This window comes from Suillus subalutaceus (genome assembly GCF_016647625.1).
Source record: "Suillus subalutaceus strain FC151 chromosome Unknown DFJ58scaffold_67, whole genome shotgun sequence".
In the NCBI taxonomy this organism is placed as follows: Eukaryota; Fungi; Basidiomycota; class Agaricomycetes; order Boletales; family Suillaceae; genus Suillus; species Suillus subalutaceus.
The window spans coordinates 1-242,221 of record NW_024540316.1 but is presented as its reverse complement, the minus strand read 5'-3'; the positions used below and the strand labels follow the sequence as shown (position 1 = coordinate 242,221).

The window sequence follows — 242,221 nt, the reverse complement described above, 5'->3', positions numbered from 1 at the left end:
CCCCCATTCCTACAGCTAACCGCCAAGTAAGGTCTAGGAGTCAAGATGATAAGTCACTTTGGCGGTACAGTTTCAAGAATTTCAAAGTCTGGATCAATCCGGTTCTGGAACATCCATGGATCGCTGGACGTTAAGACATTGAAAATTGGGACGGTAGTGTTACAGAAGTGAACATTGTATTTACATTTCCTTGAGAACAAAAGGTTCACGCAGCCCTCGCCAAACACATCCTCACTACTGTTTCAACCTGTCACGGGATATACTCGTCACTTGGACACCGGAGAGTGAGAGAAATCGCATACCTGATTGAGGCTAACGGGCTGTATCTTTGAACTCATTGCCGGTGTCCAACCCTGGCGGTACTCGCGTTTGAGAGGCGGAAACCAGTAACCTGTTACCAGCTGTCATGTCTAGTAGGGCCAACAGAAATCGGAGAAGACTGACCTCTTTGATCTGGGGATGTCGTGTTTGTTGTCGATTTGTTTTCTGCGTTGAGCCAGATTTGAACATTCTTGTCACCCTGCTCATTCGCGGCGTATATATCCCTCAAACAGTGAGGTGTTTGACCTGAGCAAGAAGATGACAAACGGCCGTATAAATCCTTGCTGATATCACCTGTTTTGTGCTTTCTGCTCCTTAGCTTAATGTTGCAAACTTCAATCTGTATGTTTTGACAACTAGGGCGTCGAATGTCAGCATTTTCTAAAATACTGCCGGTTGAAAGCCCAATCAATGAATTGACGTCAGAAAGGGGGAAGAACCTCCCCCTATTGCAAACATATAGTCAGTCGAAGCCTCAAATGTACGATTTAAATCTCACCCTGTCTTCTGAACAATGCCTTTGTAGAAGTCGAGGGGCGTCTGAATTGTTCATCAACGTTACAGTTAGAAATGTTGGAGGCAATCATAATATACTTACCGAAAAGTCCATGCTCATCGTGGGTTCACACGCCAGCACATGCTATTATCGACGTAAATCTCCGTGACTGGAAATCGTGAAATGACCATACCAATGTAATGCCGAGCCTAGCCATCCTATTAACAAGACGCACAGGGTCGTTCTCTGTTTCATAGTTAGATATTGAGATCATTAAATAATAGGTAACGTACGAAGTGGACATCCACCGGGGAATCCATCTTCGTCCTCCCCTATACCATGGGGTGGTGAATCTGTGATAAGTATGGCGACCTTGGTGGCTTCGTCCTTCCATCCCGCATTCAGGACACGAGCGAACGCATCACACTGAGCTTCGGGTCCGTCACCACCACCATCCGCTTGCAGATTCGCCAGATTCGCCTTGACAGCCAAAACGTTAGAGTCGAAAGGGTACTGGCGGGTGATGTACGTGGAATCTTGCGGGGGGTGGTCGCGGAATGCTATAAGTCCAAATCTTAAATCGCCACCTGACCATTTTCCAGTCGCAACAAGGCGTTCGCACAGCGACTGGATGGTGTCTCGCACTTGTTCGATATAGACTTGCATACTACCCGTCGCATCGAGGAGGAAAACAATGTCTCTGCGAACGACTTATTTAGTATCAGTGATTCCTGAAGATAGAACTATATCTTACAGTTTAGACGTCGTAGCGCTAGCCCAGCTTTTCAAGGTCGAGACAGAAGGAACAAAAAAGTATTCTCCTCCCCTCGAAGTAACGAAGAAGGGGTTTCGGTTCACCGGGTGGTGGAGCCGCACCCTTAACGGTAACTTCAGCAAATCCGGATACCTGGAACGTTGCACCATCCGCACCGGTGAGTTGTAGGTTGACTTTATCCCCGGATTGTACTGAGGGAGATGTGCCTTCGATTTGAGCAGGTGTATACACAGGAGGGCTACCAAGGACAGGGTCCTGACCTAATCGATATCAGAATCTATGGGTTAGAGTGGCATACAAGAACTTCGTCAAATTAGTTACCCTTCTTCTGTGGCACCAGGGATGTTATGGGCCAGTAATCATTACCCGCGTATCCGATCGTCTGACGAACGAATCCTGAGTCCAAGCTAGACATATAGCAATTGAACAGAAGCCCGCGAGGTAATTCAGGGCTTCCGTTTGCTACATCGCGTCGTTCTTGATCAGTAACCTGAGGGCAGGAGATAGCACAAATCAGGCGGAATAATAATGCAGAGCCCATGACTCTTCTCACCTCACCGCCATACGGAAGCCCTCCACGTACGATCGAACCCGATTCAAGGAATTTAGCATCGATGTAAGGATTCAAATTACGCGGCGCGGTCTTGCGTGTGTGTGCAGTGAATGGGCAGTAGTAATCACTAGGTTCATACTGTGATATATTCGGATTGTCGCGAACGATGTAGTCAAAGTCATTGTTGAGGTCTGGGTCGCGTGCCACAGCTTGATTGTCGCGGAAGGGGCATTTAGCAAGGGGTGCACCCTGTCACGAATACGTGTTCGATGAGCCAAATGCATCAGCATACATTGCATCACCGAATCGTACCGATTCCACCTCCCAATAAGCCGTGCCCCGAAGAGATCTTCAGCTTCTTGTTTGTTGAGTGGAGGAGATATATTGCCTCCGGGAATGAACTCGCGCCAACGAGGTCCATTCCTCTGTACATAATCCTCGAAAGAGATGACAGATTGCTCGAGCTTCCTGAACACCAAAATCGTCCCATCCTTGGTCCAGGCCGGACGTTTTTACCTTGGTAGTCGGATCATCCCGTACAGGATCGCCTGGATAACCCATTATAATTACTCCAGGATCAACTTGGATCTGACCAGGGCGAGGAATAACAAGACCCCCTGACGGAACGTTGAAGTCCTACCGTACAGACGCGATGTCCGGGAAATACTCACCGTAGACAAGGTTGGGAGACTCCATCTTGAAAGCCGAAATGCTCATGCCCTTTGTAAGGGGGTGGTCGAGCCCTCCCTTCCACTGGCTTGCCGCCAGCAACCGTTATCGATGAGCCAAATAGGTCTATGACGTCGTTTGAAGCTTTGGTGCAAGTCTCGGCGCCTTCGCAGAACGTGCGTCAAGAAGATCAATTCCTTCAAGATAATAGGTACTCACTACTTCCGGCGACAGTGATGACGCCATGCAGAGCCCCAGTATCATCGCGCACTGATCCATTCACCGGATCAGGTTTTGGTTTGACAATATAGGGTCCCATAGTCTTTGGTCGCCAAGGAACTGCTTGTCGTCACTCATGCAGTGCTTGTCGAAGCGAACATCTCCAGTCTCCTCGTTTACGCCAAGGAAATACATGCCGGTACGGGTGAATGCAATCTGGTATTGCGCAATGTCGACTGTCAGGACACTACTTGCATCACGGGCGTTTGCCTTCGCAAAAGCAATCTTGGTAAGATTGTCTTTCACGTCTTCCGCAGTTGTTGGCTTGAAGGATTGCAGAGCAGTTCTGAACGATGTTACGTTGTTGATCCTGAAGAATACGAAGTTCTCGGCTTTCTATTAAAATAAATCATCAGTAGACATGTTCGAGGATGTTTGAAAGAAGAGCTATTGGACTGGTCATTTACTTTAGGAAAGAGATAAATCACGTCGCCTTGGACATTATTCAGATCAGGAAGGTCGCCAGTCACTGCAGCTTGCACCCGTACAGTAAGACTAGGGCTCGAAACCAGGGGTAAGACTGAGCGACGTCCTAAATGTTTGAAAAGGTCAAGAGAATACTGAATATCACCCATTTGGTCCAACGAATTAGGTGTGAAGATAATAAGGACGAAAATCCCTACAGAAGATGAAATAAGTGAGAGAGTACATATATATATGTGATCAAACTGGAGGGCACCGTGACCGGCTTTTTCGAAAGTCCGAGAAACCGAAGGCTATTTATCGCGATAATACGATGTTGCATTATGTGAAGGCTTGTGAAGGCCATTATGGGTGAATGAATCTGCGTGATCCAAATTCAGTGGTGAACGTTTGAACAATCTAAACTGTTTCGGATTATCCATGATGGCAGCTGTCAGAAGTAGGAATGGAAGACGTACATGTCCAAAGAGCACAGCTGCTGAGCGCTGAAGTGTTGATGGGCCATGCACCATACAAGAACCAAATTAGAGAGTGTAGTACCCACTGCTGCAGAAGAAGATCGATGAGAAACATTTGAATGTGATAAGAGATCCGTCCGGACAGATCCACATATTGATGGAGGGTACAGCTGCTAGTTGATCATGAGGAAGCTCAGTTGCATAACTTACATACACTCTTACATACCTTTTTCAGCGCAACGATTTATTTATTTTCACAATCGTTAACGTATGATTACGAATCGGAATACTGTCAACCATTTTCAAAGCGCTGTAGGCACGCGTCCCAGCTTCCGTGGTTCTGATAGCAAGTCAACCTAGATCTCTGTTTACGTTTCATTGAGGCCTCGAGGGTGGAAGTCCAACAGAAAAGGCTACTATGGGAGGCAGCTGACCTCAACGCCTCCGAGTCAAGGTTATGAGGTTACCCGGTACCGCCAGCCGCCGAACCACTATTCAATTGCCAGGTACTCAGCGTCAAGATTGAATCTCCCTCAATGATCTAGCCAACGATATGGATGCGAATCGATAATCACATCAAGGGGCATAGATCTTGTAAGATGAGTGGAGCCAGACATGCCAACCTAATCCACAGTGCTAACTCTTGAATATTTGAATTCTGATAGGTAGTACATGACAAACGCATTAAGCAAGAACGAATATCATTCATTCTTCGCGATTAGTATCGAGCCAAAATGGTTGTTTGTATTACACAGGCTTCTCCGCGAACGGAACACCCTCCAGCCTCTCCCTTATAACTAAGGGTATACCTAGATTCAAAGAAAGAAAGCACATCCACCTCTTCGATGGCAAACTTTACAAACTCGTCTTCCCCTTCGCCGGGGTATGATACCTATGCTCACTATGCTCGTAACCTGATCCAAGCCTTCGATAATGAGCTGAAGGGCACAGAAACCCTCCCGCCTAGCGTACCAAGGCCGTTGACCGCTCCACTGACTCAGAATCGGAAGATAACCGATATTAGCTCTGTAGGTCTGATTGGAATCTCGGACGCAGGTCGGCGCTCTTCTGTTTTGATCGTCGTTTTACTAAGAGTCGCTCCAGTGAATTATCAGGCGCCAGTCGATATTAGCTCTGCAAAACCGGTTGGAATCCTGGGTGCAGGTCAGTGCTCCTCTGTTCTAATCGACATTCTCCTGATTCAAGCCAAATATCTTAACAGGAGCGGGCGGGTTGTACACAGCTTTGATCCTCCAGGACCTCGGTATTCCATATCACATCATCGAGGCTCAAGGTAAAGTCGGAGGAAGACTTCTCACATACAAATTCCAAGACGGAACGGGATCGCCCTACAATTATTTCGACATTGGCGCTATGCGATTCCCGAAAATCAGTTCCATGCAGCGAGTCTTTAACCTCTTCGACTACCCACCTCTCAACGAGGGCAGTATCTCTCTCAAGACGAAGGTCAAACCGTTCTATTTTGTAGGCGGCGGGAACAACAATACCCTATACTCTTATAATGGCGTCACAGTGCGGCAGAACGCGATGCCCCCAAGTGACCCTTTCAAGGCTGATCAGGTGATCCAAGACGTCGTTAGCTCGAACCCATACATCGCTGTAGGTGTGAAGGCAATCATGGACGATGTCATTGGTCCCTTTGCAACACGCCTACTTGACGATTTGAAGACTGGAGGGTCAGAAGGTTGGAAATATATGAGGAGCTTCGACCATTATTCGACTCGCGCTTATATGCAGCTCAAGTATATACCGAGCCCAAGCCTTGGTCTACCCAACAAGTCTCTATCGACAGATGTTGTCAACTGGTGTGAGACTTTTGATAAGTCCACCGGCTGGTACGATCGCGCTCTCTCCGAGACTGTTTTAGAGGCCGTTGCTTTTGGTTGGCATCCCGGACCTAACCCGCCTCCCACGCAATGGTTTTGCATTGAGTACGTACGCAGTCTCATGTAAATCAAGGCGAGATGACTGATGTTCGCACTTTTGCAGTGGCGGCGCTAACGAGATTGCGGCTTGCATGGAACAATATATTCGCAAGAATAGCAAAGACGCTATCACATTCAACTCCAGAGTGACGGCCATTGGAATTAATGAGGACAACTCTGGCATGGACGTTGTTACAGACAACAAGGATCTTCACAAATTCTCGCATGTCATCTCTACTATCCCCTTACCCGTTCTCCGCACTGTCGACCTCAGCCAAGCTGGTCTCTCCCCCATGCAGTCGAATGCTCTGCGAACATTGAACTATGGTCCCTCCATTAAGATCGGAATGCAGTTCAGAACTGCGTGGTGGACGACCGGGACGGATTTAAGTGGAAATCCTCTCAATATAGTTGGAGGACAGACGTACACTGACAGGCCTTTGCGCACTGTCGTTTATCCTTCCTTTGGAAGCGTCCAGGCTGGGACGACGACTACGCTTATCGCCAGCTATTGCTGGACGGAGGATGCTACTAGGTTGGGTGCGTTGATAGGCAGAGATGACGCAACGCTTGAACAGCTTGTGTTGAAGGAGCTGGCGGATCTGCACAACGTTGATATAAAATATATACGTAACCAGCTGATCGAAACCAAGGGATGGAGTTGGTCCCACGATCCTTATACGATGGGTCAGTATCATGCAGCCGAGTTGTTCGATATTATCTATCGTCTCACTGATATTCTTTTTAAGGTGCCTTTGCTTTCTTCGGACCTGGAAAGTTCGGAAATCTTTACACGAGCCTTAACAATCCTGCTGCAGGGGGTTATCTTCATTTCGCTGGCGAAGCCATCAGTGTACGGCATGCTTGGGTGGAGGGTGCATTGGATAGCGCTTGGAGAGCTGTCCATGAAATGCTCGTTTTCCCTGCGTTCGAATCCTACCGAGACAAGTTCTTCGAGCATTGGGGAGTAAATCCTGAATGGGTTACACAAGGTGCATTGAAAGCACCTACCAATCGTCGTGGTGGGGAACCAGAAGGTCCAGAACCCCCTGCTCGCGCGCCCCAACCGCGGGACGATCTTGTCTGGGAGCACATCGTGCTCACACACCCAGAGCTGTTTAAACAATTGTAGGCCTTTCGTTACTCAAAGTTATCATGAATTGTCGACCTCTGCCTGTTTACGCTGTAACTTGTATCATTACGACGAATGAGTGTGGATTGTTCCTTATGCGTTGGTTATGTGTTGTGCATAGTACCACCTGTCCGAATTCAATATTCAATATTCAAGAGTTAGCAGAACACCGCTATGAGGTTATAAGGTCAAGCGACCTGGCATGAGTCATAAGTGCCCTGTTACAAGTGATGAGACTACTGTTCCGAAGTAGAAACTCAGCTCCAAAATTATGTTGAGAAGAACAAGGTACGTGCCACTGTCACTGACAGGCTAACAGCAGAGCCGGGCCCGGTCAGCTGCACGTACCTTCAAGTTTTTGGGGGCTTTGGGGATTTTACTCACCTTACTCCACTCATCTTACAAGATCTAGGGTCCGGGAGTTTCAGTCACATCTTAACGCCGGACCTGGGGCACATCAGCTGGGAAGTGGTCCATTCTATATCGGAGTCATAGCTTTAAAGGGCCTCATCATCTCTCTAACTCTCACCTTTTCTGTTGGACTTCCACCCTCGAGGCCGCAATGCCCGCGTCTATGATACGTATACGGTAAACCCAATTCTCAACTGTTTTCGGAACCTTGGAAATGCCGAGCTCATGGCGACACACTTAGCTAACACAGCTTCAGAGTGTCGATGGCATTTAAAGGTGCCCGAGACTTACTCAACAGTTGAGCGCTGAGCTTGTTCATATTCCTTGTTGGATTCTGTCTACTGCACCTTATACAATGACCTACCAAACCAAACCTACTTCCAATGGGGTGTATCGCATCAAAGTTCTCAACCAGGATCTTGTCATCGAAAGCGCCCCTGGTTATAATCCAGGGTTGAAGCTTGCTTCACCTTCTCCGACTAGCAACAAGCAAAAGGTACGTTAACTAATCACATCTTGTTTTACTATATGCTCAATTCGTGCAGTGGACCCTTACCCAATTGTCGGGGCAAAGCAACGTCTGGACGATGGTCAGTGTCGAGGATGGGTATGGTATAACCTACAAGAAGACTGCAGACACCTATTGGGGTTATGGATACCCTTATCCTCAGAATGTTCCCTCCTTGAACTGGTCTATATTGGAACGAACCAGTGATGGCCAAACCTTCTCAAAGTTCGTGTCCTAACATGATGTTGCTAAGAGTTGTACCTCACATGTGTCACAGGATAAAGCTAAGCGGCGAGTCGAACTGCTTCGACTCCTGCGACCCAGGATCAGATGCCGTTTGTGTCCGAGTCTACCTTCCTGTCATTTTCTCATGCCTTTTCCCTTCATAGGTCCACTTTTACTATGACCATGCTCATGTCGTACGTCCTCTCTATTCATTCCGTACTCCTACATAATCATCACCTAAAGTACGATGGTCCCAAACAATGCTTCGTTTTTGAGTTAGTCCCAAATGTCAAGCCTTCTGCGCCCCTGTGAGAATCATTTCGTTGCGCGAAAACTGCATGGCGCTGATATAAATTCGACTCAGTGACATCATGTTCCTCCAAGACGCTACAGGGAGTCAACAGCAGTATATTGACACTGCGCGTAACGGGATCACCCAGATTTGCAATACACTTCTATCTGGGGGAAACTTCGCTCCGGGAGATCTCAGATTTGGCCTTATTGCATTCCGCGATCATCCTCCTCAAGATCTGAGCTTCATCATCCAGGAATACCCTTTCACGACCGATTTTGGAAGTGTCGCAGCGAATTTAGGCGGCTTAACAGCGACGGGCGGTGGTGATGGACCTGAATCTCAAAGTGATGCTTTGTCCGCTGCCTACAAGGCTGACTGGAAGGACGAAGCGACAAAGGTCGTGGTGCTGATTACCGATTCACCCCCGCATGGAATTGGAGAGGATGGAGACGCCTTTCCCAAAGGGTGTCCACTTCGTAAATCATACTTTTATTCTTCAGTCGTGATGGATCAGCGACTAATTCCAAATTAGAAATTGACCCGCTCCGTGTTGCGACGAGGATGGGAAGAGCTGGTATCACTCTGGTATGTCGAACATTTCACATATCGTGCTAGGGTTTAATGTCAATACAGTACGTGATTGCGTGCGAACCTACCCTGAGCCAGTATTACAAGGTGAGATCATTGTCTTTGTGCCGCGTCAGATGTGTTATTGATTACGCAGAGAGCGCGTGATTTCTATCAAGGATTGGTTAAGAAAACCGGGTAAAATCACCACAGCCTCGATCGTATATTCATAGGTTAACTATTTTTGTAGAGGGAAAGTGCTCAACCTCGGCGATGTCAGCGTGCTGCCCACTCTCATCGCTGGTTCCGCTTTAGAAGCAGTCAACAGCGAGATTTACGTTGCCGAGTATCAGGCTGAAGTTCGCAGCATGGCGACCGATCAGAAAATGAGCGCGAGCGAAATTTCTCAGAGGCTACACAAGAACTTCGTGGCGGCAGGCATCCAACACAACACTCTCGTTGTCGATAATATGTACGAACAGCGTACGCAAGGAGATCAGAATGCCGACATATGGTTTAATGCTGAGAATCTCGACGAGGCAAAGAACAATATTCAGGAGGTAAAATGTCGACGAATCTTGTGTTTTAAATTCTCATAACGCCATCCAGGTTGAAGGCAATCGTATTCTCGAAAAGTACCAGACCCCTGGGGTAGAACAATCAGCTGCTGTAGTGGCGCAGCCGATCAGCTTGGCTCAGGTAATTTCGCTTCACTCGTATCAAAGTTTGTAGTGACCCCTTTGACAAGGTCGAGACCGTCGTTCAGAAGTGTCTTATGAGAGAATCGTGAATTTAAAGACCAAGTTGTTCTCGCAGATACCAACATGTACTAGTATTACCCGGCTGGAGGCATGTAACACCAATGGCAAATATCATCGAATTGAAAGATCAGGGTTTGCGGAGCTATGGTGCTGTTCATTTGTGTACAAAAAAAAAATTCATTAGCTACTATCAGAAATTGGACTCGAAATCTCCGTATCCTGGAGTCTTGATGCTCACTCGCACACAGGTTATGTATGTACGTATGAGCTGGGAGGGCAGCAGCCAGAAAAACGAAGCCATCTCCACAACTGGTGATCCCTGACATATTGATTCTATTTCTCACCTGATCCCAAACCAATCGAAACTTTCGCTCACGTCTGAGTCCGATGTTGCCGTGACGGTCCCAGAGTTACATAATGAGACTGCAGAAGAAGATTGATCAGAAACATCGAACCAATGTGCGTTGAGTCCAGACCAGTCCGGATCTACATAGTCTCTCCTAGTCAGACCAGAAAGACGCTCGTTCCTTCTATATTATAGCCCAGACCAGAGCATGGTCACTGTCAATCACTTTTCTGATGAGAAAAACAAGATCGACCCGGTAGAATTTAGAAAGTGGAGCAGAGCTCACCACAACCTACAGTAGAAATACCGAAACCTATGGACTATGACCACGACTGTAGATATTTTGTGATAAGAGATCCGTCCGAACAGATTTGCATGCACCGTTGTCACTGGATGGGGACAAGACTAGGGTACTGACTCATGCGTCAGGACAGAGGTCATGAGATCCAGGAAGCCCACCGAATAGAGGATGAGTGGCATTGAGTTTGGGCCGCCTAGGGAGATTCAATCTTGATGCTGAGAACCTGCAATATAGTCTTCATCTTCTTTGTGATAAACCCTTAGCAGTATGTGGGGTATTGGGGGGGCAATGACGACGTATGGAAGCTAGATCCACAACTTTGAGATTGATGAGTATGTGATACCGTACTGCATAGTAAACACGTACTGAGATATTGCTGCAAAGTCGTCTGCTACTCTTCTCGACATTGTGCCCTCTTGTAGGATGGGAATGATCGGTTCCAGGATTATAGGGCGCTCGCACGGAGACCTCCAGCCGTAGCGCTGTCCTAACCTTTGAAGTTTGAAGGAAAGAGTTGTAGACTATCACGTGATCATTGTTTGTTTGACAGCTAGTGCTAGTGATTTCAACATAACCGTAATATCATCCTATCATCATAGTACACCATACCTATTACTCAGTACTTCAAGTCGATCGTGTCAAACTGCCAGTGGCTAGCAGCGAGTTTAAACTCTCGAAGGGGTGTGCGGTGCTTGGACTGACCTGTGACATGTTGCTCAAGGTTCTCGGTGTTGAAAAACGGTTGCGATCGAATTTTCCGTAGCTTATTCTGGTGCGCGTATTGTGCATCTCATGCCGTCTCACACAGCCTTATGTTTTAGCCGTCCAGAACAGGTCGTTCGCTTCTGCACTTCTATTACGGCTACAGCCGGAATGCTCCTTCCAATAGCTCGAATGTGGCTGAAAGCTGTTCATCATGCACATCATCATGTAACTTGTCTAAACGCTTACATCTCGGGTACGTTGTGGGGCTCGGCGTTCATAAATTTAGCTTATCTCTCCAGAATCCAAAGCACAGGCAGTCAGGTCAGATTATCTCTTCGATCACAGTCAATCTCAATCAATCACGCAATCTGGATCATTTGATTCCCTTCAACATATAATTCACAAGAATGCATTGCCAAGGCTTCTAGCCTCTATGATTCTACTTATGATATAAAGGTCCGAGTCGTCGTACCTGGCGCGTTCGTGAATTGACTTGAGCTTTGTGTCTTAGCTTCTCGTGATCGTAGGCGTTTCAAAGATCCTCAAGTTGCCTAGTCAACAGTAGGCTGCGCGTTCAGGCTCTCCGAGACTCTCGATCATCAAGTACCCCGAACGACCACGAGTGAAGTCAGCCTCAAAACCTTGCTGGAATCCTGACGCTCATTATCTCAACATAATTCTTGACGGAGCCCAGTGAGATACCGGACACGCTGCTCCACTGGAAGACTAATTAATAATCACCAATGTCTAGCCGGGATTAGCGCCCGCAATGCACGCCTGCCTGCAGATTTCGAGAATGATTTTTGAGGAAGTGACACAGGTCACGAATAGCGTCGTACGGCCATCATATACCACTCTGTACCACCTGGCGGTGATATGTCAAGCTTTGCGAGGACCGGCACTGGATGTCCTATGGGCGCACATACCAACGCCGGACGTGCTTTTCCTGTGCCTGCCTCAGGACGCTCGAGGCTTCTCAAACCCTTGACCGATGATGATCGGGCTACCTTCCAAATGTATGCGCGTTGCGTGCGCTCGCTCACTTTCGAAAAATATGATGTCGAATCCTACAGCATGATGAGAGGTCATAGGCTGCACGATAGTGCTGCGCTTACTCTTCTGAGCACTTCTGCTTCGTCGCCCCTGCCATTTCCTCTACTCTGTGGGCTGTACTGGTATGACAAGCGTGATGTGCTTCTGCCTTGCCTGCAGCGCTGCATTTCCACAACTCTCACTCGACTAGCCATTCATTCGGAGCTTTGGCCATCAGCAATGGTCGATCTCGTTGCAGGCCTGGGCAAGGCTTGCCCCAAGATCAAAGAATTTCGTTGTTCGATGCCGACCGCTAGTGCATGCGCCATGTTTCCTGGTTTCGTCACCTCCTGGGATGATTTGGAGATCTTAGAGAGAGAGACAGTGGATGCGCAGGCATTGCAGCATCTTGCGTCCTTGAAGAAGCTGAGGGAGCTAAGTATACTCGTGCCGGAAGGTCACAGCCTGGACCTGGACCCGACATCGACGTTCAGCATAACTGCTGCAAGTACCGAGCTGCTTCTCGCTTTTTTGGCTCCCTTGCAAATTTCCGCGAAGAGTGCGCATTTGAACATTGACACAGCTTTAGGCGTGTTTTATCTCGACCAACTACTTTCATCCCTCGCAGAGCACTTCAATCCTAACGTTTTAGAATCGTTGGATGTTGGGGTGGATCGCCCCACTGACCCTAGCAAATACGCCCTTTTCGAACTGGCTGCTTCCGCTTTCCGAAATATCCGGGCCTTCACAAGGCTCATCAATCTCAATCTCAGTTCGATGCATGTCTCTATCGCCGATGCCGCGAAGTTCTAGACCTTGTTTCCGCTTGGCCAAAAATGGAACGTCTTTACTTTGACACGGCCTGGGACTGGGGAGTTGCCCACTTGAAAGTGACGTTTCGTGGGCTTGGGGGCGCTGTCCAAATTTGCGCTCGGACCGTCCAAGGCCTAGGCCTAGGCCAATCCCTCCGATCAGAGTCAACTTGTCAATTACGCAATCCGAAACCTTCAACAAACATATGCATATGATTCACAAACTTCTGTTTGAAAGGTTGTCGTATCAGGTTGGCGTGTTTGCGAATTGATTTGACTTGTATCTGGTTACTCTGAGTGTCTGGACTTTCCAACTTGTGCAGACTTCGGAAGTCCTACCTTCTCGTCGCGATCGTAGGTGTCTCACAGATCCTCAAGTTGCCTAGCGAACAGTAGGCCACGCATTTAAATTCTTCGAGACTCCGATCAATAACTACCTCGAACGACCACGATATCCTGGCGCCTCTTTTAACAACCAATGAAGTCAAGGTATTCTGACGGGCAACATATAGCGAATCAGGTTCCATGTCTTTGATTATCAACTGAATCTGCGTATAGCAATCGTGTCTGATTCATTTCACCATTTTCTGAACTTTCCGACGCCTCGATTCTACCGCATACCACTAAGTAGATGCCTCGCCCGTCATCTTGGGCATCCATATCGAGGCTTAGCTGCTGGTTCCCTTTTCGGCCAACTCCAAGGACCAAAATGGCCACTTTATCGGTGCTTTTTCATGAGTCTGTTCGTCGTTATCACCTCAGGCTTTAAAGCTTCAGATCTCAATCCTCAGGTTATAAATGTTACTGTGCAGTGATTCTTTGTACTGTTTCATAAATCGTCATGTTGAAGGTGTGAGATGTGAATTTCCAATATGTCACATCCGGCAACTCAGTGGACCTAGAGGGTGACGAACCTCGCTCCAGGCGGCCCAGGCCTATTTATTGTCCTAAAATGCTCGACGCAAAGGGGTGAACGGGTCCAGTGTCGAACAACCGCCCCTTGTTATGACGCAGTTGTCCCCCACTGTCAAAAGCTTATCTGCCACCTTGTATTTAATGCGGGGAGGAACTACATTAGATTGACAAATTCTATGGCCACGTCAACCATCTCTTTGGAGCTCACACCTAGAGTTATCGCACAGCGCATGGTATGTCAATCTCTTACTTGTATCCTCACCAAGTACAATTTGATCCTCATTAGGACACGCGCCAGCTGCATGGCTCAGACTTGCCTGACACGCGCTCGGAGGTGTCTTATCCTCCGAGTCCCCATTCACAGAAACCTAGACCGCTTTTGTTCTGGTTCGGTTATCCCATTGACTTCGGGAAGCTCGAAGCCTTCGTAAAAGAACAGAGCCCTCTCTACCCTGATCTCTCCCAAGATCGCACTCGCAGCGAGGGGATCAACCATGCTTGGAACCGCAATTTCATCATCGGCGTCATCGGCAAGATCTTTGGGGAGTCGACTCGACTGACACCTGTGTATGGCCGTAGGGATGGCAAACCCATTATAGTCATGTCTTTCTACTGCAACTTTGACGCTCCAGGGAGAGCAGTGCTTGAGAACGAGAAAGCGTTTGCCCTCAAGTTCACCAGTTTGGAAGGGGAACCGAGGTGGTATCTTGATTGGCGTCGTAATCCGGTCCCTGATCCTTCGGACCGGGTCGAGGTGCGTTAAAGTGGATATTATCCTTGCCAATAGTTGACTTTACTCTGTACCTAGAAATCCACTGTATGATTCTTATGTCTCACTTTTTCCGTGAATGACCGTAAAACAGCTATCAGTCTATGTACCAGCGTGTATGATGACTCGAGTTGGCCACAATGAACATCTTGATATATTTTGATATAACGTGCTGTCGCTGGTCATCCCCGCGACATACAAATCATTTTGAGCAACGTAGATATACATTTGTGTTGCACGATACCAGGTATCAAAACTACATAGAGAATCCTAAAGTCAATCGCTACGAGACCCACTATGTAAGGCAGTGCGAAGCGCATATCTCGTATTTATGTGGGACGTCCGTCAATTGCGTACAGTAATTTTAAATAAATATTTGCCACCCACGAAACCAGGGATGAAATGGAGTAGTCTGTAATGAAGTCAAAAGATAGTCTGTAATAAAGTTAAAAGAAATCAGTAGAGCAGCATAACGCCCCCGATCAGTGCAGCTCCCACAGACACACTAATGGCTGTGACCTGGTTCCTGATACCGGCCCATCCCGGGCGTGCAACACCGTTCGTAGAAGGCCCGAATGTTTGCGCGAATTGTGTGAGAGCATTTGGTACGCCGCTAACGGTCACTGTTGGTGCTGAGGCGGGACTTGGGTTGCTCCCTGTGGCATTGGCGTCCACAACCGAGAAACGGGAGGAAACAGCGTAGGTGATGCCAGCTGTGGAGTTGATGCAAATCAGGAAGTAGTCATCGCCTGCTGGTACGTCTTCGAGGACAACATTGAGGGTACTCATAGTGACAGGCACTGTTTAAATTAGAGGTTGGTGACAATTAGAGTTGTCCTATGTAAGAGAAATTACTAAGGCTTACGTTCTTTTGCGACAAAAAAAATTCCAACCCGACTAAGTCGCGTTAACTCGACATCGAAGGTATCAAAGCCATCCTGCAAGCCCAACGACCACGAAACCGGATAAGGGGAGCCATTCTTCCAAGACGTGGATGATCCGGGCTGATTGACTACAAAATCTGACGCCCATCCCGATCTTCGGTCAGTACCTATTGGGGCAACGAGTAAGGCCCAGAGCACACTTACAGGCATCAACAGAGATAAGTGATGAGAGCAAAAGCATTAAAATGAATGCAATGCAATGCCAAGAGCGAAGGCACCCCGAGAGAAGCATTGTTCTGAGCGCGGCGTGGACGAACTGGGCGAGGTCCTGTGTCTTCTAAAAGGAGTGCGGTAAGAGTGCGGAGTAAGGAGCACAGAAAGGGCATTCGTATGCACCTGTTGGCCTCGTGTTAGTGAACCCCAGGTACATTGTTGATCAAAGTTTGTCACTATTTGCAATTTTCTATCATCCAATGATTATAATTAACGTTTGACTTTACTATAACAACTTAGACCTCAGACAAACTTTTCATACGAGTTTATTGCAGTGACAATACGGCACCTGTGACACACTCAGCACTACGGTGATCCCTAGGCATGTAGGAGAACGTTGAGTTCTAGAATGACTGGCGCTGAGAATTCATTTACTCCCATGTAGCGAGGGCCCATCTGTTAATCGTTAATTCCGGCCGGACAGGTACTACCCGGGTTGATAGATATCCGAGCTCCACAGCTGCCTGCTTATATACTACGTAGTACTGTTGTCCTGGCAGCACCTGGCAGCGCCGCGGCCAATGTACACTGGCTTACTTCTAGCCCGCACCAACAACACACTCTATATAGCACCTGCACCCACCCAGCAAGCCCTCTCTTTACCCAACCCCCTACTCCACCTCCTTCGGACATCCAGCTCCGTGGTCCTCGGAGATCTTTCTTCATCTCTGCCACCACCTTCGAATCCTTCGTTTCAAACATTATTCTCAGGGACACAGCACTGCGAGCGGTGCACGATAATCTGACTACATAGGGTAAGGTGATGTTTTGACTTTCTGCACTTTGCGGGTGAGTTTGGGTGATTTTGGAGACATGGGATAGGATGCAGCCGTTGGGCATCATTTCCGATCATGAAATATCATACAGATTCCAGAACGAAAGCATCGTGATTGCTAGGAGGCTACTATGGACTACAGAACAAAAGGCAAACTATGGCAGCTGTCTCTTCACAACCTTCTACATAGGTTGAGACAGTGAAGAAAAACTCCTTTGTACTTGCTGTATCCAATGATATCCAGTTGCGTTCACCTTTTCTTCCATTCCAGCGCTAAACAAGCTTTGCAGCCTGCCTCTGCAGTCAAAAGTTCGTCTCGGTCTCTACCTGATCCTTCTGATTGGAACGAGTGGGAGTGGCTCACCGCGATTCATCCAAATTCACGCATGGCAATTGTTTGAAAGCCTCTGGGTGCATTGTGAACTTACCTCTATAAATTCTCCCATACTATCTCGTGCTCCTTGTACATCGCCATCAATATTGACTTTCACGCTGTGAGTGTCGGAACATTCGAAATTCGCCATACACTAGCAGTTTGTTGCAGACAGAGCATGCCAGCGCGCAGGCCGTGCGCAGGACCGGGCATGAAGTTACATGGAATATATAGGATGGTACTATCTCGAGCCGTTAACGGATTCGCGGCCCGATGACCTCGCAATGAAGCGTTGGTCCTGTGTGCAGGTCGGAGCACTCACTTTGTTCCTTGAAGTGTCGCATGACCTTGATCAAACTTCGTGCCCAGCCGATAGCCGAAAGTTCCTGCAGCACCGCTTTGCCACGCACATAGCTGCCACCCAGGCGTAAATCTTAGTGCCATTCATTGCGTCCTGCAGCTGCTTTCTGCTTACAATTTTGTGACTGGCGTCTGAGTTTCCGCTGGTTCTGACTCTCTACACTCGGTTTATCACTCCACCCGCGTAATCCTGATAAGCCTCCTCTACAAATTCTCCCATGCTATCTCAAGATCTCATGCTCCAGTTCCTTGTGCATCGCCATTCACTTCCAAAGTGCTCCTTCGTGGTTTGCATAGCTGAACATGCGCACGCGTTTTCAACCAAGACCAGAACTCGACTTGATCCTTTCCTACATGCATCAATGGCCAAGAGGCAAGGTGGACGTCCAAGTGATAAGCAGGATATACATGGATACCATGGTCTGTGGGAAAATGTAAGGGTGAATTTTTATGCGCGCCCCAGGGAAATCGATGCCGGATCCGGGATTGGATGATTAACAATAAAATAACGCCATCACGAAGCGTCGGGCCTAAGGCTCCCGAAAGTGAAACGTTCAAAGAGAACCACAATCGAGTGTTCGGACTCGGTCGTGAGCTGCCAATGTGAGAATTCTTCACAAAAACATCTTTTGAATACTCACTACGCCATAAAGTTTGGCGTTTAACACAAGCATCGATATCTTACAGTCGAAGGGCAAGCTAGAAAGCGCCTCTACAACACCCAAGGCTACACTATGTGTGCACGACTCAAAATATCGAAGACCCTGACGAGGCCTGTGGCTTTGAGACATTGAATAGTTCCGAGTCTGCGCAAGTGCTTTCCTAGGCTGTCGATGCACATTGGCTAATTGTAACGTAAATTTCAGATGATTTATGTAAACTGTTCCCTCTCTGACATACTTCGGCACACAATTATACCCCATCTTGGAGTACGACAAACAAGAATTCGAAGTCAATTGATATCCAGCTGTTGCACGAAGCACATGAATGATGTTCGCGACGGTACATCGGATCACCACGTATTACTGTGTAATCACGTTCTACGTTCTGATTCATCTTCAATTGTCATTACGGCAAAATTATGATGGGCTAGCGCGCACCACCCAGCTGGAAGACGCCCGCGTCTTTTGTGTATGTCGCAGTACCACGTCGCATCGTTGCGCTCACTATTTCCCCCAGCGCAGGAACCTGTATTATACACATCCGTCGCTCAGTGCAGCAGAACGTTTGACATAGCCTTCCTTCCATTGAAGGATTTGTCGATGCGTGTGTCGTGCTGAAAGAATCTGATTGACGCCTGAGCGGAAGCGAACAGACTCTTCCGAGTCATTTGTATGCTTCAAGTCGTAACACGCATGCCATGCCGTACCATGCGCGACCCACCTTGTATATAGCGTTATAAACTTGAACAAACGCCCGGGTAAGCACTAGCTTCCTGCTACCTCCATTCTCCCTGAGCAGCGGTTGCCATGCGCCTCTTTTCATATTTTTGGCTTTTAAATTCCATCTGGTCGTGTCTGGCTGCAGCTACCTCAAGGACGATCTCCAAGAGAGGTAACAGCTCATTCGTTAGCTCTAGTAAAGATGGGTTTTCTGTCAACGGAAGGTAAGAGTGATTCCTTTTATCAGCATATGGTGTACAAACACTTCGCACTATAGCTTACTTAGATTCGTCGGGACCAACTTGTACTGGCTGCCGACGTTGGAATCGAACGACGACATCTGGAATGTGCTGAAGAACATATCTGATACCGGTATCAAGGTCGTCAGGATTTGGGCATTTAATGGTTCGTTCATCGTCTGTTTACCGAGGTTCGCGATTTTAGTGTCTTGATTGACAGACGTGGAAATCATTCCGGATACTGGAACGTGGTTTCAGTTGGTACAGAACGGCACTACTACAATTAACGACGGACCAAATGGACTGCAAAAACTCGATACAGTGATGCAAATGGCAGAACAACAAGGGCTATATGTTATCCTGTCACTAACGAATAACTGGAATCCAGTACCTAACACAACATTAACCGGCACTGCATCACCTGATGTGCTTGCATCTGTCACTATTCCGCGTAACACTCTTTCAAACGACTATGGTAAGCCACTTGGTGTTCAATCAGACCTTGGAAAATCAACGTTTTTACAGGCGGTATGGATCTATATGTCCGCCAATTCGGACTTCAGGACCACGACGAATTCTACACGAACAACAATATCTTGACCGCCTTCCAGAATTTCACCAAGCAGATCGTATTACGCTACATCAACAGCCCTGCTGTGTTCAGTTGGGAGCTTGCGAATGACGCTAGGTAATTCACCCTGTGTATCTACTGCCTTGGAACATGTCCCTTATCATGTGCCAGATGCAACTCGACCATTCCCACTAGTCCAACATGTACCACACAAACCATCACAAAGTGGCACGCTTTGATGGCTGCGTTCATCGCGTCCCTCGATCCCAACCACGTCGTCTCCGCTGGGTAAGTAATCATACGTTGTCGTTTTAGGGTTATGGTTCTCAATTTCCGTAGAACATCTGGATTCCAATGCACAGATTGTCCGAAGTTGTACCCAATCACACCAACAGCTTCGCCTACGCCCTCTCCCGCGCCTGGCAGGAAGCGCAGAAGCGTCGCCCCTTTGACAAAAGAGCAGATCATAAGGCAGCGTGCTGAGTCGAGACGCCAAAACAGGGCAGCCGCTAAGCGTGCAGGAACCTTGAAGGAAGATGGGATAATGATAAGGGGTCGCTGGGTATCTACAGGTGCTTTGGTCAATGCTATCAAATTGCGATGTTTCTTATTATTTTTCAGCAACACGAGAAGTTTCCAGCTCGATCGGCCCCACAACGGATGGTTCATCTGGTGTCGACAGCCAGGACATCCTTAACATCCCCGACATAGGCTTCGGTGCCTTCCAAGTATATCCCGACCAGAACACGTACGCTCCGAATGACCCAAACCTTGACCCCGTCCAAAACAAGATCAGCTCGAGTCTTGCGTGGATTCAGCAATCAGCTCAGTCTGGCGCCGCGTGAGTTGAAAATCTTGCTTACTCAACGACTAACTTACATTCCTTTCAGCGTTGGGAAGCCTGTTGTGCTCAACGCATTCGGTCTAGTCACCCAGTCCAATTTGAATGCCTACGTCCCGTTCAACATGACTTATGCTCCTTACGCATCCAGTACAGGTAAATATTGTCGTAGTTCAACGGTCGACAACCATGTACTCATTTTCTTATCCCCGTAGCGGTCATGGGTGTCACCGCAGCAGTCATGGACGCCACTACGACATCAGATTTTGCCAATGACGCACAACAAGAACAGGGTTACAGCTCGTTTTTGCAGAGTGCGTAAATACAGAAGTGACAATGTCCAATCATGCTGAACTCTATTGCAGTGGGCAACAGCGCTGGATTGGCAGGCATCATGCAATACCAGGTCAATACACTTCCCTTCCATGTGATATATTTGATTGACGCTCGTTGTAGTGGGGCTCGACCGGCGTCTCCCAGTCAAGCACTGCTATCCAGTTAGACACAACTAACTCCGAGTCCCCAACACCAGCGCAAACAACGGGTGAATCGCCTAACGATGGTTACTCTATGTGGGTACTCCGTTGTGACATCAATTGATACCTTAGCTCACTGAACCTGATAGTGCTAACAACACAGCAATTCAACAAATTTTGCAGCAGGGCGCGCAGGCGATGGCTGCAGATTCATGAGGACTATTATTCTTGTGTACTACATAGACTTCTGTTTTTCCGTGTGTATCGGTTGCTTTTCTCCAAAGGCACTGCCTGTTTTTTATATCGTGATTCTTGAGGGTCGTACAACTAGTTGTTTCCCGCATTTGATACGTGCGTCCTTAGGGTCGAGGCGGATTCCATACCTTCTTGAGTTCGGACGAGTTTAGATGCTGTGTTGGTAGCACATACTATGTACGTCGATTAAGGGAAAGTAATAAGTTAAGTGTTGTAATATAACAGGTGAATCACCAAATGAGAGTCATGATCATAGTTTGGGCGCGTGATAATTATAAGTTGATATCTATCGAGGGACTGCAGTAAGTAAGTTAGCACCAGCCCGGATTTATAGAAAATGTAAGTTAAGTCCTGGTCAATCTGGTATAATAGTCTTGGATACTAGACGTGATTTCCGGACACTTGTTTCGCCTTTTCAGCTTCTCCATCACTAGACCAACATTCTTGCGAATCTCCTTAAGGTCGGCCGCTGAAATATCTGTCTGTTCCGCACATTCGACAATAGCCGGGAAAGCGGTGATACATTCGGCTTCACCGTAAAGCTTCAAGTCCAATGCAGCCTGCCAGGCCGACTTGACAAGGGAGGAAAACTGGTCGGCTGTAACTGCCTCAAACGCAGCTCCAGCTGCGTCTGGACTTGAAGAACGAACTCGCCCAAATATTGCAGCGAGATGGAAGGGGGCGGGCGAGTTTTCGTCGAGGTTATATAGGATAGAAATGCAGTATCCGATATGTCGATCAGTGACTAGGCGTTTACACCACTCCGTGTTGGAAGTAAGAGCCGTGATGAGCCGTAGGTAAGCATCATCTCTCCAATAGTTGAAGTTGACATCGGGTTCGTCATCTTCGCGACGTGCAGCAGCACGAGTAGGAGTAGGACAAATGGCCGTCAGAAGAGCAGGGGAAAATTTTGTGAGGAGTATCTGGCGTGTGTTCTCGCCCTGTATGGCATCAATGTCGGCGAGAGCCAACCGAGAGTCCGAAACAGCCCGTAAAGCTGCATAGCGAAGGCGACGAGGGCTGGATGAATCCATGGCAGATATGAGTGCGTGTAGGTAGACAGATTCTCGAGCACGGGTGCCAAGTCCCTTCATAGCGCTCAGCACTAATAAAGCATCTCCCATTGCCGTGTGATCCTGGGAGCAAGACACGAGGTAGTCGACCAGCCAATCGAAACTAGCTGCCGTACGATGATCGCCGGTCCACGTGAATTGGCCACGCCAAATAATTGATTCGTGGTCTGGACAGATGAATCCGTCCCCCGCAGCAGCAATCATCATGCGTAATGCAGTGCGTGCGTCTGCCCGACACCTCTCCCTCTCCCGGCCAGATAACGTTGACAGTTGGCAGGCAAAGGCCTTACACGTGTCAAAGCTTCGTGGAAGAATGACGCTGCGCCACTGATGCCAAATTTTCAACTGCTGGGAAGCAGTTCGGGTATTGGAATCATCTCCAATTGGCAGAACAGCCAAACACAAATGGTTTAAAGCTCGCCCACAGGCGACTACTCTATCTCCTCCTGAGGGCTGGAGTCTCCCTTCAGCGTCGAAGCAGGCTGAAAATGTGTCTCGAAGTCGCTGACAGTGAGACGTAATGTCTGAGTTCGGCGACCATGTAATGGTGGGAATGAGTGAGGCTGCGCTCGCAATGTCGTCTGGATCTGTGGATGTCGCGAGTACCCAACATATGGCAGATTCCGTCCCAGGGTCACTGGAAGGCTTGGGACTGAGTAGTCGTTGTACGAGCCTCGAGATGGACGTTGTAATGCCGCGGAGGAAAGAGCGAAAACTTGCGCCCAGTGTGTACATGTCTTTGTCGTTCTGTTTAATAACCATGCTTACTGCCCACATGAATGCACCAGCCATGCGAAGTATTAAGGTAGCGGGCGTTTGGAAGGGACAATCTGGGGATAAAAGGGATGCAAGGAGGGTGCACCAGTGGAACAGGAAACCAAACACCGTGGTCGCAATGATAACGGATGTCATGGTCCGCTGTTGCGTCCACACGTACGAGGAGAGAGAAATGCCGAATAGCAATAATGAAATTTCCAAAAGGACCGGAAACGTTTGCAGTACAGCATCAAAATGCCATGCCTTGAGGCTGTCAAACTTTTGTTGTCTGGTCTTACCCCGCTCCTCGAGGGATCCGCGCCCAAACCGTTTAAGCTTGTAGAAGCGAAGCCACTGCTTGCCCAAAACGGCACCGAATGCGGCAAGAAGGCTGAATGAAAGGCTGGCGTAAGCCAGAGTCTGGAACCATACTTGCCCGTTGGAATATGCAGGTGGGACCGGAAGCGGATAATTATCTGTGATCGGGGTTCCATTGCTATTCATTACCATCAGCACGATGATTTGCGTCAATAAAGCATCTGTGGTAGTAGCACCGCTAGGCCCCATAGTGGCGATGAATGCTGTATTCACTGCGGAAAATAGGCCAGACTAAAGACTAGTCATCACCCTGTTATTAACGCACGAGCTTACGGCTTACAAAAATCAGGACGATATCCATATCACCATCATAGTGCTCCAAAAATTCATTGTCGTGTTGCGATGCGACCTTTTGGTATACCGTCCAGAATCGCGATCGCTCATCATTTGCTCCCTTTTCCACAATGTTGGAATTTCGAAGAGTGTCGAGGACTTGCCGCAACAGTCTAAGTAAGTTTTCAGCACGCACACTGGAGGCCACCGGTCAAGTTACTTACGGCTCGGGTAATTTATCGCTGGAGAAATAAGAAGGTCCAGTTGCTTCACTATCGAGTGTAGACTGAGCACTTGGCGGGGTAAACGTTGCATGCTGTGCAGCAAAGGACTGAGATGATAGGCTCCGAGCTCTAAGTTCAATTTCAGATGTGCCACAGGTACGTGGAATGCACACACTTACGGTCGAAATGTGCCATCTGCTTGAGGATAACGCATGTCGTTTGGTTCTCTGCATCCTGATCAGCTATAGCGACATCGTGGAAGCAGGTAAGCCCTACGAAAAATAAAAGGCCTTACGGGCCCTTCTGCCAGGAACGAAACCATCGGTGTCCATTGAATGATGACGGAAATTGCTGCAATCGTGTCAACGTGTGGTCTTTTTGAAGTAGCCCAATGTTGCGGCTTACACCTTCAAATGCAGTAGCCTCGTTGTCTACAACGAGGCTACTATAGACGCTCCACAGTCGACCAGGGTCGACCACAGTGCATGAAATGTGACGATGGCGCTCCGGTGAACATGGTCATTCTCTTGACGCCTGCTGAGTTTTGTCGCCACCAACCACGCGGTGATCAGGACGATCTGTGGTGTGGAGTCACTGCTAAAAATAGAAACCGTGGTACGAAAACAGCATGGAATAAGCACTGCATACCCTGCATTTGACGCCTTGAATTAGAATTGACAGCAATGTACCAGCATATCTTAATGACACAGCATGCTCATCGAAGTCGCAAGGCAGCCTTATTGGATTGGCGCCATTCAGTGGAGACACAGCAGCGACTTGAATTAGAACATCATGTCCTTGCGAAGGGTGATAAGCACGTAATCTGCTGTGGTAGTTGGGTGACGCTTTACTGACAGCTGGCACAAATAGATAGTGCCTGCCTACCACTGAAAGCATTGTGGTCTGTCCATGCGTTTCGAGGATGGGTCGTAATTTTGCGAACTTGTCTTGTCATCGCCTGATGGTTGTTGGAGAGTTCGTCCACAGCGTGGGGTTTCCAGCCACTGTCGGGCACATTGACATTCCTTCTAAAGCGATTTATTCTACACGATTTTGCGCCTACAGAAAGTCATCCAATAAGCAGAACATCAAGCGGGTGTAACCATTGTAAAAGTACATTCAATGTCTTTGTTTTTAAAAGTCTCCTCGTATTTATCATACCAGATGCCTTATTGCATCTTCGCACCTGAGGGACTCCAACCACGCCGCCGTGTGGTATTTGATCCTTCGATATGGCCATTGCTTGATCTCTATCGACCCATCATCTGAGCGGATGATACTGCAAACACACTCGTCGATGCGCACAAGCCGCACGTTGGAAAAGCCGTGGTCGATCACGTTGATGACGGAACGTATTGGAAAGTTTGACATACCAACAAACGTGAGAAGAGGAGGGACTCCGGGATGTAATTGCTATAATGAAACACATTAATGCTGCTGGTTCTTCTTAGCAATGACGGGCAACTCCAACTCACGTTTATGAAAAGAAGAAGGTCCTCTGCAGGCGGTACCATAATCTCCATGGTGAGCGCACGAACACTCCGCGGAATAAGCCACCCTGCTAACGAAGGAGAAAGATCTCTAGGATAAGTGATACAAAGGCTGCGGAGGTTTATTAGAGAAGGTAGTACACCCCAAGCAGACGCATCAAAACCAATGCGACGATGGTCTGTGCTAGGCACGATGAGGTGGAAGGAATGAAGATGTTTGCGATCTCTCAAGAATTCCGAAATAGCAGGCACGAGGTCCCTGTCCGTGACATGCCGATGCAGACTGACAATCTTGAGAGCAAAGTGCGTCAGAAACGGAAGCGAGGACCTATACAGGCGGAACATCGCTGATGGAGTGCATTCCAAAACACCCGACAATGTCAGTGACTCCAGCTGGTGGCCGGTGGACAAGATCTCTGAGAAGACCTGGCTATCTGCAGAAAAACAACCTTCGAACTCGATGATCGTCAAGTGACGGATAGAGATGACATCCGTTGGGAACGTCCAGTTTGCGTTCTTGATGACCAGCGAGCGCAGGCTGTCGTGACTCTGTGATATAAAGTCGTGGGTAGATGTACTGTTGCCTCCCTCGGCTGTGATGGAGAAATGTGTGATGTGCTTGAATGGTGGGATGTCGATATCCCCTGAACGATTAACGAGACTGTGCGGAGCGTGAACATGCGGACTATTTTTTGGGGAAAGGAAGCACGAAATGACGCACTTAATGGACAGGCTATAAAGACGATAGGCACACATTGTTTCAAGCACACGATTGATCAAGTCCGTGTTGCCTGAACAATGCGCACTGCGAAGGTTGCAGAGCTTAGGCAAGAGTTGATTAACATTCCTAAGAGGGATTGAGACATAGTAGCATTGAAGAATGAGCACAAACCAGTCTGAAACGCCAATGTGTGTGACGTGTCTGAAACAACAGCATATATGCTTAAGCTTCTGACCTGCGAGGCAAAGACAGGATCTACGAGAATGCGAGTAAAAATATCCGCACTTCGCTGGTAGTGCCAGGCGTCGAGCTCCTGCTCATCGCGGCTGCCATGGACACCCCTGTATCTGTCATCGGCTCTGGATGGTTCCGGCGACGCCGTAAAATGTAGATCGATCTCGCGGAAAATAAGCTGACTTGCGATGCGAGGAGAGTGCATGCGGGACCGATAAAAGAGACTTCAGATCACGTTTGGGAAGATAGAGAGCAATTTCTCTCCGGACTTCTGCAGAAAAACGAGGCGGACCATCGTGTTCCCTAGTAAGCTTGACAGTATTTGCTAAAGGGTCATCATAAAAGAGTTGCTTAACTTACCATTTCTTGTCGTAGATGTCCAGATTGTATTATGGCTTTAACGTCTTAATTTGTGGGATCTGAAGATAGAACGGACAGCAAATCTGAAAGATAATAATGTCAGCACAGTACACGGAAACTATGGACATGTATGAATTTCACCTTGTTGGGCAGAAGTTCGGTACCCAGCTGCTAAACGGGTTTTGGCACGTAACAGGAGGGCCCTTGCAACATCTGGTGGTGGAACGCCCGAGACTTGGAGAAACGACTGAATAGCGTTCTCCATGACAATTCAGGACCTTTGTGATGCACATCAAATCTAGATTTTATATAAGTAAAGTAAGTAATGGCAGGATGCGTACCCTTCGGACGGCAAATGCTGCAAGGCGTGGAGCAGAACATCAGCCCTCTGAGTGTCGGATAAACAACCCGTCACATCGCGGATGCTGGCATCAAGGATGCGAGGATTAAAAACATTCATGAGGAGATTCCTTGCAACTATTGCTCCGTTAGTGCGAGGTGAAAATGGAGGGCTTGAGTGCGGCCCAAAGGATTTTGTGTGGTAACTATGTTATACGCTCACTGAGGCTGTTTTTGTGGTTCCAGAACCATCATGATGATCGGACAATGGTCTTAGAGTCTCGACCAAGACGTTTTGGGAAGTCGCACAAAGACTTTCCCAGGCCATCAGCAAAAGTGCCCAGACCTGACGAGGCCTCAGAAGGCCTAACAAGACCATACACGACCTTGCGAACATTGGAAGGCCTGTGATGCCTCGCGAGGAAATAGCCCCGTCTTGGATGGCCTTCTGAGAGCGCGTCTAGGATGGCTTTTGGAGGGTATGCTAGATAGGTTGACCTTGCGAGGCTGCTAAGGCTGTCGAAGCTTGCAAGGGTATACGAGGCCTTGCTAGATCACTCGAGACTTGTGTACATTAGAAAGCCTTATGAGATCATGCAAGTTGTGTGTACTTTGCAGGGCCTCAAGAAGCAATGCATTAGTGTACAGTATCAAGATACATCATGTGTATAAAGTCCGAGTCCATATCAATAAAGTCCAGAGTGTGATCGAGTCGATGGCAGTGGTCAACAAGCGGCGAAATGAAGAATGAGGAATGAAGCTGCGAGAAAGTTTGTAGTCCTAGTAACCGTTCTTGCGTCGACCAGAAGTTCTTCGTGGGGTGTCCGGAGCCATAGTAGCTTTCTTTTTTCCTTTTCACTTTGAGGGCTGAGCAAGGGGTGGAGGGGTGAAGTTGTTGTCATTGTCAGTCAGATCTGACAGTGGGGATGAGGTGCGTGGAGGTACTGGTGTGGTCGCCAGCCGGGACTCCTAATCATGACATCAACAGAGTAAAAAGAGAATGATCATAGTGACATACCCCAATCATACACGACTACTCAGCCATGAGCTCACCTACCGAATCCTCATGCTCATCGCAAGTAGTATGACGAGGTTTTGGCTTGGGTTTTGGCTTTGGACATGGAGGCTGGTCCTCATCTTCATGGTGAACAGAGGCACTCACAGGATGGTGTTGCTCGCTTGACAGCTGCATTGTGGCCAGCAGCCTCAGTGGAATACCGAGGTTTGAACTTTGGTGGCAATGGGACATGGGGATTGGACCAGCACCGTTCATGAGCATCGGATTCTGAGTGGTGGGTTGGGTTTCAAGCTGGTACCAGTTCGTCTTCTTCGTCGTCTGACAAAAATATCCCATGATGGCGCTGGGGCAGGGACTTCTTAGGTAGTGGGCGCTGTTGTCCACCCTGTCGAGGGTGAGTTGGTAGTGGTGCAACCTTGTCATTGTCGTTGTCGTTGTCATAAACTGAAGCATGGCGTCAAGTGTTGGCCTTTTGAGGATGTGGTGAGTCAAGGTCCTCGCTTGCTTGTCGAATTCGTTTGGGTGCACATGGGATATCCTCTTCAGGGTGGCTCGGAACATTGGATTTGGACATGGGACATAGGACTCAAGATTACCTGGACCAGGACACGCGATCACTCAGGATATTCATGCGACCCGACAATTCTATTCCAGCGCTATCTATTTCCAGGCTACATTGTACATCTAGCGTGCTAACAAATGTCCAAACATGCGATCCGCAGGAGCACTATCTACTGGATCCTCCTCCTCTTCTTGCAGCGTACCGCCAAGGAATCCACTTCCATCATCATCTCCATAAGCATCCCTTGCATAGTCAACATCTTGGCGTATAGCGCCCGCACTTTACCTTCCAGGTAGAGGTCTTCCTCATCGCCATCAGCGTCCGCCAGGAGGTCGAACTCTACCTCCCGACTATCGGGCGACTTTCGCTTGCGCGAGTCTTCTACCGACTCCTCTTCTTCCTCCTCCTCACCTTCAGAATTTGCGGTAGTTGCATCTTCCGGAGTTTCCCTAGGATGGCGGATAAGGACACCCCACCCCACAGAGGAACTTGGAGCAGGAGCAGAGGGCGCCTTTACCGCTGAGGCGATCTCAACCTGGCTGGGCTGATATGAAATATCTAAAAATGCTCAACCAGTATAAGTGAGTCTTGGCTCTGCCTAGCTGCTATACTCGCAGAATGCAAGAATGTTCGACCCTAAAGGGGACTGCTACTGAACACAGAACCAGATGAATGAAAGACCCTTGTAGTGTGATGGATGCGCAAAAGCGTGAGAGGAAAAGCGAAGTGAGTGCGAAGTGCGAGAGAGCGCACTAAGGTAAGCGCGAGCGTGAGAAGGTGAGTGCTAAGGCGCGCGTTGTGTGGGAGAATACCGGATAAGGAAACGGATGTGCAAAGCGAGTGCAAATGCAGACCGAGTGTTATAACGAGCGCGGATAATAGTCTAGTATAGGCGGATAACGATAACCATTGGAAACACAAAGTGCGCCCAAGTGGTGACTACTACTTTAGAGTAAAACCCAATAGCGAGGGAAGTACAGCAAAGGGGAGTAATAATGATGGAGTAGTAAGTCAGCAAACTTTATACTATGGAAATCACATCGGAAGCGGAAGGGATAGGAGCAATAAGCGCTATGAATATGTAATGACATGTAATAGCGCTGCAATGCTTGTTACAAACCATGAGGCAAGGGATATGACGTACAAATGAGGTGGATGGACATAGAGGGACATTCCTGGATGATAGGCAATGCAGGGTGCTTAAGTGCGAGAAAGCGCGCAAGGCGCGCGTGCGGGAATACTGCGCATTGTGCGGGAATGTATCGCGCCTATGGCGCGTTTCGCGGGAAAGCTGCACATTATGTGTAAAACGACTAGAGACATGATAGAAGTCGAATATAGCTGATGGTGCAAGTCGTGCATTGAAGGCCAATTGTCATGAGTTGTGAAAAGGTGCAAAATGTGCCCATATGTGCCTGCAGAAACACGAGTCTCTACACTGCCACCTTTGCCGCAACAGCGCGTGCAGCAGCCCTCTTCTTGGCAACTGCGACAAATATCAGTAAAGTTGCGACCCTTACAAGTTGGAACCACTTACCTCCACGCCTATGAGTAGAGTACTCACATTTCTTGCGAGCGTCCTTGCAGAGTTCGCAAGAGTTGCCGGGCTTACCGACACAAGGTTTCTTTGCCTTTATGCACCGTGCGCAAGGTACAGGGTGCACCACAGGTGCGACAGCGCGAGGAGCCTTCTATAGCCAGATTAGAAAAAGGATAAGATAGAGAAGTTCCACTTACCGATGCCTTCCTCCTACCTGTCATGACCCCGACAGTCGCAGCACATTTAGCGACCAGCGGGGACGAACATCCGCCTCCTCTTCATCCGACTCTCCCTCTGCATCAGCGTTGCCATCTGCCTCATCCATAGCTTCATCCGTCTCTTGCGCCTTCTCCTTCTCCTTCCCTTTCTCCTTCGCCAACTCCATCTGCCGCTCCTTGCTCTTCTCCCACTTGAGCGCCCCTGCTCATCCACAAGTCGCTGAACCTCAACCTTGTAGGCATGAATTTGCCCGGCATAAAGTTTGTTAGCTTCCTCTGCCTTGCGATCCAGGGCAACCTCATCCGACGAGAGCGGGAGGTTCATATTGTATGTCTTGCAGTTCAGCGTGTTGTCACTGAGTTCCTGCTATAAGGAAAATCAGAAAGCAAGAAAAGAGCTAAGTCGAAAAAGGGAAATTACCACCAGTTTGGTCCAGTCACGAACCCACTCTTCCTTTTGCTGGATCAGCTCAGGGCGGTCCTCGAGGATAGCATCGACCAGATGCGCTAATTTGGGTCACAGATCAGTGAAGGCGCATTGTAACTTGTCGACATTAGGGTTGATGACTTCTGAAAAGGTGAACAAAGACATGTTTGGAAGTATGAGATGAAGGAGCGGGTGAAGGAAAGGTCGGAGGGTTTTCATAGGGAATAGTGATTCAGCCCACACTTCCATTGACCCCGACCCACTCTTCGCAACCACCGTGTGCCCATTATTCCTTGCATTGTTCTAGTCCACCGATCGCGACCACCGCGTGTTTACACTTCCACCCACTGTTCCAGCTCATCGATTGTGTCCACCGCTTCTATCAAATTGCCACTACCCTATCATCACTTCCATATCGGGTCGCCATCGATCACGTGCCCTTATCGATGGACGAATTGTTGCTAAGTCCAAGTCACGACATGAGACCAACTGGGGACAGTCGGGATTCGAGTCTCCCGCAGATGTGACAATCATACCAGCGCTAGGCGCGTATGAGTGTCATAGGCATATTTTGCCTTGTCCAGAGGAAAAGAGTAAGGCGCTAGTCACCAGCGCTATTCAGCTCCCAAGCTATCCGCTTTGCAACCACTTTTCTCCCATAGCGCGCTGCCCGGTCTGATGCCTAGGTATTCCGTCCTCCCATGTCCTGCCTATGTCCACCTACCTCCGCTGGTGCATTATTTTTCCTTAAATGTCACTACTCATCAGTTGGAGGTCTTATTACATGTATCCTCGTGTTCCGCAGCACTGCATGTTTTATTACCTGTTGCTACATCGTGCCCTTGCCAGTGTCGCTACTATACTCGCCTACGCAATTCCAAACTCTTACGCAGTATGATAAAATGACCCGTCACACATACAGTACAGTACTTCCCTTCCCCGGACCGTTGCTGGTGTCGGAGTCACTTTAGTCGCTATATCCTAGTTTTGGTGCAATCAATTCCACTCTTGCCAAATCTCTTTGATCGCGTGTCGCTTGACTTGCTTTAAGTGCATGTCGCTAAAGTTTCCCTCATAAGTTTGACTTTCGCAACGTCGGGATTGCTATCGGTAGTCGAGCTATAATCTAGTCGCTATCGGGCATTTCACTTGCACTGTCTTACCTTACTCCTCACATTCACTCCCTTTGATTTCTTCTCACTGTCGCTAGTCGGACATCGCGTAGTGCTATCACATAAAACAGCTTGCATAGCGCCTCTCACTTATACGCACATTTCTCTATCGGAACTCACTTGTCACTAGTCGCTGATCGCTATAGCGCTACTCATCAGTTTTAGGTCTTAGGTTGCTATAGGTTATTAGTCCTTCGTGCTATTGCTACCCTTGCATATTAGAAGGGAGTTGCTTCAATAGCAGTCCTCTTGGGTCGAATACTACACTCGCGCCTATTTGGATAAGTAGTGCTAGTTTCTAACCAACCTAGTCGCTATTACTCTTTCACACTGCGCTCGGTCGCATCCCATGCGAATGCTAATTCATGAACATGAACGAGCCAGTGTCTAAGCTTCAACTTGTCGGGCCACAACCAATTAGCGGGGTCTAAGTCCACTCTTTCTTGAGTGAAGTGGACGCCTGGGACGAAATCAGGTGGGTGGGTAGGCAGTGTAGGCATGCTGGCCAAAGGGTCGTCGGGTAACTGTCGCGTTATTCTATATTCGGGGGGCATAGAAGTTTGTACCGTGCAAACTTTCTTTGTGACTGGCTTGTAGACCAGCGCGTGTCGGGTCTTGTCGAAGGAATATACACTGTTAAATGCGTCGACGGACGTGCGGTCAATAACTGAGCGGGTAGAGACAAGATGGGTATATTGTGCTGTGAATAGTGCCGCGGGAAACGAGTCATGTTTGTTCCATAAGAGCAGGTGATGCGTGGATGGCACGAGACGATAGTTAGAACCAGGAAGTCATGTATTAGGATGTGAAATAAGAGAGAGGGGTGGGTGTGTATGAGTCCATTTGTCTCCTTGTGGTATAAGCAGATCATCAATCATCAAAAACCCTTCTTGCGATCGCTAGGAGGTGGGTGCAATCCTTTTTTGCATTCGGGACATCTCTTTACCCAGCGATTGGTAGGAATGCGGATTACCTTCCCTGAGTTCGGGTCGGTCAGAGTGGTGTCTTGTTCCCCATTGGGCAAATCCTCAGTGCGACAGCTGGTAAGCGTGAAGAACAGGCAACCTAGCAAGATCTCGAAGTTAGCAGTCAGAACAACTTGGACCTGGAACAGTATTTCTCCCACGCCAAAGTCTAGCGGAAGATTCTCTATGATGCCAAGTGTCTTGTCAGTAGAGATATTGACTGATTCCATGACCAGCTTATGGTCAGATCTCAATGGAATGCCGCCAAGTGACCGCCAAACAGATCGCGGCATTACGATGCACTCAGCGCCCTGATCAAGGACACAGGAAAGAACCTGGCCATGACTTGTAACCGCTCTGATACATTGCAGTGACTCAAAATGTTCAGCGACAATGCGACCATCGTCACTCCTTTGCAAACAACCGTCGTACTTCCTCAGGAAATCGTGCATTTCAGGTTGGCCGCTCAGCTCGTTCACTGATACCGACCCGACAGTAACACACTTGGTGGTAGTCATCTCCTTGAGTACCTTGTGGACGTTGATAGATAATGTGATCAACTCCCGCATGGGTATGCTGATGCTGGAGTCTAGCATCTGGTTGATTACCTTTTTGTCGGCTTCCATATCTTCTAGCAGGTGGGTATACCTAAACTGTGTAGAGGAGGGATTAGTGGTAGGCTGATCATAGGATGAAGAAGAGGTCGCGGGTAGCAATGATGAGGATGAAGTACTAGGTGCAGATGATGAGCTTGCTGGTGTCACCACTACAGTACCCTTGTTAGGTGCGCTGGTGGTCTTCGACCCAGATGCCTTGACTTGCGGAGATGCGACTTCCTCTACTATGTCGGTAGTCTTAGAAGATGGACCCGGTTTTTGGGCGTGGCAGAACATTAACACCTTCAAACCGTACATTCTTACCCTTGTCCTTGTGGTTAGCGTGATCCGCTTTTACTGCTGCAAATGCATCGTGGGCTCGAGTCGCTTCTCTTTCTAGGCGGGCCAATTCTTCATCATCGGAATCGCTATCCTCTACACCGGCGCATGTGTGCATGAATGTGCAAGGCTCGATATCTAGAGTTGCTTGAGTAGTGGGCTCAGCGCGACAATACATCAACCCTAGTGCTGTTGAGTTAGAACCTGTAGCGGGTCCATCGCACAGGAATCTGTCTATGCGCTCCTTGAAATTTCCATCAGAGAGTCTTCCAGGGATGTTGCTACCATCGGGCATAACAATCCTCTTTTCTGGTGTGATGTGGATCTTACCCTCGCTGGCATATTGGTCGTGTAAAGCACAGCGGTTCGTGTAGTGATCTCCTCTGCAGAAATAACACGCGTTGTTGGAGAGAGGTCGCATCTGGCTATACTCCCGCTTTACCACAGTTCCAGTGGCGGGTTGCTGAGGTGCGGATTGCTGGTTAGTTGCGGGCGCGCTAGGAGGTGAAACAGCGACTGCTGTAGGCGCGATACTGGGTAGCAAGAATATCGCTGCGTCATATACTTCTTCCAAGGTGTATGGGTCGTCGGGATGGTGGTCGACTAGCTTGATCTCTAACCTTCGCTTGATGGCAGTATTGGCTGTGGAATGGATTCCCTCTAAAAAGTAGCGACCGAGCTTGAGTTCCGCTATCCTACTTTTGTCTAGGAGGTATTGCAAAACGTGAAGGAACTTGTGGTAGAACTGTCCGAGTTCTTCCTTCGAGCGGATTGGTTTACAGACTTGTTCTCTGCAAAGGTTTTCCAAATCAGTGCGCGCATAGCAATGATCACCTTCGCATCCTGGGTACATAGCCTTGATGGCTTCAACAAACTTGTCCCAATCTTTTCCTTTCGCAGCGGGTCTTGATGCCCATGTTTCTGATTCGTCTATGGGTGCGTATCGGATCGCAGCCTTGATGTGTTGCTCGGCGGTAAGTCCTGCATAGTCAGCAAGTAAGTCCACATCCTCAAAAAATGGTATGAGGCGCATTGGTGTGCCATTGAACTTTGGCGCAGCATCGGTGAAGATGAGGAATCGTGAGTGGGTCTATACTGAAAAATATAAGATAAGTCGCCTGCAGTAGTCCTCGAACGCGAGTAGAAGTCGGCCCAAGAGGATCTTTACTGAGTCTTTTCCTCGAGTAAATGCGAGGGGATGCGCTGAACGAGTCAGCAAGGGAATCTGCGCAAAGCGCGGGTGCGAGACGCCTTGTAAACGCGAAACGCGCGTTAACGCGACGAAAGGCGAAAGCGCGACGTAGGCGGAACCGCGAGGCGGAACAAGCGCGCTATAGGCGTTAGTGAAGAGGCGGAAGTAGCGCGAAGGTCTCTCCAGATTTTCTCAAGAGAGCTTGTTGCAAAAGAATAGAGAGTCGCGCAGTGGTTGTGTTGCAAATGAATAGAAATTGATTCACAGTATACACTGATGCAGGATGATGGGATGTAGTCCGTAAGTAAGTAAGTGAAAAATCTATCAGAGTCCCCATGTCTAAGGTAAATGTTCCCAGGCGCTGAGCCGAAGCGGAAGCGAAGCGAAAAAGAGTTGTTGTGTTGTAGAATAAGGAAATATGTGTAAACAGACGAGGTATATAGCTAAAGTCAGTTGAAAAGATAAAGGGAGACGCACCAGCGGATCATAGAGGGACAGGACAGGACGTGCGGAGGACAGGCGACTTGGAAAAGCGAACACGAAGGTAAAGCGCAAAAGCGCGCGCAAAGGCGCCGTAGTAACGCGAAAGGCGCTATAGAGGCGCGCTATAGGCGCCAGATGCGCGGATTAGGCGGAAGCGTCGCGCGTTTAGCGCGTTTAAGTCGCCTTGTCGTATATAGCGCGCGTTAGTGGAGATGAAGTGGAAATACGGCCTTTGTGAGGCTACTCGCAATGGAGTCTCTACATCGGTTCCTCTAAGAGGCATCTTGAATGGTGCGGAAGACATGATGGCGGTGTGTGACAATCATATTGGCGCTAGGCATGTACATATACCTGCATAAGCCTTCAATAGGTGGACCAAAGTTATCCCTCATATTATTCACTACTCCCCTATCAGCAGTCTTCACTTGTCTCAGCCATAACTCTTGTCCAATGCTATTCCCGCGCTTATAGCGCTATCAGAACTACCAGCAATGAGTCTATAGGAGCATTAGCTACTTGTCCGCTCTATCTACCGCTTGTCCGCTCTATCTACCGCTCGTTCCCACGTCTAGTGCTTGTCCAGTGCGCTGTTCTCGTGCTCTAGGATCCACCCGAAACGTCGGAATCCATCCATGGTCCATCCTACCTCATTGGTATGTAATTTGCCTTGCCTCGAGTTTGTAAAAGTGCTACAGTCTTATTACATGTATATCCTATCCCTTCCGAGTCCGAGATGGTATAGTTTACTAGTATAAGAAGCCTATGGTGACTACTTCAACATAGGCATTAGCACGGTGTAGAGACTCGCGTTTCTGCAGGCACATATGGGCACATTTCGCACCTTTTCACAACTCATGACAATTGGCCTTCAATGCACGACTCACACCATCAGCTATATTCAACTTCTATCATGTCCCTAGTCGTTTTACACACAACACGCAGCTTTCCTGCGAAACGCGCCATAGGCGCGGTACTTTCCCACACAATGTGCAGTATTCCCGCATGCGCGCCTTGCGCGCTTTCTCGCGCTTAAGCGCCCTGCATCACCTGTTACAGTCAAGTACGCCCCTATTCATTTTCCTTTGTTTACTTTCTCTTTATGTTGTATTACGCCACGATCGCATCATGCCGTCGCTAGGTGATCTATTCTCGTCTTATCTCTGACTCGTTCCAATTCTCACCCTATCTCTGACTCATTCTGATTCCGTCTTACCTGCCCTAAAGCAGCTACCGTTTACTATATAAACTTGTTCTGTACTAAGTAGTTCTTTACTTTAATCTTACTAGGTTTTACCTGGAACTTCCTTCGCTTAAGACCTCCAATCTTAAGTCATATTGAACTTGATTCAAGACAAGGACACTCTCCTTGTCTTGTCTTTGTGAACTACTGAACTTCGGCATACGCTGAAGCTTTGAACCGACCTTGGCCGATTACTCTTATCGAGTAGCCATACGTCAGAACCATCCTAGTTCGTAACAAAAGATTAAAGTCTTCCACGAACACATCGCTATCACACGCTGTAACCCAGACAGAACAAACCCTGGTCATCACGACAGATAGAACCCCAGGTCCCCAGAAGCTGAAACAAACTGACGTCATTAACACCAATTTTTGGCGCTTTGAACTTAGGTGCTGTACCACCCCTACCACCGTTGAATCCCCCAATGTCTTCCTCAAAACCCGTTGAAATCAAGATCGGATCTCCCCCAGTCTTTGACGGGGACAGAGATAAATCCGAAGGATTTTTGATGTCGTGCATGTCTTATCTCGACATCAACGAAAAGATCTATATCGACGACAAACAGAAAATTATCTTCGTAACTTCCTTCATGAACGAAGGGAACGCGCACTACTGGAAGGAGGACTTCCTCAGGCAAGCGCAAGATCCCAATAACAAGACTACTGCAGGCCTTGTCAGAGGATACGGTACATGGATTGAATTCCTTGCCGACTTCAAAAGCGCATTTAGGCCGCTTGATCCCTCGGGAACCGCGTTAGCCAAGCTTCGCAACCTGAAACAAGGAACCGAACTCCAAGATTATATCTTGGAATTCAAGGTGACGTCACTAAGAAGCAATTTTTCTTAGACGGATTACATCCAGGACTGCTCGCTCGCCTCTATGGCACGGGAGACGTCTCCGACGACTTCGAAGTAGTCCTTACCACCTGCATCAATCTCGACAACTCACACCTTCACTTGAACGCCATCAGGGCACGCAACCAACCCCAGAAGAAGAAGAACTTCGGATCTAACCGATACGTACCATCTAAAGATCCCAACGCCATGGTGATCGATCGGCTTTCTGAAGAAGAACGCGCGGAGCATTTCCGAACCGGAAAATGTTTCACCTGCCACAAGACCGGACATCTTTTTAAGAACTGTCCTGAGAAGAAGAAAGGGAAAACCCTGATACGCTGCAAAGAAGTAGAAAGCAGTGATGAAGAAGAAGAAGAAGCGGAAGTCCGTCGTCACAACGAGGATTTTTGATATGGGAGACTGGATCAACGTCAGTATCTCTCGATGTACCCATAAGACTTGTACGAAAAGTTGGTGAACGAAAAGAACTTCGGGTTCCCCTTTCCCTAATTTCGAAAACTCGTCTAAAAACCGTTGTGAAACCACCACAGTTGTTGATTCCGGAGCAGCCGGAACTTTTATCTCAGAAGACTTTGTCAAGAACACAAAATTCGAACCCACACTCTCAGTAAGCCTTTTAGGGTTACTACTGCCGATGGAAGCTATTCCAAAAGCGGAGCCATACGCCGATACTGCGTCCTTACTGTCAAAATTGACGAACGAACTATGATTGGAAAGTTCAACGTCACGCGCCTCGGTAGAGAGACCAAATTCTCCTTGGAATCCCCTGGTTACGAGCAATGAACCCGGCTATTGACTGGGCAGCCGAAACCCTCATCCTTTCTTGAACGGAAAGAGTAATCAAGTTGAAGAAGAAGTCGACAAAGAAAGGAAGAAGAATGATCTTCCACTTCTATTTCAACAAGAACCCATCGATCGCACCTGGAAGCAATCCAAACTTAGGAAAGCACCAGTTACTGAAATCCCCGTCGTTTACCCGAAAGGCAACCATTGAAGAAGTCGTCGACGAAGAAGCACCAATCCGTCCTTCCCACCATTGACTCACTCCCCGACCTACTCCCCATCCCTGATGAAGACGATGAAACCTTTGATACCAAGGAAGACGTCTGGACACAAGAGAACTTTGACGCACCAGTGCGAGAAGTCTCTATGTACGATCTAGATGATGACGAATTCCTGGTAGAATATTCCCTCGATGCATCTGAACTCCGGGTAATTTTGAACACTACCATGGATATACCATTAACCTCGGATGGAACCAGTCGTTCGGAACAGAAACCCACGGTCAAAACCCTGCCACGGCCTACGGAATACGCGAAAGTTAGTAACAAAGCTCAGCAGTTCGCTTTAGCTGCGGGCCTAGAACAAAAGAAGAAAACTTTCAAAGAACTCATACCCTCCTATCTACACGACTTCGCCGACATCTTTGCTAAAGACGGCCTTAACCAGTTACCTCCTGAACGACCCGGGTATTGACCACCATATTGAAACGAAACCCGGATTCATTCCCAAGACGTCGAAACTCTACCCCCGTTCCATTGCTGAACGAACCGCAGTCAAAGCATTCATTGATGAAAACGTAAAGAAAGGTTTTATTTCGGAATCTAAATTGCCACAAGCCAGCGGATTCTTCTTTGTAGGAAAGAAAAGCGGAGACCTCCGACCCTGTCAAGATTATCGGTACATCAATGATTGGATGATCAAGAATGCTTATCCGTTGCCACTTCCCTTATCTCTCGTCGCACGGTTGCACGGAGCAAAATATTTTACCAAGATGGACGTCCGATCTGGTTATAACAACATCCGCATTCACCCTGATGATAGATGGAAAGCTGCGTTCACTACGGAATTCGGACTCTACGAGCTGAATGTCATGTTTTTCGGACTTTGCAACTCTCCGGCCACGTTCCAAGCCTACATGAACCGCACGTTCCAACAAGAAATTAATGAAGGATGGTTGGTGATCTATATGGACGATATCCTTATCTTTTCGGACAACCTTGATGAACATCACACTCGTACCCGTCGTATTCTTACGAAAATTCGTGAAGAACGACTCTTCTTGAAACCGGAGAAATGTACCTTTGACGCACAGAAGTCGAGTACCTCAGTATGATTATTCGCCCAGGATGCGTAGCTATGGACGCTGCTAAAACTGACGGAATCCGTGATTGGCCAACTCCATCCACTGTTAAAGAAACCAGATCGTTCCTTGGATTCTGTAACTTCTATCGAAGTTTCATCCCTCATTATTCCGATATCACATGACCCCTTATCGATCTGACAAAGAAAGACAACGTCTTCCTTTGGTCCACACTGTGTCAAAACGCATTTACGACACTCAAGGAGTGTTTCCTGAAGCAACCTGTCCTTCGTAACCCCGATCCATCTCGACAGTTTGCAGTAGCCACTGATGCATCCCTTGTTGCAACAGGTGCTGTCTTACTACAGACCGATGAAAACGGCGTATATCATCCATGCGGATACCTCTCCCAATCTTTGAATCCCGCTGAACGAAATTATCAGATCTTCGATAGGGAACTCCTCGCTGTTATCCGTGCACTCCAAGAATGGCGCCACTACCTCGAAGGAAACCCACATCCCATCGTCATATTCACCGATCATAAGAACCTCCTCTATTTCCTGTACCGCGCAGAAGTTGACCCGTCGTCAGGCTAGATGGCAACTCCTTCTTTCATGTTACGATATTGAACTTCATCACATACCAGGAACCAAACTTGCCGCGCCTGATGCCTTATCCCGACGACCTGATCATGCACCAGATACCATCGATAATGAAGATGTAACACTCCTACCCGACTCCATGTTCATCCGCCTTCTCAACCAAGAACTTATGACCACTCTTGCAAACCCTGACCCTGATGATCCGACCCAATATTCCAAGCCGCCTCTGATGCCTTGAATGGCCTTTGTCTTCCCCCCATGAAATCGGCACTCTCTGACTGGACGATTAAGGATGACGTCTTATTCTATAAAGACCGTGCCTACGTCCGACCGGCCGGACACCACTCTATTTTAGAACGAACTCATGACCACGCCTACAGCGGGACATCCCGGTCATTTTAAAACCGAAGAACTGGTTAAACGCGACTTCTGGTGGCCGTCTATGGGAACCTATATCCGTAAATATGTTGAGGGTTGTGCCCTTTGTCAGCAAATGAAGTCTGATACCCATCCAACTACCCCTCCGCTGGTCCCTATCCCTTCTTCGGTCTCCACCCCATTTTCCCAAGTCTCCGTCGACCTCATCACTGACTTACCACCTTGCAATGGCTTTGATTCTATCATGGTCGTGGTAGACCATGGGCTTACAAAGGGGGTAATTCTCATCCCTTGTACAAAAAATGTCACCTCAGAAGGCGTAGCAAGGAAGTTTTTCAAATACGTCTATCGTCGTTTCGGACTCCACGAAAAGGTGATCTCAGATTGAGGACCACAATTTGTATCCAAATTCTCTAAAGCCCTTGCGAAACTTTTGAAATACGACATCGCCGCTTCTACCGCTTATCATCCACAAACAGACGGTCAAACTGAACGTTTGAATCAAGAACTAGAAACCTATCTCCGAATCTACTGCCGTAACAACCCAGAAGAATGGGTTGAACATATCCCCATGTCTGAATTCGTCCACAACCACTGCAAACACGACTCTCGCAACGCATCCCCATTCTTCCTTATGATGGGATACGAGCCACAGGGCTCTCCCCCATGTACTCCCAGATTCTACTGTTCCCGCCGCAGAAGAACGACTTCGCCTCCTTCAGAAGATACGTGAAGAAGCTATCTCTTGTCATAATCTCGCAATGCAGCGAATGGCCGCACTGATCATACTGGAAAGAAGTATCAACCATGGAAAATTGGCGACAAGGTTTGGTTATCAGGAAAGAACCTTATCACGCAGTTACCATCACGAAAACTCGCTCCAAAACGATACTGGCCCCTTTACCATCACCGCAGTATTATCAGCCAATCACGTTCACACTCCAGTTACCCAAGCAATGGAAGGTTCACCCCACGTTCCATCGCTTCCGAACTATCATCCTATCATGAAACAGAAATCCACGGCCCTAATTTCCCTGATCCTCCACCTGATATCATCGATAACGAAGAAGAATACGAAAGTTGAAGCAATCTTATCGCATAAAGGCACGGGTAAACGAAGACGCTATCTAGTATCCTGGAAAGGATATTCATCCGCCAGTAACGAATGGATTCCCACGGAAAACCTCAGCAACGCCTCCTGCAATCCTCGCTGCTTATAAGAAAGCTCACCAGTTATAAGAATCGTCACGAAAAGGTGTCTTTCTCAGAACTTCGCACTCTCCAAATCTGTCTCCTGCAACTCCAAACTCTCGTCAAAACCCTTGATAATATGTCTGCTAATCTTGCTGCTTCCCCCTCCATGACGTCTGTCACATTGACCGAAACCACTGAATCCCCAAACTACTTCTCCATTCTCGACGACATTGAAACCAATACGTTGTTCGAGTCCGCCCTCCTCTCTGAACAATACGCTATCGAGATAGACCGCCTCCTCGCTGAACAAGGAGCCCTCTCTAGCACACTCCTCATCAACATCATTCGTGCCGCTAATCTTGTCAAACGTACTGCAGGACTTCTTGATGATGAACGCTCTTCAGACCATCTTTCGTCATCTTCATATACGCATTCGCAATTCTGCGATACGTCTCATGCCTACCTCTACCAAGGAAGTCGTTAGAGAGGCAATCCATATCAGTACTGAACGAATTGCAACAAACCCAATCACTAGACCCCCGTCCCCACATATCGCAATTCCTATCCCACCTCCGGTTGAGATATCATCTCCCGTTGAGCATACGCCTAATGTTATCATTCCTCCTGCTGTACCGATCGTACCAATTGCTTCTACGACTGCCCCGGCGGCAAGCAACCCCTCGTATACGTCCCACCCGTCGATAACCCTCCAAGCTAGAGAATCTCCGTCTCCCCTCCTTCTCGCAACCGCACTCTACCTTCCAAGACACCATCCCTGCCTTCGCAATCATCCTCCGTCACCATCGTGAAAACCGAAACCCCTGATAACTTTAAGTGTCGCAACTGTAATGAAATCGGTCATCAGTCACAAGAACTGCCCTACGTACTTCTGCTGCGTATGTCGTAATCTCGCGCCAGGGCATCTTTCGGTCTTTTGTAGAGACCTTAACGGAGAGAAACCTATCCCATTAGTATGGATGGACGCAGGTTTCTATGAGGCCCTCTCTAGATGGGAGGCTGACAAAGATGCTGCTATGGAACAGATCTCATCGAAGAAGATGAGAGGATGTTCGTTCAATGCGCAGGTGATCGAGATAACTATGACGCTTACGATAACTTTGATTGTTGAAATCGGTGACTTCAATGATATAACGGGGTAATGTTTACAGTCAAGTATGCCCCTATTCATTTTCCTTTGTTTACTTTCTCTTTACGTTGTATTACGCCATGATCGCATCATGCCGTCGCTAGGTGATCTATTCTCGTCTTATCTCTGACTCGTTCCAATTCTCACCCTATCTCTGACTCATTCTGATTCCGTCTTACCTGCCCTAAAGCAGCTACCGTTTACTAATATAAACTTGTTCTGTACTAAGTAGTTCTTTACTGTAATCTTACTAGGTTTTACCTGGAACTTCCTTCGCTTAAGACCTCCAATCTTAAGTCGTATTGAACTTGATTCAAGACAAGGACACTCTCCTTGTCTTGTCTTTGTGAACTACTGAACTTCGGCATACGCTGAAGCTTTGAACCGACCTTGGCCGATTACTCTTATCGAGTAGCCATACGTCAGAACCATCCTAGTTCGTAACATCACCTATCATCCAGGAACGTCCCTCTATGTCCATCCACCTCATTGGTACGTCATATCCCTTGCCTCGTGGTTTGTACAAGCATTGCAGCGCTATTACATGTCATTACGTATTCATAGCGCTTATTGCTCCTATCCCTTCCGCTGTGACAATCATACCAGCGCTAGGCATGTATGAGTGCCATAGGCATATTTTGCCTTGCATAGAGGAAAAGAGTAAGGTGCTAGTCATCAGCGCTATTCAACTCCCAAGCTATCCGCTTTGGAACCACTTTTCTCCCATAGCGCGCTGCCCGGCCCGACGCCTAGGTATTCTGTCCTCACATGTCCTGCCTATGTCCACCTACCTCCACTGGTGCATTATTTTCCTTAAATGTCGTTACTCATCAGTTGCAGGTCTTATTACATGCATCCTCGTGTTCCGCTGCGCTGCATGTCTATTACCTGTTGCTACATCATGCCTTCGCCAGTGTCGCTACTATTCTTGCCTACACATTTCCGAACTTTTACGCAGTATGATAAAATGACCCGTTGATGGGCGAGGAATGATAGCTGTGTGCTAGGGGGAAGAGTGGGAAGTGGGCTCTCAAGTGCTCCTCTGGATACGAGTGGAAAGTCGTCCCAAGGGGATTGCTACTGAGAAAGATTCCTCTAGTGAAAGGTGAGGGGGATCTATAACCAGCGGTTCGGTCTCGAAGCCTGAATGGGACTCTGAGGCAAATAATGCACCCAAAAGCGAAATGCGCTAGCTAAAGGCGCTAATAAGGCGGAAAGTGCGGAAGGAAAGCGCACTACAATGTCAAAGCGCACTTCGTGCGATCACAACGGAGTGCTTCAAGTAGAGATGACAATCAAATGGGGAATCAGGACTTTGATAGATGTAGAAATAGACACTTAAAGATGTCAAAGCGCCAATAGGAAGGAAAAACGGTGTATTCAGATAGAAACTCGAGCTATACACTTCGATGGTAGTGGAGCGGAAGTAAGTGACAGGAAAACAAAACATGGTTGATGTGTAGGTATGCTAAGCGAGTTCCCACGGCTCAGAACCGAATAGGAAGTACTAAGGTAAATGGTGAGGTAAGTCAGGGTCCATAACAAGATATGATGATAAGTACTAGTGCCTGCGTGACTGAGTATGAGTTCTGAAGAAGGGAAAATGCACCAATGGACCTTGGAGGACTCGGACAGGACATGCGGAGGGCAGGGCGACGGATCCTAAGGAAATGCGATGAAGTGCACCGTAACGCGCTCAAACGCACTTGAACGCGCTGGTACGCGCCAAAGCGCGCGTTGCGCGGAAGTCGTATGAGAAGCGTGTTGTAAGGATATTGAGTGCGTCGTGAAAAGCCGTGAATTTCGCCCATATGAGCCTGGAGGAACGTGAGTCTCTACACCGTCGCACATACAGTACAGTACTTCCTTTCCCTGGACCTTTGCTGGTGTCGGAGTCACTTTAGTTGCTATATCCTAGTTTTTGGTGCAATCGATTCAGCTCTTGCCAATCTCTCTGATTGCGCGTCGCTTGACTTGCTTTGAGTGCGCGTCACTAAAGTTCACTCATAAGTTTGATTTTCATAATGTCAGGATCGCTATCAGTAGTCGAGCTATAATCTAGTCGCTACCAGGCTTTCCACTTGCACTATCTTACCTTAATCCTCGCTTTCCCTTCCTTTGAATTCTTCTCGCTGTCGCTAGTCGGACGTCGCATAGCACTATTGCATAGGACAACTTGCATAGTGCTTCTCACTTACATGCACGTTTCTCTGTCGGAACTCACTTGTCGCTGGTCGCTGATCGCTACAGCGCTACTCATTGGTTTTTGGTCTTAGGTCGCTATAGGTTATTAGTCCTTCGCACTAATGCTACCCTTGCATATTTGAAGGGAGTTGCTTCAATAGCAGTCCTCTTGGGTCGAATACTACACTCGCGCCTATTTGGATAAGTAGCGCTAGTTTCTAAACAGCCTAGTCGCTATTACTCTTTCACACCGCTTCCGATGCGATTTCCATAGTATAAAGTTTGCTGACTTACTACTCCATCATAATTACTCCCTTTGCTGTACTTCCCTCACTATTGGGTTTTACCTTAAAGTAGTAGTCACCACTTGGGCGCACTTTCTGTTTCCAATGGTTATCGTTATCCACCTATACTAGACCCTTTATCCACACTCATTATAACACTTGCTCTGCATTTGCACTCGCTTTGCACATCCATTTCCTTATCCGGTATTCTCCCACACAACGCGCGCCTTAGCACTCACCTTCTCACGCTCGCGCTTACCTTAGTGCGCTCTCTCGCACTTCGCGTGCACTTCGCTTTTCTTCTTGCGCTTTCGCGCATCCATCGCACTTCAAGGGTCTTTCATTCTTCTGGTTCTGTGTTCGGTAGCAGTCCCCTTTAGGGTCGAACATTCTTGCATTCTGCGAGTATAGCAGCTAGGCAGAGCCAAGACTCACTTATACTGGTTGAGCATTTTTAGATATTTCATATCAGCCCAGCCAGGTTGAGATCGCCTCACCGTGACCTGTGTACCCGTCACTTCCATATATGGTCATCTGCTGCGGCAATTGCCGTGGCCTGCGGTTCAGTCCTCGTCATTAAATAACCTTGCAGCTCAACTCTCCACCTGCTTTCACCATCGAGGCAATGACGAAGAGGAGCAGCGACATTCTGATGAAAACAACGCCACAGTTCTTTGCCCCGTGACTACTGTGAATGATCAATGCAATCTAGCATTCTGATCCTGAGAGCTTGTAACATGTAGCTTACATCACGCGATATGGATGCGTTAGTACTAAAGATGGATGCCGGACATCGTCTTCTCGCACGATACCGCAGGACACGGAACAGTAAGGATATTGACCAATCCATAAACCACTTTGAATGCGCCTCAGATCTCTGCCCCATGGACCATCCCTACCGCCCTGCAGCACTGCTCAATCTAGCTACCGCAAAGTTTTTCAGTTGCCAAGCTGGCAGAAGACACCTCGACCTCGACATCCCTATCAATCTGTTTCAAGATGCCCTTGATTTGCATCCCACTGATCATCCGGACTGAACCATCACCCAGCTCCATCTTGCCATTGCTCTGCAAACTCACTTTGCGAAACGAGCCCCTTCAGTGACAAATCCCGTATTATACGGGTCACCCGACCTACATAATATCCCGTGTAATACGGGCCAGCGGATTATGGGCCGATGTTATGTATATACCCGATGTTGACGGGTGGGCCAGGGAGGAATATTATTTCCGATGGAGACGGGTGGGCCCATCTATGCTGATGTTATATATATCATCGATGATAGCAGATGGGCCGGGAGAAATATTATTATGGAGATGGGTGGGCCCATGTGGGTAATATGTAGAGTAGGATTGACATATATTATAGACCTGAGGAGAGATGTATAGCAAATAGTATTATATAGACGGGTGGGCCTGACGTATCAGTATTATTTTGTAGACGGATGGGCCGAGGGAGCGGTGAAATATTTATTAGATAGACGGGTGGGCCGATGTAGGGAAATATTAGATAGACGGGTGAGCCAAGGGTGGGGTGAATTATTTATTACATAGACGGGTGGGCCGATGTGGGGTAATATTAGATAGACGGGTGGGCCGAGGGTGAGGTGAATTATTTATTACATAGACAGGTGGGCCGACGTGGGGTAATATTAGATAGACTGGGTGGGCCGAGGGTGAGGTGAATTATTTATTACATAGACAGGTGGGCCGACGTGGGGTCATATTAGATAGACGGGTGGGCCGAAGTGCAGAATTTTACATAGACGGGTGGGCCGACATTGGGTAATATCAAGTACCAAGTACTAAAACCCAAAACCCAAAACCCAAAACCTGAACCTGAAACCTGAAACCCGAGCCCTGAACACCCAGACTCGGGACTCAAGAGACTCAAAACTCAAAATTCAAAACCCAACTGGAAAGTCATACATTTTTACGAGTTAAGAAAATTCAAATTGAAGATGATATACATTTTTGTCATCTGGAAATACCGAGTACTGAGTACCGAGACCTGATACCCAAGACCCGAGATTCGGCACTCGGTAGTCAGTGAAATGAGTACAGAAATACATAAGATACTACACATTAGTGTCAAATTTTGACTTGTGAATCACAAGTCTCGAGTCTCGAGACTCGAATCACCGAGTACTGACTACCAAGTACCAAGTACTGAGTGCCGAGTGCCGAGTGCCGAGTGCCGAGTGACCCGATGCTTTCGGGTATTAAAAGCCCTCGCTCTCAGGGGCCCGTCAGAATTTAGATCATCTCAAACGGATGTGATTTGAGTGAGATATGAACAAAATTCTATATACCGGGTGAATTTTGGCATCAGAAGTTCGATGCTTTCGATGTTTTTGATGTCTGGTCTTGATGCTTTCGAGCATTAATATGTAGATAGCCCTTGATCTCAGGGGTGTGGCAGAACTCACATTGTCTCAAACAGATATAATTTGAGTGAGATATTTGCAAAATACTATGTATATACTGACTACTGAGTGCTGAGTGCCAAGTTCTGAGTGCCGAGTTCCGAGTGCCGAGTTCCGAGTGCCAAGTACCCCAATGCTTTCGGGCATTAACACCCAGATCGCCCTCGCTCTCAGGGACCCGTCAGAATTTAGATCATCTCAAATGGATGTGATTTGAGTGAGATATGAACAGAATACTATATACCGGGTGAATTTTGGCATCAGAAGTTCGATGCTTTCGATGTTTTTGATGTCTGGTCTTGATGCTTTCAAGCATTAATATGTAGATAGCCCTTGATCTCAGGGGTGTGGCAGAACTCACATTGTCTCAAACAGATATAATTTGAGTGAGATATTTGCAAAATACTATGTATTTACTGACTACCGAGTGCTGAGTGCCGAGTTCTGAGTTCTGAGTTCTGAGTGCCAAGTGCCGAGTGCCGAGTGCCCCGATGCTTTCGGGTATTGACACCCAGATCACCCTCACTCTCAAGGGCCTGTCAGAATTTAGATCATCTCAAACGGATGTGATTTGAGCGAGATATGAACAAAATACTATATACCGGGTGAATTTTGGCATCAGAAGTTCAATGCTTTCGATGTTTTTGATGTCGGGTCTCAATGCTTTTGGGTATTGACATGTAGATAGCCCTCGATCTCAGGGGTGTGGTAAAATTCAGATTGTCTGAAACAGATATAATTTGAGTGAGATATATGCAAAATCCCATATACTGACTACCAAGTGCTGAGTACCAAGTGCCGAGTGCCGAGTGCCAAGTGCCTTCCGAGTGCTGAGTGTCCCGATGCTTTTGGGCATTACCACCCAGATGGATAGCCCTTAATGTCAGGAGTTCACAGAATTCATATGGCCTCACATGGACATATGAGGTAATGTAGGACATTCTCAACACATCAGGAGACACATAAAAACACATCATAAGGCACTACATCATGTCTTCAATAGTCATACCTATGTGTAGTATGATAGTGTGATCTTTAATATACTGTTCAGGCTGACACTCATCAAGTATCACAGGTCTATTGTACAGACTTAGAATAAAATACAGTAGTCTTAACTTGATAGTCATTACACGATAGTCTTCACTTGATAGTCTAATATGATTGTTGATTACTACATAATACATAAGCTGTGAGGGTTAGGATTATTATGGAAGATATGACAGTCATGGTTATTAAGAAAGCTTATATTATGCCTAGCAAGTTAAGACTATTGAGTTAAGACAATCATATCCTTAGTCTAGTAAGCACTGTCAAAGCTTGTGACCTTCTGGTAACCGTGTGGCAAAATCATATTTTGCTGATGTATATATCTTGTGATTGTAACTTTCTTGCACCAGTGCACAGTGATTGCCTTGAATTTCGAGTTTTTTTGTATTTAGAGATACATACCACTGACAGATACTGTTTCAGGGACTGGAACAGTACACTGGAAGCCAATCTATCATATTATACATAGGTGTGATCATAGCAAACCTGATTGCAGTCCCTGATGATGTGTTTTTATGTTTCTCCTGATGTTTTAGAATTTTTCCCACACAAGGCTGACAACAAAAACATTGAACCTGCGAAGCTCAGACACACCCAATAAATTGTATTTTGCTCATATCTCCCTCAAATCATGTCTGTTTGAGGCAAAATATGATCCCCAACATCCCTTCGATAGTATATGCAATATATAAGGATACTAGGACAACAGGATTTATTCCTGTTGTGCTATGTGCTTACCCTTGGTGCAAGGCCTGACATCAAAATCACCTGATATATAATATTTTGCTCATATCTCACTCAAGTCTTATCCGTGTGAGACGATCTGAATTGTGACAGGCCCCTGAGATCAAGTTCTATCTGCTTGTGAATGCCTGAATGCATTGAGGCTAGACATTGCAAACATGGAAAGCATTGACCTTACAATGCTGAAATACACACAGTATATGGGATTTTGCTCATATCTCACTCAACTCTTATCCATTTGGGATGGGCTAAATTCTGCCAGACCCGTGAGATCTAGGGCTATCTGCATGTCAATGCCTGAAGGCATCGAGGCTTGATATCAATAACATCAAAAGCATCAAACTTCTGATGGTGAAATTCACTTGGTATATAGTATTTTGCTCATATCTCACTCAAATCACATCCGTTTAAGATGATCTAAATTCTGATGGGCCCCTGAGAGCGTGGGCTATCTGGATGTTAATACCCGAAGGCCTCGGGGCACTCGGCACTCGGAACTTGGCACTCGGAACTCGGCACTTGGCACTCGGAACTCGGCACTTGGCACTCGGAACTCGGAACTCAAAACTCAGCACTCAGCACTCGGTAGTCAGTATATACATAGTATGGTGCAAATATCTCACTCAAATTATATCTGTTTGAGACAATGTGAATTCTGCCACACCCCTGAGATTGAGGGCTATCTACATGTTTATGCCTGAAAGCATCAAGACCCGACATCAATAACATCGAAAGCATCGAACTTCTGATGCCAACATTCACCTGGCATATAGTATTCTGTTCATATCTCACTCAAATCACATCCGTTTGAGATGATCTCAATTCTGACGGGTCCCTGAGAGCGAGGGCTATCTGGGTGTTAATACCCGAAAGCATCGGGGCACTCAGAACTCGGAACTCGGAACTCGGAACTCGGAACTCGGAACTCGGAACTCGGAACTCGGAACTCGGAACTCGGAACTCGGAACTCGGAACTCGGAACTCAGAACTCGGAACTCAGAACTCAGCACTCGGCACTCAGCACTTGGGACTCGGCACTCAGCACTTGGGACACATTAAATCACATCTGTTTGAGATGATCTAAATTCTGATGGGCCCCTGAGAGCATGGGCTATCTGGGTGTTAATGCCTGAAAGCATTGGGGCACTCTGCACTTGGCACTCGGCACTTGGTACTCAGCACTCAGTAGTCAATATATTGTATTTTGCATATATCTCACTCAAATTATATCCATTTCAGACAATCTGAATTCTCCCACACCCCTGAGATTGAGGGCTATCTTCATGTCAATGCCCGAAAGCATCGAACTTCTGATGCCAAAATTCACCCGGTATATAGTATTTTGCTCATATCTCACTCAAATCACATCCGTTTGAGATGATCTAAATTCTGACGGGCCCCTGAGAGCGAGGGCTATCTGGGTGTTAATACCCGAAAGCATCGGGGCACTTGGCACTCGGAACTCGGAACTCAGAACTTGGAACTCGACACTTAGTGCTCAGCACTTGGTAGTCAGTATATTTTATTTTGCACCTTTCCCAAGTACATACCCTTAATTTCAGAATGAAGTCCAGATGAAATCCAATGAAGTCCGAAGGACTTCCGGAGACTGGCTACTCTGATGGAGTGCTGGAGGACTTCTGGATGAGCACAGGAACCTTCCGGAGGAGTATAGAAACTTCTAGAGAAGTACAGGAAACTCTGGAGGAGTTTCACCTGCTGCATAGGGTCCGAAGATAAGACTTCTGAAGGTAAGCTTCCTAGATGGAAGCACATGGAGGAGAGACTGCAAGGGACAGAGTCCAAAGCAGGATCAGATAGGAGGAGTGGTCCAGAGGACAGGATGTCTGAAGGTTGCGCCATCTGAATGTTCAGATGTCCAAAGGTTATGATGTCTGAAGGTCATGATGTCCAAAGGTTACAATGTCCAAAGGTTTTGATATCCGAAGGGTAAGATGTCCGGAGATCCAAAGGTCCGGAGATCCAAAGGTCTGGAGGTCAGCAGGAGTGGACAGGATTATAGGACAGGAGAATAAAGGCTACCATGGACAAGGTCTGGAGTAGAAGCAAACAGAGGTAGGCTACACTTAGGTGGAGTCGGAGATAACAGGAAGTAGACATGAGTCTTGGAAAGACAGGAAGTGCCAGAAAGGCAAAGGTCCAGCTTAAGGAATCAATCCTTAAGCTTGGATAGAGATGGAAGGACAAATCCAAAGGTTTGGAAGTCCAGCCTAAGGAATCCTTCAGGTTGGACTCGGATCTCAGTACACTTCACTTGATTTTTGATATCCGGGACTCCATAGTCGGAACTTGAGTCTTGAATCTCGGGTGCTGGGTGTCGGGTGTCGGTTGTCGGGTGTTGGGTGTTGGGTGTTGGGTGTTGGGTGTTGGGTGTTGGGTGTTGGGTGTCGGGTGTTGGGTGTTGGGTCTCGATGGTCAGGACTCAATATTTGGGACTCGTTGGTCGGGACTTGATACTCGATTGTTGGGATTCAATGGTCGGGCATTGGGTTTCAGGACTCAAATCTCGGGCTTTGGGACTCGGGTTTCAAGACTCGGTAGTCGGGACTCAATGGTCGATTGTCGGGATTTGATAGTCAGGGCTCAGATATTGGTACACTTCACTTGATTTTCGGTAGTTGGAACTTGGCATTTGGCATTTGGTAGGCTTGGATGATGTTGGCTTTCAAAGATCTATTATCATATATTGCTCAATGAAATACCAGACAATCGGAAGTGTGCTGGACATCACATATTCATTTGTCGAGACCCGGGTCTCGGAACTCGGTACACTTCGCTCGAGTTTCCACTTCACCCCTTTGCAAGGCTCCATGCCATACTACATCATTAGATGACTTTGAATTATTACCTCCATGATATACAACTAGCTGAGCTCCATCATGTCTACAATTATCATTCTCCTGGGCCCACCGTTTATATTATATACCCCTACGTCGGCCTATCCATCTATGCAATATATGTCTACCATTGGCCCACCCGTATATAATAAATCTTTCACCGCTCCCTCAGCCCACTCATCTACAAAATAATACCAATACGTCGGCCCACCCATCTACAAAATAATATTAATTCGTCGGCCCACCCGTCTAATATGATATATATCTGGGCCCACCTGTCTATGTGATAACAAGCACCCTTGATATACCCGGCTATTTGATACATATCTACCTTGGTACACCCATCTACATAATATCCAACTACCTCGGCCGATCCGTCTATTGAAAATTCATGTCCATCGGCCCACCCATCTACTTTACATATTCCCCACCTGGGCCAACCCGTCTCCATCGGGAATAATAACACTCCCGGCCCATCCGTCACAGTCGAGGATATATCTACCTTCGGCCCATGGTCCGCTGGCCCGTATCATATGGGATATTATGCACGTCCGTTCACTCGTATAATACGGAGATATGTTACTGCAATATGTGGCGAAACGGGGATTTCAAACGGATGCTGATGCAGCTAGAGAGTTACTGAGTAAAGTCCTTGATGTCTGCCATGCCAACAGTCACATCTTCAGAGCAGCTTTGATTGCAATCGAAACAACCACTCTGTATTCTGCTGAAAGCATTGATACAAATGATCTTGGGCAGGAGCGGCCCACCACACCCATGTTTCCGTTATCGTCGAATCAACTTGCTCATCGAGTAGAGCGGTGTTTGCAGAAAGATGATCCCCGTGCCTTAGATGAAGTGATATCCCTTCATTATGATGCACTGGGATACTACAACGCTGGGTATGCTTCATGAGGGCAATTGCTGGGCAATCTGGGTGTAATGCTGCACACTCGCTTCGATCGTCGAGGCAATGAGGAAGACTTGAACCAGGCTATAGCACTTCAGATGGAATGGCTGGCTTTGCACCCAGTCAGTCACAAAGATCGGTCCAAGTCATTAAATAACCTTGCCTCTCAACTCTCCTCCTGCTTAAAGCACCGAGGCAATGACGAAGACTTGGATCAGGCTATCGCACTTCACAGGGAAGCGCTGGCTTTGCACCTGGTCAGTCACACAGATTGGTCCTCGTCATTAAATAACCTTGCTATTCGACTCTCCTCCTGCTTTGAGCATCGAGGCAATGACGAAGACTTGGATCAGGCTATCGCACTTCACAGGGAAGCGCTGGCTTTGCACCCAGTCTGTCATGCAGATCGGTCCATGTCATTAACTAACCTTGTAACTCAACTCTCCACCCGCTTTCGCCACTGAGGCAACAATGAAGAGGCTATTGCACTTCACACGGAAGCGCTGGCTTTGCGCCTGGTCGGTCACACAGATCAGCCGTCGTCACTCACGACTCGACTCTCCACCCGCTTTCACCACCGAGGCAATGACAAAGGCTTGGATTTAGATACTATTATTAATATGTAGTTACTACTTGTTTTCTAGCATAGTTTGAATTCATACCCGTGGGTTTACTGCCATACCCGCGGGTTTACTGCCATACCCGCGCAACCCATTGTGGCGATCACAACCTGGCAGGCACATATAAGAAAAGTGCTCAACCAGTATAAGTGAGTCTTGGCTCTGCCTAGCTGCTATACTCGCAGAATGCAAGAACGTTCAACCCTAAAGGGGACTGCTACTGAACACAGAACCAGATGAATGAAAGACCCTTGAAGTGCGATGGATGCGCGAAAGCGCAAGAAGAAAAGCGAAGTGAGCGCGAAGCGCGAGAGAGCACATTAAGGTAAGCGCGAGCGTGGGAACATGAGCGCTAAGGCGCGCGTTGTGCGGAAAATACCGGATGAGGAAACGGATAAGGAAGCGGATGTGCAAAGCGAGTGCAAATGCAGAGCGAGTGTTATAACGAGCGCGGATAATAGTCTAGTATAGGCAGATAACGATAACCATTGGAAACACAAAGTGCGCCCAAGTGGTGACTACTACTTTAGAGTAAAACCCAATAGCGAGGGAAGTACAGCAAAGGGGAGTAATAATGATGGAGTAGTAAGTCAGCAAACTTTATACTATGGAAATCACATCGGAAGCGGAAGGGATAGGAGCAATACGCGCTATGAATACGTAATGACATGTAATAGCGCTGCAATGCTTGTTACAAACCACGAGGCAAGGGATATGACGTACCAATGAGGCGGATGGACATAGAGGGATGTTCCTGGATGATAGGCGATGCAGGGCGCTTAAGCGCGAGAAAGCGCGCAAGGTGTGCGTGTGGGAATGCTGCGCGTTGTGCGGGAAAGTACCGTGCCTATGGCGCGTTTTGCGGGAAAGCTGTGCATTATGTGTAAAACAACTAGAGACATGATAGAAGTCGAATATAGCTGATGGTGCAAGTCATGCATTGAAGGCCAATTGTCATGAGTTGTGAAAAGGTGCGAAATGTGCCCATATGTGCCTGCAGAAACGTGAGTCTCTACAGCGCTATGGGAGAAAAGTGGTTCCAAAGCAGATAACTTGGGAATGATAGCGCTGGTGACTAGTGCCTTACTCTTTTTCCTCTCGGCAAGGCAAAATATGCCTATGACACTCATACGCGCCTAGCACTGGTATGATTGTCGCACCGGGAATCTGTAAGCTCCAAGAAAACTGAGCTGCTATCCATGGAACCAGCAGATGATGAATTCAGTGTTCTCAGCAGTGAGGAAGACAAACTTGAGGAACCTGAGCCACCAAAGTCACAATGGAAGAGGGGCCATGGCCGCAAGACCATTGTGGAGCCGCCAAAGAAGAAGACCAAGGCAGTGCCATGCAAGAGGAAATGAGTTACTACTCGTTCACTGTACATCCAAGCATGCTTTGCTTACTCCATGCTCATTGGCATGATTCTCAAATTTCAGCTCGCCTCGCATATCATCCCACATTGCACCATCGCATATCATTCTGCATTGCAATTTGGCGTTAACATACACATGCTGAATCTTCAGTTTCCCCTTTCGCAATGCTTTCAAGTTTCCTCACGTCAATGTTTTCACCCTCGCATGATAGTATCAAGTCTCATCAAATTGTTGTACTACCAGGATTACTCATTTCAGACCACAATGCTCCCTCTGTTTTATCCTGCCACCGCGCACTTTACAGTACGATCAGGACCTTACTCGTAGCTAATGCCATGTAATACGATAGCAAATTGACATCTGTTTAGCATGACATATCAGTGTGATAACCAGATAGAACAATGAAACCAGCTTAGCAGGACATATCAGCATGATATATGGCTAGCAGCTGAGGAATGATCAGCAGTTGAGCAGCACATTAGCGAAAAAAACGAACCTAGGTATGACCAGATAAGCGGGCCCTGGGACCTGATACGCCTGCCGTCCCTTAGACACCTTCTAAGGGCTAATGCGACCTTAGATTACCATCTCTGGAATGGGAAATTTTGGTGATGATCGAGTGTAAGCACGGACATTTGCAGATTCTGGCAATGACAAAAATACGCGCGTGGCGGGTAGTGAAAGACAATGGAGCTTCAAGTTGAAGCGAGACGCTGTGGTAATAGAACTCTTACATAATATCAATGTCAATACCGCCAGCGCTAATCACTGTGGAAACGAGAAAATAGTCGGGCCGGATTAGTGTAGGGACAGACCATATACGCGGAATATAAACAGACATCGCATGCAACACAAATCCCAAAGCGCTAGACTAGCGAGAGGTACACAGTGCTGGCTTTAATCCGACACTGGACACATAAGTTTTGCAGAGGTAGATTAGTTATCTGTGTATCTAATCCGACAATAGGATCATATCAGAAAACATGACTTGCACATCTCAATTATGTCTGCATACATATACAAAATAGTTCCAATTAGACTCTGCAAAGGATATAGTACAAGAGGTCCATATGCTCCATATGCTTCCTAGGATTCACCATGCGCTTGCCCATAGCTTCTCGCTCGCTCTTCCCTTCGTTCTCCACACCCCACATCCACGATGTATGAGTCTCAAGCCTCACAGAGACGCCCTAGCGGTGCCCCCATGTATCCTAACCAACACCGTGTTAGTCAAGACCGCCAGTCTCAAATGAGTGGTACGCACCAATTTGGCCAGCCTCATCCTGCGCCATCCCCGCTCGACTCGCTCAATGACTTGCCACAGCATGATGAGTACTTCAGTGGACCGCATGCAATTGTAAACTGTCAGAATCAACGAACACGAACACGGAAAACTCACACATTAGTATTAGCAAGGGGAAGATGATGTAAATGAGAACATGGGAAGACCGGAAACCCTATTCAGCGACACAAACGAATACAACTGAGAAAAATATCTTCAGCAGTCAGCTCCGATTCAGGTCCTGTCACACTATCGTCCAGTACCAGAGGACCTCCCTTGACAACGTCCGATAAAAATGATTGATATTGCTTGAAATGTATTTAGTAAGATAAATCAATATAACTGCTATGCAAACGCTTACAGTTTTCTGGGCCTTTAACCAATCATCAAGCACTCCCGGCGTCTCGGTGTGCGTGTCGCTGGTGTCGGGACCCTCTACAATACCAGCTTGTGAGCTTAGCTGCTGGAGAGGCTTTCCGATAGATATTTCAACGGTCTGCAAAGAAAATTAGTTGACATCAGTTTAGTTGCACAAGGGACTTACTATGGGACCTGGTGTTCTGCACTCAAACGTGAATTTAAATGCTTTCACCTCCATGGGCAACTCGAGCTTGATTGCGTTGCGGGCTGCCATAGCGTGAGTAGTAAGTGCAAGCTGTAACGCGGGACTTAGACAAATTTTTGAAAAACTTACTTTGCTCCAAGTGCGACCTAAACAGACGTCGAAATAGGGCTGCACGCCGTCGCCGTCATAGACGGTTTGTACGGCAACCGTCGACAGATACGGTTGCTGTACCACTGGACCTGCACAAAGAAATCAATATGTACGGTGTACGGCTGGACCGTACACTGTACAAGACGTATTCCATACGGCCGTCAACGGTACCTTTACGGCCTTTACGGTCGGAAAGGGTGCCGGTTTATCCACGACTTCTTGCCCTGAACCGCCATGTCCTGCGACGACGACGATGACTGCAATAAGTCTGACAGTTTGCTGCATGCGCTTCACGCTGATGGAAGCAGTACTCTCCGTATGTTCCTTATAATATTCTACTAAGACTTCCCTAGTTACTAGTTTGTTGTCCCTCTCGTATTTCTGCCCTCAATGTCCTCTAGTCCTACCAATGAACCGCAATTCCAGACTGTCCTCGGTCGCGGGCACCGCACTAAGAATACCGCACGCTTAACTGAGAGTATCACAGCAGAATTGGCCTCTGAAGGTAGTCCAAATGTTCCTGCCACCAAGTCTAAGCCCAGGAGAACCAAGAAGTCGAAAACCACGCAGAATCGCTTTGAGGGTCTTGCCGTTGAAGGTGACCTGGATGATGAAGGGAGTGACTACATTAGTCCTTCAAGCTCGCTGTCGGATACTGCATCGGACTCTGATCGTGAATCGGATGTCATTGAAATCACGAACGAAGAGGTGAGTTGAGAATAGCTCTAGAACATTGTTCATAAACTCAATATTATGCAAAACAAGCTCGCGCACTTGTTGCCTTCAAAAACAGTTCCGGAACAATCAAACAGGCGAAACAAGCGCAAGCACTTGACCAAAAAGTCAACCACTCGGGCATCTGCCAGCCGAAGAGCTGCTACGACCGTGACTATGCAAGAAAGTCCTGTCGACTTGGAAGATGCTGTACCCCTTCGAGGTTCCGTGCCTGCTGTCAAGGTATGGTGCCGTTTTGTCTCAGAGAGTTCAGTTCTTACGAAATTATTAGGCTACCAAGTGGAACCCGATATATCACTTCTATGATGTCGTACAGTCGAATGCTGTGGGTCAGGCTGGTGATCCGGGAGATAAACACTACAAGTGTTACTTGGGTAATCGGAAGGTCCTCACCATTACACGTGCAATGAAAAGCAGCCTGAATGGTAAGTTGTATCGTGTTTTGGCTAGCATCTTTCTTGCTAATACAGTGTGACTATCAGGCTTGATCGGGCATCTCAAAACACATTTTCCACCTATGTATCGGTTATACCTCATCCTGAAGTCTCGCGGAACACCTCCCACCGAAGATGAGCTCAAAATGGCACGAGGCGAAAAAGTTCTTGATCCCGACGCAGCAGCAGCATACCTGACACAGCTTGAGCAAGCATCTGCAAATCTCGTTGACGCCTTCAACAAGCAAGTCAACAAAACATTCGGTGCCTGGAACCAAGACAAATTTGAAGACCTGCTTGCGAAATGGCTCGTCGCATGTGACCAGCCGTTTGACGAGGTCGAAAAGCCAGAGTTCAAAGCATTCATTGAGTACACTCACCAAGGTTCGCTACGTATCCCTGGACGAATGGCAATCAAACGTCATATCATGAAGATGGGTGACGAGACTATCCAAGGAATCAAAGACATGGTTCAGGTAAGTTGAACAATTCAAAAAAGATTTTCTCGTACATTACCAACCTTCTTCAGGAACTCGAGGCGAAAGTGAGCCTTTCCCTAGATGCTTGGACCTCGAGCAACCAATTTGCGTTCCTCGCAATTATCATGCATTATGTGACCAATGACTGGCAGTTAGGTATGTCCCTCCCATCATTTTTGCGCCCAACCTTCAACTTCGCATCAACAGAAGAGCTTTTGATTGATCTTCGTGAAATTATTGGCGAACACAGTGGTGCTAATCTTGCTGAAGCTGTGTGGGACACACTCGAACTTTACGGACTCAAAGATCGGGTACGAAATAGCGGGTTGCATGATTTTATGTACTCATTCTATCTTAGATCATGGGTGTCGTATGTGACAATGCTACGAACAACAATACACTACTTGAATCCCTTGAAGAAAAGTGTTCCGCTGAGGGGATCGACTTCTCGCACAAGAAAGCACAGATCCGTTGTTTGCCACATATTGTGCACCTATCTGCAATGCAGCTTCTTGAAGGCATCGGTGCTATCAAGCCAGATTTGAGACGTAGAGAATCTGCATACCAGGACTCAGTTACTGCTCCCATAGACCGTGAGCATGATGATAACGCTGCACTTCTTGATGAAACGGATGACGACGACGATGATCAATCTGGCACTCTGCAGGGGGTTTTGTTGGCTGTCGACAAGGTATTGAAATCACAGTTTCATAAAACACATTACTAATGGATGGATCCAACAGCTTCGAAAGATTGTTCGGTCAGTTCGGTCAAGCCCACAGCGACGCAAGGCATGGCTTGCGGAGGTCACAATATCACTCAAGAAGACTGAGAATACACTCAGTCAAGTTGCGCTCATGCTCATTTTGGACGTCAAGACCCGCTGGTCATCGACACATCAAATGCTTCGTAAGTACAGTTCCATAATTTATGATTGAGTACCAATCAAATTCACAGGTCGTGCATTGGATTCCCGCAAGGCTATCAATGATTTTGTGGCAAAGACACGTGAACTACGACAATATGAACTTTCTGATGACGATTGGCAAGCAATTGAACTAGTGACGGGGTGGCTGAAAGCATTCCGGTCAGCAACCACTCAAATGTCAACAACCAAGCACCCAATGTTGTCTTCAGCTCATGCTATATTTCGAGGCCTTGAGGAGTCACTTCGGGATGATTTAGCGAATCTTCCAGACTCAGCCCCAGCAAAGATACGGCTTGCTTTGATCAATGCGCATCGGAAGCTCAGCGACTACTTCTTCAAGATTGATGACTCACCGTACTATGTCTGGGCTTCGAGTGAGTCCTGCACTGAATTTAGATTTATTTTGATAGCTAATCTAGTTCAAGTTCTCGATCCCCGCATTACTTACAAAGGTCTCCGTGATGATTGCGATGCCAATGATGCAAGTACACGGTCACAAATCGACTCACTGAAGAATGACCTACACGCCCTGTATAAAAAAGACTATGCCACTACATCTGTTGCGCAGGACAGTGCATCATCGCTGTCTGCCAGCACAGGCCATCACGCAAATGTGTCTGATGGTAGAAATTCTCCCTCGAAGAATTTGAGGAGTACCTAAAACTTCCGCAAGAGGACTTTGACCTTTGCGACCCCATTCAGTGGTGGGCGGGTCGCCGAGCACAGTTTCCGAACCTCTCTCGACTTGCCCGTGATGTCCTTTCAATACCTGGTGAGTACTCACTTCATGTTCCAGGTGTCTGTACTTAGTTCTCTTCATTGTAGGATCTGCTGTTGCTGTTGAACGAATTTTCTCCGGTGGTCGCGACACGGTCTCACTGCGACGTGCAAGTCTCAAGCCTGAGACTATCAGAACGTTGATGCTCGTGAAGGCAAGGCTTCGCTTGGCTCGTTTGGCCCTAAATGAGCTTGTTCATAGTTGATTTACATTCCGTATGTACCGTACATTACCGTATACGTCCATATAATACTCCGTACCGTACCGTCTGCTTTGTCCACGGCCAATACTATGTACGGTAGACGGGTTCACCGTCTACCGTACCTCTACTGTATGCGTACGGCCGTCTACCGTATACGGTACGGTGTGCAGCCCTGCGTCGAAATGTTGAATATGCGGTGTTGATTAGTGGTGGAATAGCAGGTATTTGAAGAGATTAAACGGGGTTCAAATAGACGTGTTGATGAAGTCTGTTTACATATGTTGCTCCGGAGCGAGCGAGCAAAATTTGCGACATCTTGGATTTATGTCTGATTACAAGCTAGGTACGTTTAGAGTCGTGTTACACGTGCCGTCTCCCTCTGATTAGGGTCTACCTAAGATCTCGTTTCCGCAGTGAATGCAGCTATGATGATTTTGTCTTTGGTTGCACAGAATACGCGTCCATGTGCTGCGGCACTAATACTTCCCTACCCAGCACGATGGTTATCCAATCTCACATCCCAAGTCGGTGTGTTGACTCGGACATCCCTCAAGGTGATTCCAGGTGATCCGACTGCGAGCTTCTTCGAGTTTTTGAACTTCGCCCACCCGATTATCATGACCCACCAACCACGAAGTTGCCAGTATCCAAGTTCATGACCTGCTAACTAGCAGCCTGCATGCTATTCACAGAGATATCAAACGATCATCATTGAGTCATGTCCACGCCTATCATTTTTCCCGTGTACAGACACCAGATTCTCTACTCTCCTTCTAGTTCTCATCGTGGTATCCATTATTTTCATCCATCAGCATCCAAAGCACTATCATCCGTCTTTTGAATCAAACATTCAAGGAATATCTCGACTCGGACGGCATTTTCGCACCAGAAGGCTCGTAAAATGCTTCAGTTGACTAGCTATACCATTTGTCTCAGCCATATTCATACCGTCAGCCATGCAGAAAGCTCTCTTTCGGATGAAGGAGATGACAATGACGGTGGAGATTGCGCTGCCACAGACAATCCTTTTCCTTCCCTGATCTAGATGAGCGGATAAGACACACGATCTAAGAATACGGCACAGTTTTCCCTAAGCTAAATTTCTCCTTACCAAAGGTCAGCTCGTTTCATCGATATCAATCTCCGTTCGCACCGATGATTGAACACAGGATGCATCATGGGAATTACATTTTACCACCATCCTCACCTCTCAAATTCACATCTCTATTATCAGATGTCCACATTCTATTAAAATCCTCAGACTTCATATCGCACGATCTCAGTATCGACACGGTCCTTGGTAGATGTCAAAGTGATCTCGAATCCACCCCATATCAACTCGAGCTTTTCCTGCGGAAATGGTATCCTATAGACAGGAGTCGCGAGCTCAGGTGTTTTGTTCGTAAAGGTCGTCTCATAGGTACGTACTAATTTGCTCAAACAAGACCATGACGATGGCGCTTATATCATGCAGGAATATCATAACACGATACAAACTTCTACGGTTTCATGAACGAACCCCGAACACAGCAAAAGATTGTAGAGGCGCTTCAGCATCTCTGGGAGGAGAGCATCAAGTCCAAATGGCATGGACAACAAAACTGTACGTGTTTTACCTCTGTCGCAGTCCCTACACTCGTCTCACGTATGAAGACAGCTATTATGTGTTGATGATGCGTGATCGGATAGTCCTAGACTTCAACTCGTATGCACCTCGAGCGGATCCCCTCCTCTTCACGTACGAAGAGCTCTCGTCAGTCTTCATGCGGGGGCCGAGTTCGTCTGAGCTGCGTATCGTCGACTCGCCTTTACACCCGACTGCAATGCGCGATGTACCAGCTCATCAGCACAACATCGAAGCCCTCGCGCTGAGTTGCAGTTGGGATATCGACAAGTTCTCGGATTTATGGCAGGAAGAAATTCAACACTCCGTGGAGGACAATATTTAATAACGACAAACTTGGCCAGTTTCTGAAAAGGTCGTTCATTTTGTTGTCCCATTGAAATTACTATAATGCAAGATCGTAGGACTCTACAAAGCCGTAAAGCTGACATCTAGGGAACAGTCAAGCGGGCAATCAATAGTTATCTTCACGGACTCAGCTCCCCGCCCAATTCTTTTTTTAAAATTCCTGCCTAAGGAGCGGTGTCCCCAATGCATCTTTGCGCACGCGAATGCCGTGGTGTGATGTGTACTTCCACCAGTCCGTCATTCTCGCCAGCCATTTTAGACAGGCCGCTCTTCGAAGATGAGCCGACTTAATGATACATGCAATGTAGGCACGAGCTAACAGATATGGAGACAACACGTGTACTCGGCCGCGTGAGTGGACAGGTACAGGAGTCAGAGTGGATGCAGTAGGAATATGTGTAGAGAATGCCAATGATTGACAAATGGGACGTTCCTCCGACTGACTCAAACCAATGAGGAACATGTGCGATTCCTCGTAAACGAGTTACAAAGAGTGTTGGTACAGGGTGGTATGATACAGTTTTTCTTGGGTGCTTGAGAGAGACTTGGTACTGGTATATACATGGTGGATGAAGGAACTGCATGGGGAATCGTTAGTCTGAGAGCATGCGAGGGAGCAGAATTTCACCGAGGGTCGTCCTTGATCTTCCAACCAGTCGACCCCTCGGTAAAGCCCCCTGAGAGCTAGGGTCCTGGGAGTGTGTCTGGGGGGACAGACTATATAACCCTAAATGTAGGGAGTGCAACCTGTCATGACTCTGTTTGAACCATATGGGGTAGCACAGCTGGCGAGAAAACTATCAACAAGTCGGAAACAACATCAGCCAAAAAATTGAGTTGCAAAACTCACCAGGCCAACAGAGGTGCACTGCGGGTAGGTCAAGGTACGGAAACCAGCAGATTGTGTGGGAGGACACAAATAGTGGCGGTTGCGGGAAGGTGTGACCTAGTTTCCAGAAGTTGGAGGTACAACGTGCTGGGTAATGGGTAACGCATTCCCCGCTGAGCATCGACACTCCTATCTTGTGTAGCCTATTGGGGGGACAGTTGAGCTGTGACAGCTACTCTGAATTGAACATGTTTGCACATAGAATCAAAGTCGCAGTGACAGACCATGTCAAAAAGTGACTGAATTTTATCGGGTAGTACGATAATTGTACCGCTCCATCCGGAAAACAACAATAGGTTGGAATGGAAATATAAAGAGGCATGGACTTCGCTTTCAAAGAAAACTACACTGACACGATTACTGTGTGGTACACAAGACCTTGTTTAACCATGCATGCCATGATTCACGATTCCTCTAGACCAGTGTCAGAAGTGACTTTGCAGTGAATACAATTGGTTCTCACATCCATGTTTTTGACGTCGTTTACAACTTTCATAAACTGTTGATGCCCAGCTTCTGTCGTGATGTCAAACTCCCACCTGTTTTCTGGAACTGTGTCCATCTCCGTGCCGTCCCCAGCAGTTGGAACATAGTCAGGGAGCACACGGCCACTGCTCGTGTCCATGGAATAAAAAGCAAGCCTTTGTCCCATGGCACTGACGCCATGAAGCTTGGGTGTCACAGTTTCGGGGCAAAGGCTACGGAATGTTGCCCTCATCTTGCTGTCTGCCGCAATCCTGGTCGACAGGAGGTTGATATGACCAGGGGGATGGAGTTGCAAGACAAATAGGGGCTGCCACTGCATTGTAACAACGACGAAGGTCGCTCTTTCAGTAGCAGGATCGTCTTCTGTAAGGGGATAGAATGGGCAAATTATATAGCCTGAATGTTCTAAAAGGGATGGATGGAACGTAGTACAGAGAAGTTTGTAGTATGGCCCATTGTAGTAATTTTCATTGGTGGTATCAGGAGGAACATAAGCGAACGCATCAAGCACATCCTGCCAATGAGGAAACATTATTGACCAAAGAAGATAGTAGGCAAACTGTATGCGTAATGGTTGTTGTGGTTGAACGTTGACTCGTCGGAGGCCTCAGAGGTCCAGTGAGCACGTAATCTACCGAAACAGACATAAATATACGCAAGGATCCATTGTACGCCACATACATAGAGTATATACCCCACCACCCCAGCATGGTGACCTCGCTGGTGCCGGTGACCACCGCCAGACTAACCGCCTGCTCGTCGCCGGTGCCAAGTCGATCACGGCTGGGCCGATCAGGCAGTAACAGTTTTTTCAACCCCAATTGATCTGGTCCCTCTCTCGCCGTGCTCCAACCAGCGTCATCATCATCCCAGCAAGTTCGTTCGCGTCGTTTTGAAGTACGGGTCAGGAACATCGATTTTGAGTAGCTCGCAATTGGCGGCAGAATGGCGTGGTGAGTTGAAAGGGGCAGAATATTTAAGTTCGAAAATAAAAACTGTTCGAGGTTCGGGACGGTTCCGTGGACGCATCCAAACTAACACGGAGTCCAAGAGAACCGTTCTGCCAATGCAAAACTGAGCACCGTACTGCTATATTCTCGTTCTGAAGATTTGCACCAAAAGTCTATTGGCTTTCCCCCGATGCCAACGTTTGTTGCGCGTGAGAAGACACCGTATACAGCGCCAAGCTTTAGAATAAGTCTCGCCAAGATCACGCTAAATCTGATGCTGCAGTTCAGTGACACATACGCTGCTCCGAGTGAGTCTCTCTCGTACTGTGGACTATAGCCTCGAGGTTTTCCCGAGGAGCCCACCTCGGGATAATAGTTCTCCTCCAGGCAGTGCGGGCATGATAATTGGATCCTTGCTGCTCGGTGGTTACGAACACTAACCGCATCTCTACCCCCTCAGGCTTTCCTTCAACATGCCAGACCCATGATGCAATGTTCCAAACTCCGTCAATGGTTCTTCAACCACTGCGTCATCAATTGGTATGCTTGACCGAGAAGTTTATTTGACCGTGCACTGATACCTGTAACTGTTTCCGCTGGTCGCACAAGCGTTTTTGGGAGTGTATGCCACCTCGTCGTGCTAGGTGATGTCGCGTCGACTATACTTTCCTTGCTGACTTTGACCTGTTTCGTGGCTCGCACAATAATGTAAGTAATGTGAAGATACGGGGCGAGTGTGTCGTTGGAGCAGGGGCCAGTGACCTAAGCCCAGAGCAAGGTAAGCAAAGCACGATGGTGGTGATGCTAAGGTGCGGACATGGTGGAATCTAGTTTACATTGACTGACAATCGTGGAAAGAGCCTATGATAGAGACCCCGAATGGTTAGTCCCTACCGTGGAACCCCTACTCCATCGTGCCCAGGAGGTTTCGGAACACTAGAATCTGCAATCACATCACCTACATCCGTCCTGAGGACAATGTCCCACCTTTGCCTAGTATTAATAAAATCACTTACAGCAACTCACTCGCCGCAGATTTTTTCTATCTCAATCACCTGTGGGATCTTGCAAATTCATTCTTCTTCCCCAGGGTTATTCGGCTGGGGGATTGAAGCAAGACACTGGCAAGTTCGGTCGCTACGAACCTCGGGCGCGTTGGCATCTGGGGTCTCAATCGAAGTGACAATGACAGCCCATGTCAAGGAGCAGTGGCCGATAAAAATGTTCATACGTTTCTTCGATACAGCAGGCATAGAATCTACGCAATAAGCATAAACCTCGCCATGTCATAAAATAACAAAATATGTATCACATTCTACGGCTGCTCGCTACAAGATATACGCAACAGCTACTATCATGAACAACTCGAGGTTGAAATAGAAAACATAAATTAGTCTCATCGAAGATAACGCATGTTAAGATTACAGTGTGGTACAAGAGACCTTGCGTAAAAATGCAAGCTATGATTCTTGATTCCTCTAGACGAGTCAGAATGCATCAAAGTGTCGTGCAGTGGGTGCGATGAGCTCTCACATCAATGTCTTTGACATCGTTTACAACTGTTGGGGTAAAGGTAGAATCCGCCAACAGAAATCTCATTGACCTTGTTCGGCTGACGACCTGGACTGTGAGCAATAAACCAGTCCAATGACATTCGGGCGCCTCGAAACAAGTATCAATCAGACGTGATGTACGGTCCGCGTGGGGTCGAATGACCACAGCTTCAAAGAAGAGTCTTTGACATATGGAAGTGGTCGGCGCCTTGGCACTGCGATTATATTTTGGCTCTCAGAATCCGACTCTTGGTCTGTTGAATCCCCGTCGGAACTATTAGAACCACCCTCCCTAATGTCCTCATCAAAATGGCGTGAGCCCGATGCTGACAGAAGATTGGAATGCAAGGGCTGAAACGCCACGCAGCTAACCACATCTTCGGTCACAAAGATCAGTTTTAAAGGGATGAGCACGGGTGTTTTACATACTTGCCTCCGTGTGCGTTGAAAGTCATCTCTGGGGCGATATTTTGCGGCGAAATCACTGATGACTGTTCAGAATCCAATTCGTCAGAATCTCCGAGGTCAAACATCGAAACACATCCATTCTATAACCGTATTGTTAGCCAGGAAGCCTGAATGACGGATATCTGTGATAGTCGAGTACCTGGTCACCGACGCTTAACCATCTCCCAGCGCAATCGATGTCGAATTCGATTTTTTGATTGGTTAAGGTTTTGCGAGAATTAGGAGACATCCTGAAAACTTTCACAGGCACAGATGTGTCGCTGCGAAGGTCCCATGCATATATAGCATCGTGTCGACGAAATGCAGCATACAAAATATGCGGTTTTGTCGGGTTAAACTTCAGCTGTGAAGGATGAGATAAGCTTTACTACTGATTCTCCAGGCGACATGCCTGCGTAACTCCAGAATGAGAATATGCGCCTCCTATAGGCATGATGGCTGCTTGATTTGACTCCGAATACAACGCAATATTGTCCATTGCTTGTGAGGAAGGTGATAGGCTGCCGATCGCGTAGTAGTCATAAGAGGAGGAGAAAGCTATGCTGGATATGATACCTGAAATTGGATCAACATTCATACGATCTAAAAAACCTAATATCTTGCCTTTGAGGCCATCCTTGCTCTTCTTGGAAGGCGTGGTCGGGAGCCGATCGCCCTCCCCAGGTTGTTGTATGTCGAATATCTCGATGGCATCTTCGAAACCGCAGTATAGCCTTGATGTGGGTAATGCCCGTGGTGATTATTATCAAACATAAACGGAGTTTTTATGACAGGCTTACTTGTCGGCTGTTAAGTTGAACGCGAGACTATGAGGAGCGATGAACCTCTCACGATGATCGATAATCGGGTACGAGGCCCTCAGCTAGTGGGGTCGATCAGCGGTCTGACGAAGACGTATATGAACCTACCCTTCCATCCGAAGCATCCAGAAGTTTCACTGGACAGTCACGCACAGAAGCGACGAAACAGTAAGCTGGAGCATTGTTGGATGATGCCCCAGGATACCAAGCAAAATTGACGACCGCTGAGGACTGCGGGAATGTACGCTTATGGTGAACGAAGAACTGTGTACCTTCAAGACGTTTTGATAGGCGAAAAAGCCAAATCATGCGCAACACGACTGACCTTGCAAAATGTCTGGACTTCAGGATGTATACTATATCTGAGATTGTAAATGATTCAGACAACAACGATGCTTACAAATAAAACAGCTGAAATGCCCTGTTTTCGCACTGGACGAGAAAGCTGGATCCATCTGCACACCTTCAGTGTTTTGACGTTTGAACGGTGCTTGAAGTTACAGTAGTTGACTGAAAGACGTACCACCTGGCGCAACGAGCGAAATTGTCTGCGAAATCAGGATCTACGTCCAGATTGTTTGTTAGGACAAGATCTGGAGGGCAGGAGACGTCAAGCTGAGCAGGCTTCCACTCCATCTTGACATTTGCTGAGCCGCAACTAGTAAGTAGTCGTCATGGGGCCTTGTTAATTGAAAGCTTGGCACTGAGTGAGTTTTACATAATCGTGAAATTTTCGCCTCTAACTTAACTCCAACTTGGGACCGCGTGGCGCTAGCATTAATATTCAACGTTCAACGATCTTCGAGCACATGATGCACTCTTCTTCACCTTTGAGCAAACAGTATATACAGCTCCAAGACAGTCATTCAGGCTTCTACTCGTATTGGACTCGGACTACATATCTTGATTCTTGTCTTCAAATCAATGGCTCAAACAATTGGACGACGTTCAAATTCCCTCATAAATATGGTCCATTCTATCACGGACGTCGCAAAGTATCAACTAGTGCTATCCTGGGTGAAGACTGTGAAGTTCACCATGCTCAGCTCTGCGCCATCGAGTCAAGGCATGAGTACTACCGGTGTATCTAAGCGACGAAGTTATGTAACATCATCCATCATTCTTAGACACTATGACGGCCAATCGACTCAAGCGAGCCCATACGATGAACGATCGTCTTCCTACCGTTAGGCTGTGAGGGCAAACTAGCATTCTTTGAGTTCTGTACACCTGTGTACTTTGATCCCGACTCACTAGTGAATTGCAGCCAAATCTCATTTTCAGTAGACGACATCACAACCAAGCAATACGCTGATACCTGTAAAACATCTTTTCACGTTCAGTTTTGATCAGGATTGGAGGGAACAGAACATCATGGAGTCAATCTCAATTCATCGACTGCAGATCCATTGGTGTTGCCCTGATAATCCAGGTTGAGACTGTTTGGAGGCGTACCAGAGGACATGTTAACGCTTCATAACTTAGCCGTAGGTGAAATGCTCGATTTGTCGAGCGGACTGCTCATGCAAGGCTGACTCTTGGATCAGCAGCTTGAAACACTTGAACTCCTTCAACGTTACTCTTTGGCGTTGCAGAAGGACACACAGGAGCCTTGTCAATGCGCACAGCTGCTTTGTGCTTACCGGTGGTGCACAATGTCAACTAAAAACGGGCCTCCATCTCTTCATCCTTTCATCCATCCGCCGCCGCAGTTAGACGCATGCTCCCCGAAATTTGAAATGCATGTTTGTCATTGTTCACCATCATTTTCTTTCGCACGTGATCATCTTGAGCTCCGATTTCATATTTTCATTTTTAGTTATCTACCTCGAAGAAGGCAATCGCGTCTCTGTCACCAGAATACTCTACTCTGGCTTCTGTACCTTCTCGATATGTATTTCCCCTCCCTGGCCAAAGATATCCACGCTTGTAATGATAGACAGCGGAAAATGATGACGGCAACTCAGAAGCCATTTCAGGAACCACTGTTGGTCTTGCAATTGCCGTCCGTTTAAAACTGTAGTACAACCGGCCAGACGTGAGCATTTCAATGGTTCAGGTAAGAGACAACATATCGAATGGCTCGATAGTGATATCGATTGCAATAGTGTCGGTATTCTTACCCGGTCTTCCTATACGGCTCTCGGACCCTTAAGTGCTCGGTCCGTGCTTAATCTTCACCTCTTCGGTTTCTTTCAGGCACAGATCATCACACTGAGCCGTATCCTGCCGTATCTAAGGAAAGTGCTGATCCTTGTGGCACATGGCACGGTTGGTTTTAATCAGGACCGCAAGGCGCAGTTCATTGTATCATGGAGTAAATCAACCGCAAATCAATATCAGGCGCTGTTCTCTCCAGGTTGCACTAGTATTGACGGCGAACTTGATGCCTTGAAAGAGCTGTGGACGCAATGGCCTATCTTTCTAGCGAATTGTCCTGGCGGTGATCTGTTGCGGCGGAAGAGAGCTGCGAACCAGCAGCTTGGAATACTCCTCAATTTGTTCAAAGTCTTACAGAAGTTTATTCGTACCTTCTGCGCTCGACGCGATGTTAATGCCACTACGAACGGACCTCGATCTCTTCATCCTTTCATTCAGACAGTGTAGCTGTCACCGCTGACTTTACGCTCAAAATTCAACACACTAATGCCGCCTCATTGAAAATATTAATGCATGCCTACACTTCTTCTTCTCCCTTCGCACATATTTGTCTTTTGCACGTAAATGTCTCGAGCTCCGATCTCGTCTTTCATTTCAGTTATCTACAACCCCAAAGATGATCGCATCTCTGGTACGATATAACTCTACTCCTCTGCACTTTCTCAATTCGTTCCTTCCTCTCCCTAGAGATCTCAACGCTTGTTACGAACTGAAGAAATCGATAACGGCGTCTTGGGCGCACGCAGACGTTCAAATTCAGAACATAATAGAACATGCGATCGACGTTAACGATATGTCTGATTGGACCTTGCATTCGGCAAATACTTATGGGTTCACATGAGGCATGATATTTCATTTTCTTTATGCATTCTTGGTTTAAACTTTAAATTAGTGATCTCTGCGTAATGGCTCCAGGGTCGGACTCGAGAAGGTACTCCGAACATGACTCAATTCTGCAAAACGTTGAGGCTCAGGGCCTATAAAATGGAACCAATATTAATGACTATCTGTCGACGTAAAATACTCGACCATTGAGGGACTTCGCGAACAGGGACTTTCCGAATGCATCGTGCATCATCTTTTCCATCTCCGAATATATTGAAATACAATTCGTCGCGGTTACGAGGAAGTCGCTATGGAAGGGTCACCTGGTTTTGAGGTCTCTTCTTGTCCGCTTTGTGATAATTGATCATCATTGAATAGATCGTCATGTGCTATTGCCCGGAATCAATCCAGAGCTAGCTTGTCCTTACCTGGCTCACGCTTCTCGTCCAATTTTCGAAGAAAACCCCTCATAGATAAATGGATAGAATGTTATTGGCCATCAACTTCATCCAATAGAACAAGGTACGAGGTGCGATCCGGCACTCCAACGATCAAAATTCTCCTCAGGGGACGTCGCCATTCTTGTCCTCGAGATCCATGACGGAGAGGTTGTCACCTAGCATGGAGAAACTGACTCAGGAATCACTCACTTTACAAGCCAACTCCAAGTCGACCCGCTCGCTGCTGCTAGACCCATGCTGGTAGCTTGACACGATCAAGTTGATATTACAGTAATATTAAAAATCGTATTTCGATGGTCGGACTGGAAGCTCGGCGTTACATTCTACCAATCGATGAATATAGATCCCGTTTTCTCGTTGGCAAAGTGATCGATGGTGGCTATGCTCTGGTCTGGGCTATAACGACCGTCTTTCTCTGACTATTAGGTGAGACTATCGGTAGGTCTGGGCTAGTCTGGGTTGTACATGTTTAATCAATCTTATTTTCCAGTCCCTTTACGTACTTAACTCTGGGGTAACCATCACGGCAAAGTTGCATCGAACTCAGAGGCGATAAAAGTTTCGGTTGGTTTGAGATCACTGATCAGGTGAGAAATTAGAATCAATATGTCAGGAAGCACTAGTTCAGGTGGAGATGGCAAAGGAGGATTGATTTTTCTGGCTGCTGCCCTTCTGGCTCATACGTATTACGAACGTACATGACCTGTACATGTGCGAGCGAGACTCGAAGACCCGAAAATTTTGAGGCTGATTTGGCGTCTACACAAAGTACACAAGTGAACAGTATCATAGCTCCGCAGACCCCGAGCCTTCAATTCAATGATATTCGCCAAGGTGTTACATAATTCCAGCTGGTAATAGTAGTACATGTCGGTATCCGCGAAAACAGCATGACCTTGAGATTCACATCACTCTCACAAGGCACTTCTGAACGACAGTCTCGACCTTGTAAAAGAGGTCACTACAAAGTTTGATACGAGGGAGGCGAAAATCACCTGAGCCAAGCTGATCGGCTGCGTCTCTACGGCAGCTGATTGTTCTACCCCAGGGGTCTGGTACTTGGCGAGAATATGATTGCCTTCAACCTGGATGGAGTTATGAGAATTAAAAACACAAGATTCATGGACATTTTACCTGCTGCATCTTGTTCCTTGCTTCGTCAAGATTTTCAGCATTAAACCATATGTCGACATTCCGATCTCCCTGAGTACGCTGGTCGTACGTATTATCGACAACGAGTGTGCTGTGTTGGGTGCCTGCAGCCACAAAGTTTCCGTGTAGCCTCAGAGAAATTTCGCTGGCGCTCATCTTCTGATTGTTCGCCATGTTGCAAACTTCAGCCTGATGCTTAGCAACGTAACTCTCGCTGTCGACTGCTTCTAAGGCGGAACCAGCGATGAGAGTGAGCAGCACGCTGAGATCGCCGAGGTTGACCACTCTCCCTCTATCACAAATAGTAAATCTATGAATATATGATCGAAGCTGTGATCATTTTACCCGGTTTTCTTAACTAAACCTTGGTAGAAAGCACGCGCTCTCTGAATAATCAATAATGCATCTGGCACGGCAGCATAAAGAAAATGATCTCACCTTGTGATTGTGGCTCAGAGTAGGCTCGCACGCAATCACATACTGTGTTGACATCACACTCTAGCACGAGGTGTGAAATGTTCGACAAACCAGAGTGATGCCAGCTCTTCCCATACTCGTCGCAACACGGAGCGGGTCAATTTCTAATTTGGCATTAGCGGCTGATCCATTACGACCGAAGAACAAAAGTATGATTTATGAAGTGGACACCCTTCAGGGAAGGCGTCTCCGTCCTCTCCAATTCCATGCGGAGGTGAATCGGTGATCAGCACTACGACTTTTGTCGCTTCGTCCCTCCAGTCGGCCTTGTAGGCAGCGGACAAAGCATCGCTTTGAGAATCAGGCTCATCTGAGTCATCTCCACCGCCTTCCGCTGTTAAGTCGGCTAAATTAGACGCAAAACTTCCAAAATCGGACGTGAAAGGGTATTTCTGGATGATGAAGCTGTGTTCTTGAGGAGGATGGTCGCGGAAGGCAATAAGACCAAGTCTGAGATCTTCTGGAGCGAGTTTTCCCCCAGATAAAAGAGTATTACAAATCTGGGTGATCCCGTTGTGCGCAGTGTCGGTATACCGCTGTTGACTCCCTGTAGCGTCTTGGAGGAACATAATATCCCTGAGTCGAATTTACGATCAGCACCATGCAGCTTTCACGTAACAAAGTGATCCCCACAGTGGCGCGTTGGTGCGATACACCCCACTGGAAGTAGGATTGGACTGGTGGATCATTGTATAAAGTGCAGGGGACCGATTCGACTCGGAGCAAGAAATGTGAACAAGCCTGAGCTCAACTGTTGAGTGAGTCACAAGAACCTTTAAATACGAAAGAAAGATGTCGCTGCCGTGGGCTTCGTCGGTTTCTAATGTATGCTTAATTAGACCCTCCCGCCTGCTCTCTCGTGCTTGCTTTGCAGCGCGCGGAAACGATTGAGAAGTTCTTGCCGTTTTATCTCATCACGGCCAGGCCTGGAGCTGGGATTGAGTATCCTAGGATTTATCATTAGCGCATGATGAGATGAGAGTGCATAACATCAGGCAAATTGGTGATTCCTAATTTGACACAATATCACCCAATTCTCGCAGATTGTCGAGCATCAGGAAAAACCTCCCTTGGGAATTCCACTGAAATCCTCAAACTCGCATGTAAAACAGCTGAATTCCAGAAACTCTGCTAATTTGACCGAAATCGACCGAAATCGATGTATTTCGAAAGTAATAAAATCTACCAGTCAGATTCAACAGAAATCGTTGTATTTCCAATGAACTCGGAGTAAATTCCGCCAGTCAGATTATAGTGAGATGAGCATGCCTGTCACTGAACGAGTTTACAAAGAAGCTAGAACAAAGCTCCAGAACGGTACTGCTCGTCCATTCACAAGGTACAACTGGGCCGAATTTTGGAATAAGGTGTACACTCCTGCGAATATCAGAGATATTGATGATGCTCGCGAGACGCTCTCCATTACGAATGACGCGGGAAATTTTGTATAAACCATGGTTTGCTTCGGGTTGCCCGAATGGCGTGAACCACTCCACATAAGCAAAGTGGGTAGGTGCCTTGGCAGGTGTGCGAAATAAGGCAGCCGCAGCATGACTTGTCAGTGTGAAGACGACACGGACTTGTGCAACACGATACCCTCAAATTCATGATCAAATATTAGTTTAGTGAGGGAGTAGTACGAAAACACAACTAGAACAAGAATGAGAATGGTGACCGTTGACCGTCGAGAACTGGCAAATGAGAATGAGCGAGCGAGATCACTAGTCACAAGTGCAATTATATGAATCGGAAGATGAGTGAAAACAAGCAGGAACACTCACAGGCTAAGCGCGGACAGGGACAAACAAGCGCAGAAACGCAGACATGAAAAAACAAATTAGAATGATTAAAAATGAGTGAAACGAGTGGCAAAAGCCCATATAAGAAGAAATACTCACAAGTGGACGAGCAGAAATGAGTGTAGAGCATTAGCATGATCAAAACGGTTGAAAATGTAAATGGTAGCTACAGCGCAGCACTGAGGAGAGAAACACTTAGACGGATTCTGATCAATCCGGGAAATGCCGAGTTTATTCTCACGGTTGAATTTTAAAAGTTTGGTTTGAAAATGACACGCAGGTCCATTCCCCTTCTCTCTACTACTTCGAGTTGCGCACACTCTTCTCTTTACTGAATGTTTTCGCTCGTTGTCAGGATGTGTGTAATCTCTTTTTTGACCTGCTTACTTGATGCCAATGGTGCCGTGTCCATGTCCCGCTCTGTGCGTGTCCTTGTCTTTGACCTGTTTACCCAACGCTGATGGTGCCATGGCCATGTTCCGCTTTCAGAATGTGTGTGACCTTTTTTCTCATGTCCCGCTAACCTTGTCTTTTTGCCCGCTTATCTGATGCTGATGGTGCTTCGGCCGTATCCTGCAATCGGAGTTGTGGTTGTAGATTTTTAGGTGTTTTTACTGTAGACCGACAATGCTAAGTATATTACTTTCACAGACTTAGTCTATACTGATGGACTGGATGAGTGGCAATCCACCATCGAGCTCGCAAGTCAAATCCTGCAACGCTACCCTCCACGTTGCAACCCTCACTCGGATTTCCGAACGCGGGAAAAAAAAAGTATCATGCGCTTATGGCATGGCTTTTCAAGGCTGTCAGGTGCATTTCAGGTTCCTTGGATTGCGCCTGTCATTCACACACTCTCTGTTAGCATGTTGCAGAGCATGTTACTGCTGGCTGGTTCGGGGAGCAACTTCGACTACCTGGATGTTAATGCAATGTCCGAGGATTAAAGGTTGTTGTGTCTCTATTGCTGATCCGACTTGATCATAGTTGCATCTAATTCAAGCACTAGCATCTTCGTGTGCTGTTGATACCCATGTTCATGTATAATACATTGTGATAAGCCATTTTAATGCAATATAATGTTGATTTTCGTGTAATTTGACATCGACCGATCATCGAGTGAATTGGACGATATTCAGAATAATCCATCGAGCGACGAGTGAATTCGATGGAATTCAGAGAAACTACTTGGAATTCGAAGGAATTCATAAAATGAGCTACCGGACTTGAATAATTCTGCAAAACCTGAATTCACTTGAATTCACTTGAAATCTTTCGAAAACAGAGGAATTACAAGGAATTACCTCGATTTCGGGGGGGAGGTTTTCCCTGATGAGGATTCGATACATTCGATTGATATGACTGCTTTTTTTAGTCCCCCTCCCAATTGTAGACAATTCACCCCAATTACTACCAATACCAAAGCATAAATCTCACATTAGATCCAATTCAAACATTCCAAAAACAATCAAATTCAGGTGAATCCTAGTCAATTTTACTACTAGTAGGGTACTGCATGGGTACAGGTATACCTGCGCGGGTGTGGGGTATGGGTACCTGCGGGGTACGGGTACAGGTTCGGTATTGCTATACCTGTACCCGTACCCGTACCCCTGTACCGGGTTTTCGTAAAAACAGAGTCCCTTGCGACAGATAATATTCGATTTTCTAAAATTGGCATTACTGTACAGTTACAAACATGCAAACTTTATTCTATATATTACTAGTGCGACATAACTCTGGCTCTGCAAATTTTCATCACCCACTACCACTGCCCACCATGCAGCTCAACAGTCCTCTCACTGCCGCAAAACACATCATCAAGATAACCGGCAAGGCTAAAGCTGCACTGGAAGAGAAAGCATCATTGAAGAAGCGTAAACCTGATAATAATGGAGATAGCGTGAATCCGCTACCCAAGAAGGCAAACAAAAACCTACCGGCTAATAACACACCCACAGATAAAGATAGGTCACCATTGCCATCTCTATCTCCAGTTGTGAGTAGGCGCACCGTTGTGCGCACAGAGGAGGAAGAGAATGCATTGTGTGAATAGATTGATGTCGAGCCTGCGCAGTCGCAAGTTGATGATGCTGACGAGGATCCCAAAGACGAGCTAAGTAAGTCCAACACCCTATACATCAATGTCACATTAATTGAGTATGAAAAGAGCGGCTAATGAAAGAGTGGAACTCACCTGTTTACGCATTTTTTGACCCAACACCACAAGTCATCGAAATTGCTGACCACCGTGCGCACGAATTCAAGTGCAAAGCAAAGGGTTGCAAGGTTAAAGTAAGACACTTCCTCGACAAGGGTGATGCGCGATCCACAGGTAACATGCGGAAGCATGTGCGCTTGTGTTGGGGAGACGAAGTCTTGAAAGCTGCAGATAGTGCGAAGGATGCAAATGAAGTGCACAACAAGATTGTTGGCAGTATTCTGCAAAATGGATCCATTACTGCATCCTTTGAACGCAAAGGCAAAGGCAAAATCACATAGTCGCATCGTCAACATACCTGAGCAGAAACAAGGTATGGTCCAAGTACTCCAATAGTCCTGGGAGTCTAACAGTGCCTTCAGAGCGGAAATTGTGTGTTGGGTATCCGAGAGCCTGCGTCCATTTGATATCGTCAAGGATCGTGCGTTTCAGTCGCTGATGAAGACAGGGAGACCCGAGTACTACTTACCTTCCCCATCCACTATTTCTCGCGATGTCCGACTCGTCTTCGCACGGACTTGAAAACGAGTTGCTAGAATGTTGTGGGTTAGTGTTTTTTAATTAGATAAAAGATCAAATATTAAAAATGTACCAGGAACACAAAGGCAAAATTAACTTTACTACAGATGGTTGGACATCACCCAACCATCGCGCACTAGTCGCCTTTTCGGCCCACTTCGAGCACAAAGGGGAGCCACTAACTATACTATTAGATGTTGTTGAAGTCGGGAAGGTAAGACTCACCAATCGAGTGTGCGCATATAAACTAATGAGACTATAGTCTCACACTGGTGAAGATCTTGCAGAGACATTCACCAAAATGCTAGAGGAATTCAGTATATCAGAAAAGGTATTGTTAAAACTGAAAAAAAATACATACAGGCAGCTAAACACATGATGCACAGATCCTCAGTGTGACTTGTGATAATGCATCCAACAATGACGCAATGATTCGTGAACTGGGTAATAAGGTGCTTGAGTTCGGCAGAGAAACAGCTCACACGAGGTGTTTCCTCCACACCATAAACCTTGTGGCAAAGTCGCTAATTTGAGAGTTCGATGTGAAGAAACAAGACGTCGACCATGAGCTCCAAGACTTGAGTGTGGATATCGAGAAAGACGCAGATGCAGAGACGGGGGATGATGTAGATAATGATGACAGATTTGTTGACGAGCTCGAGCTGTTCAATGTTCAAGAATGAATAGTGCTACACGAAGACATTCGACCGGTCAAATTAGTGCTTGCCAATGTAAGTGCAATCAAACTATAAAAACTCACCACTGATCCCAATTCACATCCCAGTTGCGAAAGCTCACATACAAAATCATCCATTCAACTACCATCATCCTTCCTGCGTGGCATGGGATTCTCCAAGACTTGGCGCAGCCGCAGACACTCATGCCACATGATGTGGCCACTCAATGGAACTCGACCTTTGATATGTTGAATTACGCCCTTGCACATCGAGAGGCCGTTGATACTGTTACACAACGGCGGGACTTGGGTTTGCGGAAGTTCGAGTTGGAAGATCAGGAGTGGTTAATACTAGAGCAGCTATGTGATGTACTCAAGGTTTGTGCATTCCTTTCCTTTCTTGTCATGCTGTGCTAACTTTGTTTGTATCTGTTAGATTCTCAAGGACGCAACACTGTACTTCTCCCGTGCAACACCCAACCTTGCGACGGTGATCCCAGCAATGGATCACGTCGACAAGATGCTTACATCATACTCCTGCAACAAAAAATACCTACCGTCAATCTGTTCTGCAGTCCGGCTGGCCAATAACACTCTCAACCGCTATTACCAGCTCACAGATATGTCTCAGACATATTGAATATCGATGGGTATGTCCTGTTCAATCTTTGCTAATTTTTTATAAACTGACATTTGTATAATTCTAGTCTTACATCCACAGCACAAACTAGTATACTTCAAGGTGGCGCAATGGGAAGACGCCTGGATCAAAACTGCCGAGAGACTTGTCCACGAAGAATTCAAATGTTCATACTCATCAATCGACACCGACTCCGATGTGGGGCCCGAGGATGATGTCTTGGAGTCGAGTGACAATGTACAAATGGTACATTTTATTTTATTTTTGTTTCGCATCTGTGCTGAATAACTTTTAGAGCGACAATATCTTTGACAACCTCCCAGCGCTTGCACCCCCCAAACCCACTAATCAAGACCCTGAGCTCAACCGATACCTCAGTATGGATGTGGAACACATCACTAATCCTATTGTTTGGTGGCTCAAACATCAGAACTCTTTCCCTCAGCTTTCATGCATGGCTATTGACTACCTGACCATCCCCGGTATGTAACTAACTTTTCAATATGCTGAGGGCTCACATTTTCCCACAGCAACATCTGTGGATGTAGAACGACTGTTCAGTTGTGGCCACCTTATTCTGTCGCATGTCAGAAGTCGTCTATCAGCACAGTCATCACGTGCGCTTCTTTGTCTTGGCCAATGGAGTCAGTTGGGACTTGTCAAATCTGAGGACGTGATTCAGGTATCGAAGCTTCCAGACGTTGTAGTGGAAGATGAAGCCATGGATGATGGGTGGGACAGTATCAATAGTACATCAGACTAACTACTACTTTTGTCATCTCATAGGTATAATTCATTGATACCCGCAGGTATACCCCGGGTCCGTTATGCAGATACCCATCCCAAAACCCATACCCACTGTCGGGGTATGGGTATATCTGCAGGTACGGGTACGGGTTTGACTGCCGATACCCGGGGGTATACCTGTGCAGTTGCCTAACTACTAGCACTCATCACCTACTACTCCTCCAACTCTGGCATTGCATTGATGTCAAGGAACATCAATGCCTTGTCCGTCTCCATATCGCACACCACATTGGCCTTGGAGCCACTGCAATACACGGTCAGTAAAATAGCGAGAAAATTAATCGAATGAGCACATACTAGACGGGATGAACTGCGCAGATCACTGTGAAGGGCACCAGAAGCAATGTGTGCGTGAATCCATTGACAATAGATGGTGGAAGCTCAGTGCTCAGTGACATTGATGGTAGAGCATGAAAGATCACAGGGGAACACTAAGCAGAGGGCCTGAAAGTAATGGCCATGGCACTGTCAGTGTCTGCTAAGAAACTCGAAGGACGAGATCACACACCATCTGAGAGCAGGACATGGCCAGGGCACTGTCAGCGTCGGGTAAGCAAGTCAAAAGGCAAGATCACACACTTCCTGAGAGCGGGACGCAACCACGGTGTGGAAGAGAAATCGCAACTAGGCTGGTTAGAAACTAGCGCTACTTATCCAAATAGGTGTGAGTGTAGTATTTGACCCAAGAGGACCGCTATTGAAGCAACTCCCTTCTTATATGCAAGGGTAGTGATAGCGTGAAGGACTAATAACCTATAGCGACCTAAGACCAAAAACTGATGAGTAGCGCTTATAGCGATCAGCGACTAGTGACAAGTGAGTTCCGATAGAGAAATGTGCATATAAGTGAGAAGCACTATGCAAGTTGTTTTATGCGATAGCGCTATGCGACGTCCGACTAGCGATAGAGAGAAGAAATCAAAGGGAGCGAAAGTGAGGAGTAAGACAAGACAGTGCAAGTGAAATGCCTGATAGTGACTAGATTATAGCTCGACTACTGATAGCAATCCCGATGTTGCGAAAGTCCAACTTATGAGGGAAACTTTAGTGACGCGCACTTAAAGCAAGTCAAGCGACACGCAATCAAAGAGATTGGCAAGAGCGGAATCGATTGCACCAAGACTAGGATATAGCGACTAAAGTGACTCCGACACCAGCAAAGGTCCAGGGAAGGGAAGTACTGTACTGTATGTGCAACGGGTCATTTTATCATACTGCGTAAAAGTTCAGGAATGCGTAGGTGAGAATAGTAGTGACACTGGCGAGGGCACGATGTAGCGACAGGTAATAAGACATGCAGTGCAGCAGAACACGAGGATACATGTAATAAGACCTGCGACTGATGAGTAGCGACATTTAAGGAAAAATAACGCACCAGCGGAGGTAGGTGGACATAGACAGGACATGGGAAGACGGAATACATAGGCGTTGGACCGGGTAGCGCACTATGGGAGAGAAGTGGTTCCAAAGCGGATAGCTTGGGAGCTGAATAGCGCTGGTGACTAGTGCTTTACTCTTTTCCTCTAGGTAAGGCAAAATGTGCCTATGACACTCATACGTGCCTAGCGCTGGTATGATTGTCACAGCGGCACCATCAGCGTCAGTAAGCAGGTCAAATGATGAGATCACATACATCCTGAGAGTAGGACACCATTGTGGCACCATTAGCATCCAGTAACTAGGTCAAAAGATGAGAAGACGGCAGATGCTTCATCTGTGGAACTTGGAGACAGGTATTGTGTTGAAGAAGATGGAGGGCATAGCAGCAGCGTGCTGAGAATTGAGATTGGCTGTATCGCGAGATGGGCAATTCATAGCAATAGAGATGGAGAGGTCATTGTCTGGCACAAAGAAACTAGTGAATCACTCACGCAACCCATCAAAGCCTATGAAAAGTCGTAAGGATTTTTCAACTGTAAGTCTGTACCCTAGGGCTAGCTGCCCATCACTGTCCTGTGAAAAATTGGACTATGGAATATATACATCGGTAATACTTGTAATGTCCATAATCTGTATAATATAGACAAGTTAAACTATCAACTCATGCACTGGAATGTACAGGAACCCCCTTTGCCTAAGGCTACACATTCAGAGTATGGCGGTGCTGGACACCAATATTTCCCCTGCATCATCTTGACATAAGACAGGCATCCATGTCATTTTGATGCAACAAGTTGCTGCAGTTGCAGCACTGCAGTGATGCATCAGTACTTAATGCCATTCTCAAAAAAGGGAAGCATCCCACGCTCATACATGATCAACAATACCTCCCAGTATGGGTCCACATCCCGCCACCACCTGGTCACCTCCATACACTCAGCACGGATCCTTCTTGCAGCCCCGCCATCAGTATCCATCAAACCGTCAAAAAGGGAAGTGTCGTACAGTTGTACATGGTCAATATGGGTCCACATCCCGCTACTGCCACCTGCTTGCTGCCATATGCTGTGCACGGACCCTTCTTGTAGTGGGCCCATGGCTACATGCTGAACTTACCACTGCATCCTTTCTCGACTTGTCCTTCATATGCGAGCTAGACATCATTCAGAATTTCAGCACAGTCGCTTTCAAGCACAGGTCTGTGACACTCCGAAGTTCGAACCCCGTATCAATTGCACATTCTCAAAGTGTCTTGAGGCACTTCAATGTTTACCCGACCTTATGTTATTCTCAGCACACTATAAGTAAGTGGTAGTCTCAGGCTGTATGAACTGATATTCTACCATAGTGTTTACCCCAACATGATGTACACAGCTGAAGCAGTGATGTCTGTCCCAACTATTTCTTGTGAGCGCACAGACTGGAGCCAACATCATATGATGTGCTAGTTTACACTCTCGAACTTTGGAGATTGATTGTAGTATGTACACCTTGTATCTCATAAATTTCAGTCAGTTAGCTGTATTCTACCTCCGGCGAACCTTACAAGTACAAGCACACTCAATATACCACTTATTAAGGGGATTAAATTGATGATACAACTGTATTCATCATGAGAAAAACAGAGACTACATGTGTTACTAACAGCATCAAACATTACTATGGTACGAGAAGCAAATTTGTGATCATGGCATGAAGACATGGGCTCATGCCTTTGTTCACCTTTTCCTGTGTCCGTTAGCATTGAGAAAGTTAGAATATACTAAAACATACTTTGCAGGAATCATGCTGCCCATAGTCGAGTTGGGAGGACACTTCGTCATTGATGCCCCAACATCCTCCAGAACAGGTGGATCGTCCCTACCAACACCAACGAATGTCGAACCATCTGACCCGATAGCGTCAGTGACATCATTCCACCTGGACTTGATTGGAATTCGCTTTGATACACGAGGAGCTGCACCGATATCGACTGCCGGATTCCGTTTCGTGGTGGTATTGGGGGCAGTCAAATGACCCAATACATTGCCTTCATCAGCAGTAGCGTGCAATGTCTCCATTACTGCACCAGACTTGGTGAGAGGTTTTGCTTTGGGTTTGGCCGTGTTCATGGGCGTGATGGTGGGGGTAGGTTCTATAGCAGGATTGCAATTGACTTTGGCAGCCAGGAGCTTCGACTTGCACTTGCGCTTAGACTTAGGAAGACCAGCACCAGTATGAATGCTGTCAAGGTCTTCTGTGCTGTCATATGCAGGATGATTTGCTGCCGGAAGAATGGGTGACTGATGAGTAAAGTGAGGAAGAACCTCATCCTGTTCAGTTGTGGTGGTGGTGTGCTCGGCAGAAATTGGGGAGCTCAAGAACGAGGACAGGCTAGGCATCTCCCACCCCTGCAAATCAAGGTTGCTGAAATTCCACATTTGCGTGCCATATCACGTGTCGTGTTGCGTGTCATAGTATCCTGGTACAGTACTCCTAGCATCGGTGAGTGAGGGTGCTAATGAGCTGAATGCCGGGGGAAATGGGTTTGGCATGGTGCTACCGCCACCCAAAAACCCCATTGCTATAAGATCAGCATGAGAAAACGATGACCCGAACACCTTGTTCAGCCCAGGCACACTAGTTGGATCAGGAGGCAGTGTACTAATGTTGTGCCAATTGAATGATGCGTGAAGTTGAGCCTGCGCGAGTGATGCATCAGGCTGGGCCTGTCTGAATGATGTATTAGATTGGGCCTGTGTCGGAAAACCGTTAGATGACATGGGCAGGATGATGAAACGGCCTTACCTCGGAGTTAGACACAGATTGATCAAGTTCATTGAGTGATGATGCATCACTGATGCCAGCTTCAGTATTACCAAAGCCTGACCATGCATCAGGCTGGGCCTGTTCAAATGATGTATTAGATTGGGCCTGTGTCGGAAAACCGTTAGATGACATAGGCAGGATGATGAAACAGCCTTACCTCAGAGTTAAACAGGGATTGATCAAGTTCATTGAATGATGATGCATCACTGATGCCAGCTTTGGTATTACCAAAGCCTGACATTTATGCATCACTAGAGAGAGAGGAAGTAGTGAAGCCTATCATTAATGCATCAGCTTGCATCAGGCGGGCACGAAACAATATAAAGACCTGGAATATTCCAATCCATGGAACCATCACATCCTCCATCCTTTTCACCATTGTCACATCCTTCAAGCTCTTCAAGCTCATTGTCATCTCCAACACCTGGCAGTAGCGGGTCATGCTCGTTCGCAGCTGATGGACGAGTATTGGGGTGAGTCTACAGTGATGTGGACAGTAAAGATTGGCTTATGGAATATCAACTCAGCATATTGCTGGTATGCCACAAGGAAGGTGTTGTCCTTGTCAGGGCACAATTGAGAAAAATTACTCCCAGCGGGGGTTTCTGATGGATGGCATCTTAGTAGCGTGAGTTCATTAGTCATTTTTCTAGTTTGGTGCACTTACAATAATGAAACGATGTCCCAATCATGCCTCAGCTCTGGTCCAGTGCACATGAAGGAGACTATGAATTGAGTTTTTTTCTTGATGAGACGTGCAAAGTGCTGGCATATGATTGGTAAATCATCGATAGCTCTATAGGTCGTGTGAGTACATCAAAATCACAAACATAAGCCAGTACTTACTTTACAATGGCATCAGTGTCAGTTTCATCGTTGTCATCTTCATCGTCTAACATGACCCTCTTTACCTTTGTCTGTTTATCATACTTCTCTCTCACTTCCTCCTTAACCTTGTCTGACTCGTCTTCCAGGAGCTCCTTGCAAAACCTTTGGCCCAATGCCATGCACTGGCCAGCTGTACTTATGTTACCTGCCTCTTGTTCGGCCTTGATGAGAGGTTTGATCTGTTCATTATAGACCATGTCCATGTATATCTCTTCAGCAGATTTTGCCTGCGACTTCAGTACCAGTGCAGCTTCAAAGATGGACGTATCCTTCTTTAAGCCACAATTTTTCTTGGATGCATTCGTCCGCCAATGAAACCAGGTCTGTAATTGCTACCAGGGTTTTCATTAGCGGTCAAAAATTGTCAACACATTTGACAACTTACAATTTTATGTGAATCCTCGGCATGAGTTTCTGCGGTTTGTTGCTCCTTTTTTAACATTGTTTTATTAGGGATACCGGGGAAGAGGATAGCTTGCTCAGGCCATCTCCTAAACCAATGAAGATAAATCTTGGGCCAGAAGTGCGTGTATTCCTTGTCCCGTCGTGGAGTGCAGTATACTCCAGGAACCGTTCTGGGAGCCATAGGTACTGTTCCATAGTAGTCCACTTAGCTGGCGGCATCTGCCATAGAATTTTCAGTCATACGCCATGCTAATAGTGGAGCCGTCATACCTTTTTTTCCGCTTCGCACAATGATAGATGAGTGTGTCCCTTCACAATGTCTATGTCTGTCTTTATATGGCTCATTGCCAAACAACAGATCAACATTGCCCATTAAAAAAAGGAAGCTCATTTAATGAACTTACTACATGAACTGATTACAAGGCAACTTTTTCATTCCATGACTGATGATGGTTTAAATGAACGGCACAGCATACTGTACTCTCATAATCAGATAAGTACACAACATCACATTGAGAGCAAGCGGGAATTACCTGGACATTGAACGTTGAACGTATAAGTTCAGAATCTCACACAATTGAGAGCTAGTGGTAAATCGATAAGTTCACCTTACATTGAGAGCAAGCGGAGAATCACCTAGACGATGTTTGAATGAACATATACTGCATTCTCATAATAGGATAAGTCCAGAACATCGCACAATTGAGAGCAAGTGGGAAATCACCTGGACATTGGATGTTGAATGTATGAGTTCAGAACATAGCACAATCGAGAGCAAGCAGGGAATCACCTGGACATTGAACGTATAAGTTCAGGACACTGCACAATTGAGAGCAAGCACTAAATCACCTGGACATTGGACGTTGAACATTTGAATCTTTAGCAACAAACATATACTATACTCTCATATTCAGATAAGTTCAGGACAGCGCATTGAGAGCAAGCAGAGAATCACCTAGGCATTGATATGGAAGGTTGAACATCAGAAATCGAAATCCAAAAGGTAATTGAATGTTCGAATGTTGAGCAACAAACATATACTATACTCTCATATTCAGAACATCACATCAAGAGCAAGGAGAGAATCACCTGGGCATTGATACAGAAGGTTGAACATCGGAATCGAAATCAAGGGTAATTGTAAGCATTGCGCTGCGGCTAGTACTTCAGTAAGTACATTTGTCTTATATTAGCCAGCAACTAGAGACCCACCTGGATGACATTAGAAGTTAGTGGATACAGGAACCAGTCCAATGCAATGTGCAATAGTGTGCGTGATAGTAGTTATTGACCCGGAGTGTTTGCAACGTTGAGTTCCAACTTCCTAGGCATTGATATAGAAGGTTGAACATCGAAATCGAAATCTGAAAGGTAATTGAACATTCGAGTGTTGAGAAACGAACATGTACTATACTCTCATCAGAACATCGCATCGAGAGCAATGTGAAGGAGAGAATCACCTGGGCATTGATATAGAAGGTTGAACATCGGAATCGAAATCAAAGGTAATTGTAAGCATTGCGCTGCGGCAGCTAGTACTTCAGTAAGTATATTTGTGTCATATTGGCCAGCAACTAGAGACCCACCTGGACAACATTAGGAGTTAGTGGATACAGGAACCAGTCCAATGCAATGTGCCATAGCGTGCGTGATAGTAGTTATTGACTCACGGTGTTTGCAACGTTCAAGTTGAGTTCCAACTTCAAGTGCGACACATGATCAAGTTCAACTTGAACATGATCATGTGTCGCACTTGAGCCTAAAGATGACCAGTTCAATAACTAATCTGGCTATTATCGAGATCATTGTGCAAGGTAGAACCCCTGCAGACATACTCTGAGCTGATCTAACTAGTACTATATGATTGATGTATAATGAGACCAAATGGCTGATTTGCGTCAGTTCTTGCTTGCCAATTGCGGTAACAATGGCATAGCCGTACTCGGTCAGCACTTCAGCCTTAATTTCATCACACACCAAAAGACTGGCAACTCGACACTGCTTGTTCTGACTGCAAGAGATATTCAAATGCAAAGTGTGCACTTCTCTCTCTGTTCTAGCTACTGATGTGTACCAAAAGACACAGTAACTGTGCTGTCATCATCAGCAAGAACAAACCAAAATATGATCAAGAGCGCCATTGGTATGTTTCAATCCATAACAAACATTACAAAACCATCTGACCAATGTCAGTACTTCAGTGCCGATACCCCCACCCAAAAGCAGTTGAAGACTCTCACAAAACCATTGGTAGTATCAGCATGAGCGGGGAGTCGCACTTTACTGATAATTTGACAACTTTATATCTAACTGTTACATCAAACAGGACCTTGTAGATGTTGAAATGGTATGATGCACATTATCATCACTGTATGTCAAAATCTCACACTGTCTATCGTCTCACACTGTCTATCGACAAGTCCTCCAGCGACATGTCAACATTCTTGGTGTCGTCGCAAATAACCCGAACAATCCCAACTTCAACTAGGTCAACATCTTTAGTGTCATCACAAAGAACCCGAGCAGTCCCAATTTCAACCGGTACATTTTCGCCTCGTACTAGGAATCCTGGCCGCCACTTGCATTCTGCTCATGCATGTCATGATTGACCTACAGGATATACTTCATGTGGTGAGCTACTATACCATACTGCTCCTGATATCAATATATTGTATTAATCATAGAGATGCATCAGCGATGCATCAGTGTTATATACAGTGACTCATACTGTCTGAAAACGTCGTACCAGTGATTCCAAGCACCGGAAATCGATTTCCAATAACATCGTTTAGGTCTAAGTCAATTTCGATATCAACATTAATGTCCGGGGTGAGTGTGCCGCTACATCATTGGTAGCAGTTCATAAGACTAACCCAAAAACTACTGTAACTACCACCGGCAATTTTCTCTAGAACTTTGTATTGACCCAGTGACTGTTAAATACAACATTGAAAGCACCGGAAATACTACCACCGTGGCGATGTTCATGATGCAGAGTGAGTCTTTTGCTACTAATGGAGGAATTTCTGAGGACTAACCCAAAAAACATAATGTCTTTCATTTTACCCACTCCCAGGATACCTCTCAATGCAAGATCCACCGAACCCCTTTGGCTCGATATTGCCATGATGCCCTACATGGTCGAACCAGAGGCATTTGTGACTGTGCATGAGGGCAGTTTAGAGTTTGAGGAGGCCGCGAACGCTATGGCAGAAGAGTGCTTTCTATACTCTTATCAAGGAATATTCTATAATATGCCTTCACAGTGCGATCTAGAACCCCCTTTTTATTGTGTTACTCAGGGCCACTACATCGGAGTTTTTCCATCATACATCTGGCAAGTTTTCATGTTTTCATTAAATCTCTGTTATATGTAACACTTGTTATAGGGATAGTGTGAAATTTGAACTCTGGACACCAGGCAATCGTGTTGCTACGTACTTTACCGTTCAGTCACTTGTCCTGGGAGAACAGAAAGTTCATTGTGCCATCCGATGTAGGCTTGCAGCAAGCAGGTGACACACTAGTAGGTTCGTTACCATACTTCATTTGGTAGCATCGGTTGACATCTCAGTGCCAGCTTTAAGGCGTCATCACTGTTTGGACATAATCACTGGTGAAAAATTCATTCCGGCCCTAGTTTGTGGTACCATGTTTGGTTCACACAGCTCTGCCCATCATATCTGCATGCATCAATCTCATTTGTTAGTCTTCAACTACTTATTCATGTCTGTCATCTTCATTTTCTGCTAAATGAACACTTGATTTTTTTTTCTGGTAATGACTCGAACCGTAAATGTGAGGTCAATACTCTTCGCTCGACACCGTTACAATCAGCGCAGAAATCAACAAAGAATGTCTACAGATCCTACTTATGCCATCGGCTCTTCTGAGGCAGGGACATCTTCAATCCAGACAATATACTGTGAAGTAATGTCCAGAGTACCGAAGAAACGGAAAAAGAGACCCAAGCTTAATGTTTACCACTCAGTCCCAGTCCCTTCTCGCCAGCATACTGAATACCAAGCTCATCAAGACGGGTCCATCACCTATACACTGAAGCGTCTCAAACCTCCCAAGAATGCTCAAGCAACTATCAATAATCGAACTCGCGTGGCACTGACTCTGCATGATGCAGCACCATTGTCAATTCCTGAGCCATTCGATGATCTCCTGCTCGATGTATCATTGGACTTTTTAGGGCAGCAAAAGAGAAAATGAACAGCAGGCATATGTAAACTATAATGTTCTGAGTCCTTTGATATGTCGCTCACCATTATTCAGGATCATCCTTTGTTGATGTGGTTGAAGCACCGAGAATTATTTCTGCAGGAAATGATCCGTCTTGAAGGAAGATGTAATAGACTTTCCGCTCAATCTTGCTCAGAGTGTAATTGTCCCAGCACAGAGTACAGGTGTTGGGACTGCTTAGGGTCAGAGATCTATTGTTCACCTTGCATCCTGTTGGCTCATGTGCGCCGCCTGCTTCACCGATTGGAGGTATGCTTTCATGTCTGATTGGGAGATGAGGATGTAAGGCTAATATCTAATATCAATACAGAAATGGAATGGTCAATACTTCGAGCGAATCTCTCTGAAAACCCTGGGCCTTCGCATCCAGCTTGGCCACACCACTGGCCAGATATGTCTTAATCCTCATCGCGCATTCAATGATGATTTTATTGTTGTCGATACCCATGGCATACACGAAGTATCTCTCGACTTCTGCAATTGCGCAACAGCCCAAAGCCATATACAGCAGCTACTTCAAATATTGTGGTTTCCTTCAACAACGTCAGATCCAAAAACCGCTGCGACATTCTGTGTTCTTGAACACTATCACCTACTCTCATTTGAGTCAAAAGTATCTGCCTTCAAATTTTATAATGCGCTCAACCGCATGTCTGATAACACTGGCTTACTTCCCATCAAGGTAAACTTAATTTTTAGGTGCCTTCAAAGTTAATCCAGCTTCCTCCAGGATCGGTATGATTCATTTACACAGATGATATGCGAGTGGCGCCACTTGAAGATGCTTAAGTGCTTGGGGCGAGGTCACGATCCCAGTGGTGTAGATGGGACAGTTGAGGGCGAATGTACTGTATTGTGCCCGGTGTCCAGGGAAGAATCTCCCAGCTGGTTGGAAAGATGCTCCTCGACAGTAAGTTTAGAGTGAGCTCCAGTCCAGAGGGGAATTTCTACTGATATAAGTACTGTTAGGTGGTTATATGGATTATTCCTCACTATAGATGTGAACTTCCGCTTAAAACGCAAGGCTGTTTCAAGTGACAGTGTTGACCCAAGCCTGAGTTGTGGCTGGGGATATTTTGTCGAGGACAAAGCATATAAAGATTTCTTGCACAGCGGTGCGGACAGTGTCCAGGAGGTTCATGGTTTGAATTATTCTATTTCATATATTAATGGTTAGATTTGCAGAAATCAACGTGTTCAAGTCACAATGCTGTAAACATGGCCGATACAAAATATAACCGTGGACTCGCTACCACTGGTTTAGGTACTGTCGACTGTGCCTGCCACAACATGAAACTGCCCAATGCCGTTGGGGATCTTCAAAAGGGTGAAAGGTAAATTGTCTTTTGCATCCAGCAGTTGGTGATCTAACGCACGCATGTAGATATATTAACATGGACTACTTGTTTTTCTCAGCACTACGTCATACTGTACTCAACACTCTCAATGTATCCTATGACATCGCATGCCAGTGGCACAAAAAATTATGGCACCACATGAGTGCCTTTCCGGTTTCGATGTATCTCTCGCATGCCGTCAAGACAATCTCATTTTTAGTGCCAAAGTTCCACCTTCCCACTCATATTGAGCAGTGCCAAACATCATTTTCATTCAATTTCAAGAACGGGGTAGGCAGGACTGATGGAGAAGCACCAGAACGTGGCTGGGCCAACATCAACCCCATCACTTCGAGCACCAAAGAAATGGGGCCTGGTGCACGATGAGACACCCTTGACGATTACTTTGGAGACTCAAATTGGAAAAAGGTTGTTGGACTTGGTGCGTCGATTTTCGTGAAAAAAAATGGCAACTTAGATTTTTCAGGTCATGCTATGCTTCACAAGATAAAGAATGCATTCCCAGAGCATGAGAACCATCGTGAAGCATTCGAGGACCTCGATGATGGTTTGCAAGGCGAATATGGTCCCACCCTCAAACAATGGAGAGAACAAGTGGAGGCTTGGGAGTACAACCCTACACAGCCTAATCCTTTTGAATGAAAAGCAGAAAGTAAGTACAAGACAATGATGATAATGCTTATGTGCTCATTTTAATCTTGACGCATTGCAGCTGTCACTATGGCTTCGGTATGACTAAAATTGGCTAGGGAGGACGAGATCAACCTTCAAACAGGAACTTGCCTTGCCCTACACGAGGATTGCACCCCTAGCATATTAATCAGTACTGGCTTAGAACTTGAGGAACAACAGTGAGTGTACTGTTACTTTTAAGACATTGTTCTTACTTCAATAGACGGCGAATGAAAGCAAACAGAGCTGGCCTCAGAGTTCACGCAACAGATAATCAAGAAGGAAAGATGGTTCAGCAAAGCAACACTCTCCGATGGAGGATTGATACCTGGATGAAGATGCAGGAACTATACATGCCGTCACTCGCTGCGCTACATGTGAGCGAGAGTTCAGTATCTGGCAGCATGACTGCTGCACCAGAAGCAATCAAGCTCTGGCTGCCATCCCAGATCAGCAGGAATGCACCTTGCAACAGCCGCCTCCAGGCCATCGAATGGAAGCTGCGGTATGCACAAGGTCACCATGCACTTCGCTCTCTGTGTTCAAACTTACATGCTCAGACTGCAATCCTCAAGTACAAAGACCGCAACCTCCATGGACAAGGAGCAAACACAAGGGCACGGAATACATTGAAAGCTGTTCAGGCAAGGATTGAGGCTGCTGCCAGCACTTATGAGTATGCGCATAAAGCCCTTGTGATTCTTTCACCACGAGTGAATCAGACTGGGTGGCACTCATCACTGCGACTGCTAGACTGAGCTGACGTCCGCTTGATGATGGACTTATCATGGGGAGAAACAGAGGGAACAAGAAAGTTGTCATGGATTTGGAATATGCAGGGGGCGGCTGCCAACGAGATAGACAAGGACAATGCCTCAGAAGGTAGGTGGCTCTTCATTTTATGGCTTCCTATTCAGACTCACGGACAACCAGACATGCGAATAGAATGATGCAAAGCCAGGGAACGGGCGATGCGCTGGGCAGAAGAGGTGGAATTGTTGAAGGAGGAGATGCGAAGGATTCTGCAATTTTTGGAATGGGACGCGCAGCACTGGGACGAGCGGAGCCTGGAAAACACGTTAGAGGATGCAGGTGAAGATGAACGCGAGGGCCGTATGGCATATGCCAAACGTCAAGCTTCCTTACGTCGAATGCTTGCTGAGTCCTTCAAGACCAGCTGGACCAACACCTTGGCACTGGTAGACACATTTGACCACAACTCGCTCATTGCTCAGCAAGACATGGACATGGACACATAGTAGACATTTGTTGTTAAATAATCAACGCAATACACACGTATAACGACAGGTGGGTGTGATAGCACATGCAAAATGGCGGGATGGCGCGAGAAAGTGAGGTCGGGTGCGGGAGAACAGTGGGCACAAGATGGTGGGAGGGCGTGACAAAGAGAGAACTGATGCATCAGAAAAAGAAAAGGATGCATCAGCGAAGAAAGGACTGATGCATCAGCGAAGAGAGGACTGATGCATCAGAAAACATGGAGGATGCATCAGCGAAGAAAGGACTGATGCATCAGAAAATGAAGGGAATGCATCAGCGAATGGAGGGGATGGTGGTGGGCATGCATCAACATGGAGCAGGCTGATGCATCAGTGTGAGAAAAGCAAAGGTAGTACAATCACACCAATGATGCATCATTGGTGCGCTACAGTTGTACTGTTTAATGCATCAACATGAGACGAACCTGTGGAACCAGCCCCTGGTCGTGTCGGTGGTCATCATAATTCTGTTTTGATGATGACAATATTACATAATGTGGTTCTAGTACATGCCAAATATTATCTCAACATCCATGCCACACACGCCGGAAGTTGGTCATATGCATTGGACCAATAAATCAGAATGCATAATGTGTAGGCTGACCGCTCTTCTGTCACGATTAATGATCTTCAGCGCAAGACAATTATTATATTAATGCAAAGCACCAACAAGACGAGCAAATGGATCACAGAGAGGCATCCTACCTTGAATATTTTCCTCGATTGGAATCCTGGTACCCCATGTATCATGACTGAAACGGGGACATATTGAGCCCAGGATATCCACCCCTCTGACCCCGTCCGAGCATCTGAGCCCCATCTCCGCTAGCATAGTCATCATTCCCATGCACCACATATGTATTATATCAAAGTTAATGATGGAATAGAATCATGTATCTTTGGGGGTGCTTATGCAGAGTGGCTTGATGCGTGCAAAGTCACCTGATTCTCGAAAGCCTGTGGGGTTATTTTGATTTCAGGCTGTGCATACCACACACTCACCATTAAGGACCCAGATCTGGCATAGCGTTATCGCAAAATGCACGAATTCTATCACACCCTCTCTGGATTTAAAGTCTTGGCACTTCCAGAACTTACACTGAGTCAAAGCTCTTGAGTTTACAATTCCAGGCTTCTCCATGACTGCATTGTCCTTGGGAGCCCCAAGTCACATCAGCGGGCCCGACTTTTATCAAGATATGACTCGGACATAAATAAGTACCACGATAAAACCTAGAATAGATAAAAACAAATTCTCCCGCTTCCTGCACACTACCCCCCATCGCAAATCAATCATATTGAGCATCTCCTGCGCTACACACTACTGCTAGTTGACACATGGACGCGCTCCTGAAAAGCAACCAAAGTCATAGCGCTTGCCGTATCAGAGTTGGCCACAAGCTCAGCGTAATGTTCTCGAACACCGAGGATCAGGCGTGGTCCCAGTACAAACAATCCCACAAACTGGAATATCTGAGTGACACCAACATAAATCTGAGAGCCCAGGGAATATGGGTCCTATAAAAATGATGAATGATGGTTGCATGCATGTAGAAGTTGGTGACAGCTCGACATACTGCCAAGAACATTGGAGAGAGGTAACTGATCTGGAAGCAAGAGACAGCCAAAAAACTAGCTCACGAAAAACTTCAGCAGAAAAAGAGAACCACATTGACATTATGGGCTCACCTCGCAAAGTAACTCACATGAGTTTTCATTAGCACCATGAAACTGTCACTGAGAACATCTCTTGTTGAGTGTTGTCGCAGTTCATGGAAGTGCTTTACATAAATCCAGACCGCGAGACACAGTACAAGGACCTCCCATACAGTGGCAAGTATCCAAGTCATGGAAATAAAAAATATGGAATCTCCTCGGTAGTCAAACATGCACTGATAGGTGCCGTAGAGAACGAATTCCTCTGGTATTTTACAATGAGCCTCATGCACTTGAAATTTCATACATAATTCAAACTTACCCCCTGAAATCTGCATCATCGTTATTGCGGCCATCACTACACTGGCGATTCTGATGGCCAGAAAGATGACGATGAGAAATATCAGCATCTTTCTTGATTGCTGATATATGACATGTAACCGAGTGATCATGATGACTTGCATGGTCTTTCAGTCAAGTCAATGTCACAGAGGTGTATAGCTCGCCGCCAAGTAATACATTTACAATGTCAGCCATCACATAAAGTCCGTCGCTTACGATAAGGCCTGACAAATCCAGCAGCATTAGTTATCAGCTTCGGAGGATCACAGGCTCAAAACAAACTCACAACTGTGGGAGCTGTTATATTGAACCAGCAAGTTGTTTGAGAATCTCACTCACCCCTGCATAGTAGTTCAATTGTTTGGATGGGAATGGAAGGTATTAGTGTGGAATACTCACTGCATCTGTCATCAAAACTGTCGGAAGACTGACTGTATGATACCGCCTGTCACAAGAAAGAAACAGAATCTATGTGAAGAGACATACTCAAATTGTACATCCTGATTGTGAGAGATGGATGATGAGAGCAACATCAATGGCTTAAACATCTAAATGTACACAGCATATCCTATTCCAACATAGCACACCTAGGATATTCTGAAGTCAGCAAAACTTGGACTTGCTAAACATAAATCACAAGGTACATACAATAAGATAGAGAAAGGTCATCAGGGACCAGCGTTGCCTCTGCCGTGAACAAGTTGTATTTTCACTTCGTTCTTTCAATGTGGGAGTCCGCTCACCCAGATCAGTTCAACCTATAACACAACTCTAAGCAAGTTGGCTCCTCCAGTAATCGGGATTGATGTACCTCTTGTCCAAACATCAGCGCTGAGAAGACCATAAGGATATCAGCGGTTCTTTTATACTTAGTCTTGCTCACCCCAACAGAGGCGGCAACTGCGAAATTGGAATCAAGGTGAATCAAATTATCACCATCATCATGTGGTTGACTCTCCACAAACCTATGAAATAGCTGAAAATAATATTCACATTGATGAGTGGCCACCAACTTGGATCGTTCGAGACTAGGGTCATACTATTAGAGGATGGAGCGAGTGAGCGGGGGATGTATAGTGAAATTTGAGCGATGATATCTGATTGATCGGAGTAAGTGGTTCAGCCTGAATTCCAGTAGAAAGACAATGTGCATCCGGTGATACCGATGGGATGAAGGTAAAAGTTGTTGGTGAGATTGCAAGGCAGTGAGTCGCACATTTGATCATCCTGAAAGATCGGCAGAACCGTTCATGATTTACGCAACCTGCCAGCTGCAGTGCAGTGGTTACATTAGAGCGTATTTGCAATGGTTTGTTTACATGCAAATGTGGAGCCTGTAACTTGCAAACAGTGTCAGAGTCTGAAATTTGTACTTGCATATGCCATATGTTGACATACGTTTGACACAAGGTAAATAGACTCTATCAGCATCAACAACAACACTGGATGTTGCTGCTAGCGTTACAGGCTGTAGGACTAGGGGTGGTCGAGAAGGTTCAAGTAGTAGAGGCCATTGAATTTCGTCGACAGTACAATTGGATTCTCACTATGTATTTCACAGAACATGTAACAGCACGTATTGTAACATGCCGAGATAGCTCCAGAAAAGTCCATTGCATGGGTGGTCTTGTTTGGCCAAGACATTTTGATTTTGGGGGCTGCAAATACGCTCTATTGCCAAAGTGAGATTTGAAATTTGAAAGACGATATGGATGTCATATCTTCAATTAGAGGTTCAACGTAAATTCCAGTACAAAAAACCATTAATGTGGATCCCCTAAGGGATCAAGCTAATTAGCACAGCACAGAATATCGGATCATCACCATGGGTGATTATGGGAAAATGAGACTAACAAAACACTGCAAACATACCCATATAAGCACGGTTGATTTCATTATGTAATTTGTCTTCAACCTGGGAAACAAGTACTCTGGCACATAAAACCTATCTACAGCTGCAGGTTCATTGAACTTCCTGTATGCTAACAAAGGCCACCTTCATCTCGCTCGCTCGGGTGTCCATGCAAGCTGTTGTCTTTGCTTCCACAACACCCCTTGGCATAATCTCAATCAGATTCATATAGAACATATCAGCTTTTCAGTCACAATGCGCGTCATTTTCAGTGGTTTGTATTGTTTGCACTATGAAATACACTAAATTCTATATCATGATTTGCTTTAGCCTTGTGCTAAATGAGTACTACGATGAGAGTAGCAAGGATGCTCTGAGACTCCCATGTGACCATGTCCCCTTCAACTATTGTGCATGATGTGCCGCTTTCGCTGCTGACCGACAATATTAACATTGTCCCACTGATGTAGCTAGTTGGTGATGTAGCACTTGGTTTAACCAAACTAGTGTCTATCGCTTAATGTCAACTCGAGGAGGCGCTTGAAATCACCTGTCCGAGTAGTATCGTCTAACAAGTCCGATGTGCTGGGCAATATCGTGATTTTGTAAAGTCTATAATAACTTTCAAATGTGATTCAAGGACTAATCATCCGTTTCTAGATCATTACGCAAGGTGCATGAATTATCGGTGGAGATCAGAGTATCGTATAAGTTCGGTTGAATGTTAGGCAATGGGGAAGTCGTTGCAAAATTAGAAATGTCATGGGATGAGCTACTCGATCGTGGAGATCAGCCTTTCAGTGAGTAACCTCTTTCTCACTCATGCACATATGCTCACATCCTGTAGACATCTTCTTCCCACCCGTTTGCGGTGTTCACTCTTCCCTCACACTAAAGGCTGTTGTTCTGCATCCTTGCGACAATCAGGATAGTGTACTGCTTGACATGAGTGGCATCAGCCTTTGTGTTGTTGGTTTTTATTGACGGAACACCTTCTGCAGTCCATCGTTGAATGTGACATTGCTTAAGACACGGATACAGGCCATGAACAATTTGTCACATACATGGCAAGCAAGACAGTTTCTCACCTGAACGATGCTGTAGAGCATTTTCAGTTAGTTCTGGACCAATGTCTGGTTGGTCATCCTGACCGGGCAGCGGCTCTCACCAACCTCGCATGGGCCCGTCTCAAAGGCTACATTCAAAAAGACCTTCGCCGTGATCTTCGAGGTTTCTCACGGTCCCTGCTCCCACTTTCATATGAAGACTTTCCTTGAAGCAGCAGCGCGTTATGGCCCAGTCATCATCCTCATTGCAAGCCAATACTCATGCAGTGCCATCATTGTCCCAACGTCAGGAGAGCCCCATCATGTTCGCTTCCCATGTATCACTCTCACACATCTGGAGACGCTCAGGAAGGACTTTGCCAGGGAGATATGGCAAGCATCTTTTATGCACCCGGAGGAGATGAGGAAGAAATTGCAAGCCCTCTTGTGAACACTATGGGATGAGATCATGCTACCCATCATCATCATTCTCCAGCGAGATCTCAGAGTGAAGAGTCGCTTTCGAATCTGGCTGTGTCCAACTGCAGTCTTCACTTCCATTCCTCTCCATGCAGCTCACCCCTTTCGAATGAAGGCAGATGGATGTGGGCGGGAACTATGCCTGGGGGATGTCTATATCTGTTCTTACACGCCAACACTCAGCTCTAATCAGATCTAGACGGATGATGAAGACACATGTGACTCTGTCCTTTGCAGCAATCAAACAAGGTTCACCAGGCGTAGGGCAAGGTGAGGCACTCTTGACTATCGACAGCGAGCTTGAGATCGTTCGCAAGCTTGTCCCCACAATGGCCAACCCCACCACTCTCTCCGGCGACAACACCACAGGAGCAGGTGTGCTCGACACTTTGCAATGCAACACCTGGGTGCACCTCGCTTGTCATGGAAAGCAGGACCGCGAGCCGCCTTACAATTCACGTTTCACTATGAGAAATGAACCTCTCACGCTGTTCGACATCATGGAGAATGACACTCCCCATGCTGAGTTTGCATTCTTGTCAGCATGTCATACTGCCGTTGGCGATGAGAAGATGCCCATCGAGGTCATCCACCTTGCAGCTGGACTCCAATTTTCTGGGTTCAAGAGCGTCATTGGCACTCTGTGGGTGGTCGATGATGCTGTCATGAAACATGTGGTCGAAGCTTTTTATGAAATTTTGTTCAGTAATTTGGAGGACAGTGGTGTCATGGACTGTACGAAAGTGGCCTGGGCACTCAACCGTGCTACAAACGCTGTGAAGACTAAAGTGCCGCTTGAGCAGAGGATGGTTTTCATTCATATTGGTGTGTAGTTCCATGCCGTATTGCTTTGGTCTGTTACTGTTTCACAGGTTGTTTAGATTGCTGTATTTTTTTGTCTGTTCGCAATATCGTCTCCGGGTATGTCACACATCCATCCTTACGCCTCCAGCTCCCTTTTCTGAAGTTGTGATTTTCCTGTGACAGAACGCTTCGCCGGTCCATATCACTTGTTAGGTTGCTTGACATATCTTGCTGTCACGCGCGCAAAGCTGGATCAATGTGTAAGTCCTGTTAAGTGCGCTCGAAGCTTGCAATGACACGTTGGGGATTTTCTGAGATGATCTGGCTCTTCATTCCCTTCTTCACCATACTTGGGGTCTGGGAATTCCTCAAAGGTTCCGAAGACATTGTTGTCACCCACCTCACCTATACCGGGTGCTGATGAAATGGTGTTGAGTATCATCCGCGCCAATGTGCCTATGTACAGCGACAAAGGTCATGAGAGGTAATGGATCCCCTGGTGCCCAGCTACAGTCTTTGATGGAAAAGCCTGAGAAAACATACACCTGAGAGTCACTAACGAATTACAATCACACTTGTCGGAGTCACCAACGCGCAAAATCCAGGTAAGCATTTCAAAACGCCCTACAGTCTGATGTGTGATGAAATAATGGAGGTGGTGGTGTGGAGGTCATACCACGACCCAAGCAATGAGAGCCCTGTGGTTCAAGCCGTGCCAAAACCTATCAATGGTAAAAAAAGCTCGAAGATATACAAAAGAACCTACGCACAAATAGTCGTTTCTGTTTTGTAGTGGGAATAAGTAGAGCTACCTGAATAACTACATCAAATGCATGTTGAGTTTCTCATAGCTTAAGACACAAGAAAAAAGACTCTGGGTGTATCTAATGCGCATGCAGATTTTAGCAGAGTGACTAGAGCGCCCCGGAATTGATCGCATCATCAGTTACTGTGATGATCAAAATGAGTGTTGAGCTAAGGATCATTGCATTAAAAAAACTTACCTGGAGGGAAAAGCAGCTGATGACCATTGTAGATTATCTAGATACCACAGAGGTAACATTGGTGGCTATGCACATGACACGATAAGCACAGCAACCGGACTCTGAGATCTGAGTAGCTGGTCACTGTGGCCAGTTTAGAAGGGTAGCAGGGTTTCCTTCTTTGGCTAGATCATGAGCTTGGATAATAGTAGGTGAAACAAGGATTCAGTGAAGTGCTGCACATAGTACTTACCACCAACACACTGGCAAGCTCAGACAAAGTGAAAGTTTTGTCCTTCATGAGGCTGGGAAAAACTTTCATTTTGATACATTCCGCACGCTGAATCACTGCTTTGCAATTTCGCCAACAACTGCTGCATTGATCCCATAAATAACCCTGGATACATATTCCCTTTTTACTTCAGAATTCATGCTGAAACACTTACTGGGATAAACCAGATATCATCCCTCAACCACTTCAGCGATATAAGTGCTGGATCGTGGTATATCAAGCACAAATGCGATCATTATACATTCACCAAGTTCCCCCGCTCGCTCACTCCCATCCTCTAATAGTATAACCATAGACTCGGACAATTCCAGTTTGTGGCCAATCATCAATGCGAATCTTATTGGCAGCTATTTTGTAGGTTCGTCACGTTCATGGAAAGTCAGCCACATGATGACAGTGACTGACCTTCGCTGCTATTTCGCAGTTGCCACCTCTGTCAGGGTAATGTACGATTGGGGTGAGTAAGACTAAGTATGAAAAGAACACTGACATCATTATGGCATCTCTAGGACTTACATTTGGACAAGAGGTAGGTTGACACCATCACAGGGGTAGCCAATTAGTTTAGCATTGTGTTATAGGTCGAATTAATCTGGGTGAGTGGACTTCCACATCAAAAAACTACATAAAAATACAACTTGTTCATGATGACCTTTTTCTATCGCAGTGTATGTATCTTATGTTTCAATATTTACGCGTAGGAAGTCCAACCTTTGCTGGCTATCCCAGGTGCGCTATGTTGGAATAGGATATGCTGTGTACATTTGGATGCTTAAGCCATTGATGTTGTGCTCATTACCCATCTCTCACAATCAGGATTTACATGCTGGGTATGCATCTTCACATAGACTCTATTTCTTTCTTGTGACAAATGGTATCATACAGTCAATCTTCCAATTTCGCTGACAGATACAGTGAGTATTCCACACTAATACCTTCCATTCCCGTCCAAACAATTGAACTACTATGCAGGAGTGAGTGAGATTTTCAAACAACTTGCTGGTTCAATATAACAACTCCCACAGTTGTGAATTTGTTTTGAGCCTGAGATCCTCCGAAGCTGATAACTAATGCTGCTGGATTTGTCAGGCCATGTCATGTACAATGTGGTTGATTGGATAGGTGATGTTGTAAATGTAATACTGGGTGGTGAGCTATATACCTCTCTGATATTGACTTGACTGAAACATCATGCAAGTCATCATGATTGCTCGGCTATATGCCATGTATCAGTGATCCAAAAAGGTGCTGATATTTCTCGTTGTCATCTTTCTGGCCATCAGAATTGCCAATGTAGTGGTGGGCGCAATATTGGCGATGCAGATCAGGTAAGCTTTAATTATGTATGAAATGTTTAAGTGCTTCAGGCTCATTGACAAGTACCAGAGGAATTGGTTCTCTCTGGCACCTATCAATGCATGATTGGCTATGCGGGAAATTCCGTATCTCTGATTTCCATAACTTGGATACTTGGCACTTTATGGGAGGTCCTTGTACTTTGTCTCACGGTCTGGATTGCTGTAAAGCACTTCCATGAGCTACGACAACACTCAGCAAAAGGTATCGTTTGAGACTGTTTCGTGGTGTTGATGAAAACTCACGTGAGTTACTTTGCGAGGTGAGCTCACAATGTGAATGTGATTCTGTTGTTCTACTGAAGTTTTGCACGTGTTAGTTTTCTGGCCATGTCTTGCTTCCAGATTGGTTTATTCTCTCCAACGCTCTCAGCAGTATGACGATCTGTCACCGACCTCTACATGCGACTATGATTCATTATTTCTATAGGATACAGATTCCCTGGACACTCAGATTTATCTCAGTTTTGCTCAGATATTCTGGTTCGTGCAGTTGTTTGTGCTGGGACCACACCTCATCCTCAGTGTTCGAGAATATCACGCTGAGCTTGTGGCTGACTCTGATGCAGCAACCACTATGATTTCAATTGCTTTTCAGGAGCGCGTCCATGTGTCAACTAGCAGTAGTGTATAGCGCAGGAGATGCTTGATATGATTGATATGATTGATTTACAATGGATGGGTAGTATGCAGGGAGCGGGAGAATTTGTTTTTATTTATTCCAGGTTTTGTCCACTGGGAAATAAAAACAGTTCAGTTCAGTGACAATGGGAGTGATGGCATCAGGAAAACATGAGGATACTTAGTTTCGTTGCACATCAGAAAAATGAATCACATAATTACAGAAAGCAAAGGAAGAATTATACAATCATATCTGTACTCAAGCAAATGCTTGATCATGAAAACCGTCATTGACATCTTTGTCATGAATGGCTGTCTCCACAATTGAAGCGTCATTTGGTTCAGATGTTTAATGTTTAAGGGCGAAAAAAATAACCACAATAAGTATCACAACATAACTTGGAATATAACCACTCCCTACAGACTACCGCCAATTTCAAATCATCTCAGGTATAACCCCGCTCCTGTACTATACACTACTGCTAGTTGCTACATGGACGCGCTCCTGGAAAGCAATTGAAGTCATAGTAGCTGCGGAGTTGGTCACTGCCTTAGCATGGTATTCTCGCAGGCCAAGGATGAGGTGTGGTCCCAGCACGAACATCTGCGCGAATGTGATGATTTGAAAGAAACCAGAATAAAGCCGAGATTCCAGGGAATACATGTTCTATAGAAATCATGATGAATAATGAGCACATGCAGAAGTCGGCAATAGATCAACACACCACTGAGAGCGTTGGAGACAAATAACTGAGTTGAAAACAAGAAACTAAAAAGAAGCTTGAACGTGCAGAACTTCAGCAAAAAACCACATTCATATTATGAACTTACCTCGCAAAGTAACTCATGTGAGTTTTCAGTAACACTGCGAAACAATCTCCGATGATACCACTTGTTGAGTGTCACCGCAGTTCACATAAGTGCTTCACAGTAATCCAGATCGCGAGACACAGTGCAAGGACCTCCCATACAGTGACAAATATCCAAGCCATGGAAATCAAAAGCAGGTCATCTCCCGTGTAGTGAAACTGGCACTGATAGGTGCCAGAGAGAATGAGTTCCTCTAGTATTTGTCAATGAGCCCGGTGTACTTAAACATCTCATACATAATTAAAGCTTGCTCCCTGAAGTCTGCATCATTATTTCGGCCATCACTGCACTGGCGATTCTGGTGGCCAGAAAGATAACAATGAGAAGTATTAGCACCTTTCTGGATTGCTGATACATGGCATGTAACCGAGTAATTATGATGACTTGCATGGTGTTTCAGATAAATTCAATAACATGGAGGTGTATAGCTCACCGCCCAGCATTGCATCTACAACTTCAGCCATTCAGTCAAGTGCGATGCTTATGATACGGCCTGGCAGATTTAATAACAACAGATCTTATCAGCATTGGAGGACCACAGGCTCGAAACAAACTCACAACTATGGGAGTCATTATGTTGAATCAACAAGTTATTTGAGAATCTTACTCACCCCTGCATGGTGGTTCAGTGTTTGGACGGGAATGGAAGGCATCGGTGTGGAATACTCACTGTATCTGTCATCGATATAGATGGAACACTGACTGTATGCCGCCCGTCATAAGAAAGAAACAGAGTCTATGTGAGGATACATACACATGGTGTACATCCTGATTGTGAGAGATGGGTGATGAGCACAACACCAATGACTTAAACATCCAAACATACACACCATATCCTATTCCAGCATAGCGTACCTAGGACATTTTGAAGTCAGATTAGCAAAACTTAGACTTGCTAAGCGTAAACATTAAAACATAAGGTACATACACTGAGATAGAGAAAGGTCATTAGGGACCAGCATTGCTTCTGCCATGAACAAGTTGTATTTTCCTGTCATTCTTTGGATGCAGGAGTCCGCTCACCCAGATCAGTTCAACCTATAACACAATTATAATCCAGTTCGCTGCACCAGTAATGGATCGACCTAATACCTCTTGTGTGAACATGAGTGCTGGAAATACTATAAGGATACCAACAGATCTTTTATACTCAGTTTTGCTCACCCCAATCATACATTAACCCAACAGAGGCGGCAACTGCGAAATCAGGGTCAAGGTGAATTGAATAATCACTGTCATCATGCGGCTGACTCTCCACAAACCTGTAAAATAGCTGAAAATGATACTCCCATTGATGATTGGCCACCAACTGGGATCATTTGAGACTAGGGTCATACTGTTAGAGGATGGGACTGGGATTATAATTTGAAAGGTAATATCTGATCGATCAAAGTAAGAATTTCAGCCTGACTTCCAGTCTAGAAAGACAATGTCGCAGGATAGTACCGATGAGATAGTATTTAAAAGTAGCAGTTGTTGGAGCAGTGACTCACGCGGAATGATCAGAAAACTGTTCGTGACCACTGCAGTGCATCTTTGAAGTATTCTTAGCTTGGCCTTGGCCAACACAGGTTTGAATGGAGCCCAAATTGACACATGATACGAGCAGAATCCACAACCTTTCCTATGTACATGCTAATTAGTACAGCCGTCATCATGCCTTCATCCCCAGTGGCCAACTCATCCACAGCTCCTGATGTCGTGACTCCACTGCGATCACATCAGCCATTTTGTGTTTTCTTAACCGTTTTTCACATGCCAAAGCCACTGAATCTGAGCGCAAGTCTATCATCAGTGAATTCATGAGTCCTTTAGATTGTAGCCATGTGAACTATAGAAGAATACAATTCTGCTCCTGCTACATATAACTATTTATACTGCGAGAAATTGAGTCGTCGGTGTGGTGTTCAAACTCGGACTAGCCTCGCAGAACCCCATTTCACTATAGGAGTCAAGCAGCCTAGAGGTCCACATCGCATCCATACACCACTTCCTTGCAAAGCCTTGACTCACTTGACTCATCCATGTCGCACCGGTCTATGTCCAACTCGGCTGATATGGATCCATGGTCTCGGTCTCTCGCAGAAGAGCCAGGGTTGTCTAAACCGTCCCTTGCTCGTCGGATCGGCCATCACGCACCTCGGCCGACCATTCCGTCCCATCGGTACTGAATCCTCCCATGTCCTGCCCATGTCCACCTATCTCCATTGGTGCATTTTAAGCTTATTTTACCATTACTGAACAAACAGCAGGCGTTATTACATGTATTCCCATGGCCGCAGCACTCGTGAGCCTTATTACATATTGACCCGAGTACCTCGCGTTTCGCTACTACTCTTGCCTGTGCGATCCCGGACGTTCACGCAGTTAGATAAATAGGACTCAATTTTCGTATTATCCCTTACTTCCCTTCCTCGGACATACCTGGTACCGTTGTAGGAGTCACCTTAGTTAATCTTTGATTGTGCAATTGATCCCCCTTGCTTTTATCATCGGACGTGCCTTGACCGCTCTAAGTGCACTCTATCTAAGGTTTCTTTACCTAGGCCTTGTGAGATCTGGACCGCTACCGGTAGTCTTACGTCGGCAACCCATACCTAGTCATACCTCATCATACCTAGTTATAACTAGACTCTCCTTACCTTGGCCCAGACTTACCTGTCACTCATCGGCATCGGACTCCTCACCTTGCATTGGTATCTTGCATTGGTGTCCCTCATCAGCATCTCGCATCAGGTGTACCATCGGTATCCCATATCACGTCAGATATTCTCGGACTTGGACCTTCAGTCGGTCGGAACATCTAAGGTCTTAGATCTTAGTTTCTTCCTTTCTCTTCCCTCGCACTATTAGAAGGAAGTGCTTCAATAGCAGTCCCCTTGGGTCGATGTACTGCACTCACACCCATTAGGATTTAGTAAGTTAGTTAGTATATCTAGCTAACTACTATTTCTTTCACCACATCAGTACATGGTCATGGATGCCTGCAAATGTAGACTACAATGAAGAGTTTGTGACAAGATCATGACATTGGTTCATCATGCCCGGTGAGGGATAGTAGAGTATTTACCTTAACCTTGCTGGGTAATCTCGTTTTCTGTTATCGGTGTTTTGAGTTGTAGGGCTATCAAAGACTTTGTCATGGAAAGCTGCATTAGAACTAGTCATCGAGTGTAAATAAGCATAGGAGTTTGTAGTTTGAGAGATTGCATCATCAGCGTAATTATGTCCCACTTGTTGAGTAGTCTCCTTCTCCTTCTGCAGTCTCATTATTCCTCATGAGTGTTTTGAACTACCAGGCTATTTATACTACAACAATTTGAGCTCTCAGCATATGGCCATAGATGCCTGCAAATGTAGACTATGATGAGGGAGTTCATACAAAGTTCGTTACACTGCACAATTACAGCTTGTAGACGATGGTTGATACTTGTGTACTAGTCTCCTCAAGCTGACCTAAAGACTTGTCAATAAGGTTGTGAATCCAGAGACCAGAGAAAGGGAAAGACGCACCACCCCAAAGGCAATGGAACCTGTTAATCAGGTAGCCCCAAAGTCTTACATAGGCCAGGCCCTCGGGCGCCTGGATAGGAAAAGGTCAGATGACGGGTACGATTCATTGTCTAGCTCAGAATCGAGCTCGTCCAGCTCGTCAAGCTCGAGTGATGGATGAAGCCGAAAGCTGAGACCTAAGAAATCCGCTAAGAGACGCTCTAAGAGCAAGAAAATGACCTTGAAACCAATAGCACCCAGGGTGCCCAAAAAGGACCCACCGGCAAGGGACTGAGTCCCAAAGAGCAGGAGCACCGTCAGACTGAGGGTAGATGTTTCATCTGCGGAGAGTTGGGGCATGTGTCCTGTCAGTGCCCAAAGAACACCTTCATGAAGTCAGACTTACCAAACAAACCACCCGGCCTTCCCAGCTTTGGGATCCATGTTCCCCAGGATGATCCAGAGCAGCTGAGACAGTGGGCGGAGGAGACCAAAACCCAAGCCTTAATGTTCTTAGGGTCAGTAGGCCTCTTCATGGAGGAAGGGTGTGACACACCTTTGAGTGACGAGGTAAGCAACCACATCGAGACGGCTGAGGACGTCGATAACAACATATTCTGCCCTAGCCAAAGGTTAAGAGACCCGATTGCTCGAAGAGCTGAGGACTTACTGATGGGCATCAAGTACCACGGCGATGACAAAGGACATCATGAGATAGTGTGGGATGACCCCGACCACTTTCATGTCTATTGAATAGAACACGAGCAGTACTACGTGCGGGACTATCACTACCAAGGCTGGTGGGCCGAAAACATGACAGTCCCACTGGCAGATATCAAGTGTCCGGAATATTGAATCGACAAGGCCTATTGGCTGCATTGAGGGTGTCAGCACTGGCCAAAGCGCAACATGAGACAGCTATGGCAAAGGGAACGACGACGCACCCACAAGAAACCTCCCATGGGGAAACCCATTGAGGAGAGACTCGAATGGTGGTTACAGGAGTATGTGGATCCCACTGACGAAGATTGGGGACCACGAGCCGGGCAGCGTTTCACCTGTACTCGCATCAGTGACCAGCAGTATGAAATCCAAGATCACATGCTTGCCTTTGTGGTGTTGGTATCCCGTTCGACGGTACGAACTTGGCACTGGCACCCCATATGGTGGTATCGGCACCAGGTACGCTGTGCTTCGTTGCAGCTGCACAACAATCTGCTGACAAGAGACGACGGCCACTACGAGAGCCTTGCTGAGTTGCTCACTGAGCTGGATGCACCTTTGCACCCTCTCGACAGGGCATTGAGCAGGGTGCTTGAAACCTGTCGCCTTGCCCAAAACTGCGAGGCCACGACAACCCTTTGTGAAGTTAGTGCATTTGGGGTCCAAATACCTCGGGGAACTTACCCGGTGCTGCAATGCAACACCTCAGTCACCTGTGACTTCCGGCGGGCGATTCCAAAACCCATCATTGTCGTAGTTCACATCAACGGACATCCTGCACGAGCCCTGATAGATACTGGGTTGTTAGCTGACTTTATGTCCCTGACCACTGCTGAGCAGGTCAAATGCAAACTCACCGCATTAGAAAAACCTCTAACTATCCAGCTCGCTGTCCAAGGCTCCCGATCAAAGGTGAACTATGGGACCCAGGTCCAGTTCCAGTACCAGGACGCTGACTACCGGCACTACTTTGACATCATTAACCTGCAAAACTATGATTTAATACTTGGAACTCTGTTCCTCTACCAACATAGTGTGACCGTCGGATTTCACTCACCTAGAGTTGTCCTGGGGAGCATGGACCCGCTTCCACTCAAGGGTAGTGGAGTCACCACCTTGGAGTCCAGGGCTGTGGATGTCTTCGAAGACCAGATTGAGAAAATGCGAGCTTACTTGTTAGAGCGTCCACTGTGTACCAAAGCTGCGGACACGAGCTTACCTCCATTACGCGCCATAAACCACACTATACCCCTCATTGACAAGAGTAAGGTATACCCTTGGCGGCCCTCACATTGCCCTGAGCCCATGAGACCGCAATGGGCTGAGAAATGGCGAGCTTACCTGGCCTCAGGAAGATGGCAGATGACTAGTGCGGGGAACACTGGTCCCCATGCTCTTCATCTGCAAACCAGGAACGGACCGTCTGCAAACAGTTGTTGACCTCTGTGAGCGAAACACAAACACATGTAAACTGACGTCACCCTTACCTGACATGGAGGGAATCCTCCGTCGGGTTGCACGAAAGCCGTACTGTTCCTTGATGGACGGCCAGGACGCCTATGAACAAATCTGGGTGGTCCCTGAGCACGTACCTCGTACTGCTATGACCACCCCAGATGGCAACATGGTTAGTCATGTCTTACAGCAGGGCGACTGCAACGCTCCTGCCACCTACCAAGCAGTAATGAATTACCTATTTGGCGAGTATATTGGCATCTTCATGGATGTGTACCTCGATAATATTATCATCTATTCAGACACACTAGCTGAGCACATCGAGCACATCCAGAAAATTGTGCAAATACTGGAGCGTGAGCAGCTCTTCCTGAGTGAGAAAAAACTCAAATTCCTGCAGCCAGAGATGTGTATCCTGGGACGAATTGTCAGTAACGACGGGATCCACATGGACCCTGACAAGGTGGACAATGTCCTGAAGTGGAAGACACCCACCAACCGAGATCTGTGCCATGGCTTCATAGGAGCTGTTGGCTACCTGGCTGACGACATCCATTGGGTCAGGATCCCTCTGGGAGTACTATCTGCAGTCTGCGGGGACACCGTGCCCTTTCGATGGGACGAGACAGAACAGCGTGCCTTTGACAAAGTCAAACGATATGTCGAGGCATGCTCATTACATAGCAGGGTGCCACTCACCTATATGCCTAACCATCTGCAGGTCTGGATGATGACAGATGCGTGCCCCACCGGCATTGGGGCGTCATTGCCCAGGGTACCAACTGGTGTGAGGCTAAGGTGGTCGCATTCTATTCAGCCAAGTTGAGCACAGCACAACGCAATTACCCTGTCCATGAGCAGGAACTCTTGGCCGGCGTAGAAACGATGCTGTGGCACCACGATATCCTGCAGGGCTGTCCCTTCATATGGCTGACCGACCATAAGAGTTTGACCCACCTGTTAAACCAGAAGAACCTGTCTGGACGTCAGGCCAGGTGGATGGAGAAACTCGGGGAGTTTGACTTCACCATGGAATACCTCCCGGGTGCCCACAACATCCTCCCTAACGCCCTGTCCTGCATGTATGACTTCGATGCTCCAGGGACAGTCAGGGCAATGAGCGAATACATTGCCAATGATGGGGACACCCCTCCTGTGGATGCCACGGACCTCGTGAGTATGCCTGTGCTGGTGGGCGAAGAGGCCAAACACGCTGTGCCTCATCGTAGTTCTTGGATCGCTGGGAAGGTCATGGCAGCCACCACCGACTGCCACCAGACACCTAACCTGGTGGTCAACGCCCACCAGGCACCTCACCTGAAACCGGGTGCCCGTCAGGCGCCTAAGACGCCCAAAGTCACACCTGCCCACTGGGCGCCCGGACGTCTTCCTGCATCTGAACAGTGGCCTGCTCATAAGGCAGCAGCTGCGGAAAGGGACCAAGCATCCTGGGACATTCTGAACAAAGCCGCAGAGGCATTAGATCAGCAGATGGTGACAGTTACAAACAGAGAGGCTGCGCCTAAACGGACCCGACAGCCAGTGACACCAGCTGAGACAGGGCGTCCGGAAACTAGCAAAGAGCTCGCTAGACGGATGAAGGACCGCTTCGTGTTGCATGGTCCTCGTGCGAGCCCTACCTCCCCTGCACCACAAATGGAAGGGGGGGGGTGCAAGAAGCCGAAGCAGAGAATGAGAACGCTGAAGCCAAAGCCAAGGCCCAGAACGGGAATGAGGAGACTCAACAGATCCCAGCAACATACCTGCATGAAACCGGGCTGTTAGATCAAATGAGGCATCAGTACCACAAAGACCCTATGTTCAGGAAAATCCTAGACTCACCTAAGGAATTCAGAAACTTTGTGATCAGAGACGGTCTCATTGACGTCAAACTGAAAGACAGAACAGCACTCTGCATACCTGACATTAAGGTTGGAGACCAACGACTTGTGGACGTCATCATTGACCAGGCCCACTCCCTGTTGGCCCACCTTGGTGCAGACAAAACATTGTCGTATCTCCGGGAACACGTCTGGTGGAAGACAATGGTCCCTGAAGTACAGGCCTTCTGCAGGTCCTGCAAAACCTGCCTACGCAGTGAGTCATCAAACCAAAGACCAATGGGTCTCTTGAACTCACTATTGGTCCCGTCCCAACCATGGGAGGCCATTGGGGTCGACGTTATGGGACCTCTACCCCCATCCAAGGACTGAAATGGAGAATACGATTCGATAACTGTCATTATTGATTTGTTAACGGCAATGGTGCACCTGGTACCAAGCAGGACGACTTACAATGCGAAGGAGATCGCTGAGCTCATGTTCGTGGAGGTCTACAAGTACCACGGTATCCCTAAAGCCATCATTAGCGACTGGGATGTCTTATTCACCAGCAACTTCTGGACTCACCTCAACAAGCTTATCGGCATCCAGATAAAGATGTCCAGCGCTTACCACCCCCAAACAGATGGAGCGACCGAACGAGCGAACCATACAATCAGACAGATGCTCAAGTCTTGCATCGGCCCCAACCAGAAGGATTGGGTAGCCAGGTTGCCAGCTATCGAATTCGTGATTAACCTGGCCAAATCGGACTCAACGGAGACCTCACCTTTCCAAGCAGACAGTCGACTCCCCAGAGCCATGATATGGGAAACCACAGGACCCGGGGAGTATCCTGGAGTGCGCGCCTTTGCCCAGAAGATGAAGGCCGCAGTTATGGCTGCCCATGACACAGTGCTGGGAGCAAGAGTGAAGCAGATGTGTGATGCCAACAAGTGTTGCAGAACCTGTCCTATTGTAAAGGATGACCTCGTGTATGTATCAACAAAGAACATGACATTACCTAAATACACAACCCAAAAACTCGTACCCAAGTTCATCGGCCCATACAAGGTCATCGAAGACTACCGTAACAACTCATACAAACTGGACCTGCCAAGCCGGCTTCATCAGCGCGGAATTCATCCAGTCTTTCACTCATCTTACCTCCGCATTCACATCCCCAACGATGATCGCCTCTTCCCCAGGTGGATGGAGACTCAGATTGCCGAGTTCAAGGAGCTCAAGTTCGAATGGGCAATTGACAAGGTACTCACCCACTCTGGTAGATGAGCTGACTCCACATTTCAAATCCTGTGGAAGTCAGGATACACGACTTGGCTGCCCTATGATCGAGTGGCCAAGTTGGGAGCACTAAGGGATTATTTCACCCTTCTAGGCATCGAGGATGTCTCAGAGTTAGGAGACGGGGTTGGGAATCTCCCTGTTGGGGAGTCCCAGGTGTCAGTTGGGCACCTCAAGCCAGAAAACCCGGAATATAATTACCCGGCATCTGACCCCTCTTCCTCCCATCCCTCTCTCTCCTTCACCACACACGACTCTCTCTTACTCTTCGCCAGCTCCATCACCACCGCGGCCATGGCCCCACTCCTTACCCATGTTGGCGCTTGCCGGTACACCTTACCCAGTGGAATGGGCGACGGAGACCTTATGGTGGTGCTCGACATGCTCCAAGCATACTTAGAATATGACGTCCAATTGCGGTTAGGCACAGCCACCAACCGAGCGTCACCTGCTGGGTACAGAGATTTCGCCCTGTCAATCAACATGCTACAAACCACCAATGGACTTACCTCTCAGTTCGCGGAGGAGTCCATGGACAGACCTCGCATTGCTGGCCTGTCACCCTCCATCACAGACCTCGTTGGTGAAGAGACTCCATCTGCACCCCCTATCTGCACCAGCGTGTCTCAACCTCCAGACGGAGGACGTTGGTTCACCCCTCAATGAGTAGAGCTAGTTGAGGAGGCTCTTTGGCAGAACCTGGCGACCTCCAAGCGACAAGGCGGAACGCTCCATTGCTGACTGAAAGGTGGCTAAACGCGCCCGCCACACCAACCCTTCATCACCCACCTGTCAGAACACCAACTGTGGTGAGGGCTCCAGCAGCACACCTATCATTAACTCCCGTCCTCCTTCCCCTTTCCTCCGCACTACCATTACTGCCACTCCTAACCCCAACTCACAGTCGGGCCAGATAGAGGTGGACGACTTGGAGAAGTCAGCACGCAACGAGGAAGAGAGGGAACCCACTGGGAAAGGCAAGGCCAGAAAGAAGTGAGGATGTAGGACACATCCTGGAGGGGAGTATGTGGCGGTTGCCAAACCCCACGCCGTGAAACATGATCAAGTATTTTGGACGCTCTAGGCCCGGTGAACGAAGGTTCCCGAGGCCATAGGTTTATTTTCTTTTCTATTTGTTATTACATTAATCACAGGCTTCATACGCTACAAAAGTATATAAGACTGCACTGTTGTACTTAGCCCCCAGATTTCTTGCAATCACGACTAGGCTTGTATCTGGATAACTTGCAGAGAAACTCTAAGCTTCCATTGTACCGTCTTCTAAAGTTCTATCCATAACTTATACCAGCCGGTTACAATAGCTGTCTTGGAAGCAAATACGCACTTTGATACGCAGTGGCTGACCACCACGTCTGACAACCGAGTAGTTGCATCTTCACGGATACGGCCGTAATCAACACACCCAAGGAGGAATGTCAAAAACCCAATTATGAATCCTACAGTGCTACGCATCAACAGTCAGCAATTTAGTTTGGAACGCACAAAGAAGCACTGACAGGAGATTGAGCCCTCTTGCCAATGCTATGGAATATCTCTTTGCCTTCCGAATAGGTGACAGATACACCTCCTGCAGAAATGTGTCCAGGTTATGTACGTTGACCCAGTCACAAAGCGGACATTTGTAGTCATCCAACCCACGCATAGGCTTGGGTAATGGTTGTAGCCACCGATGTAGTGGCGTCTGCAGAGGTTTGTCAACGTCTAGTTCTGACAGTCTAGGAGGTATTGAAAGCATAGGTAGAGTATCAATGGGAGGGGCTGTTGCATGTGGAAGCGATCATGCGGGTGTGGAATAAAGTCACGTTATGAGCGGCCTCTGCCCTTAGAGGTGCGGCCAGACACTGAGGAATCCTCTATCATGACTCGGAAGTGCTGAGGGACATCATCAGCCGATTCCTGTTTGTACATTTTGTCCTCTTTTTGTATGTTAGGCCATAGCATGTTCATCTCGGAGCTCTGGCCGTCCCATGATACTCTGTGTTTTCTGTGTGACTTGGTGCTCTTGGACATGATCCCTGTGGTTGTGTGGCCTGCTTCTAGATCTTCCTCGGTGGTTTCGTTCTCATTTTCCTCGACTAAGAACTGGTTGGCTTGAAAATAGCCTTGGTGTGTATGGCTCATTAGATCAATCATGTTGAGGAAGGGACGTGAACTGGACATCATGAGACTTCCTGGTGGATATACGGACTGTGAGCCATGCAGATATGTCACAGTCCTGGAAGACATTGAGGGGAGGGTGGAGACAATATTCGGAGGACCAATCACCTGTAAATTATGGCTTTTAGTCGTTCAGACCAAGTTCATAGACAGAATATGGCAGGATTGGCGTCGTTTGTACTGCCAGACAGTCCAACTTGCTTGAAGGATGTGTAACTTTGTCCCTTGTCTCACAAACACTCAGAAACTAGTGGCATCACCGTGACAGTGTGACCATGTCCTCCTCCGCTTCATCAGCATAAAACTGCATGGAGTGATGAGTCATCCAAGTCTGATATTATACCTCCAATACATTGTTATCTATGTAGATATCCTCTTTGTGCTCAATATATGATACAGTGATGTTGGTGTTGGTGTCACTGCCAAATCCCCAAGCAGCTTCTTTTGGACCCTTCCTGGCAGCTCATACAGGAGCTAAATGAAGGAGACAACCTTCATGTCTGAACCCTCTCCCACAGGGTGCTCCAAATACTCCTGGCAGACAAGAGTACCCTCAATTTGTGAGTGCAATGCAGCGAGGGCTGCGGACAAAGGACCGTTGCCCTCACCAACAACCTTGCACACCATACCATCAATCTCCATATCACCCTTGAATCGGGGGCCTCCACCTTCAACCCGCTCGAAACAGAAGTCACCCAGAGAAAACCTGCCCTTGTTTTTCGATCTTGTAGGCGTATGTCTCCTGGAAGAGACGGGTAAGGTCTTCATGCGAGATTTTCTGACTCGTGCACGGTGCGCTGCACAACTTCAAAGAAGGAAGTTTGCAATCTGCGAGGGAGCGTTAAACCCAGAGTATTGGCAATAGCATCTGAGACGTCCCGGATTGGCCAGAGGTGGTGTTGAAGCCGACACTGAACTTCAGCTCAGGCAATATATGATCGCCAATGGCAGTGTTGACTGCACTCAATACAGCATGCAGACTGGAAGCGACAATGTCAGAGTTGAGTCCAACACCCCACCACAACTCAGATGCTTGGCAAGTTTTCTTGATGTCACGGTCGTCAGTGGTAGCAATGAGTTATATGTACGAGGTTGCCTTGGAGGTTCTCCCTCACCAACTGCGTGCTCCATGTACCTGCGGAGAGTCATGCCGATCTCCAAATGAGTGCGCAGAGCATCAAGAAGAGCAGAGATGGGACCATTGCCATCTCCACGAATGACACATAATATACCATCCACCAACATAGTACCATCAAAGCGACGATGCTCATTGAAAGGTTCACCAGTGATGACTCAGCCGCAATATGGAATGACCTGAGTGCCAGTCTACCTTCATACTTCAATCCACCGAAGTGGTAAGTCTCATGGAACGCTGTGGTAAGGTCTTCGACGGTGATTTTGCGTGCGTTGTGGTTGGATATTTGGTGAATGACCTTGTAGAATGCAACCTGCATATTGCGTGGATGGTCAAGTTGCAGGTGTTGCTTGACAAGGTACGCGATACCTCCCATTCCGGACTGCGCATTGACATGAATGACGGCTTTGTAACTGCATCCAAGGTTGGCAGGGTCCAGTGGCATATACGACATGTTACCACAATAAGTAACCTGTATTCTCGTTCTAGCTTGCAGACTGAGATAATGAGCCAGGGCATTCAGAAACTAGGCCTTTTACAGTGGTCCAGCAGCTCCAGCCAAACCAACCAGTTGGACCCAAATTGACACCTGGTTTTTGGGGGGTTGAAAATGACCATGTCATTAATTTGCAAGGCTAATTAGCTGGCCAAATTTATGCACCCCAAATTCCCCGAACCCTAATTTTCTCGTCAAACAATGCTATGATTACTAGAAAAATTGTGCAGATACATGTCACCACAGTTGTCGGACCACGATCCGTCCCCAGCGGCTTACTTCAACACACTAGTCTTCTTTGATGCGAATGAAAAGTAAGACTCATTGATGGTGCAGCTGATTTTTGCTGATCATGAATCATAACTAGTGCTTTGTCCCACATCTTGAGCTTGCCGTTTTCAGCATTCTTTTTGTGACGAATACCTGGTGCTTCGAAACCTTTCTTGATGGCATCCTGGTGCGAACCAGAGAAGGCCATGAAGACAAGCTTGCCAGCGTAAGGGTGTCTTGGGTGTACAGGGAGGTCATTGCAGGACATCACAATGTCAATGACTTTCTGGATGTTGCTGAAGTCGAGGTTTGGGGTGATTCCTTGTGTGTATAAGTTCAACGCTAGGGTCATGAGGTTGAGATTTCCTGTACATTCCCCATTACCAAACAAACAGCCCTCCACTCTATCAGTGCCACCAAGGACTGTGAGCTCTGCGGTAGCAATAGCAGTGCCTTCATGATGTTTTAAATATGTCCATGATTGAATGTGTCCATGATGCACCTCTGCCATTATGCAGGTGCAAACTGAGGATGATGTTTTCTCACTCACATATATGAGCGGCAAAGTATTCGATCTTTGAGTATGGTGAATGGACATAAGGAAGACTTTTATAAAAGCACCTACCTGATCAGCATAGTGGTTAGGAGGAGCAATTTCAACATGGCAGGAAGGTTGAAGATGATGCAGTCAATGCCTGGCCTAGCCTTGCCCCATGTGGTCTTGACAGCCTCACAACCTTGGAGAGAAAACTCCAATTCTGTCTGGGTGAATGTCTCCGGGCCGTATTCAAACCAAACGTGCAAGGTGATATTACTAGACCCCAGCAACTCCTCAGCTAGTCTAACTAGAATTCCCTGGTAAGACCTACACTACATTTTGCCCATGCTGTCCCTCATCATTACAAAGTCTACTCTTAAGTTATTAACCAGCACTGATACATGCAAGCCAGGTTTTGCAGACTCTCCGGCAAGCTCCGAATTGGCACTTTGCTTGTTGATGTCAACTACCCGTGTTTTTTACGGTTGAGTTCATTGAGGTTTACTAGGTAATGCCTTTCATGTAGACGAATCATTGTTGGCGAGTGCCGGAAACTTCTTGTTCGTGGTCAACAGGTTTTGCCACTGCTGCTGTTCCTATTACTCAGGTAAAGTCAGAGATAAATTTGCAGCTGACAAGGTTTTTGAGGTCTTGTCATTACGTTCTTATGTTACGCTGCATGTTATGACATGTTTTCAGGAACTTTGGAAGCCAATGTCATTTCAAAACACGACTCGAAACACACTTTTGATTTAATTGCTTGCCTTGCCGAGGCTCCTGCAGGAATTGATGGTTCTTGGCGATAGATTTCCAGAATCCATTTTAATGTTCCGAATTACTACAGGCTCCTATTACTCTCCAGCTAACTCTTAATTCTGTTCATTGAATGGTCTCAATGCGAGCCAATCTGGATTAGAATACCAATCCTCTCCGACTGTATTGTTTTAGTTATAAGGTGGGCACTTACCCATTTCTTGCTCAGTGTCACATTTTATGTTCCGTACCATGAGTCTCCAGCCTCTATCTAGTGACAGGACCATTGTTCACGCTCACCACCCTCCTCCTTACGAGATTTATCACATATTCTCTCCAGATCACCCATTTTTACCTGGTGCACCAGTGAGTGAAAAATTTGCACTTGAAAGTTGATGCCGTCTCTAACATATTTACACAGGTTACAAAACGAATATTCAAAGATTTACATCAAGGAGTCTTTGGTGAGCTGCTCATACGAGGCTTCAATTTAAACCCCATTATCTTGAACGCTGAGGCAAGTCACCACTTCCATTCAGTGGTTCTCAGAAACAATTGCAGTATGTTCACGTTCTTGCAACTTTCCTAACTTATCACTAACTAGCTTGCATACAGATGTCCAACAACAGGAATCCCCAGTGGTCTTTTCCTTGCAGTACAAGATGGGAATATGTGGACCAATGCGACTATTTTCATTATGGAAAAAATGCTGCTTCAGTTTCCTCGTTCAATCAAACCTCCTGGACCCGGTTACACATACTTTCAGCGCGGTGATTTCAGACAGAGTCACACTTGCTAGGCATGATGATAATAAATACAAATGGCTCCATACCCACGATTCACATATGGTAAGTATTGGTATACACATTTTGACATACTGATAATCTATCGTGCACGTATAAGGAGAAAAACAACTGTTTAGAAACTCCCTCCCTCTGGGCCTTATGGCAGAATTCCTCGCAAATTATTGTATCAACGCAATTTGACACGAAATTATCACCTGTCGCTCCACACGAGTGCTGACTTGCGGACCAGGGCTGAAAAACCTCAGGTACAGCCTGGGATGTGCCATCATCACAGTATGTCTATATTTATATCTTTCTTAAGCTGACTCGAAAGGTTTCCTCCAGCTGCAGGATGCATTCGGCGCCGAATGGGACTGGGACATTATTGAGAGATTTGATGGTTGCTATAGTTCCAACTTGGTGAACAATGAGGAGACAACGAGATTCTTTGATGACATGACCTCAATGATGAGTCAACTGATCGCTAGTTGGGATCACATTGCCCCACAGATTAGGGATAGCATAATACTTGTAATGTAAGTCCCTTCAATGGACGTATTGCCTTTGTTGAGGGTGCTAATAAATCCTGCCACAGTTGTAAGATTGACCATCGCTTATTACAACTACATGATTGTGACCATGCACTCACTTCCTGAGTTTTCAGGGCTAGTCTCTTGTACCGTCTTGTTTCCTTGTGGTACATTTCTTATGGTTCTCGTTGGTGGTTTTGCTTCTCTAGATAGTACCTTATGCTGTTAGCATCCGCTATATTCAGGATCGAATGACATTATATCTATCACCCCGTAGTCATAGTGCTAGAAGAGCGCACCCCAGGCACTGGACTGAATGTCAGGCATAATATATCCCAGCACCAGAGCATGGGCCTGTTGAACTCCTACACTCCAGAAAGCAGTGGAGGCGGTAGAAACTGATTCAGACAGACTGCAGCATCAGGCACATGAACTCAACTTGTTCTCAGTGCCAATTCAGGGAAGATGGCTATCTGTTTTGCTCCAAAACTAAACAACGTCGGTGAGTGGGTAAGATATCAAATTGGAAGTAGCTGGAAGATCTCTTCTAGTACATGTGCAACATAGAATCTTCAATGCTTACTTCAGTAAGAACAGATTGCTTACATATCCATAACGAAACACTTGTGGTTCGAAAGAAAATTCCAAGCACAAGCTATGGTTTGGGAAATAGACGTTCCAAATTGGCAATATTAGTGTGCACTGTGATAATGTGATATTAGCATCAGTGTGATACAAACCGAGAGGCAGGGAAGTAGTATATATTCTCTTTACCTTGAGAGAGGCAAAATTACATTCTCAAATGTCCTCTGACTCAGAAAGTGTTGATTCACGCCCATCTGATTTCAATGATGCTGCAGAGTTTTTCCTAATTGATGCCGCTGGGCCTGTCAAGGCCAGCGAAATGGACCAGTTTGTATCTTCAAGGAGCCATGACTATGTCAACTGCCCAGGTCAAGCGGGGCATGGTCAAGGCGCACCTGTCTATCCATGCGGGTGTTACAAGCATGTGGTGGACTCCCCTGAAAGACTGAAACAGGTATGCCGGCTCCTCCTCTGAAATTGTTCCTAAAGTTACTGGGTTCTTTCAGAATTGGATTACAGCAATGTCAGAAGACTTCAATAACACAGTCAAGCGCAAAATGTCATGGTTAGATGATGAAGATACTGCACCCAGGTGAGCTGCATTGTTGCAACCAAACTTAGAAGGGCAGCCATGGCGTCCAAATAGGCACAAAAGGCTGAGAAAAGCCTTTGAGTTCAAAGGTGCCACACAGGTTGAAACACTACGGGAGATTGGGAGAGACATTGAAGCTGCCATCAACAGGCAAACAGCCGTCCTATCTGAGATTTGCGAGGCTTTGAAGAGTCATTGAGTGTAATCCTTATGATACCTGATAATTGTGCCTACTTACATACAATAAACAATGTCGAACAATGATGAACTATAATGAATCATCAGAATACAACAGAAATGACAGAATTTCGCTCTTCCCCACCCATCTAGCTGAAAAGCAGTGATACATAAATCTCTGTAAATGAATGTGAGCTTGATCTTCCAAGGTCTTTCAGATGATTCATCCTGGAGACATCTGAGAGAAAACAAGAGCATGTCGGGACATGAGACACTGTCATATACCATATACCCGGGTACAGATCTGATCTAGATCCGATGGACATATCCGTTGTCCGGTCCACAGATCCGATCTGATTCTTATTTCATGTCCTGTTCATATAACTCTAACTATCGTTCATCTCCTTTCGGTATTCCTGTACACCGGTATACTGGTTATCCTTTACTTCCATTATGCTTACTGATCCGCTACACTTACTGATCCGCTTTAACTTATACTTCATTCCCGGTTCATGATTTGTGATCCATCCGACTTACCAATACACTGTGCACATACTTTGCTTATACTTCATACATAGCCTCGTGCCTTTGCTTATTGATCATTCCATTAGTTATCCATAGTATATAAACCCTTGTACATGCGCTGTAGTAGATCAGTTTGAATATCATCTTAGATTGCACTCATTCCGTCTGGACTCTAAGTCCCTCTGTTATCCGTCCGGACTTGAGTACAATACTCTTGTCTACTCTGAGACTTAGGATTGATTCCTATAGTCTATATATCTGCCTCTGTCTTCGGACAGTCCTCACCTGTTAGCTTCTAGTTCGGATCCGATCCGGATTAACCGTTACTCTATACGTTCGATATCTGGAAGCCTTAACGGATCCGTTATGATACTTATCCGTCTCACTAGACGCGATACTCTAACACTCTGAAATAAGGGGCAAGACTTGGGAAAGGGGCACAGCGCACGAGCTGAGGCCAAAGCCCTTCGGATCTGATACTACTTGAGTACGGTCTTAACAGACACCCTCTGAAATGGCTGACATCGAACTTAAATTGTGACATGAGGTAAAGACACAAAAACATGCAGTAGAAATACGAAAAAGTCCTAGTGCTGCCAAAAGTCCTTGTACTGAGTATTTGCAACACGTCTGCGCTTGCCACGACCCTCAACATCAACCTCCTTCGAACTTTGAGGCTCTGTATCATCTAGCGCTTGTTCATAGCTCTCTGACTCATTGTGTGCCAGCAGATTACCTAATCCATCAGCGCTATAGCCATCAGGGACTGACGCGAGCATCTCTGCGCTTGTCATTGTGAAATGCTATAGAAAGAAATATGTCTGCCTGACAAGGCCTAAGCGTCGGTCGTCACACACAACGAACCTATGCGCAACATGTCACATGTCACACACCCCTTCAAACTTTCGAACCTAACATTCATTTGGTCATACCCAAATTGGGTCGAACTTAGGTGCGTATCTCTACAGTAGACCATAGGCATTATGATGTCCAGTCAAGTAGTTCATCACTTGTTGTACTTGCGCAATGTCAGCCACACAAGGACTTTGTTTTTTCAACTTGCAATTACTATGGTACGGCAGAAGAACACAAGCAACAGATTTAACCGACACGGTAGCCAAATCAGGGCAGGTTTAAGATCCGCGTAACTCATTTACGAGAAGGTCAAGTCGGCATTGACAACGACATTTTAGAATTGACCAGGCCTTTACTGTCCCTCACCAGCTGGAAACGAGGAATGTCACATTTGTTATTAAGTGCAATGATATTATAGATTTTCTGACCATCGCCAAAGGTGGTTCGCGTGAGAATGCCTTGAATCACGCCATAAGTCAAAACATAAATAAGGCAAAATGATAACATCAAAAAATCTCGATACAAGTGTGCTACCACTGCTCACCGGCTGGAAATGAGGAATGTTGCTGTATTGTCATTGACCGCTCACGTCACTCTGGACTTGCGGGCATCGATGGCTATGTATCTACCACTCCAATATTTCTTGCAGTGTAAATGGTATTATTTAGCAGGAACAGAATTATATCCATCTGTAGTTCCCACAACTACAAAATAAAGGACTCATCAATTCACTGATGTCATCATGATTGAATGCTTACATCAACGTCGCAGCGGCATCACACACCGGCGGTTTGGGAGTTTTTCACTATGCGAGATTGGTTTCAAAATGTTAGTGATAAAGTTGGCGTTTTTACTATACATTTTGACACAGTAAAGATAAAAAATTTGGATGTGTGCCAAAATCCCAGGCAAAATTCTACATTTTACGTACCATTTTGAGCGCCATAAATTATAAAGTTTTGAGCATAGGAAAATCTTCCTCAAAATATCATGTAACTAGGGACATTTGCCGATTGCAGCATAATTAATTTTTTTGCAAGATAAAATGGGATAGGTAAAATGTGAACTTTTAGCACGAGAAAAATGACGTGGGCACTCATCGGGCATTCATTGGGCACTCGTTGGGCATTCATATTGGGCATTTATGTTAGGTGCTCATCAGGCATTCACATTTGTCAGTGGAAATGCACTATAATGTATGTAGACTCGTGAACAACTGGAATACGGTAATACCTGGCAGGAAGTTACATTATGAGGTTAAGTAAAGGACGTGAGTGCATCCAGGCCAGTTATGCTGAGGTCATCACCATCATCGTCAGTGTCCACATCATGATCATCTAGCCTACGCCTCTTGCCAGACTGGGTGACTTCTACCCCTGAGCCGAATAATGACTGGGACTTCGTGACCAAGACTGGTTTGTACTTGTCTTCCAACTCGAGCTTTTGCAGAACAGCAGAGTCTTTGACAGGCCAACTGGATAAATCAAGGTGGTTGTTGAAAATGCCTATCACGGTGTCATGCGAGTCCAGGGCCTTCATACCTATCTCCTTCTGGTAAACAGGGGAGTTCGTCATGAGCACATGTGAAGCTATCAGCAAATCTTGTACGACAGGGACTTCTCGCATTGCTCTCTCATATGTGAGCCGGAATTTATCAAATACCATCTGCTGATGCTCAGTGATCCGTGTGTACCGATGTGAGAAGAACTCAGCAAGTGCATGGACAAGAATGTCGAGCGGTTTGCAGTCGACATACATAAGATTGGGAAGATTGCTTCTCCTGATGAGCCAATTTGCTTTCGAGGATGATCCGGGGTTGGTTTCAAAAACCTGTGTTATGAGTGATGTCCAGTGAACGACGTCCATGTAGGTCTCCTTGTACATAAGAGTCGTCCACAGAACGACATAAAAGCTTGACAAGAACTCTCAAAGTCAGTCAATTTTTTGCCCACAATATCGAGAACCAGACGGTGAAGAGTGTGTGGAGTGAGAGGTAAGTGGGGCCTTGCCCATTTAGTGCTGCCGAACTTGGCAGTTTGAGTAGATTGCTGAGCAATAGAGGGGGGTACATCATGATATGCAATACAGTTTGGGATATGGGAAACCTTGTGCAACATCAATAATTTGTACGTCTCGCCTTCTGGTAAGACATTGGGTAACGATACCCGCCAAGAGTCCTTGAACATCATGAGCTTCTTGTTGACAAGGTCGAATGCTGGACACGTGCATGTCCAGCGGCCAACAGGCGAATGAGATTTCGTAACAGGTTGGGGAAAGACCAATGTGAGCAAGCCAGAGCCCTTGACATTAGGGACATCGACTTTGAACATACAAGTGGTATTGGGAATATTTAGTTGTGACCTTGCAAGGTCAGCCTCCTCATCACCAGCAAGCATTACAGAAGTATCGACACCACGCATTTCAGGTGATGCCCGTGCGTAGTGATGGAAGAAGTCAGCCAAGTCTGACTGGTTATTGTAGTCGATGGTGCTGGTGACGATAGCCCCCTCCCTATCCCATCTAATAATTCGAGCGCGATCATGCATGATCAGGACAGAGAATGTGTGGGTACGGAACTGGGTGCCAAGCTGAGCTGCAGTATAATTTGTTATCTGTCCCAGGGTGTCCATACCCTTATCCATCTGGGAGATGACACTATCAACTCCAGTGTCGCAGAATGCGTCATGGGAGTATGACCATTTGAATTCAATGATGATTTCTGTGGCAGAAACATCACAGTTGCGAGATGAAGGTTCACGTCCATCGGGATACACGCAGACGTCCGGCTTGATGTTGAATACCATTGACTTTAATTTCGAACAGTTTTTCGTGTCTGGGTGATTGTGAGTGTCGACAAATGATAGTTGAGGAGCGAAAGGTTTGATGGCGTTAATCTGGGGTTAGGCGATCAATAATCTCACTAATGTATGTGCGAGGGTATACTCACGAAGGATGTGTAAGCATGTTCCTCATTTCTGACAGAGACCGTGTCGTTGAATACGCCAGCAGCGAAGGCTGAAGTGAAGGACGAAGGATCATAATCGGGAATTTGAGAAGTTGGTAAGAATTCCTGGAGAAATTCGCCAACTGGCATCGGGCCGACGAAATAACCTTTCATCTCTTTACCCATGGCATTAATAGTTTCAAGCCGGCATCGCATAAGAGTCGTAAAGGGCAGCATGGTGGAACTGTCCCGTTTGATAGGAGTATCGATGACGTCATTGGGAGCTAGATAGGAGCCATCCGCAAAGGACACATTACTGGTTCTATGGTAGAGGTGCCTTCGACAGGCACTGCAACGTCGGGTACAACATTCATGATGGGTAAAATGTACAGGGGTATGTATATGACAAGATATGTATGACAGGTACAGATATGTATGGTAGGTATGTATGTACAGATGCTAATGGCAAAAACAGGACCGTGGTGATATATTCCGAAGAGGGAAGAAGGGAAAAAGATAAAACCTACATTTGGAGCCTTTTATAGTGAATGACTCAGACTCAGTCCGGATTTTCCCGGATCCAGAACCACGCTTCAAGCGGGTGACACCGTGAAGTTAGAGTTCCACTCTGTGTTTTGAATCAAGATTGATTCAGTCCTATACGTCGTGAGATATGACATGTGAAAAATGGGGAGGAACATACTCGACACAAGGAGACGGCAACAATGTGCTGTGGAGAAAATTCCATCGTGCGAAGTGCGACACTACCCACTCAGGCTTGACAGTTTCAAGATGATCGATGAGCACTGAAGAATATAAATGAGCCGGGAAGTAAGGATAGTGTCGGAAAGGATTGGGGTGAGAATACAGAGGGAGGTAACGCCGTACGGCAAAGCCCACTACTCGCTCCATCTCGAAAATGTACTTGATGATCCCCAGTGTCGGGGGCACGTTCCTGATACCGCCATGATAATAGAGGATCAGGCTGTTGCCTACATGGGTGGAGTCATGGGTATAGATGGATCCCTCGTGGAATGTGTGGGCATGCAAGACTGCCCACCGAACTTGGATGAGTTGATGGAGGTCGTCTGGAATGACTTGTTGTGTAAGGGGGCGATCTTTGGACAGAGAAATAGGATCAGTGTCGACTAAGGGAGACACCAATCTGTCGAATAGAGACTTCACCTCCCTAAACACAGGAGGACAAGAAGGTCGGTTTAGCCAACATTTAAGCTTTGCAGCCTTCATGTATGAGTGAAGGAGAGTTGATTCTTGCTGACCTGCGTGAGCCAGCGTAAGTCCATTATTGACACAGAAGTTAGAATCGTACCGAAAATGTGATTGTTTGGCAACTGTTGCAGCTGCCCGATGAGATACTCATATGGGAAACACCACCATGACCTTACAGGACCGAAGAGCTGCAAGTAGTCCCAGACATGCAATGCCATATGGCCATTCGTGCGATGGGGTGCACGTGGAAGTAATACCTGCAGGTCCCTCATCCAGTCGACAATGCATCCACGGTATGCTTCTGCTCGAGCCGTCGTCATAGATCATTGACACACAATGTGGACGGCAGATACGAGGGCCATCGTATGATCAAGGATCGCACAACGACTGACTGCAATTTCCGATGTGTAGTGAGTAGATCCCTCGCCCCACAAGCTTACCAAAGCTATGGGTAAGTATAATGTCGTTAAGGTGCACCATTCATTGGCCTTCAGGGTTCCAGCTTTTGTTTCCCCGAAGTTATAGGGGACTGATCTTACCGAGGATGGCGTATCTGTTGTCCTAATCACATCGGTAATGTGTTGCATGACCTCTGGGGTAGCAATGTGCAAGTTTGACAGCTCAGGCGCGAAAGGTTGAGTTCGACACTACACAGAGGCGGCTTAAGAGTACAATAACACCAATAAAGTAAAATACTCACCCAACTGATGAGCGATCTAACCCAATAGGGTTTGAAGACCTTTTTGCCAGGGTGAGGGATGTCTGGCGTGACACCCAATCCTTCCGACACAAACTGAAGGGATGCGACTGTCTTGTTCAACAATTTTCTCTCTAACTGTGCGAGGTGATCCTCGATAAGCTGTGGGTCATTCCCTTCAAGGTTGGGGACTGCTTCAGTAAGGAGACTCTGAATTGATTTGACAACCCTGATGTCTTTTTCTGGGAAGTCTCGAGGTTTGTTGAGGTCGACATCAAGGAAGAGATAAGTAAAAGCAGGGATAAAATCAGGCTTGCGATGTGCGGAATCAGACGTGAGGCCTAGAAATTTGCGAAAATGAGCATGCACGAGACCCTCCAGCAGGCAATGCATGGCATCAACGACGATTTGGCGAGAAGGATCCAAATATGATAACCTCCAGAGTGTCGACCACTGCACCCTGTGTGATGCGAACAACTTATTGCGCTCAGCAGAAGTTCCAGCATTCTTCCAGAGCTCAGCATAGCGGCGCACTTTGTCCTTGTCCCAAAGTCTCCAATCTTCAGACTGAACATCTGTTCGACCGCAAGTCGATTTGTGCCAGCAATGGCAGGCAGTACAATAAAAATGGCTCGTTGGACCTGCCAGCTGAGCGGCCTTTCTCGCCACCGGGAGGTCACATACTAAACATGCTATGGCGCTGCGTGTAACCCGACCATGAGCGTTGAGAGCTGTGCGGCAATAATGTATCCCGTGCTCCCAACTTTCAACCATATCATCAACCATAGGATCGAGGAAGAAATTCAACTCGTCTCCTGAAGGTTCTGAAGGTCCAGGAATGATACCAGCTAAGTACATATTCTCGTGTTTGTACCGGATATCAAGGGGGAGGTTCAAACATGCGCATGAGATGATGCCGGTGGATGTTGATGCATTTCGTTGACGATTGCCTTCAACATTGAAAAAATCAATGTTGAGTGTGAAAGCATATCGCCCTTCATCGCCTCTGTCAATAAATAGAGACTGGCCGGACAGACCCTTGAAGGTGCAAAAGAAACTCACATCCCAAACATCCTTGACGATATGCGGTGTACTCCCAATGGACGCTAGTAGATCATCACAAGGCCTATCCATCAAGGCCTCCAGGTCGGGATGAGACAGCAATCCCGCAAGGTAGTCGTGGAAGTGGTGATAAAGGAATGTTTTTATTGGCTCGAATTGCCTGTCACCGGAGCGCTGCAGCAACAGTTCACCACAAGGATCACCTTCTGGTATGGGTTTGTTGAAACAATTTGTGGGATATTGTGCATTACTTGTGTTGAGGTTAGTCGCCGGCTTGTAAGTGCAATTGCACGCTGGACAGACTGCGTAAGTAGTGGTCTGGCCATTGAGCTTGAAGTGTGAAAGCGCGCTTTCCATAGATCATGGAATCTGAGCAAGAGTGTTTTGCCGACGAGACTCGGAATGAGGGTCCTGCGCATCCATCACGAGACTCAAAATTGAGGATAGGACTCCCATGAGAAACTCCCCGTGTCTGTGACCGATGCCAAAAATGACAACAGAGACCGCCCCTAAAAAGAGGGATAGTTGGGCAACCTCGTCACAGTAGTCGATTGGCAAATCATAATGATGTGCTTCATAGGATATTAGTCAGAGGAACATAGGGAGGAAATGAATGGAACTCACAAAAATCAAACTCAACCGGTTGAGATGATACAGGAAGGTCATCTTCTTTGTTGGTGAGCAGTCTATGCATTTCATCGCACGAAGCTTCCAGCTGGCTCCTGCGAGAAATGATGGAGGAGATGTTGTGCTTGACTTTTCTGAGGGTTGTAGTTATTCCACCTAGCTCATCTCGTATGAGACGTAGCACATCACGAGAAGTTGCGGAGAAAATTCGAGTGCGAGCTCTAGCCATCTGTGACTCCACAATGTTCAAAGTTACTTGAGCCCTTGACTGGTGCCGCACTTCAACAGCCTGGAGAGCACAGGCAATATGTCTAAGAAACAACCAAATTAGAGAGCTTGATGTAAGGCGATGTCTAATACGATGCTTACTGCGTATCATCCAGAGTGAGTCCAGACATCACATTGGTGGTAGCATCCAGAGAGTGGCTTTTTCCCTTGTCCCGTTGAACCTCTGATAGGGAGACCCAGAGTTTGCTATGACTATCTGGATCGCTCTCGATGTCGCTTAGGGTGATCGCAAATAGTTCAGCGGCAAGGTCATCCACCGGCGTCAATGTTGTGGGTGAATGTGTTGGGTGAGCCAAATGTTGGGAGGACGACGCTTGACGATCTGTGGAGTGATGCAAATCGCTGGGCTCTAATAAGGTCTGACGAGCAAGATGAAGCACAGAAGCTTCACGAGGTGAGGAAGCAATGTTGGCATCTTGTAACAAATGTACATGCTTCATCGCGACGGGCAGTTGTTTGCCGCCAGGATTATTAGGCACTCCGTCACCTCCAACTTCGCAGCATCGGGTACATTTGCAAAGGAATATTTGGCTAGGCATCTAACAAATTTCAATGGACAACTGGCTTTGTTGATTTTATGGGATATATAGAATAATGATAGGGAAAGTAGTTAGCACTGATCATCAAGTCAGCGGGGGTACTTACAGGGGGGCCGAATCCGAAATTTGATATGTGGTCACTGTTCGCGCATAATTGACTAACTTTTCATTTCAATCAAGTTCATCCCCTCAAGGGAACAACGCACCAAATCTCGAATGCTCAACGTAAATAAGAACATCACAATAAGTATATAAGTACATAGTAGTGCTATATTTAAGTACATGACTGAACGAGCTTGGAATCCACGTAAGTATAGGGTATTATCGGTAAGAACATAGGAAAGAGGTAAAGTAGTGAAAGAACGTGCCTAATATAGTGAATGACTGCATAATCAAGCTCTGCCAGAATTTGGCACCCAGCACCTGCTGGGAATTTTTGGCGGGCATTGCCAGCTGGTGCGTTGGCCAATTGGAAATATGTCAGTGAATTGCAAAGTAGGATTCTGTATATGGAGCGAAACGCCTGCGGATGTAATTTGTGTCAATGCTATATGCGCCCTTTTGGATGGAATATGGAATATATAGCAGTACAGTAGGACACATCTTTGTAAGTATCAGTAAGTATCCTATGCGCGCAAATGCAGCCTTTGGGTATTTGATTCTGAGGAGATGGACAAGCTAGGCGGGCGCATAACAAACTATGAATTACAAGGAATATTCAGTATGCAGTTTCACAGACAGTTCGACATCAGCAGCAGCAAATTTGCGCATCATGTGAACAAGATACTCGGCAGTGAGGTTGGAGCAGCCTCGCATGCTGACATGTTTGACTCGAGGAAAGGCTTCAATCCATGAAGCAGATAATGCCTGGAGCTACAATCAGTATCTAGGTATTGAAATAGTGCTTTAACAAACACGTACCAATGCATCTCCCGCCGAAGTGGAGCACGAGCCTGCAGCGTCCAAGGAGATCGCCAAGTGTTTAACATGAATTGCTGACTGGGTACCTGTGTAAATTATTGCTGAATGGGAATGACTCTGCGGAGGCAGGGAAAGGTCAAGGTATCCAACACTATTACAATAGCCGATACATTGTATGATGGTAGTAAGGTAGTCAGGTGAAGCATCATGGGCTTGCAACAAGAGAGCAAGGCAGGAGAGGGTGGGTGGTTTATGGTGACTCTGAATGACTGGGAGGATGTGAGACAAAGGGCCATCTAGCATAGATACCGATAATGCTAAAGCAGTGGTGACTCGATGGGTCCTCCAGAGGCAACCAGGTCATGGAATGACACTGAGGTCTTTAATGCCGGGGTGACGGGCCAGAAAACAAATGAGCATAGACGGCGCACAATCAGCATCAACTCGAAGTTCAACAAGCATTGGGATGGTCAAGTGCTGCAGCAGTTTGTCCCAGTGTAAAGGACTGAGTTTGATGTAACTGAGTCGGAGCTTTTCCAAGGAGGAAAAGCAAATGGTCTGGACTGTGAAGGCAAGGAGTTCAGGGGAAAATAATGCTTGTGATGATGCATCAAAGGTTCTGAGGTGGTTCCCGCTCACATCCCCCTGAATTCTGGTGAGTCCAGTGACGGATGATGAGCCAATGCGACCGTGGAATGACATGCACGTCATATCCTCGCAGCCAGAGGTGCGGATGGTCTTGAAGACTAATGATCTGAGGGAGAACTGAGCAAGTAAGAATGTCAAAATTCCAGAAAAGTGTTATGTATTGTATGGATTTATGGGGGATGGACTGGAGAAAGTGCGAAAATGCAGAGAGTTGCGTGGACCGCAGATCAGGATCTAACCAACACAACATCATATGCGGAGGACGAAAGGTATCCATATGTATCCAAGTAAATAGAACATCAAAATTGTGCGAGTCTACACGGATGTGAAACATGTCTTGCGGTGAAGTTGGGAAGCTCCGGTTGATGAAGAAGAGGGGACCAGCGATTTCTCTAAACAGAGAACAAAGTTGAGTAACACAGCGCAAATCTTCCGCTCCTAAAAGAGCGACGATAGCAATGAGGATTTCAGCGGGTAGGGACCATATGAATGCCAGGGCGCAACAGGGCTTATAAAGTATGACACATTTTATTGAAAAGGGATCTAGTATAGCATCTGCTTTATGCTTCAAGACAATATCAGACTAGGGTCGAGATCAGTGGAGCCAAATATATATATATAAGGTTTTTCCGTACCATCTCCCTGTACAAGCACTTGGCCGAGGGGTTTGTAAAGTCAGTGTTGCGACAATTTATCGTTCGGGGCTAAAACTTTATAAACACGCTATCAGTACACGTACAAATGGCGGCTATATGATCACTGGCGGGAAAGGATAATTTCCATCCTCTGAAGCTTCTTGTCAGATACTGTGAATGAAGGAGATTGGTCATTCAACCATAATGAATTGTATAACACCCTCGGTAAGCCTTCGATTGCTGGGCGAGAAGACTCTTGGATCGCGTTGCGAAAATGCTTTGCGGGTTTGCTTCCGCGGGGAGTGAAGTTCACGACACCCGCCAACCGCTGTTGATCAATGATATGCATCTCATGATTGACATCTGCTCTCTACGGCATCTTCTTCAGATGAAATACCTGAACTTCACCATCTTCATGCTCACTCTCATCAGAGCTCATGCCATCTTTGCCAAGAGTCTCCACAAGGGATTGTAGATATGCCCATACAGCCTGGTCATCCTTTCCAGTCACTATCCTGTCACTGAGCAGGGCCGACGTGATTTTCTTACAAGTTTCGAACTTCTAGAAACCAACTTAACATTCTTCAAGGCAAACAGAAAGATGACTTACCGTCGCCCTGTGAGTGAGGACCCTAGTGACCCGCAATCGCTTGTTGGTCTGATCCACGAGTCGGTCTCCTACTTCTTGCATAGTCTCACAAGTGCCATCGCTGAGCACACGAGGCTGGGCTTTTCTCCAGGAATTGCGGCATTGATTGAATTTCTTTGTAATATCGTTTTTGATGGACTGAGGAGATCTTGAGGCCAATTGGTTTGTCTCAAATGTGCAAGTATACTGGGAACAGAGAATATCAATTACTCTTTGATTCCACTTGGAGTTGTGTGTGGTCGTCATATCCCAGTGCAGTTCGAGAGGGTCAGGGCCCATGCCCAGTCCGTGCGTAAAGCACGATATGGCTTCACTCGACGCACTGACATGAAGCATATACTCATCATCTTTCGCGAAATGGAATGCCATATGAAATAGTTCCCGAACATTGGCCTGGCTTTTCATTAGCAATGTCAGTTGTGTTAGGAAAAAATGTACCTTATTATTTTGGTGCTGGGTATCAGTAAAATTCTCGATAGGGGTCTCATGGGTTTTGCGTCTGGATCAAGCTGCCCTCGGGGGCGCTGTCTGCTGTAGAACCTTTGCGAGCGCCTCAACAAGCATGCTGATGGTGGCATTCTGGATCAGAACATCACTTAATAGCGAAGTCAGGGGGGGCGCAGCCCCCCTGATACTAGTCTGAGGACCCTTGTCCCTATCAGAATCTGAACTTGCGTCAGGAATCTGAGGCATGGGTGATGTCAGACAATAAACAGAAATGTACAATAGAGGCATGAGCTTACTATCGAAAAGCCAACAATATTTGTGCATGTGGCAACAGGTCTTTTGCCTACAGCATGGCGCCATGAAGGGAGGGAGGGAGAGGACCTTGTGATGTTTGCTTGTCACATTTGGCTCTGTAAATATATCAGGAAAGCTCCACATGTGAACATGTCGATATGCACATCCAATGAAGCTATCTTGCTGCTATACCCGGAAGCGAGGCGGGCTAACTCGGCTTCTTTCTCGGCCAACAATTTCCCTTGAGCCACCTTAGCTTCATATTGAAAGAAAGCGTCTTGTTTAGCTAGTAGGATATCTCATTCTGTGCATGCCTCCTGTTGTGCTTCACGTAAACCCAACGCCATCCGATTCTGGTGCAGAAAGTCAGGATATCAACATCATGGGGACAAGAACCCTACCTGCAAGTCGGCGAGTTCATTATGATGATTCTCATTCAATGATGTGAGGGCATCGGCTTTGCCACGCTCGAGGAATTCCTGGTGTTCTTGATACTGTGTGATGACAGATCACAAATTCGATTCTTGCAAGTTGGCATTGGTCTGAAAGTTAGTCAGGTATGAACACAGGAGATATTTAATGAGTGTACCTGTATTTGCCGCTTGCGGAGCAAAAGATCGTGCTTGGAGAACTGTAACTCATGCACATTATCCCGCAGTCTGGACGACTGATTGACTTCTTTGAGGAATATTTGATTTGGCTGAATATTTGTTAGCTCAGAAAAGCAAAGAAGTATGTGATGACCCACCGGCTGGTCATCGTCATCTCTCTTCCTACAAGCAGGTCCCCAGGGGTTATCAAATAAATCCATCGCGAACTCTTCGCCAAGTGATGTAGCGGGCGATGATGGTGTTGCTGATGTACAAGGATCTAAACTGGCAGAGATAACAGGCCAGGGGGGATACGTATGCATGGCAGCTGCTGGACAAAGCTCGTTGAGAGGGTAAGACTCTACAACTGGGGTGACTGGATCATATTCTGCACCATCCAAAAAGAAATAAGACATTAGGCGGGACATCTTGCAATTCAAATCATTCAGTAGCACGAATTTTATCTGAAGAGAGCTCACCTAATGTCAACGGCCGCGTTGCAGTGACCAGTTGCGACTACAACATTGTTACAACTCTATTAATAATGTACAAGTAATCACAACACGCAGCGCGTTAGTAATTTATTAGGTATCAGTCGTTTCAAATTGTTCTTCGATTATCACCAAAAAAGCCACATTGTGCGTTCATAGGTTATTTGTGTACTGCTATTTCATATGCTTTTGTCGCTGCTTCGCAGTGGTGTTTTTCAGCTGCATCTGAATTATATCTCCAATTGGCCAACAGCCATCATAATCATTAAGTTCTGAAAAGTGAGATAGGACCCCAAACGAAGTTAGTATCAAACAGATGTAGAAATTCTAGATGTACCTCTGTCTGGACTGCAACTATCACGGCAGGGGTTTGAGATGTCTTGCTCTTGCTAGTGTCACAGTGTTTCTGGATCAAAGCGTAAACACACTCCTAATGCCATTAGTTTCAAGGGGATCTCATTACTTAAGTGCCAGCTCACCTTAAATGCCTTGAAGCGGCCAGCATCCCACTTGAGTGCCTTTTCCAGGTTGTATCCACCACAGCTAGGACGTCCAGCCTCACCATCTGGTTTGGAGATTTTGTATTCATGGGAAGCTATGGATGACAAAGAAGAACCAATTGACACCTGGCTGATCTGCTCTGCAGAAAATGAGACAGCCTTGGCGACTTTGGGGGTAGGTGAGCTAGAAGGGATGGGTGTCACTGCACGAGACGGGGTAGTGAACACGCGTGAAGGCGTTGGAGTCCGCCTTGTGAGTTTGAGACTACAAGGGAAGAATACAATTTCTTCTTGCCAAGATATCGAGATTAACATTGTCGTTGGACAAAACATCTCTGTGTGATACGTCAATAATGGGAGGGCCTGGGGAGGGCCTTCAGGCTCATAAAAAGGAGCGACAGGCACGGAGGATAAATGCATGACTGACCTGATACCCAACTGAGCCAAGAAGACATTTTTATATGGGTGGTTTAGCTCAGGTGTTGATCGGATGCCTACCAGGATAATGTTGTTAGGCAGGATGTCATTATTGATTGTCGTCCAGTTTGTTATGAACCTTATTGTGTCGGTCAGTCAATATAAGTCCTTCAAGACATCGATGGATGGACCTACTTTAATGCCTCCAATGTTTTTACTCCCCACCAGTCATTCCAATGATTATCACCTCGAAGGGCGCCTTGTCGGGCATAAGAACACCATCAATTGCTTAGTGGTCTCTCGCAATGGGTGTATGTTAGCAAGTGGGGGTGAGTTCAATATGCATGATGAAATAGGACTTGACTTATTACGTCCCAGGATCTGACGGAATGAGGATTTGGGACCTTAAAAGGCGAGCTCAGCTCCCAATCCCACCTCAAACCACAGCCCTTCGAAACCCAGCGGATCCAGTAACTTGCGCGTGTTGGATTACCCGCCATGAGGCAACACGCGAGACATTATGTTATGGCACGGGACGCGTGATAAACACATTCAAGTGTGGGCGTTTAACTTCAAGGGACCATTGATACCAATTTTCAGTGTCGAGCTCGCTACTACCATTCTGCGCAGCATACATTTCAACCGTGCTGCAGGTAGAAACATATTGGTCTTCGGCATGTATGATGGTCCGATGTAAGTGTTCATACCTACCTGATCACTGTGCATCTAATATCCCATGGGCCATTCTAGACATACACTTAGGGGCACAGATGGTGTTGTCATCGCTACAAACAATGCCGGGCTGTTAATGTAAGTGATATTTACATCAATTGTTGATAATCACTTACCATGTCACTACAGCGGGTATGCTTCTGTAGATGCAGCTCAAACGCTGTTCCTAATGGACAATGTCATGAATGAATTCAGCTTACATTGTCTGGATGATGCAGTGTGTATCCGCACCTATAATACCAACCCAGTCAAGACATTTCCGAAGCAGGTTGTTTTTGGGGGGAAGGCTACCCTCGTAGTTGGGGGTAGTGACACAGGAGTTATTTACATTTTCGATAAAAATGAAGGGACACTGAAACAAGTCTTGCAACATGCCGACGCGGGCCGAGTACAAACTGTGATGGTGCGCTATTTACATGAGATAAAAAATTTGATCTGACAGACAAACGGAAGACATACAACAGCACACACCGCAGCCTGATCTTCGGGGCAACGTCTGCAAATGACACAGAACCGACCATCTCCATCTGGTGTCGCAAACAGGACAGTGTTGCAAAGTCAGCAGACGGCCAACCTCTATCAGCGCTGAAGCACTTCGTACGGGGAATAGTCCAGCTAGTTATTGCAATGGCGATGATAGCATATGTTAGTACTATCGTCAGAGACAAGACAAGCTGACTCACTAGGCTGCAGGTCCTCGGGCAATACAACTCATTCTCATTGGCGTCATTGGGAAATGTCTAGCAAGAATATTCAAAGTTCGGGGATCGACCGCAGGACCTGCCAGATGATGTTCATCTCTTACTAGAGAAATATATCGAGGATCAGAGAAGGGGCGAATTCCTTGAGAGGGCACGAAACTCGGTGGATAATAGAAAACATGATGAACACGTCAAGTCCATCGTATTGGGATGTGAAAAGTTGCGTGATGAAGATATGCACACCGTGATTCTTCTCGGAAATTAGACAGATTCTGATATGGTGAAAGAATGTACGCATAGTGTATCAATTCACATCGATAATCGGACACTACACATCAATATGTAGATTTGCCACGGTCCAGGCTTAGCCCCTATTATTAATAGCATTGACATTTTAGTTACTATCACTCAAAAGTCAAAGTCAAAAGCTTAACTATACTTACTATCATACTCAGTCGAAGTCAAGCTTATTTTTAAATTTACTATTGTGCGCAAAGTCACTGAAGTCGGATTCAAGCACCAAAGTTACTTTCGACTACAGTACTGACTGTCACTGAGCAAAAGATCGAAGTCGGAAAGAAAGAGAAGTTAATGACAGATGCAGTTAATATATGGAACGACTATGAGATTCAATCTCAGCCCAAAATCATACTCAGTGCCCACGGCCAGCTGGGTTTGAACTCATAGTCGTGCTGTATATCAGGGTCGTCCTTTGACCAAAATTACCTTTTCAAACTCAAGTACACACAAGCGATAGGATAGGAATTCATTTCTATTATGTATTATTAAGTGCTACTTTAAAATGACTGTTGCCGCGTATGCTAGTTACAAGTATATGTGGGCCGGGCAGGACTTTTGTTTTAGGTCTTAGCACAAAACATTGGAGGACCACAATGTTGTCTCCACAATTGTCATCCGTATTTGCTAAGCGCTTCCACATTAAGTCGTTCACTATAAATATTGTTCCTGCGCGTTAACATCTCTTCTTTCCATCACCCACTACTCAATACACTGATAGATAGATAGACATAGATCATAGTCTTTAGGTATTGGATAGATAGAATACAGAGTACTTGCACTGTAAGTGTTCCTGTTGCAACAGGATTATGTATATGTTATGTTCAATTAATTGATGTCAACTACAGGATGTCCAAATGCACGGCATCTGAGTCTCATGATGACGAACCTACCTCGAAACGCGTCAGGAATCATGAAGGTTAGTTGTTGCATCATGTTGTCTGTATTTTGTCTTATGCATATAACAGGGACGAGAGCACCATCACCGCTGGCAGATCACGGCGCATGGCGCGTTCTGGAACAGTACCTCACTACTGAGATGACCTACCCTCAGATGGAGGCAGCCTTTTCCTCGTACTTGGGCAATCAATACAACGCGGATGATTGGAAAGAAGCTCATGATGCTTTGTTCTCCGGCAACGGTGATAACAGCCTCACCTTAGCAAATCTTCTCGCCTTGAAGGCCAGGCATATACCCCAGGGCACCTCCAGTCCATCGAAAATCGTTACCCCGTGGAAAGATTCTGCCCTATCCATGCCTGCCTCGAAGGCAGCCGGTCGCTTGAAAAGCGGACGCGTCCGAAGAGTAAGAAATATATTCATTTTGTTATGACTTCTATACTAAATACATGTAGCCAAAAAATCCCTTTATCGACGACAAGGCATCTGATAATGACGAGGAGGAGGAGGAGGAGGAGGAGGACAACTTGCAGGTGGAGGGTGACGATGGCCCTTCTGTGCGGTCATTGAATGTTACACGCTTGCCAGGACCTTCGTCGCCCAAGGATAGGTTATCCGTAGCGATCAATCACATCTTCGACAGGTACGATGGGAACGCCCCAAGCACCTGTCTTAGAGCGGTCTCGTCCTCCAGCGTGGTCCCAAGCAGGATGTACCTTCTCCATGTTCACAGTGAGTGCATATTTTAATGACCTAGCATGGCACTGAACGCATCACAGGATCTGCCACACAATGTGTCGCTGAACATCTCAGGAGCAATGGATTTGCAATTACCGTATCACCTTGGATACCAAGCCAGCTCTATGCTGTCTCAGATAGCCCTAGAACGATTGCGACATCGCTCAAATTACTCTCTTCCTCCATGAAAGATTATATTTACATCTCGGAGGAAGAACAAGCAGCAGTCGAACGTTCATGCTCTACACTTCCCAACCCCGGGTGGGTGAAGATCACACAGGGAAAATATAAGGGCGACATCAGCTATGTCTTTGACCCCAAACAATCAAATGACTTCATCACAGTATTGATTCCCCCACGCGACTTCCCCTATGACATGCCTAAGAGATCTGTGGTGCTGCTCAACCGAGCTCACCTGCCGAGTGACAAGACAGTGCCTGACATTCTTCAGGATGATAAAGTCGTAGGATGGTCATACAAAGGAGAGCGGTACTACATGGGACTGTTGCTGAAGAACTTTCGCCGCGACAGCCTGGAGCCGGTCGCCTCCCCTCATGCTAATGACATTCAACTACATCTCCAGTCCGGGTGGGATGTACCTTTCTTCAAGAAAACTCTCAAGGCCTTTTCACTGCAGTTCTTGCACGTAGGTGATTCAGCCAGGCCTATCACAGGAGAAGTCTGCTCAGAAATCGGTACGGTCATCTCGACAAACCATGTGTCTGGCTCCGCATGCTTAAAGTTCACCCTCGATGGACATGGACAAGAACTGGAATTTCGACTCCAGGACATTGAGCGTGTCTTTTGGGTTGGCGACACGGTTCGAGTCGTAGCGGGCGCTTACGCAGGTCTGGAAGGGCACATCATTAAGAAGTCTGGGGACTTGTTTCACATGTGTCAAGAAACCACCAATGAAGAGGTATGGGTAAATAGAACCTCCTGTAAGCCTGTCTGACATTACATAGGTGGAAGTATCGAAGTACTATTTAGATCGTTGTCCTTTAACCCACGTACTTCAATCCCAGCCGCCAATGCAGCCAGATTTCGACCCTCTTCCCGAGTCCGAATCTCTTCAAATCGGGGATGAGATAGAAGTATGTGCGGGAGAGTACATGGGGAAATGCGGGATTGTGGTGTGGTTTCCTATGGGGGGGACCACGCTGTGGTTCCGGGCTGGGGGCAATATCAAGGATCAGTTGATCAACGCCCCTGCAGCATTTGTACAGCACATTCATCCCTTCAAGACTCTCCAATTTACCAAGGAGAGGGGTTATGATGTTAAGCCCAGAGATGTCGTGACTGTTGCCCATGGGCCAGAGTTCCAGACAAAAGGGATCGTGCAAACCGTGGACTTTCCAAATGCGCGCCTGACCCAGATATCTGAGGGTAATTACTCACTCATAAGTACTATTCTCCTCAAATCGTGCGTCTCTAAGATATGACAGGTCAATGTTCCTATTGGATTCGTCATGAAAATATCCAACGTGAACCCGGATTCATTTCACAACATCATCGGTAAAGAAGTCTTCATTATTGGAGGTGCACAGAAGGGCTACCGAGCCACGCTATACCAACTCACTCAAGATACCTGCTTCATTTCTGTGCATGGGCAAGCGCGCACTACAGTTTAACGCGAGGACGTTGCTACTAGGTGATCATATTGTATATTGTTGTATTAATTTTTATTCACGACTATTTAAGATACAGAATGAGGTTAAACAGTGCAATACTCGAAGATCCGGACATGATCTCTTTCTGCGAGATGCAGAGGAAATTGTACCTAATGCCACCATGTTGAAGCAAGACCCCTCCACCTGATCCCGTAGTCCCATCCAGTTCTAGTATGGATCCCAGCTCCAGCGAGTGGTCCAACTGGACCAGCCATAACAATCATGATTCGACGAATAGCCTTTCTGCTGGTGTCAAGACATATGACCCCTGGGTTGCTAATAATGCAGAGGACATCGAGGACACCATTGCAGATCTAAAGGAGAAGTCCCGAAACAGCAGTGAGTCTCTAACGTAGACTTATTAACATTTGGCTTATTTCATTACAGGCCCGTTATGTTGGTTAATGAACAAGGAGTTTGCATTGAAGTTGACTCGTCATCACGCAGTGCTTAAAGTATCACCAAGTTTCATGGGAGGCAGACTGCATAATTGCTTCGTATCGACAGCTTGTCCTGACCTGTTCTGCGGTGACAATGGACCCGCACCTGATGGCTGCATTGCGGTATTTTGTACATCCAATGGTGCCGGAGCCGTACTTCAGCACTACCATATCCCCATCAGTGATCTAAGTCCAGCTCCACTGCGCAAAAAAAAAACCAAAAGTGGTCCTGGATGGTGAATCTCGTGGTGAGATCATAACTGTCGCGAAGTGCAACATGAAGAAGAATACTGTTGAGATTGCGATTACTGCTAGGACTAGCTTCACTTTGCAGTTCGATCAAATATGCCTTGTGGAGGAAAGTAGATTCTGATAGGCATCTATATCGTACTCTTGCAGACTCCCTGTACTCTAAACTTGTACTCTACAATATTATATACCCAATATGAATGCCCAACGAGTGCTCGATGAATGCCCGATGAGTGCCCACGTCATTTTTCTCGTGCTAAAAGTTCACATTTTACCTACCCATTTTATCTTGCAAAAAATTTAATTATGCTGCAATCGGCAAATGTCCCTAGTTACATGATATTTTGAGGAAGATTTTCCTACGCTCAAAACTTTATAATTTATGGCGCTCAAAATGGTACATAAAATGTAGAATTTTGCCTGGGATTTTGGCACACATCCAAATTTTTTATCTTTACTGTGTCAAAATGTATAGTAAAAACTCCAACTTTATCACTAACATTTTGAAAGCAATCTCGCATAGTGAAAAACTCCCAAACCACTGGTGTGTCACCCATGACCCAAAACAATTTGTCAGCATCAGCCTAATCAGGCAATACCAGGTTTTTGAAGTTTTGATGAAAACCCAAAGGTACATCAACAAAAGTGACATTATCATGTAATAGCATACCACGACATAGAATCAGTAAAATAGGTACCAGATAGTACATACTAGTGCCAGGTTTGCACACACCCTTAAATGTTGATGCTTGCGACTGCTTGCATTGATGTTTGATGGCAGGTTGACACAGTATGTATGCTAATTTACGTGATGTATGCAATTTCACGCCTTGTATGTGAGGTCCATCATTAAAGCTAGAGAGTCATGCATGTACCATAGCATACTGGGGCTTGTTATTATTTCACACTCGAAAACAAGAAATAGAAAAGGGCATTTGATTTGATTTACGACTCCGAGTATACATATTTGGGACAAAGCGACTACAAGCAAGTACTAAATAGTACCACCTACAGGCAAACTCATCATGTCACCCTCAGTGAGCATGAACTCAACAGACATCGAATATTGAGATCGAACGATGAATCGATGCTAGATTATGCACCAGCACAACACACATTAGAATCTAAATGTATTCCTCAGTTTTCAAACTACATACCTGCGTGTATGCGGTCATCGACTGTGCTTCAAGCTTCAAGCCTTGACTGCCTCTGCCCTGCAAACTAGCGTAAATGAGGGAATGGCAACAGTATGTATTAAAATACTTCCCAATTGTTGGAAATAGCCTTTGCACCATCGTGTCACCGAGTATATGACAGAGCAAAGTCAATAACCTTACAATAGCAATCCAAACAATGTGAATCTCTGACTTACCCACTCGCATCATTTTGCCAACTTGATGGGCGGTCGGGATGGACACAGTAGGAGAACGACTCGGGCAGCCAGGGCGAAGGGCATAGTGGGGTGTGAGCAAAGTCTGAGCAACGCGTCGCAAGAGGTGTGCGTTCGCAAAATCCCGAACATAGGGCTCAACTTTACATAAGCTTAAAACCTTAAAACATAGCCACACGAAGTTTCGAGAGCACTGTATCTGAGGTTCTCGATGGTGACTTCCGAGTTGCATAAAATCGTTAACTCGATACTGGAAGAGGGGTTTTTTTTCTCGTCTAGAATACATTTAGATAGACAGTTTAATAAAACTCGCTTGTGGGATGACGCTGCCCTACTACCGAGTGATTTTGAAGCAAAAAAACTAGCCACGTGATTTATATCATTAACGCGTCGATATCAATATACGCATCGCGTCTCATATGTATCCCTGTCGCATCGCACCACCACTTGTACTCTCTTAAAACTATAGACTTATTCATTATGTATTCAAACCAGCACAATCTGTATAACAGCATCCAACAGCATCATGACAGCACGCCGCATAATGACCATTATTCATATCAAACTACGGAACCGAGATCCAATCATCCTTCACAGTTTTTCGATACCCAGCATTCATCCGGACACTCGCAAAGCCCTCTCATAGACTTCGAAATACCATCACATGCAGAACCAGAACCAGAATCCGATACATGCTACTATGCACCTTATTCTCCTGACTATGATTCTGGTTACTCGGTCAATACGTCTGATAACGAGGATCGTGATCCGCTCAACTGGCAGCCTCCTATCATCGAAACGGACTTCACCAATATCGACGAAGCGCTCGAACTTAAATTAAATACTGCAGACTCACTCTATCGATTATTCAAGGCAGGAAAACTCAAAGTCCAGGTCGGCCCTCAGCAGAGATGGGCCATACTTTGCCCAGATTGTGATGAATGGTGCCAAACGAGTACTCACTCCTCCATTGCACTCTGGATCGAAGGCCAAATTTATACCATTGAGGAACCACCGCGGCAGTAAGAAGTGCGCCCAGACCGTGACTAATAAACAAAAGCAGCATGTTCGGAACGTGTCTGATGAGCCAACCCCTCGTTCACTCGTGGCATTCTCACATCAAAACAGGTGCGTTTCATTTTAAATTCTATACATGTAATATAAATATTGCTCGCTTACAGTCAACCGCCTCCTGGGCCCTCCCTTGATTATAACCTTTGCGCAGGAGTCCCAATCATCTGGCCAGAGGATATGCGTCCTTTGGTCATGCTCTTTCCATGGGAACGTTACCATGATGGCCAGGATGGCCTACCATTCACTATCGACACTTGGGTTTGCTTGGCTACGTGTTTTCCGAAGTGCCCGTTCATGTATTTGTAGCTTACTCGCGCTCATTTGCTCCTCCCTCGCGTCAATACTAGGACTTTGTTTGCATTGAGAGTGCGTGACTAAGCTACCTAATATGGTATAATTGCGGTGATCGTCACGCCGTGACAGTAGGGGGGGGGGCTCTGAAGTTTCTCCGGGTGTATATCCGATATTCTAGTTTTGCACACCTCTTGACGCGTCGCGTCGATATTCATATTCACGAGGATCGGAGTTCAAACTGAGTTTCAACCACATGTCACATGATGTCTACGTCATTCTAAGCGGTTTGTCCTTAGTGTGCCAAACGAGTTGTACGTCTCAGTGATAAAAGCAGAGCACAACCTACGATGAGAGTAACAACTTGAAGGTTCCATCAGCATCACAGAATGCTCTGTGACTCACATGTCCCGCTCAACCTTGATGTGCTGTGTGACTGACCTTAACATTGTCCACTTCTTTGGCACAGGGATTCACGCAAATAGGTCCTTCAATGATACTCTGTACGACGTTCAGCCTACTTATGTTTTCATCTGCCCGATTCCAAGGCTCCTACATGACCTGCGAGCTCCCACTATCTGTCGCAGACGCACGCATTGTCTTTCACAACATATCCGAACTCACTGTGCTATCTGACATGCTCGTCTCAAAGCTCGAGACAGCGATCGAAGATGGATGCAAGGGTGTGGGCGAGGTTTTCCTGTGGTGAGTCTGTCCCTCACAATATGAAGCGGGACTTCACACTGATGCCCAACTAGGGATTGGCACGGGTAGGGAGCTTGCCTGTACTCATTTCGGCTCGTGTATGTTCGTTCTGGCTCGTTCTGGTCTGTTCTGGCTTGTCTGAACTCATTCCAGCTTGTATGTATTCGTTCTGACTTGTCTGCACTTGCTCTGACTTGCATATACTCATTTTAGCTTGCCTGCACTCATTTCGGCTTGTGTATGTTCGTTCTGGCTCGTTCTGGTCTGTTCTGGCTTGTCTGCACGCGCTCTGACTTACTCAGGTTCATTGTAGCTTGCATACACTCATTCCGGCTCTTTTTGGTTCGTTCTGACTTGTCTGCATTTGTTCCGGCTTGTCTGCACTCGCTCATTCACGCTTGTTTGTTGCGCTTGTTTGTTGCACTGGTTCCTTGCAATTGTGCTCATTTGCACGCACTCGTTTTTGTTTGTACTCATTTGTGCTTGTTCGTCGTGCTTGTTCTGCGTGCTCATTTGCACTTGCAATTGGTAATGTAGATTCGTTTTTTCCAATGTTTTTGTATCTAATAAGTTTCTTATTTATATATGGTACCTGCGGGTGAACCCCGCATGGGTGCGGGTGCAGGTCTGAGTTTGTCATACCTGCCAAAAACTCATACCCGCTCTGACAGGTACGGGTTTTCGCCAGGTACGGGTGCGGGTATGGCCTCTGATACCCGTGCTAATCCCTATGCTCAATATCCCACAAAGTACTGCTTTTTGTGCCCCCATACACGACCTAGTACATCACTGCATACCCTCGCGCACCCGCACCTCGATGTCCTCAGCTCGCCGCTGCAGCTCACGCTCCAATTCTCACGGTGGCTCAAGGAGAGAAAAGAACTCGTCAAGGCACATACACATGCATGGGACCTACGCTGCAGTACGTCCTTACGTTTCATCGTCTACTTTACATCACTGACACAACACCAGAACCGAATGGCAATGACATACCTGACGAACTCCCTTCCGAACTTATCCCTCCCTCCTCCCAAGATCTCAATACTTCCTAAAGGATATTCTGAAGAATGATACACGTGCCCGATCTCCGTCGGGTCTCGACACTCCCGTTTCACATCTCAAGGAACGCTCTTTCAATTCCACCAGGTGCTGGTGGCCGACAAGATGCCACAGTCTACAAGCACACCAACACAGAGCCTCCTGGCAGGTTCTACCAGCCCCGCAGCAAGCACATCGACCAAGTAATAGATGACGCAGGTCTGGGGGCAGAGGATGGGGAGGATGATGATGATGACGACGACGACGACGGTTATGCCGAGCTTTGAAAGTAGTCATTTGAAACATATCACTGACACCCTCTGCCCTTGCGTGCGGTCAAAAACATTTCACTCCCATTATAAGGTGTATCTCAGGCTGGCAGAGTCATGCAAATGGCTCAAACAATTTCACACTGAATAAATGCACATACAATGTGCGTGCCAGGCTGGCATAGTCATGCAAATACCTAGAATTATTTCACACCGAATTAATGTGCATACAATGTGTGTATCAGGTTGGCATCAAGATAGAATCAGTAAAATTCCATATTTGATTTTGTCACTTTTGTTGATGTACATCCCATACTCACGATCAACGTTCGATAACGCTGGGCAGTGGCTTTTGTTGCGTTCTGCAGGTTTAGAAGTCGCTTACGTTCATGCAGCGTTGCCAATAACTATGTCATCCCAACTTGCTTTATCAGCGCTGCCAACCTACTGATCAACATCAAAATCTCGTCCGCAGTCGCTGTATTCTGATATTCACAGACAGCAATATTCCAACCCTTCTTTTTCCATCCTTACGTTGACTGGTGGCATGGGACACTCAAGGATGTCACCTCGCGTGGTTGGCAAGGAAGCGATGGGTCTGATGGACTCCGAGTCGGAACCTGCAGCAAACTTATCCTGGGAGCACGACAAGCTCTGGTGTATAAGTTGTGCTATGAAGGTGTTGGAAAGCCTCTCGGCCTCGGAACTACCGTAGTGCATCATTCAGCAGCTCTTACACATTTTGATGTTCAACTCACCGTACTGCACTAGCAAAGGCCGGGATGTGACGAAATGATGATATAACGCCACTCTCCCAATTTCTTACTTCGCAGCGGTCTGTATATGTTCCAGGCTGGCTCCCATGCTGACTTGCTTCCCTCGTGGTCGGAAAACCATTGGTGGGCGATGGAGCGGCTGGACATAGTCCACTCAGAAGACTCTTATACTGAACCTGGAAGATAGAAGGGGACTACGTCATGCTTGGGCTTGTCGTGCAGGCTGCAGATACCCTTGAAACTCTGCAGGACGGTGCTGGACTCAAACACTTTCAAAGGTTTTCACAGGGAATTTGGGGCCAAGATATTATTATTACCCAGAGTTGTGCTGAGTGAGATAGTGATTAAATTTTTCGAATGGAGAAAGATGCGTGATTGTACCGAATGACGATGTAGGTGTTTTAGTCGCATATCTCACCTGTTGACTGACATCACTTTGAGGTCATTAAATCGTGACGGCGAGTCATTATCAGGAAATCATTGCTGTGGATCACCTCTCTCAAACGCCTTGCGTCAGCAGCGCAAGTCGATTGCACTAGCAGAATTGCAGTTTAAGATACATTTGGATGACCTGCTTTCAAAGCGTCTGGGATCCCTAGAGTCAACATTGCTCAGTGTAGAGACGGGTGCGGGTGATGTGGAATTGAGTTACCCCTCCTCTTCTGTAGATTCCGTGTTACTCACCAGTAACCTCTTCAGATTATGAAGACGTACGAGTTCGACGGCAACATTGAAGAGACTATGGATGCGCTTGCGGCATCGACTGCTGATGCACGGGGAATAGATCATGCTATCAGAATGGACGGAGATATGGCTACAATAGACTCGGGCATAGATGATACAGAGCGAGTAGCTGAACTAAATGTGTTAGTGGAAGCGAAGGAAAGGACTGCGTTCGTCCAATTCTCGGAGGAAAAGAGCTGGTACACGGCGAGGAACGAAGTCCACAACTGTCCGAAATTCAACGCGATCGAGTCTGGCATATCACCACGAATGAGCTGTACGCAGACCAATGCGGCAAGGACGTTGACGAGCAGCAAGAAAAGTGTCATATCCACTAGGCTGTGCAGGTTCCCAAAGACCGTGAGCTGAGGTGGTTTAGTTGTCTGTAAGATGTTCAGATGGGATTCAATGAAAGAACTAACCTCGGAGACCGTAACTTCCACGGTCTGCGGTATTCCGGGTATACAACGCAAGGATTCTTCATGCACAAAGGTTAGGATCTGATCTGCAGAAGGGCGATCTGCAGGCCGAAGTGAGAAGCATCGTCGGAGGAAAGATAGATCTTGAGGGCTGATTCCTTCTGGGAATAGCGGGACTTGGTCGTCACGCAAACGGGCCTTCACAGTGTCATCTGGAGCTTTTTGCCAGGGCGCCTGCCCAGAAAGAACCTAAGAAAGTTGTTAAATACGGTGATACCAACGTCGATGAAGGAGGTTAGTACATGGATCATATTGCAACCGAAAGACCACACATCGCTGTGGGACGTCGGAAGTCCGCTGGAACTGTCAACCATTAACTCGGGAGCTGTCCATGCAACATCACCCAGACGAGTCTCGTAAGATTCTGATTCCGCAATCTCATCGAGCATCGTGGAAAGCCCGCTACCCTTTACAAAGGCACGGCCATTCAAGTCCACCAGAATGTTATGCTGACGTCGGCACATCGGAGATTAGTGCTTGCCTGCCTTGATTTTCGATGAGAACTTACACCGCTTACATTTCCGTGAACCACTGCAAAAGAGTCTAGTAAAAAAGATCACTTGAGAATGCCTACTATCGTAAGCGAGGAGCAGACATACAATACCAGTGCTGAGGCAATATCTTGCAGCTAACCAAATTCGGTTTTAGATGGGGCGAAATCATAACCGAAAATCACCCACCAGGCGAAAACGTTCATGGCGCGTCAGGATGTTGTGATGTCTAACCAATAACTCAATGAGGCTTCCACTGTCGATCCAGGGTGCCGCAAGGCCAGGTAATGGGCCATATCCGTGAACGGTGAACGAGCCCGAGCAAAGGCAAATGTGTTCATTCTGAAGTCGCCCCCATAAGTTGATTTCTCGTCTCAATTCCTCGCCTTTTTCACTGAGCGAGTCAGAATCATGCTGAACCTTGATGACCTGGACTGCAACCTGGTAATGTTTACAACTAGCAGGGACCTACTGGAGAAGATTCAGAAGGCGAGTTCCAGCTGCACTTGAAAATTTTGGCATAACCGCCCGCTGCAGCCGGTTTGTCCGAGTCTTTGATTATCTGATCAGTGAGATCAGGGATACAACTGAGGCATAGATTCAGCAAGATGAAAGCTACATTCCCGAAAAGATACGCACATAGGACTTTCGAATACTGATGACATTACTTCTTGCGAGTTGGATGAAGGTGTGGACCAAGCGTCAAATATGTGTACCTTCAATGGTGTTCGGCAGTCAATTATTTCCCATCACAGAAGCTTCGCGAATTACCGTCTGACTCTTGGCTTGGCCATGTCATTAGTGGGCGCTTATAATAACTGAACGATATTGACGAGCCACGCAACCGATCAATCATGATGGATGAAGACGATAGAAAGGCACCTAGATCGTTTATTCCATACAACCCTGGGCTGTTCAGATTTATCCACCGAAGGCGTAGAACGTACGATGGGGGAAAGAGAGTAACCAACGTTTTTGTGCACCACCTGTTTTGCAGTGACTCCGCCTCTAAGTGAATTTGAACTTCCGTCCAAGTCAGATGCCAAATGGCAACCAGAGAACATGATGCATTCAATGATGGGTGAGTGCCGCAGGTGTCAAAACTCTCGACAAACCGTGACGTAGATGCGGCAGTAAGATTCTGCTGGTTGAGCCAAGCAAAGACGACAAACTACTGGTGTCTACTGGTGTTAGTCCAAAGGATGTCCATAGCAAAAGGTCCGTAATAAAGCGCGAGTATGTAATGAATGCGTGTATCAATTAATGAGTGTCCGTGGTATACTATATACGGGCAAGTTCAATCCTCCATCTCCCCCTCAGAGTCTGCCGCAAGCTGGTCGCCCTCACGAGGCTGATCAAACGCCCGCAGGGTGACCCGTTCCCGGGCGCGCCTCGGGTTAATGCCAATCAATGGGCCTCCTTTCTTCCCAGAAGGAAGCGCCCTCCATGTGGATGTGTTAATGTTTTTGGTCGACCAGATGCGGTCCGATTGAGTGTATGGCACCCACACGAGCTTATCGAACTCGACCCTTAGTGCCCACCTGGTCTTGGCGAGGGCGTTGCCTGATATGACACGAGCAAGAGCAAGATAATCGCTGTAGTATGTACATTTCCCATAGTTTTGACGACCAGGACTGCTAGCAGCTTCGTCGTAAGATTTGGGGAAAAGGCGATTGAAGTGCATATCCCACTGCTCTGGGGTGCAGACACAGTATTGAGCTAGTTCGAATGGAAGTTCCGCGGTCTGTAAAAGCTCTGGCCGCGCCAGCTCGCAGCGCATGTCGACAGGGATCGTGAGGTATGATCCACGCTGCGCAGATTTCCGGTTAGGCGCCTCCTCGATGAGGTCAAGGAACAATTGCTCGTAAATTTTGGCGGCTCGCTCGTTAGCCGTGCGTTCACCTTCCTCATTGTCACCTGCCCCATTAAACTCTCGTTCATGGCCCCCGTTGACGACGTGCAAGTCCACGTCCCTGCCTACCAAGCGAACAGCAGGCTTGATGCGGACGCCTCGGATTTCTGTGTCAAGGCGCAAGCGCTGTCGATCGGGCTCTCTGACATCATCAACATCGCGAGTCTTCCGTTTCTTGCGATTTTGCGTTCGATCCGGATTGGGGAGGCGCTTGCCGAGTGGAACTGTGCTCCAAGTAAACGAAGCACGGATGTCAATCATGGATGCTTTATGATAAATGCGAGCCATGGAATCTGCATCAAACGTGCGTTGCACAGGCATTCGAAGAAACGCTGGGTTCCTGTTGAGCACAATGTCGCAGATGAAGTATGCGCCGGTGTCATACAAAATGGGTACGGTAGGGGCGTCTTCGTCATCCGCGTCGTCGTCGGGGTCTTCAAGCGCCTGTTGACAAGATCTCTCAATCAAGTCCTCCCATCCGAATCCCTCGGCAGGACGCATGAAGCACGCGTTGATCATGTAAATGCAAACAGCTCCCAACGCCAGTGTAGAGTCCATGGAACGTATCCTGCCCTCTGCCTTTGTCAAGTTCACGAGGACAAGGCGGATTGCAGCCAGACGATAATAAACGAACAGCCTGGGACGACAAATCAGTTCAGGGGCGCAGAAGGAAAACATGCAGATGCACTCACCACCACAGCCGTCTGTCAATTGCAACCACGGAACGCCCAATAAGATCCTCAGGGAGAGCAGACAGCGAGTCCATGACCTTGTCTAGCGTAACTCGAATCTCTAAACGGGCGCAACCATCGCGACCTGCCACGCCCTCTTGTTCGCCAGCGCATTCAAAAAAGACCTCACTCATGACGTCCAGGTCCCGTACGATCTTCTCTTCCGTCTCCTTTTGTAGAAGCTCCTTAGCTTGACGTCGGCGGAATACTCCAGGATTGAGTTGGTATGTTACGTTTTTCGAAGTGCAATATGCCTGCACGTACGATATGCCCCCGCTACCTGCAACATTGGCTGTGTTTGCACGAAAACCGGCAAATTCTTTGACCTGCAACGCGCGATCAAGGTGAAAATTCCCCTTGTTCTTCATTAGGCGCTCGATGCGTGGTATGGGTGCGTTAGGCATGAGATGACTCAGGAGCTCTTGGTGGCAGGACTCGCGCCAGGTGACAACGTGCCCCGGTACGCCAATGGCGAGCGCAACATCCACCTGCCAATCTTGCGCAACCAAGTTTCGAACATCGACATGCTCGAACATGTCTTCGAAAGCTAGCTGTCTCTCGCGTTCATCACTCCCGTTGTGCACGGTGGCATTCTTCGTCCCCCTCAGCTCGTGCACAAAATAGGCATCTTTGAATGCGGGCTTTTCGTCCCCAAGTTTGGTTAGCAAGGTCTGTGCGACCTCTTGCAAGCTGTACCATGGAATGTCGATGCTGCCGAATGCGAGCGTCCCGAAGCGATTCCTGAATTGGGTGTATGCAGTAGCATAAGAGGTCGGCCATTGGTCGGTTGATTCCGGGATCACTTCCACCATCGTAGGACGAAGACAACGGTCATAAATAAGGGCCAAGTCCGCTTGAGACACTCCCACTCCAAGTGAGGATGCACTATAGAGCCGGGGGAAGAATATCCTCACGACGTGCCTTTGTTGAACTTTGCCCAAGGCTACGTTGGGAATCTTATGCATAGGAACGCGAATCTCGGCGCCCTGGTTCATGGTCAGCATGTATAACTTCATCATAAGTATACGTCTTACCTGAGCATCGTATGCCTTACTCTTGACGTGATTGTCCTTTCTCAACGTCTCCTTGAAAGGAGTAAGGGGCCAGACCGCCAGTGCGCTGGTATAAGGTAAAGTATTAGATACTCCAATAGCCGAGTCAAGGTCACGAGTAACCGTGGTCTCGGGAAGGGGGGGAAGGCCTTGCAAGCAATTCAGGCTGATGTGGCATTGGTCGAGTTCCTCGCCTGCCTGCGGCCCGACCCTACCTGCCAACGTGAAACGGATAAAATCTACTTCCGACTTGAGATCGCCCTCGGTCGGCACCTGCTGGAACAGATGTCGAGAATGGCCGACAAACTCTTCCATTGTTAGCTGGGTAAGATCATCAGCATCATCCGGGTATTGCATAGCAAGAAATTGTAACGACAGTGAGGACGGACGCAAATTGCAATGAAAAGGCCAGAGAGGAGGGGGGGATGAGAGGAATCGTGCTAGTGCGCTCTGCATTATAAACATCTGGCACCCGTACATCTCGCTTAAAGATGTCTTTCTTTCTAACTCGAAGGGCCAAGGTTGCTCTGAGTCCGTGCGGAGCCTTTCGCGCATCCTATCCTAATCTTGTTTAATGTCCGTGCCCATGTAAAGCAGCACGATAATACTTACCCGCTTCCGAGTCGCCGGTTAACTCCCAGCCACTCTGACTCGAACTCCTGAGGGCTAAGGGTCCTCCATTGACTGCGGCTATTGAGTCTGTTTCAACTGCACAACGTGCATTTGTGAACGTGGTTCGAAAGTCATGGGATAAACACATACGTAACAATACCGCCGCGCGGAAATTGGATGTGCAAACAGCTACTAAACCAAGTTAAGTGACGCTCAACAAAACATTTGAAGCTTTGGCCTAAGCGGGCGCTCTAACACATCTCGTAACACATCTCGTATGTAACCAGGTAGATCGGTTCATTAGTGACATACGGACATAATGAGTTTGACGATGTTACGCGGTTACGCACCGGGCCAGCTGCATGCAAACCCTAGATTTGATAATAGACCCTGATTGATATTGTACATAGATAAACGGATTTAGATCCGAGATATTCCGGCCGTTAAACAAACTGCAGTGTCCGTAATGCCCGCTTCCACGTCACACTGCAGGTGGGCGTCCGGGACGGCCACTGTACACGGGTCCAGAACCGAGTTTAAGTGACATAAGTTGAGTTACGCTCACAAAATATTAATCGGGAGTAAAACTTTGTTTTTGCAGGTTTAATCTGTGAGGTAAATTCAACAACCGTGGCCGCGCGAGGCCCATTTTTCTGAGGGCAAAACGGGCACTCTGAGTCAGTCTGAGTCTGAGTCTGTAAGATGGATCAGTTCATGGACGGACATAGTATGATAATGAGTTTAACGACATTACGCGGTTACGTGCAATTACGCGCCCAGCCACAAGCAAACTTTATCTCATCGATAAACCCCAGTGAGAACCGAATAGGGCTGAATATGTTGAGATGCGCGATTATGTATTATGTTGTATTATGTATTATGTTGTATTATGTTATGTTAGGTCTGAGAGACCTGGCCTCGTGGAGGATCTAAATATAGCACACGCCTAAATGATCTTGCTTCCTCCGAGTTGCTCGTGCAGTCCCTCCCAGGACCCTCTGGATAAACCGTGATCATCCACAACATCACGTCCCGCCTCATTGAACATCTGCGTAGGATCCATGGCGCGCCTGCAAGATGCAGACCCTCTGCACTGTGACTAACAGTCCCGACACTATTTTCATGCATTAAGTCCTTTTTTGATCTTCAAGTTATCTTCTAACTAACTACCATCATGGTGCTTGCTGTGCTCTACATGTGGCATCCAGCCAATGTCTGCGGGTTTCGACATCACTTTGTAAGTCCTAAAACTGCACGCGCCTGTCTTGGCTGACTGTCACTTCATTCTGCTTCTCCTTCCTCGTGTAGCTTGTATTGTCATACTAACTTTAGCTTCACGTAGATGCTGTCGCAGAGTGACTATTGGTTTCATCATTTCAACCAGGTATGTTTATAATTTTGGTTCATGAGTTTATGCTTACATTTTGAGTGTGATGAATTCCCCCCTGCGCCAGGAGACCTCCTTGAACTGTGTGTTTTGCGTTCTGATCTAATCGTGTAAATCTCACTGTCTGTCCCAGACCCGCCGGAAGTTCCTTTACTGTCGAAGTAGCCGCTAACCGCGGTGTGACGTCCCTGTCCTTTAATGGACAATTCGCAACCCAGTGGGGTAATGGTGGAAGGCGCCCCGAGGATTACTCCATTACAAATTTGGGGGGCGCCCCTCTTTCTTCTGGTGGTTGCATAGGTGATCCAAACAGTGAGTACAAATTAAGCGTGGTCGTACAGTCGCGCTGACGATGGGTAGTGCATACACAGAACCAGTCTATGATTGCTGGGACTGCGTTCGCAATCTCTTACTAGGTCTGTTCATGTTTCTTGTCTGATTAAACACAAAGCTTACCACTCGAGCAGTCGGATACCAGCCAGGTTACGATGGACAACCTCGCCGTGTTTACCGTCCGCTGTAAGTGCGTTTCATTTCTGATGACCCTGCGAATTCCTCTGACCTTCATTATAGCACCCCTCGGAAACGTGTCACAAGCTACCATGTTCCAAAAGACATGCTCGCTTGTCTCGCAGATGGTTGCACTTGTGCTGTAAGTTATTAATGGTTTCCCTCGAAAAGGCTAATTTATCATTCATCTTCAACAGTGGGTTTGCGTTCGTTGTCTCGGTTGCGTTTCATTCAGCCCATCCGCATCGGCACCCTCTGGTATCTCAACGTACATTCCCCAACGCCTTACCGCTGGCAAAAATGCTCCGCACTGCTCTACCCGCACGCTTATCCTTTCTTGGAGTGCCTCTGGGGGTGGTCGGGGCGTAGTGAGCTTAGATCTGATCAATTGTACAGAAGTGAGGAGTACCCCTGGCTTTGCACACCCTGGAGCGATGGATATTCCAAGGGTTTAATGCATCCATCCAATACTGCAGTGGGCATTCCAAGCGGCGAGCACTACCTTCCTTCCCTTCCTCCATCAAATTCTGATTCAACTGCTACACACAGGGCAGCTCACCACTGGAGACGTGACCGCGCACAACAAGCCGAGCTTGGTCGAAATAACACTGACAGACAGCGAACGCGGCAACGATGCAGTTGACGTTCGTGACAGATCTAGGCCAGTCATATGCCGTTGACATCGACCCTGACATGGAGCTTGAGAATGTGATGGCTTTGCTAGAGGCAGAGGTGAGTCGCTTGTTATCTACTATCCAGCCCTGACTAATACATGCCAATTCCCTTGTCTTTGCTTCCTCCTCGTTCCTGTGTTCATACGATGACCTGTCTACGACTCTGGATCATGCAGTCGAGTATACCCCCCAGCGAACAAAGCATCTCGCACAACGGGCGTTAGCTTACAGACCCAAAGGCTACCATCCAGGCGCTTGGTGTAGGCCAACACGCTATACTCCTCTTACGCAGGCGTGTCAACGTCCCCGGGCCCCCGAAGGCAGGTGAGCTCCTAATCCCGTTTCTCGGCCTTCATTGTACGCATGCATTGATGACCCTTTACAGACCCATAGAACAAGATGCAGAGATGATGAGACTGCGAATCCTTGGAGATCCGCAACTTATGAGACAATTACAAGAGGTGCGTGAATATTGTTTTCTGCTTTCTTTCGTTTCTTACTGAGTATTCCTCGCTCACACACTACCGGAAATAGCTGCCGCTGCCCAGTCCAAACCCACACGTTTTGCAGAGCTCCTGCGACTGCAACGGGACAGTGCACAACAAGCCGAGCTTGGTCGGCAGCGCGAGATTTCAGCTCTTAATGCTCACCCGTTCGATGTCGAGGCACAGCGTCGTATCGAAGAAACTATCCGTCAGCAGGCAGTCATGGAATACATAGAGCATGCGCTTGAATACTCCCCGGAGGCGTTTGGGCGGGTGACGATGCTTTAGTGAGTATTTTTTCGACTTCAGAGTGTAAAGGTACTGATGGACGGTAGCGTGCCGGTGGAGGTGAACTCCCATCCTGTGAAGGCGTTTGTGGATAGAGACAATCAGTACGTCTTGTCCTACCCGTTTCGTGTCTTGCTTCATATTTTTAACCTTTCCTGTGGCAGAGTGTATTATTAATTTGAAGTTCTGATGCGTGGCTGACGAAAGTAACCTTTTGACCAGATTTGTCTTGCACAGTACGAGGTGCCCTACATCTCAGCATCGGGTCAGCATGTTGATGTAGTCTGCTATGGTCAACTGAACTGCATCCTCGAGTGTCGCCTTGATGACAACAATCATTATGGTGACCTGCGCAACTCAACACTTTTGCTTGCTCTCATTATTCCATGTGCGACAGACGGACTGGATGCATCTTCTCAGCGCGTCGAGTACAAGCGATTACTGGTTCCAATTATAACGGACATCCGGAACATCAAAGCTACCGTTGGGCGTGTACGCACACGAAGGCATTGGGGCGTCATTGATCGTTCCACCGACCACATCCAGATCACATTTGCGGAGTTAGGCCTCGGAGCTGATGTTAGGACGGATGACGCTGATGATGCGATCACTGGTGACTCTGACTGATTGGACTAACTTTCCCTTGCCTGTTGTACAGTTGCGGACAACCAAACTCACCAACTTTAGACATTGATTTTTCCTGGTTCCGGAATTGCACGAGATACATTCAAATCAGTGTAGAAACCATGTATATACTTCGTACTTTACATTTGTACGAGCCAATTTTCTTAAAAGTGAAATATGTCCCCCAACAGGCTCAAAATTTGGCGGTGCCATGAAAAAAATCGCTCAAAATCCCGAAAAATGCGGAATCGGCAGCTTTCAGTGAGCCGAGTATGATGCTGAAAAGAGTGTAGCACGATGATAAGCGCTGGCGGAGAAAAAAAACAAGCTTTCCAGCAAATGAAACGTGAGGTGTGAGTTCTTCTCATCCAAAATGCCACGGGGACGCCCAACAAAGAAGCAAAAGAACATCTCCGGACTTCCGATCATATCTGATACTGGCGAAAATGCGTCCCACATCTCCAGAGCCGCCGCCGTGCTGATGCAAGGGACAAGCCCCATCGCGGCATCGCTGCCATCGGATAGGAACTTCTAGACATTGGAAGAGCAACCCTCTTGCCAATGAATGCAGCAAAGGTCCGTGAACTATTGATGGTCACCGCCGACCGGCGATAAAGCTGACATGCCCTGTGACAGTTATCATCGAACGTTTGAAAGGCGTGAACTCGATCATCGACATTTTGAAAGCTCCTCGCGCTATCGCTTACTACACAGTGACACGGTCACGGTCGTCTGTTAAAACTTAAGTGAGCAACTTGCTAGTATTGACTCAGTTGATATTTGTGAATACGTGACCACCAGCATTACTGACAACGTTAGAGAATACGGGTGCTTGTCACAGTCTCCGAGTTGACATTGTGCTCAAAACAAATCATTGATTCCCCTCAGTCATTAGTCTTGTTTATTAATTCCCCTGACTCTCCTATGGCCATCTACTTTTAGGTTACGTCCACATTAGCTAAGCATGCCACTCCAGCGCCATCGCTGTCTGTTGTTTTTAAGTCAATGATGATAACCTAGTAGCTCCAACTTTAAGTTATCTCAGACTGCCATCATGATCATGCCAACTTTTGTAGTTGAAAAATCTCCCTGCTACTATAGCACTAGTAGTGCCAAGCTAAGCGATCACTATATATCTCCCAGGCGTATCAACATCACACATAGTAATTATTGGCTCAGATCCGAAGTATCATCAGCCTCACCCGGACCCGCACTTGAACCTGAAGACATCGGAGAGAGTTCAGTGGTCGAGCCGACTACCACTCCTACAGCCAAACAACTATCTTATCCGCCTAAACAACCGATCAAGCCTGGTGCTGCAAGTCACGGTGGTACAGACTCGGATAGACTGACCTGTCTCCTCGAAAGCTTTAGTCGAGCCACCCGTGGCAAGATTTCGACCCTAGGTTTGTATCAACCTAACTTGAAATCCATCGCGTAAGCTGATACAATGTTTCCATTTTCCATTTGAAGGTCAAAGCGTGTGCAGGAAGATTCTGACGTTCATTGCGAACCCAAACCGTGGAAGAGAGTATATGGTAAGTGCCTATTGTCGTGCCGATAGGCCTATTACAGTGACGCTAATTTGTCACTTAATGTAGCAGTTTTGTGGCGTTTACTCCGAAGAATACAGCGAACTGCTACGCTTCATCGAAGACACTTCCTACATAAGTTCGAAACCACGGTGAGTTTATGGCGTAGATCGGACTATTTATTGTTGTTTAGGTCTCTACAGATTTAGTTACATCCCCGAAGACCACATACTGCTTGTAGAGATGCCATCCGCCTTGCACGAAGCCCCATTCGCAGGTTTCAAGGATGTGTTTTCTAATTTTTTCGCCAGCCTTCCGTACGACCGCAAAGTCGTAAATATCGAGATACTCAATACCGTATCAATATCTTCAGGCGTCTCTCCCGACCAGAGAATCTCGTTCCATAAGTTGGGGAGCAGACGTTCAAACAAGTTCATATACACTATGATAGGAGAGACGGCGTTGTCGCAGGATGTTGATTCCTTGCTCACCAAGCTAAGGAAGGCAGTAGCGGCCAACCCCCAGCTGCTGCTGATCATCATGATACTGATAGAAGAGCAAAATCCTTTCCATTCTCCGTTGTGGAATTCTCTTGCGTCGCGGAGGTTGCTGCAGCAGCCGTTTCATCAAGAATCTGGTGATTTTCTCGCGCAGTCGGATGACGATAGCGTCGCCGCCCTCAACGTACCCGTGTCCATCTTAGGGCACAAGTGGTGCTCAGTGGGCTCTATAAGCTTCAAGGTGTGGGTCCGTGGGGACGACCCTATCGATATCGACACCGACGACGTCAGCCTGATGGCAGAGGGGGTAAATGTGCACTTTTATACTCGAATGTTACGCTTGACTAATTATATTTTCAGACTCTCTACCCGGTGGAAAACATGGACGCGGTGAACAACATGATTGAGACAGGAGCCCGTGCGTTACAACGGGGACTTGCCTTGTTTACCCAGGAAATCAACCCCGACATCGACATTCACGCCATCCAAGATCCATCCATCCCTTTCCACCTCGATATCTCAATGATCAGAACAAAACTTGTGTCGGCGATGGAGGAAACTGCGTATTCACGTTATAGGGTATGGTATGATGAGGCAATCAGGAAGCGGAAAGTCGATGTGATCGAGGGCAACGCGGGTGAAGCATCAACACCGGCAGCAAACACCCGATCACGACGGGGAGGTGGAAAACCGCGAGGTCGAGGTCGAGGTCGTGGTGGTGGTGGCGCCGGAGAGCCGCTCCCGCAAAAAACCTCGAAGAGAAGAAAGTAATTCTCTCGCTCAGTCAAGGTTTACCCTCTTCAAGTTTGTGTGCCATCATTTATCACAATGACTTGGATATGAAACGTATATGAAGTCATAGATTTCACCTACCTGAATAGTTTTCCCATACAATGTCACGTACTACAGATTCCAAGTTTGTCAAGTTGTTTCGCCCTTACGGATTTTACTACGCTCGAGTCTCTCATACTAGCTAAACAAAAATCCAGGATGTCCGAGTCCGAGTCGCGTTTTCTGAACATTTTGGTCTCTTCGTACGTCTGACTCGTTAACTTATCAGTTGGTTAGTCGTTACGATGTCTGCAAATTTTACACCAAATTTTTGATGGCCTCAGGCTCACGGCGCTAGCTCTTGATTTAAAAGTCACTGGCACTACTAGTATGCCGCATCACCCAATCTCTGAGATCTGAAGTTTCCTTACGTCACCGTGTACACTTTCCTGCGCCACACGAAAGCCTCCACACTGGAGTGCATCAGGAAATTCACACATTCCTTATTTTGCCCTTAAACAGACTTATTCACACTTAACCACCTTGTTGAAAGTGGATCTACTTGTCCGAAATTTCAACTTGAATGTATTAAGAAAAAAAATGTTGAGATGTATTAATGGACATGTTTTATTATGTTTCACATTAAAAAAATACAAGATATGCCAGGTGAATGATGTGAGAGAGAGAAAACAAGTTTTGAAATAAGTGAGATAAGCTGATTAAGGACGTTAAGGAATGTGTGAATTTACTGATGTGGTAGGTCCATCACGTTCAAATTAGGGCTTGGTGAATAATTCACGGTCGATTTTTAACATTTGTTAGTAACATGGGGCACCCCGGAGCCATTGTTAACACAAATTACTAACAAATTCTAACATCAGTGTTACTCACTAGTTAAAAACCCATTGTTAACAATGTTAACAACAAAAACACGGTTAACAACTGTTAAAAATGCCGTCCGTGAGTCTAATAATTCCAATCTGCATCTCCGTCGTCAGTCATTGTAGCAGCCCGCGGAGACAACACCGAATCCAACGATAGGTCAATGGAGACTGTGGAAACTGGGTCAGTAGAGACCATATCCTTCAATGCCTTCGAGTTGATGTCGATATCAGGATGAATCTCGAAGGCAACATCTTGAGCAGGCTGGTGTGCATCCATCTCTGATTCCAACGGCTTGTCATCAGCTTCATCTTCATTATCCGAATCTGCCAGTCCGTCAACATCTGGTATCGACTCATCATCCGCACTGCCAGTTTGGACAGCACGTAGCACACTGTCTTCGATGTTTTGAAACTTGACGACCGGACGATATTTTGATGGCGCGTAATCCTTGTTCTGATGTTTTCCGTACCATTGTCCTATTTGTATCATGTCGACGAGTGTCTGCGCATTTTGGCTGCCTCATATTGGGGAATTGAGCCATGTGATAGTCGAATTTGTACGTTCATCGGGCATGGAGTTGACAAGAACAGAAAATATCTTAATGGCGAGGATCACCAGTCTTCTCGAGTATATCAGGATCCAAGGAGAATGATAGAAATGAGGGGTACTGGGAGTCATAGTAGTCATTAGCCAAGGGAAGCTGGGAAGGTAGGTTGGTGAGGAGAATGTTAAGCCTGTTGAGGACATTGACAAACTCCTCCGTTACGAGTGACTCGGACATATTTTTGAAATTTGGACACGAAAAAGCTAGGCAGTAGCCTAGTAGGCCAACACTCGAATGTTACCTGTAACAATTGTGACATATGTCACACCGCACCCTCTCAGACGAGATTTAGATGTATCTAGACTCATTCCATGGTGTTGGCTGGTGCTGAATGCTGCTGCATTTAAATATAATTATTAACAATTGTTAACATGCTAAATGTGCGTCTGACTTTTCCCGGTGTTATTAACCAATCAATAACTGATGTTAAAAATTGATGTTAGTAACATCTGTATTTCTAACCGAGCCCTAGTTCAAATCTATATCTCGGCCTCAGAAACTTCGAGCTCTGGCTCCCATTTTGCCTGTGGATGGCAAGGCCTCTATCTCTGTGGGACCTGTACGTGTCAAGAATAGGAACATCGCTGTTGCTTCCCCCACAGGTTCATCCGCTGCTCCAAAAAGAAACGGAAATTCCAGGATCCGGGATTAACTTAAGTGGCTGAGATTCCTAATATTGTAGGGCACAAGTAAAGTGACTAGGCCAGATGGTGTTGGATCCTTTCCCAGATTTCTGCTCGTCACAAATCTTTGGTGAGTGTTGATCACTTCTTTGCAGTTTCCTCAGGCTCGCTCAAACATCTTTCAGCGGCATCCTCCAGTTATGATACAAGAACCACCAACACTTTCCCAAAGTTGAACGTCACAATCACAATTTAATACCATACTCGTCAAGCTCATAGTGCGACCACAACCTCCATTGTACTCTAATCCCGCCAGCAACCTCCTTGACCTTGGTTCCATTCCTTGCTCTCCAGCTTTTTGCACTCATATGTCTCCATCGATGACTCAAACCTATGCGAGAATGATCGAAATCTTATGATTCAGAAGAAGGCTACACTACTGGACAGGATGGAGAGCTTCCGGCCACAGGGTTGGCTGACCACACGACCTTCAAAAAGACTCGGATGTCCAAAACAAGGAGTAGCATAAGTTTCCACGAACCAAAGCAAGATTGTGACACTTGGGATGTAGTTTGAGAAGCCATCACCCAATGCTCCCGATGGGGGCAGCGTGCACACGAATGTGGTCCTGTTCAGTGGAACGAAGGTGCTCCAAGTACTACCTCCCTCTGTTTGGCTGTGGCACATGCACTCGCTCGTCTAGATGACAGCACGGTTGTTGGAGACCCAACGGAGAAGACGACGTCAGAAGCTCTTGACTGGCGGATTATGAACGGCAACGAAGTAGTGCCATCTTCCGCCAAATCGCCCAATGCCTCGAGGGTTTTTATTCGACACCATTTCCAATTTTCGTCGGCTCTCAAGCGCATGTCCACGGTGTCGAGCTTGCCCAGCGGCAAGGTCCTCGTCGCTGTTAAAGGTGCACCAGATATGATCAAAGGCATTCTCACGGAAGTTCCTGAATGGTACAATGTGACATACAAGTGGTATACTAGGCATGGCAGTCATGTTTTGGCCCTAAGAACAAAGGAGATGATGTCAATCGACAAGGTTAGTCATAGTCTGTAACCGCATCCGCATTATTAACAGTTGATGTAGATCAATAAACTATCCCGCGAGGATGGTGAGAGCAGCCTTCTGTTTGCAAGATTTTTAGTCCTACATTGTTCTCTCAAGCTATATCATCCTGTTGGAACACTCAAGATGCTTGCCGACTTGTTACACAGGGTAAGTCGTTTGTCCGCTATGAGACTTTACTCATCCCAGAACAGCGCATTATGATCACTGGCGACAACCCATCAACGGTGGTCCATGTCGTGCTGGACATTGAGATTGTTGATTGCGACACGCTGATTCTGGATTTGCGAGCGAACCCTGCACATGAAGCAGGTGAATTGATTACTGTTCAGCCAGTACGTGCAGTCACGTTTGTCATAGATTTAGTCTGGCGCACTGTGGATGAAACTAAGATCATCCCAGTAGATCTGTCTCAGCCTTTGTGTTAAGACCGTACTCAAGTAGTATCGGATCCGAAGGGCTTCTGCCTCAGCTCGTGTGCTGTGCCCCTTTCCCAAGTCTTGCCCCTTATTTCAGAGTGTTAGAGTATCGCATCTAGTGAGACGGATAAGTATCGTAATGGATCTGTTAAGGCTTCCGGATATCGAACATATAGAGTAACGGCTAATCCGGATCGGATCCGAACTAGAAACTAACGGCTGGAGACTGTCCGAAGACAGAGATGGATATATAGACTATAGGAATCAATCCTAAGTCTCGGAGTAGACAAGAGTATTGTACTCAAGTCTGGACGGATAACGGAGGGACTTTAGAGTCCAGGCAGAATGAGTGCAATCTAAGATGATATTCGAACTGATCTACTACAGCGCATGCACAAGGGTTTATATACTACGGATAACTAATGGAATGATCAATAAGCAAGGGTGCGGGGCTATGTATGAAGTATAAGCAAAGTATGTGTACAGCATATTGGTAAGTCGGACGGATAACGTATCATAACCGGGAATGAAGTATAAGCTAAAGCAGATCAGTAAGTGTAGCGGATCAGTAAGCATAACGGAAGTAAAGGATAACTGGTATACCGGTGTACAGGAATGCCGAAAGGAGATGAACGATAGTTAGAGTTATATGAACAGGACATGAAATAAGGATTAGATTGGATCTGTGGACCGGACGACGGATATGTCCATCGGATCTGGATTGGATCTGAGATCCGGATCTTCGGATCTGTACCCGGGAATATGGTATATGACACTTTGGACCAATGCCTCTTCGATGAGTACATTTTTCTGTATCACTGGTGCTGCCATAAAGTAGTTCAAATATCGTCTTTCATGGAATGACCTGGTGCAAAACACCTGGGTTTGTGCTCGTGTCTCTCCCACACAGAAGGAATTCGTCCTTACTAGTCTTAAAACACTTGGCTACACTTGGCTCATGGCTGGAGATGACACAGATGACGTCGGTGCACTCGAGCAGGCTCATATTGGTGTAGCTCTTCTAGACAGCACACCCAAGGACCTCCAGAAATAGTGGGTCATCAGGAGGTCAAACAAATTAAGGAAGTCTACAAGAGTCAGCTGAGAAGGCGCCACCCCTGTACCTCCTGCTATTGCACATCTCTACCCAGATGTTGTCAAGGCGCAGACAAAAGTTGCAGAGAATTTACAAGTTGTGCACAAAAAGAACCTGATGGAGAAGGTGGTGTCTGTTGTCCTCATGAGGGTTCGTTGGCTGACAATGTTTGAGTTCGACCTTGCTTCAATTACTGATGCTATGGCTAACATGGAGGGTTATGAGGATGTTCCTCAGATCAAACTTGGAAACCCATCATGCACCGCACCATTCACATCGAAGCTGTCCCACATCACTCCCAGTGAGTTTGTGTATGATTACTGTGTAAGGTTGCTACTGAACTTTGAACAGCTACCCACATTATTAGGCGCGGTCACTGTACCTTAGTATCTATCATTCAGATGTACAAGATTTTGACGCTGAACCGCCTTATCACTGCGTACAGCTTGCCGGTTCAGTATCTCGATGGTATCAAGTTTGGTGATAATCAGGTAGCCATTAGCGGAATGTTGATGTTCGTCTGTTTTTTCTGCATATCTTGGACTAAGGTGCATTCTTGCTTGAATTTTTTTGGCCGTACTGAGTGTTCGACAACAGCTTGTTGAAAAAAATTCCCAGGAGAGGCCGCTAGGCAACATCTTCAATCTCTATGTGCTATTACCGTGCTGCTCCAGTTTGCCCCCCACATTATACTTATCACTCATTCACATCATGAACTTGCCACATTTCCATGAGCCGTAAGTCTCAATCTGATTCATTCTCAAAATATACTGAGTCCTGTACAGAGCCGGCGTAATTGACCTCAAGGCGATGTTTGAGCCCAGTCTCTTGAATGCTGCCATCCACTTTCTGGGTCTCTCAACAGGTCTTGACATTCACTATCAATTTCTAGGTAATCATTATTTTGCCGAGGATGTTGAATTTGACCCATTGATGGCATATCTTATAGGGTTGCCCTTTCCGCGAGGGAATCCGCAAGAACTCGAGCTTGTACTGGGTGCTTGCCGGTGCTAGTACTTGCTGTTACATCCTCTGGAGCTACAGACTTTATGCCCGAATAGAACCGATGGTTATGGATTGTCGAGATGGAGGGATGAGTACATCATTTTCCTGATTTTTAGCATGAAAATCTTATGGTTGCTCCCTCATCTGTCTAGTTCAAGGTGAAGTTAACCAGCATCATAATTGCCCACTTTGTTGGTTGTTGGGTGATTGAGAAGTTTTTGCAGATTTTGAATCAAAACCGTTGGTTACTTGGGGTAAGGAACGGAGAGGCTAGACTAGCAGACGCGCCAATCGCGCAATTATTGATACCTGACATCTTCGACGAATATGCAAGTATCAGGTTTGGCTTTTTGAGTTGTTGCTAACTTGCGGAAGTGCAGGGCCTCTGTCACTGTGCAGTCTAATAAGATTGCTAATGCCGCCTTACATGTCACCCTTCCATGGTACACACATTTGTACACCATTCCATTCTTCTCGCTCTATCCACTTCTTGCATATGTGTATTATATCAAGTACGATGACTGGTTGAAAAGCGAGGAGTGAACTTCCCTGGCTTGTGTATTCTGTGTGCTCAAGTTTCTTGGTCACTCGATGGAGTGGCGAAAGCATGGATAACAATGCGAAAGGTGTGCAGTTATGTCTGTAGATGTAGACAAAATCCTCATATATTCTAAAGGTGCGGTCTATCGAGGATGCAAACTGTATATGCTTGGTTCCTCGTGTCCACCGTGGTCAAGGCAAGATTGCCCCATCGCTCAAGGGTACTTCATCAGAGTCAATATCCTATACATTCAACTATCAGTGAGATACCTATGTTGTAATCAGAAAGAATCCCATTGTGTTTACTCGCCTGCCGTACCCATCCACCTAAGCGTCCATCATCGTCTACCTTTTTACACCTCACTGACCTTAATCTGGACGCAATATCACCCTTGATGTCACTATGGCAAAAACGAATTCAGCATTCTGACCCCCTCTTTCTCGGAGCTTTTCGCTGAACATATGACACTCCCTTGTTCATTTTCCAAATATTTTGTGCCGCATTCTGGTGCCTGGATGAGTATTGGTACTACAGCTTATTCACATTATTCATGCTCGTCATGTTTGAGCGTACCGTTGTCTGTCAGGCGCATTTTTTTCCCTTCCTATTAACAACTCGCTAACTTCACTTGTAGCATTTGAAAACTTGAATTTTGATGGCAATAAGAGGATGAAGATAACAGTCACCAAATCTGCTCCGGGCACTTTGGCCTCAGGTGCTAACGATGCTGATATGGGTCAAGCCACTGAAGTCGAGACCAAAGGTGATCAGGCATCCCAGCGGTCGAAACACCATCTTCTCACCCTCCCCTCCATCTCCTACCTTTGGTATGGAAGTTGGCGAGTCTGAGTTTCTTGATGAAATGGAGAACATTCAACAAGAGGACAACATGTCAGACTATCTTAAACCGTACGCAGTTGCGCCGGTCCATTGAGACACTGAAGACAAGTTTTCACATTATTATGGTATGTCCTCCATCCATAACAGCAGTCCGGTTTGGAATGGCTTGCAAGCCTCCGTGTCAACAATCTAAACGACATACTTGCTGATGAAATGGGATTGGTGTAGTATGCTTTTGGGTTCTTTATTTAATGTGTTAGCTCACTCTATTCGATAGGAAAATTATACAGACAATATCGCTCCTTGCTCATCTAGCTTGTGACTGTGGAATATGGGGTCCGCAGCTTATTGTACACGATTCATGTTTTGCTCTTTGCGTTTACAAATCACCCATCTAGATTGTCCTCTTAAACTGGGAGATGGGATTCAAGAAGTTTCTGCCTGGGTTCAAAACTCTGAGTTACCACGGATCAACGAAACACCGCAAGGAGCTCTGCCAAGGATGGTACAATAAGCACCACTTTTATTTCTGCATAACCTCATGCACACTCACTAATCGCAATGCTCACATATTCTAAGTGCAAAGCTTGGTATTACATGGTACTAAACGAAGCACATATGATCAAAAATTTTAAAGTTCCAATAATGGCATATTCTCTTAATGTTCCACTCCTTTCGGCGTCTTCTGTGTCCTACTCAATCTGTACATCATGATCATACCAATGATTAACTAATGATCCTTGACAATCCGTGGTAGTAGTATGATGTGTGGATGCAAACAGAATTAAATAACTTTTTTCTGCGGCCTACCGCGCCGGGGCCCTCTGGTACAGCATCCAAGCCAGAATTGGTGAAATAAGCAAAGTTGTGTTGTATTGTCTCCATATAATTCATGTCGAGGTCGCACAGGACAGCAACTTTGCTTTCACCTTCTACAAATGTCTAGTACCCTTCCTCTGCATGCACTTGGAGTGACTTGGACGGATCAGAGATTAATCTCCACAGGCCAAATTCATTGAGGAGCATACCAGTCTAACTTAGTCCTGCAGCTTTGGTACGGATGTCGATATTTTGAAACTCCTTGTCACTAACAGTCAACATGAGTAGTGCTGCATCCTTCGACTTCATAGGGGTGAGGCTACACGCCATTAAATCAGTGCGCCAAAACATCATTATCAAAACTTACTTCAAGTTCAATGAAATGTAGAGGCCCTGCTGCTTGCGAATATGCTCGGTTCATTGCGAACATTCTTTCAAAGTTCCGTCTACAGTCCTTTCAGGTAGACGTATCACACCCTGGATCCCGGCAACAGACGGAACTGAGCAGAGAAGTCAAATTATGCCAGCAAGCTCACCAACCCTGCTTCGCAGTAAATGACTGCTCAGCCACTGTCCAGAGATACCTCTTCAATGGGCAACAACCAGTCAGCGTCCTCATCGATCCGTGCAGGAGGACTCAGAAGCGGACCGCTTTAGCTATCAGGCAATAGTCAATGAACTGACTGAAAAGTCTTTAGATAAGAGTTAGTTGGTGGCATTCTCGTTAGATTTCTTGACTGACAACATGTGCAGCAAGATGGCCTGGCGCTGTTTTACTACGCTTTGCAAGGATGGTGTTATGATGTGGTTGCAGTGTTTTCAATGTGTCTGCATGTGCAGGCTTACAAGCATATCAAATTTGCTATCTATTTTGTGAGATTGTCTTACATGGCGTGTTTGATAGTTGCTAATAAATGTTATGCCAGTGCTGATTTGAAGATCGCTGTTCCAAGTTGACAAATTGGTGCAACTGATTGGATCTCCTGTGTTCACCTGTGAGTTATCTGCTTGTTAATGAGACAATCAGATGTTGATGATGAAGTTCCAGAAGACCTACGCCTTCAACTGCTCAAACCTGAGCCTTATCCTTACTTGTTCAAGTGTCTATATGGATTACTCATGCTGCTCCCCCAACCAACCGCTTTCGTTTCATTCTGTAACCTTCTCAATGCAGTCTACTCTACCGGCTTCCTCCACATTAACCCCAAAGCGTGAGTTTACACACTCTCATTTCATCATACACTAATGATAACAAATCTTAGGATACTCGATCACATCACAATCCAAACTCGGTTGCAACGACATAAAATGGTTAGAGCTTCTCTGTGTGCTTGCTGCAGGCAGGGTCTAAGCATGCATTAGGAACCGACGAAGCCCATGGCAGCGACAAGAAATTTTCATCATTTGACGTGAGCCATTTGTCTTTGACACATCTGTTCATCACTGAACATGAGTTTGTCCATGCAGATCCTCGTTAGTCGTGTCACAGTGTTGGGACTCTATCTTGGTGACTCGTCCAACTCCATGCCGTGGGATAAACATTAAAATCAGTGTTACTCAGTATCGCCAACTCACTTGGTCATCATCTCGTTAATCGGTGTTGGTGACTAGTAATCGATGGGAATGAATTCCCATGCTTGGCCTCCCATAATTGAGCAGAACATTGTGAGGCACTAGCAGTGCTTTCGAGGACGTAACCATTGCTAATAATGGCTGCGCCGCCAAACTCTCCAGCAGTTATTTTCCCCTTTGATGGGTCTTCTCAAAATGGGTCTTCTCAAACAATGTGAGTTATTTTGTTTATTTCAATTTTATTCAGGGATGACAAATTCACTATTTCTTTAAGGGTGCTTTCTCAACATCTCCATGAGGCTTGTCGCGGTATGCCTGATTCTGGTGCGGTGCATGAGATGATATAATAGTACAGCTTGCCAGTAGTATGTCATAGCTGCAATTCAAGTCACTATGTATCTACAATCACAATCATTTAATTTCAGGTGCAAGACACATGTATGCGCTGTCACCCCACTCGATCTCCCGCATCCAACGCACCTCATCATTACATCCCCTATCAACCCACTCTTCATCATGAAGAAGATGTGGACTCCGGGATGACACAAGTACTCTAGTACATGTGACCATCAGGATATTCGGGATGGTAATGAGTTGGCTCAAAATCATCAGGTTTCTGTCGTATCCTCATTAGGCATTACCCTTTATGTCTCAACATGTAGCGAGTATATAAAACTTGATGGTGTGTCACCAGTTTTCTTACCTTCATCCTCCTCTACAGTTCTGAGGTTTAGCTGTCACTCTCCATTCTCGTTCTATATTATCTTTTTCTATTTCCTCTCTTTAACCAACCGCTCTTTATCTTACTTACAACATTTGCCACTTGTCATGTCCCAGTCCCAGTCCCAGTCCCAGTCCCAGTCCCACTCTCCATCAGAGCATGAACATCTTGATCAAACTCATCCTTCCGCGCCCGTAGTTCCGGACCTCTCTGGAGCAGTTCCCACCTCTGCGGAGGCAAGGGCCAAGCGCCGCATTGCTGCATTGGAAGAAGAACTGGACATCATGAAGCAAGAAAAAGGAACGAAACAGAGGTTCATCTTCGTCACATTCCATCTTCCTCGCTGCCTCTTCCTCATTTTTCTCAAAGAAAGACAACCTACTATGTTGCTCAAGGCAGGGCAATTTGCCGAATGGCTGTCCTCTATACTAGCTTGGAGGACTTGATAGCCGAGAACGATCGCAGGTGCGATGAAGGTTTGGTGGACGGCTTCGTGGTGGACACCACCATAGAGTAAGTCGTCTTTTTCCCCATGACAGGTTTAATAATATTATTTAGACAAGATCAACTGCAATGTGGTTACATTGCACTCTCGCAGGCTCTGCTGTGGCTGCATCCTAAGCTTGGAGCCATTGACATCAATGACTGCGAAGACATGTTGAAAAAGGTCCGTGCTCTCAATAATTTCGTGTTGTTTACTCATAATGTTATAGCTCAAAAGAGGAGCTGATGCGGCCCATGGTGACGATATGTCCACTCTCAAGGACCTCATCGCTGCATGGGTCAATCAGGATTTTCGCCCGTCCCATCTACTCAGGTCTGATGACAAGCAGTTGCGAGGGTTCACACACAACGTTTGTGGGAAATTGCTCTGCCCTGCAGAGTGGGACTGGAGCAACAACTGGTGAGTATCAACCTTTGCCAGACCATTATGTGACGCTGAAGCCTGGGCAGCGTAAAGGCCAGCATTTGCGATAGAACATCTGATTATATTGTGTCGGAAAACTCTTGGCCTCTTTTTGTTTATGAGAACTACTCATTCAACGCTAGCGACCTCAAGAAAGGTCTCTTAAAGTCCAAGATTTTAGTTCAGGTCAGTACATGTGGTCGTAGTCTTGAATATCGACTCAAAGTTGTCACTGTGCCAGGCTTTCAAAGCCATATTTACGTCTCTATCTTCTGCAAGGGAAGCTGATGGTGATGGTGATGGTGCTGATATTATTGAGAATACCAGGCGCGCTCGGCGGGCATTAAATCCAGTGAAGGTTAAAATGTGCGTGGCTTCGATCATCAACATGAGGAAGGTAACCGCTCGCTCTATCACTTATGTTGTCTGTCAAGTGAGTAAAAATAATACTCCACCATTGATATCTAGCTTACAAAGTTCTTCTGACAGGTTCGTTTCGTGCTGTCTAATGTCTCGTCTTGGCGCACTGTCGATGGTGACTTCAATTATGAATCATTCTGGAACAACATCGTCAACTTCTTCGAGGATGTCCCTGGCCCCATCGCACAACGTAGGGTGGCCAATCTTCTTGAATGGTGGACCAGGTATTGTCTATGTTGTGCCGTACTATGTATTAGATATCTAACATAATTTCTTAGGAAGGTTTTCAGAAAAAACCACCACGAGGACCTAACACCGGAAGTCGTTTCGAAAATGTCTGTTACAGCGTTGGCCGAGCAGAGAAAGGTGCTAGAGGATTCAGTTTTTGACTCGGAGTAGATTGATCCATGCTCATTACAATAATTGTTTTTAATGCAATCATTTACTGTTATATATCGCACCAATTGGGGATCAAAATGAATGATGATCATACTACATACTGTAGAGATACACACCTAACTTTGACATGATTTGGGTGTGACCAACTGAACATTAGCTTCGATACTTCGAAGGCGGGTGTGACCTGTGACATCTGACAAATAGCTTCGAAGCACCACTACCAGCCGCTGTCAGTGCCTGCAGCAACAGGCTCTCGATTGGTCAATGCAAACAGTGATCCTCAGGTTTGCGCTCACCATGGGGCACTTTGTATCTACCCATCTGTCAGGCTTCTCTATATGTGTATACAATGTCATATAAACATGGATCCTCCAATGTTCGGTAAGGCATCAGTTCAGCTCTTGGATGGTGAACTCTGAAACAATCCTGGACAATCATGGCACTGATGACATTGAGAGTGGTCGTGGAAAACGCAGACGTACTGCAAATACTCGTTACAACAATTTTTGGCAACATTGATAGTGTTCTACGCATTTTTTTTGTATTTTGACAATATGTCACAAATTAACTTCAACAACCTTGAATTTGTGTGACAGTCACTCGAAATAGCTTTGATTTGTTGGGCCTGTGACGGTGTGACGAAGTTAGGTGCGTATCTCTACAGTACTCCTCAGCATGTCATCTACTGCGAAATTTATTGCACTTTCTAATCTACCGAGTCAAAGGGATCTTTTGTATGTAAATGACTATATTCATGAGTGCTACAGCTAACATCATCTTGTCTGCATGTAGCATTGGTCGTGGAAAATTTGCAATTGAAAGTCCCAAACATAAGACACGCACTGGGTAGGTGATGGAACTGATCTGAAGTCTGGATATCTCAGTCAGCCTAGGCAAGTGTCTGCCACGCAGGAAACAAGTGACCTATGCTTATTATTTTACTGATTGTCGCATGACGCCAGGGTCTCGCACCAATGATAGGTGGCAACTTTTGCGGTCCTCATGGCACTGATGGCCCACCATTTTACTGAGTTGTCCTGGATACCATCTCGCATTTGCAGGATAATCTAAACAGAAGATTGTACATTGAGCACAGGATAACGTGGTTCACCACCATTCAAATACATTGTGCCTACATAAGGTCAAATATGTATATGTAACACACACTGCCACATTTACGGAGATTCTTGTGATGGTTATCAATATATAGTCTACTATGACATTTTAATACATTCATTGGTTCACTGATGTCAGGGCCAATGCAGGCAACCTTCTTCCCCCTCGGAGGCTTCATCTATGATGGGTGCAAGCAATGGAGAGTCTCGTAGCCAAAGTTCAGATGACTCTGATTCGAGTTTAGATGCTAATGAAGACACTGTTAGTGTCATGTTTGACGGCCTGAAAATAATTTTGAGCAGGAATATATGGAGGATAAAGATGGGTCAGACATTGACCGGGAACTCGAGATGGATGCCTTGGATGATGAAGACTTTGGCTGTCATCTTCTTTGTCTGCCACATCCTCTGTCCTTATGCCTCCTGTATCCTTGGTCTCGTCGGATCAGGAGTTCTTTGACGACACCTTGTCTGTCGTCTCTTCCTGCGTTTTATGCAAGTTTTTTGAGTTCTCTGAGGTCTCTCAAGTTCAACGAGCTTTTTGTGACCAGTATCCCGTTGGACCATTTTTGCCTGTCAGTGCTCCTGCATTGTGGCATGTCATGGAGAACTTCCCTTATATGAGTCGTAATGATTATGCTGCTATCGCCGGCGCACATTTTGTTTGTGTCCGAGCTTCTGATCGCAAAGATCATTTATGTGACATGTTATGAGTCCATGTATGTGATGTTCAGTGTGTCAATAATCTCGTGGTCTTTGAACTTTTAAAGACACCTTGGCAATACTTTGCGCACCAGATGATGCCTGATCCATTTTCAGTACCTTTGCAGCCAGTGACTCGCTCACAAGTTCCTTGGCTCAAGGGTGTTCTGGTGAACAATCGTAAGACAATTAAAGCTAAGCAGCATCGGGAATCTCGCCCACATCATACTGTTCATACTGAGGATGATCACGTTTTTCCGGTCTTGTTATCATTTGATGATAAAAAAGTTATCATAGCTGAATGGCAGCAACTGATGAGCCCGGAGTCTCTGAGACGCTGCGCATGTGCAAGTTGTGCACACAATGTTCCAGCAATGGAACTGGTGCTTGTTGACGTTCAAAAGGTGCCATTATATCTCCTCCGTAATGATTGTTTGCCGGAGCACACTCTGCCATGTACTTACACTTTTGAATTGTTTGAGCAGGCTATCTTGTATCCTAAAGGTCTACAAGATCCATGGTCAAAATCTGATTTATATCTGTGTTGGCCTTGTCGTTCAGCTTTGGTATCTAAGTCTCCACGCCAACCCATTAATTCTTTGGCCAATTTCCAATATTACGTGCATGAATGGCTGCCACCTGTGATATGCTCAGCATTCTCTGAAGCTTCAATTTATGATTTGATGTTGGTTTCTCGTGCACGTGTGTCACAAATTGTACATCATTATGCCTACAAATCATCTTTTGCGTTGCATTGGACTGCAGAAGAGACTTCTCAGCAATATAACAAAGGAAACATCACGGTGAGAGCACTAGATTCCACTGAATTGCACACATTATTACCGCCTTGTCTTGATGAGCTGCATGACACCATGTGTGTCATTTTTGCTGGTCAAAAGCAGGTTCCTACCAGAGATACAGTCAAGTCCATGTGACCTGTGATGGTCACTAAAAGCCGAGTGCAATGACTTATTGACTTTTTGCTCGCCAATAATCTGTAGTATCAGCACAGTGGTGTGTCTTATAGCCAAGAGAACATGGATTCGTTGTTTGATGATGCAGATGGTAATGTGGACTGCGCCATTCCACGTGCATTACAGATCTGCCATCTGCCTGCGGATGTAGAGAGTTCAGACGACGTTGATGATCACGTTGAAGTGACGGATGGCTGTGGTTCTGTCGAGGCTGATGTGACTGAGTATGTCATGGAGGCCATGGGGTATACCAAAGGTGATCACTCTTCAGCAAGTCGAGAGAAAATGAAGCTACATGTGTTAGCTTATGTTTAGATCAGAAGAAGTTTCTGTTATCTCGTACAGGCTCTCAATTTATCATGGATAATGATCCGGGTCTGATGTCTTATTTGTTTCCACACCTTGACCCTTGGGATATAGGCGGTTTCTATCATAGTGGGAGGACACGACAACAGTATTTGTCTATGGAAGCCCAAGTGAAAAACCTTTTGTTGCAAGATGATTTGCCTTTTCGAGTCGATGCCAATTTTGCTTTCATTTGTTGGAATATGATCCAAAAGAAAGAGGTCAGTATGAATACATCTTTTCGCATAAGTGCTTCGCTGCAATACAATCTCGCCAAGGATTTAAAGGATATTGCACCTACCTTCACGCTTTTGGCTGAAAAGTGGAGTCATTCTACTGGAAGTTCACCATCAACAACAGAAGAAAAGAAAGCTGCCCGCATTCTCCGATGTCTACAAGCCTCTACGAAATTTCTTCGAGGTAGTGCTGGCTACAAGCTATGTCGTCGTAATGAAATTCGCGCATTGATGAAGAAATTTTGCACTCCTGCAATTTTCGTGATAGTCAATCCTCATGATCTGACGAGTAGTGTGATTCCTGTGCTCACTGGAATCGAATTAAATGATTGGATGGTGATGGGGTCCTTTGAGCGCACCAAAGTAGTAGCAGAACGACCAGATGCTGCTGCTATCGCATTTGACATGCAAATAAAGGCTTTCATTGATATAATAATAAGATATAAACATGGCCCTGGTGTGTTCAGACATTGTCAGGCTTATTATGGAATGGTTGAAGCGCAGGGAAGGGGCATGCTCCTGTGAATTGTGGGAAATCCTAGTCCTCAGGAATTGTGAGACAGAATGACTGAAGATGGTCACTTTAAAGGTGTTGTATTCGCTCTGCTAGAAAATATTATTAGTTGTGAGTTACCGAATGACATCGGCCCTGTCCCAGAGCGATATACTGCAGATGTCAAGAAACCATCACAAGGCAAACAGGATATGGATCCTCATCTAGAGAAACAACCACAGTTAGCGGAATTGGATGATCAATCATTTCAGTATGAATACACAGAATTCTTGACATGACTAGCAGTAGAATGTAACTGGCACGTTCACAATGAAACTTGTTATAAGCATCTCAGCAATGGCTAAAGGAGAGGCGACGCTAACTGCAGGATGTGCTTAGACAGCAAACTTCAGGAACAGACAATGATAGATGAAGAAACTGGTTTCATTGAACTCCAGCGCTGGCACGGGCATGTTAATAGCTTCACTGATTTGATACTATACCTGATGCAATGTAACACGGACACACAATTTATTGGTTCAGGAGAAGCAGCAAAAGCCGCAGTATTTTATATCACAGAGTACATCACAAAGGGAGATGTTCCAATGTATGTTGGTCTCCAGGCATTGGATTATGCAACTAAAATGCATGAGGTTAAATATGTCGGCACAACAGATATGAATGATACTCGCATTGCTCAAAAATTGATTACAAAATCTGTCAATGCGATGATGGGTCGTCAGGAAATGTCCCATCAACAAGTTATGAGTTGTTTAGTAGGTGGAGGGGATCATTACACCAGTCATACCTTTCAAGTGTTCAAATGGTTCGAATTTACTAATGCGGTAGACAAGTTCGAATGCGACCTGCATAAATCGGACAATCAAGGTGTTGAGAATGACAACGAACCAATGTACATTGAAGAGGCAGTCACTGTTGACATTTCAGCGGAAGCTGTGGACTTTGCAAGCGACATTCAAGACTATATTTGTCGACCAGAGGATGAAAATTTTGGGCATGTCTGCCATTGGGAATTTGTCGAATACACTATCAAAGTCAAAGGCAAAATCATTGATCAAAACACCAGTGAGGTTGATTCCAATTGTGAATCAATTGATGGAGATAGGAACCCTAGAAAACATAAACAACAGAAATTGCCTCGAGCCAAATTCTTACTGGAACATGGACAGAGCGAAACCCACTATATGCGATTGTGAAAATCCCCTCTTGTCCCTGTAATGCTAGGTGCTGCCATTCCACGACCAGATGGTTCGACAGAAGACTATGAGATATATTGTCGGGCTATATTGTTGTTGTTTACACCTTGGCATACTTTTGAAGAACTGAAAAACGCAAATGATACATGGGCTGATACATTTGAGCGACAGACTTTCGCACTGGATTTATGTAAGATCATTCACAATATGCACGTGGAGAACGAGTGTAAAGACGCACGAGATGCTCATGCTGCGTTGGTTATTGCAGATCAAGCTAAACCACACAAATTTGGGTTCACGGGTACAGAGGAGGATAATGTCGAAGAGGATATGACGGCCTTTGATGAGGCATTATTCGCTAACACTGCTTTAGACCCCGATGAGGTGGAAGGAGGGGAGACTTACACACCAGAAACTAAGATTGACACAACCAAGCACATTGGAGATATCTGGGCATGTCTGCACTTGGCGAAAGATGGCGGATTGCTAACAGCCGCTATCAATGAGGACCACGCACACATTAGCCAATTACAAGGGCCAAATGAACAACTCACGGAGCAGGCTTGATCACGCATCCAGGAATACACAACTATCATGAAGGCGGCTAAAAATGCAAACATCCATTAGATGTTGGTGCAACTGATGCAGAAGTGAAATGAGCACGTCTTGAGCAACAAGAGACTTCTCCTACGTTGTCTTTGGCGCAGATGGAAGAAAATGTCGAAATCACAAATATATTTCATCGTCCTGAGCTCATGCGGGCAGACAAAATGACTATATTAGAAGACATTGTTAAAGAGTTTGAATTAAATGGTAATGCTGAACAGGAGATGAGCTTTAGGATCATTGGCGAGCATTTTGTGCACGATGATGTCCAGCAGTTACTCATGTTTATAACTGGGATAGGTGGCTCAGGAAAAAGCCATGTGATTTGTGTGATGGTGGAATTATTCAAGTGATGTGGGGCACCTGAGAAATTGACATTGAGTGCGCCGACCAGGAGCACAGCAGTTTTCATCAATGGATATACCATTCATGCAATGACCTTTTTGCCAAAGAGACAAGTACCCATCAAGCAGGAGGATCCCGTGTTTGTCTGGTGATATGTAGAATATCTTATTTTGGATGAAGTGTCGTTGATGTCTGCGGAACTGATGATACAAGTATCAAACCAAATATCTCAAGCTAAATCGTGGGATGCAAGCACAAGAGACAAATCTTTCGGGGGAATCAATGTCATTTTTTGGGGAGACATTGGGCAATTACGTCCACCGAAATCGAATGCTTTGTACAGTCATGTGCTTGTGAATCGCCTCACACCTGCGACTACACAAACAATCAAAGGACAATCTGCACTTCATGGCGCTTTCTGTGGCAGCAGGTGAATACTATTGTAGAACTTAGACAAAATTGGCAGGCAAAAGATGATGCCGCCTTTGTTGATCTTCTTAATTGAATCTGTATAGGCAAGACTAAAAAATGCGCTGTAGGTTTAACAGATCAGAGTGATTATGACACCCTAAAAAGCCGTTTGCTTGATGCAATCAAAGATCACTCACCCGCACAATTCGTCAAATTTAAAGATGCCCCAATTGTGGTCACTGGAAAATTTCTGCAAGACGCATTGAATGAGTCAAAGGCATGGAATTTCGCAATCAAATCAGGCCAACATTTCGAGATGTATCATGCGCGTGACAAAATATCTAAAAAACCTGTGATAAGTGAGCAACAACGCCGTTTGTGGAAGATGAGCACTTCTAGCACAAGTGATGCAATTGGTAAATTGCCGCTGATTCCTGGCATGTCCGTAATGATTACCGAAAATGCCGCGACCAGTAGCAGGATCATCAATGGTAGCAGAGGTATACTGAAGTCTGTGACTTACAATGTCGATAACACAGGTAACAAATTTGCTGTATGTGCTTTAGTACACATTCCTGACAGCACTTTATACATACCTGGGCTTTCTGATAAAGTCGTACCGATATTGCCAGTGACAAGTAGTTTTGAATTTCCAACTGAAGCAAAGAAGATCTATGTCAGGTGCATACAATTGCTGATATTACTGGGCTGGGCTTTCACAGACTATAAGATTCAAGGGAGCACAATGCCAAAAGTTGTCATTGATTTCACCGGTGCAAAATCCCTTCAAAGTATCTATGTAATGTTATCCCAAGCTAGTTGTTTAGAAGATGTGGTGATTTTGTAATGGTTTTTATCCAGGACTCTTTATGGATCTCTTGTCATATCCCGTATTCTGGACCTATGTCCGATGATGTTCCCACGCCTTCCGGACGCCTTCCGGATGCACATCCGGACCTCCATACCCTTATCCATGACTCCACACCCTTATCCATGCCTGCAGTCCTCCAGTCCACTATCGGTTCGGATCCGTACACCTTCGTACATCCATATATCCATACCTTCGGACCTCCACAGCTATGCCTGCTTCATCCACCCTTGATCCCATCGGATCCGAGCTCATCCTACCTGAGACTTTACCTTCCCTAGACTACCAGATGATATCCATGATCTATATCCTAGTCTCGTCTTCACCTAGATCTCCGGATCCGCTCATCCGATATCCAGACGCCTCATCCGATATCTCTAGACCTCCGGATCCGACCTATACTCATATCCGAAGCTCAAACCTTAAATCAGCGTCTATCTCCTTATGGTAATCCTCTTGACTCCGGACTTCGGTTATCTGTGTTTCCGTCTTGCTTATTGATCCTTGTACTTTGTTCATCTCTGAGTTCATTTGTTTATGTTCCGTTCATACTTACCAATATGTTTCCACATGCTCATACATAGCATTTGTCTTCAGCTTACTGATCCTCTCGGATGCCGTCCAGTATATAAACCTCTGTACAACTCCTGTAAAGTTTCCTTAGTTCGAATATCATCTTAGATTCTGCTCAACATAGACTTGCTCTCTCGCATCCTAGACTTCACTCATTCTGATCTCGGACTTCAGTCCATCTTAGTATTGCCTTTCCTTAGGCCTAGGGAAGGATTCCCTAGGCCAACCTTCCGGTCCTCCGGATTTATCCTTCCGTCTATATCCATGCTTAGGGATTGACTCCCTAAGCCAAAGCTTTGCCTTTCCGGCACTTCCTGTCTTTCCGAGACTTCTGTCTAAACCCTGTCTATCCGACTCTACCATAGTGTAGTCTACCTCCGTCTGTTTCTACTCCAGACCTTGTCCGTTGTAGCCCTTCTTCTCTTGTCCTAGAATCCTGTCCGCTCCTCCGGTCCTCCGGACGTCGTAACCTTCGGACGTCGCAACCTTCGGACGTCGCAACCTTCGGACGTCGTAACCTTCGGACGACGCAACCTTCGGACGTCTTAACCTTCGGACCTCCGGACGTCCTGTCCTTCAGACCACTCCTCCTACCCTATCCTGCTTTGGACTCTGTCCCTTGCAGCCAATCTTCTATGTGTTTCCATCTAGGGAGCTTACCTTCGGATCTAATGCAGCGGGTGAAACTCTTCCAGAGTTTCCTATACTCATCCGAAAGTTTCCCGCACTCATCCGGAAGTCCTCCAGCACTCAACCAGAGTAGCCAGCCTCCGGAAGTCCTTCGGACTTCGTCGGATTCCATCTGGACTTCATTCTGAAATTAAGGGCACATACTCGGGTAAGGGGCACAGCGCACGAGCTGAGGTCAAGCCCTTCAGATCCGTCTACCCTTGAGCTACGGTCTTAACATCTCTCCAAGGTGATATGTGGGAAGAAATGCGACGGTTAGACAACCTAGCGATGATGACACGTCAAAAGTATTTGAAGCAAGATAGAAAGGTCGAAAAATGTGTGACATATCAACATAACAATGTATGACGTGTCAGGGAGATGACATTTGCATATGATCATTGTTCGTGCGCTGTCCATTGAAGTCAGAAAGGGATAGCAAGATGAGGTCACAAGTAAAGTCAACAGACATAAAGTTATGTAGGATCCGGGTAAATATTTGCTTATCGATCGGCACACCTGTGTGTGTTGGCTTCAGTGTCGAGTAGTTAGTTGCTTTCTAGTTGATGAGATTGCACTGGGACAATGTGTCCAGGTTCTACTGCTTGCAAAATTTACTAATGCCCAACAAGTGAAAATTCTCAAGCTTAACAATGACAAGGTGCTCACATGTTCCTCAAACACGTTAATAATCAAGATTAAGGCGTGTCGAACATTAATGGTAGTCATTTTCTCGAGTTTTGTAAGGTTGTTTCCATGGCCTGAAATTTTGATGCATATTGGTGAGAAAAGAACCGAGGTGACGCAACCACTTGCACGATTTGTGAGCTAGTCACCTCTTTGGTGCAACCCCTAGCCCAAGTCTGCAGTACATTTTGCCTACAAGACACAGTTCTTGACAGACAAAAGGCATCGAACCACACAGCACTGGGTAGGCACATAATTAGTATGTAGAGTGTTCTTCAACTTAGACGTGTTCACACACTGAGGCTGCAGGCACGGCAGTGTTCTGTGTTATCGCCAGACTGCGACAATTATTTCCCCCATCTATACCATTGCCGGAGTTGTCCTATAATTTGCATAAACATATCACTTCTGGCGAATCTGGCCTATGATGAAGTAGCATCATTATTGCTTTTTTTTAGTTGGATTATTGTGGTGGATGGAAACAGAACCAGCACGTGACTTATTTGGACATGACATCAAAAAACCAAGACAGACTGGTCCAGCAAGGGTGAACATTACGCCCATTGCTCAATCTGATTCTTACCATCATGTCTTTCTTAGCTGGTAAGCTTTCACACCACACTCTCAGTTTTGATGATGCATTATCAAGTTCGCAGCTTCTGAAGACACTATGGCTTTTGAGTTGTGGCCTAAGGCTATGAAGAACGAGGTTAGGAGGTTGCAAGGAGATGAAGGCTATGTTGCATGGCAATTATTTCCATGTTCATTGCAAGCCATGGCGAAATGGGCAGATGTATATCAAGATCCCAAGCAAAAAGATAAGTCAAGGGACCACATCCTAATCTACAAAGATGTAGAAGACGCGCAACCGGGAACCATCTATCCTGTGGCCATCTGTCTTCAAGGAATGTTAGGCAGATTTTGTATCGAGAGGTTCGGATATTGGTCTGGGTGAGTACTTGATGTAAAGTTATATAATGACATGTAGCTCAGGTATTGCAGGGATGAATCAGAAGTTACATGCGCTGTCCAATACATGCATATTTCATGTGGAGGACACCAACAAGCTTGGGAAGCTACCATCCATTCCCTTAATCTTGCCTGTGAATATGTCAGTTGATGTTTGCATGTACCAATGCAAGGAATCGTGAGCAGGAAAGAATTGTACTTGCAAAGGTGGGCATTCATTAAGGTTAGTGTGCGCTACGTACATTGGCTAGATGGAATTGACAAGATAGTGACAGAGAGATCAACCCCAACAATTGAAGGAACCTGCGCTCATGGCCGCACAAGATCCAGGAGGCAAATACATCTGTGTGCAGGAATTGTGGAATGTTGTCCATCCTTTGACTGTAGCTGACTTAACAGGCAAAGGCAAAGTCCTGCCCATGGATGCTATTCATTTGACAGAAGGTGATTTCGTAGATGTCGGGGCTGAATTGGATTTCGTAATGAGTCGAGATTGACACAAGGGCACAATACTAAAGTGCTTTCTGACTTGCACACACGTTGTGTGATTAATTCCGGAACATTATGTGCAACAGTTAGCTGAGGTGAGCATCCGGATAAATTAAAGGACATTTTTACACTGACTATTCATATCAGGCTGATAAGCCACCCAACCAAAAACACACCACTACGCCGCCTTCGCAAGAAAGAGTAATCAAGAAAAGGCATACTATGTTGATCTTCGACAAAGAATAAGGGGCTTCAAATGACTAATCATGTTGCAGGTACTTTGCCGTTGTTTATTTACGAGTCAGAAGCTATTTAATACAAATTTCATGCAATCTGATTAACCAACGACATCATCATGGTCAAATCTAAAAACAATGTTGTCGAAGATAGAGAATCGGCAACGCACACATGGCCTAATAAAAAGATTAAGATGACTGACACAGGTGAGTATATCTTTCATAAGAAGATGCTTTGCTCCACTCACACCACTTGGAAAGGGGTGTCTAGTGGAGGCAGGGAGAGAGCTGACGAAAGAGATGATAGTGCAGGAGATTTGCAAATTGCTGAGTGAGCCTACCTTGCAATAAAGAGATGGAGAGGACATTGACTGACTTGAAGGCAGGATTGCACCAACAGGCCGACTCATGACAACCAAGATGATGCAAAAGAGGGATGTGCCGAAGCCAGCACATCTACCCAAGAGACGTTGTCCTGCATGATTTTGGAATCATGCATGGACATGACTACTAGGTATCCCCCTAAAAGACAAAGTCTGTTAGCTTAGTCCTCAGACTAGTCAACCCATACCTTGGTATCAAACCCTGGTCCAATAGTTTCAGTTTTCCCTCAGTGATTCATGAATCCACCATGTTTTGAAGAAAAGTCATATGTGAGATGGGAATCACATAATGACCTAGTTGATATGAGAAGCAAAATGAAGGTTAAGGTATTGCCTTTCATTTGGCTTATTCACTTTGGCTAGAGAAACCCATAGAGAAAAGTTCAAAGCCTAACAAAAACCTATCTAAAAAGCCCGTGTATTGTGTACTATTATTTGTTCCATTATTTCTGAGTTGTTTTCTCTAGTGTTTCTTTACTTTACTTTTCTATTAGGATGCTCTGACTAATCAGATGCTTCATAAAATTGTACCTACAGGGTATGATGTCATAATGATGTCATGTTCCATGGAATTTGCTAGAACATTCCAATGACTCATAATGACTCATAGTGACTCATAGTGACTCAGAATGATGTCATTATCCCACCATGAATATTCTGGAATGTTCTTTTGCACCTGCTAGAACATTCTGCTCCAGTTTTTGGAATATTCTTCTCACATTCTGAAGTCATTACATCACCTTTTACTTACATAATATTCCCACACAAAATGTATATAAGGAGAGCCCATTCTCCCCCCCAAAAAATAGATCTCCCACTTGTTGCATTCAAGAATCTCCCACTTGAGCAAATTGAACTCTCACCTAAGAAGCTTCAGTCTGAACAAATTGCTGCTTACAAAGCCCATTTCCTTTGTAAGAACTGTCCAGACAAGTGCAGGGAAAGTGTTTCCCATGAGATTACGTAAGTTTCTCGCGATAGAAACCCAGTTTTGTGAGACCAGTGTTCTCACCACGTAGTGTTTACTGACCAACACGAGCTTTGGTCACCGTTGTTATTTGTGAGACCAGTGTTCTCACCAGGTATTTGTATACTGACCAACACGAGCTTTGGTCATTGTTGTTATTTGTGAGACCAGCATTCTCACCAGGTATTTGTATATTGACCAACACGAGCTTTGGTCAACGTAGTCACATTTGAGACCAGCTTCTCAACAGTTAATCGTATATTCAGGAAACCAATTCAAGTGTCTAGACGGTATATCCTAGACAATCCCATAGTTTCAATCAGAGATAATAAAGCTCCGGCTAAGTTAATCTGACTGATTGGTTTAGCGAGCCTCCCAAGAACTCACACGTTATCTACCACGAAAGAAGAAAAGTCGTAGACCGTGTTAATCAAGGACTGGCAAGAAGTCTTATCCAGTGTAATTGTGGTGTCATTACATTCTTACACGTATTTATATATCCCCAACCTGACTAAACTGCTCATAGATGGAGATGCCATGAGCGATTATCCAGATTCATTGAAAATGTAAGTATATACATTCAATAGATGGCAATGGTCGTTGACACTTGCATAGACATCTCTATAAGTTATCAAACTACATTAACCAGAGGGCTAACATATACGCATTGGGAAAACTATTGCCGACCACCACCTGGGGACAATACAAACTGGTAAACGACCGCAGCAAAATCCTATGCGACCCAGCCACTGGAGAACCACTCACCATATGGGTAGTAGGCCATATCACATGCAAGTGGTTCACCAGGCAAGGAGTGCCTGAGAATCAAGCATCCATCACAATGCTTCCACTTTCCCAGAACCTGGCACAACAGAGTGCGCAATTACTGGCGAAATTATCTAATCCTGTATTGCATGAGTGTTTGCTTTCGGTCACATACTTCTTATTATGCTCAAACTACCATAGCCGTGAACCAACAATCCACCCACAGCATCAGAGCCATCAAATGGCAAAATGCAAAGAGCAACAATGAGCAGACAGAGGTAACACATGCTCAATGTCATTTATTCATGCTAACACATTAGTCCAGGCAATTCTCTTCGATGCAGTCTACAATGCTAGGGAGGAAGGATCACTTAAGACATACGATGAACGCCCGCTGTGGAACCTGGCAGATCTGAAGGCTGATGATCTCATCCTCCTGGAGATGAGGTTGACGCGATACTCCAAGAAAGGAGAAGATGGCAAGTGGCAATCGCGAGTGCAGTATGAGATGCTGGCAATTTCACTTCTTAATATTGGACCAGCGCCTGAAGAAGAAACTCAAGCAATGAGCAAGATTGACAGGTTGGCTATTTGACTAAGACTACATAAATGACGACTTGTGTATCACATGACCTCACCACCGGTGTATGTAATATAAAAAAGGATATGTCAGAATCTTGTGTGTATTGCTTAGGACGTTCAATATACTGCTAAATACACAATCATCCATGGACGGGCTAGACAACAAGAGTCCACCAATGACACAAATACTCATAGAGGCCATCAGATCCCTCAATAATGGACAGACTCTTACGAATCAGCAAGTATGTGAGCAGCTCAAACAAGAACATGTGGGATGGTATGTCAGCTCCAAGGTGAGCATCTTGTCAGAGTGACCGTCAAATCATACTGAGCTTCTTAAAGAGAGTTAAGAAGTTATGGTCAGAAAAAACCCAACATGAAGCGCTAGTGCCATGCATTGGGGTCATAGTTCCGTGTGATATACCCCTATCTTTCGATGTCAAAGAGGGGTTAATATCATTGAAGAACTGGCTCCAACCAATTAACCAAGAACGCCCACAGTCAGATGTAGATGCTTTATGAGTGATTGAGGCAATACTACCAAGGGGAAAACTGATGATACCCTTGATAGTATTGTTTCCACAACAAATATCGATCACCTCTTGGTACTATCATATCTATCATGCACACAGAGCAGATGATGACCAACCATATCATCCTATCATGCTAGAGATCTTTGGCAAAAGAATTGTCCACAGGGAGACATATTCGTGGTTAAGAATGGAGAAAATTTCGATGCATGGTCACCAGAGTGTGATGTAGATGTAGAAGAGCTTGCAAGAACACTGTGGTGGTATATGAAGAGCGGGACTGACCCAATCAAAGAAGCTAGCAAAAGACGATTGTTAAGATACATAGAACAATTGTAATTACACCACGGTAGACATTGAAGCAAAGCATCATTGAGGACTCCACAATAACATAGAGAGGCTGCACCAGACAGAAATTTAAATAAGGCATCAACAACATAAGAAGACAACGGACCTTAACAAAAGAGCATCCATGAGAGCCTTCTCCTCAAACGATATAGACTGTAGCACTCATTGGTTATGGCCTACATGCTTGACAACGGGAATATTACCATGCCAAGGAATACATCCATTGACAGAAGAAGATAGGGCATGATTCACAGGCAACGAAGGAATCGGATCGAGGAAAATGACGCTATATGCATCACGAAAAATGCTATAACAAGAACCCGGAAAACCACCAACAAATACAGAACACGGATGCGAACCACGGTAGGTCAAATACTGACCACTGGCAATCCACATATGCACATGGACGACGCCATCCACATCTTCAGGGACATATGTCAAAATCACCTCATCACACGTTGTCACTGGTATCGTCTTTCCGTCTCGGACATGTGTCCATTTGATACTTAAAGTCTTCTTGCACAAAGCCCTACCTCAGCGTTGTCTATTCACGTCCGCTGAGGTATGCATGTCTTACTACTTGTACTTACTCTTGTTGCTGACATGTAGCCTTAGACATTGTCTAGGTAGATCTAATTTAGCGTTGTCTATTCACATCCGCTGAGACATTGTCTAGCTTCATCACGAGGGAAACTTTATCTGTGTGGGCAATGGTACATTATTTTGATATTTTGATATCCACTAACCTCAGTGGCCATGCCAAGCATTCAGACCCCAAGTCGCATGGACGAGAGCCCACACATTCAATGGAAGTTTGAACACATGTCAGAGAAGCAAGAAATTATTCACGACAAGTGAATACACATCCTGCCATTCAACAACTCCATTGAACGTCTCAGTGGTCACATTTTTAATGTCTACTTCAACCCTACTTCCTTGAAGCTGTGTAACATACCAGGATCCCATCATCGTGTATGTCCCAATCTTTACCTTTTGCAGCAGGTCTTGATGCCCATGTTTCCAACTTGTCTACAGGTGCATATCGGATTGCAGCCTTGATGCGCTGCTCAGTGGTAAGTCCTGCATAGTCTTGGTGTGCCATTGAACTTTGGCGCAGCGTCAGTTCCTCTAAGAGGCATCTTGAATGGTGCGGAAGACATGATGGCGGGTTGGACAGGTTGAGCAGGTTGTATGACTGGAGGAAGGGCGGTAGTAAACGGTGCTGTCGAGGAAGACACGGTATGAATAGTGGGGTCGGGTATGGACAGTGGGAGAGTGCTTAGTTGCTTTTGCGGAGATGGGATAGAGCTAGGTATGAAGGAGGCGGGTACGAAAAGGTTCTGCCTTTTGGGTGACTTGTCATGAGACGGAGTAGAGGGGGTAAGTGATGATGCGGTGGAGGGAGTGTCTACAGTCACGAACATAACTCGAGGGAGCGGAAGGTAATGTGATGTTAATTGTCCTCGACTTCTTTGTTGGTGGAATCTATCACTGAGTAAAAAAAATCTTCTTATGAAATGTCGCTAAGGTCGCGAGGTTTTCGGGTTTCGGTAGGTCTAGGCGGTGTGCCTTCCAGCTTCAAATGGCCCCCTCATGGTGGGCTCCAGTTGTGAAAGAGAAATAGCGACTAAGCAGTTAGAAACTAGCACTACTTATCCAAATAGGCGCGAGTGTAGTATTCGACCCAAGAGGACTGCTATTGAAGCAACTCCCTTCTAATATGCAAGGGTAGCGATAGTGCAAAGGACTAATAACCTATAGCGACCTAAGATCTAAAACTGATGAGTAGCGCTATAGCAATCAGTGACTAGCGACAAGTGAGTTCCGACAGAGAAACGTGTGTTAAGTGAGAGGCACTATGCAAGTTGTTTTATGTGATAGCGCTACGCGATGTCCGACTAGCGACAGCGAGAAGAAATCAAAGGGAGCGAAAGCGAGGAGTAAGGTAAGACAGTGCAAGTGAAATGCCCGATAGCGACTAGATTATAGCTTGACTACCGATAGCGATCCCGACATTGTGAAAGTCGAACTTATGAGGAAAACTTTAGCGACGCGCACTTAAAGCAAGTCAAGCGACACGCGATCAGAGAGATTGGCAAGAGCGGAATCGATTGCACCAAAACTAGGATATAGCGACTAAAGTGACTCCGACACCAGCAAAGGTCCAGGGAAGGGAAGTACTGTACTGTATGTGCGACAGGTCATTTTATCATACTGCGTAAAAGTTTGGGAGTGCGTAGGCAAATAGTAGCGACACTGGCGAGGGCACGATGTAGCGACAGGTAATAGGACATGCAGTGCTGCGGAACATGAGGAAACATGTTAAGACCTGCGACTGATGAGTAGCGACATTTAAGGACTAATAATGCACCAGCGGAGGTAGGTGGACATAGGCAGGACATGGGAGGACGGAATACCTAGGCGTCGGACTGGGTAGCGCGCTATGGGAGAAAAGTGGTTCCAAAGCGGATAGCTTGGGAGCTGAATAGCGCTGGTGACTAGCGCCTTACTCTTTTCCTCTAGGCAAGGCAAAATATGCCTATGACACTCATACGCGCCTAGCGCTGGTATGATTGTCACACCGGTCTAGGCACACTGACTTAAGCCAGGACTATCTTCACTTCCTTTTTGGAATGTGATCCTCGACAGACAGCGACTTGTCTTGCGGCTCAAGGTAGTTGCGGTAATGAGGCAGGCACTCTTTTCCTGCATTGTCTACAAGTCTCAAGTGACAGTATGTCAAGCCCTGGATGACAAGGGTCATGAGGGCAGATGTTGTATCTAGTCCTGATTGTAAGTCAGCACATGCAGCAGGGTGTAGTATGTCATATCCAGTATGTATCACTGCACTCAAGTAACACTTTCACTTCATTGACCACCTCTCTAACATATGTGTGCATTGCTTGTTTTTGTTTCTTTGTAGTATTTTTGTTCCAACCTCTTATCATGATCATATCCATGACAACCCTCCTATGCACAGACTCAATTACTTTAATCTCTTCTGGTAAGCCGCCACCAGTGATAACCTTGTGCATAGATAATTGTAATAAGACTGCATGATCATGTTAGACTTTGGGGCGACAGCCTGGTAATTTTAAGTTCAATACAGGATCGAGCTTGAGTGCTGAGACATCACTGAGATTATACTAGTGTTCGGTGATCTCAACCAAAAGGAATAACTGTCCAAAACTTACCATGCTGTTGGATGTGGCCGCATGATTGGAGATTAGAGAGGTGTACAGTGCAGCGATCACTAGCATGTCTTGTTCAGTGAGGTCATAATCATTTTTCATGTATTGAATAACTTATTAGTCACACAACATGCAACCTATGCCCAACCTTGGCCATAGATTCACTCAAGCTGGCACTAAACAGAAGGAAATATCAAGTCAGCATGCTTGCTTGCAAAGGAACAAAAGTACATACATCACACACTATGGACATATGAAACAACAGCACAGAACACCATAGACCAAATTATTCGTCCGACTCCGAACAGCTTCCATCAGATTCAGAAGCAAGAATGCATAAGGATTCATTGTCGGAGGAATGACTGGCGTGCCAATATTTACAGTCACCATCACGAGGGTCAAATTCATGCCCCCTATTCCCTATAGCCTCGACCCCCCCGGTCGCAAAGTACATTTTGGATTGATCCGATTTGAAGATCAACATCCCTCAAGTCTGCTTGTGTCAACTCCATTTGATCTTCATGAATAGCCTTCATGAGGTCAAGTTTGTGAGTGCAAAGGCACCAATATCTGAGGTGAGTAGCAAGAGCTCAGCGAGTAATATGGGAAAGCTCAAGCATACACTCATTGAGATAATTTACGGTATCAGAACCTGGAGCGCAGGGGTGACTCCACTTTAAAATATGGGTATTGGACCTCTTATCATCTAGATTATGATGTACGGTTATTTTCAATAATCTTGCTCTCTTCGAGGGTAAGCCAGCATCCTTGTCACCTTGATATAAGGTGCACTGGTGATGAGAGCACTTCAACTTGTGCCGACCAGAATGACCAGAATCAATACTTTGCATTGTCACTCTGGAATTACCCTTATCAATGTCAAGAGTATTGGTATTGGTCTTGGTGTCCAAGATAAAGCCCTTCATGGAGGAGCTACCAGCTTGAGGTGCCACTGACTTGGATGTGGGTGGGGTGGATGCTGGACTACTCTTGGATTGACTAGAGTGCTGAAAATGTGAATGGACATCAAGGCAAGTAAGTTGAATAGACTGACCAAGGCTGGTTGATCTCTGTAAAACAATTGCTACTCATCTATGCCAAAGAGCTACTCCTCAATTCTGGCGATGATGGATATAACCAATGGATCTATATCGGATCTGAGATCTGGATGTCTGGATTGGTACCTCAATATATGGTATATGACAGTCTCTATTGATACTGAGAAGTAATGCCTCAGGTCAAGAGGTGTGGGATCGAGTAGTTCAAGACACAAACCTGTCATAACTTGGGTACCCCCTATGCCTACTGTGACAGCATGATGACAGCGTGACCGATCATGTAATTTAGCTATATTAGGTAGTTATTCATCGCAAAATGACAAGTTAAAACGGATCAATTCAACTATTGCAAAGCAAAACAACCAGCTGCAGTAATATAATGGATGAACACAAGTATGTAGGCGACTGGAATAGGTTCGTAAAGTAAGGAATCAAGCACTGGGTATAGAAACTGCAGTTCCAACGGTCGTTCGGGCCTTGTTTGATGGACGGGATGGACCAGCTTGTGCTCCAGTGTGTTTGGATCCACGAGAAACTAACAGAGGCACATTCTCCTTGCTGATTTCACCCAGAGGAATGTAGGAGGGTTGTCAATGAGTCTTTGGGATGCGCGAAGTGGTCTGCTCCAGGTCGGTGAGCCTCATCTCCTTCCAAACACTTGCGGGCAGCGGTACACCATTCTCTCTCTGTCCTGGGACCGCGTATTCCTCGTGCTCCCGGAAGACATGCTCATGCATGTTGTAGTGCCACACGGCACTGACCAGGACACTGTAAGTCTTCCTTGTGTTCCTGCCAGGAACTGGAGGGAGAGTAGGATGGCAGAGCTCACACTTCAGCGGGACGTTGCGGCATGGCTGATTCTTCGAGCTGACATTGGCAGACGCGTTATCGGAATGAGTGCTGGTACGCACATTTGGTGTCCCAGGTTGTTGCAGCTTTTGCAGGCACAGTGTCATATACCATATTCCCGGGTACAGATCCAAAGATCCGGATCTCAGATCCGATCCAGATCCGATGGACATATCCGTCGTCCGGTCCACAGATCTGATCTAATCCTTATTTCATGTCCTGTTCATATAACTCTAACTATCATTCATCTCCTTTCGGCATCCCTGTACACCGGTATACCGGTTATCCTTTACTTCCGTTATGCTTACTGATCCACTACACTTACTGATCCGCTTTAGCTTATACTTCATTCCCAGTTATGATACGTTATCCGTCCAACTTACCAATATGCTGTACACATACTTTGCTTATACTTCGTACATAGCCTCGCACCTTTGCTTATTGATCATTCCATTAGTTATCCGTAGTATATAAACCCTTGTACATGCGCTGTAGTAGATCAGTTCGAATATCATCTTAGATTGCACTCATTCTGCCTGGACTCTAAAGTCCCTCCGTTATCCGTCCAGACTTGAGTACGATACTCTTGTCTACTCCGAGACTTAGGATTGATTCCTATAGTCTACATATCCGTCTCTGTCTTCGGACAGTCCTCGCCCGTTAGTTTCTAGTTCGGATCCGATCCGGATTAGCCATTACTATATATGTTCGATATCTGGAAGCCATAACGGATCCGTTACGAGACTTATCCATCTCAATATACGCGATACTCTAAGACTCTGAAATAAGGGGCAAGACTCGGGAAAGGGGCACAGTGCACGAGCTGAGGCCGAAGCCCTTTGGATCCGATACTACTTGAGTATGGTCTTAACACACAGTGATAATAATGGCACACTCTGGTCATCTGGAACACCCACAAAAGCTGCACGGAAACATGTCGCTGACCTTGTACATAGTCATAAGAGTAATGTCAGAATGTAATAAAAAATGTACCAGTTCTTTCAATGTGACCTCCTCTGGCGAGTTGCTCAGTGCACGAAGGATATGTTGACCGATATGATTGCGCATGTTGACAACCCTTGACTCGCACAGGAGACACACGGAGATTCGATCCCCTTCGGACACTCCAAGCAAATTACTAGCTTCCATAGAAATGACAGCGGGAGTACCTGTAAGTGAAAATGTACCATTAGGAAGAAATTGGCAAGACAAACACAAAACACTTACCATCTGAATGTCTGTAAGGAAATTTGGTCTCGTCCGAAGGAGTCACAACTGTGATTGACTTAAGGGGGAGATTTATCTCCACTGCTTTCACCCATAGCAGGTCACAAGCTGCTTGCAGAGCGTCTCATGATATCTGCCATGTGCTCTGGCCCCCATTCACTTGCAAGAACTCATCCACATTGATGTCGTCACGTAGTCTAATGAAGGTAGGCTCGGGATTGACAGGCTCAACGAGAGAACCTGGGACGGTCACAACAATGACACGTTCTGTGGACTGCGAGGAACCTTGAATCACTGAACGTGCTGTAATATATCTACTGTCCCATAAGAATACCTGGGAGATGTCAGGTAAAGGGCGAGTAGAAATGATGCTGAGGAGTTGACCAGTGATTTTCACCGTGGTTCTTGAAGCTTTCATCACACCTATGTTGATTGATGAGCGAGAAATACCGCTGAGAGTTGCTGTAGTCGAATGAAGTATGCCAATAGAAAGAGTCTGAGTGGAACGAAGGATGGTAAGAAAGATATCTCCGACGAGGAATAAGTTCTGGTTAGTGATACGCCCTGCTGACATGTCGATTCGTTTGTTGACTTTCGTATAGCCTGCACGGATGTGCTCAAGTAGATTGAGCGATTTTGAAATGAAGTCCTTATTAACCACTAGACGGCAGACCGTCTGTTTGTGAATCCAGCGTCCACTATACAGCAGATAGTTGTCGGGACAGATACCTGGGCCTTGTGGTAAGGGAGGGGACAACGGATCTATAGTGTGAGGCTGGTTGGACTGAGCTGGGGGGGATCAGTAGGCGAGTCATCAATTAGGGCCTCTTGAAATGTCAACATAATTTCTTCATTGTCATTCTCTCCCTGCAACTCTCTAGGACAAGTACCCTCAACACCATCCTCACTCAACACCGTTTCTAGTAGGCACTGTGAGGTAGGAGACGTTGTGATGGGAGGGGGAGGTCTGGGCACTTGGCTTGGGTTGTCGAGCTCGTCATCTGTACCACTGATGCCGAGATACTTGTTTTGTCCAAACGGACATAGCATGTCGATGCTGGAGGTAGCAGTGAAGAGTTCCACATAGGAGTAATGAGCCAGATTAAGCTGTGAAGTGGTAAGTATCAAAAGTGCATTGTTGCAACCTTTGCACCACAATAATGGGAGGTCACATTGACCAGAGACGGTATCACCTTTCCAGACCTCTCAGTTGATGTGGTCAACCCCCTCGTGATGAGTTAGTTTCAATCATCGGTGACCCGGATCAAGCTCGGGATGACGCTTAAATACCCCATCAATATCTTTTGCAGCGGCAAGGCGGTCGAGAGCCTGGGCATAGGAACAAGCTGAATTGTGCCCACCGATCATGTGTGTGCATCCAAACAATATCTCCAGGGGATCATCTCTGACGTCGCCAAGAAAGAAAGGAGCACGTGGGTCAAGGCATTGTTGCTTAGCGAGGCAGAAGAAGGCGTTCTTGACCATGGTTTGCATGTCATAGTATAGCTGATATGACATGAAGGAGTGATGGTGAGCATGGAAAAATGCGAAAGCAAGGTGTGCATAGCGGCTGAGATGTTCAAACTGCTGTGATAATGAGAGATCGATGTCGATGAAGGGAATTAGGATGGATTGAAGTAGTGCACTAAGGAGAGAAATGGAAGTGAGGTCGGCACAAGTATCGACATTGATAGAAAATGAATCACTGATGAGAGTATGCTGAGATTTGGAGAACTCAATTACTGCGAGCATAAGTTCGACTGCATGAGGAACATCTTGAGGGTCGTCTGGATGGAGGAGCTTCGTTACTGCCTGCTCGTCACATGCAGGCAACCACGAAAGATATCGTGCAAGCATCATTGAATTTATGATGTGGCCATTGTTAAGAACGATGCCTGCAGGTGACCGGATGAGCATGCATATACCTATATTAATATAAAGATCAGCCGATATTGATTCAAGAAGAAAAAACAACTCACGTTTGAAGATATGCTTGAAATCAAAGTCGAGTGTCATTTCACCTGTGCCAGTGAATAAGTTGAGTCCAGGCATGTTGATCAGCGTGCCATAGAGAGTTGATTCTGGAGGAAGAAGGTTCTTGTTAAGACCGTACTCAAGTAGTATCGGATCCACAGGGCTTCGGCCTCAGCTCGTGCGCTGTGCCCCTTTCCTGAGTCTTGCCCCTTATTTCAGAGTACTAGAGTATCGCGTGTATTGAGACGGATAAGTCTCGTAACGGATCCATTATGGCTTCCGGATATCGAACGTATATAGTAACGGCTAATCCGGATCGGACCCGAACTAGAAACTAACGGGTGAGGACTGTCCGAAGACAGAGGCGGATATGTAGACTATAGGAATCAATCCTAAGTCTCGGAGTAGACAAGAGTATCGTACTCAAGTCCGGACGGATAAATGGATGGACTTAGGGTCCAGACAGAATGAGTGCAATCTAAGATGATATTTGAACTGATCTACTACAGCGCATGCACAAGGGTTTATATACTACGGATAACTAATGGAATGATCAATAAGCAACGGTGCGAGGCTATGTACGAAGTATAAGCAAAGTATGTGTACAGTGTACTGGTAAGTTGGACGGATAACGTATCATAACCGGGAATGAAGTCTAAGCTAAAGCGGATCAGTAAGTGTAGTGGATCAGTAAGCATAACGGAAGTAAAGGATAACCGGTATACCGGTGTACAGGGATGCCGAAAGGAGATGAATGATAGTTAGAGTTATATGAACAGGACATGAAATAAGGATTAGATCAGATCTGTGGACCGGACGACGGATATGTCCATCGGATCTGAGATCCGGATCTTCGGATCTTTACCCGGGAATATGGTATATGACACATGCCACATAATGTCCCAATCATCCATGTTACTGAAAATGACATAATGTTAGTCAATTGTTGACGAAATCCGGCCAAAATGAACTCAAATGTGTTGATGGTGAGGCTCAACCATTGTACTGGCTTTTTGAGATGTCGAGTTTTGCTTTTTTGCAGCAGCCGCTGCGCACTTTTTGCTTCCTCGATGATTTGTTAATGATTTGAACTGGCTGGGTGTGCATAGAGGTAGGCCTGTGTGGACACTGGTCTGGGACCAGTCTCCACACTCAGGACAAAGAATTTTCCATCAGTCTCTGAACTGATCCGATACTTGTAGCCAATTGGCCTTTGCATGCAGGGATTTGGGTGTATTGAGTTTGAATAGTGCCTCAATATCGATGTTGTTATTGTTATCCAAGACTGAGGCTGGGACTGAAGATGTATTTGATGATTGGCTGTCGGTTGAGGATTGTCGACTCAGAGAGCGAGAATTAAGTGAGGTATAGTCAAGTATACTACAAGATGAACTATGCAAATGATTGTCCGTGTGTGATGGTACTTGAAAGTCTATAGTTGGTGTCTGCGAATGTCCCGATGATGTATTAGAATAATGTGAATGACGACTTGATCCAAAATGCGTCGTTTGATAGGAATCATCCTCGAAGTCTGTGATGTATGCAGCATTGTCGTCGTTATTACTAGAAGCAAACCATGAGTCGTAACGTGTCATAGAATACATAATAAATGAGGTTTAAGGAGAGAGAGATGCGAGTCGTTGATGAGATGCATCAAATTAATATTGACATGGCATATTATTAGTCACGTGTTCTCGAAAATCACATCCAAGATCTGACATTTAGTAGGTACTGTCTCTATATGCTCGTGTTTCATTAGAATAACTATCTAAATCTATTCTACAGTAGTAAAAACACCCCCTTTACAGTACTTGCCAAACGATTTTACGATGATTTGAGACCGCTGGCGAGGAACTCAAAATGTGTGGCTCGTAACTTCATGTGGCTATGTATTAAGGTTTTTTGCTTATCTAAAGTTGAGCTCTGTGTTTGGGATTTTGCGAATGCACACCACTTGCCTCAGGTGAACAAGTTGTAGTAGTTTACTGATGTATTGCATACCTACTACTGATTTTTCTGGAATAAACTTGCAGTGTTTCAGAAGAATGTAACAATGAGACTTTTGTACACGCAGCTGGACTTCATCCCTCCCTCGCAAGCTCGGGGGGTCCCTGAAGTCCAGCTGGTGTACAAAAGTCTCATTGTTAGCGCTAGATCAATGTATTAACCTTAACCCTAATAACCCTAATAAAGGGTTTATTTCAAAACAATTGGGATGCTGTATAGAGGAAGTCTAGGACGGCCACATTGACATATACATATTTGTATATTAGGATATGTATATGGCTATGGCTCCATACACAGCAGGAGTCGAGGACTCCCACATTGACATGTGTATATTTGTATATCTGGATTGCTTGATACACAGCGGGCGTCTAGGACGGCCACATTGACATATATATATGTATATCTGGATTGCTTCATACACAGCGGGAGTCGAAGATTACCACATCGACATATGTATATTGCTCCATACACGGCGGGCGTCCTGGACGGCCACGGCGAGATACATATAATATATACGCATGTCAATGTGGGAGTCCTGGACTCCCGCTGTGCATGAACAGAATACAAATTTACATCTGTCGATGTGGCCGTCGAGGACGCCCGCCGTGTATGGAGCAATATACATATGTCGATGTGGTAATCTTCGACTCCCGCTGTGTATGAAGCAATCCAGATATACATATATATATGTCAATGTGGCCGTCCTAGACGCCCGCTGTGTATCAAGCAATATCATGTATATGTGAATATGTATATTGCTCCATACGCAGCGGGCGTCTAGGACGGCCACATCGACAGATGTAAATTTGTATTCTGTTCATGCACAGCGGGCGTCCAGGACGGCCACGGCGAGATACATATAATATATATCTATATGTGTATGGACTCATACACAGCGGGCGTCCTGGACGGCCACATCGACATACGAAAATCTGTATTGTGTTCATGCACAGCGGGCGTCCTGGACGCCCACTGTGTATGGAGCAATAGCAATAGCAATAGCAATAGCAATAGCAATAGCAATGTACATATTGGTATATCTTGATATATATCTTGCTCCATACACAGCGGGAGTCCAGGACGGCCACATCAAAATGAAATAATCAGTGCTGAGATAGGCCAAAAGTCCAACCCTAGTCGAACCCTTGGAAGAGAATAAAAGGCCCATAACCAGCGATCTAGATGTACTCCGACGTGCGGATTAACTGAACACCCTGAAGGGTACCGTTGAGGATGACACGAGTGCCGTGGCCAGGCTTAGTGCGCCATACAACCTCCTCCTGCTCAGTATCGCCGATAGTGGAGTGGAGGGTGAAAGGCGCTCGCAAGCAGAAATCTGAAAAATAAGAACGAATATTGACATTATGAGCGGTATACCCGTGCGGTGTTTGCGAAGGACGCACCGTCGATGTGGTTCACCATTGAGGTGCGGCACGTGGAATTCTGGTTCTCGGTGGCAGAGTTACAGATGTTGTAACCAACCTGAGGGCTACGATAGCGACAGTGTTGTAGTCGACTTGGTAGGGCTTGGAAAAGTGACTCCTGAGTCCTGTGTGAACATGGTATGCAACGAAAGAGGAATTGAAACTCACGATTCCTGACGGGTAAGCATAGGTCTTGTCGACAAGGGGGTTGGGTCAGGTGGGTCAAGGGCAAATTTTGGCGTGCAGCGATGGCCAAAAGTACGGAAAGAGTGGAATGAGACATGTCTCAATATTGGTGGCAGTGAGAGAAGAAGGGAGAAAAAGAACGCTCTGGTTATTGGTGAAGCAGAAATAAATGGGAGAACCGCTGAACACGATCACGTGCTGCACGTCAGCGCTGGTACTTCCTAAGAGCAAGTACCTGAATATCCAGCGGATAGCAAAGAACGAACCTCCTTCTTTCGGAACTCATCAATTTTTTCCTGGAGTTGGCGCTTGAGTGAATCGAGGTCGTCTTTCGAGCTCTCCTGAGTAGTCTGCGCGGCTTCAACCTTCTCCTTGAGATCTTCCAGATACTGCGCGACATCAGCCAGCTGATCCTTCAGCTCCTCGAGCTCTTTCTCAACTTCCTCCAGCGCCGCACGGTTGGTCTCAAGGGCGGACGTATACTTCACAATGTTCTTCTCTGCAGTGGCCTTCATGACCTCAGCCTTTGCGACCTCTTCGTTAGCTAGCTGGTGCAGCAAGCGAATACCGTCAACGGTGGACTTCTGCTTCAGCAGTTTGGAGCCACCGATTTCGAGGATCTTCTTTTCGAGAACTTGAATCGCGGGCCTCGATAACGCCAGTCTTGGTTCGCAGTTCGTTTGTTGACGATGCGATCTCGGCATCTAGAGTGAGTGTTGATTCGAGCGAGATCCGGGACGCAGTCTTCTCGTCTCAGCTGAGTGTCTCCAGAGCTTGACGCTCAGAAACGGCAAGGACGCTAGCAGATGCTTTTCTGTTTGTGGCGTTAACACTGCAAAGATACGCTGACGTGCAGGACTCACAGTGAGCGATATTCGGCTAGACTGTTGTCGCTGAGGGAAGTATTATGTTGAGATGCACGTCTGTGGGCCTCTGCATACAAAAAGTAGAAGCCAAAGAAGACGATGAGTCTACAGATGGCTTACCTGCTGCTTTGTCTGCTGCGTGCCTAACATTGGCAAGGTCCCGCGTGAGTGGGCAGAGCTTAGCCTGCTGACGTTCAGCATCACCTGTTCCTGCATCTTCTGGGAATTTTGCAGCTCTCGGGATGAATGCTTGATCTGGGCATCCACCTCCACTAGCTCAAGTTCTTGTTACCCGTTAGAGTTGGCTAGGCGTTATATCAGGTGGTGTAGCCTTACCTTTGTTGAGCTCCGCCATATGATCGTTTGGGTCTTCCATACTTCTGCCTCGTGCAACGGCAGGATGTCGTACGACGACATGAATACATCCACGCTCTACTCCATCCGTGAACACTTTGGACAGTTCGGTTAACGGCTTCAACTCCACGCCTTCGTCTCCGATCGCGTTGAGTAAGTGTGGGTCGTTCAAATTGATCTTGACCTTCCAAAATATCAGACTATCAACATGCAATTGTAGGCATCAGCTCACTCAACCTTCCATAGCTTGAGATTATCAGCAGCAACATGGTCAAAATGTGGCTTCTTCGCGTCCTTGATAGCCTTTTGGAGGGCGCTGACACTCTCTGTTGGTGCAATCTTGATCTCAAATGCATGGCTAGGATCATCGCCCAGGACAATGCAGTTGAGTTTGAGTTTGAGGCGGAGCGGTCCAGAAGGCACTAAGAAAGGGCGTCAGTATCGAAAGACAACTCACCGGCAGGTGGGCCTTGGATAACAATATGTAGGTGTTCATCCTCAGGTAGTATTTCAGAGAAAATTCGCCACAGGTGATAGTGATTCCTTTGTGTCAAGTGTAAGACTGCTAAGATTGTGTTCGATCGTCTCGTCGACAGGCAGGTCGACCTTCCAAAATATCACGTTAGCCTTTCGGAGGGCGCTGACGCTCTCTGTCAGCGCAATCTCGATCTCAAATATATGGCGAGGATCATCGCCCAAGACAAAGCAGTTGAGTTTGTACATCTGACGTTGAGATTCCGAACAAGAGTACTTAATAGTACTAGTGTCGAGCGGTGAGCGCTGGTGAGTAACAAAGCCAAGCAGCCACACCACGTGACCAGGTACAGCTCTGGCAAGGGGTCAACCGGTCACTGTCAAATGGTCCACCGAAGAAGCACTGACACATCGGAGGTTTGGACATTTTACCTCTTGCAAGATTTCAATTAAAAGAAAATCTGGGAGCATTCTAGACCTAGCCTGGAACGCTCTGGAGCGCTCTAGATTGCATTTTAAATGTCATTTCACTATAGTAGCAAAATGTGGTAAAATGTCGAAACCCCCGCTGTTATCTGACAGGTCAGTCCTCACTCACGTGACCGTGACGGACTTCACTGGCTCTCAAATATTGAAGTGTTCATCGTCGCGACAACACGAATGCACTCGTTCGCTGGGTTACTGGTATTGCTCTCTGAGCCCGTTTTATGAGACACCTCGATGGTCATCTGGGCTCGCTTCACCAAGGCTTCAGACAATTTAACAATTAAATGCAGTGAAAACAACCCCGACGTCATTTCATTTAAATTCTCCCCTGCAGATTACTGAATTGACTGGTGGAGAATTCGACTGTGCCGTTATGATGATGGCGAAGATCTATACCAAGGAAGGAGACTGGGCTCGTGCCAAGAAGTTACTTACAACATAATACAATAGGTAAGTTGCTGCCAATCAAGCTGCAAACGATATACTAAGTGACGTCCAGGAGGCGTGCCCAGCTATGGACCGTTTGCTCAGAAGTTGCAACGCGGGCCCTACGGTAGCCAGTCATAGTTCTGAGCTCAGGCAGATGAGAGCAGACTGTAACTTAGCCAGTGGTGACGTGCAAGGAGGTGCGCTATAACTGATGTGAGTTTCTGTTATTCATACGCATACGCATACTTACAAGAACTCACACTCGACTGTTGTATTTACCCCGCTGAGCGGAAAGATTAGGGATGGAAGGAAACTGCAAAATAGGCAGGACGCTTCTTTGGTGTTGTTCGCGACTATGGATTCGGGAAATGTACGGCCTTAAAAAAACGTTGTAGGTGTGCTTCTGTTTCATCCTTACTTGCGCTGATCGCCTTAAGATAGTAGAATGTATGTAACGTGCAGCATTCTCGTGGTTATTTTAATGTTGTTATATTTCACGTAGATCTATGACTTCACGAACTCGCAACTTACGCACCACCAAACCTATGCGTACTGTCTTCCCCGACTTTCATCAAGCAGGCCGATGGATATGCCAAGTACCCCGAAAATGCGGTCTTCAATGACAAGGAAAAGGTTGGAATCGAAAACAGTGCGTTTCACGCGTGCCTCGTATAGTTGCAACTAACCTACGTTCTCCCGCTTCAGAGTATCATACGTACCAGCTTCTTTCTAAAGCTAACGATGACGCATGCTACACCAACATCCAGCGAATCCCACCCTAAGCCCACTCAGACGACCGCGGACTGCTGAGGACGAAGCCAGCAAACCTGCGTTTTCATCCCCATCCGTACCAGCGACAGCAACGATGACGCCCACACCAGACGAATGCTGGTTCTCAAACATGTCCAACCTCGTGTCTAGCCAGAAATGGTTCTTCGGCGCTATCGGCATAGTAGTGTTCTTCGGAGATGCCGGATGAGCATCGAGCGTACGGCTGCTTCTCGTCTGCCCCCGGTGACTAGACTGGATGTATATCATGTCCGTATGTTCTACATCGGTCGATTGTACTACTAACCTCATTAACATCTTAATTCACACCCTTCTCCTCGTTGCACCCACCATCAATACGGTCAACTTTTTCTACGCGGCCACCGCACGCTCTTACTCCCCATCTCCACTTTTTTTACCACGAAGGCTGGCACGCCCTTTAAATTGTCATTTTCACCTGCCAACTCCAGTGCGTCCTAGATGCACTCCCGTCAATCGGGCAGGTACCCAAGACAGACGACTCCATCATCCACGCGGTCAACAATGATGTGTAAACTTCCAACATTGTCGCTATATCTGTCCGTCCTGGGTTCTCTAGATCAGATACGATCGCACTGCAGTTCAAGGACGGGATCAACCCACATTCTTCATTTGACTTGAACGCCTAGATACTGACGATTCCTCAGGTATACGTTTCCCCGGCCTCTCCTCCACCTTCTCACAAATCTATGGCGCCTGCCATGCAGTCACACGGTACTGCACATCCTCTTTTTCTCAAAGTCATTCAACAACAATGCTCGCCAAGGTACAGATCCTGCAGAAGAAGTGCTCAGGACAAGCGCACTCTACTGTGAGCGTGATGTTGTTAACCTATGGATATCAAAGTCCTACGATGGTAGACACTGTCGAAGTGCAGGTAGGTGTGTTAATTTGCGTGGGTGGTAACAATATTGACGATGATGGCTACACACAGGCCGTGGACTTGATGTATGTGATGAGTCGGCAACATATAAATTCCATGAACTTATTGAGCCATGGAAGGCGAATAGCACCGAAATCACAGAACATCAGCGGGATCAATTGTGCTACAGAGTGCTACTGAGCGCTCTGTAGCAGCTTGTAGCGAATTATGTTTCCCTGATGAACACGACAAACTGCATGGGCATCACATTCCCTCATCCACCTAGCACGAACCGAATTTCTTGTCAACCTCCGCACCTTCGAGCCATATTTCACCATCACTAGCGACGAGCTACACTCACTTTGTCATGCGTAACATTCATTCCGTCTCTGAGCCATTACATCTCACCGCGTCCCCCTTTCTTGTCTTTTCCAGGTTTCCAAGGAGTCAGACATCCGACGTACGTCCCCAATCCTGCATCTTACGTGCCTGCACGCCTCTCCAAAATTGGCTTCTCTTGCAGCAGATATCCGAGACGCATATGTACGCAGGCTTCCACGCTTCGCATAATGAAATCACAGTTTCAATGAAAGTTAAGACGCAGTCTGCCACTCCATTCAAACGCCCGTTTCCAATACCCGAATGCCCTATTGGAAAAGACGTTCTCAACGAAGGTCTACCGGCCGGCACGTTCCTGTCAATACGCATGCTTTGGCAACCTTCACTAGTCTTAACGCATCCATGTTACAGAGTGCCACCTTGCGTCAAGATATGCCCAAGCTACGTAAGTTCCTTCCAGATCATACTTGCTGACTCTCCCTGATTCAAAACGTGACCTGACTTTGTTCGAAGAGGGCGACCGAATGGAGAAAGGGTCTTACGCCGAAGTAAGCTCAACGAGCTGAGCCTTCGTTTATCGTAAGTCTGACTTCGTATTGAAAGTGGCGGTCAGAAGGCGATCACATTCCTCACGAGCGGGCATGCGGCCGCTGAAACATGCTAGGCACCAATCACCCTTGCTACCATCGGAGTTCAATGCGGGCGTCACGAACCATTCGCAAGAAACTCGTTCAATCCGTATTTGGAACAACGCTAAGGTGCGTTCTCTTGATCTTATGGTCACGCATATATTCATTATTGGACAGATCGTTAAACACCTACATCTCGATTCATCACTCAGAGCGCCCAAAATGATAAGATCCAAGATGGTCAATATTCGCTGATAGGTTATCTAGTTGATGGTCCGTTTGCGCAGGGAATTGGTGGGATTGAAGTTTCTTTGGCTATAATTGTGAAACTCGGAGCCATTCGGCTTGCTAGTTGGAAGGGTCGGTCGCATCTACATGAAAAGCTCGAGAGATGAGCAATGCGAAAGTATCGGTCCTTGGTAACTTCAGGATTGCTATTGCATGACTTAGTAGGCGATCATCAGGCTTCTATAATATACGAGCTTGTTCATTGAAACAGTATCAATCCGCATATATGGTGCAGGGGGTAATTAAAGAAGAATATCTTAATCGGCCTTAAATCAGGGCGCATGTTCTGTAACTTAAATCGGTTTGTTTGCGTTACAAGTTGCGGAGCGACTGGTCGCTAACAGATGTTTTTAGCTGGATTTGCGTCCGTATTAATATTATCGGTGGTGGATTATCAGCTGGTCTTGCCGGTTATCTAGCGTACGGTAGAGGAGTCCATGAGGCGTGTTCTCTGAACATGGCAGGTAAATTTTGTCCACATGGTGTGCCCATCGCAGATTTTTGCTCACGCCTTACAGTTAGTTTTAGTTCCACGATCATTTGGTGGGGTGGTATCCTCAATGATGTGGAAGTCGGCAGTGAGCTACTTTCTCGCATCACTCCTTCAGTGTTTAACTGATTTGGGTAGGAAACAGGTGAGCGCGGACGCACAATATCACCGACGGTTGCTTACGTGAAATGGTCTGGAACGGATCGATAGTAATATCAAGATTGAACAGAAGCCTGAATCTACTGAAGGGAGGCAGCTGCCTGCGTCGGCGTACTGGCCTGCAGGCGGTGATTTCTGCATAGAAAATCTGTCAGCGCGCTACTCATCGGCGAGTATTAGCTTGCGTCTCCGCATTCTAACATTGCTGGCAAGATGAACCTAAATTTTTGTAGGACCTGTCTTTCCACATCAAATCAGGTGAATGCGTTGCTATTGGTGGCGTCCCCAACCTGCTTCTACTTAGCTAATCCAAATTTACTGGGGCGAACTCGAAAGGCGCTTGCCGCATACGAGTGCGTACAGGACAACTCCAAAACTCCATACATCAACCTCTGGACCTACGCAGACCTTGGCATTAAGGAGCTGAAGAGCCACGAAGTATGGTGAACAACAAAAGATTGACAGAGTGGAGGGATGTTACCTGTTTCAGATATGAGGATGTTCTTGATTTTGATATCTGAGGGATAGACAATGAGAATGGGCATTGTTTCAACGACCATAATCTAGCACTCTTTTGTAATTGAAATATGCTGAACATCTATATTAATGGATGATGGGGTGTCTACAACCTTGCCAGCGCTGCCTTTAAGAAGTTCCTGCAACCAGCACTACAGCTGCGTCCTGGCCAATAAATCTTGGATTGACTGCTAGGCGTGGGCAATTCCTCGGCTCTCCAGGAGGCAGCATTATCCATTCCTTACCACCTTTTTTTGTAGACCACATACGGTCGCTTGCAGGATGGGGTACCCAGTACAGTTTTTCAAACCATGGCATCAAGCGGTGGTTCTGAATGATCTCCGCTTCATCTTTATCATTCCCATCCATAAGAGCTTTCCATTGCCGATAGTATGAGGCTGATGGAAATTGCTGAAGAGCCTTGGCTGTCAAGGCTCCTTTGGCTGGAAAGTAGCGTTTGAATACCAGGTTATCCCAATCGGCATGGCTAACAATTTGATATTGAACTTGGCTGAAAATGCCACTGAGATCCAGCGAACGAAAGACATCAACCTTGATGTGCTTTCTCTGCTCTTGATCCAGCAGTATCCAAGGGGAATTCAAGGCTAGCTTGGGAGATGGCGCCAGCTGAAAGATATCGGATGCAAACTGACGCTGAATAGCAGATAGCTCGCTAGATATGATTGAATCTGTTGTCTTCCTGGAAGGGGCGCCACATGATGCCACCCTGCAAGCGCTGCTCTCTAGTTCCTCAACATCTTCTTCAACTTGAGCGTCCTCCTCACTACTGCTGGCCTCATCACAGTCATGGATTCTGTAAGTTGTCTTGCGCTTCCTTGACAGGTGGCTGACTTGGACCCTTTGACGTTTGGAGCAGCTTGATATATGAGAGTCTGAAAACTCCACCTCCACGTCCTCCATGAAATCCCTTCGATACAGAGCTAGCAAGGTACTGACGTCAATTGGTCTGACGTTAGGAAGGCGATAAGCTCCTGCATCATTGACCAAGTCTGACATAAAGTATGTGCCTCGGCCGTACATGATGGGACGAGTGCTTAGCCCATTGGTACCATCCACAGGTATGTGCTGGCAGGAAGCCTCCAGCAAGCTGTTCTCAGCCTGACCCTCTGCTGGCCGGTAAATCAGGGCGTTAATCTGGTAAGTAACCAGAGCGCCCAATTTCAATGACTCGTGCTGGAGACGGGCCGCTCGGTTTGCGCTCTGTAGGTTTTTAACCACATAGTAAAGGGCAGCCATGCGGTAGTACTTGAAGTACCTTCAAATTGGATTTCACATTAGTACCTTGGGTGAGACTGGTGGTGACCAAAATGCTCACCAAAATAATTTGCAATCAAAGGTAACAAGGGTATCTTGTATAACCCTATCTGGCATCTGCAAGAGCGCTTGGTCTGCTAGATGGAATGGTATGCGAACCTCTAGCCGTGCATTGCCTTCATGTCCACCTATGTTAGGAGAATTCCCACACAGGCGAAATATTTCTGCCATGCGCTCGAGATCCTTTATGAGCTTTCCTATGTTGCCTGGGAATAGGTGCCATGCCTGGCGACGCTTAAAAATGCCATCATGGAGCTGATAGGTTGCACATTTGTCTGTGGTGTAGGCGTTTATATAGTAAACTTCATCATCCTTTCCACGGGAACCTGGATGGGCGCGGAATCCTCCAAGATCCTCTAATTGCGCTGAGAGGTCGCGATGATATTGAGTCTGAGAAGCCAGGATGGCATCTATTTTACTTTCTGCACTGGATGGCAAAAGGAATTGCAGCAAATGACGATGGCCTTTGGTAAGCCACTGTAATATATGGCCTTCATGTTGGATTTCAAGTCCAATATCCACCACCCAGTCCTCTGGCCTGACAAGTGACATGTCAAAAAAATGAAATACGGTATCAAGAGCAGCACGTCTTGCTCCTGCATCACATGGATCATGGTGAGATGCACCTTTTGTTCCTCGCAGCTCGTGAACAAAAAATACATCCTGTAGCCCATCTTGCATCTGAAACATTTCCCGAAGTTTAGGCCCCAGCTGGTTCAGGAGGTTAGATGGGAAATCGACAGTGCCAAAGTGAAATTGCCCCTTCTGATCACGAGCCAAATCCATGGCATTTGAATATGTGATTGGCCATCGGCTCCGATCGACAGGGTTGAGACTGACAACAGCAGGCCGAAGGCACTTTTCATAGATCAAAGTCATTGTCTCTGGAGGAATGGCCGGATTTTGACCTTTGCAATACAATCCAGGGAAGAAGATACGCGTGATATGACGTCGATCGACTTTCCCCAACGCCATGTTAGGAATTCGGTGAAGTGAGACGCCTATGACATCCTGGTGAAGGCACTCCTGTCAGAATGCTGGATATTTGACCTGGATCCACGCACCTTGGGACAAGATAGAGGGCATTTTAAATGGTTGTCTTCAGTAAGGGTATCGCGGAATGATGCCAAGGGAAAGATAGCCATAGGTAATTGGAATGGTAAATCCCATGTAATGCCTATAACAGAGTCGATGTCTCTGTACACTTGGAATTCAGAAGTGGGAGGCGCAAGTGCTCCTTGTCTTGCATTTAAAAATATCCGAGCGAGCTTATTGTGGCTTTGGAGGCGTCCAGCCAGCACAAAGCGAAGAAAATTCTCTAGTTGGTCTGGCGCGAACATCCGTTCTGCAGCTGAGACAAATTCGCTCAAAGACACCTGGATGGCAGGTAAATCCTCGTCAGGGGGCTCAAGTTGCATGTGGGCGTAATGCCTGTTGGTTGATATTCTTCAGGTGCCGTGGTTGAACAAAGGTTAGGCTTTTGTAGGTAGCCACTCCGAGTCCGAGTCCGAGTCAGATGGGCGTCTGTGAGAGGGTGTGACTTTCTTTTAACATTGAGTCACGCACGCCTTTGGACGACATATGGCAACTATCATTGTGAGGTAGCACTGGCTATCGAGCTTGAGGCAGCCGAAATCATCAAACTCGCATGTAAAACAGCTGAATTCCAGAAAATCTGCTGATTTGACCGAAATCGACCGAAATCTTTGTATTTCGAAAGTAATAAAATCTGCCGGTCAGATTCAGCAGAAATCGTTGTATTTCCAATGAACTCGGAGTAAATTCCGCCAGTCAGATTATAGTGAGATAAGCATGCCTGTCACTAAACGAGTTTACAAAGAAGGTAGAACAAAGCTCCAGAACGGTACTGCTCGTCCATTCGTGAGGTACGACTGGGCCGAATTTTGGAATAAGGTGTACACTCCTGCGAATATCAGAAATATCGATGATGCTCGCAAGACGCTCTCCATTACGAATGACGCAGGAAATTTTGTACAAACCATGGTTTGCTTCGGGTTGCCTGAATGGCGTGAACCACTCCACATAAGCAAAGTGGGTAGGTGCCTTGGCAGGTGTGCGAAATAAGGCAATCGCAGCATGACTTGTCAGTGTGAAGACGACACGGACTTGTGCAACACGATACCCTGAAATTCATGATCAAATATTAGTTAAGTGAGGGAGTAGTACGAAAACACAACTAGAACAAGAATGAGAACGGTGACCGTTGACCGTCGAGAACTGGCAAATGAGAATGAGCGAGCGAGATCACTAGTCACAAGTGCAATTATATGAATCGGAAAATGAGTGAAAACAAGCAGGAACACTCACAGGCTAAGCGCGGACAGGGACAAACAAGCGCAGAAACGCAGACATGAAAAAACAAACTAGAATGATTAAAAATGAGTGAAACGAGTGGCAAAAGCCCATATTAGAAGAAATACTCACAAGTGGACAAGCAGAAATGAGTGTAGAGCATTAGCATAATCAAAACGGTTGAAAATGTAAATGGTAGCTACAGCGCAGCACTGAGGAGCGAAACGCTTAGACGGATTCTGATCAATCCGGGAAATGCCGAGTTTATTCTCACAGTTGAACTTTAAAAGTTTGGTTTGAAAATGACACGGAGGTCCATTCCCCTTCTCTCTACTACTTCGAGCTGCACACACTCTTCTCTTTACTGAATGTTTGCGCTCGTTGTCAGGATGTGTGTAATCTCTTTTTTGACCTGCTTACTTGATGCCGATGGTGCCGTGTCCATGTCCCGCTCTGTGCGTGTCCTTGTCTTTGACCTGTTTACCCAACGCTGATGGTGCCATGGCCATGTTCCGCTTTCAGAATGTGTGTGACCTTTTTTCTCGTGTCCCGCTAACCTTGTCCTTTCGCCCGCTTATCTGACGCTGATGGTGCTTCGGCCGTATCCCGCAATCGGAGTTGTGGTTGCAACTATCGTAGGTTTTTAGGTGTTTTTACTGTAGACCGACAATGCTAAGTATATTCTTTTCACAGACTTAGTCTATACTGATGGACTGGATGAGTGGCAATCCACCATCGAGCTCGCAAGTCAAATCCTTCAACGCTACCCTCCACATTGCAACCCTCACTCGGATTTCCGAACGCGGGAAAAAAAAAGTATCACGCGCTTATGGCATGGCTTTTCAAGGCTGTCAGGTGCGTTTCAGGTTCCTTGGATTGCGCCTGTCATTCACACACTCTCTGTTAGCGTGTCGCAGAGCATGTTACTGCTGGCTGGTTCGGGGAGCAACCTCGACTACCTTGATGTTAATGCAATGTCCGAGGATTAAAGGTTGTTGTGTCTCTATTGCTGATCCGACTTGATCATAGTTGCATCTAATTCAAGCACTAGCGTCTTCGTGTGCTGTTGATACCCATGTTCATGTATAATACATTGTGATAAGCCATTTTAATGCAATATAATGTTGATTTTCGTGTAATTTGACATCGACCGATCATCGAGTGAATTGGACGATATTCAGAATAATCCATCGAGCGACGAGTGAATTTGATGGAATTCAGAGAAACTACTCGGAATTCAAAGGAATTCATAAAACGAGCTACCGGACTTAAATAATTCAGCAAAACCTGAATTCACTTGAAATCTTCCGAAAACAGAGGAATTACAAGGAATTACCTCGATTTCGGGGGGGAGGTTTTCCCTGATGAGGTGTCTCCAAAATCCCAGTGAGTTGAAATTTGCATTACTATACAGGACAGTTCTGCAGCGGACCGTTTCACGGAAGTTGAGTACGGGAAGTCGACTACCGCACTGGAGTGGGCTCTGCTAAATGCGTGCACTGGACTCTACAACGAAGTGATGAAGTGCTACTGCTCCCGAGACTCTATCATAACGCTGGCTGCGCTCCAAACACCGCCAAACACCTTTGCGAACCTCCTCCCTACTAGGGGTCCCCTACTCCAGCGCAACCAAATTGACTGCTTTGGTTGACATCATGTCCTGCAGCACAAGCCAAGGCGATGACCTCTTACTTATGCCTTCAGCGGCCATCCTTATTCTGACCGCCAGTGCTCAATCTGCTTTTACGCCATTAATTCGCGCCGGCGCCATACTTGGACTTGCTCTTTAGATCCCTCCGAAACCCTCCAATATTCGCCACTGGACTACATTCTACCTCAAGCACAGTTGGGCTTCAAGTTAGGCCTCCAAAAGTGTCAAGGACTTTCAGGACACCACGATATGGCATCTTTATGGTGAAAACTGGAAAATGGAGATGGCAAGCCAAACGCAATTGCGAACACTTACCATCCAGCTATCGGCAAGTACTACTTGCCTACTTTCGTATCACAGATTCATCCACTACTTGCCTCGTCACCCTGCCCAGCTGTGCCTATCTCTACTCTCGCAGGCAGCCCCACCACCTACTACCATATGATGATGGCCAATTAACCTCACGTGTGGCGCTCTGCCTCCTGATGCTCACGTTTTGATTCCAGCCGCATCATGGAAAAGGCTTTGAAGCAGGGTCTAAACCAAAAAGCAGATTCTTGGTACTTCTAGTCACTCCATGTAGTATTACGAATTCATCGTATCTAACTTTTACGTAACCCATCTCGTCAATCGAACTGACAGGCTCAGCGCTTACGGCATCGACCAGGCTCGTGTGTACAGTGCCACCATCTTTACCATTGTTGCAATTCCTGATATGCGCCTCAGTATAGGGTTAAATTAATCTACGCTCCGGTAATCAAGACTCACCTGTGACCCTTGCCATGTCCTCGGGATAGGGCAACATTTGCATTAAATGGGGTGAGTTCTGCACTGGGTGAAGTGCCGATGTCTATGATTGAGGGGCTAATCGTTTGTCCTTGTAACCTGTAGTCAGTGAATGCATAGGCAGACGTCAGCGGCAGCTAGCTACAGGTGACGGTTTTCTTTTCGCCTCCAGGTCCATGAATGCTGAATGTTTTTTTGCATCGGCATTATTGGTATCACCCTTACTCCAGCGTTTCGAGTCGGTCGACAACCAACAATTAATTCATGTTAGTTCTCATGCGCCCTCAACGAGGCAAAATTGTCAGAGTACCGAACTGCAGCACTGGGTAAATTTTGTTCTTCTTTTAATACAGCGTCTCACTAGCTGGTAGAGCAACATCGCCGGGAATGCAAACTTCTCAACTCCATCTTCTCAATGCCAAACATGCGACGACTCCTCTGCACGCTATACCTCATGTTCGACAGACTCACATCTACGGTACCCTCGCGTCCAAACTTCCCGCCTGTATGTATCACGATCTCGCGCTCACACGCCATCCCCATTGACCTTTCGTGCAACTAGATCGATGTTCTCCCATGGCCACCTCACTGCCCCGGATATTGAGTTGTTGGGACAATCAAGTAGGTCGCAACGTTTCTGTGCGTTAAAAACATTGATCGTTATCGTGGCAGCGTCATTGGGGTTGAGACCGCCCAAAGTCGACACGATCATCCTTTGAATAGATCCACTCGTTCTGATGCGACCGACCCCATATATCTGAAGGCGAAGATGTGGTGATGTTATACGGCGTTGTCGGCAACCACTGGCAGTACTAAGCATTCAAGACTGCGTGGACTGAGATCGTCGAGGCTCCGATAGACTTGGCAATTGGGACTGGTTGACAGGTATGTCGCTTGGGGCCATATTCTACGCAGCCATGCCGAACTCCTCACTTATATGCAACGGTGATCGTTGCGACGCTGGTAAGGGTGAAACTTACTTATTCTGGTCAGACGGTTTGGTCGACAGCTCATCGACTACGCGAAGTAAGTCATTGATCGGCCTCCAGCATACAAGGATGGTAAACGCACAGACTGATTTGCGTCCAGAATCGTCAATCACGTTCAAATCAGTGACGCTCCCCACAACGTCTGCAAAATGCGTGGTCATCATAACGATTTACCAACCCCGCTAATCAGCGTTGTTCAGACTGGCTTCTGGAATCACCAGTTCTAGACGCCTACTCAGGAGCATGGATTGGTATTTTATTCGCAGGCTTGAAACTGAATCGTTGCTACGGATTCAACAAGCTGATGACTTGGACTTAGCGTCTCGTATGGTCATTGTACGTCGGGATTACTTCCGTCCTGGAGAAAGAGCTTCAACTTTCGCTCTTCTCAGATGCGAAACGCTAGTTCAGCGCATACATTGACTTTGGAATGGGTTTGAACAGCGAGGTCGCGTTGGATCTAACTATTAGCGTGAGGGAAGGGTCAACACCACGAACGTGTGGGAAAGTAAGCAGATCGCTAACCGAAAGGCCCACATGCACAAATGGGCAGCTCATCCTATGTCATTTCAAGTTCGATAATGACTTCTCCATGACCTAGTATTTGACTGAGCACGAAGGACACCCTGATCTGCGGTCAAAATCCTAGTAATAAGCCTGGTGATCTACATCATCAGTATTCAAATCGAGTCCGCAAGCACATGGCCACGACATCGAACCAGGCTGTAGATTTCTAGCGTCTTCAATTGGCAGCGGCGGGCACATAAATGCTTGCGGGTATGCGTTCTGAAGACACTTTCAGATTTGTTAGATAGCGCGTAAGGGTGAATGAATGGATACTAAGGTGATGTGGCGTAGCCTACCTTGTGAGATCGGTGAGGCGGGTGTGGCAGGATTTGGGATATTAGGTGTGCCTGCGTATTCACATTCCCATTGCTCGTACTGTTGGACGCGGGCAAGTAATGAGCGACGTGCGTAGGCGTGCACGGTGCAACGGTATGCGTTGCTGGTTAGGTTTAGTTAGTCAGCGACGACAGCATCAATATTGCACCCAAGGATGACAGAAACGGCTTGCTCGTACTTGTGCTGTGTGGGTTTGCAGAGGTCAACCACGCGCCCGTAGACGCCTGTGATATGTGAGTGGTGACTTTCTGGGACAAGGGCAGCAGGGTTTACCTGGGAAGATGCGCTGCAGACTGGCGAGCGTTTCCTTGAGCTTTGCCTCGCGTTCGGATTCGGTATAAGGACGTCATGCTGTACGCGTTTCTGGTAATGGGCGAGTGCTCCCCATAGATAACGGTGGAGTGTGTCAAGGAGTGCAAGTGCCGTGCGGTAGAGACGACTGTTGAGGAGGTCGGTAGGCGTGCCTGGGAGCGGACTCCGGAGTAACTTCAATGCGCAGTGCCGGTTGTGCAAAGGTTGAATCTGAGGTCGTGGTGAGGTTGGAAGGGATGAATCGGAAAGCAAGATGTGACATCGTAGGCTAATCTCTGAGCATAAGATCAGTGTCGAATTGTACTCCGGGCAATGAATCAATTGCGACACAGCTGTCTCGAACTGTTGGAGTAGATCATATCAACACAACGGAAATCACATAAGGAGATTGTGCAAGCACCAATTCAAGCGGAACATCTTCAGGACAGCTAACCAACGATTTGAATTTGAAGTGCAAAGGATTGGATTCAGCCATACTTCAGAGACGCCATATACTTCAGAGACACCATAGATACTAGGGGTTCGCCGTGCGAACTGATGACCTTGCTCCGATTGCAATTTCTCAAGGATATTTGTACATGTGTACGCTTATTGTTCCTCGCTCTTTCGCGCTGCTTCAACCAACCCAAAAAGACATACGCAATACATTCAATCGATAAGGCTTTCTTTGAAGCAATTTATTAGGTTGGTCTTCAGCTTGTTCGATGTTGTCTTCAGTTTGGTCGTAACAGCTTTTGATCGTGTTTGACACACTGATTAAAACGTCGTATCAGTACGAATTTTCAACAAAACCAAACACACAAACGTGGTCAAACAGACAAATGTGGCTTTGGAATCGCGGACTACGGTAATACATTCAATACTGCGTCTTCAAGTTGTACTCAGTCTTTGGCCAAGCAGAGATGTATTGAACCCTATCGGTGTTGACAACGTGTTGATGGTACATGTTCAGTGGTATTCAGTAGGGCGTAAAGGTGTCTCTGTAATTTTGTACTTGATTGGTATGGCACGCATGATTGGTCAGGAACGCGTGAGGTTGGTGCAAAAACGCGTGATTGCACAGCATGATGTTGATGTCAGGTGACTGACAGATTAGCCCAACAACATCATGACCTTGCTCCGCAAGGTAACTTATACTTCAGAGACGTCATACTGTTGCTTACGAAATCGAACCACGTTCAGTTTTCCTTATGCTATTACCAGTAACGTTAAACGCACCGTCCGAGCACCGTCCATTGTTTATCTCGGACTCGGGTCTCTTGGTACTACCACATTGCTCTTCGATCTTGTCTCGTTACTTCTCGTCCGATCCGTCTTAGTGTTTCACGCCGTAACTCGGCGGGTCTCCAACCAAATCTCAGCCTCCCGCAGCACGTGTTCACTCTTATTACTCCAGGAACTTCACGACAATGCAAGAAAACAATTGTTCGATGGAATTAAGGCAGACAGTATGTAATTATTTGAGTACTTGACTGTCATTTAGACAAGCAGAGGCAGAGAAGGAGAATATGAGATATCCGACGCTTTGAAAGCCAGAGCCAATCATCTGACTCAAATTGGTGACAAGGTACGCCTTTCCTCTGCTAAGTCATGCAGAGTCCAGACACTGAGTAGCACATAAAGGAAGGTGCAGTCGCAGCGCAAAAACTTGCACTCGAGAAAACACCTGGCCTTACCTCAAGGATAGATATTGTGCTCACTGTCATCCGACTGGGATTTTTCTTCGGCGATAATAGCCTCATCACTGAGAACCTTCCCAGAGCAGAAAGTGCGCTATTCCAACGCTTTACCGTGACCATGAATTGACATATCGTCCAGATTCATCGAGGAGAGTGGTGACTGGGATAGGCGTAATCCTACCGTGGTCTCCACATGATATCCATCCGCCAGTTTATGACTGGTGGTGCACTTCTCCTTGACGCACTATCGACATTCACTGCCACTGAACTCACAACCTACAACGACTTCGTCGCTCTCAAGAAACGGGTATGCTCGTTTTCCTAACTGGTATCTCCCACCGCTGACCATATTTCCTGTAGCTCATTACCGCACCAGAAGTTATATCCGTTTTGCCCGAAGTCCCGATCCTTGGAGACCACTTAAACAACCTTTACGACTTTGGTACGTTTCTTCGCGCCCACCGTCCGCGTAGGCAATCGAGCAGAACTCGTTCTATCAACAGCCGCTGCCATCTCACTCGCTTCCATAAACGGCTGGGCCAGCGTTCTTCTCAACAACCGCTCCTTCCTAACAGTTTGCACTTTCGCTCTACTTTGCCCTCCTCATCACACCCGGTTACATGCCCTACAAACAGCGCACCTTCAATCTCGAAGGCCAAATTTGCTCAGTGGTCTCGCGAACTCGGCGCAGACGGCCGTCTCAGGATCCAAAACAAGCTCCATTGCTGCGGATATTGCTCACCTTTCGTCGAAGCCACTATCTCCCAAACCTGGTACGCCCGCTCCGTTCTCCCAGGGTGCAAAGAAGCTTACATCAACGTCGAGAAACACAACTTGTACATCTGGTACACAATCGCTTTCTCCCTCGTCTCACTCCAGCTCGACATCATGCTCAATGCCCAAGGCGTATAGGCTCAGCATGGCGAGTATGGTTGTTATCATGGATAAATCACGCCAGGTGTGTTATCTCTTATTTGTCCCCGCCTGTATGTGCTGATGTTTTTGCCGCAGTCAACTAGCAGAACAACATGGCACCGAAATTGCCTCCGACGTTGTAGCGTGGTCCCGCCATCTTGGTTCTATGACATACAACTCTGGCGTTGTGAACGTGACGGGCACGACGTATGCACCCTCCCATGGCAGGTACGATTGCATGGCGATGAAGTTGCCTTCACCGAGAGGTTATGAATTAGCGAGCGAGGGACGATGGATGGACTGCCTGTCACTTTCACTAACACACCTGCTCTGATACCATTTTAGACTTTCGATCAATCGTGTGCTGCTGGCTGCACGTTCTTACTAGCTAGTCTCGTTCGTTCCCACCATGCTTCGTACACGATCGTTTTTGTGCGCTCCATGTACATTCAGCTATTCAATGGCATTCTTTACATACGATCAGCGAATATACTGTCATGGATTCAAGCATTTCTCGCGTGTTCGGATGCAGTATGAGTAAATAAATCAACCGATTTCATTGCATCAGACAATTACTGCCCATCCGACTCCACCACCTCGTCCGATAACAGACTACCTGGTCTTCATCAAGCTCTGTGAACAATGTGAAAGTCAAAGAGGACGTCAACGAGGACGACCCGCGCAAACGGCGAGCGAGGACTTTGGGACAATTGGGGCGAGGCACATTTGGTCCTCCACCCAAGAACCACGGATCTGAATGTGCAAATGCGAAGTCACAGATTTTGCTGACATGCCGGGGACGTCTTTGGCACGGCGTCCGCTGGGTGTGCGGGAGAGAACTGCGCTGGGCGGATATGGGGTGTTGGGCATTTGAGACTGGGCGGGAGCGGGATTTGGAGGATGTGCAGGAGAGGCACGAGGCACGACGGGAGATTTCAGGGAAGGGCGGTGCGAGATGGGAGGAGGTGAGGGAAGTGACAGATTGCATGCTGAGTCTGTGTGTTGGAGGATGTGGAGAAAGCATAGCCTAATCATCTATACTGTCAGAGTCGGAATCGATGACGAGTCGATGAGAAGGAGAATCGCGTGAACGAGGATCTAAGAAAGTGTGATTTGGAGAGTCTGTGGTGGGAGTGGGTGCAGTTGATTCCTGGAGGGAGAGTAGGTGGAAGAGAGAGCGAGGAATGGGTGTTTGGGCATAAGTTATTCAGTTTTCGCCCGGGAGACAAAATAAGTGGAGCGGGAGCGAGCCGTGAGTCTGTAGAGTAAGGTGAACAACACTTGAAGTCAGCCGGTACTATGGAGAAAAAGTTACCTCCTCCTCCCCCTCTAAGCCACCAGAGTGAAGTTTTCGGGTATAGCTCAAGCGGGTTTGGCCCGGGAGACGAACGGAGTGGAGCGGTAGCGAGCTATAAACCTATAGAATAGCATGACAAAAGGTCGAGGTCAGAAAGTGCGATGAAAAAAAGTTATGGGTGGATTACCTCCCCCTCCCCCTCTAAGCCACTCTGAGTGACGTTTTCGGGTATAGCTCCAGCAGGTTTGACCCGGGAGATGAACGGAGTGGAGCGGGAGCGAGCTATTAATATGTAGATGAGGATGACAAGAGGTCGAGGTCAGAAAGTGTGATGGAAAAAAGTTATGGGTGGATTACCTCCTCCTCCCCCTCTAAGTCACTCAGACAGACGTTCCCGGGCATAAGTCGAGCAGTTTTGACCCGGGAGACGAAAAAAGTGGAGCGGGAGCGAGATGTTGGTCTGTAGAGTATGATGACCAAACGTCGAGGGCAGGAGGTGTGATTGTCTTATACCTCCTTACGGTCTGCCACAATGACTTGAGGTCTCACCCGAAAATCTGCGAAAAAGCACAGTTGAGCACACATCATGTTGAGTGGTATATTGTACCAACGTACACAACGAATTCCTTGTAGATAGAAAAGTCCATTGTTTGAAGGGAACAGCTGTTAGCGATTTCGATAGCGGCATTGATGTACTCGATGGCTTTCTCGCGATTGTTGCTCTTTGAGGCAGCTAGTGCCATTTCGGCGTAGAAGTATACCTGATGCGCGAAGCGCAGAACGATCAGTCTCAGATTCAGAACACGAACAGGAATTGATACTCACTTGCACGACTTGATGAATAAGAAGATCGGCATCGTAAGAGACCTCGGCCATGTCATTAACATACATGATTGCTTCATCGTATGCATTTGTATTGAATGTTGCAATAGCCTGAAAATCGTAATGAAGCACGGAGCATGTCAGAATAAATGTAACCCACCCTGATCAAAATGAGAAGATGATGGGTTGCTGAATCTCCAGCCGCGAATCTCAACGCGAGATCAAATGCAATATTCGCTTCCTGAATCTGCCTCAATCTGTAGTGGGCAATGGACTTGGCCATATAGCCCATCAACGACTTTTGAATGCTAATGGACTGTCATGATCCAAGTTGGTGTATCTTGAAGGGGGTTCAGTATCAGTCGGTACAACTCACCTGAATTGCGTCTTTAAGCGCGGACTCCCAGTCACCCATGCGTGCATGAACAATTGAACGGTGCCCAAGGCAGACGTAGTTGCTGGAATCTGCCTTGATGTATCGTGTGAATATTTCCAAAGCCATAGTCAACGCCCCTCCCGTTGTGATTATAGTGTAGGCGGTCTCGTCCATGGGTGAGGGTGAGGGTGTAGGTCTGTGGAATGCTCGAGTTGTGTTATGAGATTCAATAACGAGAACATACCTTGTGCCAGTGAGTAACTTTCACTTGAGTCTTCATCTGAAAGATGAGATAACGAAAACATGAGAAATCAATGGGAACATACCGACACCAGTACCGTCGAGGGTAGTACCCACTGTGACATCTTCTGGTCATTTCCTCCGCTGAAGAATGTGACACAAAACGCGCCAGCAGCGATATCGAGCACGCTGGATTTCGGGAACGGCCAGAGGCGGATGCTGCCGTCAGAAGATGCAGAAGTGATGATGGTGCTGGCATCAAACAAACCCTCTCCCCGACCTCAGCAACAATCCCAGGGCTACCCGTCATCCCTGCCTCATGCAAAGCAACACACCCCTTCGTCCTCCGCACGCTCTCTTCAACAGTTCCCATGCCCTACGGTAATATCATATGGAGATTGAGTAGTTCGACTTTGCCGCTGCGAAAGGAGGGAGGGATAAGTGGTGTGAGGGTGGGTGGTGCGGAGTTGAGATATGGAGGATAGATCCGTAGTGGTGGATTGGGGTGCACCATGTGAAGAGGGTGAGCTCGGATCCTGGAATGAGGGAGGGGAGGGTTATTCATCATTTAAGACTTATTCGACTGTAGGTGATGTTAATAGGGTTGCGGATGGAATCGTTTGGCGGGCAAGTACCTAGAGAACGATAGATCCAGGATTTGGGGCTCCATGAACAGTCGGATCGTGGATGGCTGAGATGAAGACTTGTTATTGGATTTCGTGAGGTGGCAATCTAACGGTGCATGCGTGAGCTTAGAGTTTTCGTTATGGGATCAGTGATATGACGAAACAGAACAGACCTTGAGACAAGATGCGCCTATGAACAACCTATCAGGACTTTTGTGAGCACTACAGCCCAACATAGTCCACAACCAAGGTCGGGGCGCGTACAGTTAGCCTGTTGATAGGAAAGCTTCAACTTCAGCAAAAGCGAAGCTTTTCAGCTTTGTTCAAGGGCTAAAAAACTCGCTGGTCAATTCTGAAGTTGAAAAGCGGATGTTATGAAACAAACCAGTCAAATGTCGGGGATATAGTACGGACCGTAAATTGAATATCTAGCTGTGTGTTACAGACACGAGGCTAATTTCTAAGGCTTGCAATCTATTGTTCGGTCAATGAGGTATCAAAGACATGTTTGTGACCTGCAGTGTGAGTGATAAAGACGTTATTTAGACATAAGTACAAAGTGTGTGTGAAGTCGTGGGGTGCAAACCATTATACACTTGAACACCCTGGCAAGCACTATTTCATCAGCAAGCATGACGCGTATGCGAAAACGTCCTTTGTAAGTGTTCGTTAGTACCCTTTCTGCACACAGAGAGAATTGTGTTACATACCTGAGAGCATCTGTACCGTACGGCTTGATCTTGCGCGACTCGCGGACACCGAAGTTGTTGCACTAGTACTATCCCTGGAATGGAGGAGCTGAGAAGATGTGACGGAGGATAAGCGAATGTGGGTGATGGATGGGCTGGCAGGAGTGGTTCCGAGTGAGCGATTTGGTCTCGGAGGGAGAAGGAGACTCACCAGTGCGGTAGTGTAGAGTGTAGATGACAGACGAGATGAGGGCTGAAGAGAAATAAGGTATGTATGTATAGGGTGTCGATATCGAGGTAAAGTTCACCGGTTCTACATCATCACCCTCTGATTGATTGAGCGCATTCTAGGCTGAACAAGATGGCACTCTGCTAGCTACCGACTTCAAAATTCTCGTCCCACTAGCCGCAAAACAGTGGGCCATCAAGCTCGCAACAGAAGCCGCCGTATACATATTCAGCGCCAACAGCGTCATCATGAGCAAACCCGCGGGAGGACCCAAAGTCCCTCAACAAGCAAGTAACTGGGATGAAGATTAGGATAGTGCTACGGGAGCATCTAGACTGCTTTATAGTACTCTTGCGCAGATTAGAAAAGTCATGAGTAATGGAAATAGGAAACAGGCGAAGCCAAAAAGGATGTCAGGATGAGTAGCGAGAATACTGTAGGGAGCGTGGTACTGTACAATGACCATGATAGATATCTGCAAACAGTCGTAGGTGACCCAGATAACGGAATGCAAAAGGGTTATGACGACAACAAGAGTCCGTTGTAGATGGTAGGGTTAGGCGTGACCGTATACATGAGCGTCCACTCATCGCCTGAGGCAGGAGAGTCTCGCCACCCGCTCTCGTCCAGTGCATCGATCACGATCACGATGGGTTCCCCAGTTGACCCAGATGACTTTTCCAGTGGTTCGATAAGAAGATTCTGCCACTGCTGGATGATATCCTGGCGTCTTCTTGAGTGAACTCGCGGCCTGAACTGCATCTGCTAATGCCCGCCTCATCTCCGGGTCACGGTCAGCCAGGTCGCGCACGATCGGGGAAAATACCTTTTCATGGCGACGATCTGCTTCTCGCTGACGGTCAAAAGAGTAACACGAACCAAGCTCTCCCATGTTTTCGAATGACTTGGCGATGGTGTGGACAATGGCCGATTTGCCCTTGCCTGCGGGGTCAGATAGCCACGGCACGTTTGGAACGTTGTCCCCAGTGCTGTTGACCCATTCGGTGATCTGGGAAAGGATTTCCGTGCGCGTCCCTTCAAGGCATTGTTTCCTGGTATCTAGTCCCGTGTCCTCTGCATAAGTCATGCCGCTGAGCTCCAGTGTTTCTTCTGAAAAGGTATGAATACATGTCAAGTCATGACGATGTCCGAACCCTTACCCGTATGGAGGACATGTATGGCTATGTCGCGAGTAACGTGGTCCCGGAAGTTTTGCATGAGCCTATCGAACAAGTCATTAATGTACTTTTTGATCGTATCTTCCGTTTCCGAGAAGACGTTTTTTCCAAGTCTCTTCCCTGTGACGATGGCAGAAGCTCAAGACGGTACAGAGTGCAACAGCTTGTTACGACTCACAAAAGTTCTTGGTATCCGAATATTTTTTGATAAATCTGCACATTCACGGGTCTGCTGAGAAATCTTTCCAAGGACAGGGTGCATCGACGAGATTTTGCCAAGCATCTCGTCTTGTGTGAAGCTATAAACTTCACCCAACTTCTTGAGAAGTTCGTGTACCGCGTTGTCGCGATCCCTTTGAGCTAGAATAATCTGTACAAAAGATTGCTGAGTAACAGTGGGAGATAGGGAAGGAGAAAATGAAAACATACTTTGGCTGCACGAGATAACGCACCCAGTGCTATCTTTGCATATGGATGAACCTGTGGAACTAGATTAGTTCGGTTCTGATCGAGAGGAGGCCTGCATACATCCGCAATCTCTCCGATAACAAAGTCGAATATCGGAGATATGTGTCATCGAAATTGTCAACAACATCGAGATCCTCTTGTGTGCCTTGAAGAACAGAATCCACGATTATCTCAGGTCCCGAAAGTGAATGCATGTGCTTTCAGCCCCTTGAGCATCCTGAAGTGCCAATTGGGTATTAACCTCCACTTCCACGCCAGACGGAGCCGCCTGAACCTGCATGACCACCAAAATTTAGTGAGAGCACAGAAACTGAAGGGCAAATTTGAGAATCTACCTCGATATTCGAGGGAGCAGGGTTATGGCTACGGGAATCCTTCGAGCGCTTGTTGCAATCTTAGTCGTATTCCAGGATACTCATTACACATGTTCGTGGACTCACCGAGATCCTTAACTTGTCCTTAAAGACCGATCAGCTTTGCCTCCGGGTCGGTGCTAGACGAAGGATGTGATGATGTCAGTATTTAGTATTTGGAGTGGAGTGGACAAAACGATCCCCGAAAACCACGTACCGAACTTTCTTCAGATGTTGTTGCTTCGTTGGATTTGTGGGTTTGTTGAGTTGAATCCCTCGACAATTTGCCTTTGGTCGTTGTGAACACCTCTTATGTACATTTGCAATGGCAAGGCAGTAAACACAAACTTCGCATGTATGTATCATTTACTATATCGGCGTCAATGTCGCTCGAGCCCGTCGTCGAACTTAGTTGAGATCTGCTTGATTAGATCCCCTGATTCGCAAGTCGCTCGCCGATGTCCATGCGGAGTCATGTGAGAAGCCTGAACGTAATTATGTAGAGTTTGCTAAGGAGTTCCGACTAACCCGGCCGCTCGATCAAGGTAGAGCCTAACAATATCGTGGCCCATATGGTAGTACGGTCAGATTTGCAACCGTGATAGACGAAGTTGACCTACTAACACATACTAACATACACCCCACCTTTCATGCTTCCGAGTTGAAACGACATGTACCCAACGACACCTCTCTCTATCCGTCCCGAGAACTGAAAGACCGGGACCAGTCATCACAAATACAGGTGCCAAAGAATGGGAGATAGAGCATATTCTAGACCGCCGACAACGTGGACGCGGATGGCAGTATCTCGTTCGATGGCGCGGGTGCCGACCAGAAGCAGACGTCTGGCTGGCCGCCAGCGAAGTGCAAAACTCAGACGCGCTAGAAGAATTCAACAAGACGCTTGGTTCGGACTCCGAGGATGCTTACTACATCAACAGTCACGTGAATATTCCCCATATATACCACTACGTTTCGTCTTACTGAGTCTTGAGATCAGAGTCAGGGTCTCTTGCCCACAGGCTACTATCATCTGCCCATTTGTACTACATTCAGAAATTCACGGTTTCGTTCTGTTAATCCTTGACCGACTCGTTTAGTGTTTCCCGCCGCCAGCACGGCGGGCTTCCAAATCACGTAAGTTTTAACATCTCAACCTCAGTTGCGAACGGCCATATAATATAGAACCTTACACCCCACGTGCCAAGCGCATCCTGCAGGAGGTAGCAAGAAGAACGTTGGTTAGGCTTCCTGAAGCCCATTTTGGGTCTCAAATTGCCCTGCGCTTGGCCTCGACCTGTCCTGAACCTCTACAGGGCGGCATTGAGGGAACATATATCTCTAATACAGAAGATGACTGTATGACGTACGACCGGCCCATGTTCGATGAGAAGTGTCAAACTGTCCGATACACCTCCTTACACGATCGATGCGATGAAATCGCCCTAATTTGGCCCGCCGAGAACGTCAAAACACGAACCGCATCGGAATATTTGCCGTCGCGCAAGTTCCATTGAGACTGTACAAACCGGCCAAATACATTATATGATATACTTTCGATCGTGCTTCAAAATTTCACACTCGGTTCACATCATCCAGGACTCGGCATAGTTGAGTGACCCAACCTCTGGACTCAGTCCAACTCATAACCTTTGCCTCCATCAGCAGCGTATCCTACATGACCCACACAAACTGTGATCTTCCAGGCCTGTATCTCATTCTACGTGAGTTGGCCGATCACGACCCTCAGATTTTTCTGATGATAGCGAATACAGAACGAAGCTACACATCGTCACTCCGCTTTTCCACCTATCGGAATTGTACTTGCGTTGCGACCACCACCACAGAATACCCTATTGTAGACCTGTCTGACATTCTCCTCAGTATGCCCAATCGTGCAAGGTTCAAAGGCACGTGTGTTCACATATGTCGCACTTAACGAATCTGATCGCGACGCACATAGACTTCGTTGCCTTCCTAGTCCGAGAGGGCATCATCATGTTTTTTCTTGATGATGCGGCGAATGGTTATGCACTTGCAGATTCATTCAATGATAAATAGGGATCGTGAACATGCCTGTCAGATCGCAATTTGTTGTCATTTGCAGGAGGACTAGCCTCGGTCTTGGATTTTGATAGAGTAGGCTTAGGAGTTGTGTCGATCATCAGCAAACCGCTAATGAACCCATATGATCGAACCTATTCCAAATTACGCAATTTCCGACCGGAGTATCCTTGGAGTACCCGCAATAGAAGTTTGGCCTCAAAGAAGTTTGTCTATTGCGGCGGAAAGCTGCATTGCATAATGGAAGATGACATCCACTGTTGGCAGTCGATCTTGCTGAAGGGCTTGCCTGCGAATCTGTGATGCTCGATTGTGTTATTTGGATGATGCTGACGTAGTCCAAGGCGATCCAACGTGATTAACGTTGCCCATGACACATGTTTTCTGCGCCCTTCGTTGGATCTGTCTTTCGCTCGTACCTATGGCAGGGTAAGCGCCAGCTGGGATCTGCTGACCGTTAAGCTCAACTACCAACAGGTGAGATTCATTATACGGGAACCTGGCATCCGGCGCAGGCGCGTATATGTTTATCGCTGTTTCCTCAAGCTGGGGTTCTTCTGGCGTCAGTTCTCCATGATCAAGGAGCCGAAGAACGTCAACCTCTACTGCGCTAGCAGCCAGCTCATCGCATAGCGACTCGTGAGTCAACGCCAGCTTCTTTTCGTATCATTGAGCTAACTCGAATTTAGGGTTCTCCATCAACGAGGCAGGTACCTCGACCCTGTAAGCAAGCACAACATCTCTAATCTCGTACGATCCATCATCGTGCTGAGCGCACTCGAAACGGCGTGGTCTTGCGTAGTCCGGTGGGTCCTTTGGATGAGCCCATGTTCCCTCAGTAACTGGACTGCGCGAACCGTGAAAAAAAAGACTTCAAGTGAAATTCAATGCCGCGCACGTCTTGCCTCCATTCCCTGACCTCCTTTGGAGTCATGCACCTTGTCTCGCGGAGGCTCTCGCCTGCACATGATGGCCCCGAACTCCGGTTGGATATTAAACTTCCTGGACTTTTTCTTTTCTCTTTCTTATCACTTGAACCTGAATGCTCTACCCCAACACAACCAGACCTCTGTCCTAGCGCCGAATTCAGAGAGGGTCGCTGGTGCCGGAGAGCTGACCCAGCCTCTGCTACTAACAACGACGCTGCATCTGCCTCCGACTTCTCTTCAATCCATCTTCAGCCCCGCCTCCCTCCTCTATTTGACACCCACCCTTACAAACTCCAAACCCTATGAGCTACGGTGAAGGCGCCAGCGGTGGCTGCGCTACGGGCTTTAGCATCTTTCGTCCAACTATTGAACTTCCCTTGGAATGATATTGCCCTTAACCCGGTCTTTTCTTTTCTGCAAATTTTTCACGTCGCTCCGGCAAGAAGCGCCTACTCACCGTCTAGTACTTACCATGCAGACTTCTGCCCCGAGGAAGTCCGTTCTCGTTTCTTCCATGTCGCCTCCCCCCGCGAAGAGCCTTTCTACACCCTGTCCAGCTCTGGTTTCTGTCCGCGCCCCAAATTCACAGGGCCCAACGGTATCACGCCGCTCTTCTGTGAAAGCAGCACTAGCAATGGGTCCAGAGTCTCGTGAGTCGCTGAATGTTGTCCTGAAGCACGGGATCTAAAAGAAGGAACAGGTGCGCTCTTAATCCCGAGAGAGCGTGTGCTTCACTGACCGCCACATCAGTTGCTCGTCCAAGTCCAAAATAAGCAGCAAACAATTGCCGGTCTGACACCTGAGAATGACCATGTCATGTCTGCCCTGAATGCGGCAGAATCTCACTTGAATGATCTGTACGGTGATCAGGCGCGGATGGAAGAGGCTGAGATGGCAGTTCGTATCTAAGTTTCTGAAAAGTTGCGGGCGCAAGTCAGGGAGCTTGTGCGGGAGAAACGAGATTTACAAAGACAATATAATGAGCAGGTTCGTTTTTGTCTCTTCTCGCACCTCATATCCATGGATGATTTGTAGACATCAACATTCGAGGCAGATTGCCCACGTCTACTCAGCCAACGGACTCAACGACGAATGCATCTGCCCACAATGACGCCTTGGATTAGGCTTATGTAATTTTTTTGGGACCAAGCAATTCGGGAAGTAGCCGATCTCGTTCAGCGTACAAGTAAGGATTCGGAGTCCAAACGTGCTTCTGACTTTACATGTACTCACACTCCTTCAGGTGAAACACTAGATCTCTGTGGTATGGCTTATGCAACGGGAGCGGGACTAGATACCACTGAAAACAATGCCCATCAAGCTTAGATCAGCAAAAGATCTCGACATCGCGAACGCTGGTTGTATTGGGATGACGGGCGACCCGAACCCCCTTCTGCCTTCTGTCCGCCGTCGAGTGATGGGTGACCCGTTTGTATGCCGAAATAGATCGGCTTTCTACTTGGTAGACATCTAGTATGTTTCAGAAACCACGTTACCATTCGACTGACGTTATAGTAAAGATCGGATCCCGCAAACTATGTCGGAGTAAGGTACAAATCTATTGTCACCTTCATTAGAGCTGCTCATATGATACTCATCAGACCCTACTGGGGCTGATTAACACTCCGGTCTCTTCATGCATTACAAGTCCAAGTCAGTAGGCATCGCGACGTGCAAGTCAAGCCACTCTCGCTCTCCTCGTCGTTGGACGACAGAAGGTGGATCTCAAAAATGAAACTTCGATATAACGACCCTTCAGTCACTGACTCGTCTCGCTATATGCGTATGCACTGGAGTCATCGTCAGCGAATGAAGTGCGTGCGTGCAAAACCCACCGAGTCAAAACAAGACGGCATCGCCTTCGCGCAGGATAGTCTATGATGCAGGCGCATAGCCGCTCGAGTAAATATACTTGCTGAGTTTGTTTCATGCTGTACAATTCATGTCGGGCCGGTATCTTCATACTTCGAAATCAGGGTAGGGTCGGGCTGGGACCCCCCAGTGGACCACAAACAATGAAAAAACCTGTGACGCGTGACATATCAGATATCAGCAGGAGTATCTAACAATCCTAAGTTGACCAAATTATCGTAGACGGCGCGCAGGCGGTCATTAAATCGCGCAATACCAAATTAGACCACTCCAGTAAGGGCCCGCCCTCGGATTGTTCCGAATAGGATAGATCCCTTGTCGAAAGGCGTTCCATGATGTCCTTGACATGGACACGGTGGATCGTAGCGTCACGCCAATATGGGCCTGCAACGTGAACGTATAGATTACGTACCTGCAGCCGCGATAGCGAGGACAGGATCCTTGTTTGCATCTATGAGATCTGCTTCGTCCCGAACCTTACAAGCATTGTTAGTCCTCGGCAAACATGCGCAGTCCAGAACTCACTGAGAGCTTGGGAGTTATCATACTCGATGCATTGTCTGATCCATGCGCTGCAGCAGTCAACATAGTGCGGCGACCAGAATGTTCAGTCGAGTGAGCCGCTCCCAATCCTTCGAGGCTTGCAATCACCGGGCCAGCAATCTCACCAGAAAAGTAGAGAAACGAGAGACGAAGAACTGCCGCGAAACGACTCAGAGGAGGCCCAGAAAGCGCCGAGACACACGATACAGCGGACGAGAGACTCTGTTGCTCCAAGTCATGACCGAAACCGAGGAGAGTTATGGACTACCCTCACTGGACTGTGGAAAATGGCGGCACTCGCGCTCCAGCCCCTGGTCAAACACCCGGGCCATGCCCACAATCTACTACTACTAGGTCCGGCAGCGCTCCTAGTGAAGGCCCAGGCAGGGACATCGAGTTGCCCTTCCCAGCAGGATTTAATACCGCAACAAAGATGTGCTGCGGCAAGTCTTGGGTGGGGTGTCCTGATGCCAGCCTGAAGTTCTCCATAGTGAGCGACAAATTAGCAGGGTCGTGCTGAAATACCTGCCAGGGTGCAGTAAAGGCGTAGCTACTAATGGTTCTTAGCAGAGAGTAATGGCTTCCTCGGCATCTTCATTCTCCTGAGTTTGCGTGAAACGAGAGCAGAGCGCCGAGCTCAAATTAGAAAGAATTAAATGGCGCTCCAAATGGTCGTACGGCCTTACCAGAAGGGATACGCGATACCGACCAAGGACTCGACCTCGTTAAGATCCTCCCTGACATGCTATTTGCCATATGCCAAGAGATGACCTCATTGAGGTCATTAGGTTTGCCTTGGTGATTGAGGCGGGACGTGAGTGAGAGGGCCAAATGGTTCAAGTAGTCATCATGGACAGAATGCCCCTTGGAGCGCAGAAAAATGGCTTCACGACGAAGGTGAATTTGAATGCTCTCGTCTATATCATCAATGTTGCCGCGTTGGGTAGAGCGTGATCTGAGAGCGTATGCCAGCTTGCCAAGTGCTTTTGGACGGAGTAGTTGGCCCACAGGACAGAGCTCGGGCGCGTTTCGTTGAAGGTGGATGCCTTCATCAGATGCATTGATCGGAAGACTGTAGACAACCTAATCGACCGCACTGTCTACCCCGACGCTATGAAGGTAGGCGTCCTCAGTAGCTTGCAGCCCAGCTGCGCGGATTCGTGAATGTAGATGGTAGTAAACTCCTGGCGGTAGCGCCAGTTCAATGCTATAATGAGATGATAGATGGATGATGTGCGATCGGGGTGACCTTGTGGACGCAATGCAAGGGCCTCGCAGAAGAGGGTCGCGGTGGTATCAATGTCTTGAAGATGGTTTTGGATATAGCCTTGAAGGTGGACATGCGTGAGGTTGGTGAGAGCGGCCGCGTGGTCAGGATGGTCGACGGGACGCTGGTCTCGAACCAATTGAAAATGCTGCACCGCATGGTTCAGGTGAGAGACCCTCTTGCGTGTCGCGTATTGGGCAAGTCGTGTGTGGCCCGTATCTGCGTCTCGAAAAATCTCGCAGTCTACAAGGGACTACCGTTGGCATTCCGTCAGCAAAGGCTACAGCAGAGACCAGCGTCACTCACGTCAGACAGTTGGCTGCCCTGGTCGTCGCAAGCATAGTGGTGGACACCGCGCACGGGTGGCAAGGATAGATCTACGAGATGTCAGAGGTGCATGAATGAAGAGAACATCGCTCACCGAAAGGTTCATCTTCGTGGTCGAGTAGCTCGTCCCAGGAGTCAACCTCATAGGACGCCCTGATCATGGAAAATTCAGGTGAGGCATGTGATGATCTAGAAACCAAATTCAGTTCACGAATCGCGTGCAGAAGTTTACATAGACATTACATGGTCACTGTTATCACCCCACGCTACGGATTTATCGGATGATAGAATTTTGATGGTCGATTTCCAGCGTCTCCTCGAGTCGATATTGATAGATGCGTAAATGCCTGCGGATATGCGCTTCAAAGGGACAGGAATATTATTTAGGGTCACAATCCAGCGTGGGGTAGATAATAGGTCCGCCATGGGCGATTGATCGAAAATACGTCTGGGCAAGTCGTCTAAAGAAATATACGCTTTAGTTCACTTCAGTTGCGGTGGTTACATTCCTATCGCCAAGCTGTTCGCCATAGTCCGCCGCGCTGTGTGATGTAGAAGGCATGGGGTTGTCGTACTATGAAAATACAAATCAGAGCCACCAGGAAAGCTACGCATGCCACAAACCAGAAAACCCAATGGTAAGACGCCCATTGAACAAACATTGCGCCGACCGCAAGACCACCCACTATTTAAAAGAACCATGAGGGTCGTCTTACGATATGCGGGATGCTCACTGTTGGCCACCGCACCACAGCCTGCGAAGAACCCCACTGCCCGAGCTTGTTCGAGCGGATCTGGAAATACCTTGACCAGGAGTTTTAGGGCAGGGGGAATCGTCATCGCCGAAGCTAAGAAGCGACCTTGGTCAGTTGGAACTAACACGCCAGCGAGAATGATCACCTATTCCGGTAATTGCTCTGAGAACAAGGATAGGAACTGTGGAGCAAACAAAATCTGCGCATAGGGAGAGAATACCAAGAGTGGACGCTCCTCCGATGATTACAGTTTCTATGAGCCATTCAGCATGTACATCAAGTATAAGTAGCGTAGCACTAACTTGGGTTGTATACGTCACTCAGACGGCCACTCTAAAACATTAATGCGTTAAAATACGAGTCAGGATTTACGGATGGGCACGCACGATAAGCAGGAATGATGAAAAAGTTAATCGGAACCCACTAAACACCCAGGTGGATTGAATTTCAGTTATACCCATGGACGCCTCAAGTGCTGGGATCGCAGATAAGAGAGCCGAGATATTCAAGGTATCTATGAACAAAACGAGTTTGCGGGTAAGAGAAAGTCTTTTGAGTTCATCGCCATCCAGGGAGTGGGGCGGGACTGGCCAGTGGCGACATCATCCTGAAAAGTTGTAGACCACATTGGAATGTTGCAGACCACGTCACGGTATTATAGCCAGACAGATCAGGGACGCACTAGTTCGCGAATGGTTTAACCAATCGAACCAAGACCCTGAGATATGATGCCAAGTTCTCAACGTGGGGGACGAATGACTGGATGATTATTTACTAATCGAGCCAGGACCCCGCAAGTTGAAGGCTTGAAGTACGGCGCGAAGTTCATTTCAGAAACGCTGCATCACATGAGCGAACCTTTGGGCTTGAATTTGAGATCTGCCAGCTTTGACGTACAATGAATAAGCTCTGCGTATACGTTCAATTCGCGACATCTCCTTGTTATGATGTGACTGTACTACTAGTAAGCCGACGCTAATAGTCAATACACGAGACGATTTGAGTTAGAACGCAGATCCCGAACCTGTGAACCGAAGAGGATGGTATGGTACGGACTGATCGTGTATTTCGGCCATGTTTTATGATTGAAGACTCTCAAGGTGGACTTGACGGAGAGTGGCACGATTTCTGTCGAGGAAGACCGTCGAGATCTTTTGCTGATATAAGTTGAAACTTCAAGCTTAGACTTCATGACAAATAAATTTACGATAAGTGGACGAGCTACCCATCCTCCAAGATCAAGTGATACCGCAGGGTGGTATTGACGAGCAATAGATAGTAGACGAGACGCTAGTGTCATAATAGCCTATGTGGATAACGTCAGCATTCCTGCATATACCATAACAGCTGAGCCCTCACCTTGATGTCATGTTGCCAAGCGCGCTCTTCAGCAAAACTGTCAAAAAGATAGAATTCCCTGGAGGATCGGTGGATAACACAGAGTACCCAATGACCAACAGGAGCTGGCCGATGAATGGGCAATATCCAAACTTCCTTCTCCCAATAACGTGTCCGCGAAGTTTGACGCCAGAGGATCTTATCAGGTGCGTTGTATCTAATACGTGGGAGGTTGTGAGTAGAGAAAATGGCATCGATTCGAGTATCGTGCTCATCGGAGCTATTGGAATCAAGGTCACTGTCATGCTCTAGCAGGCTCTTGTGTTTTTTAGAGGCAGGAATAGTTATAAATGGCATAGTGATAATGAATTACAGGGAATGTGAGTGTACGACGAGCAAAATTTCACCCAGTCCAACATTTCCTAATTGAATGAAAATTTCACGCCACTGCCATCCTTTATGCAAAGAGCTGTAAGCCCCCGTGGGAAACTTTGCATTTCTCGCCATCACCAGCGGAATTAAATGAGGTACCTACATTGATCTTTCGGTGGATAACCTGTGCAGGCGCTATTTTCAAAGTGTACTTTTACAAAACAAATTTCAGACATGCTCATACGCGTTACCCCATATGTTCATGATATCAGGTCTCGGAAGCTCAGTTAGTGATTATGTAAGTTAAGCTCTGGTATGCCACTCATAGATTGTTTTTGATCAAACTTACGCAAAGCTTTTGCAGCCCGTCAGGGTACTAGGCCAGTGAGGCCACGGCCGTATATGCATTGACAATCATATACTATATAGGGCCTCCGGAGTCTGGAAGTCTCCCATCACCCCACGTTCTAACGCAAAATTCTAGGGATCATCCTCTCCGGATATCCATACTCTGCACACGACGACGATGCACCACACGTGTACCCTAGTATCTATACTCTGGGTGTCCCTATCCTTGGCATGCGCTATGCCTTCCAGGTCTAGTTTTCTCGAGCATCTTCTTGGACGCTAACTCACGCGAGATACAGGAGATCTGCTGGAATCACAAGGGACGGGTAGCAAAATGCGATCATCGCGAATACGGACTTGCAGAAGTTCAGATCAGCAGGTCTAGTGAATCGGTAAGCTCTGTTGACGCCCTGTTTGAAGGACTCGGCGATCAGATGCAGGTGCGTGTCTTCGTTTCGTCTATCGAAAGCCAAGTTGACTTTTGATAAGGTCTGGATGTCACACGGCGATCAACTGTCCGTTATGCCTCCCGACTTCCATGTCATCGGACGGACGAACACCGCTCCTTATGCTGCCATCGCACATAACTCGAAGTCGCTTCATGGCATTCAGTTCCATCCAGAGGTGACACATTCCCTGCCAGGAAAGCAGCTCATTGGTCGATCTGTGCTGAATATATGCCAATGCCGACCAAATTGGACAATGGTGAAGTAATTACTGTGTTGCGTTTATTTGTCATGCTCACTGCATTGCAGGAGGAATTTATTGGCCAGGAAATCGTCCGCATCCGTGAGATATGTGGTCCGAGAGGCCGCGTGATCGGTGTAGTCAGCGGAGGCATTGACAGCACAGTCACAGCCAAGTTAATGCGCGAGACAATCGGCGACAGGTGCACACCACATTCTTTTCATAACTTATGTCTTACTCTTACTCGCGCGTCAGATTATGGTGGACAACGGCATGCTTTGTCTCAACGAAGCGCAACAAGTTGAATAAAGATCTGGGCGTCAATCTGACTGTAGCAGATGCGACTTGATGATGTCGAGAATCCGGAACAGAAACGCAAGATTATGGGGTGTTTTCGAGACGGAAGCAGCGAAGATCGAGGAAGCTGCCGAGAAGGAAGAAAACGGAGCGCAGGCAAAGGGGAAGATCGAATGGCTATTGCAAGGAGCCCTATATCCAGATGTTATCGGGAGCATCAGTTTTAAGGGCCCTAGCGCGACCACCACGACGCATCACAATGTTGGTGGGCTTCTCAAGGACGTTAATCGAACCCCTACGCGAGCTCTTCAAAGGTCTGGTCAAGGGAATCCTGTATTGCCTATTGCACTGACCGTTTCATGTAGATGAAGTCCGTTCGCTTGGAAGACTCCTGTCAATACCAGCGCCTTTGGTTCAACGTCATCCTTTCCCAGGTCCCGGTCTGGCTATTCGGATTTTGGGTCCTGTCACACGCGAACAAGTGAAGATCCTGCAACAAGCGGATCGTATCTATATCGAGGGGATTCACAAGGCGAATCTCTACAATCAAATCAGCCAGGCCACGGCCATCTTGCTTCCTGTGAAAGCTATCGGCGTGATGGGTGACAAGCGCACATATAAGCAGGTTTGCAGGACAACATTCTCTCTTGTTCGCTGCGTCAACGTATTTTACAGGTAATTGCTCTGAGAGCGGTGACGTCGGAAGACTTCATGACTGCTGATCGGTGAGCTTTTTGATCCTGTTCAATGCTAACTTGATTTTTCAGGTATGCGTTTCCTCCCAAAGCTTTACGTTGGATATCGTCCCGTATCACGAACGAAGTGAATGGGATTGATCGTGTCACTTACGATATATCTTCCAAGCCTCCAGTAGGTCCTGTCGCTTCGTCTCGCCAGAGTCAACATTGATCCCCGACTCCCACGTTAGTGGAGGAGGGCTCTTGTCGAATTCAAACGTATTCCCATCTCCAAAAACCTCTGCCGACTCTATCCGCTTTCTTCGGGATTTCTCGTAGTCTTTCCCATTACTAAGCGACATAGGACAGTTGCATTTCTCTGGACGAGATAAATTCACCGACAACAAATTTGTTTTGACCACATCTAACGTTGGCCTGTTCTTGTGACCTCTCTTCGTGTGACCTCTGGTTAAAGAGGCCGTATCCTTCGGGCATTCGACTGTCTGTGAGCTTTCTGGTTGGGTAGAATCCTAGTATCTCGTAATATCTGTCTTTTGTCCTTGATATACAGCTTGATCATGATGTACTCTATCTTAAGCCCAATACTGGGCAGTGTGAGTGAAGTTAATGATGCGAGTTTCGTGCGAAAATGGAGTCGGGGACTGGGCGCGTAGGCGCCGTCACGATTTCATTATGTAGACTGTGGAATGGCTGTGATTGCCGACGACCCGAATTTAAACTCAGCCATAACCAGCGTCACGCAATTGACCACAGAAAGATAATGTCATACAATACATTATCTAGTCTAAAATAAATAAAATCTGTATCATTATGATAGATCTGGAGACAAAGCTTTATATACCCAGAGTTACTTGGATGAAAAGTACCGCCCCTACCTCTCTTATGTTCAAGGCAATGGCTGTAATATCTATCAGCCTGTTGAGTAAATAAATTCTTAATCATTGGTTAGACAAATGGCAGGAGTTCCCAAACTCCCAATCACACCACCTGTTGGCACGCAGTGATCACCTATGGCAACATGTGCTTAACATGCTAAGTTTGAAAAATAGCTCCGTTATTGATATGACCTGACAGCTAAAGGTAACACTTGGTGGTGAAATCTTGATTTGCCATTTTGACCATCATGATCAGGTGCTGACCATGTGCTGTAACATCAGTCTGATGTTGTGGCGCTGCCAAAAACTCTCTCACTGTTATCAACTTACAGCTGCTCAGAGCGCTCTTCTGTGGAGGCAGGTCTGTATAATCTCCGCAATAGAGTTCATGGCTGGCTGAGCGCTACCACTGAGGCCAGGTCTGGTATTGAGCTGCAAGGTCAGTCTGATGTTGTGGCACTGCTGAACACTCTCTCACTGTTATTGACTTACAGCTGCTCAGAGCGCTCTTCTGTGGAGGCAGGTCTGTATCATCCCTGCAATAGAGTTTATAGGTGGCTGAGCACTACTACATCACAACAGTGAGGCCAGGTCTGGTATTGAGCTGCAAGGTCAGTCTGATATTGTGGTGCTGTCAAACACTCTCTCAATTTTATCCACTTGCAACCCCTCAGAGTGCTCTTCTGTGGAGGCAGGTCTGTATTGTCTCTGCATTGGAGTTCATGGCTGGCTGAGCACTACCACATCACGACAGCGAGGCCAGGTCTGGTATCGAGCTGCAAGGTTAGTTTGATATTGTGGCACTGTCAAACTCTCTCTCACTTGTATCAACTTACAGATACCTACAAGGAATGCTGATGAGAAAACTTGTAGCTTTGTGTTGTTGTGTACCAAAGAGTTTGTGTTAAATGTTCTCAGTTCATAGGAAATACATAAACATTACAGAGCTCTAATGTGTATAATATATATTAAAAAAATATTATGAGTTACTAGTAGTTGTGCCCTTGAGAGCGGCACACTTTTGGTGGATCTTAGACAGCATGCTGTTAATTTTCAAGGTCCTTTTAGCAGCTGAAGAAGTAGGAAAGATCTGACTAAATCAAAGTAAGAGCTCGAATGATCAACACCAAAACATGTCACTTACTGATTCCACCAGACCAGCAGATCTGTTACTTCTCCCTGCTCATCTGGATCTTCTAAAAGGTCAAGGAGGGAGTGATAAAAGGTCTCTGAATCGGTTGCTGTGTCTGTGTGAGAGAATACTGATGATGAGCACAGTGCAAATCTAACCTATCTCAATTATCAGCCACAATACCATCATGCAAATGACCTGAAAATGACAAAGTATTAGAAAGCTTTATCCGATATAAAATTTGTATAAAGTCTATCATAATTGTACTCCACATGAGAAAGCTTTAAATACCCGGACTAAGATGGATGGACACCACCAAGCATACAAATGTGATAGTTTAGTTGTAATTTCATCGCTGAAGTGCTAAAAATTGCAATACCAACCAGGAAGATTAAGCTGCCCAAAACGCCCATGGTCACCTTGTTGAGCACCAGTGACAATACACAATAATTCTGCCCTATATTGGTCTTGGCATGGAACCTTTGGCTGATTTTGTTTCTTCTGCCATATTTAAACCAATGCTAGTGTTGGATAAATGTTTATATGGCCAGACTGTTCTGGACAACAACTGCCTACAGCCCAAGGGTACCAGGACATCACAACTCAATACCCATCTGTGTCAGCGTGCTCATGTTATGCAAGCCTAGCTTTCCCTTGCACTTTCAACAAAAACTCCATTGATGCGGACATTAGGTATGTGATTGTAACGCGAGCCTGTGTTAGTGCTGCCGTGGTCCGGTCCTGAACCATGGTTCGAACCGGACTTTTGGTCCGGTTCCCCTGTGGTTCGGTCCACGGTCCAGGTGTCAGCCAGAACCGGACCATAGTACGGTTCTTGGTTCTGGCATTGGGAGAACGGTTCGACTTTGGTTTGGATGGGTCCCAAACTGTTCTGAACCCCGAACCGATATGACGTTGGCAAAACTCTAGGCGCTATGTATACGACATTCCTAACGATGACATCAATGTTGCCTCGTCCCATCCGCCACCCTCACCATTGTAATTAAGCACCACAACCTCATCTAGAATATCCTATGGTATTATTCCTTGTTCAACCCAATCCAACTTGTCAAAATCAAAAGCATTTCCCTCGAGCACTTCAACTTCGTTAACGTTGTGAACTTCTTCAGTCCTTTTCAACTCCTACCAACAACTTCGATCTTGATCCCATTGGTCAATCATATATCATCTCTCAAATCTCACTTTGGTGATGTAAGCGCTGGATTGTGGTATATCAAGCACCAATGTGATTGTTATGTATGTTCAACACCATCTGCACTAGCACTCTACTCACTTGCATCGTCCAACAGGACGTTCACGTACTCCCTCAATACCTAGTTTATCAATGCTCAATGCATTACAGACCCATATTCGAAGTTCTCCAATTCCAACTCGATGTTCTGCACTCCCGTTTGTCCCTCTGCTCCACTTATTCCTTCATTTTAGTTATCAATAATCAAACTGTGTCTTTCAACAGGTTCTTTCTTTTTGTCTACTCTACAAACTCCTTCTTGTAGCATGTACAGTTGCATCTCATATTTTCAAATCTTCTCTTCCTACAATTTCAAGCACACAGTTTTCTGTTTGGCAGCAGCAGAATCCCGTTCGACCTCGCACACCAATGACCATTGACGATATTGCGCTATCTTGTAATCATTGAACGGACTCTCCCAAGACTTCTACACAGCATCTTCGCAATTCAGTGAGATTTCAGGTCCAGGATTTGGTAGATGAATTTGAGGGCATGGATGCAGCAGCGAGACAGGCATGCATCAAAGGGATGCGGTGCATGCCCATTTTCCCGGTCAGTGGGATATTCGTTGTGAAACTACACAGGGGGTTTGACAGTGTCTACGGATAGGCACTGTACGTGCATGTGTTTACGCACCTTAATGTCTGTGCCCCCGACAAGCCGAAGTACATGCATGACCTATCTTCATTATTTAATCTAATGTTGCTGTAGCCTGCTGATTGACCTGGAGAAGATGAGAAGAGATTGTGTATCACGGGACAACATGTGGTATCTTATAAATTTCAAGGCCATCAAGGACACGTTGTCTGGACTAATGAACCAGGTCAGCACTTACCCTCCCTTGTTGCGTATCAAGTGTGATTCAACTGATCTTGTCCAGGCTCAAGTGGAGTTGCATGTCTGTAACCAATCTCTTACCGGCCAGTCCAGACTGCACATGCTAGACATTCAAGACATTGGGGCATTGATTGCCAGTTGTTCAACTGACCCACATGCTACTTCTCAGCTAATTACGCTCAAAGACGATAAGGGACATCGAACTTTGCCACTGTCCTTACACCTTGCTGTATCCTCTTTTCTTCGCTTCGACTCTGCCATCGTCAGGAGTGTAGTTCCCATTGTGTGAGGAGAGACGATCGGACTTAGACCAACCAAAACAGGTAGCGGGCCCTGCCACGGATGTGGCCCTCCACGACTTATTTAGCATTGCATCCATCCGATCACGCCATTGCTTACATATGAACCACCAAACTGGAGCCATAATACATTCATCAACTCTGTTCACATCACTTGTGATTGACGAGGACTCGACAAAAAAATTCACTCACTACTAGACATTTTAGGGTTCGGTTCGCGTTCGAACCCAAAAAAAAACTGGACCTGACCGCTCCGAACGGTTCGTGAAGGTTTGGTCCAGGGTTCGTCGACTCTGGTAGAACCAGACCCAGGTTTGGTTCTCGGTTCTTGCTTAACCCTCGTTGAACCGGACTGAACCGGACCGTGGCAGCACTAGCCTGTGTTGACCAGTTCTAGCTAATTATGATCGGTTTGATCAGGGCTACCTTTGGCACAAATGTGCGGAATAATGACATTGTGGTGCCCTTCGTCATCTGGCCACTGAAGGGTTATCATCATAAGCAAGGCTTGCAAGTTAATCTATTCTCGACAAACTCTCCCTGGATGTTGTGGCTGGACAGGCACCCCAAACTCCAGACTGCGTTGTAGATGGCTGCGTAAGGTACCGAGGTGCTGGTCATTTGTAACACTGTTTCTTCCATACTCATGCTGTCGAGGTAGGACAATCTCAGGTTGTTATTGTCAATCACCCAAGCACAAGCAGAATGTTAGCCACAGGTCTTGTCCTGCAGGGCTTGTTGGTGTGGATTGATAATACATAGGAGAACATAGTGCTATGATATTGTAACTAGCTATGATTTTACAGCAGAGTTATTGCACTGTCGTCTTGAGCTGCCTTCGAAAGTAATGTAGTCAGGGTCTGGAGGGCTAGCTTGAAATGCAAGTCAAAAATGGGATGTCATTAGGTTGTAATTGATATACTACAAGCGGATATGCTTAAATAAAGACTATGAAGAGACTGCATCCATATTTGAGGTTCTGTTCACTGCAAGGCATTTTTGACATATCTTCAACAAGGTGCTGTTGGCGCTGATCGGTCACTTGGCAGCAGACAAAGTGGGAAAGACTTGCCTGTATACATTGCAATCAGTATGAGATCTAGTGACATAGTAAAGAGATATAACAATACCAATTCCACCACGTCAACAGTCTGTCAACTTCCTTGCATTCTGCGGGGTCTTCCAGGAGGTCAAGGAGGCTATGGTAAAATGTTTCAGAATCCGTGGTCGTGTTGGTCCTTGAGAGCACCGAGGAGGAACTTATAGCAAATCGAACCTTCAGTCAATGTCAAAATTATCTGCGTACAAAGGTATGGCACTTGACGAACCTGGGTTGCAATGTAAGATATAGAAGTAATAGTGACACAGTTCATGCCATGGAGGTGAGCATTTCTGGATCGTGTAGCTTTAGGCTCCTTTTCAACTGAACTCGGAGACGTGAAAATGTGCCTGTAAGCCTGGTGGAATGCAATATAGTGAGGAGACTTCGTGAAAAGACGCACGTCACTCACACATACAAGCAATTGACTCCTGAGGAGACCAAAAAATGGGCCATTGGTCTCCGCAGACCGACATCTTGCCGCTCCATAGGTTTTCCTTGGTCCTGTTATAAAGAAATGCAAATGAGTTATTCAGGATAGCAGATACCAGCAAACCGATACATACTCTGGGTTGTTCCAATCCATTCCAGCAGGACAGAGTAAGGATCCTGTAAGCTCATGGTTAAATCCACGGTCGATCTTTGAATTTCTGTGTAAGTGAGGCTGGATCGTGTCTCCTTTTGGGGAAATCCAATCAAGTACTGTGGACTTCAGTGTCTTCGTATCGTTGCCTCTTGCGCCCGCAGCTCCCTTGCCAATCTGTAAAGCATAAGTAGGAAACACCGGCCATGTACAGAACGATGTACTAATTCTCCAACGTGAAGTATTTCCTCTTCAGACCCGTTCTTCAATCGCTCCAGGAGGCCGGGATAAGAGTCTAAGAGCTGCTCGAAGACATGATGCTCTTGCCGCTCGCTACCAAATATGTTAGTCAGCGAGGGAACAGATAGTTACAATTGATTTACTCAGCAGAGAAGTCCTCCAGCGGAGTCTCTTCCATCTGTTCCAGTCTCAAGATACCGTTAGTGAGCAGGGAAGGGTAATTGCATAACGTGAATACTGTTCGACCGAAGTGTCATCTGTGTGAGATAAGTGGATCAGATGTGGAGCTGTCAACAATAGGATGAGTCTACAAAACCTGTGAGCAACATCAGAGACAGCTTACACTTTTTTCGAGGCCCCATTCGGAGGGCTGATGATCCGCGTTTACTCGGAACATTTGAAGTGATGTCCTCGGTGGTCATGAAATAAAGAGGAAGAAAAGGTAGCCCAGGCTTTGCGAATGCTGGAATACAACTTTTATCCATAGCATTATGGTACATGACATATATGATAAAACTTATGGCAGTGTCAGCGGCGTGATGACTGACATATAGTGCCGGTGTGACTGGCATATAGCGCCGGTGAGTGACTGGCGTACAGCGCCGACAGCTAATGGCAGTTGGGACAACCGGCCCGGCATGGTGGTATACAAAGTCTTTCGAGACACCGTCACCGTGGACTTGAGTTGGAGGACTAGAAGAAATCACATTATCATGAAAGATGACAAATGAAGCTTACTTGCTGTTCACATCCTTGCCGTAGCTTGCCATCAGAGAATACCAATTGCCAATATGTCACAATCCTTGTGTCAGACCTTCAAACTGCAAGAATATACTAGTATTAACTTAAACTTGCAGTAACTATCTGATCACTCTGTTATCCTTTTTCTTCAATTAACGAGTCAACTCTGCTTCATGTTTTTCTTCTTCTTTCAACTCCATCCAATAATTCATGAGATCGGTATGAAGTTTGTCAAGAAGCTGTTAAAAGCTAAGGATATTTCTTGGAGGAATACCACATTAGCTACTAGCTTGGGTACACCTGCCAAGAAATGTTTCTTTGTTTTTCAGTCATGATGTGATGTTGTAAAATGTGACGAGATCTAATCAAGGCAGAATTAGATCATTTTATATTACCTATTATACATTCGCCTCAATAAGATGTCCTGTAGTGCTCATGATGTCTTATTATGAATACTCTATATGTGTGTTTTTACATTTAATGATGTTTTACAAGCATTGTGGACATATATGTTGTTTAAACATCATATTTCACTTTTAAATTGAGGACGATTTATTTCTTGTTCCCTGCAGATGACACAAGGGGCCTATGACCTTGTAATCAGCCACTCATAAATTTCCAGGCTAAGAATGCTACAGAGCGACAAATGAACAGCTCTTCACACCTTGGTTGCAGGATTCTTACCCAATTCACCAAGGGTGCCGCTCGTGAGCTTCAACGGAGCAAGCCTGGATTCCTGCATGATCATGAAATGATGCTGTTGTTGCCAGACGAAGCAACACGTACCGGTAGAAGGGTCCCCGAAGTTTTTGGGCAGACACTCCGTAGTTTGAATATGTCCAAAATGTTACCTGTGACTCATATCCGTACTCCAGTAGAATACATCACTGGTCATATTGTGAAGAACACCATCTCACGCTTTCATGATACGTGCAGTATTTCCTTGGCAGTTCCTCAAAATCTGCGACCACTGTATCAGAATACTCTTGAAGGTTCTGGATAAGCTTTAGCACAAATTCTGTTTGAGGAAGGATGGTACCAGCGAGTGATGCCGAGCTCTTATCATAGAGCATCCCAGCCCATACAGAGAATAGAACATTGTTTCCATCACACTTAAGTTCCAGAAGTGACTGCACCAGCTTGGCACCAGAAATTTGGAATCTGCACTGTATGAGACATAAAAATAGACGAATATCATGAGATCCTACCTTTCCTTGTCTAATATCAAATTTGTATATGAGATCATGTAACCAAGCAATGGCCAATTCACACTGAGAAGTCTCAACCTTGAAGCTGATGTGCGTTGTTTTGGAAAACCGGTTGGATATACTGTGGACAGCCCCATATGAGATTGTCCCACCATCGAGCTTCATGGCTGAGTAGTGACCTCTCCTGAAGTGCATTGCACAGGGAGCAAGAAAAATACCAAGAGGTTGGGCCGTAGCCTATTAGGCAGCTTAGCCAACGAGAAGGCATGGACAACCACAAAGTCAGACTGGACAGTCTTGAGTGTCATGGTCAAAATGAACTTATGAAACCTTTACCTTGACATGGTCATATTGTATCAGCATGGAAAGCGGTGACCCATCAGACTGGATGTGCTTGGAAAGTTGAGATTATCCAATATTCTGCACAGTACTTGAACGCCCTTGAGTGCACTGAACAGGTATCCAGGAGATGCTCTTCACATCTGGTGTCCTCTTACTTAAGGGTCTTATGTACGCCGCTTATATAGTGACAACACAACTATATAGGATAAGACTTATTGCCAGTCCTTAAGTACACGGTCTACAACTTTTCTAGTTTTCGTGGTAGATAACGTGTGAGTTCTTGGGAGGATTTATTTCAATATACCTTCTTTCCTTGTTCCTTGGTTAGTTTAAAACAATTTGATTCTGTATACTGAGTCTACGGTATGAATTGTGTCTGAGAGTTAGTGTGCTCGTGTATCGTGTAGCATGAAATGTGTAGCATGAATCGTGTCTCCCTTCCTGTAAAAGAGAGAAGAAAATAGTATGGGTTAAACTTAGTTGGATTAGCTGATAGATTATATAATCAACCCCTGTAAGGTAGTATATAATTGAATAAATGTTTCTTAGTCTTACTTTGAGGCTAATGATTTGCCTGTACTTAGGTTCTTACTTAATCTCACACTGTTTGAGATGAGTGAAGGTGGGAAGTGCTCCATTTATTACATGGCAAAATTGGGCTCCTTATATACCTTTTGGAGGCCCTGATTACAAAGCATGAATTATCACATGGATTGGTAAGAATGTGCTTACTAACAATGCCATTTGGTGTGTTGAGTCAGCCTGTTTACTAATTTACATTATAAATACAGTGTAGTTTACAAAGCATGACGAATCATGGCATGAGTCATCACATGGATTGGTAAGGATGTGCTTACTAACAATGCCATTTGGTGTGCTGAATCAGCCTTCTTACTAAGTAGCTTATAAATACAGTTAGGAATCTTACAAAGCATGACGAATCATGACAAAACATGATGAGTCAAGCTCAATCTTTACCATGATATATACCAGTCACATGACATGCTTACAAACATGCTTGGTGGCTGAAAAGAAAGTCTGTTGGCTGAATATGCCTGAGGAAAATAGAAAGAGATGGAATGTCATAGAACAAAATAGAAATACATGGAAAAATGGAAGTGAAGTTTGAAAGTGAAAATACTAGCTAATAACTAATCCTTATCACACCTCTTGTGTATCTGTCATGGTATGAGTTGCATACCATGCATGACATCCACCTGGCACGAGAAATCGCAACTGTCCTCAGTTGAGTGTGTCATGATATCAAAATATGTCTCTCTCCTCTCCATCTATGACACCAGGACAGGGAATGACAATGAATTGCCGCTGAAACGGGGGTGTTATGAGTTGGGAACTGGACATTTGAGGTGTAGAAGGGAGGCGATGAAAACAACATGAGCATGAGTTTAAAATATCTGCAAAAATCAGCACACTATTACTTATATTGAACGGTTGATGTATTTACCTTGTAATTGTGTCAG

At 46.5% G+C, this 242,221-nt stretch overlaps 65 protein-coding genes across 65 annotated transcripts; 26 read left to right on the top strand and 39 right to left on the bottom strand.

Moving 5' to 3' along the window:
• Positions 1–266: 266 nt before the first annotated feature.
• DFJ58DRAFT_729085 (uncharacterized protein) lies at positions 267–3,862 on the bottom strand (the record flags this gene model as incomplete). Its single annotated transcript, XM_041385697.1, has 17 exons — positions 267–391; positions 445–767; positions 821–861; positions 920–961; positions 1,011–1,063; positions 1,111–1,527; positions 1,676–1,852; positions 1,914–2,082; positions 2,146–2,394; positions 2,448–2,609; positions 2,662–2,762; positions 2,817–2,865; positions 2,918–2,979; positions 3,034–3,136; positions 3,193–3,429; positions 3,501–3,712; positions 3,763–3,862. 17 exons carry the CDS (start codon positions 3,860–3,862, stop codon positions 267–269), a joined length of 2,622 nt encoding a protein of 873 aa, XP_041242958.1.
• Positions 3,863–4,391: 529 nt separating this feature from the next.
• DFJ58DRAFT_746355 (uncharacterized protein) lies at positions 4,392–7,217 on the top strand. The gene is made up of 5 exons (XM_041387455.1): positions 4,392–5,030; positions 5,079–5,138; positions 5,197–5,926; positions 5,985–6,607; positions 6,670–7,217. Exons 1-5 carry the CDS (start codon positions 4,820–4,822, stop codon positions 7,050–7,052), a joined length of 2,007 nt encoding a protein of 668 aa, XP_041242957.1. The 5' UTR covers positions 4,392–4,819; the 3' UTR covers positions 7,053–7,217.
• A 466-nt stretch (positions 7,218–7,683) lies between these two features.
• DFJ58DRAFT_428345 (uncharacterized protein) lies at positions 7,684–9,871 on the top strand. Its single transcript, XM_041380363.1, has 12 exons — positions 7,684–7,959; positions 8,009–8,196; positions 8,249–8,306; positions 8,361–8,390; positions 8,440–8,504; positions 8,561–8,967; positions 9,024–9,076; positions 9,125–9,166; positions 9,216–9,256; positions 9,309–9,618; positions 9,668–9,757; positions 9,807–9,871. The coding sequence occupies exons 1-12, from the start codon at positions 7,819–7,821 to the stop codon at positions 9,846–9,848; spliced, it is 1,467 nt and encodes a 488-aa protein (XP_041242956.1). The 5' UTR covers positions 7,684–7,818; the 3' UTR covers positions 9,849–9,871.
• Positions 9,872–11,815: 1,944 nt separating this feature from the next.
• DFJ58DRAFT_428341 (uncharacterized protein) lies at positions 11,816–13,183 on the top strand. The gene has a single exon (XM_041380362.1). The coding sequence runs from the start codon at positions 12,048–12,050 to the stop codon at positions 13,014–13,016; it is 969 nt and encodes a 322-aa protein (XP_041242955.1). The 5' UTR covers positions 11,816–12,047; the 3' UTR covers positions 13,017–13,183.
• Positions 13,184–14,862: 1,679 nt separating this feature from the next.
• Positions 14,863–16,002, bottom strand: DFJ58DRAFT_914596 (uncharacterized protein). Its single transcript, XM_041395396.1, has 3 exons — positions 15,788–16,002; positions 15,565–15,720; positions 14,863–15,499 (listed from the first exon to the last, which is right to left on the bottom strand). Exons 1-3 carry the CDS (start codon positions 15,873–15,875, stop codon positions 15,156–15,158), a joined length of 588 nt encoding a protein of 195 aa, XP_041242954.1. The 5' UTR covers positions 15,876–16,002; the 3' UTR covers positions 14,863–15,155.
• A 2,663-nt stretch (positions 16,003–18,665) lies between these two features.
• On the top strand, positions 18,666–21,369 carry DFJ58DRAFT_428164 (glycoside hydrolase family 5 protein). The gene is made up of 12 exons (XM_041380360.1): positions 18,666–18,970; positions 19,024–19,151; positions 19,206–19,460; positions 19,511–19,673; positions 19,728–19,844; positions 19,896–20,128; positions 20,178–20,397; positions 20,447–20,553; positions 20,613–20,711; positions 20,763–20,803; positions 20,854–20,969; positions 21,023–21,369. Exons 1-12 carry the CDS (start codon positions 18,834–18,836, stop codon positions 21,087–21,089), a joined length of 1,683 nt encoding a protein of 560 aa, XP_041242953.1. The 5' UTR covers positions 18,666–18,833; the 3' UTR covers positions 21,090–21,369.
• A 1,939-nt stretch (positions 21,370–23,308) lies between these two features.
• On the bottom strand, positions 23,309–23,720 carry DFJ58DRAFT_635850 (uncharacterized protein; the record flags this gene model as incomplete). The annotated part of the gene is made up of 2 exons (XM_041381280.1): positions 23,309–23,566; positions 23,616–23,720. Coding segments are annotated over 2 exons (363 nt in total), but the record flags the coding sequence as incomplete, so codon positions are not given.
• Positions 23,721–24,884: 1,164 nt separating this feature from the next.
• On the bottom strand, positions 24,885–27,299 carry DFJ58DRAFT_792972 (uncharacterized protein). Its single transcript, XM_041390382.1, is given in 9 exon segments — positions 24,885–25,245; positions 25,308–25,983; positions 26,044–26,169; positions 26,211–26,455; positions 26,490–26,588; positions 26,638–26,681; positions 26,779–26,896; positions 27,017–27,229; positions 27,241–27,299. The coding sequence occupies 8 exon segments, from the start codon at positions 27,095–27,097 to the stop codon at positions 24,988–24,990; spliced, it is 1,647 nt and encodes a 548-aa protein (XP_041242951.1). The 5' UTR covers positions 27,098–27,229; positions 27,241–27,299; the 3' UTR covers positions 24,885–24,987.
• A 532-nt stretch (positions 27,300–27,831) lies between these two features.
• Positions 27,832–28,417, bottom strand: DFJ58DRAFT_842284 (uncharacterized protein; the record flags this gene model as incomplete). The annotated part of the gene is made up of 2 exons (XM_041392813.1): positions 27,832–27,945; positions 28,034–28,417. The coding sequence occupies 2 exons, from the start codon at positions 28,415–28,417 to the stop codon at positions 27,832–27,834; spliced, it is 498 nt and encodes a 165-aa protein (XP_041242950.1).
• A 308-nt stretch (positions 28,418–28,725) lies between these two features.
• On the bottom strand, positions 28,726–32,413 carry DFJ58DRAFT_729076 (uncharacterized protein; the record flags this gene model as incomplete). The annotated part of the gene is made up of 7 exons (XM_041385696.1): positions 28,726–29,100; positions 30,002–30,042; positions 30,094–30,247; positions 30,362–30,496; positions 30,547–30,681; positions 30,736–30,821; positions 32,245–32,413. The coding sequence occupies 7 exons, from the start codon at positions 32,411–32,413 to the stop codon at positions 28,726–28,728; spliced, it is 1,095 nt and encodes a 364-aa protein (XP_041242949.1).
• An 18,619-nt stretch (positions 32,414–51,032) lies between these two features.
• On the bottom strand, positions 51,033–51,538 carry DFJ58DRAFT_729072 (uncharacterized protein; the record flags this gene model as incomplete). Its single annotated transcript, XM_041385695.1, has 2 exons — positions 51,033–51,172; positions 51,226–51,538. 2 exons carry the CDS (start codon positions 51,536–51,538, stop codon positions 51,033–51,035), a joined length of 453 nt encoding a protein of 150 aa, XP_041242948.1.
• A 1,919-nt stretch (positions 51,539–53,457) lies between these two features.
• Positions 53,458–53,907, top strand: DFJ58DRAFT_661796 (uncharacterized protein; the record flags this gene model as incomplete). Its single annotated transcript, XM_041382248.1, has 1 exon — positions 53,458–53,907. A coding segment is annotated over one exon (450 nt), but the record flags the coding sequence as incomplete, so codon positions are not given.
• Positions 53,908–56,897: 2,990 nt separating this feature from the next.
• DFJ58DRAFT_729070 (uncharacterized protein) lies at positions 56,898–57,718 on the bottom strand (the record flags this gene model as incomplete). Its single annotated transcript, XM_041385694.1, has 5 exons — positions 56,898–57,026; positions 57,080–57,214; positions 57,263–57,373; positions 57,413–57,522; positions 57,574–57,718. The coding sequence occupies 5 exons, from the start codon at positions 57,716–57,718 to the stop codon at positions 56,898–56,900; spliced, it is 630 nt and encodes a 209-aa protein (XP_041242946.1).
• A 3,681-nt stretch (positions 57,719–61,399) lies between these two features.
• Positions 61,400–62,938, top strand: DFJ58DRAFT_906504 (D123-domain-containing protein; the record flags this gene model as incomplete). The annotated part of the gene is made up of 7 exons (XM_041395014.1): positions 61,400–61,731; positions 61,767–61,885; positions 61,944–61,987; positions 62,062–62,113; positions 62,159–62,409; positions 62,533–62,634; positions 62,679–62,938. The coding sequence occupies exons 1-7, from the start codon at positions 61,708–61,710 to the stop codon at positions 62,936–62,938; spliced, it is 852 nt and encodes a 283-aa protein (XP_041242945.1). The 5' UTR covers positions 61,400–61,707.
• A 1,269-nt stretch (positions 62,939–64,207) lies between these two features.
• DFJ58DRAFT_886758 (uncharacterized protein) lies at positions 64,208–64,868 on the bottom strand (the record flags this gene model as incomplete). Its single annotated transcript, XM_041394664.1, has 2 exons — positions 64,208–64,264; positions 64,314–64,868. The coding sequence occupies 2 exons, from the start codon at positions 64,866–64,868 to the stop codon at positions 64,208–64,210; spliced, it is 612 nt and encodes a 203-aa protein (XP_041242944.1).
• Positions 64,869–66,478: 1,610 nt separating this feature from the next.
• Positions 66,479–68,809, bottom strand: DFJ58DRAFT_792963 (WD40-repeat-containing domain protein). The gene is made up of 11 exons (XM_041390381.1): positions 68,631–68,809; positions 68,508–68,570; positions 68,433–68,449; positions 68,216–68,379; positions 68,087–68,169; positions 67,911–68,020; positions 67,699–67,862; positions 67,447–67,650; positions 67,273–67,387; positions 66,820–67,216; positions 66,479–66,764 (listed from the first exon to the last, which is right to left on the bottom strand). The coding sequence occupies exons 1-10, from the start codon at positions 68,741–68,743 to the stop codon at positions 66,966–66,968; spliced, it is 1,284 nt and encodes a 427-aa protein (XP_041242943.1). The 5' UTR covers positions 68,744–68,809; the 3' UTR covers positions 66,479–66,764; positions 66,820–66,965.
• Positions 68,810–72,074: 3,265 nt separating this feature from the next.
• DFJ58DRAFT_842278 (uncharacterized protein) lies at positions 72,075–73,751 on the bottom strand (the record flags this gene model as incomplete). Its single annotated transcript, XM_041392812.1, has 9 exons — positions 72,075–72,132; positions 72,252–72,312; positions 72,356–72,404; positions 72,549–72,638; positions 72,688–73,015; positions 73,051–73,091; positions 73,144–73,185; positions 73,234–73,304; positions 73,352–73,751. The coding sequence occupies 9 exons, from the start codon at positions 73,749–73,751 to the stop codon at positions 72,075–72,077; spliced, it is 1,140 nt and encodes a 379-aa protein (XP_041242942.1).
• A 675-nt stretch (positions 73,752–74,426) lies between these two features.
• DFJ58DRAFT_661779 (uncharacterized protein) lies at positions 74,427–74,684 on the bottom strand (the record flags this gene model as incomplete). Its single annotated transcript, XM_041382245.1, has 1 exon — positions 74,427–74,684. A coding segment is annotated over one exon (258 nt), but the record flags the coding sequence as incomplete, so codon positions are not given.
• A 2,466-nt stretch (positions 74,685–77,150) lies between these two features.
• DFJ58DRAFT_661789 (uncharacterized protein) lies at positions 77,151–77,983 on the top strand (the record flags this gene model as incomplete). The annotated part of the gene is made up of 3 exons (XM_041382247.1): positions 77,151–77,482; positions 77,556–77,706; positions 77,768–77,983. Coding segments are annotated over 3 exons (699 nt in total), but the record flags the coding sequence as incomplete, so codon positions are not given.
• Positions 77,984–82,942: 4,959 nt separating this feature from the next.
• On the bottom strand, positions 82,943–83,605 carry DFJ58DRAFT_729061 (uncharacterized protein; the record flags this gene model as incomplete). Its single annotated transcript, XM_041385693.1, has 2 exons — positions 82,943–82,952; positions 82,998–83,605. The coding sequence occupies 2 exons, from the start codon at positions 83,603–83,605 to the stop codon at positions 82,943–82,945; spliced, it is 618 nt and encodes a 205-aa protein (XP_041242939.1).
• Positions 83,606–83,656: 51 nt separating this feature from the next.
• Positions 83,657–85,506, bottom strand: DFJ58DRAFT_729060 (uncharacterized protein; the record flags this gene model as incomplete). Its single annotated transcript, XM_041385692.1, has 8 exons — positions 83,657–83,959; positions 84,012–84,137; positions 84,190–84,266; positions 84,361–84,511; positions 84,579–84,651; positions 84,700–84,828; positions 84,879–85,252; positions 85,306–85,506. The coding sequence occupies 8 exons, from the start codon at positions 85,504–85,506 to the stop codon at positions 83,657–83,659; spliced, it is 1,434 nt and encodes a 477-aa protein (XP_041242938.1).
• A 4,118-nt stretch (positions 85,507–89,624) lies between these two features.
• Positions 89,625–92,865, top strand: DFJ58DRAFT_716740 (uncharacterized protein; the record flags this gene model as incomplete). Its single annotated transcript, XM_041384259.1, has 12 exons — positions 89,625–89,798; positions 89,887–90,258; positions 90,307–90,421; positions 90,447–90,486; positions 90,537–90,702; positions 90,762–90,910; positions 90,961–91,235; positions 91,302–91,355; positions 91,401–91,542; positions 91,684–91,785; positions 91,830–92,333; positions 92,568–92,865. The coding sequence occupies 12 exons, from the start codon at positions 89,625–89,627 to the stop codon at positions 92,863–92,865; spliced, it is 2,391 nt and encodes a 796-aa protein (XP_041242937.1).
• A 1,148-nt stretch (positions 92,866–94,013) lies between these two features.
• On the bottom strand, positions 94,014–96,177 carry DFJ58DRAFT_427975 (uncharacterized protein). The gene is made up of 12 exons (XM_041380358.1): positions 95,850–96,177; positions 95,696–95,784; positions 95,628–95,642; positions 95,533–95,571; positions 95,443–95,471; positions 95,371–95,384; positions 95,280–95,315; positions 95,049–95,108; positions 94,865–94,999; positions 94,576–94,807; positions 94,464–94,518; positions 94,014–94,404 (listed from the first exon to the last, which is right to left on the bottom strand). Exons 1-12 carry the CDS (start codon positions 95,920–95,922, stop codon positions 94,201–94,203), a joined length of 981 nt encoding a protein of 326 aa, XP_041242936.1. The 5' UTR covers positions 95,923–96,177; the 3' UTR covers positions 94,014–94,200.
• Positions 96,178–97,493: 1,316 nt separating this feature from the next.
• Positions 97,494–99,157, top strand: DFJ58DRAFT_886743 (CHAT domain-containing protein; the record flags this gene model as incomplete). The annotated part of the gene is made up of 5 exons (XM_041394663.1): positions 97,494–97,536; positions 97,584–97,709; positions 97,766–97,966; positions 98,019–98,229; positions 98,378–99,157. The coding sequence occupies 5 exons, from the start codon at positions 97,494–97,496 to the stop codon at positions 99,093–99,095; spliced, it is 1,299 nt and encodes a 432-aa protein (XP_041242935.1). The 3' UTR covers positions 99,096–99,157.
• A 7,433-nt stretch (positions 99,158–106,590) lies between these two features.
• On the bottom strand, positions 106,591–107,653 carry DFJ58DRAFT_842271 (uncharacterized protein; the record flags this gene model as incomplete). Its single annotated transcript, XM_041392811.1, has 7 exons — positions 106,591–106,643; positions 106,701–106,720; positions 106,750–107,044; positions 107,086–107,147; positions 107,236–107,301; positions 107,350–107,552; positions 107,624–107,653. 7 exons carry the CDS (start codon positions 107,651–107,653, stop codon positions 106,591–106,593), a joined length of 729 nt encoding a protein of 242 aa, XP_041242934.1.
• A 5,610-nt stretch (positions 107,654–113,263) lies between these two features.
• DFJ58DRAFT_716739 (uncharacterized protein) lies at positions 113,264–116,724 on the bottom strand (the record flags this gene model as incomplete). The annotated part of the gene is made up of 6 exons (XM_041384258.1): positions 113,264–113,326; positions 114,558–114,611; positions 114,653–114,866; positions 115,499–115,784; positions 116,215–116,465; positions 116,687–116,724. 6 exons carry the CDS (start codon positions 116,722–116,724, stop codon positions 113,264–113,266), a joined length of 906 nt encoding a protein of 301 aa, XP_041242933.1.
• Positions 116,725–117,604: 880 nt separating this feature from the next.
• Positions 117,605–118,677, top strand: DFJ58DRAFT_842267 (uncharacterized protein; the record flags this gene model as incomplete). Its single annotated transcript, XM_041392810.1, has 5 exons — positions 117,605–117,718; positions 117,774–117,912; positions 117,968–118,200; positions 118,275–118,403; positions 118,483–118,677. 5 exons carry the CDS (start codon positions 117,605–117,607, stop codon positions 118,675–118,677), a joined length of 810 nt encoding a protein of 269 aa, XP_041242932.1.
• A 4,559-nt stretch (positions 118,678–123,236) lies between these two features.
• DFJ58DRAFT_661802 (uncharacterized protein) lies at positions 123,237–124,531 on the bottom strand (the record flags this gene model as incomplete). The annotated part of the gene is made up of 2 exons (XM_041382250.1): positions 123,237–124,295; positions 124,382–124,531. 2 exons carry the CDS (start codon positions 124,529–124,531, stop codon positions 123,237–123,239), a joined length of 1,209 nt encoding a protein of 402 aa, XP_041242931.1.
• A 471-nt stretch (positions 124,532–125,002) lies between these two features.
• Positions 125,003–125,593, bottom strand: DFJ58DRAFT_661781 (uncharacterized protein; the record flags this gene model as incomplete). The annotated part of the gene is made up of 2 exons (XM_041382246.1): positions 125,003–125,371; positions 125,444–125,593. 2 exons carry the CDS (start codon positions 125,591–125,593, stop codon positions 125,003–125,005), a joined length of 519 nt encoding a protein of 172 aa, XP_041242930.1.
• Positions 125,594–131,113: 5,520 nt separating this feature from the next.
• DFJ58DRAFT_729049 (uncharacterized protein) lies at positions 131,114–132,010 on the bottom strand (the record flags this gene model as incomplete). The annotated part of the gene is made up of 3 exons (XM_041385691.1): positions 131,114–131,320; positions 131,390–131,554; positions 131,603–132,010. 3 exons carry the CDS (start codon positions 132,008–132,010, stop codon positions 131,114–131,116), a joined length of 780 nt encoding a protein of 259 aa, XP_041242929.1.
• Positions 132,011–132,681: 671 nt separating this feature from the next.
• DFJ58DRAFT_729048 (uncharacterized protein) lies at positions 132,682–133,388 on the bottom strand (the record flags this gene model as incomplete). Its single annotated transcript, XM_041385690.1, has 4 exons — positions 132,682–132,735; positions 132,784–132,876; positions 132,972–133,082; positions 133,131–133,388. 4 exons carry the CDS (start codon positions 133,386–133,388, stop codon positions 132,682–132,684), a joined length of 516 nt encoding a protein of 171 aa, XP_041242928.1.
• A 305-nt stretch (positions 133,389–133,693) lies between these two features.
• DFJ58DRAFT_729047 (uncharacterized protein) lies at positions 133,694–134,383 on the bottom strand (the record flags this gene model as incomplete). The annotated part of the gene is made up of 3 exons (XM_041385689.1): positions 133,694–133,735; positions 133,801–133,893; positions 133,943–134,383. 3 exons carry the CDS (start codon positions 134,381–134,383, stop codon positions 133,694–133,696), a joined length of 576 nt encoding a protein of 191 aa, XP_041242927.1.
• Positions 134,384–136,959: 2,576 nt separating this feature from the next.
• Positions 136,960–139,774, top strand: DFJ58DRAFT_729045 (uncharacterized protein; the record flags this gene model as incomplete). The annotated part of the gene is made up of 6 exons (XM_041385688.1): positions 136,960–137,029; positions 137,079–137,416; positions 137,466–137,742; positions 137,790–138,667; positions 138,714–139,171; positions 139,549–139,774. The coding sequence occupies 6 exons, from the start codon at positions 136,960–136,962 to the stop codon at positions 139,772–139,774; spliced, it is 2,247 nt and encodes a 748-aa protein (XP_041242926.1).
• A 1,253-nt stretch (positions 139,775–141,027) lies between these two features.
• On the bottom strand, positions 141,028–141,571 carry DFJ58DRAFT_792934 (uncharacterized protein). The gene is made up of 2 exons (XM_041390380.1): positions 141,265–141,571; positions 141,028–141,197 (listed from the first exon to the last, which is right to left on the bottom strand). The coding sequence occupies exons 1-2, from the start codon at positions 141,487–141,489 to the stop codon at positions 141,102–141,104; spliced, it is 321 nt and encodes a 106-aa protein (XP_041242925.1). The 5' UTR covers positions 141,490–141,571; the 3' UTR covers positions 141,028–141,101.
• A 406-nt stretch (positions 141,572–141,977) lies between these two features.
• On the top strand, positions 141,978–144,892 carry DFJ58DRAFT_886737 (uncharacterized protein; the record flags this gene model as incomplete). Its single annotated transcript, XM_041394662.1, has 8 exons — positions 141,978–142,391; positions 142,429–142,625; positions 142,679–142,829; positions 142,878–142,937; positions 143,332–143,567; positions 143,621–143,632; positions 144,239–144,489; positions 144,714–144,892. 8 exons carry the CDS (start codon positions 141,978–141,980, stop codon positions 144,890–144,892), a joined length of 1,500 nt encoding a protein of 499 aa, XP_041242924.1.
• Positions 144,893–146,435: 1,543 nt separating this feature from the next.
• Positions 146,436–148,008, bottom strand: DFJ58DRAFT_886729 (kinase-like domain-containing protein; the record flags this gene model as incomplete). Its single annotated transcript, XM_041394661.1, has 8 exons — positions 146,436–146,756; positions 146,796–147,041; positions 147,095–147,301; positions 147,361–147,395; positions 147,452–147,473; positions 147,533–147,784; positions 147,816–147,930; positions 147,983–148,008. The coding sequence occupies 8 exons, from the start codon at positions 148,006–148,008 to the stop codon at positions 146,436–146,438; spliced, it is 1,224 nt and encodes a 407-aa protein (XP_041242923.1).
• A 632-nt stretch (positions 148,009–148,640) lies between these two features.
• DFJ58DRAFT_661763 (uncharacterized protein) lies at positions 148,641–149,516 on the bottom strand (the record flags this gene model as incomplete). Its single annotated transcript, XM_041382243.1, has 1 exon — positions 148,641–149,516. One exon carries the CDS (start codon positions 149,514–149,516, stop codon positions 148,641–148,643), a length of 876 nt encoding a protein of 291 aa, XP_041242922.1.
• Positions 149,517–149,943: 427 nt separating this feature from the next.
• DFJ58DRAFT_661767 (uncharacterized protein) lies at positions 149,944–150,981 on the bottom strand (the record flags this gene model as incomplete). The annotated part of the gene is made up of 1 exon (XM_041382244.1): positions 149,944–150,981. One exon carries the CDS (start codon positions 150,979–150,981, stop codon positions 149,944–149,946), a length of 1,038 nt encoding a protein of 345 aa, XP_041242921.1.
• Positions 150,982–154,610: 3,629 nt separating this feature from the next.
• Positions 154,611–155,091, top strand: DFJ58DRAFT_886727 (uncharacterized protein; the record flags this gene model as incomplete). The annotated part of the gene is made up of 3 exons (XM_041394660.1): positions 154,611–154,686; positions 154,726–154,993; positions 155,042–155,091. Coding segments are annotated over exons 1-3 (376 nt in total), but the record flags the coding sequence as incomplete, so codon positions are not given.
• A 1,581-nt stretch (positions 155,092–156,672) lies between these two features.
• On the top strand, positions 156,673–158,421 carry DFJ58DRAFT_729040 (uncharacterized protein; the record flags this gene model as incomplete). Its single annotated transcript, XM_041385687.1, has 5 exons — positions 156,673–157,024; positions 157,092–157,156; positions 157,220–157,302; positions 157,354–157,957; positions 158,011–158,421. 5 exons carry the CDS (start codon positions 156,673–156,675, stop codon positions 158,419–158,421), a joined length of 1,515 nt encoding a protein of 504 aa, XP_041242919.1.
• A 1,912-nt stretch (positions 158,422–160,333) lies between these two features.
• Positions 160,334–166,025, top strand: DFJ58DRAFT_842253 (uncharacterized protein; the record flags this gene model as incomplete). The annotated part of the gene is made up of 22 exons (XM_041392809.1): positions 160,334–160,348; positions 160,407–160,469; positions 160,593–160,663; positions 160,888–161,003; positions 161,237–161,583; positions 161,710–161,760; positions 161,805–161,945; positions 162,868–163,039; positions 163,181–163,426; positions 163,477–163,616; positions 163,723–163,862; positions 163,911–163,990; positions 164,018–164,040; positions 164,075–164,194; positions 164,283–164,470; positions 164,511–164,628; positions 164,664–164,756; positions 164,807–164,891; positions 165,306–165,434; positions 165,508–165,580; positions 165,789–165,847; positions 165,910–166,025. 22 exons carry the CDS (start codon positions 160,334–160,336, stop codon positions 166,023–166,025), a joined length of 2,586 nt encoding a protein of 861 aa, XP_041242918.1.
• A 585-nt stretch (positions 166,026–166,610) lies between these two features.
• On the top strand, positions 166,611–167,875 carry DFJ58DRAFT_842252 (uncharacterized protein; the record flags this gene model as incomplete). The annotated part of the gene is made up of 7 exons (XM_041392808.1): positions 166,611–166,667; positions 167,084–167,154; positions 167,270–167,325; positions 167,358–167,541; positions 167,593–167,641; positions 167,671–167,739; positions 167,798–167,875. The coding sequence occupies 7 exons, from the start codon at positions 166,611–166,613 to the stop codon at positions 167,873–167,875; spliced, it is 564 nt and encodes a 187-aa protein (XP_041242917.1).
• An 855-nt stretch (positions 167,876–168,730) lies between these two features.
• DFJ58DRAFT_842251 (uncharacterized protein) lies at positions 168,731–170,349 on the top strand (the record flags this gene model as incomplete). Its single annotated transcript, XM_041392807.1, has 8 exons — positions 168,731–168,936; positions 168,993–169,136; positions 169,182–169,290; positions 169,337–169,527; positions 169,674–169,716; positions 169,772–169,963; positions 170,020–170,174; positions 170,229–170,349. The coding sequence occupies 8 exons, from the start codon at positions 168,731–168,733 to the stop codon at positions 170,347–170,349; spliced, it is 1,161 nt and encodes a 386-aa protein (XP_041242916.1).
• A 222-nt stretch (positions 170,350–170,571) lies between these two features.
• Positions 170,572–175,998, top strand: DFJ58DRAFT_914589 (uncharacterized protein; the record flags this gene model as incomplete). Its single annotated transcript, XM_041395395.1, has 14 exons — positions 170,572–170,890; positions 170,946–170,997; positions 171,117–171,195; positions 171,615–171,726; positions 171,768–171,846; positions 171,993–172,126; positions 172,199–172,346; positions 172,728–172,969; positions 173,168–173,396; positions 173,561–173,706; positions 173,764–174,178; positions 174,380–174,485; positions 174,603–175,300; positions 175,460–175,998. Exons 1-14 carry the CDS (start codon positions 170,786–170,788, stop codon positions 175,996–175,998), a joined length of 3,084 nt encoding a protein of 1,027 aa, XP_041242915.1. The 5' UTR covers positions 170,572–170,785.
• Positions 175,999–176,138: 140 nt separating this feature from the next.
• On the top strand, positions 176,139–177,640 carry DFJ58DRAFT_716736 (uncharacterized protein; the record flags this gene model as incomplete). Its single annotated transcript, XM_041384257.1, has 9 exons — positions 176,139–176,175; positions 176,197–176,386; positions 176,420–176,525; positions 176,563–176,566; positions 176,596–176,812; positions 176,836–176,869; positions 176,903–176,960; positions 176,982–177,234; positions 177,268–177,640. The coding sequence occupies 9 exons, from the start codon at positions 176,139–176,141 to the stop codon at positions 177,638–177,640; spliced, it is 1,272 nt and encodes a 423-aa protein (XP_041242914.1).
• A 2,537-nt stretch (positions 177,641–180,177) lies between these two features.
• On the top strand, positions 180,178–181,056 carry DFJ58DRAFT_842249 (uncharacterized protein; the record flags this gene model as incomplete). Its single annotated transcript, XM_041392806.1, has 5 exons — positions 180,178–180,193; positions 180,247–180,541; positions 180,579–180,701; positions 180,733–180,766; positions 180,859–181,056. The coding sequence occupies 5 exons, from the start codon at positions 180,178–180,180 to the stop codon at positions 181,054–181,056; spliced, it is 666 nt and encodes a 221-aa protein (XP_041242913.1).
• Positions 181,057–183,171: 2,115 nt separating this feature from the next.
• On the top strand, positions 183,172–183,994 carry DFJ58DRAFT_729033 (uncharacterized protein; the record flags this gene model as incomplete). Its single annotated transcript, XM_041385686.1, has 4 exons — positions 183,172–183,200; positions 183,250–183,554; positions 183,601–183,677; positions 183,725–183,994. The coding sequence occupies 4 exons, from the start codon at positions 183,172–183,174 to the stop codon at positions 183,992–183,994; spliced, it is 681 nt and encodes a 226-aa protein (XP_041242912.1).
• Positions 183,995–185,926: 1,932 nt separating this feature from the next.
• On the bottom strand, positions 185,927–186,283 carry DFJ58DRAFT_729032 (uncharacterized protein; the record flags this gene model as incomplete). The annotated part of the gene is made up of 1 exon (XM_041385685.1): positions 185,927–186,283. One exon carries the CDS (start codon positions 186,281–186,283, stop codon positions 185,927–185,929), a length of 357 nt encoding a protein of 118 aa, XP_041242911.1.
• A 5,025-nt stretch (positions 186,284–191,308) lies between these two features.
• On the bottom strand, positions 191,309–193,236 carry DFJ58DRAFT_729031 (uncharacterized protein; the record flags this gene model as incomplete). The annotated part of the gene is made up of 4 exons (XM_041385684.1): positions 191,309–191,973; positions 192,075–192,291; positions 192,475–193,109; positions 193,164–193,236. 4 exons carry the CDS (start codon positions 193,234–193,236, stop codon positions 191,309–191,311), a joined length of 1,590 nt encoding a protein of 529 aa, XP_041242910.1.
• Positions 193,237–196,343: 3,107 nt separating this feature from the next.
• On the bottom strand, positions 196,344–196,659 carry DFJ58DRAFT_614576 (uncharacterized protein; the record flags this gene model as incomplete). Its single annotated transcript, XM_041380946.1, has 2 exons — positions 196,344–196,501; positions 196,569–196,659. Coding segments are annotated over 2 exons (249 nt in total), but the record flags the coding sequence as incomplete, so codon positions are not given.
• An 869-nt stretch (positions 196,660–197,528) lies between these two features.
• DFJ58DRAFT_729029 (uncharacterized protein) lies at positions 197,529–198,718 on the bottom strand (the record flags this gene model as incomplete). The annotated part of the gene is made up of 7 exons (XM_041385683.1): positions 197,529–197,589; positions 197,639–197,708; positions 197,762–197,917; positions 197,978–198,179; positions 198,233–198,417; positions 198,453–198,492; positions 198,524–198,718. The coding sequence occupies 7 exons, from the start codon at positions 198,716–198,718 to the stop codon at positions 197,529–197,531; spliced, it is 909 nt and encodes a 302-aa protein (XP_041242908.1).
• Positions 198,719–199,927: 1,209 nt separating this feature from the next.
• Positions 199,928–200,335, bottom strand: DFJ58DRAFT_729028 (uncharacterized protein; the record flags this gene model as incomplete). Its single annotated transcript, XM_041385682.1, has 3 exons — positions 199,928–200,050; positions 200,104–200,162; positions 200,212–200,335. 3 exons carry the CDS (start codon positions 200,333–200,335, stop codon positions 199,928–199,930), a joined length of 306 nt encoding a protein of 101 aa, XP_041242907.1.
• A 610-nt stretch (positions 200,336–200,945) lies between these two features.
• On the top strand, positions 200,946–203,405 carry DFJ58DRAFT_886717 (uncharacterized protein; the record flags this gene model as incomplete). The annotated part of the gene is made up of 13 exons (XM_041394659.1): positions 200,946–201,072; positions 201,126–201,139; positions 201,489–201,513; positions 201,605–201,837; positions 201,906–201,940; positions 202,006–202,150; positions 202,199–202,261; positions 202,309–202,381; positions 202,654–202,773; positions 202,828–202,887; positions 202,938–202,944; positions 203,010–203,108; positions 203,192–203,405. The coding sequence occupies 13 exons, from the start codon at positions 200,946–200,948 to the stop codon at positions 203,403–203,405; spliced, it is 1,215 nt and encodes a 404-aa protein (XP_041242906.1).
• Positions 203,406–203,603: 198 nt separating this feature from the next.
• DFJ58DRAFT_661761 (uncharacterized protein) lies at positions 203,604–206,227 on the bottom strand (the record flags this gene model as incomplete). The annotated part of the gene is made up of 3 exons (XM_041382242.1): positions 203,604–203,980; positions 205,268–205,832; positions 205,874–206,227. The coding sequence occupies 3 exons, from the start codon at positions 206,225–206,227 to the stop codon at positions 203,604–203,606; spliced, it is 1,296 nt and encodes a 431-aa protein (XP_041242905.1).
• Positions 206,228–206,600: 373 nt separating this feature from the next.
• DFJ58DRAFT_661797 (uncharacterized protein) lies at positions 206,601–206,948 on the bottom strand (the record flags this gene model as incomplete). Its single annotated transcript, XM_041382249.1, has 1 exon — positions 206,601–206,948. A coding segment is annotated over one exon (348 nt), but the record flags the coding sequence as incomplete, so codon positions are not given.
• A 597-nt stretch (positions 206,949–207,545) lies between these two features.
• On the top strand, positions 207,546–208,086 carry DFJ58DRAFT_842243 (uncharacterized protein; the record flags this gene model as incomplete). Its single annotated transcript, XM_041392805.1, has 3 exons — positions 207,546–207,647; positions 207,822–207,977; positions 208,030–208,086. 3 exons carry the CDS (start codon positions 207,546–207,548, stop codon positions 208,084–208,086), a joined length of 315 nt encoding a protein of 104 aa, XP_041242903.1.
• Positions 208,087–209,537: 1,451 nt separating this feature from the next.
• DFJ58DRAFT_661749 (uncharacterized protein) lies at positions 209,538–209,690 on the bottom strand (the record flags this gene model as incomplete). Its single annotated transcript, XM_041382241.1, has 1 exon — positions 209,538–209,690. A coding segment is annotated over one exon (153 nt), but the record flags the coding sequence as incomplete, so codon positions are not given.
• Positions 209,691–211,510: 1,820 nt separating this feature from the next.
• Positions 211,511–215,785, top strand: DFJ58DRAFT_914588 (uncharacterized protein; the record flags this gene model as incomplete). The annotated part of the gene is made up of 18 exons (XM_041395394.1): positions 211,511–211,519; positions 211,569–211,684; positions 211,710–211,804; positions 212,537–212,798; positions 213,160–213,211; positions 213,247–213,330; positions 213,387–213,531; positions 213,582–213,598; positions 213,654–213,749; positions 213,803–213,884; positions 214,078–214,215; positions 214,355–214,400; positions 214,454–214,585; positions 214,703–214,716; positions 214,746–214,789; positions 214,969–215,305; positions 215,424–215,609; positions 215,649–215,785. 18 exons carry the CDS (start codon positions 211,511–211,513, stop codon positions 215,783–215,785), a joined length of 1,992 nt encoding a protein of 663 aa, XP_041242901.1.
• Positions 215,786–219,222: 3,437 nt separating this feature from the next.
• DFJ58DRAFT_886712 (uncharacterized protein) lies at positions 219,223–221,366 on the bottom strand (the record flags this gene model as incomplete). Its single annotated transcript, XM_041394658.1, has 10 exons — positions 219,223–219,746; positions 219,797–219,929; positions 219,993–220,184; positions 220,244–220,294; positions 220,524–220,556; positions 220,618–220,676; positions 220,750–220,775; positions 220,853–220,982; positions 221,164–221,187; positions 221,270–221,366. 10 exons carry the CDS (start codon positions 221,364–221,366, stop codon positions 219,223–219,225), a joined length of 1,269 nt encoding a protein of 422 aa, XP_041242900.1.
• A 2,734-nt stretch (positions 221,367–224,100) lies between these two features.
• DFJ58DRAFT_729021 (uncharacterized protein) lies at positions 224,101–224,537 on the top strand (the record flags this gene model as incomplete). The annotated part of the gene is made up of 3 exons (XM_041385681.1): positions 224,101–224,278; positions 224,320–224,328; positions 224,392–224,537. 3 exons carry the CDS (start codon positions 224,101–224,103, stop codon positions 224,535–224,537), a joined length of 333 nt encoding a protein of 110 aa, XP_041242899.1.
• A 2,069-nt stretch (positions 224,538–226,606) lies between these two features.
• On the bottom strand, positions 226,607–227,434 carry DFJ58DRAFT_661804 (uncharacterized protein; the record flags this gene model as incomplete). Its single annotated transcript, XM_041382251.1, has 3 exons — positions 226,607–226,724; positions 226,765–227,115; positions 227,226–227,434. Coding segments are annotated over 3 exons (678 nt in total), but the record flags the coding sequence as incomplete, so codon positions are not given.
• Positions 227,435–228,535: 1,101 nt separating this feature from the next.
• On the bottom strand, positions 228,536–228,922 carry DFJ58DRAFT_609537 (uncharacterized protein; the record flags this gene model as incomplete). Its single annotated transcript, XM_041380858.1, has 3 exons — positions 228,536–228,645; positions 228,695–228,725; positions 228,779–228,922. Coding segments are annotated over 3 exons (285 nt in total), but the record flags the coding sequence as incomplete, so codon positions are not given.
• A 1,414-nt stretch (positions 228,923–230,336) lies between these two features.
• On the top strand, positions 230,337–232,343 carry DFJ58DRAFT_886708 (GMP synthase; the record flags this gene model as incomplete). Its single annotated transcript, XM_041394657.1, has 9 exons — positions 230,337–230,388; positions 230,587–230,699; positions 230,750–230,890; positions 230,940–231,155; positions 231,206–231,339; positions 231,476–231,753; positions 231,800–232,059; positions 232,110–232,159; positions 232,202–232,343. The coding sequence occupies 9 exons, from the start codon at positions 230,337–230,339 to the stop codon at positions 232,341–232,343; spliced, it is 1,386 nt and encodes a 461-aa protein (XP_041242896.1).
• Positions 232,344–237,565: 5,222 nt separating this feature from the next.
• Positions 237,566–238,871, bottom strand: DFJ58DRAFT_729016 (uncharacterized protein; the record flags this gene model as incomplete). Its single annotated transcript, XM_041385680.1, has 9 exons — positions 237,566–237,599; positions 237,658–237,803; positions 237,856–237,984; positions 238,045–238,123; positions 238,193–238,386; positions 238,434–238,542; positions 238,593–238,637; positions 238,688–238,736; positions 238,793–238,871. The coding sequence occupies 9 exons, from the start codon at positions 238,869–238,871 to the stop codon at positions 237,566–237,568; spliced, it is 864 nt and encodes a 287-aa protein (XP_041242895.1).
• A 977-nt stretch (positions 238,872–239,848) lies between these two features.
• DFJ58DRAFT_886705 (uncharacterized protein) lies at positions 239,849–240,563 on the bottom strand (the record flags this gene model as incomplete). Its single annotated transcript, XM_041394656.1, has 4 exons — positions 239,849–239,918; positions 239,977–240,041; positions 240,108–240,356; positions 240,399–240,563. The coding sequence occupies 4 exons, from the start codon at positions 240,561–240,563 to the stop codon at positions 239,849–239,851; spliced, it is 549 nt and encodes a 182-aa protein (XP_041242894.1).
• Between the last annotated feature and the right edge of the window lie 1,658 nt (positions 240,564–242,221).

Coding starts and splice junctions, on each gene's coding strand:
- DFJ58DRAFT_428341 (XM_041380362.1), top strand. CDS start 12,048: ATGTCAAGCTTTGCGAGGACCGGCACTGGATGTCCTATGGGCGCACAT.
- DFJ58DRAFT_792963 (XM_041390381.1), bottom strand. CDS start 68,743: ATGGAGTGGAAGCCTGCTCAGCTTGACGTCTCCTGCCCTCCAGATCTT. Junction 68,021..68,086: donor TTCAACTTAACAGCCGACAA/GTAAGCCTGTCA, acceptor ACCCACATCAAG/GCTATACTGCGGTTTCGAAG. Junction 67,388..67,446: donor GGTTAAGCGTCGGTGACCAG/GTACTCGACTAT, acceptor ATACGGTTATAG/AATGGATGTGTTTCGATGTT.
- DFJ58DRAFT_427975 (XM_041380358.1), bottom strand. CDS start 95,922: ATGACCCTAGTCTCGAACGATCCAAGTTGGTGGCCACTCATCAATGTG. Junction 95,472..95,532: donor TGACCTTTCTCTATCTTATT/GTATGTACCTTG, acceptor AGAATATCCTAG/GTGTGCTATGTTGGAATAGG. Junction 94,405..94,463: donor TCTCTCCAATGTTCTTGGCA/GTATGTCGAGCT, acceptor TCATTTTTATAG/GACCCATATTCCCTGGGCTC.
- DFJ58DRAFT_792934 (XM_041390380.1), bottom strand. CDS start 141,489: ATGCGAGTGGGTAAGTCAGAGATTCACATTGTTTGGATTGCTATTGTA. Junction 141,198..141,264: donor CGATGACCGCATACACGCAG/GTATGTAGTTTG, acceptor TGCATAATCTAG/CATCGATTCATCGTTCGATC.
- DFJ58DRAFT_428345 (XM_041380363.1), top strand. CDS start 7,819: ATGACCTACCAAACCAAACCTACTTCCAATGGGGTGTATCGCATCAAA. Junction 7,960..8,008: donor CGACTAGCAACAAGCAAAAG/GTACGTTAACTA, acceptor CAATTCGTGCAG/TGGACCCTTACCCAATTGTC. Junction 9,167..9,215: donor CCCTGAGCCAGTATTACAAG/GTGAGATCATTG, acceptor TTGATTACGCAG/AGAGCGCGTGATTTCTATCA.
- DFJ58DRAFT_792972 (XM_041390382.1), bottom strand. CDS start 27,097: ATGAATGTTTTTAATCCTCGCATCCTTGATGCCAGCATCCGCGATGTG. Junction 26,589..26,637: donor GACATCTACGACAAGAAATG/GTAAGTTAAGCA, acceptor AATACTGTCAAG/CTTACTAGGGAACACGATGG. Junction 26,170..26,210: donor TTGGCGTTTCAGACTGGTTT/GTGCTCATTCTT, acceptor AATCCCTCTTAG/GAATGTTAATCAACTCTTGC.
- DFJ58DRAFT_914596 (XM_041395396.1), bottom strand. CDS start 15,875: ATGCTTCTCTCGGGGTGCCTTCGCTCTTGGCATTGCATTGCATTCATT. Junction 15,721..15,787: donor ACTTATCTCTGTTGATGCCT/GTAAGTGTGCTC, acceptor GATGGGCGTCAG/ATTTTGTAGTCAATCAGCCC. Junction 15,500..15,564: donor TTTTTTTGTCGCAAAAGAAC/GTAAGCCTTAGT, acceptor TAATTTAAACAG/TGCCTGTCACTATGAGTACC.
- DFJ58DRAFT_746355 (XM_041387455.1), top strand. CDS start 4,820: ATGGCAAACTTTACAAACTCGTCTTCCCCTTCGCCGGGGTATGATACC. Junction 5,927..5,984: donor ACGCAATGGTTTTGCATTGA/GTACGTACGCAG, acceptor GCACTTTTGCAG/TGGCGGCGCTAACGAGATTG. Junction 6,608..6,669: donor CCACGATCCTTATACGATGG/GTCAGTATCATG, acceptor ATTCTTTTTAAG/GTGCCTTTGCTTTCTTCGGA.
- DFJ58DRAFT_428164 (XM_041380360.1), top strand. CDS start 18,834: ATGCGCCTCTTTTCATATTTTTGGCTTTTAAATTCCATCTGGTCGTGT. Junction 20,554..20,612: donor TCCTTACGCATCCAGTACAG/GTAAATATTGTC, acceptor TTATCCCCGTAG/CGGTCATGGGTGTCACCGCA. Junction 20,712..20,762: donor TTACAGCTCGTTTTTGCAGA/GTGCGTAAATAC, acceptor ACTCTATTGCAG/TGGGCAACAGCGCTGGATTG.